General features: G+C 41.0%; 4 protein-coding genes and 2 long non-coding RNA genes across 15 annotated transcripts; 2 read left to right on the top strand and 4 right to left on the bottom strand.

The window, feature by feature from the left end:
• Positions 1–19934: 19934 nt before the first annotated feature.
• Positions 19935–28071, bottom strand: LOC132379245 (uncharacterized). The gene is made up of 3 exons (XR_009507341.1): positions 27654–28071; positions 25142–25314; positions 19935–20853 (listed from the first exon to the last, which is right to left on the bottom strand). It is a non-coding gene; the product is annotated as an uncharacterized LOC132379245 (long non-coding RNA).
• Positions 28072–28175: 104 nt separating this feature from the next.
• Positions 28176–36019, top strand: LOC132379244 (uncharacterized). The gene is made up of 3 exons (XR_009507340.1): positions 28176–28306; positions 33316–33406; positions 34631–36019. It is a non-coding gene; the product is annotated as an uncharacterized LOC132379244 (long non-coding RNA).
• Positions 36020–54770: 18751 nt separating this feature from the next.
• Positions 54771–97934, bottom strand: LOC132379049 (elongation of very long chain fatty acids protein 5-like). Of its 3 annotated transcripts, none has more exons than XM_059946539.1 (4): positions 81883–81941; positions 81733–81785; positions 77650–77820; positions 54775–55551 (listed from the first exon to the last, which is right to left on the bottom strand). In XM_059946539.1, exons 3-4 carry the CDS (start codon positions 77809–77811, stop codon positions 54997–54999), a joined length of 717 nt encoding a protein of 238 aa, XP_059802522.1. In that variant the 5' UTR covers positions 77812–77820; positions 81733–81785; positions 81883–81941; the 3' UTR covers positions 54775–54996. The 3 variants fall into 3 exon arrangements, with proteins under 3 accessions (XP_059802523.1, XP_059802522.1, XP_059802521.1); XM_059946538.1 differs by lacking the exon at positions 81883–81941 and adding an exon at positions 97814–97934 and having other exon boundaries at positions 54776–55551; XM_059946540.1 differs by lacking the exons at positions 81733–81785; positions 81883–81941 and adding an exon at positions 63911–63975 and having other exon boundaries at positions 54771–55551; positions 77650–77779.
• Positions 97935–106506: 8572 nt separating this feature from the next.
• LOC132379046 (erlin-1-like) lies at positions 106507–153029 on the bottom strand. 4 transcript variants are annotated; one of them, XM_059946533.1, is made up of 14 exons: positions 152886–153001; positions 151579–151674; positions 145388–145531; positions 143118–143240; positions 130791–130872; positions 126406–126452; positions 125132–125193; positions 117710–117835; positions 116229–116302; positions 115798–115856; positions 115005–115096; positions 111677–111766; positions 110205–110284; positions 106507–108685 (listed from the first exon to the last, which is right to left on the bottom strand). In XM_059946533.1, the coding sequence occupies exons 4-14, from the start codon at positions 143228–143230 to the stop codon at positions 108437–108439; spliced, it is 1074 nt and encodes a 357-aa protein (XP_059802516.1). In that variant the 5' UTR covers positions 143231–143240; positions 145388–145531; positions 151579–151674; positions 152886–153001; the 3' UTR covers positions 106507–108436. The 4 variants fall into 4 exon arrangements, with proteins under 4 accessions (XP_059802516.1, XP_059802518.1, XP_059802517.1 ...); XM_059946535.1 differs by lacking the exon at positions 152886–153001 and adding an exon at positions 152822–152840; XM_059946534.1 differs by lacking the exon at positions 151579–151674 and having other exon boundaries at positions 152886–153029.
• A 10993-nt stretch (positions 153030–164022) lies between these two features.
• Positions 164023–258040, bottom strand: chuk (component of inhibitor of nuclear factor kappa B kinase complex). 5 transcript variants are annotated; one of them, XM_059946532.1, is made up of 22 exons: positions 256879–258040; positions 237422–237547; positions 235392–235486; positions 232153–232270; positions 230652–230721; positions 229356–229444; positions 228197–228286; positions 224699–224823; positions 221079–221186; positions 216900–217035; positions 214364–214555; positions 212991–213093; positions 203816–203939; positions 196552–196703; positions 192838–192899; positions 188839–188948; positions 186246–186295; positions 183662–183761; positions 180615–180762; positions 179817–179959; positions 174982–175081; positions 164023–166070 (listed from the first exon to the last, which is right to left on the bottom strand). In XM_059946532.1, the coding sequence occupies exons 2-22, from the start codon at positions 237524–237526 to the stop codon at positions 166065–166067; spliced, it is 2226 nt and encodes a 741-aa protein (XP_059802515.1). In that variant the 5' UTR covers positions 237527–237547; positions 256879–258040; the 3' UTR covers positions 164023–166064. The 5 variants fall into 5 exon arrangements, with proteins under 5 accessions (XP_059802515.1, XP_059802512.1, XP_059802513.1 ...); XM_059946529.1 differs by having other exon boundaries at positions 164023–169367; positions 256626–257989; XM_059946530.1 differs by having other exon boundaries at positions 164023–169367; positions 256747–257989.
• A 198-nt stretch (positions 258041–258238) lies between these two features.
• LOC132379047 (uncharacterized) lies at positions 258239–267044 on the top strand. The gene is made up of 2 exons (XM_059946537.1): positions 258239–261817; positions 263131–267044. The coding sequence occupies exons 1-2, from the start codon at positions 260760–260762 to the stop codon at positions 263144–263146; spliced, it is 1074 nt and encodes a 357-aa protein (XP_059802520.1). The 5' UTR covers positions 258239–260759; the 3' UTR covers positions 263147–267044.
• Positions 267045–288358: the final 21314 nt, after the last annotated feature.

Below are 288358 nucleotides of genomic sequence, written 5' to 3'. Positions count from 1 at the left end.
TTTCTATGTTTCTATGTTAGAAAGGCTGGCTCTGTTATAGGAGTCAAACTGGACAGGCTGTGGTAGAACAAAGGATGCTACAGAAAATCCTGGCAATTCTGGACAATGTTTCTCACACTCTGCATGCCACCTTGGCTGAACAGAGTAGCACTTTTAGTAATAGACTGAGACAACTGCACTGTTCCAAACAGCACGAAATGAGGTTATTCTTACCCTCGATCATTAAACTCTATAATGCATCAGCTTCTCCTATAGCCAGGGAAGTGATTACCCCCTCTTGTTAGACAGTTTGAGGTAACTGATCTTTCATTCTTTCAAAAATTCTCTTCTAATATTTGTATATCTGTGCACTGTAATGCTACTGTGATATTGTAATTTCCTTTGGGATCAATAAAGTATCTATCTCTGTACCTCTATCTATCCAAAAAGTCAATTAAGACTCCCAAACTCTAATCTCTCCTACCTACACCATGTCCATATCTCTCCATTTCCTTACATCCATGTGCCTATCCCAGAGTCTCTTCAAAGTCTCTAATGGATTTGCCTCCACCACCATACCAAGCAGCGCATTCCAGGCATCCACAACTCTCTGAGTAGAAAACTTACCCCTTACATTCCTCTTGAACTTACCACCTCTCATCTTCAATGCATGCCCTCTGCTATTAGACATTTAAGGTAGGATTAAAGATTTCTTCTGTCAGTTCAACAGCCTGATGGCAGTGCGGAAGAAGTTGCTGTTGCACCTTGAGGTGTAGGTCTTCTGACTAACTCCATCAGTGAAGTACACACACAAAATGCTGGAGGAACTCAGCATCTATAGAGGGGAATAAGCAGTCAAGGAGACCCTGCACGCACCATGGTAAAGGCTCTCGGCCCGAAACATTGAGTATTCATTTCCTTCCATAGATGCTGCCTGACTTGCTGAGATTCTCCAGCATTTTGTGTGTGTTGCTTAAGATTGCCAGCATCCGCAGATTCTCTTGTGTCCAGCAGTTCGCTTCAGTGCACCTGATTGAACCCAGAGTGGGACTCAACTTTCTGCCATCCACTATTCTATAAGGCCAGAGTAATGATCTATCCCTACAGAATTGACTCCATTGCATTGCATATAGGTAGAAGAGCAGTCAGTTTCAAGTGCCATTGGCTCCATGTCAGTCCTGCTTTATACAGTAACTGAGAGGGAATTAGCAACCTCAGTTCTGTAAAACTTCAACTGCTTGGAAATCCCAAACGTTCAGCACCTGTCTCACTGGAGCCAATTGCCTTGCTCTCTTTAACACACTGTCAGGGTCCGGTCCAGTCCGGTCCAGAATCCGTGTTCCAGGTCTTGATCCGGTCCAAGGGCTCCGGACTCCGGGTCCTGCAGTTGTCCCTTCCATCACCCGTGAACTAGTTAGGACCCTCCTGGCTCAAGGAGGCAGACCTACGACTCATTGAGCTGCAGGTGTTTATAAGGGGCCTTGGGACTGGGACCAGGTGGGTGGTCGTTTTGTTCTGTTTCCTGTTCTCCACCGGCTCCAAACTCTCCTCTCATCCTGTTATCCTGCCCGTGCTCAGATCTACTCCTCATCATGCTTCTCTGCCCTGTACCAGTACTGCCAGGTTGGTCCTCTCTCCCACCTTTCTTCCCATGCGCTAGTCTTGCTTCTCTGCTCGTTTGTGTTTGTTCGCACGGTCGCGCTGTCTGCCGGCCTTTCCCGATTTTCCTGTTATCATGACTGTTGTGTTGGTCACCCTGGACCTATGCCCGTTCCTACCCCTTGCCTCTGTCAGGCGGATCCGGCTGACCAGCCGCTGCCCGGTAGGGGTTCTGCCCCGTCCTCCTCTTCCACCCAAACTCTGGGATTGTATCCCGCACCCGCCTAGGGGTCCACACCATGCCCAGGCCTCTGGTGTTTCTGCCTGGGAGGTGACCCTACCCGGGCCATATGCGGCCCGCCCAGGGAGGACTCTCCTCTACCCCATCCTCCTTTATCGCCCGAACCCTGGGATTGTGCCCCACACCCACCTAGGGGTCCGCATCGTGCCCAGGCCTCCGGTGTTTCCGCCTGGGAGGTGGCCCTACCCAGGATATATGCGGCCCGCCCAGGAAGGGCTCTCCGCCAGCCTATCTAGCCACCTAGACCTGCCTGCCTGAACCCCGGGGACCTGTCTGCCTGCCTGACCCCAGGAGCCCGCTCCGCTCTGCCTGCCTGGACCCCGGGAGCCCGCTCCACTCTGCCTGCCTGGACCCCGGGAGCCCGCTCCGCTCTGCCTGCCTGGACCCCGGGAGCCCGCTCCGCTCTGCCTGCCTGGACCCCGGGAGCCCGCTCCGCTCTGCCTGCCTGGACCCCGGGAGCCCGCTCCGCTCTGCCTGCCTGGACCCAGGGAGCCTGCTCCGCTCTGCCTGCCTGACCCCGGGAGCCCGCTCTGCTCTGCCTGCCTGGACTCTGGACCCCGGGAGCCCGCTCCACTCTGCCTGCCTGGACCCCGGGAGCCCGCTCCGCTCTGCCTGCCTGAACCCCGGGAGCCCGCTCCGCTCTGCCTGCCTGGACTCCAGGAGCCCGCTCCGCTCTGCCTGCCTGGACCCCGGGAGCCCGCTCCGCTCTGCCTGCCTGGACCCCGGGAGCCCGCTCCACTCTGCCTGCCTGGACCCCGGGAGCCGGCTCCGCTCTGCCTGCCTGGACTCCGGGAGCCCGCTCCGCTCTGCCTGCCTGAACCCCGGGAGCCCGCTCCGCTCTGCCTGCCTGGACCCCGGGAGCCCGCTCCGCTCTGCCTGCCTGGACCCCGGGAACCCACTCCGCTCTGCCTGCCTGGACCCCGGGAGCCCGCTCCGCTCTGCCTGCCTGGACCCCGGGAGCCCGCTCCGCTCTGCCTGCCTGGACCCCGGGAGCCCACTCCGCTCTGCCTGCCTGGACCCCGGGAGCCCGCTCCGCTCTGCCTGCCTGACACTCTATTGACCTGAACCCCAGCTCTACCCTTAAATGCCATGGCATCCCCATCCTGTCCTCCCCCGGTACTTCAGTGTCTGCATCCTGCGTTTGGGTCCATCCGGCCCCGTTCCTGACACACACATAATGCATAGGGAGGGAGGACCAGGGCTTGTTTTGCTTTGTTGTTTGCTGTTCTCTGTGTTGTTCTGCTGAGCGTGCTTACATACTGCCCATTATGCCGTTGGTGCTTGGGGCAGCAATGAAGGTCCTCCATCTTTGTCTGTCCTTTGCAGTTCAGATGCAGAAGGATTCTTCATTACTGTTTCCATAACAATTCTGTTTTACCAGTTAGGGTTGTTAGCCCTGAACCTGGAGGACCGGTGGACCACATCTTCGTCTAGCCTCTACCCTTTGACCTCTTTGGCATGGGTGACTCGACCAAGAGCCTAACTCCAGGCAACATAGCTCTCTGGGTTATTGAGGCAAACAAGCCTCCAAACCATGACAAGTTGTGGTCCTCTTGGAGGACTGCCAAGCATGGTGGGCATGTCATGTTGGCACTGGCATGTGTGGTGACACTTGCAGGCTACCCCAGCATATCCTTGAGTGTGTTGGTTATTAACACAAATGAGGCATTTTGCTGTATGCTCCAAGGTACATGTGATAATAAATCTGTATCTGAATCTGGTTCACATGCTCCATTGAGCACACCAGGACCTCAGTTCCCACATTTCCTTTAAACTCACTGGGGCCTACGTTCTTACACTCCCTTTATCCCACTTGGGCCTCAGTTCCCACACCCCCATTAGCTCACGTAGATCCTCATTCCCGTGCTTCCTTACAATCATGGGACCTCAGTTCCTATGCTGGTTAAACATATGGAATCCTGTTTTCTCTCAATACTCACTGGTTCTGTTTCCCATGCTCCCTTTAAGCACAAATGGTTCCTTTTCACAAGCTTCCCTGAGACTTAACAGGATCTCTGGAAAATTTATTATTCTACTGGGTAACATATTAAAATAGTGAACTAAAAGTATCTTGGAACATTATCAGGGAACATCATCTAATGGTGAGCACTACAGCTCAGAAACAGACCCTTCAGGCCATCTAGTCCTTGCCGAACTATTACTCTGCCTAGACCCAACTGAGCTATAGCCCTGCATCCCCATCCCATGAATGCACTTAGTCAAATTTCTCTTAAATGCCGAAATCAAGCCCACATCCACTATTTCAGCTGACAGCTCGTTCCACACTCTCAGTACCCTCTGAGTGAAGAAGTTAAACATTTCACCTCTAGTTCTAGACTCACACAACCTCTGTGGAAAAAGACTGCTTGCATTAACCCTATCGAAACCCCTTATAATGTTGTATATTCTATCAAGTCTCCCTTCATTCTCTTATGCTCCTGGGAATACAATCCTAAACTACTCCCTATCACTCAGATCCTCAAGTCCTGGTAAGATACTTATAAACTTCCTCTTTCAGTCTTATTGTAATCTTTCCTGTAGGTCGGTGACCAGAACTGTATGCAATACTCCAAATCAGGTCTTTCCAGCGTTTTATACAGCTTCAACATTATGTCCCAATATTCTGGGAAATCTGACAGTCTGGCAGTGCCGCATCCACAGTACTCCAGATTGATGGGATTTTACTCATCCAGCTGGTATGTCCTGAGGCAGTGAAAAAGCAGATCAATGCCTGGTGTCCTGGCCCCGGCTTTGGTGTCTCCAGACTGCTGTTTCTGCTGAACTTCAGCCTCCAGGGTAAACCAAAGGGCAATGACAGAACAAGAGCTGATCACTGAATACATGACTGCACGCTCCAGTGCACGCGACTTCTTCCAGTACACTGAAAGACATTCAACAACTTAAAACACCGATGGTAGAGACTTCTCTGTAAGCACAAGAGAGTATAGTTAAATTCTCCAATTTCAGTATCCTGTTCTCTCTTTCCGTCCCTATTCTCTCTCCTCCTGATATACAGTCTCTCCCACACCAGCCTCCATTGACCAGTTTGTTTCCATTTCTTTCACTTCCTTTGACACATTCCTCCCATTTTGTCCCTCTGCCAATTCCCACTTCCCTCATTTGATTCCATGCACCACCTCCCTTTCCTATTAGATTCTACTATCTACAGCTCCAGCTATCACCTCTCAGCCTCTTTTCACTATCGCCACGTGTCCCCTCCCTATTTGTCTGTCTTCAATCTTCACGTGGATCCACCTACTGCTTACCAGCTCTTGCTCCACTTCTTGCCCTCAACTCCTCATACTTTCCCTTCCATCGCTCAGTCCAGCACATAGTTCTCCACAACTTCTGCCATCTCTAATAGGATCCCACCACCAAGCACATCTTTCCCACCCTCCCCCCCTCACTTTCCGCTTTCTGCAGGGCTCACTCCCTATGTGACTCCCTCGTCCATTCGTCCTTCCTCACTGACCTCTCTCCTGGCACCTATCCTTGCGAGCGGAACAAGTGCCACATCTGGCCCAACGGCTCCTCCCTCACGACCATTCAGGGACCCAAACAGTCTTGCCAGGTGAGGTGACACTTCACCTCAGAGTCTGTTGGGATCACCTACTGTATCTGATTCTCCTGGTGTGGCCTCCTGCATACCGATGAGATCAGACCTAGACTGGGAGGCTGCTTTGCCAAGCACCTATGCTTTGTCCGCTAGAAAAAGTGGGATCTTCTGGCACCCACCCATTTCAATTCTTCTTCCCATTTCCATTCCCATTCCAACATGTCAGTCCACGGCCTCCTCTACTGCCACACTCAAATTGGAGGAGCAACACCTTATATTTCATCTGGGTAGCCTCCAAACTGATGCCATGAACATTAATTTCTCAAACTTCTGGTATTTGCGCCTCCCCACATTCACCATCACCCCATTTCCGTTTCCCTCTCTCACCTTATCTCCTTACCTGCCCATCCCTCTGGTGCTCCTCCCCCTTCCATTTCTTCCATGGTTGTCTACTCTCTCCTATCAGACTCCCCCTTCTCCAGCCCTTTGTCTCTTCACCAATCAACTTCCCAGCTCTTTACTTCACCCCTTCCCCCTCTCTTGTACTTCTTCCTCCCCTCCCCCCACCTTCTTGCTCTGACTTCTCATCTTTCGTTCCAGTCCTGATGAAGGGTCTCGGCCCAAAATGTTGACTGTACATTTTTTCCATAGACCTGCCTGGCCTGCTGAGTTCCTTCAGCATTTTGTTTGCGTTGCCTGGATTTCCAGCATCTGCAGATTTTCTTGTGGCTGTGCTTCTGAGGGAACACGTCAGGTTCGTGCTCGGTCGGGTCACTTGCTCGGTCAGGTCACCAGTGCTTCTGAGCAGCTGCTGGACTGCACTGTGCAATCAGCAAGGAGTTCGAAACAACAGGAGATCGTAAACCCAAGAAATTCTTCAGATGCTGGAAAGTGACAGCAGTACACAGAATGCTGGAGGAACTCAGCAGATCCAGGCAGCCTCTGTGGAGGGTAAGGAAGACTGCTTCTCACTTCACTCCCAGCTTCTCGCTTTATGCCCCCATCACTCACCCATCTTCCCCCTCACCTGGCTTCACCTATCAGCTGCCAGATCATTGTATGCCTTCCCCTCCCCCCACCTTCTTACACTGGCTTCGACCCCCTTCCTTTCCAGTCACGATGAATGGCCTTGGCCTGAAACACCAATTGCTTATTCCTCTCCACAGATGCTGCCTGATTTTCTGTGTTCCTCCAACATTTTGAGGGTCACTCTGGAAAAAAAAGCTGGGTTAGCATTTCAGAGCAACACACACAGAATGCGAGAGGATTTGCTCTGGATTTCCAGCATCCGCAAAACCTCCTGTAGTTAGGGTTAGCATTTCAGATTTAAATACCGCAGCAGGAGAAATGCTGGAAGCACTCCCCAAGACAGGCAGCATCTATGGAGAGAGAAACAGGGCTAGCAGTTAGTACTTCTTTCACTCAAGTCCCTTGCTGCCTCAAGCACCAGGTGTCACATCACGGGCAGCCACTAGCTCAGGGGTGGGCAAAAGCTTAACGGGCCGCATATGGCCCCCGGTCCGTAGTTTGCCCATGCCTGCACTAGCTTCATGCAGAGGGGTACAGACTTCCAGCTGTGCCCAAAACACTCGGTCAAGTCGGTGTCTTGCTCTGGATATTTAACTCAGACGTTTGACTGGTGCAGCAAGCATTTCATCGGGCTCAAGTTGAGAATCAGATAGGATCACTGTTGTTTATTGTGCATTGGGATTCCTTGCTCGCAGGAAGTTTACTGAGTCAACGCTCTTAATTGTCCCCATCACAGTCATCACTTGGACACTTTGCATCAGAGCTCCGCTGCGACCAAAGCCCTTGGGGATTGCGAGCTGGCCCAGTTCCTTCCCAGTCCCCTGACAGCAAGGCACAACTGCCCTTTATCATTGTCTCATCCCCTGCAGAGTGATGCTACCTACAGCACAAGCAGTGCCAGTGCATTGTGTGTGTGGGCGGGTCTGGACAAACTATCTCTGTTGTCCTCCTCTTACAGCACCAAATAGCTAACTTCTAGTTCTTGAGCCTCTGCAATCGTAGGAGCGCAAGGGTAGTATTGATGAAAGTGACACGATAGTGTAGCAGTTAGCATAGTACTTTACAGAGCTGCTTATTGGAAAATCAGGGTTCAATTCCTGCCTCTGTCTGTACGGAGTTTGTACATTCTCCCCATGGCCGCATGGGTTCTGTCACAGGTCCCAAAAGGCACATGAGTTTGTGTAGTGGGCATGCTATGTTTGCACTGTAAGTGTGCCAACACATGCAGACTGCCCACAGCACATCTCCAGACTGTGTTGGTCACTGATACAAATGGCACATTTCACTGTATGTCTTGATGTTTTATTGTACATCTGATAAAGCTAAAGTTTGTCTTTAAGTGGGTAGGTATGGGGTTGGTATCGTATACACCTATTCCAGCTGCAGGTAGTGAATCAGAAGGGAGTGGGCACTGAGCTGAACATGAGATGTGAAGACTCTGACACCTTTGATGTTTGTGGGCTCATCATTGATCATTGCTGCCCCCATGGTAGCCTGTAGATCCTGCCTCAGGGTACGGACCTGTGGGATTGCTCCTCCTGGTGGCTTGCTGCATTGTCCTAATGAGCACTACCGAAAAACTGAGCACCATCCAATCTGTCAGGGCAATGCAGCTCTTGTAGCCAAATAGCTGGCAGTGTGCATAGGCCATGAGGTTTGGAGTTAGGCTTGCAGCTACGGTAACTGTATGCAGGTGCAATGAAGCATATGAACTTGAATCCTGATTGTTAGCGATTACTGGTAGCATGCAGTGGACTGACAAAAGCCTGGGGCTACTTTTGGAGCAGATAGGATGTGGCATTTGATGATGAATTCACTGACTTTGACCACTTGTGTGAGATCATTGAATATTTGATGATGCATCCAAGTCCTCAGGGCTTGACTCCTGGTGTGGACTTTCGTGCTGCTTGGAGATACCTACATATCTCCACTGCAGATACAGAAAACACTCCTGCTTTGCACCTCCTCCAGTAAATTCTCTGTCACAGCATCCAGAGACCATGGAGCCTCTCACTGATCCTTTGTTCTGTTCTCCAAGAGTCTCCAAAGATCAACTTTGGTATCTCCCTATTTAAGATGTGCAAGACCAACTCTAAGAAATATAGACAAAAGTTAATTTGTGACAGCTAGTCCCTGGTGCAGGGTTTCGACCTGACTCATGAACAATTCCTTTCCTCCTGCAGATACTGCTTGGTGGATAGTGTGTTGCTTCAGATTCTAGCATCTGCAGTCCCTTGTGCATCATTCATAATTGTCCCTTGCTAAAGCAGTCATCCAGTTGTCACAAAGATGGACTCTGCCATGGAGTTTGGGCGACTTCGCAGGTGGGCAACTGAATGGCATCAGCAAACACGCTTGTATGTTCCAGCCAATTAGTGTTTCATTGTAGTTGTACTGTAGTTAACTCATTCCCTTTCATTTCAGTCTTGTCGAATCTTGACCAATGCACAGCAATGGCTATGCTCCCTGCTTACCTTAGTCCTCATTCCAGGAAAGAAGAGTACAGCTTAGATTGGTATTGTAAAGGAGCAGAACTAATTTAGTATTAAGTTACTGCTTCTGTGCTGCAGTGTTGAGGTTAGCTTTAGTTTGAGAATTTTAGTTAACAGCCTTTGGCCTAATGTTTATTATTTTTTCCTCTTATTCTGCACAGTTCTTATTAAAATTCAGTGAACTGTTCAAACCGCTCAGTGTTTCTCTCCCTACACTTAGGCCATTATTATACATTTCTGTCAGCAAGACTTGACCACCAAAGTGGACCCAGCATAGAGAGAGCAACACCCAACCCCATCTCATCTATTCATCATCGAGGTTGATGCATCAGATGTTGGTATTGGAGATGTACTCTCCCAGCACTCTTCTATAGATAATCGGCTGTACCCTGGGCTTTTCCTTCCCGTCACTTGACTCTTGCAGAGTATAATGACGATGTCAGGAACCAAGAACCTCAGGCTGTCTTTGGAGGCATAGCAACACTGGCTGGAGGGGGAAGAGCACACTTCTCAGGTATGGACAGAACACATCATCTCTTACTTCAGTGATGCCAAGCGATTCAGCTCCCATCAAGCCTGTTGGTCTCTTTTCCACCTGATTTCATTTCATCTTCACCTACTATCCCGGCAGTAAGAATTGTAAGGCTGATTCTCTCTCCCAACAGTTTGACATTGCTGAGGATAACAACCATCCAGGGTCAATCCTTCCTTGCTTGTGCATAGCTTCCCCGGTGATTTGAGGAATAGAAGCAGATGCAGACAACTGCTGGATCCAGGCCTAGGTGGGGGGCAGCCCAACTGGCTGTTTCTCCCTCCCACTGTGTGCCCCAGAGTATCGGTCACTTTCCCCTGTGATTAGTCATCTGGGGATTCAATGGACCCTGGAGCTTATAAAGAGATGATTCTGGTGGTCGCCTATATCCCAGGATGTTCACAACTTTGTATCTTCTTATCCCACTTATGCCCAGAACTAGACATCATGTTAGGGCCCTGCTGATGTGCTTCTGTCAGATGGAACCACTACGATTCTGATAGCTGTGACTGCCCACTTCATTGCTCTCTGCAAGTTCCCATGGGCTCATGAAACTGTTACGCTTACGCTCATGGTTCAGCACGAGTTCAGGTTGCACAGCTTCCCTCAGTGTCAGGTGGAGGACTACAGTTCACATCCCATTTTTGGAAGACTTTCTGTTCTCTTTTGGGAGCCACAGCCAGCCTCTCATCAGAGTTCCACCCCCAATCTAAGGGCCACCTGCTCAATTTCCATTCTCACCCATTTTCATCTTGCTCAATGCTTTAATCAGTATGGAGTAAAGCAGCCGGCCTCGGGTATGTGTTCCGCCATTAGGAAATCAACACTTAATCTCAACCATGCTGTCATTTAGACCAAAATTAGATTCTTAAAAGAAATTTCAGACTGCAAATGATCACAATTCAGAAGAAGAATAAGTACAGTATACTTAGAAGAAGAAGGGTAGCTAGTAGTTTTATAAACTGTCTGCAAAATGTCGCCATTGGTCACTGGCACCATCTTGCCAAAAGATGCATGCTTTCTTCCCACATATCAGGACACGCATTCTAAATAAAATAGGGACTTCCTTTCTGACCACTGCTTTAACGCTTGTGCATGAACAGTAACAGTAACAGGAAGCACGATGACAGGAGACCACAACACCTCCCCATGGGTATGTGAGATTGCAAGTTGGTGCAAGATGGGTGTTCAAGGCCTGGTGTCTGGGATCCTGTCATCGTGACACCAGAGTTCAAGGCCTGGGGTTCAGGTACTTATCTTGGGTCCTCATTCCTCGTCATCGGTGAGGCCTGGGTCAACACTGAAAATTGAATCCTGAAGGTTGATCAGAAGTCAAGCCCAATGGTCAGAGCTCCAAGGCTGCGAGTCCACTGGGGAGGTTGAAGGCCCAAGGTCTGTGAATCCCTCCGTCCACTGGAGGCTGGAGGCTGAAGAAACCTGTCCTGAGGTGAGAGGACAGGTGCATGAGGGGTGCGAGGGAAGTGCAGGCCTAGTTTTGCTGTCATTAGTTTGTAACTTTCTATGCTTTGTTTTGTTTTTGACCCAGGTCTGTACAAGAAAACCAATTATGACTTGCAGAGGGCTATTTCAAGAGCTAAGGAACAACTCTGAGCATGGTTGGAGGCGACATCAGATGCACTTCAACTCTGGCAGGGTTTGTAGGCCATTACTTCCTACAAAGCAAAGCCCAGCCTTACGAATGGCAGTGATGCTTCTCTCCCAGATGAGCCCAATGCCTTTTATGCTCGCTTTGAAAGGGAGAGTAAAACTACAGCTGTGAGGATCCCTACAGCACCCAGTGACTCTGTGATCTCTGTCTCGGAGGCCAATGTCAGGCTCTCTTTCAAGAGGGTGAACAGATGTACTGTGGAAAGCATTCCAAATGGCTGCATCACCATCTGGTATGAGGGGCAGGAAGCTACTGCACAGGATTGAAGTAAGCTGCAGAGAATTGTAGACTTAGTCAGTTTCATCTTGGGCACTAGCCTCTAGCATCCAAGAGTTCCATCATGGGCATTAGCCTCTAGTATTCAAGAGTTCCATCTTGGGCACTAGCCTCTAGCATCCAAGAGTTCCATCTTGGGCATTAGCCTCTAGTATTCAAGAGCTGTAAACTTAGCCAGTTCCATCATGGACACTAGCCTCTGTAGCATCCAGGACATCTTCAAGGAGCGATGCCTGAAAAGGTGCCATCCATCATTAAGAACCCTCACCACCCAGGACAAGCCCTTTTTTCATTGTTACAGGAGGTACATTGTCTCATTGTTGAAGGAGGTACAGAAGCCTGAAGGCACACACTCAGCGATTCAGGAACCCCTTCTCCCCCTCTGCCATCCAATTCCTAAATGGACATTGATCTCATGAACAGTACCTCACTATCTTTTTTTATTTCTGTTTTTGCACTACTTAGATACATACTCCTGTAATTCAGTTTTTTTTCTCTATATTAATATGTATTGCAATGTACTGCTGCCACAAAGTTAACAAATTTCACAACATGTGTCGGTGATATTAATTCTGTTGGTTGTGTTCTGTGTTGTTCTGCCAAGCATTGTGGAAGCTATGTTGACATCAGAGTATGTGACAACACTTGCAGACTGTCCCCAGCCCATCATTAGGTTGTATTGGTTGTTAACGTAAGTGACATATTTCATTGTATGTTTCAATGTACCTGTGATAAATAAATATGAATCTGAATTATCATCAGGGGAAGTTAGATGAAAACAGATCGTCTTCTAGAATTGTCTAACTGTCAAACATGGGCTGAATTGTTTAAAGTTGGTCTATGAACTATGAACTCTATGATAGTGCATAGCTGACATAAAGATAAAAACTGCCAACAATCAGGCAAAGTGACTTCTGAACTATGGTGAAATCAGAACCCTGACTCCCAGACTGTAGAACAGAAACTACCAGGGGTGATTGATATGTTCATGGCCTAAAGTAGAAGGAGTCAGTTTTAGAAAACCTAGCACATTTATTTTTCAACATAGTCCCCTCCTACATTTACACACTTAGTCCAGCGGTTGTGGAACATACAGATCTTGGACCTCCAGAAAGTGTCCACAGATGGGTGATTGATAAGTTTGTGGCCTAGGGTAGAAGGAGATGAGTTATACAGCTCTCGTTACATGCACGTGCAGTTCAACTCTTCGAGTGATTATGCAGAAAGTTTGAAGTTAATAACTCATCAGTTAATAACTCATTGGAGTGATTGATAGGTTTGTGGCCTAAGGTAGAAAGAGATGTTATCTGTGAACAACTTCTGGAGGTCCAAGATCCGGATGCTCCACAACCTCTGGACTAAGTGTGTAAATGTAGGAGGGGACTATGTTGAAAAATAACCATGCTAGGTTTTCTAAAATTGACTCCTTCTACCTTAGGCCACGAACATATCAATCACCCCTCGTATTTCTCTGCTCAAGCAGCTTAACTTGTTAATTCTGTTAAGTATTATTATTTTCATGTGGTTAATCATGAAAATTGCCCAAAAATTGGCTGACTGGTGGTGTAGTGGCATCAGCACCAGACTTTGAGGCAAATGGTCCCAGGTTCAAATCTGGCCCGCTCCTTGCATGCTTTCTACCTGTGCTAAGCTGAGTGTTGAGCGAGCAACTCTTCTCATGAAAAGCAGATAAACGCTAGGGAAATGGCAACGCACTGCCCAATGCGCCACAAGGCATGAAAAGGAATATATATATTGCCCAAAATGAAGATTTGTAAAGACTCTAAGAACAACTGCTTCCATTTTGCTCTCTTGCCACCCAGGTATAATGAGATTCTTTTCTGATCTAAACTACGTAGGTGGTCCAGAGTCCAAATATTCAACCATGAATATGTTTAACGTTTGCGGGTTTTTTGGCGAAGAGCATAGTTTCAACAGGAGTACAGGAACAGAATGACCTGCTAATCTATGTGTAAATCTTTGAAGAAAGCAAAAAGGTATGCAGTATTCTTGGCTACAAAGTAAGGCAGAGGTTATAAAATCTAGCCAGCTTTCATAAGCTTTACAGGCCCCAGCTGGAGTATTGTGGTCAATTCTGGGCACTGCATTTTAAGAAGCATGTCAGAGAAAGTTCCAAAGAGATTCACTAAGAAAGAGTACTAGAAAGAGTCAAGAGAAATTGAGTTTCCTTACATTCAGATTCAGATTGAAGTTTATTTATTTACCATATGTACTTCAAAACATACAGTGAAATGCATTGTTTGTGCTAACACTAACACAGCCAAGCATATGCTGGGGTCACACATTTGACGCCAACATAGCATGTCCACAGTGCTAGGCAGATAAACACAGCAAGCAATGAAAGAACAACCACCAAACAAGCCCCTTCCCACCCACCCTCCCACACAGACAGTCCTCCAACTCCAAGGCAGGCCTCCAGCCTCCGGTCTCCAGACTTCATTCATCAGGCTTTGAATTCCGGCCTTTGGTATTGACTCCTGGAATAGCCAATGTCTGGACCCTGAACTGCAAGCTCAAACTCATTGGCCCTTGTGCCTTCTCATCCAGTTCTGGGAGCCACCAGACTAGGAGAGCCCCAACATCCACGAAGGATCTTTGTCACCCGTCCACACCACTGGCTTTTCAGTACTGAGTGAGGGCTTGGACTTTGGATGTCCTTCGACATCGTCAATAAAATTTGCAGGAAGAGTCCAAAATCATCTAGGGTTTTGATAGAGTAAGTAAAAGATATTTCCAATAATAGATGCATCACTTATCAGGGGACAGAGTCTGAATAAAAAAAAAGTTAACATATTACAGGCCAGCTGAGGAGTAGATTATTACACCTGAAAGGAAAATAGAGACAGATTCGATAAAAACTTTGAAAAAGGAATTGAATAAATAGTTTAAGGGGAAGATTTGCCTATCTGTGGGGAAGACCTGTTTACTGCAACCAGTGGAAAACATTGCTAACATCCACTTTATCTATGCTCCTCATGATTTTATAAATCTCCTATAAGATCACCCCTCATTCTCCAATGCTCCAAGGAATAAAGAGCCTGGGAAACCTCTCCCTATAAATCAGATCCTCTAGTCCTGCCAGCACTCTTGCAATTTTTTCTGTACTCTTTCCAGTTTAACCATGTCCTTCCTACTATGCGGTGACCAAAACTCAAAGACCCATTTAGTATCAAAGTTGCACAAATCTGGCATTCTCCTTCTCCAGACAGCCACAAAACCAAGAAATGAAAGAACGTCAGAACAATCATCAACCCCAAAAAAACCCTCCCCCGCATAAAAAAATGAACAAAAACAGAACAGGCACACCAACCCCTAAATCCCCCTTCCCCCACACTTTAAAAAACTAGAAAGATCAGGTGAAAAACACAGAATATAAAAACTATAAGACTGAAAAAGTCCATAGTCCATAGTCCACACAGTACTCCAAGTGTGGCCTCACCAACGATTTATACAACTGCATCATAATACCCCATCTCTTATTCTCAATGTCCTGACTGATCAAGGCCAATGAGAAATTGTCCTTGTCACCGTTCTGTCCACCTGTGGCACTGCTTCAATGAGCTACACATTTATATTCCAATGTCCCTCTGTTCCATTACACTCCCTTGTGTCCTATCATTCATAGTGTAAGTCCTGCACTGATTTGACAAGCAGGCGTACAGGTATACCTAATAGAGCAGCCACTAAGTGTATAATGTAAGTGAGAAGTTTTAGAGATGCATCCTGTGCACTGCTTCACTCCTGAATACAATGACGTTATGGTTATGAATCAAAACCCCAAAGGTCAAAATTACAAATCCCTTCCTGACAAGTTGTGAAATTGAATTCAATAATTCTGATTATTTATAGATTGACATCAGGGGAAAATGACTATGTTGAGTTGTTGTAAAAACTCAAATGGTTTACTAATCTGCTTCAGGTAAGAGAATCAGTCACCTCTCCCTGACCTGGGCTGCACATCATTCCAACCATCTTATGAGACTGACCCTTAACAAATGGGTCCAGTGTAAGAAGGTGGCATTTTACCATCATCTTGGGGCAATTAGAGATGGGTAATAAATAGAGATGCACCAGCCTCTCCTCATTCCAAGGTCACATGAGGAAAGTAAGATCTTGTAGAATTACTTTCCTTCATGTTTGAAGATATTTCTTCACGAATAAATCATAAAACTAACTTCATCATAGATCAGTTGGCTTGAAATGCATTCCAAATTAATAGCTGTGAGCATACTCCATTCACAGTTCAAAGTAAATTTATCATCCAAGTGCATATATGTCACCATATACTATCCTAAGATTCATTTTCTTGCAGGTATATACAGGAGAATAAAGACATACAATAGAGTTTATGAAAAACTATGCATAACAAAGACTGGGGGGGTGGGGTGCTCACTGCATGAAATAAGCTGCAGTAAGTTGTGAACTCAGCCGTTTCATGGGCATTAGCCTCTCCAGCATCCAGGATACTTTCAAGAAGCAATGCCTCCAAAAAGCAGCATCCATCATTAAGAACCCCCATCACACAGGACATGCCCTCTTTCCATTGCTACCATCAGGAACGAGGTACAGGAGCCTGAAGGCACACACTCAACGATTCAGGAACAGCTTCTTCCCCTCTTCCATCAGATTTTTGAATGGACATTGAACCCAGGAACATAACCTCACTACTTTTTCTTTTTATCTCTATTTTTTGCACTACTTATTTAACTTAACCTTTTTAAATATAGATATGCTTCTTACAATCATTTACACAGTTTTCATTATTATGTATTGACTGTACTGCTGCCAAATAACAACAAATTTCGTGACATATGCTGGTGATACTAAACCTGATTTTGATTCTTGTGCTAAAGAGGACAAATTGTGCCAATAATAAATAAAACAAGTAATAAATAATAATGAGAACATGAGCTATAGAGTCCTTAAAAGTGCGTCTGTAGATTGTGGAGTCAGTATTGAAGTGAGTGAAGTTATCTATGTAGATTTAGGAGTCTGATGATTGTAGGGTAATAACTGTTCCTGAATCTGGTGGTGTGGGATCTAGTATTAGGATCCCAAAGCTGGCATTGTTTAGTAGACTGATCAGTCACTGGGGTTGTTTGCTGTAAACAGAAGCAATCACTTAAGATTCAAGAATTTTTATTGTCATTCTTCAGTAGGGGAGTGTAAAGGAGAATGAAATGATTGTTACTCCGGATGCGATGCAGCATATAAAAAAGCAATAAACATGAAGAGTACAATAAAGAAACAAAATAATAACACAATACATATAAATATAAACAATCCTCTAAATAAAACGCACAGGTAACTGTTTTTACATAGACCAGTTGTATGTACATAGAGCGATGCTCAGTAATGTGGTGGTGGTGGGGTAGGTTAATGGGTGGAGGTGTTGATCAGCCTGTTGGCTTGGCAGAAGTAACTGTTTTTAAAGTTTAGTGGTCCTATCATGGATGCTACATAGCCTCTTCCTTGGAAGAGGGACAAGCAATCCATAAACAGGGTGGATGGGATACTTCATGATATTGCTGGCCCTTTACTGGCTCTTGTTTCTGTGTCTGCAGTACTGTGAAAAAGTCCTAGGCACATGTATGTAGCTAGGGTGCCGCAGACTCTTGTAGTAATTTTATGTATTGCACTGTAATGCTGCTGCAGAAACAATAGATTTCATGACATCTGTAAGAGATGCTAAACCTGATTCTAATATGGGTCTCTGTTGTGGACTGAGAGTGAGATGGGGACAGGTAGAGGAGAATCATGAGGGGAGTCCTCACGAAGGGTCTCGGCCCGAAACATTGACTGCTCGTTTCACCGGATGCTGCCCGACCTGCTGAGTTCCTCCAGCTTGTTTGTAGGTGTTGAGGGGAATCATAGATGGGAAGAGGGGAAGGCGAAGGGGAGGGAGTGGGAAGCACCAGTTCAGCATTCTGTAATGATCAATAAACCAATTGTTCGGAATCAAATAACCTGTCTGGTGTCTGCGCCCCAGCACTCCTTCTCTGCCACCTGTCCCACAGCCCTCCTATGGTGCTCTACCCTCACCATTCCCAACATCCCTTTAGTCCTTGTTGGCAAGTACTGTACTATGCAAACCTCTTAGGCATCCTAGCTATATATACCTGCCTACGACTTTCGCACAGTACTGTACGTCCCGGATGGCAGGCAGGCTGATGGTGGTGATGCACTGGGCTGTTTTAACTATCCATTGTAGAACCCTCCTATCTGCAGCAGTACAGGTTCTGTACCACACAGTGATGCAGGACGTTAGGCTGCTCCCTACACATCTGTAGAAGTCATGAGTCCTGGTGTGTCTCAACCAGCTCTCTTTAACCTCCTCAGAAAGCAGAGGCATGGGCAAGCTTCCTGATGTGTTCTGGGACCACGAGAGGTTGTGTGAGATGTGCACTCCCAGGACTTTGAAACTGTCGTACCGCCGGTGTGAAGAGGAGTGTGAGTGGCATGGTTTTCCTGAAGTTGACAGCCATTTCTTTTGACAATGAGGAAGAAGTTTTGCCTGGCACCAGGCCTTGAGCATTTTTTACCTCCTCAGTGTCGGCTTGTCTCATCATTGTCGATGATGAGCCCTGCCACTGTCTTGTCATCGGCAAACTTGACAATGTAATTGTCAGCTGGAACATGTTTTTGAAAATCGCATTGCACTTGGTAATCTAATAACAATAATGTCTATTTTCCTTAAGCAAGCAGCACTGGAAAAGTTAATAACATAGAGGAGGTCTCTGCATTTGATTCCTGTTTTCCTTAAAACCTTAGTAGGAGATGCATCTGTGATACCTTATTATTTATAAAATTCATGGACTGGCAGTTTCAAATCTTTGGCTTCAGGAATTGCTGAATTATAAGATTTGCTGCCTCAAACATTCGAATATTTTATATTCGTACATAAAGATTTTATTGTTTAAAATTGTCAAAAGTAGCATTAGTGAAATGACTTACAGGTTCCCTCCACCATCTCTCTGGTTACTGGCACCGTCAGCAGTTTGTCTACATCATAAATTTGGCTTGCGAGCCAAAAACAATTCTGTTGACAACGTTCCATTTGATCAGTTTATTGTGTGTGCCCAGCACAATGGAAAGCAAGTTATTTGCCGTGTTCAGTTTGGAGAAAAGACTGTTTTAATCATTTTTTTTACTGAGCAAACTCAGTGAATCGCAGAAAGTCTATTTACTTTCCTGCTGTTTAGAGGACAAGGAGAAGTATAGGATATTATAGTGATGATGTAAACATTGATTCCCACTGCCATTTTGTGAGGGTAAAAGGGCCATAACTCATAAGAGCTGTAAGCATAAGTGAGTTATGAAGGATTTTTTTTCATGAGTGACAGGACAATTGGAACATAGCATCACCTAGTGCAGTGCTCAATAGGTAGTGTGAGGCCATGATATAAAATTTCTCCAGATTGCAGCTACGTGGCTCCAGTGAATGATCCAGAGAAAGGTTTTAAACTGGAGCAGAGACAGGAGTATCATTAAAGTGCAATGTTGCCACTTGAAAGATGAGGTTTTTAATTAGGTTCTGACTGCTCTTCTACAACTATTAACACTGCGTTTTGAACAGAATAGAGAGACATACTGCTGTTGCTGATGATTTTTATAGAATCGTAAAGTCATAGAACACTACAGCACAGAACCAGGCCCTTCAGCCCATCTATTCATTCCAAACCATTATTCTGCCTAGTCCCATCAAGTTACACCTGACCATAACCCTCCCATCCGTGAATCTTTCCAAATTATGCTTAAATGTTGAAATAGGACCCACATCCACCACTTATGCTGGCAGCATATTCCATACTCTCACCACCCTCTGTCACAGAGCCATAGAAAAGTACAGCACAGTCAGGGGCCCTTGCTCCATCTAGTCTATGTCGAACCATTTAAACTGCCTACTCCCATCAATCTGCACCAGAACCATAGCCCTCCATATACCTACTGTCCATGTACCTATCCAAACTTCTCTTAAACGTTGAAATTGAGCTTGCATGCACCATTCTGAGTGAAGTCCCCCTCTCATGTTCCCCATAAGTATTGCACCTTTCACCCTTAACCCATAACATCTAGTCCTAGTCTCACTCAGTGGAAAAAACCTGCTATCATTTAGCCTGTCTATACCCCTCATAATTTTTTACACTTCTATTAAATCTTCCCTCATTCTCCTATGCTCTAAGGAATAAAGTCCTAACCTATTGAACATTTCCCTATAACTCAGGTACTAATAATCCTAATGTTGAATGAAGAATGTAAGTTTTACTGTGTAAATGCTTTTCTGTCAACTGACAGGACTATATTTGAATGATTTCACCTTTTTTTTATTTTGAGGAATTTAGACTACTTTACATTTATTCCAGTAAGCCAAAGACTTTACTGGCAGTCACATTTAGTATAACACAGCCAATTGATCAGATGGTAAATGACATACAGTTTGTGAATTAATAGAACTATTTTCAACGTATATACAAGTAATGTTTTTCCTGGCATTATAAGTAGGAAAGTGAGGGCTCCGACATCACCAAGATTTAGAAGATCCTGTCTTCTTGGCTTTGTATTTCATTATTGCATCGTAGATAAAGTCTCCATGATGTGCTGCAGTTAGATTTTGTAAAAGCCAATAAAGAAAGACGAAGAATCCAATTTTGTGAAATTGCCCATTGATTGTATGTTTCTTTTTGGTTTATTTCAGTACAAAAGAACAAGCCGCCTTTTAACCCAAAACAGCTTTAACTTACTCAATGACTGTCTTGAAAGAATTGAGTTGGAACATCAAAGCTAGATGAAGGATTCTTAATGGCATCATTGAAACTTAAGAATCTGAGTCTGTGGTTTTGGATACCGCTGAGGGATCAACCTCTGAATTTACCACATCAAGGGGAAAAAATACTTTACACAGTCCTTGCATTCAGCTTCGTACCAGAATTTACAAGGTTGTTGTGACTCCAGAATTAATTAAATGTAGGACATCATAATGACGCAGCTCACGGAGTGGTTGTTCTGCAGTGCTAGAGACCCAGGTTCAAACCTGACTTTGGGTGCTGTCTGCGTGGTTTCCACTTTCTTTCTGTGGTCACATGGTTTCCCTCCAGGTGTTCGTTTCGTCCACATCCTATAGGTGCTGGGTCATACCATAAGTTGCACCTAGCTGATGAGAATGTACTTATTAACTTACTTGGACCTTTAGCTCCTAAGTGGAGCATAGACCATCGATGATCTCCTGTCTCCATTGTCCTCTGAAGTCAATGGTATGGTTGGAGTTCATCAATGCTTCTGCAATCCATTGCATCCACTGTACAAGGGATTGGCCTATACAGCTTCACCAGATCCCTGTTGGCTGGCCTTACCCATTTCCATCTCTCAGGACAGGACAGGATAGGGTTGGACTTTGACAGGCTGATGAGAATGTGGAGAGAATAAAAAGTAGGATTAATGTATGGGTGGTTGATACCATGGATTCAATGGGCTGAGGTGTCTCTCACAATGATTGTACATTTGTGGATCAAAATATTCCTTTTATTAGCAATTAATACTATTAACAGAACTTTGGACAATTTACAGAATAGGCATATAATTGGCAAATTAATTTCGCTACTGAGGTATTTCATTTTGGTAAGAACAGTAAAGTCGTATGTTGATTGGAAAATAAGATCTTAATGGAGTTGGGGGGCAAATAACTAAGACTGGTCAAAATAGCCAAAATAGCAAACCAGCTAAAGTTTATTTCAAGATGAAAATATCTAAAAAAAATGAAGATGTTATGGCAAGTCTATTGAACCTTCCATGACCACACATGGAGTTAGGGAGTTCTACTTCCTACATTATACAGAGCTATGCGGGTAAAATAAATTTGCTTCGATAATATCTGATTTGAACCATCAGGAAAGGATGACCTAACATATTGACTTCCCTCTGCAGAATTAGAATCAGATTTATTATCACTGGCTTACATAATGTGAAATGTGTTGTTCTGTGGCAGCAATAGAGTGAAAAGACAAAAAATATATGATAAATTACAAAAATAAGCAAATAGTGCAGAAAGGAATAGCGAGGTAGCAATCATGGGCTCATGAGATGTTCAAAAATCCTATGGCAGTAATCCGGTTTCTCAACTGTTAAGTGTGGCTCTTTGAGCTCCTGTACTCCCTCCCCATAGTAATAACAAGAAGATAGTGACAATCCACCTTGTAGACAGGTTTGGGAAGTGATCAGATGAAGCTCTTTAAAATAATTATGAAGGGTTGTGATAGAGAGAAAGCATTTGCAGAGGAACAAGTGTAAAGACAACACAGGTTTACACTCAGTGGCCACTTTATTAGTACACTTGTTCGTTAATGCAAATATCTAATCGGCCAATCATGCGGCAGCAGTGCATAAAAGCTTGCAGACATGGTCAAGAGGTTCAGTTGTCGTTCAGACCAAAATCAGAATGGGGGAAGAAATGTGATATAAGTGACTTTGACCGTGGCATGATTGTTGGTGCAAGATGGGGTGGTTTGAGTATCTCAGAAACTGCTGATCTTTGGGGATTTTCACACACAACAGAGTTTACAGAGAATGGTTCAAGAAACTAAAAGTATCCAGTGATTGGTAGTTGTGTGGGTGAAAAGGCCTTGTTAATGAGAGAGATCAGAAAAGAATGCCCAGACTGGTGCAAGTTGACAGGAAGGTGACAGTTACTCAAATAATCACACATTACAACATTGGTGTGCAGAAGAGCATCTCCAAACACACAACACATCAAATCTTGAAGTGCATGTGTTGCAGCAACAAAAGACCTTAAAATTGCCCTAAGTGGTCACTTTATTAGGTATGGTTATCTGCAAGAAAGGGAAGGTAAAAGAAACTTGGCTTTCCAGAGAATAATATGAATGTGGAATGTAAGAATGACTTAGATGAACAATATAGATACATTAAGGGATAAGGAGATGAATAAAAGGAAATAGAGAGTTTCACAAATCAAAGAAAAGGAAAGCTGCAGATACTGGAAATCTGAGGCAAAACCAGAAATTCTTGAAAATATCAGATTTTCAGAATCAGAATCAGGTTTAATATCACTGACATTTGTCGTAAAATTTGTTGTTATGAACGGCAGTGCATTGCAACCCGAAATGTTAACTCTGTTTTCTCTCTGAATATGCTGCCTGATCAGTTGAGTGTTTCTAACATTTTCGCTTTCAGAGCTGTACAGACAGAATGATGGAAACAATGGGTGGGGTTTGTGCAGAGGAGAGATATCATGGGCCAAATGCCTGATTCTCATGCTGACCTAAAGAAACAATGCTCTTGTAAATCAATTCATTCTGATCCATTTATTCTGACGATCAATAAACCTTGAAATAATTCCTTCTAATGCTCAGTACAATAATCTGATGCTTTTTTTCTATGCATGATTGCAGTCCTCATCTTAACACCTTGGTAATTTGGTTCCATGAATTTGCTCGACTTCCATTAGGAACACACAGAGGCAGCACTGAGAAAACTTTGTTCAAAATCTTTAAACCATTACTTGTCCCTCCTGAAACACATTTATCCACTTGAGGGCAGCACTGAAAATTGTTGTCAGCTCACTTTTTCCAAGGAACTTTGCCTTTTATTCTTACAATATTAGACTTAATAAAATCAACAGATCTCAGTGCTCATTCACATGATCATGATTCCACAATTACATATGACCCACTCGTCTGCCATCCAAAGGAGTTCATATTTCTATATAAACATTGCCAATGTACCAAGCAATAAACTCATAAGTCACCACCTTCAAATGAACACCACATCCACTTTATTATGCACCTCCTGCACCTAATGAGGAGGCCACTGAATGAACAGTATGTTTGCGGTCTTTTGCTGCTGTGGCTTATCCACTTCAAGGTTTGACGAGTTGTGCGTTCAGAGGTGCTCTTCTCCACACCATTGTTGTAACGCTGTTGTACGAGTTACTGTCGCGTTCCCGTCAGCTTGAAGCAGTCTGGCCATTATCCACTGACCTTTCTCACTAACACAGAGCTGCCACCCACTGGATGTTTTTTTTTTTGTTTTTCACTATAAACTCTAGAGACTGATCTCAGGAGGTCAAGAGTTTCTGAGATACTCAAACTACCCTATCTGGCACCAACAATCATTCCACAGTCAAAGTAGTTGATAATACTTCTTCCCCATTTTGATGTTTAGATTGAATAGCAACTGAACCTTTTGATCATGCCTGCATGAATTGCTGCCACAAGATTGGCTAATTAGATATTTGCATTTATAAACAGATGTACAGGTGTACCTAATAAAGTAGCAACTGAGTATAGATTATATCATTCAGTTGATGGTATTGACCTTGATATAAACGCAAAATAATAGCAAAGATTTGCATTCATATCGGCAGCATTACAGCCACTGAAGTAAGTCCAAGCTAGAGGGTGATAGGTGAAGCCATGTGAAGAAAAAAAGGGATAGGGAAGGAGGGATGAAATGAAAATCTGTACCTCTTCCACCTCTCACAACTCCCAACACACTTTAACCCCCTACCCACTTACTTTCCCCTCACCTGGCTCCACCTAACACATTCTAGCTTGTTCTCCTTCCTCTGGTCCCACCTTCTTATTCTGGCTTCTTCTCTCTTCCTTTCCAGTCCTGATGAAGGATCTCAGCCCAAGACTTTGACTGTTTGCTCCTTTCCATATAGGCTGACTGACCTGCTGAATCCCTCCGGAGTGTGTGCGTATGTGTTACTTTGGATTTCGAGCACCTGCAGTCTCTTTTGTCCATATTACTTCCATGCTAAATATGACATTTGATAAATATAAATGTAACAGTAGAATATTTCAGAGAAGTAAACTGTAGTCCATCTCAGTGCAACTTTATCCACATTTTTTTGCCTGTAAAATCATATCCAGACAGTGTAGCTGTGCGTCATTTACTAGTTTGGCAGAGAACCTGTCAAAGGAACAAAGGGTTCACGTGCCAAGTAAAATAGTTTTAACTCACAAGATGTAAGAAGATGCCATTATGCATCTGTGTTTTGTGCTGACTCAGCCAAGGTGAAAATGAAGAACACCCAGAGGGCCCAGGCACTGCTCATGGGGCAAGAGGAGAGGAAGAAGGTCAGAGTACTATCTATACTAACTAGAACCCCACCTTACCAATGACAAAATAAGGTTTTTATAAATGTTTATGAGTTCTGTTTATCATTGAGTCTCTTATATAAGGGCCAGTGGTAATGTTGCATTTAAAGGCTGTTTGGCCCATCAGCAACCCTTCAAGCAATCCCATTACTTCACTTACTTTCTGATAATCTTTTCTAACTCACATGCTCATCAACTTTCCCCATTTCTCCTGTCACCCATCGATGCCAGTGGACAATTAACCTAGGCTTCTGGGATGTGGGAGGAAACCGGAGCACTCTGAGGAAACCTACACAGACAGCACCTGAGGACAGGGCTGAACCTCAGTTGTTGATGCACCAGTAATACCATCTGTGACTCTCTTGCCACCTTCTGTCAGGAAGTATAAAAGGACCCAGTGTGACAACATCTGGGATATTGTATGCAGTTCTGATCTCCCCACCAGGGAGAATAATGCATAGAGAGGATTATAATCTTAGGAAGGAAATTTCCTTATGAGCATACAGGGACTATTCTCTCTAAACCTTGGGAAAATGAGAGGTTGCTGTATTTCACATAAAAGAAGTTCTCACCTAGAAAATGCAACTTTGATGTTTCACGTAACTGGATTGTCTAGAACTTTGAGTTGTAGCCTCAAGAATAAAGGGTCAGTCATTTATGATGGGGGATGAGTAGAGATGTCCTCAACCAGTGCAGAGAGAATCTCTGGAATCCATTGCCCACAGAACCCATGGAGGCTCATCCACTGAGTAAAGTTAAGACAGAAGTTAATAATTTTTTGGTGAATTATGGGAATCAAGGATTATAAGTTTAGAGCAAGAACTTGACGCTGAGGTAAAAGATTGCCCAAATTTTATTGACTTTCAGAGCAAGAATGAATGATCACATGGCCTACTCAAGTTTCTATTTCTCAAGAACACATGATGCCATTATTATTTATTCTAGGGAAGCTGTGGCATTTCCTACGACATATTTGTAATTGTGATTTGGTTCAAAGTTCCACTAAATATGTTCATCTATGACCTCAGTGCTGGGTACCCCTTGATCCTTAATAAATCACCAGAAGCCCAGCAATTTGTTTTGCTGTTGTTGTTTAAGAAATGGATGGTGAATCAGCATATAGGAGGGAGATTGGAAATCTGGCTGAGTGGTGCCAGAACAACACCCAATGTCAGCAAGACCAAAGAGCCAATTATTGACTTCAGGAGGAGGACACCAGAGGTCATGAGCCAATCCTCATCAGGGGATCAGAGGTGGAGAGGGTCAGCAAATTTAACTTCCTTGCTGGTATCATTTTGGAGGACCTGTCCTGTGCCCAGCACTTAAGTGCAATTAACAAGAAAGCACACAGTGCCTCTACTTCTTTAGGAGATGTTCTTATCACATCTAAAATTTAAACAAACTTCTCTTGATGTGTGGCGAATAGTCTATTGTCTGGCTACATCACAGCCTAGCATGAAGATATTGATGACCTTGAACAGAAAAAAAACCAAAAACAGACCTGTCAATCATGGGTAAAGAACTCCCCACCTGTGATCACATTTTATGAAGCATTGTCACAGGAAAGGAGCATCCATCATCGAAGACCCCATCACCTAAGTCATGCAGCCTTCTCACTGCTGCCATCAGAAAGAAGGTAAAGGAGCCTCAGGACTCACACCACCAGGTTCAGGGATAGAGGGATAACAGTTATTAACCTTCTACTTTCAGGCTATTGAACTAAAGGGGATGACTTCACTTGCCCCATCACTGAAGTGTTCCCACAACCAAGGACTCTTCATCCCATGTTCTTGATATTTATTGGCTGTTTATTTACTATTATTATTTCTTTTTTTTGTATTTACACACGTTGCTGTCTTTTGCACACTGATTGAATGCCCAAGTTGGTGCAGTCTTCCAGTGATTCTATTATGGTTATTATTCTATTATGGATTTATTGAGTATGCCCATGAGAAAACTAATCTCAGGGTTGTATCTGGAGATATATATGTACTTTGATAATAAATTTACTTTGAGCTTTTAACAAAGGACTGGGACAGTTTTGTTTCTTCACATGTAGAACTGAGCATCCATCACATCTGGAATCATATACCTCCCACAATACAACACTCCCTTTTTAATGCAGTGAAGTAGGTCATGCTGGTATGGGAATTGCAAGACGTCGAACTGCAAGTTCTCACAAGAGATTGTGCAGACTACTGAGTGGATCATCAGAGACTCTTCCACTCACTTGGGATATTTATCAGGGACACGCATATGTAGGGACTCCCATCCATCCAACAATCTCTTTCAACCCCTTCCATCAGGCAGGAGGTACCATAGCATTAGAACAAGAACTATTAGGACAGGAAACAGTTTCTTCTCCCAGGCCATGAGACTACTAAGCTCCCTGTCATCAACCAGGCCTCATCACAAGTGAAGCTCCAGTAGGGTAACACGTTTCACTTGTTAACTTGTGTTGTAAATGCACCTTGTTATTTGTTAATTTATCTGTGGCAATATTACTTTTTGTGTTATGTGTGAGTTATATATACTGTGTTGTGTACCTTGGTCAGGAAGAACATTGTTTTGTTTGGTGGTCTGCATGTATATGGATGAATGTCAATAAACTTGAACTTGATGACAGGGTAAATGAGGTTAGATGAGACTAGAACTAGAGGTGATAGGTGAGTGGCGCAATAATTAAAGGGAACCTGATGAGGTACTTCACATAGAGGATGGTGAGAGTGTGGAACAAGCTGCCAGGAGAAGCAGTGAATGTGGGTTGAATTTCAACATTTAAGAGAAATTTCAACATGGGGTACGTGGGATATGGAGGGCTATGGTCCAGGTGCAGATCGATGTGACCAGGCAGAATAATAGTTCAGTACAGACTAGATGGGCCGAAGGTCCTGTTTCTGTGCTTTAGTGCTTTATGATTGTATGACTCTATGATATGACCTAGTCTGTGAGCCACCACTTTCTCAATCAGAGGTGAGAGGCAGGACAGATGGGGCCACAGTATGGAGGTCTACGTGGTTTGATGGGAACTCCAGTTGACATCCCCACTCCCCTCATAGACGTGGACTCTGGAATGATACTTACACTTACACTGAAGAATTTGACGAAGTCCATCTTCTCAGATGAAAAGCTTATCATAGCGGAAGTGGTGCTTTGCTTCTTGGTGCTGGGACAGCTAACCCACTGTTTGCATCACCAGTTTCAATGTTAAACAGGAGAAAAGTCAAGCCTCAGGGATAAAAGGAGATAAAACAGAATAATGTGCAAGTTCTTACATCTAACCTTTTGAAATGTGATGTTAAATAGTATGAAGTTGTATTGGTGTATATTCTCGAGAAAACCAATTTACTATATTGCTCACACTTCCAAAGCTCCATAAATATGCATCAGTAGACTGGAATGCGAACAAAAATATGTTACATTAGAGCAGTTAATGTGTATCAGAAATCTTTAATCTTTGAGAATCAGATAATTTGAATGTCTTGCGTTGCCCCTTACACTGACTGTGCTTCTGCAGATGGTGAATAATGAGATGCCATACTGACCTAATTAGTCGAACAATTGACAGGGTAGCATTTACAGAAGTCAGACTGGTGGGTTGAACTCTGCACTTAATTGAAAAACTACTCCTGGATGTGCTGCTCTGATCATGCCTCCGCCGAGACAGAGGAACGTATGCCCTTTAAAGCACTCTAAACCTCCGTAAGGTAGAGACAGTAAATGCTGAATATCAAATGGTATGTGAAATGCAAGTCATATTTTATAATAGAAAAGATGCTATTTAGATTGGAGGAAGAAGTCTGCTCCTCTGCATTTGTACTTGGCTCTTGCATCTAATCATTCCCATCGAATATTGAAGGGCCGAGATGGAGTAGACATGGAGAGGATGTTTCCAATAGTGGGAGAGACAAGTACCAGAGGACACAGCCTCAGAATACAAGGGAGTCCCTTTAGAACAGAGATGAGGAAGAATTTCTTTAATCAGCACATGGCGAATCTGTGGAATTTTATTTTATTTAGAGATAAAGCACAGAAAACACTGTGAGCACGACTCCCAGCAACCCCTGACTTAACCCTAGCCTAATCACAGGGCAATTTACAGTGGCAAATTAACCTACCAACTGGTATGTCTTTGGACTGTGAGAGGAAACCGGAGCAACCAGAGGAAACCTATACAGTTATGAGGAGAACGTACAAACTCCTTATGGACAGTGGCAGGAATTGAAGCTGGGTCGTTGATACTGTAAAGCGTTGTTCTAACCACTGCACTGCAATGCTGCCCATTGAATTCACTGATACAGATGTATTGGGTATGTTTAAAGTGAATGTTGATAGGCTCTTTGTTAGGAAGGGCGTCAAAAGTTACGGTGAAAAGGCAGGAGAATGGGGTTGAGGGGGATAATAAATCAGCCATGATTGAATAGTGAAGAAAACTTATATCTTATGCCTTATGGTTTTATTCCCTCCACAACTGGATGTTACACACTGCCTTCATCTTCTAAGTGAGCACATCACCGAGAAGAATTGTTTGTGTACTAATTACTTGGGTTAAATTATGCTGAAAAAAGTATCCACTATCCTGCTAATGTTCTCTTCATTAATGTCTAAAATAATTTTCTTTTTGTATATTAGCTAATGCTTTTATATCATTGTTAGTATTAAAAAGAAATTAATACTACACACCACTTATTCTGCTGAACAATGATTTTAATAGCTGTCTTTGCTAATGATAGATTTGAATTATGCTTGACAATGGATGTATAATTTGGTTCAGTGGCAACCTCTTCACCTCTGAAAAGGCTTTAGATTGTATCATCTTTTTCATTGCATTAAAGATGGAGTGCTGCATTGTTACTTACTTACTTGGGCCTTCAGCTCTAAGAGGAGCATAGGCCATTGATGACCTCCTGTCTCCATCATCCAAAGTCAATGGTGTGGTTGGAGTTCATCAATGCTTCTGCAATCCATTGCATCCACTGTACAGGGGAATGGCCTATACAGATTCACCAGAGCCTTGATGACCAGCTTCATCCATTTCCACCTCGCACGATGGGGCATAGGATTGGACTTTGAGAGGCGCTGTATTGTTAGAGATGTCTCTTTTATAAGGGGTGGCATGGTAATGTAATGTTTAACATAACGCTATTGCAACATCAGCTACAAGATTGGTGTTCAATTCCCACCACAGTCTGTAAGGATTTTATTCAAGTTCAAGTTTAAATTTATTGTCATCTGACTGTACATTTAAACAGTACAACCAAAGGAAACAACTTTTCTTTGGACCATGGTGCACCCATTTAACATATATCACACAGCACATGATACATAGTCTCCAAATCCAACACATCATTCTCCACAACTTCTTCCATCTTCAATGGGATCTCACTACCAAACACATCTTTACCTCTCCCTCCCCACTCTCCGATTCCCACAGGGAGCACTCCCTTGTGCCTCCTCACTAATCTTCCTCCTGGCACATCTCCCTGCAATTGACAGAAATGCTACACCTTTCCATTTACCTCCTCCATCACCTCCATTCAGGGCCCCAGTCCATCCACGTCATGCAATACTTCACCTGCAAATCCATCGGGATTCTTTATTGTACCTGGTGCTCCAGATGTGTCCTCCTCTACATTGGAGAGACCTGAAGTAAAATGGGGGGCTGCTTTGACAAGCCAAAGCAGAATTCCCTGGTGACCAACCTTTTTAATTTCTATCCCTATTCCCATTCCGACATTGGCTCCACTTTTGCCTTGATGAGGATGTTTTCAGGGTGGAGGACCAACACCTCACCTTGATGGCATGAGCATCAAATTCTCCTTCTATTAATCTTTCCTCCTTCTCTTCTCTCTTCTTCTATTCCTCACTCTGATCTCTTACCTCTTCTCCTCACCTGCTTATCATCCCCCACCCTTGTGCCCCACTTTCTCCCGTGGTCCACTCTCCTCTCCTATCAGATTCCTTCTTCTCCAGCTTTTTACCTTAACTGTCTTTCGTAGGGTCTGATGCCTTGCAGTTTCTGTACCACACAATGATGCAGCCAGTCAAAATGTTCTCAATGATGCTCCAATAGAGATTTGTTAGAATGGAGGCAGGGAGCCTCAATCTCCTTGAAAAATATAGACACTGCTGTACCTTCTTGACCAATGAGAAGGTATTATGGGTCCAGGTTAAATCGTCCGTTTTGTGCACACCAAGGAACTTTGTGCTCTTCAGTCTCTTCATGACAGAACTGCTTATGTGCAATCGAGAGCTGTTGACCTGCGCCTTCCTGAAGTCCACAATCATTTCTTTTATTTAGTCCGTATTGAGACTCAGGTTGTTGTTCTCACACCATTTGACAAGCCTCTCAGTATGACAACTCATCATTGTTGATGATGAGGCCAACCATGATTCTATCTTCAGCAAACTTGATGGTGCAGTTTGAGCTGGATCTGGCAGTGTAGTCATCAGTCAGCAATGGTCAGTGAAGTACCACACCACACCAACCTAAGCTGATGCGGTCTTTCATTGATTCATAAGAAAATGAATCTCAGGGTTGTATGTGATGACATAAATGTACTTTGATAATAAATTTGCTTTGAACTTTGAACTTTGACCAGCAATGGGCTGAGCGCACAACCCCGAGGGGCACCAGTGCTTAGCGCGATGGAGCTTGAGATGTTACCGACGTTTGAACTGGGTTCTCTCCATAAAGAAATCCAAGATCCAGTTTCAAAGAAGGGTGTTGAGACCCGATAAGGACAGATCACCCTCCAGCATCTGAGGGATGACTGTGCAAAACATCTAAGTGAAGCTGATGAACCCCACAGGTGTATGAGGCATCGTTTTCCACATGGACCAGGATGGAGAAGAGGACCGAGGCAATGGCATCATCAGTGGATTAGTCTGAGTTGTAGGTGAACTGGAGTGGGTCTGACATAGCTGGAAGTTGGGATTTTATACAAACTGTTACCAGCACGCTAAGCATTTCAGGATTTGGAAAGTCAGTGTCACTGGGTGGTAATCGTTCAGACCAGTTACTGTCACTCTCTTGGGAATCAGAATGAAGGTGGCTGCCTTGAAGCCTGCAAGGAGAGAGAAATGTTTCAAAGAGACACTAAAAATGTTCATTAAGACCTCCATTAGCTGGGCTGCACAATCTCTCTGCACCTGACCAGGCATGTTGTCCGACCCTGCAGCTTTGCACAGGTTTACCCCGGCTAGGATCCGCCTCACTTCGGCTGTGGCCTGACAGGGTGCTAGTCCTCAATGTCACATCATTCGTTGCATCAAATCGTGCAGAGAAGGCATTCAGCTCATCAAGAAGGGACGTGCAGCTGTCACTCGAGTGTGGGCTAGACTTCTAATTTGTTACGATTTACACACACCACATATTCCTGATGTCATAAAGCCATCTGCAAATTTTGTGTGAACTTCCTGACGGCATGGGACACCTATTGCTGATGTCCTGTCACCCGATCCTTACACAGCATCTTGATCTGCATGAAGCTCTACAGTGTGACGATCATAGTTAGCCGCCTCCCTGAATTGCTCCAATCTGTGTTTTGAAACAGTCCTGCAGCGCTGAGGTGGCTGGTCCCCATGTCCCTGTGAACTGGTTTGAGTGGTTTAACCAGTGCTCTGTATGCAAAATGGATACGTGGTCTGTACCCGACTAAACCAGGTCTAACATATTCTCTCCACCAGTTACAAAGTTGGCATGCTGGCAGAACTTTAGCAGGACTCTTTTTAAATTGGCTTGATTGAAGTCACCAGCAGCAATGGAGACACCATCAAAGTGCGAAGCTTTGAGGTCACAAACGGTGCCGTAGAGCTCCTGCAGCACTTCCCCAGCACTAGCGTGGGGTTGGGGGACAAAGTAAACCGCAAGAATTACAATGGCGGTGCACTCCCTAGGTAAGTAGAAAGGCCCGCACTTCACCTTTAAAAACTCTATCAGCCGTGAGCAGTGGGCCGGTACTACCAAGGAGTTCACAGACCAGTTTTATTGAAATGGTCACCTCCACGGCACTTTCCAGAGGTCACAGCATTTCTGTCCACCCAGAAGGAAATTACCCCTTCTAGCTGGATGTCTGAGTCTGGACTGGTGTCCTGAAGCCACGGTTCTGTCAGGACCAGTGAAAGTCAGGACCTTCAGCTCCCGCTGGTTCAAACACTGATGTAGGTAATCCAGCTTATTTTTCAGCAATCATACATTAGTGTGGAGAATCATCAGGAGCGTGGTCCTGCAGGGATTCGCTTTAAGTCTCAATCAAGTACGGGTGCACTTACTGCACTTCTGCATCCCCCTCACATTCCACTTCCCCAAGGAGGTGTACTAGGCCCCGAAGAAAGTCCCCGCTCCACATCTTACATCGTATTTGCACACCACCTTCGTTATCCCACTCACTAGGGAGGTAGACTTGCAAATTTTAGTGCTCTTTGAGTTCAGCAGTATTTTTACATCATAGGAAAGACCGACAGACAAGAAATGTCACTGTTGATTGGAGCTGGAGAGGCTCACCGCCATCTTGCGTGTTCTCCCTGTGACCATCTGGGTGCCGCACTTTCCTGCCACATTCCAAAGATGTACAGGTTAGAATTAGTAAATTGTGGAAATGCTACGTCGATGTTGGAAGCTTGGCAATACTTGCACTATCATCGTTGAATTAGTTAGACACTAATGACACATTTCACTATATGGTTCAATGTACATGTGACAAATAAAGTGAATATTTAAATCTTTTAATTCTCTTTCTTTCAGGTGCAATGGATGTTAAAAGCCCCTGGCACCTTATTGTCCTGTTCTTTGATCAGGATTCATCTATGAAACAACATGATCAAAACAAACTGAGGTTCGTTGATCATCTATTTTATTGCTATTTGTTGAACTTGCTGTGTCCAAATTGGCATCTATGTTTAGCCTACATAAAACTATTAGTGGACTCAAAAATTATCCATTGTTTGTGAAATTCATCAAAAGTGAGGTTCAAGCTCAAGTTTATAGTCATTAACATTACACATGTATACAGCTAAAGGAAGCAATGTTCTTTTGGGACCAGGGTGCAAAACGCAGTACATATATTCAGTACAGCACATACAATAAAACTAATAGAATAATTTTAACACTTAATAAAAAATAGTCTGTAGATGTACAATTTGACATCAAGTGCACATAGGACATGTAGTTAAATATAATGCAGGACATACCGTCTGATTGCAAGTGCTATGTGCTGCATGCTAGTCTGACTGTATATACCACGTTTAGCCCTTTTGCCCTGGAGGACCACTCTTTCGTTTAGCTGTATACATGTGACTGACTGAATGACAATTAAACTTGAACTTGCTACTGGCACTGTCATAAATAATATGTACTGGGTGGTATCAAAGGGTTCAGAAGTCTCACGATCACAGAGCAGGCACTGTCTCCAAGCGGAAGCCATTGATGTCTAATAGGAAGTGGTCAGCCTGCACCTTCCTGAAGTCCACAATCACCTCTTTAGTTTTGTCCATGCTGTGGCCGTTGTACAAATGTGGACCTAAAAGGCACACCCCAAATTCGATGTAGCTGTTTCAGACAAATTAGTGCTTCATCGATCACATATCCACCCAAAGCAATGATCAAGTTGAACGCTTTGAGTTGGAACAACTCTAGTTCCTGAGCTGATTATAAGTGAGGTCAGGGTGTCTGGAAGCATTGTTTATTATCTCTGATGAGCTGGTCAGCAGTGTACAAATTATCTGTCATTGGTAGTCAATGAATCAATGATAGTTCTCTGCAGCCAGCAATGAAAATCAGTTGGAGTGCCCGCAAATCTGTGAGGCATAAGGAGATCAAGAACGCAAGAAGAAGCCACAAAGACAAAATTAATCACTGCAGCTAGTCTGATTGACCTAATGCTGAATGCATTCCCAGTGAGTTCCCAATAGAAGAACATCAAAGAGTAAATGATCAGCAGGAATCAATGGGTTATTCAGTAGGTTGGAAGGCTATAATTAATCTGATGCTACAGAGTTTGGTGCTGGAGCTACCTGAAATTAACTGTTTATCTTTTATATTTTTATTTGTATTTATTTAGAGACAGAACACGGAACAGGCGCTTCTGGCCCAATGAACTGCACCGCCCAGCAACCCACTCATTGAACATTGACCTAATCACAGGACAGTTCACTATGACCAATTAGCATACTAACTGGTACATCTTTGTCCTGTGCAAGGAAACCAGAGCACCTGGAGGAACTGCATGTGGTTCATTGGGGGAACCACACTGGGGGGCACTGGACTTGAACTCCAGATTCCAGAATGCTCCCAGCTGTTAATAATTACACTACCAACTGCCTCCTGGCCGTTGTGTACTTCCAGTAAATTTTATTTTATTCCAGCAGTGGTTTCCTTTCCTACTGTACTGTGCTTCTGTCTGACAGTCAAACATTTACATACCACAATTATTTTTGAAAGAGATGTCGACTTCACACCCATAGAGTGAATGGCTCCACATTCAATGTTGGACCCAAAGTAAGAGTTAATCCTCTTGAAATTGATCTTCAAACTAAAATTACCATCTTCAATGTACTTTGGAAATAATAGAATTTAGAGGTAGTATTTGACACAAACTCCGTGGGCTATTCCTATGCTATACTGTTCCTAATAAAGAGGCCACTGAGTGTATGATTGTGATTTTCAGACCATCCACTTTAAGTTCGACATGTGCATTCAGAAATATTCTTCTGCACATCACTGTTGTAGCGTATGGTTAATTGAGTTACTAAAGCCTTCCAGTCAGGTTGAACCAGTTTGGCCATTCTACTCAGAACCCTCCCACTAAGAAGGCATTTTCACTCATAGAACTGCTACTCACTGGATAGTTTTTTTTTTCGCTTTTCACACTGTTCTCCCAGGAGATACTTAAACCACCCCATCTGAGACCAATAATGATTCCATGATCAAAGTTACTTAGGTCCCATTTCTTCCCCATTCTGATGTTTGATCTAAACAACAACTGAACCTCTTGACCATGTCTGCATGCTTTTATGCATCGAGTTGCCACATGATTGGCTGATTAGTTGTTTGCATTAACGAGCAGGTGTACCTACTAAAGGGGCTACTGAGTTACATGTTAGTTTTAGGGGACACAATGACAACAAGAATTGTTCTTCCAACAAATGTCAAAAACAATGACCTGCCTGAATTAAATTTAAAATCTAGTTCATGCTAACATTCAAAACGTTTCATTATTCTTTTGTTAGATAGCAAGGGAAGCATTTTTAAATTGCAATTTAACACCAATAGCGTAGTCTAAAGATGAACCAAATTAGAGCGGCTTATGTTACACTTACAACCGTGAAAGAGATGTAGATCAATTTGTAAAAAAGCACTAATTATATATTCTTATCATGCAATCTTATCTCTGTATCATATTGATGTTATGAATCTTAGCTTCCTCCTGGGCAAAAATAAATTATTGTTGGCTGCACTTGGTGAATGTTGCTTTATTGAATCACAAGACCAATGAAATAACTTAAATATTCTTATCCTTTCTCCCAACCTTGGAGGAGGTTTTGCCCATTGAGCCTATGCTTGCTCTCATAGCAATCCCATCACTCTCATTCCCCCACTCGTAATGAAGTTGTGCGACATCAGAACTACCAGTGTTCCATCCTGTGAAAGTGTATAAATTGCTTGTGATATATATAACTGATGGCTAAGAATGCAGGCAGCAAGGTCAGTTGGTTTCAAGATGTCCAAGGACAGAGTGGAACACATATCAGTTGGGAGGTTGGGTGGATCTTGAGGTAATGTACTTTGGGAAGTCAAATTCGGGTAGAAAATATAGGATAAGTAGAAAAGACCTCAGAGGCATTGAAATGCAGGGAGACCTTGGAGTACAAATTGATAAGGAACAGAACTGACCAGTCTAGTGAAAAAGGCATTTGTTGTGCTTGCCTTTACAGCTAAGGCATTAAGTTTAAGGTTTTGGGGTGTCACGTTGTAAATGGACATTGAACAGAGTATCGTGTACTGCTCAGGTCACCACTCTGCATGAGGTAGTAACGGAGAGAGTGCAGAAGAAAGCCACCAGCTTCACTTACAGGTAGAGATTGCATAGCTTGTGGTTACCCCACTGGACCCTGAGAAGCTGAGGGAGGTTTATAAAATTTTGAAGGGCATCAATACGATTGATGCCAATCTTTTTGTTGGGAAAGAGAACTCTGGAAAGAGAGGGCACAGACTCAAGGTGAGAGGGGGAAATTTAAAGGAGAGTCTCACGGGCAGGTTTTTATAGACAATAGACAATAGGTGCAGAAGTAGATCATTCGGCCCTTCAAGCCTGCTCCGCCATTTTGAGATCATGGCTGATCAACTACTATCAATACCCGGTTCCTGCCTTGTCCCCATATCCCTTGATTCCCCTATCCATAAGAGTCCTATCTAGCTCCTTCTTGAAAGCATCCAGAAAATTGGCCTCCACTACCTTCCAAGGCAATGCATTCCAGACCCCCACAACTCTCTGGGAGAAGAAGTTTTTCCTTAACTCTGTCCTAAATGACCTACCCCTTATTCTCAAACCATGCCCTCTGGTACTGGACTCTCCCAGCATCTGGAACATATTTCCTGCCTCTATCTTGTTCAATCCCTTAATAATCTTATATGTTTCAATCAGATCCCCTCTCAACCTCCTTAATTCCAGTGTGTACAAGCCCAGTCTCTCTAACCTCTCTGCGTAAGACAGTCCAGACATCCCAGGAATTAACCTCATGAATCTACGCTCCGCTTCCTCTACAGCCAGGATGTCCTTCCTTAACCCTGGAGACCAAAACTGTCCACAATACTCCAGGTGTGGTCTCACCAGGGCTCTGTACAAATGCAAGAGGATTTCCTTGCTCTTGTACTCAATTCCCTTTGTAATAAAGGCTAACATTCCATTAGCCTTCTTCACTGCCTGCTGCACTTGCTCATTCACCTTCAGTGACTGATGAACAAGGACTCCTAGATCTCTTTGTATTTTTCCCTTACCTAACTCTACACCATTCAGATAATAATCCGCCTTCCTGTTCTTACCCCCAAAGTGGATAACCTCACACATATTCACATTAAACGTCATCTGCCCAGTATCTGCCCACTCACCCAGCCTATCCAAGTCACCCTGAATTCTCCTAACATCCTCATCACATGTCACACTGCCACCCAGCTTAGTATCATCAGCAAATTTGCTGATGTTATTTTCAATGCCTTCATCCAAATCTTTGACGTAAATTGTAAATAGCTGTGGTCCCAATACCGAGCCCTGTGGCACCCCACTAGTCATCACCTGCCATTCCGAGAAACACCCATTCACCACTACCCTTTGCTTTCTATCTGCCAACCAGTTTTCTAACCATGTCAATGCCTTCCCCCCGATGCCCTGAGCTTTGATTTTACCCACCAATCTCCTATGTGGGACCTTATCAAATGCCTTCCGAAAATTCAGGTACACTACATCCACTGGATCTCCCCCGTCTAACTTCCTGGTTACATCCTCGAAAAGCTCCAACAGATTAGTCAAGCATGATTTACCTTTGGTAAATCCATGCTGGCTCGGCCCAATCCTATCACTGCTATCTAGATATGCCTTCAGTCCCATTAGTCTTCTCATCACCGTTTCCTTCCTAATGTCAATCTGTTTCATTTCTTCTGTTGCCCTATGTCCTTGGCCCATCCATACATCTGGGAGATTGCTTGTGTCTTCCTTAGTGAAAACAGTTCTATAGTACTCATTAAATTCTTCTGCCATTTCTCTGTTTCCCATAACAATTTCACCCAATTCATTCTTCAAGGGCCCAACATTGTTCTTAACTATCTTCTTTCTCTTCACATACCTAAAAAAGCTTTTGCTATCTTCCTTTATATTCCTGGCTAGCTTGCGTTCGTACCTCACAAAGAGAATGGTAAATATTGGGAATGAGGTAAAATCACAACTTGTAAAGGGTATTTGAACAAATACATAGATGGGAAAGAAGTAGAAGGACACAGGTCTAAAGCAAGCAGATGAGAATAGCATTGACAGGCACCATGGTCGTTAGGGATAAAATGAACCACATTGTCCATTTTTCTTCCTTCCTCTCCCTATCACCCTGTGGTAAACTATGTATACCTGTCTGGACATGCCCCCCTCTGCTGACTGCTCCTGTGCCTCCTCCCACAGACCCCTGTATAAAGGCGATTAAGGGCACTGCTCCTCCCTCAGTCTTCAACATGGTCGTGCTCCCTTTTTCGCTGTTAATAAAAGCCTATCATTCACTTTCAATCTCCTAGATGGTGCATCACACCCCTCCTCACCTGGATCCACCTATCACTCGCGAAATGCTGATTGCTTATTTCCCTCCACAGATGCTGGAGCTCCCCCAGCCTCCTGTTTGTTGCTCCAGGCACTAGCATCTGCAGCCTCTTGTTTCTCCATAACCTTTTATTGTTCACATCAGCTCTTTACACCCCGAGATGTTCACCACTAATCTTCCCCACTGACAACCAGACAGAACTGCCCAGACACACTCAAGCTACAGAAATGACTCCAGTGCACAGTAACGACAAGCACTTGGGAGCAACTCCTTTGAGCTCATCCGCAGAAGCAGCTTAATTTCTACCTTTGATGTCTCTTTTTTCCTTTTCAGGGTGGATGGGGTTCTGTCGGACACCCTGACCTGAAGTTACAATCAGACTTCAGTTCTTTGTGTTGGTGGGACCTGCTCCTGGGGGCTCATGATCGGCCACTTTTCGAAATCGCAAGACCACGGCCTAGAAAACGAGCATGCCTGCGGGGTTCTGGGGCTTGGTGGTCCTGTGGGCAAACCAACCCTATGAAGGTTTTGTCGACTGAAGCCACAGGGAAGGAGGTACAGGAGCCTTAGTTCTCTCACCATCAGGTAGTTATTAGGATCCTGAATCAGTGTGGATAACTTCAGTGTGAACTTCATCATCCTGGAGAAAATGGAACATTGAAACAGTGGATCAGCTGTCAGGGGCTCTGTACTCAGTGAATCGCGTGCTCTCTCTCACTCCCTATCTCGTTGGTGGGGGAGAGTTTGTTACCGATGTGGCAGAGATTTTCATCACAAATCAGTGAATTCTTTTGTTATGTCGCCCTGTCACTGTGAAAAGGTAACACCTCTCTGTCCCTTTATTGGGGGGGGGGGGGTGGAGAGAGAGAGAGAGAGAGAGAGAGAGAGAGAGAGAGACTGTGGTATGTCAAATTGTCGGGGTGAAAGATTATTTTTTGTGTCCTGTAGATCATGGTCTTTCTTGGTGGCTTTGCAGCTGCTTGCTTGGTGGGTGGGGGGTGCTGATGCTTTTTTTGGGAGGGAGAGAGTTGTTGCTTTGCTGCTGCTTCTGTGTGGGAGGGGGAGTAGGGGGCTTCGGGGTTCTAACATTTTTTCTGCCGATCGTTCTTTGGAGCACTCTTCTGTCTTCGTGGTGCTCTGCAAAGAACAATATTTTCATAATGTATATTGTATATATTCCTCTGATATTAAATGGAACGATTGAACTATTGGGTTCCAGGTCAGCTAGGGAACCCCGATGAGGTAGAAAACAAAATGGGTTCCAGCCTCCTTCTGGAAAGGTTGCTGCACCTTGGGCCTGCATCACTGACTTCCACTAATCTTCAATCTCATTATTCCCCTGTACTGATGCTGGACGGCCCTCCTCAGGCACCCTGACATTAAGTTTCAAGCAAATATATTCTCAAGGTACATGTACATCAACGTATACTACCCTGAGATTCATTTTCTTGCAGGCATTCACAGTAGAATGGAGGGAAACAAAAGAATCGATGAAAAACTACACACAAAAGCTAACAACCAAAGGGCAAAAGGAGACAATTTATGCAAATAAAAAGTACTAAATTAATTGATAGGAAAATCACTAAATAAATAAATAAACAATACCAAGAACATGAATTGTAGAGTTCTTAAGAGTGAGTCCACAGGTATTTGGATCAGTTCATAGCTGAGGTGAGTGAAGTTATCCACACTGGTTCAGGAGCCTAATTAACACCTGATAATGAGAGTACTAAAGCTCCAGTAACTCTTTCCCTACGGCAGCAGCAAGCAGAGACCGTGGCCTGGATTAGACTATACTAAATTTCCTATACGTTCCTTGATCACTTTTAAAACTGATTCCAGCTTTGTCTCAGCTTTTCAGACACATGGACATGTTGAGATCACTTGCTGGGAACTCTCCACATCTCAGTGGATCATAGTACCACAATAATAAAAATAACACATAACCATTAGATGAAAAGTGACGTTATTCTGGTTAATTTTATTGAGATTGATCGTGCCAAGACTCTCCTGGGTGCCTCTGATACACTGACAAATGGATTACCAGAAAATGTCCACATTGGCAATAATCCGTGAATTATTGGCAATTATCTACAGACGCTTCTCAACCCACTGAGTTGCTGCAGCAGATTTTTTGTTGCAACAACTAAAATGACTATGTTTTCATCCACGTCAAAATACTAATTATACACTCAAAATGTCACTTCCCATCTTTTTGCCTTCCGAACACTGCAGCTCCACGCTGAAAGACTTTTAGGAACAGCTTTCTCCCCTCTGCTATCAGGTTTCTGAACAGTCTATGAACCCATGAACATTGCCTGATTATTCCTCTTTCTTCTTTGCTCTTTAATTATATTTTGTCATTTATACTCATTTTTATGTCTTTGCACTATACTGGGGGGGGGGGGGCAAGAAAACAAATTCCGCGTCATATGAGTCAGCGACAATAAATTGTATTGTGAGCTCTTGCTCTGAAATGTCTTCCACAAATTAATTTTCTACAGCAATTTTGCCAGTCATAATTTCCAATTTTTATGTTGTTTCAGGAATGGCTCAGATAGGCACACCTGTGCCATTTGTAGGGCTTCTTTCTCGTCAGTAAGTTTCACAAGCAGCAGGATCACCCTTGACAAATATTACATCTAGCACCCAGGAATAGTGAGTAGCAGCAGAGAAACATTGTCTATTAAGAGCAATTTGAAACTAGCTACAGATGCTCTAGGCCAGGGGTTCTAACCTTTTTATGCCATGGACTCCTACCAGAGGGCTTTCTGAATGCCAGGCTGGGAACCCCTGCTCTAGGGAATTGAGTTCAAGAGCCGTAACATAATGATACAGTTCTATACACTCAGTGGCATCTTTATTAGCTACACCTGTACACCTGCTCATTAATGCAAATATCTAACCAGCCAATCACGTGACAGCTGCTCAAAGCATTAAAGCATGCAGACATGGTCAAGAGGTTCAGTTGTTGTTCAGACCAATCATCAGAATGGGGAAGAAGTGTGATCTAAATTGCTTTCATCATGGAATCATGGTTGGCTTGAGGACCTCAGAAACTGCTGATCTCCTAGGAGTTCTCACACAAAACAGTCTCTAGAGTTAGTGAGCAGCAGTTCTGTGAGCAAAAATGCCTTAAAAGGACACTTTATTAGGTACAACTGTACACCTGCTCCTTAATGCAAATATTGTGCCTATAAAAATTATTCATCTCCGCTCCCCTCCCCCACTGAAAGGTGTCATATTTTATTGTTTTACAGCGTTGATTCACAGTGGATTTAATTTGGCTTTTTTTGACAGTGATCACCAGAAAAGACTCTTTTGTGTCTAAGTGAAAACAGATCTCTCCGAAGTGATCTAAATTAATAACAAATATGGCACAGCTGTAAATCTGCCTAGAACAGCCGTCCTCAAAAACTGAGTGATCATGCAAGAAGGCGACTAGTGAGGGAGGACACCAAGAGACCTATGACAACTCTGGAAGAGTTACAAGCTTCAGTGGCTGAGATGGGAGTCTGCGCATACAACTGTTGCCTGGGTGCTTCACCAGTCACAGTTTTATGGGAGAGTGGCAAAGAGAAAGCCACCATTGAAAACTCACATGAAATCTCAGCTAGAGTTTGGCAGAAGGCGTGTTGGAGACTCTGGTCAGCTGGAAGAAGGTTCTATGGTCTAATGAGACAAAAAGTGAGCTTTTTGGCCATCAGACTGAATCACACATCATGAAAAACACACTATTCCTACCATGAAGCATGGTGGGGGTTACATCATGCTGTGGGAATTCTTCACTGTAGCAGGCCCTGGAAGGTTTGTGAAGGTAGAGGGTAAGATGAATGCAGCAAAATACAGTGAAATCCTGGAGAAAAACCTGATGCAGTCTGCAAGAGAACTGCGATTTGGGAGAAGATTTGTTTTCCAGCAAGACAATGACCACAAGCAATAAACTTCCAAGGGCCTATATCTCAAAAAGGATGTATTATCATTGGAGATCGTCCAGATGAGGTTCACAAGGATGCTTCGAGGAATGAAGGGGTTAACATATGAGGAGCGTTTGGCAGCTTTGGGCTTGTACTTACTGGAATTTAGAAGAATGTGGGTGGATCTCATTGAATCCTACCAAATGTTGAAAGGACTAGATCGGATGGATGTGGAGAGGATGTTTCCTATGGTGAGGGTATCCAGAACTAGAGGGCACAGCCTCAAAACTAAAGGGCAACCCTTTAGAACAGGTGAGGAGGATTTGTTTTAGCCAGAGGGTAGTAAATGTGGAATTCTCTGCCACAGGCTGCGGTGGAGGCCAAGTCAGTGCGTATATTTAAGGTTGAATTTGATTGTTTCCAGATTGGTCAGGGCATCAAAGGATATTGCAAGAAGACAAACATATGGGGATCAGCCATGATGGAATGGCAGAGAAGACTTGATGGGTTGAATTGCCTAATTTTGCTCCTATGCCTTGTGGTCTTATAAAGGGGTGAATATTTTTTAAAGGCACTGTATCTAATCAGCCAATCACATGGCAGAAACTCAATGCATTAAAGCATGCATACAAGGTCAAGCAGTTCATCAGAATGGGGAAGAAATGTGATCTAAATGACTTTGACTGTGGAATGATCTTTGGTGCTAGACAAGGTGGTATGAATATCTCTGAAACCACTTATCTCCTTGGGTTTTCATGCATAACAGTCTCTTACTCTTACAGAAAGAGTTTACAGAGAATGGTGTGAAAAACAAAGAACAACCATCAAACAGCAGTTCTTTGGATAAAAATGCCTTGTTAATGAGAGAGGTCAGAGGAGAATGGTCAGATTGGTTCAAGCTGACAGGAAGGTGACAGTAACTCAATTAGACACGCATTACAACAATGCTGTGCAGAAGAGCATCTCTGAATGCACAACACATTGAACCTTGAAGTGCATTGGGCTACAGGAGCAGGAGACCAGTAACGTCAGAACATCAGAACAAGGCCGACATCAGAACAGCTTTCAAAACGGTGTACCCTCACAAGCTGTCAGGCCCGCATTCGGTACCTGGTGGGGCTCTGAAAATCTGTGCCAACCAGCTGGCAGCAGTGTTCAGGAATATCTTTAATCTCTCACCGCAGCAGTCAGAGTTTCCCACCTGCTTCAAAAGGGTGACAATCATACCAGTGCCCAATGACTATCACCCAACGCCACTCATTTACTGTGATGAAGTACTTTGAGAGATTGACTATGGCTAGAATCAACTTCTGCCTAAGTAAATACCTGGACCCACTGCAATTTGCTCATGACCACAATAGGTCTATGGAGGATGCAATCTCACTGACTCTCCATTTGGTTTTGGATCACCTGGACAGTATTATTACCTGTGATTACAGCTCAGCTTTTGACACAATCATACCATCAGTGCTAATCAACAAGCTCCAGAACCTGGGCTTCTGTGACTTCCTCACTGGGAGACCACAATCTGTGTGGATCAAAATTAACATCTCCTCCTTGCTGACATCAAGTACCTTAAGGATGTGTGCTTAGCCCACTGCTCTACTCTCTCTATACCCATGTCTGTGCGGCTAGGCACAGCTTAAACACCAACTATAAATTTACCTGATGGCATCTGTTAGTCTCACGAGACCACGGATCTGCGCCTGGGAAGTCTTGCTTCAGTCTGTGTTGATAGAGCAGCGTCTGTTGTGGCTGTAGAGGCCCACACAGGAGTGACAGTCTCGGGTGCAGTGACTGCACTTGAAGGCGCTGTCCTCCGGTGTCCTGCAGGGCCTGCATCCTCAGCACACTGCTTTACGGCAGTGAGACCCGGAGCCTCTACTCCAGACAACAGCGGCATCTCAACGCCTTCCACCTTCGCAGCCTGAGAGGCATCCTGGACATCAATGATGTCCTGGCCCGCACCCAGATACCCAGCCTCTATTTGCCTCTGACACAACTATGGTTGGCAGAATTTCCAATGGTGATAAGGAGGCATATAGGAGTGAGATAGATCAGCTGGTTGAGTGGCGTCACGGCAACAACTTTGCACTCAATGTCAATAAGACCAGGGAATTGATTGTGGACTTCAGGAAGGGGAAGTCAAGGGAACACACACCAGTCCTTGAAGGAGAAGCAGTAGAAAGGATAAGCAGTTTCAAATTTCTGGGTGACAACATCTCTAAAGATCTATCCAGGGCCCTTGATGCAATTACAAAGAAAGTACAACAGTGGTTATATTTCATTAGGAGTTTGAGGAGATTTGCTATGTCACCAAAGACACTCGCAAATTTTCACAGATGTACCGTGGAGATATTCTAACTGGTTTCATTGCTCTCTGGTACGGAGGGGGCACTGCACAAGGTCAGAAAAAGCTGCAGAGAGTTGCAAACTCAGCCAGCTCAATCACGGGCACTAGCCTCCCCAGCATTGAGAACATCTTCAGAAGTGTTGCCTCAAAAAGACTGCATCCATCAGTAAGGACCCCATTGCCCATTGGCAGAACATACCTTCTTCTTTTTACTGCCAACAAGGAGGAGGTACAGGAGCATTCAACTTTTCAGGAACAACTTCTTCCCCTCCATCATCAGATTTCTAAATGGACCATGAATCCAGGAACACTATCTCACTGCATATTCTCCTCTTTTTTTTCACTTTTTATTTCATTTAATTCTTTTAATATATGTATACTTATTGTAACTTATAGTTTTTTCATCATTTTGTATTGCACTATACTGCTGCTGCAAAGCAGCAAATTGCATAATATATGCCAGTGAAATTAAACTTGATTTTGAGTCTGACGTACATTCAGTGGCCAATTTATTAGGTACATGAGGTACCTAATAAAGCTGCCTCTGGTGAAAATGTTTGCATCATTCTGATATAAGTGTAATAAATTGTGCTTTTTGACTACAGTGTAAAAACTCATGCATTCTTTGGATTATTAAACTAAAGTCATCACTAAACATCTTAACCTTTGCTTATACATAAGTGTTCCTGCAGGTACTGGAAATCCAGAGCAATGCACACAAAATACTGGAGGAACTCAGCAGGTCCGGCAGTATCTGTGGAGGAGAATGAAGAGTCGATGTTTCGAACCAAAATCCTTCATCAAGATTGGGAAGGAAGGGGGCAAAGGCTAGAAGAAGTTAGGGAGAGGTAGAGAAAAAGTTGGCAGGTGATAGAAGGGTGTTTGGGGGAGGGGGGATGAAATAAGCAGCTGGGAAGTGATAGGTGGACAAGATCAAGGGCTGAAGAAGAAGGAATCTAATTGGAGATGAGAGTAGACCACGAGAGAAAGGGAAAAAGAGGCACCAGAGAAAGGTGATGGGTTTTGTAGATATTTCTTCTTTGGTCAATCTCTTCTATTCCCCACAGAATGTGAGTTGAGATGTAAATATTTCTAAATGTATGCTCAGATCAGAACATTCAGGCAGTGAAAGTAATTAGATATTGGACCAGATTTTTATTAACCCGGAGCTTAGGAAGTCTATTAATAATGAAAGTGGAAAGTGTAATTATGTCAGTCATCGACTGCAAAATCCATATCTGCTATCACCTAATTAATAAATAATAGTTCCTAGATAACAAACTAACATTGCTCATCTGTCCTAGACTTCAGTTCATCTATTCCTGATGCAAGGTTTCAACTCAAAATGTCTTCAATCCCTTTCCTCCCACACAATCTCTTTGACCCTCTGATTTCCTCCAGTCACTTGTTTGTTGCTCAGGATTCCAACATCTGCATTCTTGTCTTTCCAGACCAACTTCTCTTGTACTTAAATCAATTCAATTTTAACTGAAGTTAGAAGTATATCATTAAGTTGCACTGCTGTGGGCTGGCTTGTGTCTGTTTTGACAACCATTTCCAAAACAGGAAATTTTAAAATGAATAATTTGGTGTTTCTGAGGAAATTTCATTTGCACAGAAAATGTACATGAAGGTGAATGCAATGTTAACATTCATTTTGAGAGGACTAGAATATAAAAGCATTGATGGAATGCCGAGACTTTAGAAGTCACTGGCCAGACCACACTTTGAGTATTGTTAGTAGTCTTGGAACCTTTAAGAAAGGATGTGCTGACATTGAAGAGGGTTCAGAGGTATATGGATCATTAGATGCCTCTGAGCCAGAACTCACTGGAGTTTAGAAGAATCAGAAAGCATTCTCATCAAAACCTATCAAATATTTAAAAGCCTAGACAGAGTAGATGTGGAGAGGATATGTCAGATAGTTGGAGAATCTAGGACCAGATAGCACAGCCTCACAACAGAAGGACCTCCCCTTAGAACAGAGATGAGGAGGAATTTCTTTAGACAGAGGGTATTGAATCTGTGGAATTCATTGCCACAGGCGGTTGTGGAGACCAAGTCTTTGGGTGTATTTAAAGTGAAGTGTTAAGTTTTGTAACTTCAAAACTTTAAGCTAATTCAAATGAAGAAATGGGTGTAACTTCAAGTTTACTTTAAGCGAGGAGTGCATGTATCACTTTGAAACAATTAACATATTTTTACAGATGACCATGATCAATTTTTAAATGAACAAGAATGCTTAATCAAACAATATATAAACAAGATTACTCAAATATTATTGAAATATTAAATAGACAACACTCCTTCCTGCTTAGCTATAAAATCCAACTCAATAGAGAATGCATCAAGAAGATACACAGAATACTCTATATATATATACGCACACATATACACACACAACTACTATATACAGGCATCCACAGCATAGTAAGTTTTTAAATTGTCCCATTCAGATTCAATGATTTAATCACTGTGCAGGATTTCTCACTCTTGTGGGATAATATCTTTCCTGACAAGAGGGACCACTCTGCTTGACAGGAGAGACTTGTGACTGTGAAACAATCTCAGGTTTTGTGGGCTCCTGTGTGGTGATCATAGGAGTTGACTCTGAGACTGCAGGAAGTGGTTCTGATAGTGGTAGCCATCTTTCTTCTTCCTTTTTTGTTTTCTGGTTTGTGCATCTTGATCTTGGGAAGGTGCATTTAGTTCACTGGAGCATTCTCTTATTAATTTTTCCATTGCTCTGTTTATGATCTGATCTCTCCTCTTGGTTTCCTCTTCCACAACATCATCTGCATAATCCGCTGTTTTTGTAACTCCACTGACTCCTTCCTTTTTGGCCTTCCATTGGTCCAGCTATGGTTTCATATTAGCATCTAATTTTATAAGAAGCTTTTTGCCTTCCACTTGAAGTTCACACAATAACTTTAATGTACTCAGGGTATATTCTGGTTCTTTATACTCACAAAAGCCGAATGCTTGCAACTTTCTCTTCCAGCTTAAAACCATACTACATTTTGCGAGCAACTGCCTGATTGACATATGAGAAGCTTTCTCAGATATGTTGCCTACAAAAACTGTTGTAGGGGGACCTCTGCTTTTGTCACTTTACAATTCCTCTGAGCGACATGGTCCTTCCCTGGTCTGATATACTTTCCAACCAGAGGCACAGAGGTTGGCACCAACACATGCTTGTGTAATGGTTCATGATGATCAACATGGAGACATCATCCAGTACATTTCTTAATTTGCTTTCATATGGCTTCATTGCAGGAGACTTGGCATTGAAAATTGTGGATGAATCTCCAATCAAATTGTAGTAGTCTCAGCCAATCATGCCCCACCAGTGATAGTCTTCCTGTTTTAACCACATACAAGCTCAAAGTGGCTTGTTGATTTTTCTATTTCACTGTTATAGATGTCATTCCCACAGGATTTATCTTTTCTCAATATAAGTTCTTAGTTTGATATCTGCAGGCTTCAGTTTAGTATCATTGAAATACTGTTCAAACTTATTTTGTTGAATGACTAAAATAGCTGAACTAGTGTCTAATTCCATTTTAAATAATTTGCTGTTCACTTCAAACGCAAGCCATGTTGCTTGTCTCTTATTAATTTTCACACTGTAAATCTCAAGGCTACACAATCCTGTCTCACTCTTATCATAATCAGATTTTCATTAACAGTCTGCAGATTTGTGCTCTTTTTGAAACTACAACTTGACGTTTTATCATTTTCTCTTCCCTGTGCAGTCTTTTTGGGTTGCCTGAAATACTCTTTGTATATGTCCACCTTTGTTGCATTTTCTGCAAGTTTCATCTGCATATGTGAATCCCTGCCACAACGGTAACACAATTTGTTAGGCCAGGCCGTCTTCTGTTTAGATGCTGCAGTTTTGTTCATGCTCACTTTCATTCCTGATTCAATTGCATCTCTGTCTGCAGTTTCCATTGAAATAGTAATTTAAATTGCTCCTTTGAATATAGGTTGTGCTTCAGTTGGGAGATGTTTTTGAATACTTTCTTTTAAGATTCCACAAACTAAATGAACACTTAGTGTGTCATTGAGCCCATTACCGAACAGACAGTGCTCAGACAATCTCTTAAATTCAGCCATGTATGCTGAAATAGACTCTCCTTTTGATTCCACTTAAACCTAAAGCATTCTGTGTTCAACAATGGCTTTGGTTCAAAATGTTCCTGCATTACTTTGATAATACTATCTTATTTCTGCTGGTTTTGTTGGAGCAATCATACTTCGGAGCAAATTGTATGCCTTTTTCTCCAGTCCTGCCGAAGGGTCTTGTCCCGAAATGTCAACTGTACATTTTTTCCATAGATGCTGCCTGGCCTGCTGAGTTCCTCCAGCACTTTGTGTGTGCTATTTGGATTTCCAGCACCTGCATATATTCTCTTGTTTGCCTTTAAACCTAATATACTTAGTAAGATTGGTACTCGCTTCTCACTGGATATTTAATTTGCTTCAGAATACTGTTGAATTAGCTCAGTGTACATCAGCCAGTTATCCATTGTGTAATCAAACTCATCAAACTTTCCAATGTTGCCAGCAATTTCTGCTTTTTTTTAATGATTATTATAACCCGGTACTCATTCTTTATGAAACAGTGAATTCTTCCATTTTCTTACTTCCCTTTTAAAACTCATTTGTGTTTTCCCTTCCGAAGAATATGTGCTGTGCTGCTTTTTTTCAAACTCGACCATCTTGCTGCACATACTGGACTGCATACTCACTTGCCATTCCTCGCTGCGTTTTTTAAAAATTTTGATAATCTGTAGCCGCCTTGTGTTTGATTTTTTAAAAAGCCTCATTGCCAATGTTATGTTTTGTAACTTCAAACATTAAACTAATTCAAATGAAGATACAGGAGTTTGAAAATATAGGTGTAACTTCGAATTTACTTTAAGTGAGGTGCACTCATATCACGTAGTTGTGTGATGACATATACAATTAATATATTTTTACATATAACCGATAAATAATTCTTTAAACAAGAAAGAATGCTTAATCAATCAATCAATATATACGTGATTACTCAAATATAATTGAAATGTTAGATACACAACATGCAGGTTGATAGGTTCATGATTAGTCAGGGTATCAAAGGCTATGGGAAGAAGGCAGGAGAATGTGGTTGAGTGGGAAAATAAATTAGCCATGATTAATTTATGACTCTGTGTTTTATAGTACCTTACAAGGCTAAAACCACAGAAAGGTTATACACTTTATTTTAAGGAACAAGACTAAAATATAACTAATGCTAGTAGAAGACTATTTTGTAATCTGTGTTAAGAAATCTTATAGATATATCAAAAACATAATTTCTTCCCTAACTCTGCCAAATTAAGTTGATTCTTCCCTGGTTTAATCTGTATATCTTTTATATATCCATTTTCTTTCTGTCCTTCCTTCCTCCATTCAAGGTGTTATGTTCATCCCAAAGTCTTCCCAGCCCCATCAACAAGGAATCTGGGATCACCACCATCTCTGACTTTCTCGTTGTCCTGAGATCTAAACTTCCTTCCTTTCTCAAGCTCACCTTAATAACCCTCTTCCTGTATAGCCAATGAAACCAGAACTTAACCTGACAACTTTTGCACCTCAGATTCTTCCTGCAAGACCTGCACATCTGCGTCGAAACATACCGTGTTAAAAATCAACACACCCAAGTATGCGCTGGGGGCAGCCCACAAGTGTCGCCATGTACTCTGGCGTCAACATAGCATGCCCACAATGTTCAGCAGAACATGGGCAGAGCTAAATGAGACAACAACAACAAATCCTTTCCCACACTCCCACTCACATACAGAGAAAGGCCTCCAACCACAGGTCAGGCCACCTCCAGGCCTCCAATCCTTGGCCCCAGATTCTCACATATTGGGCCTCCAACATCTAGTTCCTGGCCCAGGACTCACAGACTCTGTCTCGGGGCCTCCACCTCTAAATTCTCTGACTTCATTCTTTGACTGTTCTATCTCTGGACTCATCTCTTTGGATGTCACAGTGTTAAGCTATCTCACAGCTCCAGGAGCCTGGGTTCAGTCCAGACCTCTGGTCCAGCTGGTGTGAAGGTTGCACGTTCTCCCTAAAACTGCATGGGATTCTTCCTACATCCTCAAAAAGTGTGGGCTGGTACCTTAATTGGCTGTTGCAGATTATCCCCAGTGTGCAGGTAAGTGGTAGAATCCAGGGGGAGTTGATGGGAAAGGGATAGAGTAAAATAGTGTTAGCATAGTCGGGTGTGTGATGGTTGGTGTGGACTTGATGAATCGAAAAGCCTGTTATGAATCAGGATGAATTCAGTAACTTGTTACTATGTGAACCGGTTACGTCATCTCTAGTGAGCTGGTCACTTGAGGGTCTGACAACTGCCCAAGAACAGCTACATCCAATCTTGCCGAACTCAGTCAAGTTTCAAACTATGGTCAATGACTGAGACCATTCACTGCTTCAGAGATCAACCAAACAAAACAGCTCGTCATTGACTTCAGAAAACGTGGCAGTGCTCATGCTCCTGTCTATGTCCTTCCCAATTATTGTGGCTTGGAACTAGTTACTGAGAGGTATAAGAAGTCCCTCCTGCACCTTTGGGAAAAGCCCCCACTGAGCCACACTTCTCACTGATGCCATCAAGCTCACTCATTCGGCTGTGTTTGATCGTTTTATCTATATTGTGATAAGTTTTTACTAACCAGTTATGCCTTTGTTTTAATGTAATTTCAATCAGACAAATCAAGTGACCCTAACTAGCAACAGGACATCCACACCAAGAATTAAAATTATGTATTTCATACATCCACATTTTATTTGTTGAAATTACACCAAATCATAACTGTAACTACAGTATATTTCTGAAATAAATTACACAGATAATATTAACACTATATTAGAGCAGTGGTTCTTAAATTGTGGTTTGCAGGGTGAAAGTGCCAGGAGCCTCAGGGGTAATCTCTGCCTACATCTGACCAGCTGCTCCACTATACTGGAGTTGTTTGCCCTCCAAGAGTGAGCACAGTTGGACAGATCTGGGGTATCGGGAATGGGTGGAGCGACGTGCAGGGAGCAGAGCCAAAATAAGACATTGAGGCTTTATTTTACCATTGTGCCAAGTGAGTATTTTTCTGCATATCATTAAACTAGACCAAATGAATTGAGGCCCTCTGTTCATTGAAGTCGACCCACAGATGCTGTGTTCCAGCTCTCTATGTGATATGCAAGCCAGGGCAGTACGAAATAGAGGGCAAGCAATTGCCCAAGAAGCAGGCTCTTCCTCCCCATGCAGCTGATGAATCCGAAGAAATGGTAGAGACGAATACGGTTTGGAATCAGCAGTGTTGCAGGAGTTGCCAGTCAGCATCAAACTCAACATAGGAACCAGCTCCGGGCTTTTCCCTTGGGGTTTTTTCCTGAAGCCTTCCCCTTGATGTAGTTGCAAGGCAGCAGAGGTTGCCCTCTGGATGAGCTGCCAACCACTGCTGACAAGCCCCATCTGCCTGAAGGGACTGGTTTTAAGGTGCCAGTAACCCGCCTTCTCCCTTCCTCCCATACGTAGAAATGGTTCTGCTGGGCTTAGTAGCTAAGCCATAAGTGAAGGCCAGGAGCTGGACTTGGTTATCAAAGGCTGATTGAGATGCACACCATTGGGAGCATTTAATAGATAGTTGGAGCTTACCCCCATTATCACCCCCAGCTATAACAACCTGAAGGAATCAAATGACTTACCATTAAGTAAACATTACACCAAAGGAGACTGCCACAAGGCCAGGTTGTGCAATCCCATAAATCCTGTTCTTTACCCATTGTCCCCAAGATGTTAAGAGGCATAGATTGAGTGGAGAGACAGAGACTTTTACCCAGGGTGGTAATGGGTAATACAAGGGGGCATAATTTAAGGTGATTAGAAGGGGATGTCAGAGGTAAGTTCTTTTACACAGAGTGGTAAGTGTGTAGGACAGCCTGCTAAGGATAGTGGCAGAGGCAGATACATTGGAAAGATATAGGAGTCTCTCAGATAGGCACATGGATGATAGCAAAAGTGATGGCTATATAGGAGGGAAGGGTTATATTGATCTTAAGAGTAGGTTAAAAGGCTGGCACAAAATTGTGGGCTGAAGGGCCTGTACTGTGCTGTAATGTTCCTTGTTCTTAACTTCCTATCCATCTCCCTTCTGAAAGTTTGGATTGTTTCACAAGCTCCACCCTCTCCTCTCCCTTACCTGGTGCAACTTCCTTGTCACCTTTCACCTCTCCTCAGTCCACCAATCACCTTACAGTCTTGCCTCACCACTCTCCATCTCTTCTATACACTGGACGTCTCCATTCTCCCTTCTCAGTTCAGCTTAGAGGCAGGGTTTTGACTTGAAGCATCAACAGTTCTTTTGCACTCCACAGAAACTGTTCGACTCACTGAGTTCCTCCAGCAGATAGTTTCCCACTGAATCAACACTTTATGTTGGCTTGTCTTCAAATAATTGGAATTTAGTCTCCATTTTACCTCCTCTAAAGCCACAGTGATCATGTTTACCTCCATAAAACCTTTCCTCAACCTTGTTATTCCTTTCTATTGATGCTGCCTGGCCTGCTGAGTTCATCTAGCATTTTGTGTGTATTATTCAAGCTTGTAAGATGCAATTACAGTATATATAAATTTTAAATGAAACTACATTGCATGCCATCTATACTGAATGGAAAGTAGAATTGGCTCTTTCTATATACAATGTGTTTTAGGGATAGATATGGCTAATTTTTAAAAATATAAACATGAGAAAGTCTGCAGATGCTGAATATCCAAAGCAACACACACAAAATGCTGGAGGAAATCAGCAGGTCAGGCAGCATCTACAGAAACGAATAAACAGTCGACGTTTCAGGCCGAGACCCTGCTTAAGGACTGAGCGGAAGGGGGAAGATGCCAGAATAAAAAGGTGGGAGGAGGGGAAAGAGGATAGCTAGAAAGTGATAGGTGAAGCCAGCTGGGTCGGAAAGGGAAAGGACTGGAGAAGGATTCAGAAAGAAGAGGAGAGTGGACCATGGGAGAAAGAGGAGGAGGAGGGGATCCAGGGGGATGAGCAGGTGAGGAGAGGTAAAACGCCAGAGTGGGGAATAGAAGAGAGGAGGGGGAGGGAAAAAACTTTTTACAGGAAGGAGAAATCAATGTTCATGCCATCATGTTGGAGGTTACCCAGACAGAATACAAGGTGTTGCTCCTCCACCCTGAGGGTGACCTCATCTTGGCACAACAGCACAACAGGAGGCCATGGACCGACATACTGGAATGGGAATGGGAATTACAATGTTTGGGCATCGGGAAGTTCAGGTGAAGTGGAAGTACTCGACAAAGCAGCCCCCCAATTTACAACAGGTCTCACCAATGTAGAGGAGGTGAAATTGGGAATGCCAAACTCTACAGACAACCCCAGTAGGTGAGGTGTTACCTCACCTGGAAGGACTGTTTGGGGGCCTGAATGGAGGTGAGGGAGGAGGTGAATGGGAAAGTTTAACATTTGGGCTGCTTTCAGGGATAAGTGCCAGGTTACTGGGGAGGGACACATTTTTTAAAATGTTGATTGATAATTTTAAATTTGGTTCTGAAATTAAAAAATAACACCCATCATCACTGATGACTTACATTTGAAAGAATTGTAAAATCTTTATTAAAATATATGCTACATTTTAAAATTATATATTTATACTAAATAGTTACAATATTAAGGTGCAATCTATTTGAAGTTGACTTGCTTAGTGAAGAACACTGAAAATCCAATGTGTTAGACAATGAAACCAGCTCACCAAAAAGAAAAATAATATTTAGTTCAGATTTTCTGACTTAGAGACAGAATTATGTAGCTTTCTTGGAACTGAAAGCTTTGAGATAGAAATTTAGGAAAAGGCAAAGCATTGTTATACCATACAGAATACTGTAAACACAGAATCCGTGAAACAGATAGCCCCAGATAGCAAGAGCCAAGTCGAAAAGAAACTGAGTGATTTGTAATTGTGTCATTCTTTTTTTCCACACGGGTCGTTGCGTTGGGTTCATCGCACTCTGACCATAGTAAAAATACAAGATGATGTGAATAGATGAATTGAAGAGCAGGAACGGGGCAATGGCGGGCCACGGGTAGTAATGATAGGTCAGGTCGCTCAGAAGCACCATGCTGCAGTGATGGTAGACATGAAGAAAGGAGACCTGACGGCTTCGATGCCTCAAGATCATGAAGACCGTGTCTAGCAGCTCCACGTTTTTAACAAGCCAGTACATGAAGTAAGCCTGCTGCAGTTCTGAGAAGAGCTCCTTCTGAAAGATGGAAGTTGCGATGCTGAGGCCGTGCAGGAAGAGAAGGGTGGTGTACAGGCTCATGAAGCTACAGGCCATGTTGTAGAATAATAGGATCTGTAGAATTTAACAAACATAGACCGTTACCAGAACTGGTGAGCAGCAACTATTCAAATCACACTCTGTGCAACATAAAAAAATGACAAGAGAACTGAATTCATTTCACTCTCAGCAGCGTAATTAGATTAAAAAAATTTAACATTGAAGGCAAACTTGACTTTTGGATTTAAAGTTATTAACTATTTAACCAGAGACATTTTTTATCTGTTACTTTACTTACAGAGTAAAGGGTGATGTGATAGCACAGTGGCTAATGCCTCGCTTTATATTGGCAGTCAGGGTTCAATTCCTGCTGCTGCCTGTAAAGAATTTGTACGTTCTCCCCATGACCACATGGCTTTCCTCTGGTTGCTTCGGTATCCTCCCACATTTCAGAAGACATACAGTTAGGGTCAGTGAGTTGTGGGCATGTTATGTCGGTGCTGGAAGCGTAGCTGATACTTGTGGGCTGACCAACACAACTCCCGCTGATTAGATTTGATGCAAATGAGGCATTTCACCGTATGTTTTGATGTACATGTGGTAAATAAAGCAAATCTTTAATACTAAATATCTTTTATGGCTCAGCTCACTTACCTTCTGTACAGTTTTAACTTAACAGGATTAAAGGCAGGGATGTGATCAAAAAGATGTGTGTCCGGGTTACACTACATACAGAACCAGCATTGTCCAGCCAAAGAAATGGCTGTGGACCAAATGCTTACTTAATCATTTATTTCTCTGTTCCTATGAGGGCTGTTTTTAAAGTTTCTACACAACTTCAAGATCTCATGCAAAATGTAAATACTCAATAGTTGGATTTCAAACTTGGTTAAAAATAAACAATTAATGGCATTGCAAAACCTTGGAGTTTCTCTCTAGAATGCAAAAGGTCTGGAGAGATTTCATGGAGCCATTCAACATTTTGAAGGTCCAGGTGAATTTTCAAAGCTTGAAACACTGACTGTTTATTCCTTTCCTTAGATGTTGCCTGACCTACTGAGTTCCTCTAATATGTTGTGTGTGGTACTCAACATTTTAAAGGATTTCAATACAAGCATTAAAAGATATATCAAAGAGGCACTGGCAATGTTTGGATGGAAAAAAGGAATATAATCTGTTATGGAAGAGATATTCAATGGAAACTTTCAAAGGTGAGTTAAATACCCAAGAGCAAGAGAAAAGAAGTAAGTGGGCGGTATTCAAAACAAAACAAAAAAAAATCACCTCATGATGGAAAGATTAGATTAGCTTTATTTGTCATATGTTCATCGGAACATACAGTGAAGGGCGTCATTTGCGTCAACAACCAGCAGAGCCTGAGGTTTTGCTGGGGGCGGTCCGCAAGTGACTCCATTCTTCTGGTGGCAACACGGCATGCCCACACTTTACAAACCCTTACCAATCCCCGAGGACCTTTCTTTGTGGGACCGCAGGACCTCATGCAGTCACGTGGAAAAACTGTAAACTCCTTACAGACAGCAGTAGGAACTGAACGATGACTGCTAGCACTATAAAGCGTTACACTATCATGTTACCATATCACACCATAAATTTGATGTAAGAACAGAAAATGCTTGAAATATTCAGTGGGTCAGACAGTACCATTGGAGAGAGGAACAGAGTTAACATTTTAAAGTGACAAAAAAGATGCTGGAGGAAATCAGTAGGCCAGACAGCATCTGTGGGACGAAAAGGACAGGTTGAAACTCTTCATGGGTCATGACATGAAACGCTGACTGTTCATTTACCTCCACAGATGCTGCTCGACCTGCTGAGTCCCTCCAATTTCTCTCTTTGTTGCTCCAGATTGCAGCATCTGCACAGGCTCTTCTGTTAACATTTCAGGCTCATGAGCTTCCATCAGAGGGAAATATCAGAAATCATGTTTTAAGTTGAGAAGAGAGAGGTGGGATGTGATTCTCTACAACATAAGATGCAGTGTTATGGAGGTGAAGGCTTGCTGATCAGAGCTGACCTACCTAGGGGCATTGTAAATAGTCAATGAATGAAAGCAGAAGAGAGATGAAAATGCTGGAACTGTGAGAAACAAAAGGCAGCAGCTGCTGGAAATCTGAAATAAAATTGAATGTTGCAAATTCTCTGCAAGTCAGACAGCTTCTGTGGAAAGAGAAAAAAAGAGGTAACATCGCTGCTGAGAACCCATCACTCGAACTGGCCAAAACCTGATGGAATGTTGTAACCAAAGCTGCTGAATTCAGGTTGAGAACTGTGAGGGAAGTTCTTCAAGATAACATTGGCCTTTGCTGAGACAGAGCAAGGGCTCAGAGATAACGTGGTCAAAGTGCAAGGGGATGGAGAATCATAGGGATGGGCATCAGTAAGTTCACAGTCAACCTTGCTGATTGAAGATTTCATCAAACAATCAACCAGTCTCCGTTTGGTTTAATAGAAGATAGAACAATACGTCACAGTACATGCCCTTTGGCACACAATATTGTGCCAACCTTTCAACCTACTCTAAGATCAATCCCTCCCCTCATACATAGCCCTCCATTTTTCTATCATCCATAGAGTCTAAGAGTTTCTTAAATGTCCCTGTTGTATCTGCCTCTATTACCACCCCGGCAAGGTATTCCATGCTCTCACCATTCTCAGCGTAAAAAAACTACCCCTGAGATCCCCTCCTGAACTTCCCTCCCATCAGCTTAAAATTATGCCCTCTTGAAGGGGAAATTTTCATAAAACAATCACACAGTCTGCATTTAATTTCCCCAATATGGAAAGACCGCACTAAATGGAGTGCACCGGATTGAACAGTACAAACGATTCACTACTTCACCTGGAAAGCAACTTTCAGACACTGGATGGTGGGAAGGGAAGAGGTGAGATACCCAGGTATTGAATCTCCTGTGAATGCAGCGGGACTTGTCGGAGAAAGTGTGCCGGTAGAGATGGAAGAGTAAACGGGGGAATCAGAGAGGGAATGGTCCCTTCGGAATGCTGAAAGGGGAGGGGAGAGCAATAGTACCTCATCATGGTGTCACACAAGTAGAACTGATGCCTCACAGCACCAGCGACTCAGATGCAGTTCTCACCTTCAATGCTGTCTGGGTGGAGTTTGCATGCTCCATCTGCAACATTGTGAGCTTCCCTGCTTTCTCCCACAATCTAAAGCCATGCGGGCTGGCGTAGGTAGGTAGGAGAATTAGTGGCGATGGGGTCGTGCGTGATCAAATGGGCTGCAGAGAAGTAAGTGGGGAAATGGGGCTGGTGGGATTGACGGCACAGACCCGATGGGCCGAAAGTGAGGGTGTGCTGACCATGGAAAATAAGCACAAGGAGAATCTAAAGTGGGTGAGGGTGGGGGGAGGAAGTGGCTGGGAACTCTGCCAACTAGGGCACTTGGGTAAGCAATAAATTGGAGTACAATAGCTTTCTAGCAGAAAGTAGGGCGAAGCTGACTAAGCAGCTATGAGCAAGTACGAACTCAAACCAACATTGTCATTGGCGATAGATATTTACCCTTATTAGCATTCTAAAAACTTCCAAAAGGACCACAACCTTGTTGTGGGTTTGGAGGCTTGCGTGCCTCAATGACCCAGGGAGCTGTCGGCTGGAGTCAGGGCTTCATGCTTCGGCACTTGGTGGGGTCACCCATGCCAAACAGGTCAAAGGGCAGAGGCTCAACTGAGAGTGATCCACTGGTCTTCCAGATTTGGGGGTTCAGCTCAGGGCTAAAACCCTGAAAGGTAAAGCAAATGTGATACAGAAACAGCAATGAAGAATCTACATCTGTACGATGGTATTCTTGAGTCTCCACCCGGGACTTGCCTGACTGACAGTAGTGAGAAATGAGCTACTGGCGTGATGAAAGAAGCCCTGAACAGTGCCAGAGATGGAGTATTTTCACTGCTGTCCTAAATGCCAGTGGTGTAACAGGCACTAGCAAACTTTCTGATAAGTTGCCCCGGTCATTGATTTATTAATTTTATTTTAGAGATACGGCACAGTAACAGTCCCTTCCAATCCAACAAGCCTACATCGTGCAATTACAACCATGTGACCAATTAACCTTCTAATCCTGTATCTTTAGAATATAGGAGAACATCGGAGTACTTGGAGAAAATCCACGTGCTTATAGACAGTGGCGGAAACTGAAGGTCATTGGCACTGTAATAACATTACGTTACTGTGCCAAATAATCATATGCTACTGTAATTTCCCTTCAGGTCAATAAAGTATCTATCAATCTATGTATTTCTTTATTTTAGTTAAATTCAGAAATTTCAAATGTTTTATTCACCGCATTGATATAAAACATAATAGAGGTGATCTGGAGAGCAGGTCACATATAGAGGACAGAGCTCATGGAGAAAGCTCTCTCAGCAATTCCATACTCAGCAGATTCTAGACCCTGCTCGTCAGCCTGTGGAAGGTTTCGGGGACATCTGAACACTAGCAAGAAAAGGTTACTGAATTAATCATCTATACTTGCTGGAGTTTAGTAGAATGAGCGAAGATCTTATTGAAACCTATCAAATATTGAAACAGTGTACAAGGAGAGTATGTATCCTCTAATGGGGGAGTCTAAGACTAGAGGGCACAGTCTTAGAATACAAGGGCATCTCTTTAGAAGAGAGATGAGGAGGAATTACTTTAACCAGAGGGTGGTGAATCTGTGGAATTCATTGCCACAGATGGCTATGGAGGCCAAGTCATAGGCTATTTTTAAAACAGAGGTTGATAGGTTCTTTATTAGTAAGGGTGTCAAAAGTTCCAGGAAGAAGGCAGAAGAATGGAGTAGAGAGGGATAATAAATTAGCCATGATGGAATGGCGGAGCAGATTCAATGCACTGAATGGCCCAATTATGTCTTACAGTCAATAAGACCATAAGACATCAGAACAGAATTAGGCCACCTGGCCCATCAAGTCTGCCCCGTCATTCAATCATGGCTAATCCTTTTTTTCTCCTCCTCAACCCCAGTTGCCAGCCTACTCCTTGTAACCTTTTTTGCTGTGTCCAATCAAGAACCTATCAATCTCTGCCTTAAATACACCCAACGACATGGCCTCCACAGCTGCATGTGTCAACAAATTCCACAAATTCACCACCCTTTGGCTAAAGAAATTTCTCCACATCTCTGTTTTGAAAGAGCACCCCTCTATCCTGAGGCTGTGCCCTCTTGTCCTAGACTCTCCCACCATGGGAAACATCTTTTCCACATCTACTCTGTCTAGGCTTTTCAACATTCAAAAGGTTTCAATGAGATCCCCCTTCATCCTCCTGAATTCCAGTGAGTATAGACCCAGAGCCATCAAACGTTCCTTGCATGATAACCCTTTAATTCCTGGAATCATCCTTGTGAATCTCCTCTGGACCTTCTCCAATGCCAGCACAACTTTTCTAAGATGAGGGGTCCAAATCTGTTCACAATACTCAATGTGAGGCCTCACCAGTACTTTATAAAGCCTCAGCATCACATCCTTGCTCTTGTATTCCAAACCTCTTGAAATGAATGCTAACATGGCATTTGCCTTCCTCACCACAGACTGAATCTACAAGTTAACCTTTAGGGTGTTCTGCACAAGGACTCCCTAGTCCCTTTGCATTCCAGATTTTTGGATTTCTGCCCATTTAGAAAATAGGTTTGACGATCCTGTGGCATGTCATGACTGATTCCGAGAATAACTGCAACAATAAAATGTCATTTGAACCCTCTACCGATCCGCCCAAAGGAGGTATGGTTTGGTAGTTAACCAGCCTCTGTAATGTGGACTGAATGCACAGGAGAGTGGTAGAGTTGGAGGCCAGATGTTGAAAACGCAGGGAGAATCAATAATGCATAAATGCAAGACTAGTGTAAAAGGGAGGATGATGGTTGTCATAAACTTGATAGGCTGAAGGGCCTGTTGTTACACTCTATCTCCTTAAAATTACCTCCAATTCACCTGCACTTAGGGACATCTGGACAGGTCAATTAACCTACTAACATAAGCACAAGAGATTCTGCAGAAGCTGGAAATCCAGAGTAACACACACAAAATGCTGGAAGAACTCAGCAGGTGAGACAGCATTTATGTAGAGGAATAGAGAACTGATATTTTGGGCCAAGTCCTGATGAATCTCGGCCAGACATGTCGACTGTCTATTCCTCTCCACGGATGCTGGCTGGTCTGGTGAATTCCTGCAGCATTTTGTGTGCATTGCTCCAGCTGGACAGTACCCAAGGTCGGGATCGAACCTGGATGGCCAGAGCTGTGTGGCATCAGCACCGACTGCCACACGACCTCACTGGTAACACACACAAAATGCCGCAGGAACTCAGCCGGTCAGGAAAGGAATGAACAGTCGACATTTCGGCTCGAGACCCTTCATCAGGGCACATGGCCTCACTGCCTGTTTTCTCATTGAAGGTAATCAGCCCTGTTCTGCCCCACAGATTGTTACAGAAGAGCACATGCCAGCCCGGTCAATTAATTGTGTTTGTATCATCCTTCCCAGATCTCACAGGGAACTCAGTGTGGAGAAGGCAGCACTGTATTATTTTCTTGCCACGGGACAAAGTCACCGTGACCTCCAGATAACAACAATAATGCAATCTCCTGTAATATCATATCCATTACAGGGGAGGAAAGCATCGGGGTAATAAATTAGGGCTCTCTGGAGGTTGCAGCAGCTGTCAGGAAGCAAGATCTAGAAGGCAGCAGATATACAGCAGCACTGGACACTTTAACATATTGTAGCCCGTGACGCGGGCTCGGAAAGGATTTACGCGGACTCTTCCTGGCACGAACAAAATTTGCATGCAAAATTAATACAGTTCCGGGGCACTCATCTGCAAACTCATAGTCAAGTCCCATCAAACAAGCTTCCACCGTGACTCACAGCACCTCTCCACTTGCTCAAAAACGCCCACCTCCAAATTAAAACTGTCAGACGCAGCCGTGCACAGATCCTTGTTATTTCTGCCCCAGGTGGTGCGTGAATGACTATGGAGACAAGGAGGTTGTTGTAATCACTACTGAAATTCAGCGTTTTACAGGTTCGATCCAGATCTACCCTGGAGTTGGAGGGCTGTCCATGTGCGTGGGAGGGAGAGAGGTTGGGAGGAAAGGGCCCCTGTTGTTGCTTTGCTGCTTGCTGTGCTCTGTGTGACCCTGCTGAGCCACGTTGGCGCCGGAATGTGGGGCGATACTTGCCGGTCGCCCCCAACATGCCCCTAGGTGTGTTGGATGTTGATGGAAAAATAATGTATTTCTCTGTATGTGTAATTAGTGAATCAGAATATGATGTTAGGTTGCAACAACTGAGACTGGATTCTTCAGGTTACTGTAACCACTATTAGCTTCCAAAATCAGAGAAAAACTAGCGCAATTATGGGTCAATATTTAGTAATCCCTCTCTGCATATCACAGAACATGGGACTTTACAGCAGAGGAAAAGGCTCTTTGGCCACCATGTCGGTGCTGTACATGATGTCATATTGATGACCCTGGTCTTGTACTCGCTGAAGTTTAGAAGAATGAGGAACTTATTGAAACCTGTTGAATAATGAAAGGCCTAGATAATGTGAACGTGGAGAGGATGTTTCCTACAGTGCAGGAGTCTAGGACCAGAGGGCACAGTCTCAGAAAACAAGGATATCTCTTTAGAAGGGAGATGAGGAAGAATTTCTTTAGCCAGAGGGTGGTGAATCTGTGGAATGCATCATCACAGTCTGCTCTGGAGGTCAGATCTTCGTATATATTTAAAGCAGAGGTTGATAAGTAAAGGTGATCAGTAAAGGTGTCAAAGGTTACAGGGTGAAGGCAGGAGAATGGAGTTGAGAGGGATTATGTTGCTATGGTGGAGCAGACTCAATGGGCCAAATGGCCTAATTTTGCTCCTATGTCTTATGGTCTAAACTAAATCACTTTTGGGTGTACGTGATCTGTATCCCACCTCTCCCAGTATAGTCATGTGTCTATCTAACAGCAGAGGGTAGAGGTATAATTTGGATTACAATTAGATGAAAGTAAGATCACATGCAACTCTCTAGATTTCTCCAGGAATCAGAGGTGCCACAGCTGACAAATTACTGACACTTCTGAGCAGCATTCTCTTCCATAACATTTAAGAGGTATTAACCTATTTGCTTGAAATCTTAAAATAGATAAAAACAACAGCACATTCAATCTGTTTTTAGACTAAAAATCCAAAATCTAATATTTGTCTTCAAAATCAGAGTTCAGAGCACATTAAAATTTGTGGGAATATATACTCAAGTCAAAGCTGTTAAAGCTAATAGTATCTAATTTAGCTGCAATTAATGTTTGAAATTGACATTAAATTATTAATGGTTTGATATTAATTATTAATCCCTCAATGGCTAATATATTGGCTATGCTTTTAACTGAGGAGCTGTAATTGCCTGGTATTGCGTGTTCTTCATCTGTATTCCATGGCATCACCTTCTTTGTATGTGCACTTAGGAGTCTGTTGAAGCAAAGTATATGCACTCAGTGGGCACTTTATTAGGTACACCTGGTCATTAATGCAAATATCTAATCAGCCAATCATGTGGCAGCAACTCAGTGCATAAGACCATGCAGACATGGTCAAGAGTTTTGGTTGATCCGAACAAGTATCACAAAGGGGGGGGGGAACAAATGGATCCAAGTGATTTTGACTGTGGACGATTGTTGGTGCCAGATGGGGTGGTTTGAGTATCTCAGAAACTGATCTCCTGGGATTTTTATGCACAACAGTGTCTAGAGTTCTCAGAGAACAGGGCGAAAAACAAAAAAAAAATCCAGAGAGCATCAGTTCCATCAGTGAAAATGCCTTGTTAATGAGAGAGCTCAGAGGAGAATGGCCAGACTGGTTCAAGCTGACAGTAACTGAAGTAATCACGCGTTACAACAGTGGTGCGCAGAAGAGCAACTTTAAATGCACAGCACATCGAACCTTGAAGTGGACGGGCGACAGCAGCAGAAGACCACAAACATACACTCAGTAGCCACTTTATCAGGTACAAGAGGTAGCTACTAAAATGGCCACTAACTGTATATCCCGAATCAGTAACAGCAACACTTCCGTCCCTGTCATTAAGACTAACTAATGGCAGAAAATCCTCCAATGAAGTGGGATTAGAGGATGGACAATAAATGGACAATGAAGCCTCAATGCTTCTCAGTTGCCAGTTGAAGTTACAGAGTCATAAAGCAATGAGCCAGGCCCTTTGGCCCAACTCATCCCTGCTGACATGAGCTGGTCCCATTTGGGCCATATCCCTCTAAACCTTTCCTATCCACATACCTGTCCATGATATACTTCTCCAGGTATTTTGTTTGTGTGTGTATGTGTGTGTGTGTGTGGGGGGGGGGGGGGGCGTTGGAACTGACACATCTCATGGAAACAGCCAATGAAAATTAATCATATTCCAATTAGCATCTCTTTCCAATGAGGTTATTTCAAAATTAGGAGGGTGTAGGTTTATGGTTAGAGAAAGGAGTTTTAAAAGGAATCTGAGGGGTAAGATTTTATTTACACAGAGTGATTAATACCTGGAATCAGAGAAAAACACACACCAGGGGACCCCAAAGACAGCTTCCATCCCACTGTTGCTCTATGTTAAAAGTGAAGTCTTGTCCATACAGTCTACACTTCACAACGGTTGAGAAGGAATTTCTCTGGCCAGAGGGTGGAGGGTCAGTGGAATTCACAGGCGGCTGTGAAGGCCAATTCATTGGGAATATTTAAAGCAGAGGTTGGCTGCTTCTTGGCATCTGAGGTTATGTGAAGGAGAATGGGGCTGAAAGGAAAAATAACTTGGCCATGATCGAATGGCAGAGCAGACACAATGGGCTGAATGGCCTAATTCTACTCTTTTATCTTATTATTGTCTAGCAGCACTACATTTTCTCTGTAACAGTAATATCATATTCTGCATTTTGTTTTGTTTTTCCCTTGGAATACCTCAAAGTAGTTATGTTTTGGAATGATCAGTATGGATGGATGTAAAATTCAATTTCAATGACCCTCAGTACATGTGACAATAAAAGAACAATACCAGTAGCAATGCCAGAGCAGATGGTGTAATCTGATCAATTTGCCAGGTTTGAATGGCATTCATACAGATATCTAAATAGACAAGGTATGAAGGGATACAGTCATAATGCACCCAAACAGGATTGGTGCAGTTCGGCAAAAAGATGAGCATGGATGTCGTGGGCCGAAGGGCCTTTCTGTGTTGACCTACAACTTTTATAACTCTTTGCTCCCAACCCCTTGAAAGAAACAGGCTCCATTTCTCCAGTGTGAAACCTGATACTGCTCAGTGTTCTCCAAGTTCTGTCTGCAATCTCTCAGAAGACCGAAATAATGTCTCCTATCAGTAGATCATTGTCATGCAACACAAAAACAGAACCTTCGGTTCACTGTAACATACAAAGAGCTGGAGGAACTCAGCAGGTCAAGCGGCATCTACTGAAAAGAATAAATAGTCGACATTTCAGGCCGAGACCCTAAATCATGAATCTTTGGTGACTTGTATATAAATAATTATATAACATACAAACAGATAATCAGTTGTTAAACTTCAAATAAAATAGAAATTAAACAATTTAATCTAAGAATGTAATCAATGAACTTTATGTTCAAGTTTAATTATCATTCCACCATATATGTATAGCGAAATGAAACCATGTTCTTCCCGGGCTAAGGTGCAAAACACATTAGTAACAGCACACTGCACGTAGCACAAATAGCCCATATGGTTACAAAAAGAAAAAAATAATAATAATATTGCCCAAGTCCCTGTGTGGCAGGACGAGATTGATGATGAATTATCCTGGTCGAGCATGTTCTTCCATTGAGCGAACACTGGAGGGCAGCACCGAGCGACTGCAGAGGGCAACACTGCCTCCACGTCTCCTCCCATGTGCGACTGCCACAGCTGACCCTGCAGCTTCAGCCTCGGCCTAGTCCTCGCCACAACTGAGGCAAAGCAGCTCCCTCACCATCGGTCTTCCCAATGAACTATGAAATACATGTGAACTACTAAACTATTAAACAGCCATCTACACTAATTCTTTACTAATCCCATTTCCTTCCAGCTCAGCCGCTCATCCACCACAACCCACCATATTCCAGACTTTGTTCCTTGGTTTTAACTACGCACTCCAGACGAAGCCTCTAATTACCCGTCAGTATTATCCTCAATCATCCTTCACGTGCTGCATTATTTTGCAATTGGAGTACCCACTCTCCTTGCCTGCACCTTCTCTCTCATCCACATCAACAAGACATAAACTGACAAAATCATAAAGGAATGCTGGAGCTGATTGTTTAACTCTTAGATTAAATTGTTTAATTGCTTTTATCATTGCAGCTTAACAAATAATTATGTTTGTATTTTATAAAATTATTTATATACAAGTAGCTGCGTACTATGGTGACAAAAGCATGCACATAACAGTTTAATGTGCTCTTAATTTTTATAAAAAGCATAATTCTGGAAAACCCAGGAAGCTTCTTTGTTCTGCATTAAGTGATTAAATGTTTTCTCATTGGTTAACTTGGCATTGTAGTATTAAATAAGTGCTTTCTAATTGGCTAATACTCATCTAAACTTGAATGGAATTTTTTCTTATCTTTGGATATAAAATAGCTGAGCACAAATCAGTGCCGTTTCACTCTTTTTAGTCTCTTATCTTTAAGCCCTCTGCTCCTGCCTCCTTTATTTTATCAATTTTTAATAAAACGATCGTGAAGCAACACATTTTATGCCTCGTTCCTGACTTGTAAAAGAACCTAGGATTTAAATGCCAGAATCCATCAGAAATTGAACCTGCCCTAACCACTTCCTCTGGCAACTCATTCCATGTACATACCAAGCACTGTGTAAAAAGTTGTCCCTCAGATTCATATAAAATCTTTCCCATCTCACCTTTAACCTCTGCCCTCTGGTTCTTCATTCCCTAACCTTGAGAAAAAGACCAAATGCTTTCACCCTGTCTGTGCTTCTCATGATTTTATACACCTCTCAGATTACACTTCTCAGTCTCCTACACTCCAAGGAAGAAGTCCCAGCCTGTCCAACCATCCCAATCACCATCAACATTATGGGCCACGTCATATGACGTGGGTGCTCAGGGTACAAAGCCCATGACTGTTCTTGGCAAATTTTTCTACAGAAGAGGTTTGCCATTGCCTTCTTCTGGGCAGTGTCTTTACAAGACGGGTGACCCCTGGCATTATCAATACCCCTCAGAGATTGTTGGCCTGGCATCAGTGGTCGCAGTGATATGCACCAGCTGCTCGTACAGCTATCCACCATCTGCTCCCATGGCTTTACATGACCCTGATAGGGGGGACAGAGCCTTGTCCAAGGGTAACTTGCAGGCTGGCGGAGGGAAGGAGTGCCCTACATCTCCTTTGGTAGAGCTATCTCTCCACCACCCCACCCTACATTTGAGGTTAAAAAAAAGCAAAATCAGTGTCAAACGGGAGGCAGATGCCACAAATAGACAAGTGCAGATGATAAACACTACAAGAGAGGGATGCAGAGATGTGAAAAGGAATATGAATCAGTTACACAAAATGACAGGCTCTCTGTTTTATTGAAAGGCCTTAATAGAATGGACGTGGAGAGGATGTTTCCTATAGTCGGGCAGTCTAGGACCAGAGGACACAGTCTCAGAATAGAAGGACATTCCTTTAGAATGGAAATGAGGAGAAATTTCTTTAGCTAAAGGGCGCTGAATCTATGGAATTCATTGTCTCTTTCAATATTCGATAGGTTTCAATGAGATCCTCCCCACTCGATTCTCCCAAACTCCAGTGAGTACAGGCTCAGAGCCATCAAGCGCTCCCATACCTTAACCCCTTCATTCCTGGGATCTTTCTCACAAACCTCCTCTGGACCCTCTCCTTTAGGAGCAGACTGTCCATCCAGCAAGATGTAGAGCAGCAGCCCAGTGCAAGGGGAGAAAAATTACTTCATCTCAAAGTAAATATTCAGCTGGAGGCCTGGAGGCGTTCACCTTCATTACACGTCCAATGGCACTTTAGGATATTGTGGCTGCATTTGAATTTCAAATTATTCAAAAGCAATCCAAAAACATCAAATCCATGTGTTTTATTCAAATCTACTTATTTTACACATGTAATATTCAACATTATAATTTTCTCAAACAACATTTATTACAGTGGAAAATATGCTCACAATGCAAGCTGCAGTTCAAATCTATAAAATGGATGGTATTATTCTAAAGAGTACATTAGGAATAAATCAAATGTGACTGTTGTTTAGAAAGGGAACAAAAGAAACACATTGCCACAACATTACTAAAGTCTAAAATTAAACTATTTTTTAAGTGTATGGGGAACAAGGGAGCCGTTAGCAATATAACTATGTAACAGTGCGTCCAATACTAACTCAGTAAATGTATCATATTCTGGTATCCTTCTGAAATCAATAGCCTCAGGAAAAAGATTTCTGGAGAAGGTTGAATTTATCAAACAGATTTAGACAAGATGGCCAATGTCAAATGTTTATATCTCTCTATCGGACTGTGTAACACTCTATGTGTGGTTTACGAGTGTCTGCCAGCCATTCATAAACATGGAGTGTCTGTGCCTAGGAAATGACACCAGATTTACTGCATTATTACTCAGCATCTAAAACCATATAAATATAAAGAAAAAAGAGAGAAAGAGGGTGAGAGGGAAAATGACACAGTGAATGAAATAGTAGGGAGTGAAATGAAGCTAAAAGTTTTTTTTATGAACAATGCATTTCCGTTTTTCCTTATGATGCATCTGGGCCCCTCACGGTTAGTTAAAAACTAAAATAGATGCCAAAGCCTTGAAAGAAAGAATATATAACAAATCAACATCAAGCATTAATTTTCTCCTTTATCCAATTCAAAGTTTCCATCTAACAAATATATTTCTTCCATATAAAAATACCTGAATTGAAAACTTTTATAATATTAAAAACCAAATTACTGATTGAATATTTGATAATGAACCTAGCCCTCGAAATGGCCAACTCTCTATCACTGGAGGCATTAATACCACTGTCAGAATCTGATTGCTTAATGCTCCAATGTATGAAGGCAGTGCTGTTAAATATTGCACACCCATCAATAAATACTGTGGCTGAATTTATCTGCCATACAAATCAAACGTATGGGATAAAATATCATATTCTATTCTTTGAAAGCTCTATGAGTAGTTTTATAATAGTTCAGATTACTTTTAGTATAATTCTTTGTCAGTCCATTTGTGTGTAGTTTTTCATTGATCCCATTGTATTTCTTAGTTCTATTGTGAATGCCTGCAAATAAATTAATGTCGGGTGACATATACAGTACATACCAGATAATAAATTTACTTTGAACTTTGAATTCTGAGGTAAAATTTATTTACTTTCAACTGAATGTGCACTCAAAATGTATTAAGGGATATTCTACCAGCTTACATGGGCAGCAGTTCTCGGAAGAGTTCACCTCTAAACATCTTATTTCAGAATTTATGGGACTGTGATTTTTAACTGGGATTTTTGTTGGTGGCATTGCTTTACTGCTGCTGACTTTGCAGTCTTCTGCCGGAATGGTTCATAGGCACCAATGTTCTCACTCAGGCTATTTCATACATTCAAGTCAGGAGGTATAGTGTTGGGCATTGTGGTCATCTCTAACCCTCATGTCACTTTCAAGAAACATTAATAAAATTCCAGAATAGAATATAGCTACACTGAATGGCCACTTCTTTAAGTACACCTGCCCATTAATGCAAATATTGCATCTAATTGTCATCAAGTTTATCTGCACATATATATAATCAAATGAAATAATGTTAATCAGCCAATCATGTAGCTGCAACTCAATGCATAAAAGCATGCAGACATAATCAAGAGGTATAATTGCTGTTCACCTCAAACATCAGAATGAGGAGGAACCGTGATCTAAGTGACTTTGTGCAATGATTGTTGAGGCCAAAAACTGCTGATCTCCAGGGATTTTTTATGCATAAATGGTGTGAAAAACAAAAAAACATCCGGTGAGCAGCAGTTCTGTGGGTGAAAATGTCTTGTTAAGGAGAGAGGTCAAAGGAGAATGGCCAGACTGGTTCAAGCTGACAGGAAGTTGACAGCATCTCATATGGCCACACAATGCAACAGTAGTGTGCAGAAGAGCATCTTCAAACACACATGTTGAACCTTGAAGTGAATAGACTACAGCAGCAGAAAACTGTGTACATACACCCAGTGGGCACTATATTAGGTAGACGAAGTACCAGTCACGTATATCTATGAATTTATTTGTTTAATATTCTTGAGGAATATTGTAGCACACTTACTGTTACCACAGTGGGACCAGCCACCTTTAGTACCGACCATGCTGGTCTGGAGTACAATGGATGGCAATTTTATACAGAGCCACTGGGGGGCACTGTTTTAAAGCCGTCACCCTTCCAAGCATTTCATTCCCGTAAAATTATCTCAGACACACAGTATACAGAACATTTCCACCTCAGTACTTGATACCTCAAAAGGAAACCACATCTGACAAAACCACCGCACACTCGCACTCAAGCATCCCGGCAGCGGCCACATCATTTAGCGTGGAAGAATCCAAATTTAAAATACATTTCTTGTTCATCAGCCGGCTAAAAGCAAAAGAAGGTTGCTAATTGATATAAATGTTTCTAGTTCTGCTTGCATTGTTAACACAACCCATTATTTATAATTGACACGAATTTCATACACAATCTGTAATCTGTCAGCCTCGTTAATCCATCAAAATTTACTTTTGACAGCCGAGGATAAATGATCAAGTTGCCACCATTACTGTAATTAATTTGATAAGTTTTCTTAAGAAACATATTATTCCAATCTGTATCTTTAACAGTCCCTGTCTGTGTTTAGCATGTTCCTGTAGATAATTTGTTACAACAATGTGCAACTGCTACTTAGTAACTCAGAGTAGCTGATTACGGCTGAGTGAGCAACGTAGCAATAAAAACTATCGAAATAAATTAGTGTATTACAGAAACACATGCGTCTTCACAATTAATAAATTCCACTCCATCAAACTGTGATTTAATTATGCATTATGTATGTTCGGCATGAATCATTCATGTACATTATTATCCAAGTGGGAAAATAGCAAATAGGCATATAAACAGTATACAGGAGTGCTTTTTGTCAAATATAACAGCAGGAATAATAATTAAAAGAAAAACACTCAGTCACGAAAACTAATGCTGATCTTAATACACTTTTAAATAAAGTTTAATAAGGAACAGGTCAAGTTTGAAAGTAATCACTGGCACAGCTGTGATAAATAATGCAGTGGTAACAAATCTTACTTAACGCTGCTAAATATATCAAAAGTAGACTTGCTAAGAGTTTGATATGAATAACTCTGAAGATTAGCGGTATTTACACAGGGAAGCAAATAGCTAACACCTACCATGTAGGATAAAAGATTTCACACTAAATGGTGCATTAAACACACACTCAGGAACTCCCTCAGCCCATAACATTCTTCTAAAGTGCAGTTACCGACGTTATTAGGAAACATTGCTACCAAATTGCGCACAGCAAGTTCTTACAAACAGCCATGTGATAATGACCAGATAATTTTATTTTATGAAGCATGTGAATTGAGAAATACAAATCAGAACTGCGATTTTTTTTTTATTATAACAGTGCCAGATAACCTTCCACCAGAGTGAAAAGCGAAATGGGCTGTGGCTTAAAAACCCTTAATGAAGACCCCCTGAAAATACCAGATGTACCCCATGCTAAAACATTGCTAATTGGATGTCTCAACTGTAATTCACAAAGTATGGAGGGGGGGGGGGGAAGAAGAGATTCTAAATCATAATTGAATTAATTCAAAATGTAGCTACTCTCATTAACTAGAGAAGTGGCTTCCCATGAAGTCACACAATGTGGATTTAAGAGCTCAGAGTGGAAGAAAATAGAAACAGTGATGATATTTCTGTTTAAAGAAATGTTTTTCCTTACAACATCATGAATAAAATAGTGTGGTAAATAAACAAATCTAAGTTCTTTTTTCAAAAAGATCAGTAGTCAATAAAATACCAGATCTTGAGATCCCTGCTCCAAGGAGTTGTCTATTGGTGTGTTCTGAGGACCTCAAATGGCCGTAGAGGCCAATCCGGTATCTACGCAATTGGGATATAAAGGTGGATTCCATAAATGGAGAACACCTGTGCGTGACTTTGTTTATTGTGCAGAGACTGATGTATCACACGGTCCTTGACAGATCAGGGTTGGGGTCCAGTGGCATGGAGTGCAAGGTAACGGGGACCCCTCCGGGCTGCAGCCTTCCTCCGTCTTCACTGCCATTGTGCTGTGTCATCATCTTCTGCCAGCTCCACTTCTGAGGTCTTCGCTGGTTCGCTTTCTGTCTGGAACCTCTCCCTTGACCCTACCGGCAAGGGTGACCCTACTTTGAGTGAAAAGCCAGGTGGCGGAAGTCCAGGCAACATCACTCACAGTATCTCAGGAACACACAAGCCTCGCCACCATGCCAAGGTGAGGATTGTCAGAGAATAGTCTCTGAAAATAATGAGATACCACAGAGATTAAATGAGCCACAAATACATTCATAGAGCTTGCTGTCTGCCCTTGCTTCTCTCTCCTCTGCCGTTGATGCTGGTGCTGATTCCCTTGGGTTTGTATCTACAGCTGGTACCACCTGGTATGACACTCAAGTCATAATTCTTTAATGGTGGATTTTTCTGGAAGATATGCAGCTAGAGGATGCACCACAGCTGAGCATGATCCAGTTACAGTGACAGACAATTATACAACAGACAGACACGCGGACACACACAGACACACAACTATTTGTATGTAGGAAGTAATTAGATGTAATAGGTGGTAACTACGTATCTCCAGCCAGGATATCTGAGCACATTATTATGCTCTAACCTCTGCGCTGGCACAGGTCACTGGGCTAGAATGCAATTATTCCAGTTTTCTCAGCCCTGTTCTGTTATGGGGACAGATCACCTACTGATCTTCTAAATTCATCAGAATTTTAAGACTGATAAACAGCCAGTGGAAAAGACAATGAGTGACTGACTTCCACTGGCTGTCTGTCAGCCATTCTTTACGTATAGATATTCATAAATTCTACTGTTTTTTTTTTATTTTTCTGTAAGTGACTGTAAGAAAATAAATCTCAAGTTTGTATATGGTGACACATGCATTCAGTGGTCACTTTATTAGGTACACCTGCACATCTGGTCATTAATGCAATTAACTCATCAGCCAATCATATGGCAGCAACTCAATCTACAAAAGCATGCAGACATGGCCAGAAGATTCAGTTGTTGTTCAGACCAAGCATCAGAATGGAGGAATGTGATATAAGTGACTTTGACTGTGGAATGATTGTTGGTACTGGGTAGGCTGGATCGAGCATCTGAATCTGCTCAATCACACACAACAGTCTCTAGAGTTTTCAGAGAATGGTGTGCAAAACAAAAAAAAACTTCAATTCAGCAGCAGTGCTGTGGGTGTAAATACCTTGTTAATGAGAGAGGTCAGAGGAGAATGGCCAGACTGGTTCAAGCTGACAGGAAGACAACAGTAACTCATGTAAACCACGTATTACAACAGTGACGTGCAGAAGAACTGTGTCGCAGTTGGCATGTAATAGCATTACATTAACCATTACACTACTGTGCCACCCATTAATGTGTAATGTGATGTGTACTGGAGAGTGTATGGCATTACTATAGTGGGGTGTAGCAGCTGAGCTGGTCATGCAGACAGTACAACTCCAGTTCCAGGGCTACAGTGGATTTGTCAGTAGCTAGGTAAGACTTTTTTTAAACAAAAGCAATTGCTTCACTGTGATATTCATCCATGGTCATATTTCACCCCCAACTGCACACTTGGTTTCCATTGCTGTAGAGAGTACCCAAAGGCAGAAACCAATTAGCAAAACGACTGGAATCACAGGAGGGATGGCAGGTGCTGCAGAAAGGAACAAAAAGCTAACAAAGTTCTGTCGGACATCAGCGGGAGAATCAGAATCAGAGTTGGGTTTATCACCAGAGCCTCTATTGGGTGGTGGGGTGGAGATACATTTCTACCAAAGGAGGTGTAAGGCACCCCTTCCCTCTGCTAACCTGCAGGTCACCCTTGGGCAAGATGCAGTACCTGCTTGACCCCCTGATCAGGGTCACATGAAACCCTGGGAGAAGGTGATAGATGGTCATATGAGCAGCTGGTGCATATCACAATTCCAGGTTATGTGACCACTGACACCAAGCAGACAATAGCTGAAGAGTATTGATATTGGCTAGGGTTACCCATCTTCTAAAGACACTGCAACACATACAGAATTTTAGAGGAACTCAGCAGGGCAGGCAGCATCTATGAAAAAAGAGTACAGTCAACTTTTCGGGCCGAGATCTTTCATCAATCCTGATGAAGGGTCTCAGCCCGAAAAATGTCAACTGTACTCTTTTCCATTGATGATGCTGCCTGGCCTGCTGAGTTCCTCTGAAATTCTGTATGTGTTGCTTGGATTTCCAGCATCTGCAGATTCTCTCGTTTGTAAAGACACTGCCCAGAAGAAGGCAATGGCAAAGCACTTCTGTTGGAAAAATTTGCGAAGAACAATCACAGTCCATGATTGCCCATGTCACACGACACACCACACGATGATTTTATTTATTTACTGTAGTTATGGAGTTTCAGCTGCTCAGCACCCCACAACACCCCCCCCCCCATTTAACCCTAGCCAAATCACAGGAGAGTAAAAAATGACCAATTAACCTACTGACCAGTACATCTTTAGACACTTGGGAGGAAACCTGAGCACTCAGAGGAAACCTACATGGTCTCGGGGAGAACATACAAACTCCGTAGAGACAGTAGCGGTTGCTTGCAGTGTTGTGCTAACCTTCATGCTACCATGCTGCCCTGATGATGAAGATGTCAATTCTATTAAGAAATATACATGTACAGGTGGCCCCCGTTTTTCGAACATTCGCTTTTCGACAGCTCACTGCTACGAAAGGCCTACATTAGTACCTGTTTTCACTAACCAAAGAGGATTTTCACTTTTACGAAAAAAAAACACCTGCTTCACCTGCTTTATGTGTGTTTACCCCGAGAAAGACTACCATGACTGTGAAACCTTGTGCGGGCAGTTGTGTGTGCATGCGTGTACGTGCCGATTTTTTTTCTCCAAATCGATTTTGGCTCACTGTCTTCCTGATTTTGATAAGTGAAACTGTGCATACAAGACATACAAAAAAGCTGGATGAACTCAGCAGATCAGGCAACATCCGTTGAAAGAAGCAGTCAACGTTCCGAAACGTTGACTGCTTCTTTCAACGGATGCTGCTCAATCTGCTGAGTTCGTCCAGCTTTTTTGTACGTCTTGATTTGACCACTGCATCTGCAGTGTACTTTGTGTTTACTGTACATACAATATTTCTACCTTATATAGCTGTGTCTTTATCATATCATTCCTGCTTTTACTATATGTTCAAGTTATTTTAGGTTTTATGTGCTATTTGGTATGATTGGGTGGATAATTTTTGGGTCTGGAAACACTCAAAAATTTTTCCCATATAAATTAATGGTAATTGCTTCTTCGCTTAACGACATTTCGGCTTACGAACGGTTTCATAGGAATGAATGCTCTACGTTCGGATAGCGGGGGAAACCTGTATATAAAATTTAAATAGTGCAAAAAGAGAGCAAAGAATAGTGAGCTAACGATCGTGGTTCATTGCTGTTCCTCTTTGCGGTTCAGGCAGCAACTTTGCCATTTCTTTAGCATTTGTGTTTTTTATGAGGCCAAGTTGCTAGTTCAATGCTCAAGCCAGCACGGATGGAAAGCGTGAAGAAGCCAGCCGGATTCAAACCCAGGATCACTTGGCTCGAAGTCCAGTGTGGATGTCACTACACCACTGGCCAGCCTTCATGGGTTCATTGTCCGTTCATAAATCTGCTGGTGGAGGGGAAGAAGCTGTGGCTACAATATTGAGGCTCCTGTACCTCCACTCTAATGATAGTAATTGGAAGAGGGCATCTCCTGGGAGAGAAATGAGAATAAGGCCAGTCAGCATCTGTGGAGGGAAAAGGATAGTCAACGTTTCAGTCCTGATGTGGGGTCTCGACCCGAAACACCGATAATCCCGTTGCCTCTGCAGATACAGATTAACTCAGTGATATCCTCCAGCAGTTTGTTTCCTGCTGACATAATGAATCACCAGAGAACTGATCAACTCCACCCTAAAACAACTGACAGAAAAAGCATTGAGGCATAGACACAGAACTGTGGCTACCTTTGTATTTTTGATCAATACCTGAGATTGAATGAGTCCGCCAGCAAGACCACCTCCTCGGGGTATATTGCACTCTGAAGCAGCTATGGAAAGATGACCGAACAAAGGCAAAGTGGGAAGTTCAAAGTCAAAAACTAAGTTCACTTTACCATCTTTATTTGCCATGTACATTTGTATGTACTCGGAATTTGCTGTGGTGTGTCGGTCAGGGCATGACATACAAAAAAAATCCAACAATTATAAAGTATAAAGAATTATATAAAAATAAAGTTAGTTATAGTATCAATATGGAATAAAATTAGCATTAATTATACATACCAGCATGTATTTACAATGTAAACAGCCTTATAAAAAGTAGTTTAAAATATTTATAGTGCAGTGCAGTGATGGGGGGTGGGTTAATGCATAGTCCGGGGGGTGGCGGGGGAACTAATTAGAATGATTGATCAGATTAGCTGCTGGAGGAAGAAACTTTTAAGAAGGCGTGAAGTTTTTGCTTTAATAGCCCAACAGTGCTTTTCAGAAGGGAGCATTTGGAAAAGACAGTTTGCAGCGTGCGCTGTGTGGGTACTGTTTATGTATCAATCAAGAAGAGTGCTGCAAATGTATTCCGTCAGTGTTTCCTGTGACTGACTATAAAAGAATTGTTTTTGAATATCATATTCCCGAGTTATTCTGTCAAAATGCCAGACTATAAAATACGATGTTGCCTATCAATCCATTTACATTATCTTGCTTCCCAGCTCTGTGACGGCAGTTCACCGCGAACTAGATGCGACGGCTGGAAGCCAGAACGAGCAGCAACCTCACCTTCCGCAGTTCCAGGGGTTTGGTGTACTTCTGCCACGTTGAGGAGAAGAAGATCACGACCAAGTAAAGGCAAGCCAGTGGCAATGATTTCAGATTCAGGAACTGAATCAAAATGATCCCCCTGCTGGTTGGCTCTGGACTGACAGGCTGCACGTTCTCCATGACAAGATGCTGAAAATGAACACACAAGGCTTGAGTTACGGAGTCAAAACGCCACACAGGCAGCACACCATCTCCACCCACCATCGAGCGCTCATTTCCCATCATTCCACTTTCGAGCGTCTCTTTCCTTAGTTACGACCTGATGCACTGAATACTTCCAGCATTCTCTGGCTTTGTCCTGCACTCAATCCATTCTCCGCATTTCCCATCAGCTCACTCCAGACTCTCCCACCCACCTACACGTTTGGATCAACCTACAGTGGTCAATCCGCCTACCTTCAGGAGGTGGAAGAAAGCAGCGCCAGCAAACCGAGTTCGATTCAGCCGCAGTCTGCAAGGAGTTTATACGTTCTCCTTGTGACTGTGCAGGGTTCCTCCGAGTCCCCTCACATTCCAAAGAAGTCTATGTTAGTAGGTTAATTGGTCACATGGGTGTACATAGACCGCAGAAAATCTACAGCACATTACAGGCCCTTCAGCCCACAATGTTGTGACGACCACGTAACCTACTCTGGAGATTGCCTAGAATTTCTCTAGCGCCTAGCCCTCTATTTTTCTAAGCTCCATGTACCTAGAAAGACCCTTTCGTATCTGCTTCCACCACCGCCGCCAGCAGCACATTCCACACACTCACCACTCTCTGTGTGAAAAGCTTATCTCTGACAGCCCCGTTGTACCTACTTCCGAGCACCTTGAGACAATGCCCCCTCATGTTAACCATTTCGGCCCTGGGAAGAAGCCTCTGGCTACCCACACGATCAATGCCTTTCATCTTCTTATACACCCCTATCAGGTCACTCAACCTATTCTCATAAGGCATGCTCTCCAATCCAGGCAACACCCTCGTAAATCTCCCCTGCACTCTCTCTATAGCATCCACATCCTTCCTTTAATGAGGTGACCAGAACTAAGCACAGTTGAACCCAATGGGTATAATCAGGGGGCAAGGGCTCACTGGGCTGGAAGGGCCCCTTACTCAGTTGTGTCTCTAAATAAATAAATAAGCAAAATAAACTGTTAATTTCCCTCCATAGATGCTGCATGACCTGCTGAGCCACTCCAGCACTGTGTGTGTGTGTGTGTGTGTGTGTGTGTGTGTGTGTGTGTGTGTGTGTGTGTGTGTCTCCTGTTCTAGACTTGTATCTGGAGGCCTGTTAAATTAAAGTGAATGCCAGAGGTGCACATTCAATGGCCAACTGGCTTCTGGGGGGAGGGGGGGGGGGAGCGGCACGGTGATTAGCACAATGCTTTACAGTATTAGTCATCAATTCCCGCCAAGGTCTGTAAGGAGTTTCTAAGTCCTCCCCACGATCACATGGATTTCCTTCAGGTGCTCTGGTTTCCTCCCAAAGTCCAAAGACGTAGTCGTTGGCAGGTTCATTGGTGATTGTAAACTGTCCCGTGATGAGGCTAGTGTTAAACAGGGGTGTTGTTGGGCGGTGCAGCTCGAAGGGCCAGAAGGGCCCATTCCAAACCTTACATCAATAAATAAATAAGTAAACTTGTGCTCCTATGAGAATGAGGGAAATCAATCACAGCGCAGTTCTGTGATTTAACCATTTCATGTAAAAGAAAACACAAATTAAATTCTGGCCAATTTTTCTCCCCCAGTTTCTACTAAATATGGCGGCTCATTCCGGGATACGGTTCAACAGAATTGCCAGAAATTCACCTGGATGCTTATTCTTCTGAAGACAGCCAATAATGATCAGTTATCCACTACTGTGTAAAACAGCACTGGGTTCAGCAGCATGAGAATCAAATGTGAAAGAGGTCTGGCTACAAGGTCACCATGACAGCAAGACAACAGTTCATCATTCGACACCAACAGTAGCCTTTGGACAGGGGAAATTCATCTTGTCAATTAGTTCTATTTCACAGCTAGTCTCAGGACCCCTGGCCACGTCGTCAAGGGTTAGAAGATAAATCCTGCAATGTAAGTCTAACTGTAAATTTAAGTGGTTCCTCTTGAATATGGTCCCTGCTGCAGCCCTTTATAATTTTTGATGTATGGTTCCCAATGTACTGACACCTCCTGAGAACCATTGAAAACCTCTTATTCAAATGCATCACAAATTGCTATGGCAACTACTCTACTCAAGACCCCGAGAAATTTCAGAGCAACTGAAGACAGCCCAATCTATCATGAAAACCAGACTCCCCTCCACTGACTTTCGCTACACTTACAAATGCCTTAGGAAAGCAGCGATCGTAATCCACCCTGTCATCCTCTCCTCCCACCCCCTTTCCATCAGGCAGAAGATACAAAAGATTGAAAACACGTACTACCAGGCTCAAGGACTGTTTTTACAAGACTCTTGTATAGGCCTCTTGTGCAATAAAGCTGAACCCTTAATCTTCCAATTTATCTGATTATGGCCCTTGCACCTTATTTGTCCTCCTGCACTGCACTTCCTCTCTAACTATGCAATGTTAAAATTGTACAAGGCATTGGTAAGGCCAAATTTGGAATATTGTGTGCAGTTCTGGTCACCGAATTATAGGAAAGATATCAATAAATTAGAGAGAGTGCAGAGACGATTTACTAGGATGTTACCTGGGTTTCAGCACTTAAAGTTACAGAGAAAGGTTGAACAAGTTAGGTCTCTATTCATTGCAGCGTAGAAGGTTGAGGGGGGATTTGATCGAGGTATTTAAAATTTTGAGAGAGATAGATAGAGTTGATGCGAATAGGCTGTTTCCATTGAGAGTAGGGGAGATTCAAACGAGAGGACATGATTTGAGAGTTAGGGGGCAGAAGTTTAAGGGAAACACGAGGGGGTATTTCTTTACTCAGAGAGTGATAGCTGTGTGGAATGAGCTTCCTGTAGAAGTAGTAGAGGCCAGTTCAGTTGTGTCATTTAAGGTAAAATTGGATAGGTATATGGACAGGAAAGGAGTGGAGGGTTATGGGCTGAGTGCGGGCAGGTGGGACTAGGTGAGATTAAGAGTTCGGCACGGACTAGGAGGGCCGAGATGGCCTGTTTCCGTGCTGTGATTGTTATATGGTTATAACACTACACTCAGAGGCTCCTTTATTTGTACCTACTGTACCTCATAAAGTGGTCACTGTGTGTATGTTTGTGGTTGTTGCTATAGTCCATCCACTTCAAGGTTCGATATGTAGTGCATTCAGAGATGCTTGTATGCACACCACTGTTTAATGCACAGTTGTTTAAGTTACTGTCACCTTCAACCAGTCTGGCCATTCTCCTTTGACCTCCCTCATTATCAAGGTATTTTCACCCACAGAATTGCCACTTGCTGGGTGTGTGTTTTTTTTTGTTTCTCACACCATTCTCTGTAAACTCTGGATTCTGTTGTGCTTGAAAATCTCAGGAGATCAACAGTTTTGAAGATACTCAAGCCACCCCATCTGGCACCAACAATCATTCCATGGTCAAAGTCACTTAGATCACATTTCTTCCTCATTCTGATGTTTGGTCTGAACAACAACTGAACCCCTTAACCATATCTGCATGTTTTTATGCACTGAGTAGCTGTCATATGATTGGCTGATTAGATATTTGTATTAATGAGCAGATATACAGTGGTACCTAAAAAACGGGCCACTGAGTGTATATCCTGCATTCTGGTCATTTCCTATGTGCTACCTCAATGTACTTGTGTGTATTATACAGTGCTCGATCTGAATGGCACGCAGAACTAAGTTTTTCACCGTATCTTGATACATGTGACATTAATAAACCAGTTACAATACTCATAAATATGTTGATATGGCAGTTTTGGGTTGATATCCCTGAGAACAAATAATGATTAAGTTGAGACCCTGCAGCCTAAATCCTAATCTTCCCCACATCGTCCTCCAAACTCACACAGAAGTTTGGGTCAGAGTTTGAACATTCATTGTATCCTTTAATAACAAATCAAGATAATATCAAATGGGATTATGGCATTTACCTCGTAACCCTTGTATATTCAGTGCATTCAATCACCAGTTCTTGAAAAAGGGCCTGTAAAAGAAGTTTAATCAGAATTTACAGTCACCAGATCTTTCTCAACAGATTAATAATAATCTTTATTATTTTATTACTTCAAACCATCCATTACCTTCACTTTGTGGTTTAATTAATAATATTGATAAGTCCCAATATCTGAAAGTTCCTCCCTAAGCCTTTTAGTCAGATCTATAGAAGAATATAGGCATAAGGCAGGGGGTACAATAGAAGCAAAAACACAAGAGATTCTGCAAATGCTGGAAATTCAGAGCAACACACACAAAATGCTGGAGGAACACAGCAGGTCAGACAGCATCTATGGAGAGGAATAAACAGTCAACATTTTAGCCTAAGATTTCTCATTAGGAACTATCATCAGATTCAGTCCTGATTCAGACTCCTGAATGTTAAAAAGCATCCAACAAGGAGGATTGCTTACAAGCCAAGGGCAATTACAGTTCGGCACGGTGGTTAGCACAATGCCTTACAATACAGGCAACTTGAGTTCAATTTCCGCTGTTGCCTGTAAGGAGCTTGTCCTTACAAGGAGTCTCCCCATAACTGCGTAGGTTTCCTGCAGGTATTCTGGTTTCCTCTTCCAGTCCAAAGACATTTAGCTTGGCAGGTTAATTGGTCATTATAAATTGCCCCATGATTAGGCCAGAATTAAATCAGGGTTTGCTGGGCAGCATGGCTTGTAGGACCGAAAGGGCCTGTTCCTTGCTGTATCTCAGTAAATAAATAATTAGCTATAAATACTTACAATTGAAAAGCAAACTGCATAATATATAAACACAATTTCAAAAGAAATTGGAAATATCCCTGTATTCCTTTCATTGTTTTGGCCAGTGATCTGGATTATTAGATATGATTACATTTATATAAACCCTGCCTTACTAAAGTCCAATTTAAACCATCATCAATCTGAAATAATAACACTGTTACTCTCCCCACAGAAACAGCCTGACCTGCTGACTATTCCACCTGCTGACTATTATCACCAAAGTTCCTGATTCCATTTTTTCAAACACAATTGCACACTTAATTTCAACATTTAAGGGTGTTACGTATTCAGGCAACAATAAATATATGAGTTAGGCAAGGGTTTATATAACAAATAACACGTTTATTAAACACTGAAAACAAACCCCCCAAAAGTAAACAAACACTAACGTAACCGGAAATCAGCTGCTGTGCGGCAACGTAAACAGTTGTTAAAGCAATGAAGCTTAAACAGTTCTTAAAGCGATGTTGCAAAAACAGTTCTTTAAAGTAGTATTGCCAAAAGTTCAAAATGCTCACAGTCCATTCAAGGGAGAGACTTTTTAAGATGATTTAAACTCTCTTTCACATCGTGTTGCTTCGGTTCCCAAAATTGAACCTTTTCCCATGAAGAGTTTACGAAACGAAACGGTTTAAAGGCACTGACCTTTCCTTTAAAACACTGTCCTCAATCCTTTCTACTATTTCGTAGGGATTAACACGAGAACAGTCAACGAATTCCTTCCGAACAAGGATCAAACAAGGTCGAACCTGTTTCACCGTCGAAATCAATTCTCCTCGATCTTCTATCTCCTGAACTCCAATCTTCACTCTCCACTGATTCTCAACTAGCAGTATTGTAAAGAAACTGCTGGCAATGATCTTTTAAACTTTAGGCATTAGATAAAACTTCATCTTTCAACTAAACTGCATCATAACATTAAATCACGCAGTGGCATGAAGTCAACATGGCAAATCCAACCACGAACTGCCCCTCCTCACAGGGAGGGGTCCTCCTTTTATACCCCGTAAAAAAAAAAACCTGTCACATGATCTCTACTGGCGGGAAAATGACATCACTCCACCATCACAAGACCATTACCTCAAGTCCAGTATAGCTTCAACCCCAGTCACGTGACAAGGGTACCACTGTCATGTGTCACGAGTACGTAACAAGGGAAGTTTACGTTAAGTATATGAATGGGAGTATCATGGAAGGCTGTAGTCCAGGTGCAGAATATTGGGACTAGGCTGAATAATTGTTCAGCATGGACTAGATGGGCCAAAGGGCCTGTTCTGTGCCATAGTGCTCTCTGATTCTATGAACATTGGTGATGCCAGACTGGAAGATATTTCCAGACCGTTGCTGTTAATACTTTTAAAATCTCTTTCTTCACACATTCCAGGACATTATAACAATTTTCCTAGTGAACCAGTTAAGTTTCTTGGAAGTGAATGCAAAAGGGCCCAAGCAAGTCTTAAGGGATTGTGGGAAATGAGAGATCAACAATTTACATCTGACCACTGGGAACAACTTTACATCTGTCCAGTGAGCCAAATGCCTTAACACCAGAATTTCCAAATAATCAGATGTCATTGGAGATTTACTGTAACAAAAGCATTTCAAGGTTCAAAGTTAATTATTAAAGTAAGTTTATGTATTCAGATACAACCACGAGATTCATTTTCTTGGAGGCATTCACAGTGGAACAAAAAATACAATGGAATCAATGAAAAACTACATACAAATTACACACAAAACTACTAACAAGCAACCAATGTCTTAAAAAAGACAAAATGCAAAATATATTTTAAAAACATTAAGAAATACTGAGAGCATGAGTTGTAGAGGCCTTGAAAGTGAATTTTGTGCGTAATACAGTAAACTAATTTGAAGTTGATACATGTCTTCTATATAAACTCTTTTTTGTCTCATCAGCTCCTCCCATCTCATTCCACGGTAAAATGTCCAGTTAAAAAAAATAACTCACTGGCTAGTTTTTTTCTGAATATTACCTCCTCTTGCCCTTCCTGAAGATTTTCACTGGGGCAGATTCTTGAGGCTCTCAGTATTAGGTCTGAGAGTACAGCAGCACTGAATCATTGTGTTCTTGAAACAACACATCCATTTCCAGTTACCGGGCCATTACTAATGGACTGGGTTTAGCTAACAAGTTTTCTGTTTGAGAATAATACTTGGTTGGCTAAGTACATAAAATACCAGTAAAATACACAGTAGTTGTGTGATTTAATTTCAGTTTTAGACATGCACAGATGTAAGAATTATTGGAAGATAATTAAGCTCACTGGACTGGCACATTATAATGGCTCTTCAAAGATTTTCCCAGAGGCTTCCGTGCATAGCCTTTTATTACAGTCATGAGCTGTGCAATTTTGATGAGGCTGATAATAAGATGCCAGTGAAAGTCACTGGATCACATACAGTAAGTCATAGGTAAAGAAATGCATAAGATGATTACTTTTTTAAACTTAGCAATTGTATTCGGGACATGCTACTCAGCCCCGTTGCTCCTGTTCCACCATTTCATCAGATAAAGCTCTTCTTTCACATCAGATTCGCTTTCCTCTACTAACCCAATCTTTGTCTTAAATATACTAAGTTTGGTCACCAGGTTGGCATTGAAGAGCAGAAACCATCAGCCCTCTGGCTGAAGTATCACTCGTCTCAGCCCTGAATAGTTAAGCTCTTATTTTGACAGAAAATGCTCCTAGTTCCAGACACCATTGCCAGGGAAATCATCATCCCTCAATCTACCCTGTCAAGCCTCTTAATGTTGTACACTTCGATCAGTTCACTTCAATTCCCTGGTCTCTAGATGCCCTACCTGTTCAATCCCTCCCAGCATCGAGAGTATCCACATGAGACACTGCCTCAAAAAGATTACATGCATCACATGTATCACCAAAGATCCTTGTCCTTTCCTCACAGCAATTATCGGACAGGAGGCACAGAGGCCTGAAGTCCCACACCACCTGGTTCAACAACATTAGTTTCCCTTCAACTATAAAGTTCTTGAAACAGCCTGTACAATACTAATCGTTACCTCAGTATCGCAACACTATAGCCACTCTGCACCATAATCAACTTTTTTTTGTCCTAATTGTATTCCTTTGTGTACAATCTTGTATAATCTGTTTCACTTATGCTTTTCTTGCTCTTGTTGTGATGTGAACTAAGTCACCAGGGAGACACTGAAGCTAGTGGATACTTGTATTCAACAAAATGAGACACTCTTAGGGGAACAGGCCTCCCAATTCAATAATATGTGGCATTTTTATGTGTTAAAGATCAAAGGTAACAGCAGGACAATTCTACAGTTACAATCTATCTACAATGCTTCCTTTGAATTACATACAATTTTCACACACCTCTGTCTTTGCACCCACACTCCAGACACCCTAATGAATGTTAATCAGGATTGTCTGGTTTGAAAACAGCTCCAGGAATACCATTCCTCACAGCTGCATTTTAAATTCAGTCTACAATCCACGTTCATGCCTGAAGACTGGTTGCTGGCAAATTAAATATTTGCTATATACCCTAATTCTAGTATACACCCTTACATTATGTGCCTGTGATGCTACTGCAAGTATACTTTTCATTGCACCTGTGCATACATGTACTAAAGCAGTAAATTTGACCCAGCCCATCATCCCAGCTATCAACCTGGTGAATCTCCACTGCATTACTGTTCAGCATCATTCCTTAGGTTGGGAGACCAGATCAGTACACAACATTTCAGTGCTGGTCTCATCAGGGCCTTGCCTGCAGCTGGAACAAGACGTCTCTCTTCTTGTTCTCAAATCCTCTTGCAATAAAACAAAACCTCATTTGCTAGTTGCTTGCTGAAGCTTTGGTGATGAGTGAAGGACAGCCCTGACTCACTGAACACCACTCTTATTCTACCCCTCATAATTTGGAACTAGAATTGGAATCAGCTTTGTCATCACTGACATAAGGTCATGAAACGTGTTGTTTTGTGGTAGCAGTACATAAAAATTAATGTAAATTACATGAATATATTTTAAAAAAATTCAAAAATAGAGCAAAATAGTGAGGTGTTGTTCATTGGCTCATAAATCGTTCAGAAATCTGATGGCAGAGAGGGAGAAGCTGCCCTAAAACCCTGAGTGGGTGTCTTTGGGCTCCTGTACTCCTCCCTAATGGTAGCAATGAAAAGAGGGCATGTCCTGGGGAGTGAAGATAAGAATGGATACCGCCTTTTGAAGATGACTTCAGCTGTGGCGAGGCTAACACCCAGGATGGCGCTGGCTGATTTGAAACCAGCTGCAGCTTTTTCCAGCCCTGTGTACTGGAACCTCCACAGCAGTCGCTGATACAACCAGTTACAATGCCATCCATGGTACATCTGTAATTATTTGCTCGAGTCTTTGGTGACATATATACCAAATGTCCTCAAACTCCTAATGAAATATGGCTGCTGGCATGCCTTCTTCTTGACTGCATCAATATGGTGGACCCAGGACAGATCATCAGAGATGATGACACCCAGGAACATGAAACTGTTTACCCTTTTCACTGATGACCCCTTTCATGAGAACTGCCGTGTATTCTCCTGACTTCCCCTTCCCCAAGTCCACAATCAGTCCTTGGTCTTACTGACTTTGAGTACAAGATTGTTTTTGTAACAACCACTCAACCAGCCAATCTCCCTGACTCCAGTACGCCTCCTTGTCACCATCGGAGATTCTGCCATCAACATTTACATCATATACTCCTGGTTTTGCTTATTTTTCTGCTTGCGGCAAGCTTTGACTGTTCCAAAGTACACTTTGACTGTACAGTTCCAACGCCAAATACAAGTTTGCTGATGACACCACTGTTGTGGGCTGTATCAGAGGTGGTGATGAACCAGCATACAGGAGGAAGATTGAAAATTTGGCCAAGTGGTGTAATAACAACAATCTCTCACTCAAATGTCAGTAAGACCAAGAAGCTGATAGTAAACTTTAGGAGAGGGAAACCACAGGTCCATGAGCCAGTAATCATTGGAAGATCAGAGGTGGAGAGGGTCAGTAACTTTAAATTCCTGATTGTCACTATCTCAGAGGACCTGCTCTGTGCCCATCATATAAATAGTATTGCGAAGAAAGCACAACAGCACCTCTACTTCCGTAGGAGTCTGCGGAGATTCAGCATGTCATCAAAAACCCTTGGCAAACATCTATAGATGTGAGGTGGAAAGTGTGCTGAATGGCTGCGTTACAGCCTGGCATGGGAACACCAACGGCTTTGAGTGGAAAATCATACAAAAGGTAGTGGATTTGGCCCAGTATATCAGAGATAAAATCCTCCCATTCATTGAGCATATCTGCGTAAAACATTGCCATAGAAAAGCAGCTTCCATCATCGAAGATCCTCACCACCCAAGCCTTGATCTTTTCTCACTGCGGCCGTTAGGTAGGAGATACAGGTGCCTCAGGATTCGCACCACCAAGCTGAAGAACAGTTACTACCCCTCAACCATCAGGCACTTGAACAAAAGAGGATAACTACACTCATTTAACCACTCTGTTATATTGTTCTTTCATGCTTGTTATTTATTGCTATTTGTTTATATCTGCATTTACACAGTTTGTTTACAGTTTATAGTTCCTGACGGTTAGTTACTATATTATAGGTTGCTAAGTATGAAAGAGAATCTCGGGGCTGTACTCTGATAATAAATTTTATTTTGAACTTTTCTTTAGTTAAAACATAGCAACGTAAGTCAAAATCATTTATGGCTTTACTAAAGAATACCTGGAACGTAAAAGTAAAATTGTATTTCCTCTGTTGTTGTTGCATTTGTATTTGGAGCCCCTTTCTATCACTGAGTGAGCTGGATGCCGCTGCTTCAGTTGGAAATAATTCAGAAAATGTGAGGCTCAGGTGGTTGAGTTGTTCCCCTATCTCGGCAATTGACTTGCAAACATTTTGTCATCAAATGAGAAGACGTTATCAGTGTGCTGTTGGTTGTGGTGTGTCTTCTGAATGACCTTTATATATTTTTCAATGAGCTGATTCAATGTCAAGTCATAAACTCAGTTGTGATGTGGGCAGTTTCCAAAATGATGTTGAATCAACTGATTGCTAAGTTATATAAAGGCCGAGCATTTGGAGGACACACCACAATTAACAGCACGCTCATGGCGTCTCATTGATTGGTGAACAAATGTAAATAGCCAACAACTCAACCCAACCATGGTTTCAGTATTATCAGTTGGAGTGGTTCTATTCCTTTCCTTAATGCAAAGTTATGAATTATTGAAGATAAAATTTCAATCAATCTTCCAATGAATGACAGACTAGGAGCTTAAACTCATGGAGAGGTGTGGAATATCAGTGCTCTTATCCCTGTTAGTGCAGCTACGTTCCAACTCACTTAACATTGTTTGAGAAGACTTTCCAGGCTCACACCTGACATCTTGTGGCCACCTTGTCACAGTCTTTATTAAAAAAAAGTCAACAAGGACCTGCCTCAGCACATAATTTAAGAGAAATCATTCAATAGTGGTGAAGGCTCTTGACTTTCCATGAACAAGAGGTGATTTAACTGAAATGTATAAAATCATCTCAGGGTTTAAAAGGGAAAATAGCTGCAGGGATCACAGTCCAAAAGAAGAGATCAGCCATTCATGACCAGTTAGAATAAATTTAATCATGGGATCATATAGCACGGAAACCAGCCTTTTCAGTCCAACTGGTCCATGCTGAACAAAAATCCAACTCCTCTTCTTATTGCTTTAAGAAAGCAACCAATGTAACCAAAATCCCTTCCCACCCCAATTATTCTCTCTTCTATCCCTCTGTCGTAAGACTTAAACAAACCTCATTAAAAATATAAGAAAGTCTACAGAGCAACACACGCACACAAAGTGCAGAAGGAACTCAGCAAGTCAGGTAGCATCTATGGAGAGGAAAGAACAGTCAACAATTTTGGGCCAAGGCCCTTCTTCAAGAGCTCATACTGTATATTAATAAAGATGAATTCTGCCTCTTCCTGCTCCTTGTAGCTTACTGTCTGTCTACACTGTACTTTCTCTGTAAATATAACACTATATTTTCCATTCTGTTACTGGTTTCCCCTTTGTACAACCTCAGCGTACTAATGCTTTGAAATAATCTGTATTGGCGGCATGCAAAACAAAGTTTTTCACAGTACACCAATAAAGCAATTATATAGAAATAAAAATAAAAGTAAAAAAAGGTTCTCTTTCCATCTGAGAGAATTTTGACATTAAAACCAGTTGATGGTTTCCATCACTTATAGTGTTTAAGCAGACACTTCACGCCGCAATTTCATCCTGTTCCAGAAGAAGAAGATTACGTTGGCAACTGAACAACCAGGCTTCCATTAGGTATGAAGTAGGAACCACAGGAATATGAATGGTAAGAAGCAAAAACAAAAAGAAATGTTAATAGAAACTGTCATCATTTTCAAGTCTCTCAAACATCTCCACTCTCCCAACCATACGCCTCCTCTAGCCCTACGTGACTTAGAAACATCTGCACTCAAAGAATCCTGGCCTCCTGATCATTCTTAAGTGTAATTTGCTCTATGACTAGCAGATAGATCTTTTCTCCAAGCCCTGGGGCCTGTGGGTGGGGGTGGGGCATAGACATCTGTCTTTTTGGCTCAACTGGTTCATGGTGGCAAAAAATCAACACCAGGGGGATTCATTAGGGTAATTAATTTATTTTGTATCCAGTGCAGAAAGTTTTCTTGCATAAAGTTGTTCAAGATGGCATGGTAGCACAGTTCACTCACAGATTCTTGGTGTATTGTTCTGGTCACCTAGCTATAGGAGGTTGTCATTAAGCTGAAAAGGGTACAGAGTACAGTAATGCAGTGGTTAGTATAACACTATTACGGTGCCAATGTGCCAGGTTCAATTCCACTGCTATCTGTAAGGAGTTGTACATTCCTCCATGACCACATGGGCTTGCTCGGATTTAGTATGTTAATTGGTCACATGGGTGTAATTAGGCAATGTGGGCTTGTTGGGCTGAAAGGGCCTGTTTCTGTGCTGTATCTCTAAATAAATAAAAATTAAATAAAGTCTGTGTTGGACTTTACTTTTAGGATTTTATCTCATGGAAAAGGACAGCTAAGGGGAGCAGTGACCTGCACTCAGACTAGCTCCTCACACACATCCCAGGCACAGGAAGAATGTGGTTCCTGGCCACTCAGTGCAGACATAAAAGTGGGTCCCACTCTAATTCTTACCACCTGCAGACCAAAGTGTCTTAAGAACCTTAAATAAGATTATTTTGATTGCTATTTTTTTTATTGCTTAAATAATACTGAGTGGGTGGACAGGATTTCTCTGTGATGGACTGTATAACTAATAGATTGGGTAATGGGATCAAATGCAGCTTATTCATGTGTTCCCTCACACATTGTATATCCAGTATCTGGGACACTTGGAGTGGATGTCCAATGAGGGAAAAACAAAACAACTTTACTGTAATAGCAAAGTTTGACGGTATTGTATCAGGTTTAGTTTCCTATTTCCGAGCGCTTTACTTCAAGGCTGCAGTCTGTAACACACCCTACTCTATACATAACAAGAAATCCTCTCTTAGGTTACACATAAGACTGCAGATAGTGCAACCTAGAGCAACATACAAAAGCTCTGGACGAAAGCAGTGGGTCAAGCAGCATCTATGGAGGAAGATGGAACAGTTGTCATTTGGAGTTGAGACCCTTCATCTGGACATATACACTGTGGTCACTTTATAAGGGACACTTGTATGCCTACTATCAATGCAAATATCTATTCAGCAACTCAATGCAGAAAAGCATGCAGTCATGGTGAAGAGGTTCCGTTGTTCTTCAGAGCAAACATCAGAACGGGGAAGAAATGTGAACTAAGTGACTAAGACTAAAAAATGATTGTTGGTGCCAAATGGGGTGGTTTGAATACCTCAGAAACTGTTGATCTCCTGGGGTTTTCACACACAACAGTCTCTAGAATTTACAGAGGATGGCGTGAAGAACAAAAATTAATCCAGTGAGTGGCAGTTCTGATGAGTAAAACGCCTTGTTAATGAGAGAGGTCAGAGGAGAATGGCCAGACTGGTTCAAGCTGACAGAACGGGGACAGTAACTCAGATAACCACACATAACACCGGTGTGAATGCACAGCATGTTGAACCTTGAAGTGGATGGACTATAGCAGCAGAAGAGCATAAACTTACACTCAGTGGCTGCTTTATTAGTTGTAGGAGATGCCTAATAAAGTGGTCATTGTGTGTAGATGCTGCCTGACCTGCGGAATCCCTCCAGTGCTTTGTGTGTCGTCCCTGCTTTAGGTTACTTTGCTTTGCTAAGGAAATTGGATATTGCATGAAGAAAAATGAGCACCTTGTAGTCGAGTAGTTTGTGTTACGGAAGTGAAAATGCAATAAAAGTGTACTGTTACTACAATAAAAATGAATAAACCAATACAGGGGTGGTAAATTAAATTACATTAGTAAATTGATTTATTATTGCCACATATCCTGAGGTGCAGTGAAAAACTTAGGTTTGTGTGCCAACCAGACAGATAGTTCTAAACACAAGTGCATTGAGGTAGTACAAAAGGTAACAGAATGTAGAAAGGAGAACATGAGGGGAATTTCTGCACTCCGAGGGTCATGAGAGTGTGGAACAAGCTGCCAGCACAAGTGGTGCGTGTGAGTTTGATTTCAAAGATTAAGCAAAGTTTGACAGGTATGTGGATGGTAGGGGTGTGGAGGCCTACGATCCCAGAGCAGGTCAATAGAAGTAGGCAGTTTAAATGGTTTTGGCATAGACTAAATGGGCTGAAGGGCCTGTTTCTGTGCTGTATTATTCTATGACTTTAATAGTTCAAGAGAAAGTGCACAGCAGGAAGACAAGAAGGTGCTAGACCATAATTTTGAGTTCAGACCATGGAGTTTGAGTTCAAGAATCCATCCAATCATACTAGGGACTGTTCCATCCTCTTATAACAGTGGCATAGAAGCTGTCCTTGAGTCTGGTGGGGTAGCTTATACATTGGTATTCCTCAATGATCAATAGACAATGCATCTGTTTAAATGGGCCCTCTAGAAATAGTCAAATTCCTATTTCCACACACTGTCTGCATACACATCTTGTGTAAAATCTGATAGTCTAGGGCGGTGTGAAAATCAAACTGATGGCTAAGTTTTAAAGGAATTTACATGACACTTTTCCCAGATGGTTATATTTCGGTGGATGGTCTGAATAGTTGCTTAAGACTGAATAAATATCAAAGATTAAAAACAAAGTATGCTAGGATTAGTCAGCAGCTCAGGCTGCTGCCGTGGAGAGAGAAGCAGACATAATACTTCAGGTGATGATCTTTCAACAGAATATTGAGTATCTTTTGCATGTACAAACATCAGATCTTTGAATTTATAATATTATAGGAATTCAATTGTGCGTAGGGGCGTCCAAAACTCATTTGTAATTTACCAAAAATCTATTTTATTCGAAGAATCACTTTCCTCTGTCATTAAATTCAAAACATAATCACAGCTTTTAGGATGATGTTATTTTCCATTTTGATTTTGTACTATGAAATAGACATGGTGAAAATTCTGGAAATGATCAAGTCTGACAGCACTTCTTGGGAGAAAAAAAATTGACATTTCAATATTCTCCCTGAACTCAATGGTTATGGATCTGAAATATTAACTCCATTTCTTTTTCTATAAATACTTCTGACCCGTTTTGTTGTGAATGCTCAATAATCACTGTTTTGCCTTTGTACTCCAACAGTTATGATTGATTAGAAATTGGACCTGACTGAAACAATTCTTGAGTGTAAGGTGTGCTTGGAGAAGACTGTAATGTCCCACCTACATCCGTGATACTTCCCATGCTTTACATCTCTTCAAAGATTTCAAGTTCCCTGGCCCCCACCACCTTATTTTCACCATGGACGTCCAGTCCCTATATACCTCTATCCCCCACCAGGAAGGTCTCCAAGCTCTTCGTTTCTTCCTGGATTCCAGACCCAGCCGGTCACCCTCAGTTGCTGAAGGTGGAGGGCGCCCCGTGAGATTCCTACATGTCTCCCATAATCACTGGGGTCAAAGACGGCACAATGTCTCTGCTACCCTAATGACATCGGGCACATTGTAGCACACCAAAATAATAGAGGGAAACATCATCGTTTTTTCATTAAAGTAACATATTTATATTTTTCAATGACATTCATATAACCATATAACAATTACAGCATGGAAACAGGCCTTCTCGGCCCTCTTGGGACATTAGGGAAAAACACAACATTAATTTCAAAATACCGAGTCATAAAGCTCAGAATCAGGCTCTTTGGCCCAACTGGTCTATGCCAACTAAAGTGTTAGCCCAAGTTTAGCCCATATCCCTGTTAACCAGGGTTTCCCAACCTGGGGTCCATGGATCCCTTGTTTAATAGTATTGGTCCATGGCATAAAGAGGGTTGCCAATCCCTTCCCTAAACTACTTCTATCCATATACCAGTCTAAAGGGCTTTTAAACACCTTAATTGGGCCCACCTTCAAAGGGTCCCCTGGCAGCTTCTCCCTCTTGCCATCTGGGAACAGGCACCGAAGCATTCGGGCTCTCATGACCAGACTACATAACAGTTTCTTCCCCCAAGCTCTCAGACTCCTGAATACCCAGAGCCTGGACTGGCACCTTACTGCCCTAATGTCTTGTTTATTATTTATTGTAATGCCTGCACTGCTTTGTGCACTTTATGCAGTCCTGGGTAGGTCTGTAGTCTAGTGTAGTTTTTTTCTGTGTTGTTTTCACGTGGTTCAGTCTAGTTTTTGTACTGAGTCATGTAACACCAGGGTCCTAAAAATCCATTGTCTCATTTTTACTATGTACTGTGCCAGCAGTTATGGTCAAAATGACAATAAAAAGTGACTTGACTTGACTTGACTTGATATATCCACAAACTCCTATGTGGAAGTACCTGTCCCTCAAGTCCCCGTTTAAACCGTTCAGATTCAGAGCAGTTTATTGTCATATACGCCAGGGTGCAATGAAATTCCTCACTGGTGTGCAGCTCACAGTCTAAACTAAACATCATACCTATAGTAATAAATATAATAAATACAGCGATGAGTGCAAAACAACAGAATGGTCCAAAGATTATAGTGCAATCTCAAGTAGCGCAAAAAGAGTAGCACCCACAGAATGCTGGAGGAAGTCAGTGCGTCAGGCAGCATCTATGGAGAGGAACAAACTGTCAATGGTTTGGGCTAAGACTCTTCATCAGGATTGGAAAGGAAGGTGCAAGAGCCAGAATAAGAAGGTGGGGGCAGTGAAAGTGGTACAAGCTGTCAGGTGATAGGTGAGACGAGTTGAAGGAGAAGGTAGGTCCATAGGGACGGAGGATGAAGTGAGAAGTTGGGAGGCTCCGCAAAAAGATACGCAAAAGCAAAAATAATCAGGAGAGGTAAGAGTCCGAGAACATGGAAGTGGATGTGAAAGGAATTATTGGTTTAGCTCTCACCTTAAATCCATGTCCTTTAGACTCCCTTACTCGAGGCAAAAGATGTGTCCTTCCACCTTATCTACATCCCTCATGATCTTACAAGCTCACCCCTCAGCCTCCTACACTCCAGGGAAAAATGCTCCAGGCTAACAGGTCCTCCAGTCCTGGTTACAGCCACAAGAATTTTTAAATTTACATTTATGTTTTTAGAGATACGACACAGTAGCAGGAACTTCTGGCCCAGTGAGTTCACTGTCCCACTACACTTATGTGACCAATTAATCTACCAACGCGTACATCACTGGACTGTGGGAGGAAACCCACACGGTTATGGGGAGAAACTCTTTACAAGTACGGTGAGAATTGAACCTAGGTCTCCAGCACTGTAATAGCATTACACTAACCACCAGGCTAACACACATCCCCTATTCTGCACCCTTTCCAGCATAATGACATCTTCCTTTAGTTCAGCAACCAGAACTGCTCACAATGCTCCAAACAATTTAAAACAACTTATATATGAACTGCAGTTACCCAACAGAGGTGCTTTTAAAATAATGTAACCTGCAGTCAGTGTGGCCAAGGATAACATCAATGTGCCCACTGTTGATACAAGAGAGAACACTATGACATGTGCAGGTTTAGATCACAGAGAACCTTAGAAAGTTTTAAACGCCTGCTATGGCTTGAAGAATTATGAATGTTAAATATCCGTTCAGAAAAGCAACATACTTTCAAATTTTAATCTGTTGGGCATCATTTTTAACTTGGGTATTGTATTACTTCAATGAATTTGATCATTGCAACACTGGGAACAGAAGTTGCCCTTCTGTTACAGAGATTCTGTCATAACCTCAAGGACGTGGATTATCTGTGTGGAGCATCACAAGGAAAAATCAATAGATTCCAGTTAATCAGGTCATTGGTTAAAAGCCACTTATTTGAGACAATGCTTAAAGAAAATTAGTCAGCAAAATTGCCAAGATTCCCTTCATTTATTTGGGACACTATACTGCTTAACTGGGGTAGAAGACAGTGGCCGAACATTTTCTAACTAGTGTCAGTCATCTGGCTGTTAGACACTACTCCGAGCTTAGAGCGAACAGCTCTTATATTGCATCACGTGTTTGAATTCCAAAAGTAGTGATTTTGTCACAGACAGTTGGCGAGTAATAATCTGTGAAGATTTTCTTTATCTACAGTCAATCAAAATAACACAGCAGCATGCACTGGAAGAATTCCTCCGTCGATAAGCATTAGGAACTAATACACGGTTTTTTTGGTAGTGTTCTAATTTGTTCTGTATTTCATTTAATTTGTTACTCTGTTCAATGATAATTTGTCATTTTTATACCTTTTAAACTATTTCCATGAAACTTCTGCTAATTGGGGCACCCGCTTAATTGCGCCAAAATGTACTGGCCTGAATTTGTCCAATTAACTGGAATCCACTGTAATACCTTTGCCCAGATACTTTGAGGAAATACATTACCACTAAATGGCTACAGGTTAGGAAGTTCATGTTAAACATAGTTGCTAAAATTATGCTCTTTTGACAGATGTTGTCACGTGCAGGTGTAATTATGATCAAGAGCTGTATTTACAATCTGCATATATGTATATAACTTGGCAGCAACGTTACACAAATTGGTGTGTTGCCCATTTCAGAGTACAAATACATAAAAAGATTATACTGCATATTTTAGGTTCATTTGTACTTAGTTGATAACTATATATATATATTAAACACTCCATTATTCTGGCTATCCCCTGCCCTTCCTTTCCAGTCCCGATGAAGGGTTTTGGCCTTTTCCATAGATGCTGCCCGACTTGCTGAGTTCCTCCAGCATTTTGTGTGTGTTACTCTGGCTTTCCAGCATCTGCAGAATCTCTAGTGTTTATATTACCCACTGCAGGTTCCCTCATCACGCCCTCATCAACATGAAAGTTGCAAACCAGCTCTTTAATGTCTACATGGCGAGAACACGACTAAGCTAAATCCAACCCGGTCATGCTACCGATGACTAGTTTTTGCCAGATTTGGTCGAACCATTTGGAACCACCTTGGCTTCATTGCTTCAACTATAATCTCGTTTCACGAACACCGAACGTGTTTACACTGACCGTGACCTTGAGACAAATCTGCCACTTCATCTACATCAAATAATTCTGGATATCATGAGGTTGAGAACCCAGCAACTGAGAAGGTGTCCAAAGGTGATCGACCGAGTGAGCTTTCACTCTTGGCAGAGAAGCACTTGTTTTGTTTTAAATAAAACAGCTGGTGTCAGTTTACGTTGAATCAATTAGGCAAAGCGTACTGGGAGTGTAAATTATAGACACTAGAAGTGTGCAGTATTGACAGAAATGTCTTGTAGGATGGGAAAGAGGCGAGAGATTCTCTGCAGATAAAGTAGCTTCTCAACACTCATTCAGCTCATTTGATCCAGCCCCCAGATTCATCAGTGTGTAAAGCAAAACCCAGGACCTACCAAACCAGATTACAGAAGGTGAGGCACACTTAACCGCAGATTCTTTTAGCACAGGACACAAGAATTCGTTCGACAAACATGCAAACGTTTGAACGGTACTAAATTTCCCAGCTCGTTCCAAACTTTATTTTTGCAAGCGTTCCTGGTCTTTTATTTTCAGATCTTTGCGTGGGAGCGATCCAGGCGTGAAATAGCGGCGCCCAAGAACATAAAGTTAATGTACTTGCCTGTTTTAAAAGGCATAGGATTACTGAAGTCACAAAGTAACGGAGCAAAACTTACGATAAAAAAACGATTTTGTGCCCGAGACGGTCACTCGCGGCCTCCTGTCCCCACGTATCTGTTGATGTTCCCGGAACAAATCTCTCTGGCAAACCGTGACGTTTAGTCGTTTTTCCAGAAGTGAACCAATCAGGACGTGAAACGGAATTAAATTTGCGAAAGAGCGCCAGAATCTACTAAACAATCTGAGAACAGGGGATTTCTAGTATCTGCAGAATTGCTCGTGTTTATGGGGAAGGAGACTGGTGCGGTGGTAAAGTGGGGAGCATTTAACCGGGAACTACAATTAGTTGCGTCTGGTTTTGTTGTTCACAGTCACCGACTATTTTAACAATAAAAACTGGTGTCTGTCGACGCTGACGTCTACCACGGTTTTGTGGAGGGTTTTTTTTTGTAATATGCGCAAGAACACGTATGTACAGGTACAATGAAAAAGTTACTTGTAGCAACATTACAGACACATGGCATCAGACACACGATATTCACAAAAAACGTAAAATTAACCGAGAACACAATTAGAATGAGAAAAATATCCATTGTGATGTTAAGTGGGCATTATATTGCCATATTGAGGTAGCGATTAGGGTTGTGCAGATTGCTTCAAGAACCAAAGGGTTGAAGGGAAGGAGCTGTGTTTGAAACAGGTGGTGTGGGACTTTGGCTTCAGTACCTCCAGCCTAATGGTAACTGATGGTGGTGATTTATGATGACAGGTGTTGCCATCTTGGGGCAGCGCCCTATGCACTTTTAATGGTGAGAGATGTGGGGCCATGATGTATTGAACTGAGTCCGCTGTCCTTAAATTCGTGTGTATTCGAATTGTTGTACCAGACCACAGTGCAACCAGTTGGGATACATTCAACAGTGTACCTGTTGAAGTTAGAGTGGTGACAATTCTACAATCTTTTAAGGAAGTAAACAGACTGGCAGGTCTTGTGATTCATTGCTTTTGACTCAAAACATTGACTTTCCGTTTCCTTCCGCAGATTTTGCCTGACCCACTGAGTTACCCCGGCCTTTGTTTTTTTTTCCAAGGTTCAATTTAACATCAGCAGTTGTGCACAGTATACAACCTGCAATCCTTACTCTTCCTAGACATCCACGAAACAAAAGAACCCAAAGAATGAATGACGGAAAAACGTTGGTAACCTCCCACGCACAAACAGTGGCAAAAGCATCGACCCTGCCCCCTTCCCCTTCGTCCAGCAAAAGCGTCAGCCCCCTCCACCCATCATGCAAGCAATAGCAAAGCCCCCCACCCCAGAGGCCATAATCTAGAGTCCATCAAAAACTACTGTCTGTTGCAACACTTCGACAACTCAGACAGGGTCTCTTGCTTTCACCGGTGAGGGACAGAGAGATTTCACTCGTACAACAGACAAGAGGGAGACCAGTCGTTTCGATGTTACGATCTGCAACATCGCTTACTCAAGTCCCCCCAACTCAAGGGCCGGCAGACTCTCACTTACTATCAAGAGGGAGTGACCACTCACTCGAAGATTTTCTCTGGACAGCAGCATACACTGCTGTCATGATGTTTCAATGTCCCATGACACTTAGGTTGACACCGGTGAGTAATCATGTCATCCACGGCGCCGCAACCCAAAGGTGTACGTCTTCCAGGCCACGCCTGGAGACATCGAAATCACATGGCCGCATTGTGAGTTCTGAGAGCGAGAACCCACCACCGTGAAGAACTGCAGTTTGAGTGCAGCTGTAGATCACAGACTCCAACACGACCCAGCCAACTTGGAAAGGAAAAAAAGGAGAAATTAAAAGAGAAGAAATTAAATTTTGGACCTAGTTAACTACTCAGCTGCAAATTCCCCAGCTCATTCTATACTGCGGGTTCCCAACCAGGAGTACGTAGACACCCCCCCCCCCCACCACCCCATGCTTAATGTTATTGGTCCAAGGCATTAAAAAGGTAGGGAACCCCTTATCTAGAGCAAGATACCACTACCACTTCACCATAGCTTATAACACAGAACAACAGTACAGGCACAGTCAGGGATTTTAACTTAAACTTTTGGAGGGACATATGGAGAATCAAAGCTAGGTTTATCATCCTGACAAAAGTTATGTTGTTTTACAGCATCAGTACAATGAGAATAATAAGCAGCGCAAATGCGGGATAGTGAGATAGTATTCATAAGTTCATTGTGCTGCATACATGCAACCCTGGGGAAAGTACCTCTTCCATGCACGCAACACTAAAATGTTTCAGCAGCAATAGAACACACCTAGAGGCTAGTTTTGGTGTTAACAAAACACTATTTTATTAGTAACTACAGCATATAGTAACTTAAACCAGGTAAACCAAGGATTAGCACTATTATACATATATAGGTGTAGAAATAAAGTTCCCAAACTTATTCAAGCTCAGGTGGCAAGAGTTACAGTCTTACGATGGTAAGTAAGAAAGTTCTGTTCAGTTCAATTCACGGAATTTTAAGTGAGAGATATTTGTAATCCAAACAAACAGGTGCCATTCATCTTCCCGTTGTCCTCTGAATCCTCACACAAAATATCACCAACGGTAGCTTATCACAAAGGAAACCCGCTTCAAGGAAACTACCACCCAGGCAAGGGTCGACACACCAGTAGATTCCACAAGGTTACCCCAATCACACACAATGTGATAGCCACTTATCCAGTTCCACAATATACAAAATAACTCCCAACAGTGATTTGCCACAGGGGTGCCTTTCTTCAGTGAACTACCACACCCCGGCAAAGGGTAAACACACGCATGGTATACACAAGGGTTTCCCTTCACCAAAGAACCCACTCCTGTGGATTAACTCTGTGACAATCACACTTTCGTATTTGAATGGAAACAAACTCACCTTCACGGGCTACTTGGACAGGGAGTCCAAACAGTGATCCTTTGTCACTAGGTTTCTTCTGTTTCAAACCTTCCTCACCTCTCCTCTCTGCAAACTTCTAGTTGCAACAACTTGTGAGAGTCATCTATCAATATTCTGGATCGATCTCAACTCACCCCTTGGACTACTGAAAGTTTAAACCAGCGACTGACTCGCTGGTGTCTTCCATTGACTGAATCCATCTTGACTCTAAGCATGTGGCTTTCTGTGTGTTTCTGTGTCCTTGTATATTCAAAGCAAGCTGTGAGAAACCATAAACACTCATTGTCCATCAAATAACTCCACCTCTCTCACCATAGTAACCAAGCAACTCTGCAGTTAGCCGAAACTCAGCAGTGTCCAAAAATCAGACTCATTCTCTTGGCGTTTTAAAGTGACAGTCCACAGAAAAAATTAAACCTAGGGGTATATAACAGCTGTCCAATCAGAAATCTGATGGCAGAGCAGAAGGAGCTGTGCCTAAAATATAATGAGTGTGGGTATTCAAGTTCCTGTAACTCCTCCCTGATGGTGGTAATAACAAGAGAAGACATCTCCAATGGTAAGGTCCTTAATGATCTTAAAACATTGCATTTTGAAGATGTCCTCAGTGGTGGGGAGGCTTCAATATGTGGCTTTGAGAGTATATCCCTCAATATATTCAGGGGAGAGGTAGTGTGTGTCACTGTTTCCCAACCTTCTATAGTCCACATTGCTGAGCATGTTCTTGGATCTCAGAGACATGTGATTTAGCAAGTTGACTGTCTCTGTAAATTGCTCCTGGTGTTTAATGAGTGGCAAAAGCAGTGGTGAAAATGTGGGCAGAATAAAATGAGATTAGCATAAGGTAAATGTAGATGAGTGCTTTATTGTCAAATCTGCCAATTAGCCATCCTGCAGATGGCATCAGTGCTATACCTGCCCATTCACCTCCTTCCTCACCTCCATTCAGGGCCACAAACAGTCCTTCCAGGTGAGGCAACACTTCACCTGTGAATCTGCTAGGGTTGTCTATCGTATCCAGTGCTCCCGATGGTTTTGTCTACATCGTTGAGACCCTCTGTAAATTGAAGGACTGCTACACTGGGCACCTCCACTCCATCTGCCGAAAGCAGGACTTCCCGGGGGCCAAATATTTTAATTCCAATTCCCATTCCATTTCTGATCTGTCAGTCCATGGCCTCCTTGTGTGCCAAGATGAGGCCACCCTCAGGGTGGAGGAGTAACACCTTATATTCCAAATGGGCAGATTCCAACCGGATGGCATGAATATTGATTCCTCCTTCCCCTCCCCTTTCCTCTTCTCCACTCTGGCCTCTGTCCTCTCCTCCTTTCCTTTCTCCTATGGTCAATTCTCCTCTGTTAACAAATTTCTTCTTCTCCAGCCCTTTACCTTTCCCTCCCACCTGGCTTCACCTATCACCTTCTATAGCTTCCTTTCCTTTTCCCCCACCTTTTTATTCTGGCAACTTTTCCCTTTCTTTTTGGTTCTGGAGAAGGGTCTCAGCCTGAAAGGTTGACTATTCATTCATTTTTGTAGATGCCTGACTTGCTGAGTTTCTCCAGCATTTTGTATATGCTGCTTTGGATTTCCAGCATTTTGTGTTTACAAACCAGCCATCTTGCAAGCAGGCAATAGTTGCTGAGTAGGAAAACAGACCTTTCAACCCATTAAGAACCATTTACATTGGCACTCACTACATATGAGGGACAATATACAGTGGCCAATCAATCAGCATGTATGATTTTGAGCTATGTGAAAAGGCATGCAGGCACAGGTAAAACATGCAGACTGTACATGGAAGCACTCACTTGAGCTACACTTGTAGCCACGTTATTAATTACCTCGTGTAACACAGTTATTTGAGGTACTATTACCTTTCTGTTATCACCAGTCTGCCTCTGACCTCTCTCCTTAACAAGGTGTTATTGCCACACTTTGGACTTTTTTCTCTTTTGGCTTTCTTGCCACTCTCTGAAAAATCTCTGTAGACTATTACACATAAAAATCCCTGGAGATCAGCTGTTTCGTAGATACTCAAATGACCCTGACAATCGTTCCACAGTAGATCACTTAGATCACATTTCTTCCCCACACAGATGTTTGGGGTGAAAAACAACTGAACCTCTTGACCACAGCCGTATGTTTTTATGCATTGAGTTGCTGCCCCATGATTGGCTGATTAAATATTTGAATTAATGAGCAAATTTACTCAATGAAGTGGCCACTGTGTATACCTTGGCTGTTGAAGCAGTGTCATTGTGGCACGCAGTGGTTCCAGGCCAGTGTTCATTTATTTTACTCAAGTAAACAGAGGGAGAATTCTAGGCATCAGACTTTCAGCTGCTATGTTCAAGTGGAGACTGGTCTTCAACCACTGCCTGAAAAGCAACTGAAGGCAACATATTCCTGCACACTGAATCTGAGATCCAGTCAATAAAACACTTTCCAACTGACTACTGGAAAGCGATCAAGGATAACACTTAGATATATTCTTCCACAGAATCCAGGACAATTGAGACAAAGTGAAAGGAGGCAGCTTGACCTCTTCTCTGTGAGTCTGTTTCTCAGATACTGTAAAAGCTGAGGCATTGAAAGAACTTTTATTCTAAACCACCAAGTGACTTACTGGAATAGTTTGGCATAAGTAAACTGAAAAAGGCAGTTCAAAGAAAGAAATCATGGGGTGTTTTCCAGGAAACAATGAATCGTGTTTCTGCTCATTTATGTGTTGGGCCAAATAACTTCTCCTTAAATATAATCGAATAGTTAAATAAGATATTCATAGTGAGATGGACATCATACGCAATGCTTTCCAGTAGCAATAGGACTCCCCAACCTAACTTGGGGTTTATCTGGCAAGGGAATTCCACCACAGTTGCTGCAGTGAAGCGGGCAAGTATCCAGAACTTTAACCTGGGTTGTTTCTAACCAATTCCCAAAGTAAAAGTTAATTCAACATTAAACCCAAAACAAAATGGATTCTGTATGGCACAGTTTCTTTCACAGCAGCAAATTAATAGTCTTGGCCTGAAACATTGACTCTTTATTCCTTTCCATGGCTGTTGCCTGCCCTGCTGGGTTCCTCCAGCATTCTGGAAAGTCACAAGAAAAAGTTTGTGAACCCTTTGCAATTACTTGGTTTTCTGTATTAATTATTTATATGTGTTCTGATTTTCATCTAAGTCACAATAGACGAACATAATCTGCTTAAACTAATAACACAATTATACTTTTCATGCCTTTATTGAACACAATGTTTAATCATCCACAGTCCTGGCTGGAAAAAGTATGTGAAGCCTTGTATTTTAATAATTGGTAGAACCTCCTTTAATAGCAATAACTTTATCAAGCATTTCCTGTAGCTGCTGATCAGACTCACACAACGGGGAGGAATTTTAGATCTCCTTATAAAACTGTTTCAGTTCATCAGTATTTCTGGGATACCTTGCATGAATTGCCTTCTTCAGGTTATGCCGCAGCATCTCAATTGGGTTGAGGTCTGCAATGTGACTCGGCCATTCCAAAACATTAATTTTCTTCTTTTAAACTATTCTGTTGTTGATTTACTCGTGTTTTGGATCAGTGTCTTGTTGCATCAGCCGACTTCTATTAAACTTCAGGTGATGGACCGACACCCTGACACTCTCCCGTAAAATGTCATGATACAAATTTTGAATTGATTGTTCCTGCAACGATAGTAAGCTGTCCAGGTCCTTTGGCAGCAAAGCAGCTCCAAACTATGCTTCAGTTGGGATCAGTATTGGTGTAGGTGTTCAGTACCCCTTTTCTTCCAAAGGTAGCAGTGTGCATTTCTGCCAAAAAGTTCAACTTTTGTCTCACCTGTCCAGAGCATGATCCCAGAAGTGTTGTAGAACATCCAGACGTTCTTTTGCAAACATGGGACCTGCACCAAAATTTTCTTTGGACAGCAGCGTTTTCCTCCGTGGTGTCCTTCCATTAAGACCGTTCTTGTGCAGTGTTTTTCTCATAGTGGACACATGGACGGAAACTTCAGCATGTTCTAGAGATCTTTGCAATTTTTTGGCATTACCTTTGGGCTCTTTTTCACCTCCTTCAGCATTGCACGTTGTACTCTTGGTGTGATCTTTGCAGGATGCCCACTTCTAGGGAGAGTACCAACAATACTAAATTTCCTCCATTTGTAGATAATTTCTCTTACTGCAGATTAATGAAAACTCAGGTCTTCAGAAATGCCTTTGTAGCCTTTTCCAGCTTCATGCATCTCTACAATTCTTCCAAGGTCCTCTGAAAGTTGTTTTGATTGAGGTATGGTGCACATAAACAGAACTTTCTTGAGAAGAGCAGGCTGTGTCAGTAACCTGACTTTGTCTTATTTTTAACAGGGCAGGGCATCTCTACAACCCACACCTCCAATCTCATCTCATTGATTGGAACACCTGGTTCCAGCTTTTGTAGGTTCACATACCTTTTTGAACTTAGACTGATTGTTTAAATGGAGTACTCCGTCTGAACCAGAAGTATAGTTGTTTTTGTGTTATTAGTTTAGGAAAAGTTGTTTTTCTATTATTATGACTTAGATGAGGATCAGACCAGATTTTATGAATAATTAATGCAGAAAACCAGATAAATGCAAAGGATTCACAGAATTTTCTTGTAACTGTTATGCCAGTGTTACAGCACGTTCTCATACACTAGCTGGAAAACACAATAACCTTGTGGAAAGTCACACCTACAATGCACCTGTTCTGTCTTCAAGTTTGAGACAGCACTAACCAAAGTCAAGCAGCAATTATATTAAAATAAATCTGGGCAATCATTCTAAATACATACCAGTTAAATTAGAGAAGTCATTCAGTCTACATTCCCACACCTTCAAGCCTCGATAATGGGCAGTTCCTCTTGTCTAATGAGAAAACAACATTTATTACCTTCCTGTCATAACATCTTCCTGTTTTGGGTTCTTACGTTTCCAGTTCATTTATCAGTTGAACTTCCATCCATTTCACACTTGCTTGTTTCCACACAACCTCTGCAGCTTCTTCAGCTGGTGAATCACTGGGCAGTGGAGGGTCAGTTGCTGTGTAGATTCAAGCTGGAAACTGATGTTTTTGAGTATTAAGGGAATCAAGGCAGATGGAGTGTGTGTAGGAAGGTGGCTCTGGCAGAACACTTGTAATCATGTTGATGCTAGAAAGTACACTCTGTAGCCACCTTATTTGGTACCTCCTATACCTAATAAAGTGGCTACAGAGGCCATCAACTGAGTATGTTTGTGGTCTTTTCCTGCTGTAGCCCATCCACTTGAAGGTTCAATATATTTTTGTGTTCAGCAATGCCCTTCTACACACCACAGTCATAACACGTTGTGTTTTTGAGTTACTGTTGCCTTCCTACCAGGTTGAACTAATCTGGCTATTCTCCTCTGACCTCTCCTATTAACAAGGTATCTTCACCCATCCAACTGCCACTCACTGGATGTTGTTTATTTTCCACGGCTTTCTCTGTAAACTCAAGTCTGTTGTGTGTGAAAATCCCAAGAGATAAGCAGACTCTGAGATACGCAAACCACTGTCAGTTACCAATAAACATTCCACTGTCAAAATCACTCGGATCACATTTTTTCTCCATTCTGATGTTCAGTCTGAACAACAACTGGACCTGTTGACCATGTCTGCATGCATTTAGTCATTGAGTTCCTGCTGAGTGATTGGCTGATTAAATATTTGCATTAACAAGCAGGTGTTCCTAAGATAGCAGCCACTGAATGTAAATGATGCTAAATAGACTTCCTGTGTTATTACTTTATGTAACTAACCCTTTCAAATAATAACTCAAGACAATTTGATATCAAAATAAGTTTACTCATGTAACAGATTTTGAAGAAAACTCAAATGTTTGATTTTCAGTTAGGTTATGTCTAAAGCAAATTTTGTGATGTTGATTTTAAATTCTTTATGTTCCAAACCCTTTCTCCAAAAATTTGAATTTGACAATTTTCTATAGAAGCAAAATTAAATCCCACACCATCATTCAAAGCAAGTACAACCACAGATTGCATATGCACCAGCACCTTATAAAGAGTATTAGAAAAATGTAATGAAAACTTAAGTTCTTCAGATTGCCATCATTCCTCAAATACAGAAAAAATAGCATATTCCAATTAGAGTAAAACATCAGAATTTTGGAATGACAGAAATATGAACTGTTTTATAGTAACCACAACAGAAATACCAACTTGAAGCATCTGTATTTGTATATTCTGTACCAAGAGAATCAATCTGGAGAAACTCAATTCCCACAAGGATAATGGAAACAAAATCAAGAACGTTAATTATTTAGGTATATGTATTCTTTTGGGAAAAAAAAACAACTATAGATACCATCATTTGAAATAGACACCGGTTTATACAATGAGAAATGATTCAAACGCAGGAACCAATATTTACTCTTCACAGTAAAACCTTCAAAAGTCTGCTTGGGGTTGGAAATCAGCCTCTGATCAATACAAATACTGCATATAAAAGCTAGAACACCAGAGAAGGATTACATGGCAAAATGCTTAACTGTATAATGAATATCAAAAATAAAGATTAGTATCTGCATATACCAATTACCCAGATATCAGAATAGATCTCTTTGCATGTAAAAGAATCTTCATCAAGTGTCTGCATTCTTAAACTGGCTTCTTTTCAGAGTGAAAAATCTGTGGGAAAGCTCGTTCTAAATAAAGTCATTAGTAGAACATTATCAATTGTGCATCATAACCTAAAATTCAGAGTCAGCCCTGGATGGTATAATTAATACTAAAGGACAACACTCTCTTTCTCCTCTACAATTAGTACTGCAACTTTCATTATAGTTCACAAGAGACTTGAGGTGATGCATACAAGTCTTCAAAGCTGTTTGCATTCTTCTGGATTATTTCTGGTTGGTAAGAAAAAAAGTTTCATTAATTGCAAACAAAATGCCCCGATTGTTTTATGTTGGACAGAATTAAGCAAATCCTAATTAGTTCCCAAAACTACCAGTGTCAGAAACCAAACACAAGCCAAGAAGCAATGATACAGCTTTAACAGAGTTAAGCTCTTATCACTCCAAGCTGTCTCCTACACTTCAATCTACAAGAGACCAATGTTCTTCCACTGAGATCCAAAAATTCTTGGTCAATGAGTACAACTGCCATTGTAAAAGCACGGCATTAGCCAATATTGTTTAAATACAAAGGTATCTTGATAATTCTAAAATATATTTCTCCTATTCCATAGCTCTATTTCCAAAAGTATTGTAGCTTGTCCAAGTTTTAAAAGATTTGTTCACAGTTGTCAATTATATTCCCTTTCATTTCATTATATTATACCCAAAATCAAAGCAGAAAAATACTTCATTGTAGCATTTACTGCTGGTAGGTGTCCCAAATGCAATTCCAGACTAGTACAAAAATTAATTCTCATTACACGTATTGATAAATACACAGAACACCATAGTGTAATTTCAGTTAGGCGCCACATTACTAATCAGACATAAAACCATTTTTGACGTGGGATAAGGTTCTGAAATGGAACAGAACCAGCTTTAGTCATCTGACCCATGTCAGCATTTCAACTTGTTGCTATTGCAGCAATTGTTACATAAAGCCACTGAATATTCCGTAGTATAATTCTGCACCCAATCTGACTGTTGTCATACCATAATCCACTTGAACATAATTCACTCTTGTATAATCAGCGTTCTGTAATATTTAACAAAGAGGGTCAGTCCTCTGCATTTAGTCTAAGTAGCGTTGCCTCCAGAGTCCTTTAGTGCATCTTTTTGCCGACTGCTCGAGACGCTTTCAGATGTAAGCACTGCCTGGTCTTTATCACTGCTGGAGGAACTTTTCTCAGTCCTCGTTTCAGTGTTTTTCCAAAAGGCGTTAGCATCCACAAACATGTCCGGAATGTCACTTCCAAAATAAATCTTGCTGTTTGATGATATTGCTTGGTATTTAATCATCTCCAAATACTCTTTGGTCAGTTTCACCTGTTAGGAAGGAACAGTAGGAAAACTGAGATCCTCATTTTATATTTGAATATGTCAATCACGTTTTCATCTAGTTAATGGGTGCCATGAAAGCAAGGCTCATTATCACCTTTACCCACTTTCTCACAAAACCTGAAGAACCTTTATTTGGAGTATTTGAGAAAAATTGCAAATTCCAAGGTAGAGCATTTTCCCTAACATTTACTAACACTTTCTATTGGACAACATAAACAAACACCGCAAGAATCTTGCTCCTTCCATTTAAACCAAAATGTTGAGTGAGGAAACCTATGTTTTAATAATTAAGACTATGAGAATGCACATCCTTGTAAACTTTATGCAAAATGAGAATGAATATTGCCCTAAGAATGTAGTTACTGATTAGGAACAACAATTGTAGATATTGCAGGAAACAGTAATGTGGAACACCACAAGTCCAATTCACTGATTTATTGGCGGACTGCAAGGGAGCTGTGTGGCCTTGGTTGGAGCGAGGACCAGGCTACAAGCCTGTATACAGCTGCCAGGAGGGAGGTGTCAGAGCTGGTCTGCTCCACCGGGGGCACTGTGGTGTGGTGATCAGGCTGGAGTCGGTGCTGCCCCTAGTGTTCGCTCGGCAGAAGACAAGCTGTATTGTGGTTGACTGCAGATTTCTGTGGCATTCCTAGACTCAAGGTGTGGAGTACATATTTTTTTTAAACTGATATCTTCTATGAGCTTGCTATCTTGTATGTGCTGTGTGACTGGTGATACTTGGCCCCAGAGTAACGCTGTCGCTTTTGGCTGTATTCATTCATTGGTATTCAGGTATGGTTCAATGACAATTAAACTTGAATTGAATGTTAGACTGATACACATAGATGGATGGACAATCAAAGAAGGTAACTTGATGGTAACTTTAAACAGATAAGAAGGCAAGGACTTTCAGCTAAAAGATGTTTGGCCCTTTGTGACTATTGCTGAGTTAGCATGCGCACCCATTATGTAAACACCCTTGTGATCAGACATGTACTTTCCTCATATCAAGTTTAAATGTGGCTTACGATTGCAAATAATGGCCCCATGAATAATACATTGCTCATAAAGGAAGCATGAAATGTTTAAATGAAGTTAATTTTGAGCAGCTTCAGCAGTGTGGCTCCAGATTTCTGTCACACTCTTCAGGTAGCTTAGCAGGTGACAAAATGAAAAGTGAACAATCTACACTGAATTGGCAGAGCAACATTTTTAATCAATGGAAACTGTCTTTCCCATCTCTAACCACCTGTTCTAATTGTAATAGAAACATTTATGAAGTGTCCCTAAAGGGAAGGACTTGAAGAACATTGCAAGATTTCCAAATCATGTCAACAGATCAAGAAAGTGAAGATGGCCAAGGATGTTGCTATACAGTGCTGTGCTCCTAAGTACAGATGATTGCGAAATCTCCACTTTCATTAAACATCTATGCTGAAAGAAACACGTGCAACATTGTAATTTGCAATTTTACAATTATCCTTGGAAATTAAGTGTTTCATACCTGATTTGCTTGTGCTGTTTTCTGGGCAGTGTAGAAATCTGCATCTGCTTTAGCTTTCTCTCTGGCTAAATAGGCAAGATCTACATGCAAAGCAAAATGATTAAATCCACTTCTCACTGAACACTTAAGTTCATTCCTGATCAGTCATGCCAAATATATCACTGCATTATGCCAGCTCCTTCTACTGACTCTGGGAAAGTTACTCCATTAGGTAAATGGACTAAATTTCCAAGGCAGAGCGCTGTCATCACTATGTACTGTGTCAATGATACTGACTGAGAATGAACTTCTAAAACAATTATTAGAATATTTGATCACTAACCTTATTATTTAGCAACTACTGATGAATGTTGATTCACCAACACAGAGTACAAGTGGATGTGTTTTATATGGGTAGTTAATAATTGTTAAAATAATCTCTCTTCTAGGGCCATTGTGAATAAGCTGTAGCATACAAGATTTGTACAAATAATTACAAGTTACTTGAAGATTTAAAGTTGCCAATTGTTATGTAGAGATCTCTAATTCATAACATTTCACAGAAAACAGTGAAGACTTTATATTTCCCCCCCCATTGCTGTTTCACATCAAGGAAAATGTGAATGTGATCATTATCAAAACTCATTGGGTTATCAGGCAATGAGTAAAACGTAATAAGGGTTGTAATAAGATATAGGAGCAAAATTAGGCCATTCAGCCCATCAGGTCTGCTCTGCCATTTAATCATGGCTGATTTTTTTCCCCCAACCCCATTCTCCTCCCAGCAACCCTTAAACCCCTTTTCAGTGAAGAACTTACCAATCTTTGCCTTAAAAACACCCAATGATGCAGCCTCTACAGCCCTCCATGGCAATGAATTCCACAGACACACCACCCTCTAGCTAATGAAATTTCACTTCATCTAAGTTTTAAAGGGGCGTCTATTTACGCTGAAGCTGTGCCCTCAGATCTTAGACTCTCCCACTAAAGGAAACACCCTCTCCACGTCCACCCCATCCAGGCTCGTGGCTGCATTGAGCTTCAGTGCATCTCTCAATATGGCACTTATAAAACAGGAGGAGAGTGGAACATGGAAAAGCAAATAAGTTGGGTGGCACGGTAGTGTAGTGGTTAGCGTAACGTTATTACAGCAACCTGGGTTCAATTCCACCATTGCCTGTAAGGAGTTTGTACGTTCTCCCTGTGACTGCGTAGGTTTCTTCCGGGTGCTCGGGTTCCCTCTCACTTTCCAAAGATGTACAGGTTAGTAGGTTAATTGGTATAATGGTGTGGCAAAGGCTCATTGGGGCTGGAATGGTCCGTAAACACAGCGCAGAGGGAGAAAGGAAGGATAGATGGAGCAAGATGAGTCGTCACACAGTTCGTGAGCTACTAACAAATGGATGGCTACCCAATTCAATAACCATATTACAGCAGAATAATACTTATATTAAACTACTAAAAGTTTTGAATGTTTCCAAAAGAAAACTCACCTTCAATTTCTGAAATCTTCTTCTGTGTTTCTTTTTCCATAATCTTTTGCTGGAATTGAATCTGCGCTACCTGTGCATTTTTCTCTGCCTCTGTGTACAAGGATAAAAAACATCTCAATTCACTGCCGTGCAAGTTAGCTTTCACAAAACCCAAGCTGATAAAAAGGGAGTTAATATTTTTCTCAGCTTGCTAATGGCTCTATCTGTGAACTACATAGCTCAATAAAAGTAGCTTCTCTGATAAGGAAGACATTAGGGGGCTTGACATGCTTTAATGCATGTTTTCACCTGAACTGAATCTGAAGAAGTGCATGATTATGTGTAGCAACTGAATAGTTTGTATTAAACTTCTGGCTTGTTTAATAGCTCAATATTAATATACATATGCCTGAAGTTTTCTGTTAGCACCTGCCCTTCTATCACACCTTTCACATTCCTGAACCTCAGAAACTTAAGGAGTTCTTGCATAAACAGCAATGTGAAAATGACCAGACAAATATTTTCGTGTTGTTGACTGTGAGGCTAATATTGGCCAGATTACTGAGAGTATCTAAAACAAACCTGGGTAACTAATAATTAAACCCAGGATAGGATTTAGAGTGAAAGGTAAGGCACTGAGATATGCAGTGGAACAAATGGATCTTAGAATACAGATCGTTGATTGTTTGAAAGTACGTCACGGGTAGACAGGGTCGTAAATAGAACTTCTGGCACATCGTTGAAGGGAAGTTATAGGGAAAAGTTGAAAGGGTTAGGACTTTATCCCCTGGAGCATAGGAAAATGAGGGGAGATTTGTTAAAAAGTACACTAAACTATCAAGGCTATATATAGGGTTAACCAAACCAGGCTTTTTCCACAGTAGTTGGGCAAAATTAGAACTATAAGTCATAGGTTAAGGGTGAACAGTGAAATATTCAAGGGGACCTGAGGGGGAACTTCTTTACTCAGAGGGTGGTGGAAGTGTGGAACAAGCATCCAGTGGAAGTGGTCACAGCATGAAACACTCCACCAGTCAGACAGGTTCTATAGAAGCTGATAGAGATGCAAATCTTCAGATCACAGACCAATTATCAAAAATTCCAGCATCCATAGTGTTATAGTTGCAACTTACTGGGGGGAAAAAATCTCTGCTCTTCCTCAAAATACAACTATAGGATCTTTTTACCAATATCTCCTCAATTAAATTCTCATTCAAAAGACTTCACAATTAACAATGCAGCACTCCTGAGGTACTCAATTTTTATGGTGAAGCCTCATGAGAACTTACAGCCTCTTACTCATCAGCGTTCTACCATCAGAGTCATACAAAGTAACAGAAATGCAAACCAAAAGGTCAGAAGTAAAATTTCATGCTTTGAAATTAATGAACTGTGTACAATCGTATCAATGATCACAATGCCTTAGCTTATAATTAAATCATTTTGAAGGGATTGAAGTCATTCACTAAAATGAACAAGGACTCCAGGTGCTTTTGCAAGACTCGAGGTCTTGGAAAAGCAAACCAACACACCGGTGAGAAAAAGCCGCAGAATTCAGTCGACCTTTCATTCAGAGCTACGATTACTCATTTGTGCCTTTAAGGATTAAGATGTCAAACTCTAAAATAAAAACTGAATATGCTGGAAGCAGCAGCATTGCCAGAATCTGTGACTAGGAGTGAGATTAGGGTTAATAATTCAAGTCAATAACTCTTCTTTACAACTGGAAAATTTTGAAATAAAGGCATGCCTAAACGTGGAGAAAAGGCAAGTCAAAGGACTGAGCCAGGATGACACAATGGCTTAGCGGTTAGCGCAATGCCACTACAGCATCAACAACCCAGGTTCAATTTCACTGTTGTCTGCAAGGAGTTTGGATGTTCTCACGTGACCGTTGGTTTCCTCCCATATTCCAGACATGCATGGTTAGTAGATTAACCGGCCACATGAGTGTAATAGTTTGGTGTGGGCTCGCTGGGACAGCAGGGCCTGTTACCGTGATGTATATTTAAATAAACAACCAGAAGAATGTGTGTTATAGGATAGAAACCAAGATATGGCAGATTACTCAAGATGTTGGCCAGCAGAGTAGGTTGAAAGCTTGCCCAAGGGAAACTGAGGGTGGAAAAGGAGCAGAATTCCTGCTGGAATTGTGTGAAACAAAGCACAAAAATTGTAGGAAATATGAATTAAATGCCAGAAAACCTCAGAAGTTCATCAGTGGAGTGAGAAAAAAAGTTATATTGTAATTGGGCATAGATTGAAATGCATAAAAATAGACGCAAATGCTGGAAATCTGAAATACAAGGGTAAAATACCTGAAGTTCTCAGCAGGTCATGCAGCGAAAAGAAAACAGCCCAGGCCGAAGCCCACCACCAAGTCATTAACTAAAAATATGAATTTTGTCCTCTCTGCTGAGCGCCCCTAAAATTACCTGAGTCTACATCAGGACTGGCCAGTTCTGCCTCAGACTTGAAAGGATGGTTATCTGAAGCTGTTGAGCTCAATGTAGAGCACTGAGGGCTGAATCATACTGAGATGGAAGAGGAGTTGTCATTCCTCAAGTTTATATTGGCCTTTGGTGAAACAATGTGACAGATGTCTTACACTTAAATAATAATTCTGTCACAGCACATAAAATAAATTTAGAGATTTGACACCCTAAAGTCAAAACTGACTCGGGAATCAAGGCACAACAAAATTGACATATATAATGGTCAAGAAGAGAATAAATGACACAAGACCCAAATGTTCATGGACAGATGATTTTCATCTCAGGGCTTCAAAAGAAATAGCAATGCACGCAGCAGATGCCCCTACTAATATTCCCAAATTCTCTCAATTCAGGAACTATTATTTTAGATTTGGACATCCACAACATCCTGAACAAACCTGCTCTGAGGTACATGCATGCACACCTAGTCTTTGCTAAGTATTGTGCTAACAAGGGCTTACTTATTACATAGGCCATTCAGCCTTTCAGTTCTCAGTAACACATCAACAAGGCAATCACATCGGCCCTACTCTTGTTTCTCTTGCAGCCATACACTCTGTGCTCTCTCACTTAGTTATCAATTCCTCAAACCTACAAGTGGTACTTCACTGTAACCAATTCTTGGTGATGTGAGAGGGAACCAGAGCTTGCAAAAGCACAGCACATCAGGCCAGGTTTGAATCTGGTCTGTGAAGCACTAGCATTAATTACTGGGCCACCACAACATCTTTCTTTCTGGTTCATGGAGATTGCAATGGTGCATTGAGCATAACATCAACAGCAATGGGAAATGCCTGAATCATGGTTGAAGTTTAATTTTGAAAAAGAAGAATTTCTCTCACAGGAAGACATACCAATAATAGCTCGCTTCCTTTCCGTTTCAGCCTCCTGCTCTACAACCTTTTGCCTCTGTGTAGAAATGAGCAACTTTGTCTTCTCTGCCTCCCTAAATCATGAGAACACGAGAGGTGGAGGAAAAAAAAGACCAAGATATTCATCAATAAACCATGGCATTTTGTTAAGTAATTACTTTGCACTTGGCAAAAATCTCATTAGAGACAATATCTGTACTCTGGACAAGTGCCAAGTCCAAAATGACATACTTCAATTTCTAAACTTAGTGGTGTTTATGTGTTAGTATAGACATTTTACTTTTACGTTCAGAGATTCAGTAGAATGGAACTATTTGTTTTAGACTTTAATCTACAAATTTTTAGAACCTGTAACAGAGATTGCCACAGTGATGATAAACAACGTGATTTAATGCACTAATTACATTCTTGTAAAAGATTCATGGCGAGAGATTGGCTTATCTGTAGTCAAGTTGTAATTGGTAAATGCAATGTGTTTTACTTAATCTAAATGGCAGCAGATGCAGCTTCTATGGAGCTATCTGATTAAAAGACGGTGCAAACTAGTGCCAAAATGTGCAAAGATTAAAGTAAGAACTGTATGTAAAATTTTAAGGTAAGCTTAAAGACTACAATGTGATTTTCTATTTCAGTCTTCAATCTGATGCAGAAAGGATAGTCACTTAACTGTTCATAAATATGTGGGGACTCCTTGCTGAATAAAGCTTGATAAACATTAAATATCAATGGGCAATTGATCAAATACAAATGGTAACATATAGACCAAACAACTTACATAAGTTCGAAATTCCTTCGAATTGCTTCTGGAATTTTAGGTTTTGTAACTCGAACAGCCTGTTGGTACAATGACAAAGAAAATGAATCTCCCAATGGAAACTGGTATTTTCTACCATAATATAAAATTCCAAGACTTAATTTTGCTCCAAGGGCAAAAATTGATTTATATAAAACACTGGGCACTTAATCATTGCACTACATATTTTACCCACTCCACCTCGCCTTGCAACTCTTGTCAATATTTTCTTTATTAAGCCATTTGACAACATTAAACTGGAATTAACTACATCAGGGCCAGATGGAATTTAAGCAATTAGAGTAATGGAATTAAAAAGCCTAAGAATCAGGTTTGGCAGGTGTAACAAAAAGTGAATGTACATCAAATACATCTTGATAAGAAAATGTAAAATCAAAGACAGCTTCATTTACCTGTATTGTAAGACCAGGTGCCATGGCATTCAAGTCTTTTTGTAAAGCCAACTTGAGGTTTTCATCTATTTGATCTACAGCAAGAATAAATCCAAATGTATGACTGTAACATTGTCGGAACATGCCTTTCAGCATCTATATCAAACCATTATGAACAGTCCAGTGAACAGACCAAGATACATTCTCAATTCACCTTTCATAGTCTCATAATTGGTCTGAAGCAAGAAATAAGAGTTTCAGTAGTCCACATATGATTGGAATGAAATTTGCAGCAAACTGTACCAGCAATTCTTATACAGGTAGAGTATCTGAAATGATTGGGGCTAGGAGTGTTTCAGAGTTTTTTGGATTTTCTAATATATAATGCAATAGCTTTGGATCGCTATAATTTCCAACTCTGAACTTATGTGCTACCGGTCTTTATCTTGCACTTACTCATCACAAATATGTACTTAACAGTAAAAATATTACATACCAGTAATATAATGAAAATATAGTGTGTGCAGGGTAACAAAAACAGCACAATAGCATTGGAAGAATACTTGAATCAGTTATTGAACAAACAATGTCAGGCTTTCAGTCTCCACCTACGATACTGTGCTTTAATTAAAAGATTACAGTACACTGCATTTCCATTTTACTCTTTTTTTTTAAGTGAAGATTTTACGTAAGGTATAAAAACAATCAGCATTGTAGATTTGTTCTGGTGTTAGATTTTCATCCGCGACTATCTTGGCAAACTTAGTAATCAGCAGACGCTTTAAAATTTAATGCTGTGCCTTTTCTTAAATTTCTGCAACCAGCCTGCTGAATGTTCACAATTACCTTCAATTTTCATCGCGCTGTGCTAGATCTTTGCTTGTTTCATAATCAGCATACTGTTAAGCAGCATATGTCCACTCCAGCATTGGTGAATCTACTCGTTCAATACTCACTTGATCAAAATCTTCATTTTTCCTTTACTGTAGTGCTTTTCTACTTTTCATTAACTTCTGTTCATTACGCATGTGAGGTCACTTCTCAGAACCGTCTATGGTGTGCAGAACCCTGTGTATTACCTGGTAAACTACCGAGCACTTTGTGGAATTTTCCATTTGTGACATAATTTTCAATTTCAGAGTTTCTTGGATTTTGGATTATTGGATAAGGGGTTCTCAACCTGCAGACCATTTTGACAGTTTAGTTAGAGGATGCCTAAGTTTTGATTGCTAACCCCCCCCCCCCCCCAAATCCATGTTTGCAGCTTATTTAAGTCTAAAGTTAGTACTTGCCATGATATTTAATCTTCCAAACTTTAATTTAAACTATCAAACTGATGCTGTCTGCCAAGAGAAACTGACAATTCATTTATAATTTATAGTTATTAATCATTGTATTGATGGAAAAATTCTAGTTTAGCATCTTTTGAAAGTAAATAAATTTCTTTTAAACCAAGTAAGCACATCTTCACCTGGATAGTAAAGAGTTTAAACAGCCCTTACCAAAGTATTCAATGTAGACTTCCTGTAAGGTGTGTACACTGCAAAACTGGTTCAGTTCATGATGAATTTTGTTGAAGATCAAAGTCTTATCGTAGTCTGCCGTGTAATTCTTTGCAATATCATACACTAAAAGGAATAAAAATAGATAGCTTAAAATTCATACACTAAGCCTCATTTTGCATCCAGGTCATTAACATAAACTGTAAATTACTTGAGTCTCAGCATGAATCTTCTTTGCCCCTTCACTAGTAAACATCTGCTAACCTGAAGGAAGACAGTTTTTTGCCTAAGGTATACATTATACCTAACCTTTCAGGCTTTAGTAGAACATAGACAGTACAGATCAGGCCCTTCTGCAAATAATGGTGCCTATTTTTTAATCTACACCAAGATCAATCTGATACTTCCCTCCCACACAGCCAATGTTCCCTGTAAAGTGTGCACATGCATCCCTTTAGCTACCAGCGCACAAAGGAATTTACACTGCACAAAAAGTTGTCACCCTTTACCTTATTGGTAAGTATATTTCACGATCGTGCACAATTACATTTCCTTTTTCCGGTTTCTGATGCAGACAGGTGTTGACAACGTGCAGTTTGCGATTATTTTTACAGATTTTAGAACTGGCTTATTTTTACCTGTTTTTATTGAAGAAATTATTCTTCAACATTTTGCACACACTGGCCACGACCAACTAGAGGGAACATTACACACAGCCCTTCATTTTTCTTTCATCCATTTGCCTAGGTAAATTCTTCAAAATCTATCTGCCTCTATCACACCTAACAGTGTGTTACACATTTTTACGCTCAGCGTTAAAAAAAAACACCATCTCTGACATCTCCCTCCTAAACTTTCCTCAAATCACCTTAAAATTATGTCTTCTTGTACTAGCCTTTAATCGTGCATAACAATCTTCTGTTTGGTGGTAGTTCAACAGGAACTAAAATTGAGTTGCCATGGATACCATTCGTAAAAAGGCACAGCAACTCCTCATCATTTAATGGGGAAGCTGTATGAACAAATGAAATGTTGGGCCCAGTACAGAGAATGTTTCTCCATCCATTTCAATTGAGGGGAACTGAGGGGAATGGCTGCAAAGACCACAGGAATACTTTAGTTTGATTCAGTTTGAGTTGAGCTTTAAATGTAGGATAGTGGCTTTAGTTTCAAGTTGTTTTTTTTTCTGAATTCTTCTAAGCATTCTGTAGAAATCCAACAATCCAGGATCCTTGGGACTTCGGATGTACCAGAGTAGCAGATTTTCCAGACTTTCGGATGCTATTCCAAAACATACTTTAATTTCACTAAATGCTGGTGGAATGCAGCATCTGTAGGAAGTACAGTCGATGTTTTGGGCCGAGACACTTCATCAGGAATAACTGAAAGAAGAGATAGTAAGAGATTTGAAAGTGGGAGGGGGAGATCTGAAATGATAGAAGACAGGAAGGGGAGGGATGAAGCTAAGAGCTGGGAAGTTGATTGGCAAAAGGGATACAAGGCTAGAGAAGCAAGAGGATCATGGGATGGGAGGCCCAGGGAGAAAGAAAGGGGGATGGGAGCACCAGAGGAAGATAGAAAGCAGGCAAGAAGTGATTGTGAGAGGGACTGAGAGAGAAAAAGAGAGGAAAGAAAAGGGAAAAAAATAATAAATAAGGAATGGGGTAAGAAGAGAAGGAGGGGCATTAACAGAAGTTAGAGTAATCAATGTTCATGCCATCAGGTTGGAGGCTACCCAGACAGAATATAAGGTGTTGTTCCTCCAACCTGAGTGTGGCTTCGTCCCGACAGCAGAGGAAGCCATGGATTGACATATTGGAACAGGAATAGGACGTGGAATTAAAATGTGTGGCTACTGGGAGATTGTGCTTTCTCTGGCAGACAGAGCGTAGGTGTTCAGCAAAACGGTCTCCCAGTCTGTGTCGGGTCTCACCAATATATAAAAGGCCACACCGGGAGCACCGGACGCAGTATATCACACCAGCCGACTCTCAGGTGAAGTGTCGCCTCACCTGGAAGGACCGTCTGGGGCCCTGAATGGTGGTGAGGGCAGAAGGGTAAGGGCAGGTGTAGCATTTGTTCTGCTTACAAGGATAAGTGCTGGGAAGGAGATCGGTGGGAAGGGTTGGGGGGGCAAATGGACAAGGGAGTCGTGTAGGGAGTGATCCCAGCAGAAGGGGGGGGGGGGGAGGGAAAGATGTGCTTGGTGGTGGGATCCCGCTGGCGGTGGCAGAAGTTATGGAGAATTATATGTTGGACACAGAGGCTGGTGGAGTGGTAGTTGAGGACAAGGGGAACCCTATCCCTAGTGGGGTGGCAGGACAATGGGGGTGAGAGCAGATGTGCGTGAGGATCGCTCCCTACTTGACTCCCTTGTCCATTTGCCCCCCATCCCTTCCCACCGATCTACCTCCCAGCACATCCTTGTAAGCAGAACAAATGCTACACCTGCCCTTACACTGCCTCTCTCACCACCATTCAGGACCCCAGACAGTCCTTCCAGGTGAGGCGATGCTTCACCTGTGAGTTGGCTGGTGTGATATACTGCGTCCGGTGCTCGTGGTGCGGCCTTCTATATATTGGTGAGAGCTGACGCAGACTGGGAGATCGTTTCGCTGAACACCTACGCTGTGTCTACCAGAGAAAGCAGGATCTCCCAGTGGCCACACATTGTAATCCCACATCCCATTCCCATTCTGATTTGTCTATCCATAGCCTCCTCTACTGTCAAGATGAAGCCACACTCAGGTTGGAGGAACAACACCTTATATTCTGTCTGGGTAGCCTCCAACCTGATGGCATGAACATTGATTTCTCTAACTTCCATTAATGCCCCTCCTCCCCTTCTTACCCCTTCTTGTTATATATTTATTTATTTATCTCCCCCCCCCCCTCTTTTTTCTCTGTCCCTTTCACAATCACTTCTTGTCTGTTCTCCATCTTCCTCAGGTGCTCCCCTTCCCCTTTCTTTCTCCCTAGGCCTCCCATCCCATGATCCTCTCCCTTCTCTAGCCTTGTATCCCTTTTGCCAATTAACTTTCCAGCTCTTAGCTTCATCCCTTCCCCTCCTGTCTTCTCTTAACATTTTGGATCTCCCCCTCCCCTTCTCAAATCACCTACTATCTCTTCTTTCAGTTAGTCCTGACGAAGGGTCTCAGCCCGAAACATTGACTGTACTTCTTCCTATAGATGCTACCTGGCCTGCTGCATTCCACCAGCATTTTGTGTGTGTTGCTTAAATTTCCAACATTTGCAGATTTCCTCGTGGATACTTTAATTTCAGTTTTTTTTTTGTCAAGATATACACTACAGTTTAATAATTTTTGCAGTAAACTCAGTAAGATAAAAGGATGCAGAAAATGTACAAGTATTCTAGGCCCTGGTCTGGTCTCACACCCACCCATATCCCTGATCCAAACACTGCTCTGGTCACACATCCAACCCATAGCAATATGTTAAACCACCAGGATTTTCAAATAATTGGATGTTGGATTATTGAAGTTTTCATAAGAAGTATATGACAGCTTTGAGAGGTCCAAATAAGAAAAAAGGCTATTAATGTCTTTTACTCTCTGGCTCGGTAAACCCATTTTCTTGGAGAAGGCTGGTCTGGTGCCATTTTGGACCTAACCACAAGGATCAAGCTGGCTCCCAACTACAAGCTGGTTCTGGGAATCTGCAATAGCCAAGATAGTATAGTATTTGGTAAATGGCAACAAGTGAAGAGTTCACTGCGAATTCTCATCTGTTCAGGGGGAGACTACTACAACAAAGTTAATCTTACCAACACCACATCATCATGTTCCAAATTAAGTAAAACAGAAATGGGGTAAGCATAGTAAACTTCCCAACATGAATTACCATTTATTGAAGTAGATGTTTCGTTATCCACTGCAATATGCTGGAGATACAATTCTGGCCTCTCCAAAGAGGAGGGGGAGAAACAGGGAATTAGAACCAGTTATACCAAACTTGACGTTTATCACCAGGAAAATGAGGACAGAGTGACTAAAAACACTACAATTTTCTGCTGATCAGAGAAAGTCAAAGATGTGATGACGAGGTCACACACATTAAAACTGCCTGAATTACTGAAGAAGAGACCAAAATAGTCCCCAGGGAAATGCCTATGTATAAAAAGGTAAATGAATTACCTACGTAAAAGAATCTTTATAAAAGACCATTGGTTGAATTTCATGCTCATGAAATTGTTGATCTACTTAAAAGACTACTTGATCAGAAAGAGTCAGGGAGTAAAAATAATGAGTACCCAAACTGTAATTAATTTTGTTCTTCTAGGATGCATTAAGATGTATCTGCTTGTTGTATTGATCGATAGCATGTTTGATTGTATTAAAATCAATACACCTAAGTATACAAATGAAAGCAAATAGAAATTTTAAAAAAATTAAAAACTTTACAGAATGGGAAAAAAAATCACATGAACATAAGGCTCAATACGAAATAGAGTCTTAAATGAACAATGAACCACATAATTATACAAAATAACCAAAAAGGCACACAGATTGTTATTATTATCAGAGGGTCAGATCATTGGGCAAAAGAAGTTAATCTCTAGTACATCAGGTCCTGGTTAGACCACACTGGGTGTTCGGAGCACTGCACCTCTGAAAGGAAATATCAACTTTATAAAAAGTGCAGTGTACATTTAACAGAATGAAACCAGACTCCAAGGATTGAATTACGAGTCAACAAAAGAACTGTGGCTGTACTCTGTAATGCTGAATATTAAAGAGAGTTTTGATCCAAGTTTGATTATAGGCAAAGAGAAATTACTTCTGATGGATGGAGTGTCTAGGGCCAGGAGTACAACCAAAAATGGTGAAGTTTCCTTTACAAACAACACTTGGTGCATGGTTTACTGTTAATTTTGCAACCGGAAGTTAAATTTTTGACCAACAGATCACAGGATAAAAGCACAAATATAGAGTTAAGATCAGCTTTGATATCACTGACTGGCAGAAGGACAACAGAGGTACACTTCTGATAAAAATCTTGCTGTTTTTTTTGCTATTACAGAAACAGAATGCTCAAACATTTTTCAGGGCTTTAAAGTAAAGTTACAAATAATGTGTGAGATGCCATGCAAGAAACTGTGAATCAATCGCCTAGTTATCAATTACTGGATCAACTGTTTATTGAACCACAAAAAGATTGTGTTGTCCCTAATTTATTAATCATTTGATTTCCAACTGATTGCAAGTTTTATGGCTAAATCTAAGTTTTTACCAAAACATGGATTCTAATTTAGTGTCAGAGTGTTACCCTTGTGAACAAGTCATGCATTTGGAAAAACAACGGCTGAATCTTGCACTAGTGGCATTTGGTCAATATGCATATATGGTAAAAAATATACAGTGGGTAAGAATCTTGAAGCCTGGATGCCAAATGCAAGGAGACACAATTAAGTGTTTCTTGCTTGTTTCGTCTTAGCAAAGCAACTTGGTCAAAAACTGCAGTATCATTAATATGATACTGTGGATTTCCACCATTCCTTTAGCAAGGTGAAATTTCAAGGCAACTTTCTCTTCCAACTTAAGTCCCAGCTGAACTACAAATGATCCTTTGGCATAAGTGTAAGTAGTTTTATTAAAAACAACAACCTTGGGGAAAAATAAAATGGAACATAAATACCACATCATCGATGCAGTAGCAGCGAGATAAAAAAATGCTGGTTGAAACAAGAAACTAGTTAAAGATATACTGCTGTAATCTAAGACCAATAGATGTACAGTAGGAGCAGACCAATCACAAACAAGAGAAAATCTGCATGTGCTGGAAATCCAAGCAACACACACAAAATGGACAATGTCTCGGCCTGATTTGTCAACTGCTTACTCTTTTCCATAGATGCTGCCTGGCCTGCTAAGTTCCTCCAGCATTTTGTGTGTCAGTGTGCCCATCAAGTCTGCTCCACCATTCCATCATGGCTAACTCATCATCCCTCTCAAACCCATTCTCTTGCCTTCTTCCTATAACTTTGACACCCTTACTTATCAAGAATCTTATCAACCACTGGTTTAAATATATCCAATGATTTGACCTCCACAGCCGTATGTGGCAATGAATACTTCAGATTCAGCACCCTCTGGCTAAAGAAATTTCTTCTCCTCCCAGTTCTAAAGGGACATCCTTGTATTCTGAGGCTGTTCCTTCTGGTCCTAGACTTCCCCATTATAGGAAACATCCTTTCAAAGTCCACTCTATCTTAGCCTTCCAATATTCAATACAAATCAATGAAAAACCTCCTCATTCTTCTGAACTCCTGCCAGTACAGGCCCAGAGTCATCAAACGCTCCTCATAAACAAACCCTTTGCTTCCTGGGGTATTTCTCATGAACCTTTTCTGGACCCTCTCCAATCATTTCTTAGATAAGGTGCACAGAACTGTTCACAGTACTCCAAATATTCCAGATGCGGTCTGACCAATGCCTTACAAAGCCTCAGCTTTACATGCTTGTTTTTATATTCTAATCCTCTCAAAATGAATGCTAACATGCCATTTGCTTTCATTACTGACTCAAACTGAAAGTTAATTTTCAGGGAATTCGGCATGAGGACTCCCAAGTTCCTTTGCACCTCTGCTTTCTAAATTTGCTCCCCATTTATAAAATAGCTTACATCTTTATTCCTCCTTCCAAAGTGCATGACCATACATCTGCCATGTCTTTGCCCATTCTCCTAATCTGTCTAAGTTCTTCTATAGACTCCCAGCTTCCTAACTTGGCCACATAAAAGCAGGAATTATGATGGGAATGATCTTTTAAATAGACAGCCATGCATTGAATATCATGTATAATTAAAAATGCAGAACTTCTAAAGCTCGAAATAAGAACTTAATCAGTTAACAACAGTTAGCTACTCCAAAAAAAATTATATATGTATGTGTATACACACCCCCCCCAAATAAGGGAATAATTCACAATATCTCTTCCCCAACCCAGAGAAGCTTTTGAAGACTTGATGACAAATTTAATAACAGTACTATTTTTTATCCTTTTCAATTTAGTTTAAAGAAATAAAAGGGCATGAAAGAAAAGAAAAATGAAGCGCTTTTGCTGGAGTATCTCAGAAATAATATCCAGGATACATCACAGATTGTGCGCATTTAATCCCACCTGAAAAAATCATCACTTCAGAATCTCAGAATTGAGAAATGAAGTGGAAAGCAACAGAATAAATCTGAAGCCACCATTACTTGTTTAAAAAGATTGGATTAAGCAGTAATTTTATGATGGTGAAGTCAGTTTTCAAATTAAATTCCATTTTCATATTTTATCATTCGAAATAATTTGCTCAGGTTTGTACGACTGAGAAAACAGTTCAGTAAAAGTATCCAAAACTGTCAATCAACCATTATGACTGAAACGTCAAAAACCATAAGGCTCACCAAATGCTGACCTGCACTTGGAGCAAGGCTATTCACCACTTCTATCCTGTCGAAGTAGATCATGACCCCACCACTGTAGAAGGCAAAAGTAAAGTATGTTTAATATTATCATGTAACAGACATAAACAACTCAACTATTAAAGAATATTGATTACCTATTAGTCGAAAAAAATACAGAATAAACCTTAACGAAAGAAGTATCAAGTAAAAAAAAAAGAAATTGGCAGTTCACCTATTCTCTAACTCAACTACAGAAAAAGACGATATTTTATTTACGTAGATGTTCACGTTACAAAATAATCACAGAAAGTTCTGAAAACGCTCAGTAGAATAGGCAACATCAGTGGAACGAGAATCCAAAGTTTTTAATCCAGAGTCTGGAGGTTGAAGCCTGAAGGTCAAAGATGAAAGTTGGTGAGCTGGAAGGTAGCGATCCCAAGGAGTTACGGGGGCTGGTAACCCTTAAAGTCCGCAATTGGAGGTCCATGCGAATCCAGAAGTTATGGATTGAAGGTCAAATCTGTGATCAGTGAGTCCTGAGTTCAACAGCCAGAGGTTAACGAAGACCTAAGGTGGAGACCTGCTGTCTGCAAGTCTGAGAGTCCAGGGCCAAAGACTGGAGACTGCAGTTGGCCAGAACTGGGTTTGAAGGCCTCTCTATGTACAGGCGTGGGAGTGAGGGAAAGGGGTGTGTTTTGGTGCTGTTGCTGCTGCCGCTGTTTGTGTTGTTCTGCTGAACATTGTGGGCATGCTATGTTGGTGCTGGAGTGTATGGTGACACTTGAGGGCTACCCAATACATGAAAGGGAATGCTTGTGATAGGGTGAGACCAAGATTGCCATCCTCTCATGATACCTTCATACCCATCATACCCATAGTGAGAGTCAAACATTTACTGTTTCACTATCTGTCCACAGAGACATCATATGCTGCTTTTTTTGCCATCAGAAAAGTATGAAGGAACACTGAAATTTTCATCACACCAATTTATCCAGCTTTAAGACAAAAAGAAAAGTGGCTCAAACCAAAGGGAAATTCATTGATACAAAGTAATGATAGATATCACTGCATGCCTTGGACTGATGCATGTACAAGTTTTATCTTAAAGTAAGAAGAGAATTATTACTAGTCAAAGTTCCAATGCAAAATATTTACAATTTTAAGCGATACAACTTCAATTAAAATAAACTGTATTCAAGTTGTTGATCCTTTCCCATAATGTTTTTAAAAAATAATGTAATGGATATTAAAGGGCTCAAATCACAGAATGGAAACATTCACATACCTTGTTCCACAGGGAACATTTTTCACTTCATCTGTTTGTAAAGTTGTCTGCAACAGAACAGTTGAATTATGTTTGAAGAATAAATGTTAGCATCCTTACTAGCTGACAGCAAAGTAGGCAAAGAAATGGATTTGTACTATATATTATGTGAATACTATTTCAATCTCCAGCACCTATCCTTTATTAATCTATTTGTATTTAATAAGCAATATCAATTCATTAGTATCAAGAGGTTTGGGCTAACAAAACAATGACCATGTATTAATGCCACCCTGGTTTAAATTAATAATAACAAATTTATATAGCACTTTCATACATTAAGGTTAAGTCCAAGCTGCTTTACATAAACTGTAAAGATAAATCAATATAGTCATAAAAATACAAAACAAACTTAAAGATTATAAGACAAAGATTATTTAAAATAAAATAATTGAATATAGCAAATTGTATAAATGTAATCAACATCAATAGGCATTAAGTAATCCTATATGTAGGCCAAATTAAAAGTAGTTTTTTTTTAAGAAGTATTTTGAAACATCTCATAGTATCTCAGTCTATACAGTATTCCAGAGTTTTGGTGCACAAGAACAAAAAGCCGCATCACCAGTTCTTATATACTTTGCTTTAGAAACACAAAGCAAACCGGTATTCGTGGATCTAAGATTACGATTAGGGATGTAAGGGGATAGACATTCCATAATATATAGAGGAGTGAGATTATTCAGAGACTTGTATAAAATTAAGAGCATTTTAAAAGGACACAGTCAGCCAGTTTAATGATGCCAAAACTGGTGAAACTGTCTCAGATATTCTTTTTTTTTTGGTTAAGATTGTTGCTGCTGTATTTTGAACAAGCTGCAGCTGATTATATCTTTCTTAGGCAGCACTGAAAAGAGTGCATTACAGTAGTCCAATTGGCTAAAAGCAAAAGCGTGTATCAATTTTTCTGTATCTTGAGATCTTATAAGAATTGAATTCTTGGATTGTTTCTCAAATGAAGGAATGCAGTCTTAATAGACTGGTTAATATGTGATTTGAAATTTATCTCAGAGTCAATAATAATGCATAAATTCTTTACTTCTGGCTTGATTTGTAAGACCAGATGATCAAGTATATTTTTAACATAGTTTTTTTTCCTTATTTAGTTTAACTGATCCATTCTGTAATGCTAGTAAGACACCTAACATGAGGTTTCAAGAGCCTCAGGGTAATTTGGTATAACAGACAAATACAGTTGTGTCATCTGCATTGGTGTGCTAATTTGTTTTCTTTAAACAAGTTGACCTAATGGGAACATGTAGAGTGAGAACAACATGGACTTTGGACGCACAATGAACAACAGTTAAAGAATTTTCTTCTCATTTCTATGATTGAAACCAGCTTAAGGCAGTACAGAAAGACCTACCCACTGATTAAGTGGTTTATGAGAATGCTGTGATCTATGGTATCTAATGCTGCGCTCAAATTTAAGAGACCAAGAGTTGATATGTTACCTGTGTTGGCTTTACACTACAAGTCACTAACTACTATAAGCAATGCAGTTTCTGTACTTTGATTAAAATCTGATTGTTACTTGTCAAGAATGAAATTGTTATTATTCACTTAATTGTCAAAAAAAATTTTTTTCTAAGATTTTACAGAAAAGGCAGGTCTATAAATCATCCAAAGCGGAAGAGTCTAGTTTTTTTTTTAAAAGGAGGTGTTTAATGTCGCAAAAACAAAGGAACTGGTTGTGGACTACAGGAGGAATGGAGACAGGCTAGCCCGTATTGACGTCAATGGATCTGGGGTTAAGAGGGTGAACGGCTTCAAGTTCCTCGGCAGAAACATCACCGAGGATCTTACATGGCTTGTACATACCGGCTGTGTGTGGAAAAAGGCACAAAAGTGCCTCTTTCACCTCAGACAGTTGAAGAGGTTTGGTGCAGGCCCCCAAATTCTAAGAACTTTCTATAGGGACACAATTGATGGCATCCTGACTGGCTGCATCATTGCCTTGTATGAGAACTGTACTTCGTTCAATCGCAGGACTCCACAGAGAGTGGTGCGGACAGCCCAGCGCATCTGTAGATGTGAACTTACCACTATTCAGGATATTTACAGGGACAGATGTGTTAAAAGGACCCGAAGGATCATTGGGGACCCAAGTCACCCCAACCACAAACAGCTTCAGTTGTTACCATCTGGGAAACAGTACCGCAGCATAAAAACCAGGACCAACAGGCTCTCGGGCAGCTTCTTCCACCAGGCTATTAAACTGTTAAACTCATGCTGACAGAACTGTATTTCTAATGTTATATTGACTATCCTGTTGTAAAAACTATTTATTATAAATGACTATAAACTGCACATTGCACATCTAGATGGAGACGTAATGTAAAGCTTTTTATTCCTCATGTATATGAAGGGTGTTAGTAATAAAGCCAATTCAATTCAATTAACTACTGCAGATTTTAAGGAGTCCGGAAAAATGCCAGAAACTAGTGAGCAATTGACTATGTTGAGTACACTGTCGATTAGTGGGTCAAAAACTTCTTTAAGCCTGTGGGAATAAGGAAAATTAAAACCAATATCCTTTTTCATCTCCTTCACATCCCTGCAGCCCAAATTTAACCTCTTCCTGGCTAATTTGCCAGCTTGACTCAACTCTGAAGACAGAAGTTTAATTTTAAATTGCACATTAACTAAACTTGTGAGAACAGAATGAATCTTTACAACACAATCTCAATAGCCATATTTGGATTTCATTCAAATTAAATTCTGCCATTCTTTTAAAAAAAGGTATACCTTTAAATTGTTTTTTTTTTGACTTACTGACTTTATTTCTTACATCCTTCACATACATGAGTAAAAATCTTTACATATTTAAGACTTTTCTTGTGATGTCAATAAATTTGTGTGTGGACACTGGGACATGAACACATACAGTGTCACAGGATGGTGAATCTGTGGAAATCACTGCTGTAGATAGCTGTGGAGGTCAAACCATTGGGTATATTTAAAGCGGGGGCTGACAGCTTCTTGATTAGTAAGGGCACCGAAGGTTATGCGGAGAAGGCAGGAGAACAGGGTTGAGAGGGATAATAAATCAGCCATGAAGAAATGGCATAGCAGTTTGACGTGGCGATTGGCCTAATTCTGCTAAGTCTTAAGGTCTCACATATGAGCAACTATCTTACTTGCTGAGCACATCTTCCCGGCTTGTGAATGATGGCTGCTTGGCTCAAGAGCTGCCAAATCATAAAGTTAATGTCACAGCTGAGAAATTGGCTTTCAACAGCAGCATAATTCTCATCCTCACTTGATCACTGGCAATCAGCTTTAAGGCCATCTTTTGCAATTCTTTCACTGCTTTATCCGTCTTCTGTCAACTATCGTTTCATCACACTCTTGTCACGCTTTCTTTCATTTCCCTCTGTAACCACTTGCAATCCATTATGTTTTAAGTGCTACTCACTGTTCCATGAAATGTAATGAGTATTACAGATATGCAAATCTTTATTCTTACATCCTTGGCAAAAGGAAATGGAACACAATCAGATTCATTACTTCTCCTCTGGTATATTTAATTTCTGCCTTTGAACAACATTTTAACATGAAATCTTTTTTTTATTTACTTAGAGATACAGCACAATAACAAGCCCTTTCAGCCCAACGAGCCTGCATTGCCCATGTAACCAATTAACCCAATAATCTATATACCTTTGGAATGTGAACACCTGAAGGAAACACACACTGTCATGGGGAGAACATACAAACTCCTTACAGACAGTGATCACCAACACTTGCCATATTCTCAGCCTCATGTGCATGACAACTTTTATAATGATTTGTTCCTTAAACCAACTTGTATAATGTGGCACTAAAGAATCCAGCTCCTGAATGAATCCTGAGCAACAAGCAATAAGCTGGAGGAACTCAGCAGGTCAAGCAGCAGGGCTTCCACCTGAAATGTGGACTATTTCTTTCTTCCCACAGGTACTGTCCAACCCACTCGAATCTCCTTCTCCAGATTCCAGTATCTGCGGTCCAGTCTCTTGTGTTTCCTGAATGAATCTTGCTTTGTGTAGGGGATCTCACCACTGGTGATAGAGTGCTGGGTTGCTCAAGGAGTGCACAAATTATGACAAAGTCACATCCCACATTCTGTGGTGCTGTGCTGTAGTTCTCACAAGAAACTGCTTCCATGTACATATTTTTCTTAAACTCTCTCCATGATCTCTGAACGGCATTTAGTTTACTAGGAATAATAGCTTAAAAATATATGACATCACTGCTGCAAATTACACATGCAATACAATTCTTTAACTTCTTTCAGAATATTAACTTAGCATCAATTTTTCATCCACCATGCATTGATTGAAATCTGAACAAGCAGGGCTAACCTGAACAGATCTGAAGGATGTAATGAATGGTATCATGACATGATATCCAGGGCAACTTGGAGTGACCAACAACGCACCACCTCTAAAGAAAAGAAAAAAATATTGAATATGGTGACACTTGAACACAGACACAGACAGAAATGTTCAAATAGTGAGTTGCTGTAAAAGAATGTAACTAATATTGATATGAATTATGTCTGCAGCACAGAACAGGTTCTCATCTGAATTTTAATTATGCATGTAGCATCTGGAAAATTACACAAGAGAGGTGCCCTTAGGTCTGAAAGATCTATGCTGACGTTTCTGTCCTGAGCAAGCATCCCCTATCATCAACAAATTTTAAATGCTACTATCTACATCACTCTCACACAAAGCAACAAAGCAATAAAAAAGGTACATTTTGTTCTTGGATTACCTTTAGAACCCATTTCTTACAAAGATAAATATTAGTAATATTCAAAGAGCCAGAAGGGCCTATTCTGCACCGCATCTCTAAATAATAAATAAATATAGTTTATATATAAATATAGTTAGAAATTTTAAACAGGACAAAGCACAACATTGAGGATTATGCAAGCCACAACCAGTCCCAATGGTGCAAAGGAAGCCAAGTATAATTCAAAGCTTGTTCCAGAATACAAAGTGGAAAGCAGTTGAGGCACACATTCGGCATTGCTACAGAGCAAATCTACCTCCACACTAGATTAAATATAGGCATTTCCACCTCACCCACCTATGGGCCAAAATCAAAAAAATGCGAGGCTACGATCAGGGACGTGCTTTTCGCTGAGGATGTATCGATGTTCCCTCTAATTTGTAATGACCAGTGTGCACAAAAACCTTGCACTATGCAAATTTTTGCTAAGTGACAAGTGCGCACCTGAATAATTTCTTCAATAAAAACAGTGTAAATAAGCCAGTTCTAAAATCTGCAGACAAGTCATGGTAAACTCCATGTTGTCTACACCGTCCGCATCAGAACCCTGAAAAGGAAATGTGATTGTGTACGGTCGTGAAATATACTTAATATGTCAATGAGGTAGAGAGTGACAACCCTTTGTGCGCAGTTTAAATTCTTTTGAGTGCTTAGAGGGAACATTGGTTGCAACCCACACAAATATGGTGAAGTATTGTACAATAAAAACTGACAAGTAGGTAAAGACAATGCATAATATAAATTATACTGACAAGATCAATACGAAAGTGGCAATTTCTGTTGCAAAGCTTGCCCCTATAACTGGTCTCAGGTCTGCAGATGTTGAGTTCCTTTCTACGGGCCCATTAATCTTCTGCCGCTTTCAGGAAATTTCCCTCACCTGAGTTAATGTGTGGCTTCAGGGTGCTTCTCCATCTGGTGTGGACAGCTTCAAGTTCCTCACAGAACTCAACATTGATGTCCAGTGTTTTTATATCCCTCTTGTAAGACATCCTTGTAACGCAGTCACGGGTGACTGGCTGTTCTCTTGTCTGAAGCCAGCTCACCACAGAGGATGTCTACTGGGATGTGGCCATCCTGCATGCTGCAGACATAGCCCAGCCAGTGCGGCCTGCACTGCCGGAGCAGAGTGTACACACTAGGGCAGCTGGCATGTGAGAGAACTTCAGCACTGGGTCCTTTGTCTCTCCAGGAGATGCCCAAGATGTGACAAGACACCTTAAATGGAAGGCATTGAACCTTCTTTCCTGCCTAACATATATAGTCCAGATCCCACTGCTGCACATCTTTTTTTTAAATCATACAGTGAAGAAGACTGCAAAACCAAGACCACTGTGCAAAAATCAGGCAAAATCAAAGTCAAGTCCATGGTAGAGCAAGAAAGGAATATAATAAATGAATGGTCGAATTAATTGGCCCTCAGTTTAGCACGCTTGATAAGATCAGTAAAGGTATTAAGTGGTCACCTCCTCTATAGTTAAAGAGGTATCCCTGCCACTTAGCAGGCAGTTCAGGGATTGTCTGCTTTTAGACTTAATATTCTGTTTGTACTTTCCAGAAGCCATCCCTTAACCTCTAACAAAAGAGATATTTTAAGTGTCTCATGTTTTGTGCTCAGAAACCTCTGCCTATCTTTGGAAATTTGATAGGGGTTCTCCTGGTTGGGATGCGCTCCCATTGTAAACACGTTGTTCTGCTGAAGTTCCCTTTTAAAAGAGGAATCTCTAGGAATCATAAAAAAATTTGGGAAGTTTGTAATATCGTTAAATATCATACAAACTGGAAAGGGTTGAAGAGAAAATATGTCAAGAGTGGAGGTGGTTTAAAGACACATTAGAGGGCAGTCATTAGGTTAGGGAAGTGTTTAGATTGCAAGACATAACTGGTCAGAAAGGAGATAATAAAGGGAAGTTGGAATGCAGGCAAAGTGCAGGAGAGCTGATTATAACATTCGCAGATTCACAGCAGTCAGATAAAACCATAAATTAGTGTACACTGTTGCAAAGTGAATGGAGGAAATGAACATGCACAACAAGCTAGAGGAACTCAGCAGGTCGTGCAGCATCCGTGGAGACGAGCAGTCAACGTTTCCGGCCGAAACCCTTGGTCAGAACTGAAGAGGGAGGGGGCAGGGGCCCTATAAAGAAGGTGGGGGGAGGGCGGGAAATAGAAGGCTGGTAGGTGCCAGGTGAAAAACAAATATGTTAGATTTTTGACAGTTATGAACATACATAAGCGTCCTCTACAGCCATGATGAGGCTGCTCTAGCAAAGGAAGGCAAGTCCCTCTGTCAGCTAGATAGGGGCAACTCCTCAGGAGAAAATGAATGTGAAATCCAGATATAAATACTGTAATGCGAACACCGTTAATTACTGGAATTTTTTGGATCAGAGGACTATCTTTGAGCTCTTACTTGAAGAGATCCTTACTGTAGATTGTAATATGATCTAAAACCAACTTGTTCAAAGTAAATTTATTATCAAAGTACGCATATGTTACCATATACTACCCCGAGATTTATATTCTTGCAGGTACTTACAGGGAAAGAAAATAAGTACAATAGAATTTTAATTTAAAAAAGCTATGCACAAAGACTGGCAGACAACCAATGTGCAAACAGACAAACTGAAAATAAAAACAATACTGAGAAAATGAGTTGCAAAGAGTCCTTGAAAGTGAGTCCGTAGGTGATAGAATCAGTTCAGAATGGTGGTGAGTGAAGTTATCCATGCCAGTTCCGGAGCTTGATGGTTGTACTCCTGAGCCTAATTTAAGACTTCTGTACCTCCTGCCTGATGGCAGTTGGGAGAAGAAGTCAGGGCATGGATGGTGGGGGTCTTTGATGATGAGTGTCACTTTTTTGTGGCAACACTCCATGTAAATGCACTCAATGATGGGGAGGGCTTTGCCTGTAATGGACTGGGCTGTTTCCACCACGTTCTGTGGCCTCTTTCATTCCTCGGCATCGGTGTTTCTGCACCAGGCTGAGATGCAACCAGTTAGCATACACTCCACTGTGCATCTTCAGAAGTTTGCCAACATTTTTACTGACATGGCAAAGCTATGCAAACTAAGAAAGTAGAGGAGCCGTCATGCCATCTCTGTGATTATACTTATGTGCTGTCCCAGAACAGATCCTCTGATATGTTACTACCAAGGAATTTAAAGCTACTAACCCTCTCCATCTCCGTTTCCCCTAATGAGGATTTAGTTCATGGACCTCTGGCTTTTTCCTCCTGTAGTTAATAATTAGCTCTTTGGTTTTAGACCATAAGACATAACAGCAGAATTAGGCCATTTAATCCATTGAACCTGCTCCGCCATTCCATCGTGGCTGATTTATTATCCCTTTCAACCTCATTTTCCTGCCTTCTCCTTGTAACCTTTGACATCCTGAATAATCAAAAACTATCAACTTCCACTTTAAATATACCCAATGACTCAGCCTCCACAGCAGTTGGTGGCAATGAATTTCATAGATTTACCATCCTCTGGCTACAGAAACTCCTTCTCGGTTTTGCTGATGTTGAATGAGAGGTGGAAATTGTGGTACAACTCAATCATATTTTCAATCTCCCTCCAATATGTCAATTCATGAAGAAACCCAACACTGACATATGGAGATACAAGAGACTGCATATACTGGAATCAGGAGCAACACACAAAAGAACTGGAGAAACTAAGCAGGTCAAGCAGCACCTATGGAGGAAAATGTATTATGCACGTTTTCAATTGAGACTCTGGGCCATATGAGATTTTCTTTCTGTGATGTCATGATCTGAACCACAACAACTGGGAAAGCTGGGATCAGGATGAAAGCCACAAATATAAAATCTCTCCAGCATGTGGTGCTACATTGGATAGAGAAGATCCATATCATTGTGGGACGACTGCAAGTTAAGGCACTAAGAAAAACAAATCAAAATGAAGGCATGCTGATTTTACTAGGCAAAATCAATGCAAGATGGAAGCGGTGGGGGGGGGGGGGGGATGGGTGGGGGAAGTGTCAGGATTTTTGCATGACCGATATCTTTCAGTGTCTGTTATATCAAAACTTAAAGGTTTAAATGATTTCCTTGAAGTGTGTGTGATTACATTTTAGTCTCTTTGGATCATTGAGCAATAATTGTATTTTGCTTAAAGTGTGTGAACTGTCTGAGGTTTAGAATGCTATATGAGGTGTGGCAATGGGAGTTCACATGATGAGTGAAAAGGTGTTAACCATTTGTTTAATCTGTATTGTAAAACATCTGCTACACATAATATAAACAGTGGAGTGAGAGTTCTCAACTACAAAAGATTATCTATCTGGAGATACAGCATGGTAATAAGCCATTCCAGCCCAATGATTGTGCCCCTCCCATTACACCCACATGACCAATTAACCTGCTAACAGTTGCGTCTATGGAATGTGGGGAGGAAACCAGACTATCCAGAGGAAACAATGCAGTTATGGGGAGAACGTACAAACTCCTTGCAGATAAAATGGGAATTGAACCTGGTCATTGGCAGTATAACAGTGTTAAGATAACCACTATGCTGTCGTGCCAGCCTAATCCTCCAGTATGAGCCAAATGTGGAGTCTAAATGCAAAATCCATATATAAATGCATGCAGCCAGCGCATCCCACACATTTAACTTTATGGTACTGACTGTTGCGAAACTCAACTTTGTTCAGAGAAGGAATTGCTGGAAAATATCCCAATAAAAAGCATTTGGGCAGGTTTTTGGATAGGAAAGGCCTACAGGGATGTGTACCTAATGTAAATAAATGGGATTAGCATAGATAGGCAACAACTTGTTTGCTATCATTAAAATTGTCTTCTGTCCACATCCCATGCACAAAGCTAGCTCATACAGATATCTTGGTTGACATAGATGAATTAGTTTGAAGAGCCTGCCTCTATGTTGTTACTATGACATTTACATGCCTTCCCCTTGCCCTACAACAAACTCACTGTCCTCTCTGCCAATCATTTATCTCCCTATAAGATCACTAGCTCAGTCTTTGGAAAGTAAGAAGTTCCAAATGCTGGAGATCTGGCATAAAATCTGAAAATATCCACTAGCTTTAGTATCCATTGACTATGTCACAACCACAATAATTAATTGAATATAAACAAAGAATCCACATAAAGACCAAAGATACATTGCCTTGTAAAAGGATTTAACTGAGAGTTTTTAATTTGTGAAGCACATGCTCCTTTTTTCACAGTACAACCCAAAAGACAGAGAAAATTGTAAAACATGAATAACTAAAAATTCAAAAAACTGAAATGTCAGCAGTTCACAAGTATTCATCCCCCTTTGCTCAGTACTTAGTTGAACCATCTGTCATAGATCTTACAGCCAGAAGTTGTTTTTGGATAAGTCTCTATTAGCTTTGAACAACATGATGAAGCAAGATTTGCCCGTTTCTCCTTGCAAAGTTGCACCAGATTAGTTAGGGAGCGGCAGTAGACAACAATCTTGAGGAAACACGAAGAAATCTGCAGATGCTGGAAATTCAAACAACACACACAAAATGCTGGTGGAACACAGCAGGCCAGGCAGCATCTATAGGAGAAGCACTGTCGACGTTTCGGGCCGAGACCCTTCGTCAGTCCTGACAAAGGGTCTCAGCCTGAAACGTCAATGGTGCTTCTTCTATAGATGCTGCTTGCCCTGCTGTGTTCCACCAGCATTTTGTGTGTGTTGTTGTAACAATCTCGAAGTCTTGCCAGAGATGTTCGATCAAGTTATGCTCAGGACTTTGACTGGGCCACTCAAGGACATCAATTTTCTTCATTTGGAGTCATTATATGGTTGCTCCAGCAGTGTGCTTTGGATTGTTGTCCTGCCAAAAGACAAACTTTCTCCCCAGTTTAATCTTTCTGACTGAGGCTAGTTGTTTTTTTTTACCCAAGATCTCTCTGTATTTAACAGTATTCATCTGCCCATCAATTCTAACCAGATTTCCAATCCCTGCTGCTATAAAGCATCCCCAGAGCATGATGCTACTTCCACCATACTTTGGTAGGGATGATGTTACATGGCTGATGCAGAGTATTAGAATTATGCTACATGTACCGCTTAGTGCCAAGGCCAAAAAAGTTCCACTTTAGTCTCCTCCAAAAACAAGACCTTCTTCCACATCTTTACAGTATTTTCTAAGTGATGCTTTGCAAAGTCTTTATGGGCAAGGATTTTTTTTATCTATATAGCCAGGGCTTCTTCCTTGCCACTCTTCCATAAATACCCTTTTTGTGCAAGAGATTGTGGAGCCATGAACTTCATCTCCAGTTGCAGTCACTAACTTCTGAGCTCACTTAAGAGTTGTACAATGTCCTGGGTATGTTACTCAAAATGGCCTCTTTGGTTTGTTACAAGTAGGAATGTTTCTTTGTCGGATAAGTGTTTCTCTAGCCGTTGTTTCACTTTAGAATGGCTGATATGGTAATTGTATTCATTTGTTAATCAATGGGGAATGTCATTGTGTCTTGTGATGCTGGGAACTTGGGGGAGGGGTTTTCGCGGGTTTTTGGGGTGAGGCCGAGGAAGAGACTGAAGAAGGTGGACGTGTGCTGGACTGCTCGTAAGACCACCGGGGTGGTCCCAGGTGCGACGGCCGGATGGGTCGATTGGTTCGTTGATTGAGCTCCAACGAGTGCACTAAACAGACTGAACTTTGATAAGTGGCGCCTTTTGTTTTTTCCTTGTGTATGTATATTGTATTGCTTACTACTCTTTTTAATTTTAGTAAACTCTTTAAAGTGTATTTCATAACAGTATTTGTTGTGGATTTGATACTGTTGGCGGGCTCGAGGCGTAAACTCGATTCTCACAGCACCTGCGTGTACGGGAGGTGGGTTGGAGAGTGGCTGGATCCCCTTTTCCCCCTAGACATATACCAGCCTGTTGGGTAAGGGTTACAGAGTGAATGCTGGCACCACAGTAGCCTCTCTTACAAGTACCATTCCTCCCTGGCAACTAAGTTTAAAGGGACAGCCTGACCTTTGCAATGTGGCTGTGGTTTTTTATTTTTCCCACTTTTTTTTTTAAACGCTGGACTGTACTAAGCTCTCAGATATGTTTAGTGCCTTTGAGATGGTCCTGTAACCTTCCCCAAATTTGTCTTCTCTACTACAGTTTCCCTGACTTGTCTTGTCTTTTGTCCTCATTTTGGTTTGGTCTATTGAGAATCTACCATATTGTTGGACCTTAGAGAAAGGGGGCATTTATTCTTGTGAATTCATTGAAAACAGGTGATCCTCCTATATTCCACATCAACAAACTGGGGGAGTTGATAAGGTAATACAGCACATTGCACCTCAGGAAATTTATCATAGTAATTACAAAGGGGGCGAATCCTTTTCAGCCTCACAATTTTGTTTTTTTTTTAAATTTTTAGTAAATTACTGACAGATTTTGGAATTTTTCTTTTGATTTGACATGATGCAAAATGTTTTGTAGATTAGCTCAAAAATAATCCTGAATATTTTTTGAATTTAGAAAATTAGACAGTAAAATGTGAAAACAGCTGTGGGGGCTGAATACTTTTTAAAAGGCACTGTACATCCATGCTATGGGAATGCCACTAAAAAAGTTAAATAAGCATAATGCATATTTATGGATTTTCCAATATTCCTCAATTATAAGGATCCAAACATATTTGAAAGTTCACAATCTAACAGTGTTCAGCTTCATTTTTAAGAAAGAAGTCTCTTTATGCATCCAATCAAACTTATTTAGTCAGGTTCCGGTGTAGCACCTTTACTACAGTAAAGGTGCTTTAAAAAGAGAAGTTGGTTTTGAGCACTTTGCAGGAACAGTGTTCATACATCATACATGGCCATTGTGAATAACTGATGACAAAGGCATGGTAAAAAAATGCATCTCTTTAACTCACAGAAACATTGCAAGAAAAAGGGCGAATCTAACAGATCGAAAATCTGCATAGCAACACAGGAAGTACAGTTTCAAACCAAGTCCAGACCAAAATGCTTACTATTTTAAGTACAGAATACTTTGTAAAGAAGTTGGCATTTCAATAAAAAGAATCCATACAACAAAATCCATAAATAATCCTGAAGGCACACACTCAGCAATTCAGGAACAGCTTCTTTCCCTCTGCCATCCGATTCCTAAATGGACATTCGATCCTTGGACACTATCTCACCTTTTTTAAATATACAGTATCTCTGGTTTTTTGCACATTTATAAAAATCTATTCAGTATACATATACTTCAATTGATTTATTTTTTTCTCTTCTGTATTATGTATTGTATTGAACTGCTGCTGCTAAGTTAACTAATTTCACACGCAAACACGAGGAAATCAGCAGATGCTGGAAATTCAAGCAACACACACAAAATGCTGGTGGAACACAGCAGGCCAGGCAGCATCTATAGGAAGAAGTACAGTCGATGTTTTGGGCCGAGACCCTTCATCAGGACTAACTGAAAGAAGAGATAGTAAGAGATTTGAAATCTCTGCCTGGCCTGCTGTGTTCCACCAGCAGTCTGTGTGTGCTGCTCAACAAATTTCATGTCACATGCCGGTGATAATAAACCTGATTCTGATTCCACATCAATGATTATATAGTGGATTCCCATTAATTGGGCCATCGATTAATTGGGGCAGCTGCATACTTGGAACAACTCTTAAAAAACAAAAACTGAGAAAACTGCCAGGATTCTCTTTGCTTAATCGGGGGCAAGAGGCTGTGCTGAACAGGTTCTAAGTAGTGTTAGTTTGGTGTACCTTGACACTACATCATGCTTAAAGCAAACAGTTTTAAATAGTGACAGTTGCATGTGTTTGTGTCACTGACTGTTGCTGAGAAATAAGCAGTAAGACAATTTGGAACTGATTTGCTCACTGTAGTTTCAAGCATTCAAGCTTAGAGATGCCAGAAACTGCCAGGAATGAAAATGAAAGGATTTCACCACTTCAACAAATTAGGAACTACGAATAATTCGAGGTATCAGCAACCATCTTTAAAGTAACAAATGAAAATGAAGAATTGGAGGATGCAATCGGAGAAGGATTGTATGAAGGCATTCCATTATCTGCACTAGGTATTCTTGTTCATTGAGTACACTAGGTGGATTCCTCCATTGATAACTACTAGGAACAAATACACTACCAATAGACTGAAAAAAATACATAATTCTAATTTGTTCTGTATTTTATTTAAATACAAAACTTGTTACTCAGTTCTTTTTTATACCTTTTTAACTGTTTCCATGACATGTCTGCTAATATGGGCAGCCACTAAATTGGGCCATAAAATATTGGCCCGGATGTGTCCCAATTAACCAGAATCCACCGTACTTATTAAGCATACAGATCAGTAAATGAACTGATTCACTTGAAATCATAGCTCAAAGTATGCAGGAAAATATGTGTTAGATATCCAATCAAATTGGTTAATTCTTCTAACATCAACCTAAATGCAGAGCTGGAACTAATAACAGCTCAAAAACAAATCAGTGTGTACTGGAAGGCCATACAAGCTGCAAGTGATCAGTCAAACATATCTTGTCACTGTTGTTATCAACAAGCATGTGCAAGATAATATTGTCAAAGACTCCCTTGTAGCCAACTCCTGATGGTTAATAAACCACTGATCTATCATCTAAAGAATTGCCATTTGCAAGAGGAAAGAAAATAGCAGAAGGGGTAGTCAAAGCAAAATCTAATGTTCTGTGTTCCTCAGCGTACAAGTCATTCACCATAATTTTTCCAAACTTTGAAAGATGCTTTGCAGTATTACAAAAAATAAGAAAACAAGTAAATGATTTATGACTTCATACATTGTTCATGATAGGGAATCCAATCTAATGAAACAGACTTAACAATTTCCAAAGACAAAATGAAACCACTTGGGAAAGAATGCCACTTCAACCAAACAGAATTTAACTAGAACACACCACAATTTTCAGTCCTGATAAATGAGGTAAATGAGTACAGTGGATTCTGGCTATTTGAGCCATCAGTTAATTGGGGCAGCCACTTATTTGGGAGAATTCTTAAAGAACAAAACCTAATTCATAAAATTGCTGGGATTCCTTTTGTTTATTTGGGACACTATGCTGCTTAAATGGGGCAGAAGACTACTGTTGAACTGTTTCTAACTAGCATCATTCAGATGCACTTGTGTGCGTGTTAGACCCTACACCATGCTTAAGTGTAAATAGTTTTTAAAACAGTGTCAGTTGCCTGTGTTTGTGTTCAAAAAGCAGTGATTTTTGTCATTGATAGTTGGCAAGGAATAAGCAGCAAGACAATTACAACAGTTTTGCTCATTGCAGTTTCAAGTATTCAGACTTGGAGATGCCAGGAACAGCTGGGAGTGAAAATGAAACAATTCATTTCAACCACTTAACAAGTTAGGAACTACAAATAATTTAAAGCTATTGATAATCATCTTGAATGTTATAATGAAAATGAAGATTTGGAGGATGAAATTGCATTGTAATAACAGCAGCCCATTATCTACACCAGGTGTCTGCGCTGAACTTGTTCATTGTGTACTCTGGATGAATTCCTCCTTTGATAACTATTAAGAACTAATGCACAATTTTATAGCTCTGTAGTACTACTGGTAGTGTTCTGATTTGTTCTGAATTTCATTTAAATACGTAATTTATTTCTCAGCTTGTCTTATTTATACCTTTTTAAGTATTTCCATGAATCTTCAGCTAATTGGGCCAAAATATACTGGTCCCGATGTGCTCCAATTAACTGGAATCCACTGTATTTATATCGTGTTGACTGGGAAAGATGAGGGGCATTGATTGTGTGGATAGTCAGAGGCTTTTTCCCAGGGCTGAAATGGTTGCCACAAGAGGACACAGGTTTAAAGTGCTGGGGAGTAGGTACAGAGGAGATGTCAGGGGTAAGTCTTTTTACTCAGAGAGTGGTGAGTGCGTGGAATGGGCTGCCAGCAATGGTGGTGGTGGAGGCAGATACGATAGAGTTTTTAAAAGGCCTTTAGATAGGTACATGGAGCTTAGTAAAATAGAGGGTTATAAGTAAGCCTAGTAATTTCTAAGGTAGGGACATGTTTGGCACAACTTTATGGGCTGAAGGGCCTGTACTGTGCTGTAGGTTTTCTATGTTTCTCTGCAGCTTTGACATATGTTAGTCAATCAACCCACCTTTAAAACTAAAGTAACTAAAGACTGAACATCACTAAGGTACATTAACCAAGAAGCAAGAGCATGTTAATTGTCTAAGAAGTGGATGAGGGGAGAGTTTTGTACCTTAAAATAATGCTCCTGGAGAAAAATGGATTTCAAAATTTACACATTAGGTTGACTGGGTGACTCTCAGTTAAGACTGACCACCTAAATGATAGAAGAGCTCGTTTTGCACTGCTGATGATTTAGGGGTTATTTATCATTCTGGAACTCTATCAGTCCATGTAAAGTAGGAATTAATTTTAACACATATTCTCCAGACATCAGAGACTTAGATAAGTTACCTTCTGCAGTATTTAGCCCCTCCCTCAGGTGTTAAGTCACAATATTTCAAGGGAATAAAAATATCTTACAGAAAAAGGTCACTCAAGAGTTAAAAGCAATGCATAAAAAGGCCAAGGAGAAAGTGTGTACATAAACAACTAATTCTGTAGAAAACATTCAATTTCCATAAGGATACTGTATTGTTTTTGCAAAAAAGCAAGTATCATTTTTTTGTAAAAAAAATTATGCTATATAAACAACAGCATATTATAAAACTGTTATGGTGGGCCTTTTCCCAAAATAGTTATCCCTTCAATACAACATATTCAATTCCAAATTCTTAAGTGAAATGGAGATTGTAGATAAAAGAATTTATTAAGTCTTGCTCTGAGTCCCAGGAAACCAAAATAATCAGCATATTTGAAAAGAAAATTGACTACCTGTAGTAAATGCCAAGATGCCCTTCTTCAATCTTGTGTATGGAAGAGTAGAGGCAAAACGCTACGAATGCAGTTAATACGGCCACAACTGCTCCAACATGCGTCATGGTCATGCTGCCTTACCTATAGGAGAGGGATGCAAACAACAGCGTAAATGTAAACATCACAGGAGAAAAATTATATTTTAAAAAATTTGACATTCAAAATCCTATTTACATAAAATCCAACATTTACATAACATGAAAAAACATAAATCTTAACATGAACACACAAAAGTCCTTTCAAATCTACACTTCATAATGTTGCGACAGTTTAGGCAGGCTTAGTTATATCTATGTAAATGGAAATCATGCGTACACACAAGCTCTTTTACAAGATTAATTAAGTCTTGATTTTATTCAATCAGCCAGGAACATGCTATCATCAGTTTAAACACATCCAATAAACACTTTTGAACTAACTTCAACTTTTGAGCAACAGTAGCTTCAGCAACATTGTAAAATTCACTTGACAAAAAGGCATTGGCAACTCCTTGCACATTTTCTTTTCAAGCGTAATCAACTTTCAGCAACCCGATGCCTTTGTTAACCTGTAAGTAAACTGCCAACCGTAAAACAAATTTCCTGCTTTTTCAGGTTTCTCAGTGGGATTTACAGGAAGACATTTCTTGCTTGGCTTTGCTTCCCGTCACACCTCCAATAGTGCCCCGAGGTCAGCTGCATGGTCATCATCCAAGGACCACCTTTCAATGATGTTGTGTTCCCTTATCCCTGGTACATCTACTGGTGTACAGCGGTGGCAGGGAAGTCTCCTTGAAACCCCCTGCAGCTTCCAATGGGGTTAGCCAGTCCCCCAATTTCTGCCCTTCCTCCTCAGCCACAGCCAAAAGCTGCCCTTTTCCGCCTCTTCAGTCAACTCTCTGGTGACCCTCCTGAACCTCGCTCCGGTCACTGCCATATCACACAGTAACCTGGTTGTTGATGTGCTGACCTCAAATACAGTATTTTCTGCCAAATTTTGGCACATGTAGGATAATAGAGATTCTATCCCACTAAGAATTATTTACCGTTTCCCAAAAAGTAAAAAAAATGCAGAATAAACAATTGTGGTTTCTTATCTACTGTGGATAGTCACAAGCTTCTTCCCCAGGGATGAAATATCTAACACGAGAGGGCACAGTTTTAAGGTGCTTGGAAGTAGGTACAGAGGAGATGTCCGGGGTAAGTTTTTTTACTCAGAGAGTGGTGAATGCATGGAATGGAATGCTGGCGATGGTGGTGGAAGCAGATACAATAAGGTTGTTTAAGAGACTCCTGGACAGATACATGGAGCTTAGAAAAATAGAGGACTATGGGTAACCCTAGGTAAATTCTAAGGCAAGGACATGTGCAGCACAGCATTGTGGGTCGAAGGGCCTGTATTTTGCTATAGGCTTTCTATGCTTCAATGTTTACTCTTATTCAGCAAAGCATTATACTTGTTTTCCAAAAACTCCTGCAAGAAATCAATATGGGAGTACCAGCAAGGTAGCGTAGGTTAGCATAATGTTTTATGGTGCCAGAGAACAGGGCTCAGCTCCACCACTGTCTGTAAGGTAGCGTAATGGTTAGTATAATGCTTTATGGTGCCAGAGAACAGGGTTCAATTCCCACCACTGTCTGTAAGAAGCTTGTACATTCTCCCCATGGCCAGGAGGTTTCCTCTGGGTGCCTGGCTTTCCTCCAACATTCCAGAAACGTACGAGCTAGTAAGTGGTGGCCACACTACGTTGGCACTGGAAGCGTAGCAACACTTGTGGGCTCTTCCCAGCACAATCCTTGGACTGTGTTGGACACTGATGCAAACAAAGCATTTCACTATATACTTTAATGAATAAGTGAGAAATAAAGCTAATCTATCTATACCAGTCACCACTTAAATTTCCTGTCAGCGGAACAACATGCTATACTCCAAACCTTCTTGGTTTAAAACTGCTCTTTTTCCGAAATTCATACCACATGGAATAAATGCACTTTTTTCCACATAATGCTCTACCTGTCACCACCTTAAATACTTAGTTAGTTCATATCCCTTTTTAGATTCTTGCCTCCCTTTCTCATTCACTTTCCCACCTGGCTTTGTTTCTCCAGTAAAACTTGCAAACTACATTTAAACTGAATTTAATAGTCTGAACTATCAGGCAGCAACTCCAGAAAATAACTATCATTAAAGTGACACATATGCTTCATTTCATTGTTTAAATAATAATTCTAAAGTACATGAGTACTTACAGAATATGCTAGGATGATGTTTAAAGTTATAAAACTTTTATATGGAATCAGTTCAATGTCTTCCAGCAGCAGTTCATAACATTTGTCCCGTATTGCTGTTGGGGACTGTCATGTGGGTTTTCATTCATAAGTTAACATCTGAATCTGAATAAAACATAAGGAAACCATTACAAGCAGAATGAAAGTGATTCGATATCTATATGATGTGAATAATCATGAGAGGTTATGGTCTGCAAAAAGTTGAGAAACAGCTCAAATGAAACCATTACCCTTGCATTACAGAATGAAATAAATGGACTTCTAACAATTAATAAAATAATGAAGTGTTAATACATAAAAACACAAGAAACTACTTTTAATGATGCATCCTAATGAGTTGTATCATAGGTTGGTAAGGAATTGCTCTGCCCAAGATCACAATTGCAGAGCTGTGAATGAAGTCCAGTCCATCACACAAAGCAGCCTCCTCTCCATAGTCTACACTTCCCATTGCCTCAGGACAGCAAATAACATAATAGCCACCCCGGTTATTCTCTTTTCTCCCCACTTCCCAATGGGCAGATGATACAAAAGCACGAGAGCACATATCACCAGACTCAAAGACAGCCTCTTTCTCACTGTTATAAGACTCTGGAACAAATCTCTCTTGCAATCTCCCTTGTCATGGTCCTTGCATTCTACTTGTCTATCTGCATTGAACATTCTCAGTAACTTAAAGTTTAAAGTAAATTTATTATCAAAGTACATATACATTATTGACAAGGGAAAGGGAAAGGCGGATTACTGGAGCCTTAAAACCAGTCGCTTCAGACAGATGGGGCTCGTCAGCAGTAGTTGGCAGATCATCGAGAAGGAATACTCTAATCTTAAACCTCCGCTGCCTTGCAGCTATATCCACTCATGGGGAAGGCTTCGGGAGGTAAACCCAGAGAAGAAATCTGGAGCTGGAGTCCCTAAGGCAGTCCTACATTGATTTCAATGCTGACTGGCACCTCCTGCAATGCTGCTGGTACAAAACTGTATCAGTCTCTGCCACTCTCTAGGGTTCATCAGTTGCGTGGAAAGGGGGAGCTTGCTACATGGGCAACAGCATGCTCTCCGTATCATACTGCCCAGGCTTGTGTATCTAGATAGCTGAGATGCAATATCCATGGTAAACTTTGACCAACAGAGGCCCTCATATGTCACCATAAATAACCCTGAAATTCATTATCTTGCAGGCATACCTAATAAATTCTTAATAGTACAATATTCATAAAATCAATAAAAGACTGCACCATGTAATTCTAACATGATGTTCTGTTTTTCTCCCCACTAACTCAATGTTATTATGTTTGACATGATCAGTATGGATAGCATGCAAAAGCTTTTCATTATAACTCAATACAGGTGACAATATTAAATTTATAAATTGAAAAAATAGGAGGAGTAGGCAATCAGGCCCTTCAGGTCTACCTTGCCAGTTAATATGACCATCACCGATCTATACCTCTTCCTCTCTGACAACTGTCCATCCCTCTTATTCCTTGATCTATCAAATACAGATCCACGTACATTTTAAATACTTCTAATGAACCCAAAACACACCAGGAATGAGAATTCCAGAGATTCACCACCCTCTGCAAGAAATTTTTACATACTTGTTTTTAAAAAACTGGCTCCTCATCTTGTAGTTATGTTCCCTAGTTTGAGACTTGTCCTCTACTGAAGACATCCCCAATTCTAGCCTGTCAAATCCCTTTAGGATCTTATACATTTTAATGAGCTTACAACTCGTTTTCCTAAATTCCAAGGAGTCTAAACCTGGAGAATAATTTGAGGCAAACAATTCAAAGGCTTAAATGTTAAGAAAGTATTGTCTTTGAATGGGTAGACAATTTTCACATTTGGATTTATTAACACAATTAAAAAATTTATTAGAAATAGCACTTATTGCAATCAACTCTAGGTGGCTATCATGCTATGAAAACTCCAACCATAAGTTTTGTGTATACTGTTGGGCCTTTTATCGTCACATGCCACCAGTTTAGATATGTTGCTGAGTGCAAGGGGTGGGGGGGGGGGGGGGGTAGAGGAGCAACTATAGATAAATGCAGATGGAAAATAAGATTGGGTTGGTGGGCCAGAAAGGAGGCAGCAGTTCAAATAGTCTTATTGGAGACAAGTGGATGAGGCAAAGGAAAGGGAAATTTAAAATGAATTGCAAGTTCCCCTATCAGTTCTACAATACCGAAATGGAAATGTATTGCTGATCATTATCATCACTAGATTTAAATTCAGGATCTCTAAAACCAGCTGCATTAACCACATCTACAGTTCAAAAAGATGGCTTCTCATTCTTGTAAGTTCATTAGAAAATGGTCAATTAGTACACTTTGACACCATAGGGCAAACAAAGCAGAAAATCCTCAGGCAGCTGCTTGTACAAAGTTCAGAGAGGAAGTAAGGAAACAAAGCAGGCAGAGATGTAGCCTGAGAACAACAGCAAAAAACACAAAAGGTAATCCATAATATTCTGTGTATCACTGAATTGTAAATGGCTGTAAAGGAGTGTTAAGGACCATTAAGAACCAAAAAGATCACCTATGATAGCTAACAGCCATGGATTAGGATTAATCTTTAGCAAGGAGGATGATGCTGCATTGAGAAAGATGTGGCTGAGGCAATGGATGGGCAAAACAAAAATATGGTTAGAAATTATGGATGTGATTGCACCAAGGAAATACAGAGATCTACCAGTTTGTTGCCTTGACTAGAACACTTAATTTATAGTGAGTGGTGGGATAGACTGGGTGTGTTTTCCCCGAGTGCAGCAAGCTGAGGGATGACTTGATAAAGGATGCAAGGATAAACCTACCAACTGCAGACCAGACTGTTTCTCCCCAGCAGGTATACTTTCAGTACAATCCTCAGAGACAAGATTTGCAATCACCTGAACAGTCTGAAATGTTGAGGATAAGTCAACACAGATCTGTTAAGGGCAAATTATGTTTAATCAATGATGGGTTTTATACAAGGTAATAGAGAGGCTCAATGCATAGAAAATGCTGTAGGAACTCAGCAGGTCAGGCAGCATCTATAACAGGAATAAACAATCGATGTTTTGCGCCAAGACCCTTCATCAGGGCTGGAAAGGAAGGGTAAGGGTAGAGGGAGAGGAAGGAGTACAAGCAGGTAGGTGATGGGTGAAGGTAGGTGAGGGAGGGTGGTAGATTGGTGGGGGAGGAAGTGAAAAAACTGGGTGGTGATAGTTGGAAGAGGTAGAGGGCTGAAAAAGGAGGAATCGGACAGGACAGTGGACCATGGGAGAATGGGAGGGAGGTGATGGAGAGCTGAGGAGAAAACGAGGGGTAAGAGCAAGGCCAGAAAGAAGAATGGAAAAGCAGAGAAAGGGGAAGCGGGAGAAATTACCAGATGTTAGAGAAATCGATGTTCATGCCATCAGGTTGGAGGCATCCCAACGGAATATGAGGTATTGCAATGTTAGCTCTATTCCCTTGGGAAGTTTGTTAAACACACGATGAATCACTGTGACAATAAAGTTAAAAGTGATGACTGATCGTCTTGTCATGTAATTTTCAGAAGGCATTCGAAAAAGTGCCTTATTATAGATTGTAATTAAAACAGGCTGAGAGCAGTACTGAGATTCTGACATAACCTAGCTTGACACTGGTCTTCGTTGAGAACTATTCTCAGTGACGACCAGTAACCATTTTTACTTTTCTTGTCTCAATACTTCATCTTGTTTTACAGTTGTTGTTGCTTCAGCTTGTGGTGTTCTGCAGAACATCATGGACACACAATGCCTCAATATGTAGCGACACTTGCAGGCTGCCTCCAGCATATCCTTGGGTGTGCTGATTGTTAACACAAACAACACAATTCACTGTACGTTTTGAAGTAAATGTGATAGATAAATCTGAATCCAAATCGGAGCTAATAATTCAAGTCAAACCTCTTTTGTTAGAACTGAAGAGAAGAGCATACTTCCAAGTCAGGACTGTGGGCATGCTATGTTGACACCAGAATGTACAGGGACACTTGCATGTGGCCCCTAGTACACCCTTGGTTTGTGTTGATGTTAACACAAATGATGCATTTCAGAGTATGTAATAAATTAATTAATCTGAATCTGAACATCCTCACTGACTCCGAGAAATCTCTGGCCTATGACTGCTCAAAGCACCTGGGCCGATACTAAGAAAGTTAAGGCCAGCATGAGGAGTGAGTCTCTAAACAAGTGGTTGTTGGAATACATGACTTCACGGTGTGTCCATGCTGTCAGCGAGCACCTGCCCCATCTCTGCTTAAAATGAAGTTTGAAACCCACAAAAAAAAACAATGTAACTGCATGGATGAAAGGTTGGCTAAGTTGCTAGAATCGTAGATTAGTGATCAATTACTTTCTGGCCTGGACAGAAATGTATAGGTAAAGTTCTCAGCATGACTGCTTTACATAATATCTACAATTACATGTACAGGTTTAATCTTCAAGTAAGACCATAAGACACGAGCAGAATTAGGTCATTTGGCCATCGCCTGCTCTGCCATTCCATCATAGCTGATTTACTGTTCCTCTCAACCCTATTCTCTGCCCTCCTGCCGTAACTTTTGACACCATTACTAATCAAGAACCCATCAACCACTGCTTTAAATATAGCCAATGACTTGGCCTCCATAGCCGTCTGTGGCCATGAATTCCACACCAGATTCATCCCTGTCTGTTTAAAAAAAATTCCTCCTCATCCTGTGTTCTAAAGGGATGTCCTTGTATTCTGAAACTGTGGCCCCTGTCCTAGATTCCTCACTATAGGAAACATCCTAAGTCCACTCTTCTAGTCCTTTCAGTATTCAATAGGTTTTAATGAGATTGCCCCTCATTCTTCTAAATTCCAGTGAGTACAGGCCCAGAGCCGTCAAATGCAGCTCATATATTCCTTTCTTTTCCAGGATCATTCTTGTGAGCTTCCTGTGCTCTCTCCAATGACAGTGCATCCTCTTGGATAGGGTGCCCAAAATGCTCACCATATGTGCAAATAACTTGAGGCTTGGAGGTTTAATGATTTTTGAGGACAGGAAGCGACCAAGGGTATAGAGACATGCTGGAAGAATGAGCAATATGCGGCAGGTGAAATTAAAAAAATTGCAAAGTATTACATTCTAGCAGAAGGAACAACAGGGTGCATTTCTAACAAGGACAAAGAAGCAGACAAGCTGGGGGTAAAAATGTAAAGATCACTAAAAGTTGTGGGTATTCAGTGTGCAACTGTTGGTAGTGTGTTTTGCACCTTGACCCTGGAGGAATGCTCTTTCATTTGGCTACATTCATGTGTATTGTTGAATGACAATTAAACTTGAACTAGAACTTGATTTAAAAAGAGCAAATAGGATCGAGACTTGGGGAAGCATGGTAGCAGAATAGTTAGCACAATGCTTTACAGTACCGATGACTCAGGTTCAATTCCCAGCCCTGCCTGTAAGTAATTTGTACATTCTCCCTGTGACCACATGGGTTTCCTCCAGGCGTTCCTGTTTCCTCCCACAGTCCAAAAACTTACAAGTTGGTAGGTTAATTGGTCAGTGTAAACTGTCCTGTGATTAGACTAGGACTAAATCGGGGGATTGCTGGGCAGCATGAGGTCACATTAACTCCCACTGTGCGGGGTGCCGCACTTTTGGAAAGAAATGAAGACCATAAAGGTGGTGCAGAAAACATTTTCCACAATTATTCCAGGGAGTGAGGGAATTTAAGGAGCTAGTCAAGCTGGTCTTATTCTCATTGAAACTGAGAAGATTGAGAGAGGTATTCACACTCGAAGGTTTGGATAAGAAATTCTCATTGCTGGCAGCAACCCAGGTTCAATTCCCACTACTGTCTGTAAGGAGTTTGTACATTCTCCTTGTGACCATGTGGGTTTCCTCCAACTGCTCCAGTATCCTCCCACATCCCAAAGACATACCGGCTTATAGATTAATTGGTCACATGGGTATAATTAGGCAGCAGAGGCTCATTGGGACAGAAAGGCCTGTCACTGCTCTTTCTCCAAATTAAAATAGAACTACAACAAAATAAACTGGGTTGTGTCAAGAAGCAGGCAATGTAGAATGAAGTCAGTTATGAAATTAAACAAAAAAGCAAATACAGCACACTGGTTCAGCTGGTAGAGCTGATGTCTGAGAGTTACACTGACCTCGGTTTAAACAAGGCCTCCAGAGCTGTCTATGTGGAGGTTGCACGTTCACCTCATGACATCGTTCCCTGGGTTTTTCCTCCCTCTGCAAATTCCCTACAGTGTTGAGAATAGTTGAGATACTCGAAGAGAAGGTTAGAGGGAATATCAGTTTGGGGGGGGGGGGGCGCGCAGGTCAACACAGGAGCTGAAGGAACTCATCGTGTCAGGCAGCATCCATGGAGAGAAATGAACAGTTGACATACATTTGCCTCCATAGGTGCTGCCTGACACAGATTTGCTCCAGCTCCTTTGTGCGCATCTCCAGATTTCCGGCAGTCTCTGTAGGTCAAAACAGCCTCTTCTAAGCCATAAGGAAATCTGGATTTAGTTTAAACTGGAACCATTTTGATTGGGAACACACATTTCAGTAATGTGTAGTGAAAGCAAAGTCCATCATAACATTCAAAAGAGAGCTTAACATCACAAGAGTCCAACACACCCTACTCAGGGACTGCTTGTCCCACTCTCACCAGGGAGGAGTCTACAAAGCACCCACCCCAGGGCCAGACTCAAAACAGTTACTTTCCCCGAGTAGTAAAGCTGGTCAATACCTCCACACACAAACCCACCCCTCCACAACCACTTTATCAATTCCTGACTTAGTCTCCTTAATGTAGGCACTCCTGTGTCTAGCGTCACTTTATGGACAAACAATTAATGTATATGAATTAGAGTATGTATATAAATTATCTTAGGCATGTATATATTTTTTTAATTATTGTGTTGTCTTATCCAGAGTAACACTTATTTAGCTCTCTGATACACTTGTGTACTGGGAAAAAAACATTAAACAATCTTGAATAAAAAACATATGGGTGGAATTGTCTGTCTTGAGGTGTAATTCCTGCAGGGAGAGGACACTAAGGGCAGGCGCTGGGACCAAAGTCCTGGAACAACTCGATGTGGCTCCGATGATCACCGAGAGTGGTTCATGGACAGAGCCCTGGTGAAGGGGAGTGCGGGGATTCGGCGAGCTCAACGCGCCCGAAACCCGCCGCAACAATGGGTAGGGACACCGACTCGGCAGGAGCCGTCGCCTGCTGTAGGTTCCACGTTGAACGAAAACAGAACTGGGGTAAAGGTTTGAAGGGAGTGACACCCCCCACCACCACCCGTTTCTCGGCCTTGGGTCGCCTCCACCCCCGGGCCAGGACTCCCACACCCCCACGACATCCACCCTCGGCCTTCAGCACCGACATACCAGGTCGGCCAGTGCCCCGATTTCCTCCACTCCACTCCTGATCCTCACTCACTCACTCACTCACCCTCCCTCCGGCCGGCCAGCCATCCGCTTCCCACAGCGTCGCAGCCTCGACTCTCCCGCCCGTCCTCACTTCCGGCTCCTTAAAGGGGAGGCTCACTCCCGCTGTTTGGCCGACATTTTCTCCCCCGTTTCAAACTAAACTTTATTCATAAGAAACGTACGCTAGGAACACAAGAAGAAACAACGGCCTTAACAGGCCCTCTGGACTTCGGTTTTATTTAGCAAAATTGCACATTTGATAATTTTATTTTGATGGAATAACGTGCAGGCGTTGTGGTGAAGAATGACAGTTCAGGGATCTGCCACGAGTGGACATTGAGGGATTGGGTGCTGTGTAATAGCCCCTCAGATACTGAATTGTTTTAGAGAGGAAACAAGTTTCTAAGTTTATAAGAAAAAAAGTTAAGAGGAAACAGTTAATAAGAAAAAAAATATTGACAATGTAGAGAAAGGCATGCACCAAATGTATTTCATATCTATATTAATAATATATTTATTGGAATTAAAATAATAGTCAGTTTTGGATGTGGATATTAACAGCAGGGTCAGTATTTGTCGTCTATCCCTAGCTGCCCCAGAGTGGGTGGCTGTGAACTAACTTCTTGAATTACCACTGTGCTACCACAAGACTGCTGATTAGGGAGTTTCAGGAAATGGACACAATGCAAATTAAGGAACAGCAATATAATTTCAAGTCAGGATTGTGGGTATGTTATGTTAGTGGGACATTTGCATGCTGTCCTGCCCCCAGCACTTCCTTGGGTGTGTTGGTAAAATGCAAAAGGCATATTTCACTCTTTTTTTATGTACATGGGACAAATAAGTCTGAATCTGTATAGCTGGAGGTATTTTGCTCCCATGTGCCTTTTACTCTTGACCTTTGTAGTGATAGACCTGATCGATTTCGGAAGTGCTTTTGAGGTGGTCAATTTCTAAATGGCATACACTATAGCTATGGTAATGGAGATTACAATAGGATGAGGGAGGATATGGTTAGTGTAGACTGGGCACACAGGCTATATAGTAGGACAGTTGAGAGACAGTGGAAGACTTTCAAAGAGATATTTTGCAGTGCTCAACAAAAGTATATTCAAGTGAAAAGCAAGGATAGTAAGGGTGGGGAGAGACAGCCTTCGATAACTAAGAAATAAAAGAAAAGCATCAGACTAAAAGTTCGTACATACAAAGTCGCCAAGAGTAGTGGGAAACTGGAAGATTGGGAAAATGTTGGCAATAGAAAATAGAACAATGTTGGCCCCTTGAAGAATGAATTGGGAGAAATTGTTATGGGAAACAGGGAAATGGCAACAGAATTTAATGCATACTTTAGATCTGTCTTCATCAGGGAGGACACAAGCAATCTCCCAGATGTATGGATGGGCCAGGGTCATAAGATATCAGAGGAATTGAGACAGATTGACATTAGGAAAGAAACTGTGATGAGTAGACTGGTAGGACTGAAGGCTAATAAATCCCCGGGTCCAGATGGTCTGCATCCGAGGGTTCTAAAAGAGGTGGCTCAGGAAATTGCGGATGCATTGGTAATCATTTTCCAATGTTCCTTAGATTCAGGATCAGTTCCTGAAGATTGGAGAGTGGCTAATGTTGTCCCACTTTTCAAGAAGGGAGGGAAGGAGAAAACAGAGAACTATCGCCCTGTTAGCCTAACGTCAGTCGTGGGGAAGATGCTTGAGTCCATTATTAAGGACGAAATAGCGGCACATCTAGATGGCAGAAATAGGATTAGGCCGAGCCAGCATGGATTTACCAAGGGCAAATCATGCTTGACTAATCTGTTGGAGTTTTTTTGAGGGTGTAACAAGGATGTTAGACGAGGGTAAGCCAGTAGATGTTGTGTACCTAGATTTTCAGAAGGCATTCGATAAGGTGCCACATAGGAGATTGGTGAGTAAAATCAGAGCTCATGGCATTGGGGGCAGGGTTTCAACATGGATAGAAAACTGGTTGGCAGTTAGAAAGCAAAGGGTAGCAGTGAATGGGTGTTTCTCAGACTGGCTGGAGGTGACTAGTGGGGTACCACAGGGCTCTGTATTGGGACCACAGCTCTTTACGAGTTATGTCAATGATTTAGATGAGGGCATTGAAAACTATATCAGCAAGTTTGCTGATGATACTAAACTGGGTGGCAGTGTGACATGTGAAGAGGACGTTAGGAGAATACAGGGAGACTTGGATAGGCTGAGTGAGTGGGCAGATACTTGGCAGATGTCATTCAATGTGAATAAATGTGAAGTTATCCACTTTGGAAGCAGGAACAAGAGGGCAGAGTATTGTCTGAACGGTGTCGAGTTAGGTAAGGGAGAAATGCAAAGAGACCTAGGAGTCCTAGTTCACCAGTCAATGAAGGTGAATGAGCAAGTGCAACAGGCAGTGAAGAGGGCAAATGGAATGTTGGCCTTTGTTACAAGGGGAATTGAATACAAGAGCAAGGATGTTCTTTTGCATTTGTACAGGGCCCTGGTGAGACCACACCTGGAATATTGTGTACAGTTTTGGTCTCCAGGTTTAAGGAAGGACATTCTGGCAATTGAGGAAGTGCAGCGTAGATTCACTAGGTTGATTCCTGGGATGGCAGGGCTGTCTTACGCAGAGAGATTGGAGAGATTGGGCTTGTACACGCTGGAATTGAGGAGATTGAGAGGGGATCTGATTGAAACGTTTAAGATAATTAAAGGATTTGATAGGATTGAGGCAGGAAATATGTTCCAGATGTTGGGAGAGTCCAGTACCAGAGGGCATGGATTGAAAATAAGAGGTCAGTTATTTAAAACAGAGTTGAGGAAGAGCTTCTTCTCCCAGAGAGTTGTGGAGGTGTGGAATGCACTGCCTCGGAAGACGGTGGAGGCCAATTCTCTGGATGCTTTCAAGAAGGAGCTGGATAGATATCTGATGGATAGGGGAATCAAGGGATATGGGGACAAGGCAGGGACTGGGTATTGATAGTGAATGATCAGCCATGATCTCAGAATGGCGGTGCAGACTCGAGGGGCCGAATGGTCTACTTCTGCACTATTGTCTATTGTCTATTGATATAACAAGCACAGTGGATAGAGATGAACAGATAGGTGTTATTTACTTGGATTTCCAGAAGGCGTTTGATAAGGTGCCACATAAAAGACTTATCCATAAGATAAGGATATATAGGATTGGGGGTGATGTATTAGCATGGATAGACTAAAAGAAAGCAGAGAGTTGTGATACACGGGTGTTACTCTGGTTGGCAATCAGTGGTGAGTGGTGTGCCGCAAGGATCAGTGCTGGGCCCACAACTGTTCACGATATACATTAACGATCTGGAAGAGCGGACCAAGTGTAGTGTATCTAAGTTTGCTGATGATACTAAATTGAGTGGAAAAGCAAATTGTGCAGAAGATAGAGTGAGTCTGCAGAGAGATATAGATAGGTTGAGTGGGTAAGGGTCAGGCAGATGGCATACAATGTTTGTAAATGTGAGGTCATCCACTTTGGAAGGGAAAATGAGAGAGCAGATAAATCATAAAAAAATTGCAGCATGCTGCTGTGCAGAGGGACTTGGGAGTGCTTATGCATGAATCACAAAAGGTTGGTTTGCAGGTGCAGCAGGCTATCAAGAAGGCAAATGGATGTTTTCCTCCATTGCTAGAAGGATTGAATTTAAGAGCAGGGAGATTATGCTGCAACTGTACAGGGTACTGGTGAGGCTGCACCTGGAGTACTGTGTGCAGTTCTGGTCTCCTTACTTGAGGAAGGATATACTGGCTCTGGAGGTGGTGCAGAGGAGGTTCACCAGGTTGATTCCAGAGATGAGGGGGTTGAACTATGAGGAGAGATTGAGTTGCCTGGGCCTGTACTCGCTGGAATTCAGAAGAGTGAGAGGAGATCTTATAGAAACATAAAATTATGAAAGGGATAGATAAAATAGAGGTAGGAAAGTTGTTTCCACCAGTAGGTGAGACTAGAACTAGAAGACATAGCTTCAAAATTCAGTGGACTAGATTTAGGTTGGAGATTAGGAGGAACTGCTTTTCCCAGAGAGTGGTAAATCTGTGGAATTCTCTGCCCAATGAAGCAGTGGAGGCTACCTCAGTAAATATATTTCAGACAAGGTTGGATAGATTTTTGCATAGTAGGGGAATTAAGTGTTATGGGGAAAGGCAGGTAGGTGGACGTGAGTCCATGGTCAGATCAGCCATGAACTTATTGAATGGCGGAGCAGGCTTGACACGCCAGATGGCCTACTCCTGTTCCTATTTCTTATCTTGTTAAATGATGGCTTAATTGCTACATGAGGTGGAAAGGGCGAGGATCCTTTGTCCTGGATGATGGTTCATGAAAACATTGACATAAAGCTCCACCTGATCTGGAAGGAAGCAGCTGATGAAGGTTAGCCCTAATAACACAGCCCTGAAAAACTTCTGCATCTAGGATTATTTCCCTCCAACAACCACAACCATCTTCCTTTACACTGGGGTGGCAGGGTGGAGATAAGTCTCTACCAAAGGAGGTGTAAAGTGCTCCTTCCCTCCGCTATCCTGCAGGTCACCCTCGGGCAAGGCGTAACATCAGCTTAGCCATGAGAGCAGGTGGTGGATGGTGGTATGAACGGCCAGTGCATATCACATGTCCTGGTTATGTGACCACTTATGCCAGAGAGACAATCTCTGAAGCTTATTGATAATGGCTGGGGGTCACCTGAATTATAAAGACACTGCCTGGAAGAAGGCAATGGCAAACCACTTATGTAGAAAAAATTGCCAAGAACAGTCATGGCCATGGATAGGGAAAAGAATAAGCAGATTAGAAACAGATGGAAGACCATGATCGCCCACGTCATACAACACAGCTTATAATGATTATGATTCCTTTACACAAATATGTGATGTCCATTGACCATTTTTATGGGGTTCCTTGGTCCATTGCTGGAAAATGTAGCCTTTCCATGAGTGGTGGTACCAAACATTGCAAAAGTTCTGTGTAAAATTCCTATTTTGTTTTAACAACATAACTGATAAAAAGCACCGTCTATATGTTGTATCTATTTTAGATAAATTCAGCTGTTCCTATCAAAGCTCAGTTACCTCTGCTGCTTAATCTCAGTCATTGGCTTCAGGTTACAGTTTGCACGAGAGGGACAGAGCAATAAGTGACAACGTGAAAACCGAGCAAGATGAATGAGCTGCCAAAAAGTATTTCGGACCATGAAATAACTCTCTAGCACCCGTCTTGACCCCTCTGTTGCCTTTATGTTGTTTGATTTCTTGCCTAGTTTTAAATTAAGCACCGCTTCCATGAGAAATAAGAATGATTTATACTGGCTTTAGTCTGTGATAATGTAGCAACAAGATTATGAGCATTATGTACAATGTTTGTATAATTTTGGTCTGCTATTTAGCAATTGACTGGATCTCATTCTGTAAACGTTCACTAAATGTATCTGAAGGAAGTCTTGATAAACTGTGGTGCAGGCAGAGACAGAAACTTCATTCGTCAATAGTTAGTACAATACTCAGCAGCATTTAATCTTTTGCAAATGTTTGAACAATTAATGGGACACCCAGTGACAGGCCATCCATTCAAACTTCCCTTTCTTTTCTACCCCCATCAGCCAGGATTGCAGCAGGTTGTTAGTGTGAATATGTGAGGTATATGCTTGTCCGTGCTTCCCTTGAGAGAGTACATCAAAAACAATCGACTGAAACATTGTTTTAAAGATTTCTTCTCCAGAAATGAATCTATCAGTATTCTCTATCAAATGTCATAATCCTAATATGCATTAAATTTTAATAGGTGGTTTGCTAAATTTGTCCTGCTTTGATAAAATGACAAGACAAATTAATTTAGGGTGACAACAGTATCCAGTTACAGCAATGATAACCACATGTGATATAGTGTTGCTTCTAGTTATCGTCGATACTTCAGCAATTAACTAGATCTGAGGTGCCTGTTTTGGAATGAAAGTGAAATGCTGGAAAACAGATCAGGCAGTGTCTGTAGAAAGAGAACCTAACATTTTTGGTCAAATTCCTTTCGGTTTTGGTGATATACCAACCAAGGACGGAAATTAATCTTCAAATATCTCACATTTCTTAAGATATATTTTGGATCTCCAAAGGATCATCAACTCCACTGAAAATCACAGCATTATCTCTTGTAGTTTTTCCAATCCTAGTTCAAGTTAGTGACTTTATAAAGTCCTTAAAAAGTTGGGGAGGGGAATAAATTATTTTTGTCCCCAATTATTTTCATCGCTTTTTCTACAGAAGGTCAAATGGTTGTCAGAATCACCTTCCAATGTACTGTCTTCTTCAGATTATCTATCTTGTGATTCTCTACAAAGGTTATTAGTTTTAAATGACTGGTGACATGATCACACCACCATTTGGACACACACTTTGTTTAAGTGTTCTTTAATTCCTCAGCAGCTTTTCTCTATTTCATTTTTTGATCATCAACATTGTGCAAGCAGATAACATTTTCTCACATTGTTGACACAATGGAAAGATCCAGAGAGGGGAAGAGGTTAGAGGAAGGAATGAGAATTCTGAAGGAGATGCTGAACTTGGCTAAGAAGATGATACAAACATGAATCTAAAAGAAAAATTAAATACTGGGTGTTTGATTTTCTTAAATTTCACCTCTTGGTATACTTTTTTTTACAGTTTTTGAATCTCTTTCAATTTATTTTCCATCTTCATTGTAGTTTTGTGTATTTGAGGGGCAACAACTATTCACACAAACATTCAGCAGCACCACCTCCCCGTCACACTGTCATGGTTCACAGCTCAATTTCATCCCAACATTTTCTTTTTTCATGTGATTCAACAATTTTTTTGTTTCCCAACAGTTTGCCAAATTAATTTTCCTTTCACTTCCCTCTATCCTTTCTCCAAATCTCACATTTGCACAGTTTAAGCCAATGTCCTCCAGAAATGTATCAATCCACAATGAACTACATCATTGCCTTTGAGTTCAGTCCAATGCTCAGTTCTTTTTCTATCACCTTCTCTTCTGCATCAAGGGAGTTTTCCATCCTGATACCTTCAGGAATTTAATTCCACTGGAGTTAACAGCGTTTACACACTGCTAACAGATGATTGAATCAATCATCTTTTTCAAAAGGAGATTGAGTACCTAGTGACATGGCAACATGTCAGTTAAGTGGGGGGGGGGGGGTATGAGCAGAGGAAGAGGGAAGGGTTAGATTGATTATTTATTGAGATACAGTGAGCCACGCCGCCCAGCAGCCCCGATTTAATCCAAACCTAATCATGTGACAATTTACAATGACCAATTAACTTGACAACCAGTACGTCTTTGAACTCTGGGAGGAAACTGGAGCACCCAGAGGAAACCCACAGAGCTATGGGGAGAACGTACAAACTCCTTACAGGCAACGTGGGAAATTAACCTGTTTCAACTATAGTGTAAAGAGTTGTGCTCACCACTCTGCTACCATGCTGCCTAGTTTATAGAAGTTGGCACAACTGTGCTGTACTGTTCTGTGGTCTTTCCCTCAATGTCAGCAAAATAAAAGATGGTTATTGACTTCAGAAGAATGGGGGTGGGTGGGAAGAGGTGGTAAACATACTTCTGTTTCATCAGTAGTGCTGTGATTGAGAGGGTTAAGAGTTTCAGGTTCCCGGGAGTGAATATCACTATCACTATGTCCTTGTCCAACCACATTGATGCCATGGCCAAGAAAGTTCATTGGCATGTCTACCTCCTCAAGAAGCTAAAGTAATTTGGCATGTCGCCTTTGACCCTCAATAATCTTTATCAATGCATCATGGAAAACATTGTTTTTCGAGAAAGTTACCTTGATGTTGTCTATACAGACATTAGCAAGGCCTGTGACAAAGTTCCACATGTGAGGTTGGTCGAGAAGGTTCAGTCACTTGGCATTCAAGATGATGTAGTAAATTAGATTAGACATTGGCCTCGCAGGAAAAGGCAGAAAGTTGTAGTAGACGGTGGCCTGTGACTCATGTTGTGCCGCAGGGATCAGTGCTGTGTCCGTTGTTGTTTGTCATGTTTAACAATGATCTGTATGATAATGTGGTAAACTGGATCAGAAAATTTGCAGATGACACCAAGATTGGGGGTGCAGTGGAATTTTGATGAAAACTATCAAAGATTGTGGTGGGATCTTAAGCTAGCTGGAAAAATGAGCAGATGGAATTTAATACAGTCAAGCGTAATGTATTGCACTTTGGGAGGACAACCAACGTAGGTCTTACATGGTAAGCAGTAGGGTAGAGGAGTGTAGTTGGAGAGGAAGCTGGTAATACAGATCCATAATTTCTTGAAAATAGCGTCACAGGTAGATAGGGTCACAGAGAGAACTTTTGGCATATTGACCTTCATAAATCAATGTATACAGAAGTTGAAATGTTATGTTGAAATTGTATAAGATATTGATGAGACCAAATCTGGAGTTTCATGTGCAGTTTTGGTCACCCACCTACAGAAAAGATATACGTAAAATTGAAAGAGTGCAGAGAAAATTTACAAGGATGTTACCGGGACTTGAGTTATAGGAAAAGGTTAGGATTTTATTCCACCAAATGTAGGCAGAAATGATAGAGGTATTTGAGGGGTATAGATAGGGTAAATGCAAGCAGGTGTCTCCCACTGAGATTTGGTGAGACTACAAGGAGAGCTGATGGGTTAAGGGTGAAAGGTGAAATGTCTAAGGGTCCATGAGGAAGAACTGCTTCACTCAGAGGGTGATGAGAGTGTGGAATGAGTTGTCTAAACAAGTGATGGATGAGGGTTTGATTTCAGCATTTGGATAGGTACATCGATGGGAGAGGTATGGGGAACTATGGGCTGGGTACAATTTGATGCGATCAGGCAGTTTAATGGTTCAGCATAAACTAGGTGAGCCAAAGGGCCTGTTTCTGTGCTGTGGTGCTCTGTGACTCTACTAGAGGATAGAGCACAGCAACTCACAGAAACCAGACTTCATTTCACACTTCTTGCCTCCTCAAAGCAGCCAGCATAGTCAAATATTCCATCCACCCTAGAAATTCTCTCTTTCCCCCCTCCTATTGGGCAGAAAATACAAAAGCCTGAAATCACATGCCACCAGGCTCAAGGACAGCTATCTTGCTGATACAATAAGTTAACTTATAACTTATACACTGTGTTGGCGCGTGGCCTAGTGGGCAAGGCATCAGACTAGTAACCTGAAGGTCACTGGTTCGAGCCTCAGCTGAGACAGCTTGTTTGTGTCCTTGAGCAAGGCACTTAACACATTGCTCTGCGACGTCCTAGTGCCCTTCCCTTGGACAACATCGGTGGCATGGAGAGCATCTGCCAGTCTCCCATACAACCCCGCCCAGGCCTGCACCCTGGAAACTCCAGGCGCAGATCCATGGTCTCTCGAGACCAACGGATGCCACCAATCCAACTTATACACTAAGTTAATTACAAAAAGGTAGACTCTTGATCTCGCAATCTCTCATTGTGGACTTGCACCTTACTATCTGCACTTTCTCTGTACTGTAGCACTTTATTCTACACTCTCAATGTTTTTCTTGTACTATCTCAATGCAGCTTGTAGTGAATTGATAAGTATGGACAATATTTTATTTTATTTTAGAGATACAGGGCAGACCTCCACCCCAACGAGCTGCACTGCCCAGCCTAATCACAGGACAATTTACAATGACCAATTAACCAGTGCGTCTTTGGAAAGTGGGAGGAAACCTGAGCACCCACACTCACACAGAAAGATCATACATTCTTACAGAGGATGCCAGAACTGAACTATGAACTCCGACACCCTGAGTTGTAATAGCGTCGCGCTGACCACTTTCCTCTCTGCCTCAATAATAAATACATTTTCCTTGCTGGTGGTGCTGCCACATTCTTGAACTCTTGATGGTTGTGGTGAGGACTAGGCCTCACGTCGCGGTGCTATCTATTGCAGCTGCCCAGAAGAGATGGAGGCGGTGTGGCCAGCGTCTGTGCTGCTCTCCAGTATTCGCTCAGTGGAAGTCAAGCTGGATTGTGTTTGTCTGCATACAGCTGCAGGCTTGTTCTTGCTGATAATACCTATGGACTCAGGGACTTGAGCTGTATTTTTTTTTGCATGTCTGCATGTTTTCTGCTATCTTATGTGTGCTACATGTGCCTGGTGCTGTGTGTGACTGTTGGTACTGTGTTTTGCACCTTGGTCCTGGAGGAACACTGTTTCGTTTGGCTGGGTATTCATGTTGGTACTGTGTTTTGCACCTTGGTCCTGGAGGAACACTGTTTCCTTTGGCTGGGTATTCATGTTGAATGACAACTAAACTTGAATTCTGTTTCTCTCAGTGATTCTGTTTTGTTCTTGATGTTGCACTTGTTGTACTTACTATTACAATCTTACTGTGACTTTCATGCAAACAAGGAAACTTACTGCACCTTGAAGTATATGACAAAATATCACCAACCTGCAATGTTCATCCTTTCTCTCTCCATGTTTGTTAAATATTTTAAAGATATAAAGGTTAGCTTCATCTATCATTTGCACATTGATTCACAGTGAAATGCATCGTTTCTGTCAAATGAAATGAGCAAAGATTGTGCTGAACAGCCCACAAGTTTTGCTGAGCTTTCTGCACCAATTTAGCATACATAGCAACTCATGAACCCTAACCATGTCTTTGGAATGTGGGAGGAACCAGAGCAGTTACAGGCAGAACATACAAACTCCTTACAGAGCAGTGAAAACCTATCCGTGATCTTACAGCTGGCACTGAAAGGTACCGCACTAAGCTGCCATGCCCACCCATGATGTACAAAACATTCCCAGCTTTTCAAGCATATAAATTGAGTTTGATGAAACCTACCTCACTGTCACTAATATACATCAGGAAAATGAATTAGCCATTTACTCCAAGTGAGATGAGCAGTACATGTCACTTCAATTTTATTATCAGCTGTTAGGGCTTGAGGTGACTTGCAAATAACTCTGTTTGCCCTTTTATTCCACATTTCCAAAGTTGTTTTTTTTTTGCCTTCATCTCAAAATGAGTCAGCTGATGAACCTTCAGTTTACAGATCATCAACAGATAGTCAGGAATTATCTGAGCAGGAAATGGTAAAAATGTAAATAAGGGGTGGATGAAAGTGATAATAAAAACATGATCTGTAGGAAGGGAACAATACTATTTTATTTTTTAAACTTTATTTAAATTTGCTAACTAGTTTTACTTTTCTGTCAGTTTAAAATAAATCCACAGTAATTTATATCTTGCATCTTTTGAAATATCCATTAGAGCACATAACCAGATCTACAAAGTATCAGTATTGAAGTTACATCCCCCAGATATTTTATGAGACTGTTACCAAACATAATTTGACAAAAACCACTTAAGGGATTTTAAGAGAGTAAGGTCAAAGACATGGGTTTTAAGGGATGCCTGGGAATAGAAATCAGGAAGAGGGAGAGGCAGAAAGAATTTGTGAGAGTATTCCAGAGTTTAAGGATTTGGTTGCTCACCCAGAGTGGATAAAGTGGTGGGGGGGGGGGGGGGGGGGGAAGAGACCAGAATTGGAGGAGCATTGATATCTTGGTTGGCGCAAAGGATGGATATTAACGAGAGGAGGGACAAGGTTTCCTCTTTTCAATACCTACTATCCTTTAGAAAATTTGGAAAATGATATCAATTTTGAAATTTAGTTGCTGCTTAACTGAGAGAAACTACAGGAGTGATAGGTAATTCCAAAAGAAGCAAGGTTGTGGGTCACATCATGTTTACAGAAGCTAAAAGGTGCAAGATTCTTCAGGAATAGTCAGCTCCAAAAGGTAATAAAGGCATGAATAAGGCCTTCAGCAGCAGATGGGCTGAGGCAAGGTGGAGGTGGGGATGGGAAATGACAGCAATGGCATAGATATGTAGTCAGGAACTTATTGAGCTGAAAGGGGCAGTGAGATTGAAAATACATTTTCATTCTCAGCTGGTTGCTAGGGGGATGGCAAGGGAAATGTAAATGTGACAAGAACATCTAACAGTATTGAAAAGGTCAAGCGAGGTGGTGGTGAGATACAGCCAAGAGTCTTCAGCCTACGGGGAAAATGACACTGTGATCCCTTATGTCTCTGGCAAGGAGGATGGAGCTGAGAAATAGGAGGAAGTCAAGGATAGACTTGTGAAGAACCCTTAGAAGTAATAATTATTGAGGAAGAAAAGGTCTTAGAAGTAATTTTTTTGGATATAATTGGATACAGTCAGCTTAGGGCTGGCATCTCACCCTGATCAGACAGTAAAGAGAACGATTCTGCAGAAAACTCAGAGGCTTCAGTCTGGTGCTAAGTGTGAAAAGCAGGTGAACAAAAAGTTTTAGAAAAGTCAGAGTTAATGAAGCAACAGAAAGATGAATGATTTTGTCAATGAAGAGGACATTGGAATGGGACGGGATGATAATTCGCAATGTTGAAATGAGGGCTTTTAATAGGGCCTCTTAAATTATGGTATTTGGTGGCTGTCCATTGTGTTCAATGATGGCAGGAAACCTGTGTGGGAAAGTGGAAAAGCTATTGCACTGGGGCAGTTCCACTTTCTCAACCACAGAAGTCTGGTTCAACGGTACAAACAAGCATCACAAACTGTGGTCTTCCTTGGTTTTGGTACTTAATGGGTGCATAAATACAAATGTAATTGAAAGAGAAACAACAGTACAACATCATTAACAAATGCACTACAGAACATGGTGTATAATAGCTGAAAATTAGAAAAACACAAAACTTTTGAGTTGTTATGGCTGATACATCTGAAAGAAATCTGTACAAAGTCTATTTACAAATAAAATCATTTATCACTGGCATTTATGCATTTTTTCCATTTTGTTACGACATTCAAGAAATGCTTTAAGTTTAATTCAATACAAAATCTAAACTCATGGGACTACAGAAAACGAACACATCCCTCGATTCACAAATCCAAGAGAAAAACATCATATATTTAAAGCACGTCTGGCAGTACACTCCACCATGTCTACATTGAATATGACCATTTAGGTAAATTGAACACATTTCAAAATTAAAACAAAATTGAAACAATGTGACATCTTAAAAGTGCAAAGTGCAATCAAAGCTGCCATACAACATTAAACAGATACAGATTTGACAACAGAATCTGTGTTACGGAGGATACCAGTGTGTTTAGTTGAAGCGCAACATCTCTCTTTGCTAAATCTGTGTATCATAAAAGATTTAGATTAGCATCAAGATATTAAAATAAACCTAACATTCTAATATTTTTCATGTTATTTTGAGCGATCTCAGTAAATACACATTGGCCTAGAAATACTAAGCCACCAATTAGATTACAGCAGTGTTACACATATCATTATTTAGATTGTCTGTCCATTGGAAATTTCAAGAACACATAAAGCCCAAGACTTTTGAAAGGGCATAAGACGTAAGACATCGGGATTAGGTCATTCGGCACATTGAGTCTGCTCTGTCATTTTGTCATGGCTGATCCATTTCCCTCTCAACTCCAATAGAGTCTTAGAAAATTACAGCACAAAACAGGCCATTTGGCCCATCGAGTCCGTGCAGAATCATTTAAATACGACACACTTCTATATCAGAAAACGTGCTACCCAGGAGTAAAGATTATGTCAGTGAGGGAGGCAAGCTCAAGAAGAAAGGATACAGGGTTAAGAGTCTGGGGTCACAGAACTGTGCCGATTGGAGCACTGAGGACTGCAGTGTATGGGGCAGTGATATGCAGCAAGGACGAGCCTCAAACTAAATCCAGTTGCCCGATGAGATACCCCTCCCCCCAGTGGTGGCTGTCCCCGCAAAACTTGGTCTAGTTTCCCTAAGTAATCCTCAAGAGGACCATTCAATGGAACACATACATGCAAAGTTATTCACTCTGGAAAGTGCCTGGTTTAATTTCCAGTGATGGGTAACAATCTAGCAATTATCACAGACACATTTCGCCCTAGTTAAAGTCGATTCCAAAATCAGAAAAAGCTTTACGCAAATGAATTTCTATAAAATCATTTGGTCTATAAATTTACTGGAAGAACTTTTTCTTTTCAAACCTTTGTACACCATGTGCATAAATGATATTGCAAACAAAAGTGACATACATCTCAATTCACAATCTGCATTTAAATCAAATTTTTAGTGTAAATCGACCCCTAAAAAAATCAGAAAGGCAAAAGCAACTAAGAAAAAAAATTAAGCTTTTCACATTTCAAGATCCAGCCTTGAAGAGCAGAAATAAGAAAGGAAGTCAGCTGAACAAAAAAAAAAATTCATCCAAAATCAACCCTATAAATCTTGGTGAGTCGAAATCGGACCACTTGCATCAGGCTTCAAGACTTAACTGTCGAGCTGGCATCTTTGTATTTTGTAATCCAACAGGTTATTTCATGAAAATGATATTCTGTACTGTTCTTAGAATCTTCTGTATAACAAAAGTTATAAATAATTTGCAGGTGAACATTCAATGGTTCACACTGAATCACCCCATGACCAGATATGTTTTCATCTTCAATAAGTCTTAATATGTGCTAATCAACTAAAAATAGAAATTATTTTATATACTTTCATTTTTAATATAGATGTAGTATATCTTGGTTTAATGACTGACTGAATAGAATACTAAAAAAGGAAACATTACGGTAACACACATAAAATGCCAGAGGAACACAGTAGATCAGGCAGCATCTATGCAGAGGAATAAACAGTTGACATCTTGGGCCAAGATCCTTTATTATGTCCTGTTTATTCCTCTCTATAGATGTTGCCTGGCCTGCTGAGTTCCTCCAGGTGGGGGGTGGTGATGGTGGTGGTGTGTTTGTGTGAGACTCCAGATTTCCAGCATCTGCAGAATCTCTCATGTTAAACATTGTGGCATTTGTTATTTTTGCATTAATTTAGTAGTAGGATATAGCATCAGATAGTGAATGCACAAAATAAGATGTGCATTAGGACAGAAGCCAGCCTCACTTCTACTATAGATTCAAGATTACTTTGCAAAGATAGAGAAAAAAATGGTTCTACTTTTTTTAGTTTGCTGTTTTAAACCAACAACGAGCAATAATGACCAACGCTTTCAGTTAAAAAATAGGAAGATGGGGAAAGAGGATGTGGCAAATGTTTCATATTATTCAGAGTAAATCTCCCATCTTTAAAAAAAAAACAGCAAGCTTAAAGTTGGATGGTTATTAAAACAATTGGATATTATTAAAACAATTGCAGGATTAACTTCAATTTAAAAATCGTGATAGCCAGATCTTCTAAAGTACTATAAATGAAATCTTAAAATTAGAGTAGCTTTAAAACCTAGCACAAAATTGATGGAAGTTTTTAAAAAACTGACAAACTGTTCAGGCTGCCACACCTAGCAACCTTAATGTTTTGGTAGATGGTAAGGCAGATTGTTCCCTTTAAAAGAGTGCAGCTTCTAGCTAGGGATTTTTCGATGTTTCATTCCCTTTTCAAAGGTGAAAGTGAAATGACGAAACCGAAAGCCCCACCATTTTATTTGACAAAATAGCAGCTACAGGAAACTCATTTGTTATTTTTTCTTAAAAGAAATCATTTGGGAATCTCGATCAAAAGCCAATAGTCAGATCCACATTATAAATATGACCAGTGAGAATGTCGCTAAATATTGGCGCCCACTTCAGACCACATTAGGGACTTTTGAAAAGCATGGTATCCATTGCACTGATTAAACTAAATAAATCATGTGGTTCTGTGATCTCTGGCCTCATTACAACCCAACATACTACATTCAGCTATAACAAGAATTTTTCCCTCAGTAACATTCCTCGACTCAGCTAGTGGGAAGATGGACTTAATACGGTCATTTCCGCAAAATACCAAATAATGAACTAAAACTCAACTATTATTTGACTTTGTACAAAACATAAAAGGAAACTTGAAAAAAAAAAACTGGACACTGAATAAATAGTGATGTAATAAGTGAAATAAAATATGATATTAAAAAGCAGAAGCTGTAAATCCTGTCCATCAACAGCTGATTAAAACATCTGAATATAGACTAATAAAATGTATAAAAATTGCAAATCTATATTTTTATCTTTTCATCTGTTGACAGGGCCATACAGTATATGAATTTTCCATCACTTATTGTTTTTAATTATATTTTGTAAGGCTAAGAAAAATATTTAAGAGAACTTTATAAACTGTTACTGCAGTTTGAAAGCAAACAATCAGTGACAAAGTGATTAAGCAGCAGCATACTGGCAAGTTCAGCACATTCTTGTGTTATCTCAGCTGAATAGAAACAGTGGAACTAAAACACCAAGAGATTTCTGAGAGATACAAGGATTCATTTTCCAGCTCCAGAAATATGATTCTTCTTCATAGCATTCACCACTGCAAATCCACACCGACTCATGGTCTTCTGGCGATCAGGGCTCAGGAAATCAACCGCCACACCAAATATGAATTTCAGGGTCTGTCTGATACCATCCCTTCAAGCCAACTCCAATCAAGAGACTGAAAAAGAATAGGTAATGGATGCTGACGACTGTGAACTGTGAAGAAAATCAATTTTTCATCCACTTCATCTATCAAACAAGCACGCTGTCTTCTCTTACACTCTGAAAGTCTGTGCTTAGTTACAATATTGATAAACCTTCATGTTAACTAAACAGCGCAAGTCGGAGTTCAAGATACTACAAGGTATCAGACCGCTCCTGTGTGCGACCAATACAAATTACAGGCTTGGCTAGGTATTCTGCATTTACCTGTTTATGCATTGCACTGATATGAATATATTACTTAGTGAAAATGTTTAGAACATAAGAAAATTAATCATTTAATCTATTTTACAATCAGGTTGAATGTGTGTAGGCCTCCGTTAGTCTCGAAAGACCATGGATTTGCACCTTGGAAAGTTTCTAGGGCGCAAGCCTGGGCAAGGTTTTTTTTGAATGGAAGACTGGCAATTGCCCAGGCTGCAAATCTCCCCTCTCCATGCCACCGATGTTATCCAAGGGAAGGGCATTAGGACTCATACAGCTTGGCACTGGTGTCGTCGCAGAGCAATGTGTGGTTAAGTGCCTTACTCAAGGGCACACATGCAAGCCTCAGCCATGGTCGAACTAGCGACCTTCAGATAACTAGACGAACGCCTTAACCACTTGGCCACGCACCAACTCAGGTTGAGTACCCCTTATCCAAAATGCTTGGGACCAGAAGTGTTTTGGATTTCAGATTTTGGAGTATATAATGAGATAGCTTTGGATCACTATTGTTTTTCAACTGAATTTATGTGCTGCAGATAAGCAGATTTTGTCTTGCACTTGTTCATCACACATATGTACTTAACAATAAAAATAATTACATATTATGAATATAATGAAAATATAATGCGTACAAGGTAACAAAGCAGCACAGCAGCATTGGGAGAATACCCAAATCAGTGTTGAACAACAACGACAATGGCAGGCTTTCAGTCTCCACCTAGGATGCCAAGTTTTGATTAAAAAGTTAGAGTAAATTGTATTTGTATTTTACTTATTTTAGGTTTTATGTAAGGTATGAAAACAAACAGCATTGGAGACTTGTTCTGGTGTTAGATTTTCATCAGCAATGATCTTCGTAAACACATCAATGAATTTCTCCACCGCTTCATGATCAGCAGATATTTTACCTTAAAAATGTTCTTACATTTCTAAAAAAGTTTAATGTCATGCCTTTTCTTAAATTTCTGCAATCACCCTGCTGAATAACCACAATTATCTTCAATTTTCAATTCATCGTGATTGATCTGTGATTGTTTCACGATCAGCATACCTTTAGGTGGGATATGTTCACCCCGACGCTGACAAATCTATACTTTCAGTACACAATCGAGATCTTCATTTTTAGACCATTGACTCTGCTCCATCAGTCAATCATGGCTGATCATTTTTAACCTTCCTCAGCTCCACTCCCTGGCCTTCTCCCTGTAACATTTGATGCCATGTCCAATCACGAACCTATCAAGTTCTGCCTTAAATACACCCAACAACCTGGCCTCAACAGCTGCCTGTGGTAACAAACTCCACAAATAAACCATCCTCTGGCTAATGAAATCTTTCTGCATCTACTTTAAATGGATGCCTCTCTATCCTGAGGCTGTGCCCTTTTGTCCTAGACTCCCTCACCACGGAAACAACCTTTCCACATCTACTGTCTAGGCCTTTCAACATTGATTTTAATGATTTTTTTTAGTTACTCTCTACAGGTTTTGGAAATTTTCCCACTAATTTTGCTTTTAGATTAGCTTTGACTTCCCTTGTACATTCCTCATTTTTCCCAGAAGCTCATGCCATTGCTGCTCTGCTGTTATCACTGCCAGCATCTCCTTCCAATTTCCATTGGCCAACTCCTCTCTCATACTACTGTAATTCCCTTTACTCCACTGAAATACTGCTATGTCAGACTTGACTTCCTTCCCATCAAATTTTAAGTTGAGTCCAATCATATTGTGAGCACTGCCTCCAAAGGGTTATTTTACCATCAGCTCCCTAATCACCTCCAGTTCGTTACATAATACCCAATCCAGTACAGCTGTGCCCCAAGTAGGTTCAACAACAAACTGCTCTAAAAAGCCATCTCACAGGCGTTCAACAAACTGGCTCTCTCGAGATCCGTTAGCAACCTGATTTTCCTAATTGACCTGCATCTTGAAATCTCCCATAACACTGCCCTCTTGACATGCCTTGTCCATTTTCCATTGTAATCTGTGGTCCACATCCCAGCTACTGTTGGGAGGCCATTAGGGTCCTTTTACCCTTGCAGTTTCTTAACTCAACCCACAAGGATTCAGCATCTTCCCACCCTATGTCACATCTGATTTGATGCCATTCTTTACCAGTAGAGCCATGCCATCCCCTCTGCCTACCTTCCTATCCCTCCAATACAACATGTAACCTTGGACATTCGGCTCCCAACTACAACCATCCTTCAGCCACGATTCAGTGATGGCCACAACATCATACCTGGCAATCTGTAATAGTGCAACAAGATAGAAACATCGAAAACCTACAGAACAATACAGGCCCTTTGGCCCACAAAGTTGTGCCGAACATGTCCTTACCTGAGAAATTACTCGTGTTACCCATAGTCCTCTATTTTTCTAAGCTCCATGTACCTATCCAAAAGTCTCTTAAAAGACCCTATTATCGTATCCGCCTCCACCACGGTTGCCAGCAGCCCATTCCACACACTCACCACTCGCTGCGTAAAAAACTTATCCTGACATCTCATCTGTACATACACTCCAGCACCTTAAACCTGTGTCCTCTTGTGGCAATCATTTCAGCCCTGGGAAAAAGCCTCTGACTATCCACACGAACAACGCCTCTCATCATCTTAAACACCTCTATCAGGTCACCTCTCATCTTCCGTCGCTCCAAGAAGAAAAGGCCGAGTTCACTCAACCTGTTTTCATAAGGCATGCTTCCCAATCCAGGCAACATCCTTGTAAATCTCCTCTGCACATCCTTCCTGAAGTGAGGTGACCAGAACTGAGCACAGTATTCCAAGTGGGGTCTGACCAGGGTCCTATATAGCTGCAACATTACCTCTTGGCTCCTAAATTCAATTCCACGATTGATGAATGCCAATATACCATATGCCTTCTTAACCACAGAATCAACCTGCGCAGCTGCTTTGAGCGTCCTATGGACTCAGACCCCAAGAACCCTCTGATCCTCCACACTGCCAAGAGTCTTACCATTAGTACTATATTCTGACATCATATTTGACCTACCAAAAGGAACCACTTCACACTTATCTGGGTTGAACTCCATCTGCCAGTTCTCAGCCCAGTCTCGCATCCTATCAATGTCCCACTGTAACCTCTGACAGTCCTCCACACTATCCACAGCACCAACCTTTGTGTCATTAGCAAACTTACTAACCCATCCCTCCACTTCCTCATCCAGGTCATTTACAAAAATCACAAAGAGTAAGGGTCCCAGACAAGATCCCTGAGGCACATCACTAGTCACCAACCTTCATGCAGAAAATGACCCGTCTACAACCACTCTTTGACTTCTGTGGGCATGCCAGTTCTGGATCCACAAAGCAATGTCCCCTTGGATCCCATGCCTCCTTACTTTCTCAATAAGCCTTACATGGGGTACCTTATCCAATTCTTTGTTGAAATCCATATACACTATGTCTACTGCTCTTTCTTCATCAATGTGTTTAGTCACATCCTCAAAAAACTCAATCAGGCTCTTAAGGCACGAGCTGCCCTTGACAAAGCCATGCTGACTATTCCTATTCATATTATGCCTCTCCAAATGTTCATAAATCCTGCCTCTCAGGATCTTCTCCATCAACTTACCAACCACTGAAGTAAGACTCAGTGGTGTATAATTTCCTGGGCTATCTCTACTCCTTTTCTTGAATAAGAGAACAACATCTGCAACCCTCCAATCCTCCGGAACTTCTCCTGTCCCCATTGATGATGCAAAGATCATCACCAGAGGCTCAGCAATCCCCTCCCTCGCCTTCACGGTAGCCTGGGGTACATCTCATCCAGTCCCGGCGACTTATCCAACTTGATGCTTTTCAAAAGCTCCAGCACATCCTCTTTCTTAATATCTACATGCTCAAGCTTTTCAGTCCGCTGCAAGTCATCACTACAATCACCAAGATCCTTTTTCATAGTGAATACTGAAGTATTCACTAAGTACCTCTGCTGTTTCCTCCAGTTCCATACACACTTTCCCACTGTCACACTTGATAGAACACCTTATTTCTTATACTCCGTGCGTTGAGATATAACACTTTATCTCTTTTTGATTCTGCATCCCAAATGCACTGATACTCATCCTGTTTGCTGCAATTTTGTCCTAACATCTGCTTGCCCTTTCTGACAGTCTGACCATCCGTCCTATCCTAAGTCCCTTCACTCCAGTTCTCACCCCCGTCAAATTAGTTTAAACCCTCCCCAACTGCTCTAACAAACCTGCCCATGAGAATATTGGTCCCCCCGGGTACAGGTGCAACCTGCTTCTTTTAAACAGGGTATACCTCCTCCAGAAGAGATCCTAATGATCCAAGAACCTGAAACCCTACCCCCTGCACCAGCTTCTTAGCCACACATTAATCTGCCAAAATCTTCCTGTTTTTACCCTCAATGGCACTTGGCACAGGCAGCAATCCTGAAATTACCAACCTTAAGGTCCTGTTACTCAGCTTGCTACCTAACTCTGTAAGGGTGCTGTATCTTTGCTCTTCTTTCCTATGTCATGGTACCAATATGTTACAAGCTGCTCTCCTTCCCTTTTCAAAATACTCAAATTTTTTTGCTTTATGCAGTGTTTTTTTTCTACTTTTCATTAACTTCTGTTCTTTATATATGTGAGTTCACTTCTCTGAATAGCCTATGATGCGCATTTCCTGGGAATCTTCCCAAGGCTTGTGGAATTTTCCATTTTTGACATCATGGCAGCACTCAAAAAATTTTGGATTTCAGAGGTTTTTGGATTTTGAAATTTCAGATAAGGGATACTCAACCTGTAGTAACCCGGCCTTAAATTTTGAAAGCTGTTCTTTTTAGTGGCAGCAGGTTTTTTGTACTTCAAGCTTGACAAATAAATTGCCACTATTAATTGCTGTAGCAGGAAATCTTGCTAACAGGGTGAATCTGAAATGTCAAATAATGAACTACAAACTTATTTCTCACACTAAATGTCATTGGGCCCTCCTTTGCAAAATCCAAGTCAGAGAGTCAGTCATACAGCACAAAACAGGCCATTCAGCCCACCAAGCTCGTGCCTATCCTTATGCCCAATTACACTAATCTCATTTGTTGGCGTTAGGAATGTATCCTTCTGTGTCTTGCCTACTTAAGTGGCTCTTAGTTGTATCTATTTTCACCACTGCCTTTGGCAACACATTTCAGATATCACCCTGTGTGTAAAGACAACTTGCCTCTCAGATTTCTCAAGATATGTTTCAGAAAACAAAATTGATTGGTAATTTCTATTTTAAAAGGGATCTCAATAGTCGAAGCAGGAACATAGGTCAGCCCCTTCTAAAAGAAAATGACAAAATACATGAAGTAACTGAAACTATCACGATTAAAATACGGAATAATTCTTACCGATAAGCTGTACTTCTGTTCTGAGAGAGTTTCCTGCATCAGACTGTGTAGCTGGCTGCAGAAGCTCTGGTTTTCTTCAATTACAGTCATTGATGATTCACTGAAAGGAAGGATAAGATGCGTAAAGAAACGAAATACAATAGCCCATAAACAGAAGAGATTCTACAGATGCTAGAAACCCAGAGTGACACGTACAAAATGCTGGCCGAACTCAGCAGCTGAGGCAGCACATATGGAAAGGAATAAACAGTCAACTCGCTGAGCCACTTGGCCTGAAACGTGGACTGTTTATTCCTTTTCCAAGATGTTGCCTGACTTGCTGAGTTTCTCCAAAACTTAGTATGCATTACAATAGCCTATCAAGTCTACATGAGCTCTTTTGAACTCATGTTTGAACTCAGTGACTCCCACTCCCTGCTCTTACCCTGTGTCTTCTTTCAACTAATTATCTAAATATTTTTCAAAGGCTAAGAATGAACTTGTTTCAACCATCCCAAATGGAATTGAACAGCTCATCTTAATCAGACTGCATAAAGTATTTCTTCACAATGCCTCTAGTTCTTTATCCAATTGCCAAAATATTTGACTTCTGGATGTTGATCTTCCAGACATTGGCAACTGCTATTTTCCAGAAAAAAGTATGAAGCAACTCTATCCAACTTGCCTTCATTTCACATAAAAGCAATTGTTTACTTCTGAAACCATACTATAAAATATCAAATGATCTTTTGCAATAAATTAATATCTTAAAAAAAAGATGCCTGGAATTTGACTACTTTTTCTCTCCTACAAGTTGCATTAGTGTCATTGTTCTTGTTGTGTATCGAAGCTTAGTTTTACTTGTCACACGTACATTGAAACATGCAATGAAATGTGTGAAATGAGTGAGGATTACACTGGTGTAATCACTGAAGTACAAGTGTCACCAGTCTCCAGCACCGACATAGAATGCCCACAATTTACTAGCCCTAATTATATGTGCTTGGAATGTGGGAAGAAATTGGGAGTGCCCAGAGGAAATCCATGAAGTTAACAGGAGAACATACAAACTCCTTACAGACAGCAGCTGGAGTTATCTTACAGTTTATTCTATAAAGCATTGTGCTAACCACTGTGTTATGCTTATTTACATTTGTCAGGTTTGTGATGTACAGTTCTGCCGCTGCATAGAGCTAATATTTGTGGTATTTATACCATATGAATGCCCATGATAATAAACTTAAAACTATAAACTTGAACTTGGAACTACTGCTCCATCTAGGATAAACCAGTATTCTAAATAGAGATGCAAACACGAGGAAATCTGCAGATGTTGGAAATTCAAGCAACACACAAAAAAATGTTGGTGGAACACAGCAGGCCAGGGAGCATCTATAGGAAGAAGTACAGTCGACGTTTTGGGCCGAGACCCTTTGTCAGGACTGAATGAAATCTCTTACTATGTCTTCCTTCAGTTAGTCCTGACGAAGGGCCCTGGCCCAAAACATCGACTGTACTTCTTCCTATAGGTGCTGCCTGGCCTGCTGCGTTCCACCAGCATTTTGTGTGTGTTTCTTAAAAAAAGATAAACTGTAGCACTACCACCTTGTTTTTGTGCTGTTGCTGCTAAAGGGCGACTCCTTTGCTTGTATCTTCGGAAACAGCTCTATTTCTATCTATCTTTAATATCACTATTTTTCCCTTTCAGGGTTCTTTTGAAGACCCTGACCTGGAGTAACACGCTGACTTCAATTCTTTACGGGACTGGGACCTACACTTGGGGCGTCATGACTGGCTGTTATCCGACACGCCAAGGGCTCGGCCTAAGGGCTTGGCTCGTTTTTGGAGGCCTAGGATCTTGGGGCTCTGGAGACGGGTGGATTGAAGGTCGGTGTCCTAGACTGGTGGGTCGTGGGAACTGGAAGATCTTTGACTGTGTCCAGAGACCTGAGATCTTTGGGTGCAGAGCTCGGAAAAAGCAACGCAATGGACTTATTGTAAACCAGCGAGTTGTTTGTAATGTCTCCCCTCTCGCTGTGAAACGGAGACATCTTTCTCCCTTACTAGGGAGAGAGAGAACCAATAGTATGTCGAATACCGGGTGAACACGTAGTCTTTGGAGCACAGCAAGTCTGTGTCTTTGCTGCTGCTTTACTGCACACTTGAGTGTTCAGTCGCGGATGCTGATAATTCTTTTTGCCGATGGGGGGAGGGGGATGTGGGGATCGTTGCTTGCTACTGTTTACGCGCGGGAGGGAGGGGAGCTTGAGGGTGACTTTGGGGTTCTAACATTTAACTGTCATACATTCTTCGGGGCTCTCCGTTTTCATGGATGGTTGCAAAGAAAAAGCATTTCAGGATGTATATTGTATACATTTCTCTGGCATTAAATGTACCTTTGATGTCAAGTAATAGTTTATCACCATTTTTCAGTGCTCTATTTTCCCTTAATACATCACAGGGAGATGTGAAAAAGTAAACTGGGAAAATTTACATCATTAAAAACAAAAATGGAGTGGCTATGACTCCAACTGCTGTATTAAAAAGGGAGCGGCACAGTTTCCAGTGGTAACAGCCACAACAGATTGCAAGTGATGTGGCTCTGTCACCAGGAACTATGAGAGACGGGTCTCTTGAAAGACTCCTTCCCAAGCTAACTACAATCCTGCAGCAGAAAAGGCTGCTACGGAGACAGGGTCAGTCACAGGATAGTCTGTAATGAGTCTGGCCATGTATCCTCAACATCCATATACCAGACACTAACCCCGTCCCACCTAAAAATGCCCAAGTAGCCTGCAAACTACGGGCTCATTATTCAACAAAGTAACGTATCACATCATGGCCCCCTGCTGAACATGGCTGCAATAAGTATGGTGAACCCAGCAATGAGCTGCAAATGTATTTGAAACTCAAGCAGATCCACACATCAATGTCTCCGTTGAGACCTTTAATTTACATCTCCTTGGCAACCTTCTGTAGGGTTTAGTCCTCATTTACTGGAAGTTAAAACAGTTAGAGGTTGCACATTATTGCTCTTATTTCTGTCCATAAAGCACAAATGAACATGTGTTGATTATCAATGAAATCATTATTTGAAAGAATGAAAGAGGAAAACGTCAGCTATAATAAGATGAACTGCTCCCCAAAGTGCCTAGTCCAATTTTGCAATGAACAGGACTTCTACTGAAATGAAGCTTTTGCATTAAACTGTTTGCAAAATGGCATTTATGCATGATTTACAGATAAAATATGGGTGCAGTGCATTCCAAATTTAGTTTATTGCTTTTATTTATAATAGATGGAAAGCTTGGTTTTAACAGTTTAGTTAACCTATACACCCATCTTCAATTAAATTGTCCACAAACAACTCCACTGCCTGCACCCTTTTAAAGTGGCAAAATTGAGCTTGTACTTCCTCATGTCCTTTTAATAAAATACATTGTCACATTTTGCTACAATGAATTTCAACTCCTAAGTCCCAGCTGTCCCATTAGTCCACTGTTGTCCTCAATTCCTCACTCTTCATCACACTACCAAAATTCACGTTAATTGCAAATTCTGAAATTACCCTGTTATCTAAAGGTTTTGGTCACCAACCTTCACCCTAAATAACTGTGGTTGGATAATAAAGTTGAGGGGATTTCACTGTATTCACTCTTTAGTTTAAAAAAACGCTGTTCACTATAACCCCGTGTTTTCTTTCCCTTGGTTAATTCTGTACGCAAGCTGCCAATGCCTCTTATTTTTGCTCATAATTCCATTCCAAGGAAATTCTTGACAAGCCTGGAATTTAAAACTGGTTGTATACCCAATACATTTGTTCCCAATATGTGTACGACATATCCACAATTAAAATCACAATTATTAGCTATTTGTTTCACAGAGTTATACATTATGGAAACTGGCCCTTTAGCCCATTTAGTCCATGTTGACCTATGTATGCTAATCCCATTTACCTACATTTGCCTCATGTCCCTCTAAACTTTTCCTATTTTTTAGATTTTGTTTTATATTCTGTTTCTCACTCATTCTTTTTTGTTGCTATTTGCACATGGGGGGGGGTTGGCTGATGTATTTCTTTCGATGAGTTCCATGGTTTTCTTTGTTTCATGGCTGTCTGTGGGAATCTCAGGGTTGTATACTGTGTACATACTTCGATAATAAATGTACTTTTACTCTTCTCAATCCATAAAAATATCAAAAGTTCTTTTACTATCTAATAACTGTACCCACCTCTTACCACTTTCTCTAGAACACATTGTATTTATCCATCACCTTCTGTATGAAAAACCTGCTTCTTCAGACCCCTTTAAGTCTTACTCCTCTCCCCCTAGACCTATGCCTTCTAGTTTTCCCCTACCCTTGGAAAAAGACTGTCACTATCCACCTTTATTAATGCCCTCAAATTCATAAATCTCTATAAAGTCACCCCCTCAGTTTTCTTCGCTCCAGGGAAACGTCCCAAATAAATTAGATTTCTCCTTATAACTGAAGATCACCAGTGCAAGCAATGTTCTTGAGAATCGTTCCTGCACCCTCTCCATCTTAATCATATCCCTTCTATAGCACGACGAACCACAATTGTACGTAATACTCCCTATGTGCGGCTGTCTATTTTAATTTCACAATTTCAAAGCATCTCCGAAAGAACAAATCAGTAGCTGAAGTGAAAACTAAGTTCTGAACATTCTTAATGTTAGCATGCTGCACATGTTAGAACATTATTACATTGTCATAATTAGTTTTCAGTCTTAGATTCCTCGCTGTAATTTAATTTTGTAATTCTTACTGAAGATCTTAACTGTTAATTATTTAAATGCCAACAATAAAAGGCCTAGAAAATTCATAGTTTCTACCTGTTTTTCAATACAGATATAGAGGACAGTGGGTTCGGCAAAGCATTTTGTCGTATTAAAGTTTGTCCCTGCTGTGCCCATCCTAAACCATGAGGTGAACAAGATGACTCAGGACTGGCATTTTCAGGTACTCGAGCTGTGCTCTGAAAGAAATCAAAGGATTATTAAGAGCTTCATTAATCTGATTATTCAAATTTCAAATCAATTAGAAAGGGATGATATTGTTATGGTTCTACCTTTGTCATAAAATGCTCTCCTATCAAAGCAGAGGATCTCGGATTCATAAATGGATTCATAGTGCTGCTACTTAGCACACAGCGAATTGTGTAGATAATATTTTGAACAAAATATTATCAGTGGGAGTAATTTTCATAATCTGTTAATTTTCATGAGATCTCAGATATAATAAAATTCAAAGCAGATTATACCGACACAAATGAATTGTTACTCCCAATGTAATTCAAATGAATTGTTGACAGGTCCCTAATAGCTGCAGGTTAGCAGTTGTAGTTCACTTTGCCCTTTAAGACTGCCCCACCATTTAACAAGATCACAGCTGATCTGACTGAACCTCAACTTGATATTCCTGTCACCTACAGTAACCTTGTACACTTTTAACAGTAATCACTAGTCTAGATTCCCTCAAAACAGAAAACATCCTCAAAATAGCAAACCTGCCAAGACTTATAATATTTCAATCTCATAATAGCAAGACTGATTACATGAAATGATAATAGAATTGGTAACAGATTTTCACACTGAACCTTGCAAAGCTTCTTTGAGGGAAAATGTACTTACACATGCAATTTTTAACAAATACCATATTTCTTTCTGTCTCTTCTCTTGTGATCTCAATAACATTTTTTCATTTTCTCTAATGTTGTCAAGTGCTTGTTCGATCTTTGGAAAAAGATCAATGATCTTCTGTTTACAGGCCAACAGTTTGCTGTAATTTACAAAGAAAGACAATGGGAGAGAGATATCAAGACAGCTTGCTGATAATGTATTTAATAGCTTACAAAAATGACATTGATTAACATGCTGCAAGTAGAGATGCCAATAATTTTGGTTGACAACAGTGACAACAACTTGTATGTCAGAAATAGATTAAAGAGATAAGATTTTTAAAGGTTAGTGTTATTTGTCACATGCACATCGAAACAGACAGTGAAATGCATTGTTTGCATCAAACCAATTCAGCAAGGACGGTGCTCGGCAGTCCACAATATTGTCATGCTTCCGGCACCAACATAGCTGCCCACAACTCACTGACCATAACTGCAAGTCTTTGGAATGTGGGAGAAAACCAGAGCACCTGGAAGAAACATTCATAGCCGGGGGAGAACGTAGAGACTTGTACAGGCAGAGGTGGGAAATGAACCCTGACTGGTGATCATTGGTGCTGTATGAGCATTACACTAACCACTATGCTACCCTGCATGTTAACAGTAAAAGCTAAACACAGTATAAAGAACAACATCTCTTAAATTTTTCTTTTCAGTTAAATATTGCCACACCCAGGTTATGCAAGATTTCTGTTCCTGAGAACTATTCATAAACCGATTTATCCATAAGTTGGAGATAATTTCTCCATGAGGAAAAACAAGATATAACAACAGAAATGGATTTACAGCAAGTCAGTGCAGATGTGGTTATAAAAGAGGCAGAACATCTGCACAGGCAATGAAATCCGGACAAGATATTTCATTTTAATCAAGCCACAATTTAAATGTTTGGATGTTTGCCCATACAGACTTAATCAGCATTAATTATTCAATGTTGTTTTAAACTTTGAAAACTCTGTAACAAACATCCATGATCCACAATCATGTACTAATGAACAATTTGCAATTATAGGGATGTTGCTTATACATATTTAAAGTGCTATGGGAGAATTTGCATAAAGTCAGATTTCCACAAGTCAGGTGCTCCATAACCTGGAAAGTTCTTGTATTAGCAAACAGAAAAGAATGACAAAAATATGAATCTGCTTAAAGAGAAGTGTAATATGTTTATGTGGCATGTGGGGGAAGGGTAATAGGTGGCAGTAGATTCGGAAGGGCAGACAGCGATAGTGAGGGGAATAAACACTAGCATGCATTGACTGGACTGTACGGCCTGTTCTTCTGCTGTGAATTCCATTCACATGTTCTCATTCTTGGGTAAGGAAGGAAAGGACCACAGATCTCAATTGTCCATTCTGCGTAGGAAATATCCACAGAGGAATCATCACTGGATTAAAATCTGGTAATGTATTTGGTACTGTACACTAATTGTTTATGAGGGAACTAAAATACACACCAGGGCTTTGTTGGTTTTGATAAATGTACACTGTTACTCAAGTATTTGTGTGCTCTGTTACACAGGTAAATAAGGTATCAATTGATATAAACACTGAAATAAATACACAGAAATACATTCAGAACTTAAAGATAATGCAGATAAGAAACTGATTTAAATCACCTTGCTACCATCCAGTACACAATTTTTATGACAGTACCAGTAGCATTACACTGTTGTATATTTAACTATACATCATATGTGCGCTTTATGTCAACTTATACATCTACAGAATTTTTTTCATTACCTGTTAATGTTATTGTGTTAATATTATTTTATGTACTCCATGTATTTTGCACCTTGGTCCCAGAGGAACACAGTTTCACTTAGCTGTCTACAAGTGTATGGTTGAATGACAATAAACTTGAAATTTAACTTAAAAAGTGGAGATTTATGCTTGACAAGGATAATACAGCACACAATGCTGATAGAAAGACAACAAATGAATCTATGAAACATAAATTTTAGTTTTCATGTCAGTGTGACAACTGCTGGTTAGTCTACACCTTTCAGGTGATGGCCACTGACAGAAAAATGTTTATTTACCACAAAATATGTTGCAACACATGAAGAAGATACTACATATATTACATATACAAAAATACAACTTAGTTATCCTATAACTAAATGAATATTAAATTAAAACTACTCAAATTTCCTTAGTCCTAGAATATTTGAGATCTGTTTCATGAAGCAATGGCTCTTAAAATACTTACTAACGTTATTGAATCAATTACGTGCAAAAGATCATTTGTAAAGATTTTAAAAGCAGCTGAAAAATTACTTGACCAATAAAGTTTATTCTTCAACCTGTAATATTAATGTAATATAATTAGATCAGATTTATTATCACTGACTTATATGACGTGAAATTTGTTGTTTTGCAGCAGAGTGCCGTGCAAAGACACAAAATAAATATAAACTACGAAAATAAAGAGAGTGTAAAAAGGATAATGATGTAGTGTTCATGGATCATTCAGAAATCTGATGGGAGAAGGGGAAGAAGCTGTTTCAGAATCACCGAGAATGGGTCTTTAGGCTCCTGTACCTTCTTGCCGGTGGTAGTAATGAGAAGAATATAATCAAACAGCCACATAAATACGGTGTTTACCAAAGTAGATCTGAAGCAAAAGTTCACTGACAACGTGCCCTCAACCGCCAAAGCCAAACCTCGATGTCAGAAATACATTGGACAACCTGAATGGGTGCAGTCTGCTCAATTCTTTTTCCTATCAGCCTAAACCTCCACTCCCACGATCATTTCTGAAACAAGGCTGCAGCATAGTTACGCTACAGCAACTCACCAAGGCTTCTTCGCCAACACTTCCTCAACTTTCAGATCTCTATACCCGGAGGACAAGGACAATACGAATACACCTTGTCTTCCAGGATACAAATATTACAGACTAGCATTTACACTACCATACCTTCACTATCACTGAATCATGATCTTCCCAACTTTTAAACTAATTATACATCATGATCAAAATCTTCAGCATTCATACCTGAGATGAGTATACAGTTCCTTCAGCACACGATCTTGATTCTGAACTGTCTGCACAATAATCTTCACCATCTCTGTACTGTCTCCATATTGATGTGAGTCTTAAAACAAAACAAAAATTCTAATGAATGGCCAAGTTAAACCTGGTTCTCACTTCACAAATGCTGCCTGACCTGGTGTGTACTCACAGCATTTCTTGTTTTTATTTCCAGTTTCCAGTATGTGCAGATTTTGCTTTTCGATCATTTCTAACTGCCTTACTTGGGGAAAAAAATTATTTTCCAGGAGTACACTGAGAATTTGTAATGTCAACAGAAGCAAAATGCCAGATCAATTTTGTGAAATAATTCCCATCACTTTTCAATGGAGCTTACATGGAAATACCTCAAAAGGTCAGATGCACTAGAGCATATCTATTCAATAGTATTGATAGAAGTGAGATTGTTGCCATCTGTTAAGTCAAATCATGGCCTTCCCAGCCCACAGACACAGAAGATTAATGCTTTGCAAACACAAAAAGAAAAGTAAATTGCCTCATAAGCTTGCTAATGGACCAAATATACCCCAGTCCTACTGCCACATATATTACGTGTGGATGCTCTAAACTGTTCAAATAAAAAGTTGGTGTTCCATGTGGCATAGTGCCCAGGATTAAGATGACATCAAATGACGTGCAAGCCAGGATATTGGTAAAGCATGTATATATTTGCATCCATAAACCAGATAATTGGAGATACAACAGACTCAAAATTATTTTTTGAAGTGATCTGATCAACTTCTTGTCTAGACAACAGATGCATACTAATTCTGTTCTTCCTTCTGCCGTTTGAAGGTATTATTGCATTCTTACTGGAAGCTTTAATATTTTCCCACTCATGTTTTATGTAATAGCTAAACCAAGGCAGATCCTATCATTCAAGTTCGCTATAAGGAGAGAGTGAACAAACTAAGGCTGTGTCCTCTGGAATGGCTAAAGGGAGCCTGACAAAAGTGAAAAGATTATCAGGGTATAAAAAGAATAGATAGCCGGTATCTCTTTCCCAGGGTTGAAAGCCAAATACTAGAGGTGCACTTAAGGTGCGAGAGGTAAGTTCAAAGGAGATGTGTGGGGCAAGTGGTGCTTAAAAAATGTGCTGATAGGAGTGGTAGCAGAGGCAAAAACTACAGAGGCGTTCAAGTGGTGTTTAAATAGGCTTGTGAATGTGCAGAGAATGAGGGATATCGATCATACACAGGCAGAAGGGATTAGTTTAGTTAGGCATTTAATTATTGGCTTAGTTGGTGCAGTACAACATTGTGGGCCAACAACTCACTGACCTTTACTGCATGCTCCATGTTCTATTCTGCTAGGTTCGCCTACATACTTATATCAACTGAAATGGGTAGATTACTCAGCATTTGCTTACAGAAGGGATATGTCAGTAATTCAAAACATTTGAAATATTACTGTACCCACTCACTCCCTCTTTTTCACATGGCTTGGATCAATCTTGCAGTAGACTACAATCTAACATTTTATGGAGATAGGACCTCTAAGATTAGGGACAAATTTTGAATATTATCTTGGATCTACATTTTCATATCAATCACTACCACAAATCTCTAACAGAGCACGATGAAATTAATTTTACCAAAAATAACTATTAGAAGACCACATTAACTAAGATCATGCTATCTGTCGGCCTCTTCAACTATGCAAGGCATAGTAACGGAAAGTTGGAGTATCTATTCCAGAACTTTTTAAAGTCATGGCAAAATCTCTTTAAAAAAATGTTTTTTTTTAAATTGCTATAGACTGAGTAGATTATACTCATCAGCTTGAACGATGGTTGGGGAGGCTCAAGAGCAGTATTTTGACATATAAAGTATTGATTGAAAGATTAAAAAGATGTCTATTCCAACAGGTAATTTAAATCAGTATCTTTAGAATAGTGTGGAACAATTTGGATTTTACGGGTTTCCTTCAGTGACGGAAATGCATCATTCAGGTTCAGCTGATATGTGCTGGCTGTGAACCTAAGCAAAGATTCATTCATGGGTCAGGATCTCATGGAGGCAAGAAAAGAGCTTCCATTAATCCCTGCAGATAACTGGCCTGTAATGTAGAAGATGAGGTAGCACAGTAGCTAAACATGCAATGTAACATGTTTAAACGTCTAACCACATTCATACACCTTTACTTAAGTTAGCACGACTGTTACTCTGGTGAGAACAGCTTATTTCCATCATTTGGTCATATTATAATGGCTTTATGCTTCTAATTCTCATCATTTATTGTACATTGGCACAGCTTCTCAATCTAACACAATGCTCTTCTTTTCCACACAGCTTCTGCCTGTTAGTTCAGCCCTTTATAAAAGGTCCACTGAATTCAGAAATGCTGTGGTAATACAAATTAAAAACAACTAATCTTCTTCTTTTTGACAAAGAACCCAAGTCAGTTTTAAAATCAATGAGCCTGTTGTTTATGGGTAGACAACAATAAATCCTAATTAAAATGTTTAAGATGAATTTCATATGTTCTTCTGTGTTCACAAAGACAGGAGCTAAAATGCTATCTGTAGGGTTAAAAATAAGCACAGTACCTTTTGGTTTTCCCTTGAGCTTCCTGTATAAATCAATGGCTTTCTGTTCACTAGGAAGGAAAATTATGATTAGTAAAATGATTTATTACACCAACATACTTGAAAATCAATCTAATGAATTGTTATGTCTGTTGAAGGCCAATACTTGCCATAAATAATTCCTTTCATAAATTAATCTAAACGTGGGGATGATTGGTCTATTCTGCTGAAAGCATACTTATAGATTTTTCTGGGACTTATTCAATCTAAGCACAGTGTTAGAGCATTTGTCCCTGTGAAAGCTCAGAACTAAATTACTGCTTTGTGTTCAGCTGCACAATACACTTTCCTTCAAGTTCAGAAATATACTTACAGTCTTGCTTGCTCAACAGTAAAGTACTTCCCATATCTCTGTTCTCAGGCACAAGTCCTGCATCAATTAACACAACTGGACAATGACAGATTCACTTGTTCTAAACGGAATTGGATATTTTTGCTACTCAGAAACAGCAAGTGCCTCATGATTCTGTGGTACCCAGTGTAATAACTCCTTCCATCCCCCCCACCCCCACTCCACAATAATTAAGTAGCAATGTCAAAGAAGGTCATATGGAAACCTCAGTGACAAAATATTTGGTGACAGGGATAAAATAAAACTAATAATTTATAATCTACAGAACTAGTCAACTGATGCAGAGTATGAAAAAAAATCTTTAAAAGTTAATGTCCCATTTAAGAGGGCAAAAGGAATTGTCAACAAATAAGTACCTCTTTCAATGATATCCCAAATGCATATCATTCCACTCATATTTACAAAAAACTTCTGTTATTGTTGCAATACACAAAATGCTGGAGGAACTCAGATAGCAGCTACAGAGGGAAATTGACAGTCCACATTCCAAGTAGTGGAGCTTCATCAGCACTGGAGATTGACAGTATAACAAAGTTGGGGTGAGCCGGGGAGGTGCGGGGGGGGGGGGGGGGCAAAGGGTGAACGAAGATCTGGCAGATGATATGAGGACGCAGGTGAGATGGGAATGATAGGCAGGTGAAGGAGGGGGAGATAGGGAATGATGAGAATAAGAAGTTGGGATGTGATAGGTGGAAGTGGCGAAGGGCTGAAGAAGAAGGGATGTGAAAAGAGGGGACAGTGGACCATGAAATAGAGAAGCAAGTGAGGAGCGAACCAGAGGGAGTACTGTGTGGGTGATGGGTAGAGAGGGTGGGGGAGGGGAAAGAAGGGCGATGACATCAGTGCGATTTAAAAAAAGAAGAAAAAAGTGCGGACAGAGTGGAGTGGTCACTGGAAGTGAGAAAAAACATTCATGTTCTCAGGTTGCAGACGACCAAGGCAGAATATGAGGTGTTAGTTTCCCTAATCACTATCTAGCCTCAACTTGGCAGCAGAAGTGCCCTTGGACAAACATGTTGGTGTGGCAATGGGAAACACAACCAAAATAGCTGGCCACTGGAGACCATGGCTGCTATTGCAGGAGAAAAGAAAGTATCTCCATTATATTAATGCTGATTTTGGCCCAGATCTCCAAAAAAGTAAAATTCTCACTCTGATCAAAATTATATAACTTGTGTGGCCAAATAGAAAACTGAATGAAACCAAGTCTACTCTTATGCACACAGGGCAAGGACACAAGCAGTCTGCTTGATGGTTTATGACTTCTTACTGTGCATAAAGTCAATGTGTGATAGCAAAGGGAAAGTAATATAGTGCAGGGGAGTGCATCAACAGGAGACTGAACAATCATGACTGGTAGATGTTTGTCAAAGATTGAGGAACTAGTGGAAACATTAATGCGTTAATGAAACATGGACACATACTTTCATTACTTTATACTGATCTATTATTCTCATACTCATCATTTCTTATATCCGAGCATGGATCCTCAAATTGCCTCGGTGACTAGCTTCTCCAATGACAAGTCTTCCATCATTCATTGTTTAAGCTTGGGCATGAAGAGAACATGCTTTCCCATCGCTTTATTACTTCCACCTTATTTTCAATCGTGATCGTGATTACTTTTGTGAACAGAAACACTGCAGATTCAGAGCTGCACTGGGGATTCAGAGCTGCACTGCCGGGTCCTAATGTCCACTGCACTGAGACATGTTAAATAAAGTCCAGGGTTCTGCTGGGTCCTAAAGGCCACTGCACTGAGACAGGTTAAATAAAGGACTTGAGCATCTGCATTTTTTGGTATCCGCGGGGGTCTCAGAAGCAATCCCTCGCGTATAAGGAGGCCGACTGTAAATAAATAAGTCATAGACACAGTCTTACAATTTTTACCAATGGAAAAACAAATTCTGCACCATATCACTCCACCACATCCTGAATAGAAAACAGCAATGTTTGCAATGCCAAGAATTTGTATAGGAACAGATGATTTCTATTTTGTGTTCTTAATCATAAGAGTGTTAAGAATTTTGCCAGTTAACTCCAGTCTAGTTTTATCTGACGTTCTGGAGATTGAAGATTGCTGGCCACATGCTAAAGTGCTGCATTCCTCAACTCTTATTACTTTCAACAATTTGTTTTGGAAAAATACAGCTGTCAGTTATGAGAAAATCCAGGGTACCAGGTATAAATTACTTTTCTTACAGGTTTTCCATGACGTCTCCCTGTCGTCTCGCATATGGGCTCCTCTGCAGTTCCACTATTTCACTGTGCAGACTCATGATTTGTTCTTCCAAGTGACCAATTTCAGCAGCCTTAAAAAAAGTCATAGTTTTTGTAAATGAAGCCATCCGCAGATTCTATTATTGTAACTGTCAACAATAAAGTAAAAATTATAATTAAATAATTGGATTATTCACTGCATAGAGTATTGAGAGAGGTTTTGGGCCCCTTATCTAACTGTGGACAGAAGAGATTCTGCAGATGTTGGAAATCTTGAGCAACACACACAAAATGCTGGAGTAACTTAGCAACTCAGGCAGCATCTCTGAAGAATAAACAGTCAACATTTTGGGTCTAAATAAATCCTGATTAAGGTTCTTACCCGAAATGTCGATTGTTTATCCCCCTCCATAAATGCTGCCTGACCTGCTGAATTCCTCCAGTGTTTTGTATGTCTGAACATGATTGGTCTGGAGTACCTAAGAGATGAAGTGCTGGCACTGGAGAAGGTGACAAGTTTACAAGAATAATCCCAGGAATGAAAGGGCTGATGCATGAGGAGCACTTGATGGCTCTGGGCCTGGACTCGCTGCCGTTTAGAAGAATGGGGTTGGGGGGTAAGTTTAGAAGAGCAAGTATCATTGAGATTTACTGGCTATTAAGACCTAGATAGAGGGTTCACGGAGAGGATGTTTCCAATAGTGGGAGAGTCCCTTCTCTGTAATGAGGAGAAATTTCATTAGCCAGATAGTGCTAAATCTATGGAATTGATTGCTACATACATTTGTGGATTTGGCATATTTAAATCAGAGGTTTATAGGTCCTTAATGAGTAAGGGCATCAAAGCTTATGGGGAAAAGACAAGAGAATGTAGTTGAGAGGGAAAATAAATCAGCCATGATTAGCTGGAGAAGACGAGATGGGCTGAATGGTCTAATTCTACATCTATGTGTTATGGTCTTAATAGCCGATGGCATGAAATGAACTGTCAGAAATGTGTGCACTGCTACATGAAAACTTTTATTTAGCAGTCCATTGGGGTTCAGGATGACCTCCCACATTCCAGTGCCTAATGAAATCGTAATGGAACCTGTAGTCTGTACCAGGAGGTGCCTGGCAGGTAGTACACTCCTTCCACCTTTACTACTAAGCTAAATTACAAAACACAAAATGCTGGAAATCATTCACAGTTCAGGCTGCATACTTGGAAAGAGAAGCAGAGTCAAAAGTCGTGAAAAGAAACTTGTTAAAGTGCAGGGAGGTTTGTGAGACAGAGTATGTGAAAGGTAAAATTATGATGTCTTGCTGCTTTGCGTTTCACAGCTTCTACATTCTTTTGTCTACAATCCGATTCTTTATTTGCTCCTATTCACTCACCACCCAGATCAGCATGCTTATTCCCATGGTTAGCCCAGTCCAGTTTTACTCAAGAGAAATTTTCCCCCCTTCAACAACCCTGCAATTTAACAAACTCTAATTTCTCGTTCACACTTCCAACAGTCTTCAACTTGAAACTTTAATTCTGCTTTGATGGTGCTTGACCTTTGGAGTATTTCCAGCATTCTCTGATTTTATTTTAGATTTCCATCATCTGTCACTCAAATGCCATCCCAGATGCTCCTTCTCTTTTTTGAGCTGTCATGGCCCATATAATCCCTTCAATCAGTGGGGATATTACAATTCTCCCACCCGCCTCCCCCAAGGAGGTTTGGAGAAAATCTGTGAATCATTTCCTCTGCTCACTTGATAATCCCTGAATCCCTTTCCATGGCCGAACTCAAAGTAAACAGTCTGCTTTGGATGCCAGTGAAAGACACGCGAAGTAGGATGTGGAGGCTGTGGAAAGCGTACAGAGGAGGTCCACCAGGAAACTGCTTGAATTGGAGTGTAATAGTAATAAGGAGAGTTTGGATCAACTTGGGTAGTTTTTTTCCTGAAGAACATGAGGAAAAGGGGACAACCTGACAGAACTATAAAAAATGATGTGAGGCATTGACAGAGACTTACCACCAGGGTGGAAATGCCAAATTCTAGAGGGTGTAGGTTTAAAGGTGAGAGGGGAAAGTTTAAAGGAGATGGCATGACAGGTTTTATTTTACACATGGAGGTTCCTGTAATGCACTGCCAGGGGAGGTGGTAGACTACAATAAGAACATTTAAGAGGCATTTAGACAGTGACTTGAACGGGCAGAACAGAAGGATATAAAACCATATACAGGTGGGTGAGATTAGCTAGACTGGCATCATGGTTAGGACATATACAATGGGCTGAAGGGCCTACTCTGTTGTTCTATGTCCAGCATAATACATACTGACTTATTTAATCTAAATGAGTCTCTGTGATAAAAGCTTTAATGCTAGAGAAGCTGGCCTGGCAGAAGCTACTCATGTTGCTCTCCGTCCCTGTAAAGTTTGGAGGATTTTTGCAAGAAGCAGTTGGCAGTGCCTACTGACTGCTTTGAAGCGTCTCATCTAGTCAATTCATGTCTCAAAAGTATGGACAGACATACATGAATTACACTGAAAGTGAAAATACCCTTCCTACCATCTGCCAGTATTGTCCACTTCTCAGTTTGTCCCTAAATTACTAAAATGTGCAGCAGGGACGTACATCTGTTAGCTGGTGTCCAGTGAAGAAAATCGGTAAATTGGTTTATTGTTGTACTCAGATACAGTATGTATACATATGTTCATTTCATTAAAACAGTGCAAGAAGAAACAATAACAGAATGTAGCAAGAAGTGATACAGTTATAGAGAAAGTGCAGTGCAGGCACACAATAAGGTGCAAGGCCATGACAAAGTAGACTGAGAGATTAGGACTCAATTTATTGTACTGAGAGACTGTTCAATTGTCTTATGAAGCAGCTTAATACAATTTCTGAAACTTTATTCAGGATTTATTTCATTTCCCAAGTCCTAGAGACAGGATTGTTAATTTTGTGCGGAAATGTATTTGAATCCTTAACCCTCTGGAAAACACTGTGTGTTTTGACTGCTTATGAGACCATCTACCCAAAGCAAGCTCCTAAACCTAGGAACCTACAATCAACATTAAATTAATGCACATATTTTACTAAATTAAAAAAAAATACCAAAAAATCTGTTTAGAGATAAGGTGTGGAAGACACTATTTAACTTTCTCCTATATTAATCTAATACTTTCCCTCATCAGCTCCCCCAGATCCTAACACTCATGCATACTCTGGGGCAATTTACAGTGGTCAATTAACCTAACAACCTGAACATATGTGTGATCTGGTAAGAAACCAAAGCACTGAGGGAATATCCACATAATTATAAGAATTATAAGAAGTGCAAACATCACAAAAAACAGCAGCTGAGGCCAGGACTGAATCTGGGCCTCTGACACTGATAACTTTGTTTCATTGAAGAATGGGAAAAACTTAAAATTCACAAAGTAGGATCCTAACAAAAAATATGCAGCCAGAGGGAAACACAAATACTTGGAAGTGTTACACATAGGATAGACTGAGAACTTAGAAGACTTAAGAGTATTCATTGTGTCTTGTCATGGAAGCTGGTGACACTTGTGGGCTCTCTCCAGCATAATCCTTGCTGATTTGGTTTGACACAAACAATACACGTTTCGACATAAATGTGACAAATAAAACTAATCTTTATAACTTTTGCACCCCTACACCCATATTGTACAGGAAAAATGACCATCCTTAATACATAAGCCAAGCATCTAATTCTGACCCCTTGTGAAAGAAAGCCAAATGGCACGCATCCCAGCCTACCAATGAATATTTCCTGATTGCGTCAAACATCACCAGTGTAGTATAGAAAAGTTATTTAATAGAAATAAAATACCACTTCACTCGTCAATCTGTACCAGAAGACTGAAGATTGGATTTGTTATTTTTAAATTATTCCTAAACAGTCAACCATTAGGAATGGCTGCTATCAATTTTCATTAAAAAAAATTAAAAATCAATAAAATCTGTGATTTATTCACCTGTTTACAAGCCTCAGCCTTCTCTTCCATTTCCTTCCAAGCTTTCAGCATTTTTTCAGAAGCTAAGAATAGAAATAGACCATCTCAAAATCTAAATTCATAAGGAACTCAGCAATAAATAACATACAGTACCTTATATTTCAAAGTTATTTCTAAAAATATACAACTACAAAAAAGAACCACGTTAAATGAAGTACAATAAATAAATGTAGATTGAGACCTGACTGATGGTGTGCAATGACTTCCCCATGTCAAAAGAAATCATACACAGGCAACTTCAACTCTACAAGATGAAGTTTGGGACATGGAATAGCAAGATCCTTATTAGCAGTTCAAAAATGACAAAATTAAAGCCTCTGCTTCTGTCATTGGTTCAGAAAAATAAAGTACAACTTACAACTTGGTAAGAATTTATTAGGAACAGAAAGAAGGGTATACATTAATGACCCAGTGTCTCTACTCCCACTCTCCAGCCCAAGATTTATGAATATGGTCACTTTTGCTCAAGGAAACATTGATTTTTCAATACACACTGACTTACCAGACCACCTATGCCACAGAATATACCTGACGAAGGGTCTTGGCCCAAAACGTCGACAGTGCTTCTCTTTATAGATGCTGCCTGGCCTGCTGTGTGCCACCAGCATTTTGTGTGTGTTGCCACAACTTTTAAGTCCACTTTTCCTATTTGTAATTAATATTTAAACTTGCAATTATATGGATGAACTTTTCACTCTGCTGGTCAGTTTGCTTGGCCAACTATGTTACCTTTGGTAACTAAGTTACATGGTTCAGTGGGCAGTTGTCTTGTCCAAATCAGAACCTTGCAGATTCAAGTTTCAAGGGGCTTCATGTCTATGGACTCACTTCCATTCTTAATGCCATTGCTTTCTTCTATTGTTTGCATGATTTGTGTGTTTCTTTCCCCCTCTCTGCACCTTGAGCGTTGGTCTTTTCTTTTACTTGGGCTCTTTAGGGCTTCTTGTTGTGTGGGTGCCTGTAAGCAGACTTTTCAATTTGAATTCGAGTATCAAAACATAGGCTGACACTACTTCAGTACTGAGAAAGCTGCCCTATTGGAGATCCCTTCTTTTAGATAACACTTTTCACTAAACAGCCATTCATCCTTTCTGGTGGGCATAAAAGTTATTAATCATTTGAATTCCACAGCTGTCCGTGATGGTGTTCATACCTGTGTCTCTGAATCTATAACTCATGTCCATAACTCTGATTTTAGCTCAATAACTTAGTTGTAAAAAATATAACTATCTAATAAAATAAATCAAAATGAACTTTGTCTCATATATAAAACAGTAAACCTTGGTACCAATTCAATAAAATACATGATAACGCGAGGTAAATCCTTTTCAGTTCATACATACATAGTGCACATAATCATGGTTAACAATAACATTGTTTTCTCAATATTAGTTCTACCACTATCTAACATCATTGACATCACTCTTTGTAACTAACTTAAGAGAATAAACTTTGAATACCTGTAATTTATTCCGCTACAACAAAATGCTGTTTTGCAACTGAGTTGCCAGAATGATTAGTGAGCACAAGTACATTTTAACTTGAGCCATTCCCTTGAAAACATTGTGACAAATTTACGGTCACTCTTGCCAAATAACCTCGTAATTTAAGTGAATCTGAATAATGCTTTCAGTTAACCTTGTTTTTGTCTTTTGTATGGAAAGCTTGGATATCACTGACTCTGAAAAAACTAATCGATGGAGTAGAGATAAATAGCTTTAAAAGATGGATTGCTTCTTTTTTTTAAGCTATTTTTGTTCCATTTTAACTTTGTTTTATTAGAAGATGGAATGCCTGTAGATATTGATGCCTAACAAAAGATTTTATTTATATAGTACCTTTCATGACCTTGACTCTCACAAATCGATTTACAGTCAATGAAATGAAGTGCAATTTGCAGTCATATTACAGAAAAACTTGCCAAAAATTACATACACAGCAAGCTCACATAATGATTGTGATGCTGGCCGACTGAAATTTTTTTTGTGAAGTTGATTGAGAATAAGTATTGGTCAAAACATTTTTTTTTGAACCAGAAAAAGTTCGCTGCCTTTACTTAGTCAGGCATTAAGACTACAGACACACCATGGTGGCTGTTTCTACACAGTTCAAAGAACATCTGGGTTGTGCTGGCATTGCCAGTGATACCTGTACTCCCTAAATTAATAGTTTTTTTTGGCTGAATTTAACTTGGTATTAAAAATATAATAATGCATGATTTCATCCAAATAAATTTTATTATCAGGAAGTCAGGAAGCTAAAGGCAGCCAATAGAGTTAAGATTTTAAGACTTCCTTTTCTCAGGCTCTCAACTTTTGTTTTTAACTTCATCATGACCAAATCAGCAGCTAATGTCTTTAACTGAACTCATCCCACCTTAAACAACTTAGTTTAACTCTAATCATCTCCTCAAATCCAGGACATTATCCAGGAGCTGCAGCATAGCCAATATCCAGTTGGGTTTGTTCAGACAAATTCAAAGCTGTGGGAAACCCAATGCATCACGGCACCAGCCTACCCATCATCAAGGACACATATATTGAAAGCTGATGGTAAAAGGTGAGCAATATCATAAAGGATCCCACCCACACTGCTTATGGACTGTTTGTCCCACTCCCTTCAGGGAGGAGGCTATTATGCAGCATCACATGACAAGACCACCAAACACAAAAACAGTTAATTCCCCGAAGTTGTCAGGCTGATCAACCATTTCACCCATTAACCCAGCTCAACCCACTCTCTACCACCATTACTTTATTACTTCCTGTCAGAATTACCATAGCTACCAATGCTCCTTTACCTTGTGTCATTTGAGTCTCTGAATAAGCTCACCTACCCATTATGAACTTTTTTATTCTGTTCCTTAAGCTAGTATTTTTTTAATGCTGCATCAGATCCAGAGTAACAATCGCTTTGTTCTCCTTTACACTTGTACTGAAGAATAACAATAAACAATTTTGAATCTTGAATCTTGAAAAATCAGATCGAGTTTCAGAGGTATCTTATTTTCAAGTATTTTGGACCTAAATGGAGATAAGTTCACTGTATGCACGGAGAGAGGTACAGAGGGCATGGTATTGTTTTTGAAGCGCAAACGATTGTGTGTTTGTGGAAAACAGAAGACTACCAACAGTCACAGTGGAAATTAGTCCGGGCCTCAGTAGAGAAATACAGTCACCAGGAAATGGAAAAGGAAATGAGTTCAAGAGATTTTGTTTATTAGATTCATGAGAAAAAGACTTCTCGTGTAACTTAAATTCTATATGTTTAAGTGATCCTAATTGTATATCAGTAAACAAATGCTCCACTGTGTAATCTTGTCCTTATGATGTTTTCTCTGTAATAGAAACATACTCACTGGGGATCAATGACAGATGAGCATTTTTCCAGTCAGGTTATTCCTACAAACCAATCATTATGCTAACAAACAACAAGCATTCCAAATAAACATATTTGAGTACTAACTGTACAAATTCATGAAATTTCTGTTTCTATCCGTAGTTCCATCAAACTAAAGACCAGTCAGATCAATCATACAGTTAAACACAACCTATTAGACTGCCACAGAATATCACGACGAGAAAGAACACAGGATCGCTTGTAATGTAATTACCAATAAATCTATCAATAAACATAAGATCTTGATACATTCAGAAAAAAATTATTAATACCTACATATCCCATATGCCATCTGCTCGCTGTATTTTTCCAGATCAAGCTTAATGCTGGACTGAAAGAAATCCAACCTAGCCTTCAACTGCTGAGAATTAGAAAACATTGTTGTTTTCATTTTTGTGAGGTTATTGTTATAACGAAGCAGACTCAACCTGAAAATAAATCATAATTGTAATCAAAATGAAATTCATCTGAAAAAAATTGGATTTACAGATTAAAAACAAAAGCTTCTATTTAAACAGTGTTCATTGCTACAACAAAAAAATATTGACATTGAGGTGACTGGCCAATAACCTTTCAACATAAATCAGTAGCTGTAAACATACTGATAATCGGTAACACAGCTTGTCGAGCCAGTGCCTCTCAGCGCCAGAGAGCCAGTTCAAACCCCATCTTGGGTATTGTATGTGTGGAGTTCACATGTTCTGTGACCAAGTAGTTTTCCAATGGGTGCTCCTGTTTCCCCGATACCTCAAAGGTATGTGAGTTGGTAGGTTAATTGTCCACTGCAAACTGCCCCTACTGTGTAGATGAATGGGTAAATTCTGAGGGGAGTTTAACAGAATGCATGATTTAAAAAAAAATGATATTAATGTAGGATTGGTGTAAATGAGTGAATGATGGTCTTGACAGACTCCCTGGACCGAAGGGCTTGTTTCCACACTCAATGACTTCAAAATACCAATCCCATGAACTTTCATGAAATAAATCACAAAGCGGTAGATCCAAAGTAAAGAATTTGCAGCAGTGATAGAAAACATCTACCTTTTCCTGAGTACAGCAGCAGCTTGGTATTTCTGCATGCAAAACTACAAGACCGTAAGATATAGGAGCAGAATTAAGCCATTTGGCCCAGTGAGTCTGCACCGCCCTTTCAACATGGCTGACTCCATTTTCCTCTCAGCCCCAATCTCCTGCCTCTCCCCCATATCTCTTCATGCCCTGACCATCAAGAATCTATCAAACTCTGCCTTAATTCTGCATACAGATTAGGCTTCCACAGCTGCCTGTGCCAACAAATTCCACTTATTTTCCACTATCTGGTGAGAGAAATTCCTCCTCATCTCCATTCTAAAATGGCACTTCTCTAATCTGAGGCCATGTCCTCTGGTCTTAGACTCTCCCACCACAGGAAACATCTGCCTTCCTCACCACAGACTCAACCTGCAAATTAACAAGTCCCTTTGCTCTTCAGATTTTTGTATTTTCTTTCCATTTAAAAAATAGTCAATGCTTTCATTTCTTCTACCAAATGCATGACTGTACACTCCCCGACCTTCTATTCCATCTGCCACTCTTTTGCCTATTCTCATAATCTAAGTCCTTCTGTAGTCTCTCTACTTCCTCAAAACTACCTGCCCCTCCACACATTTTCATATCATCTGCAAACTTTACAACAAAGCCATCAATTCCATCACCCAAATCTTTGACATATCATGTAAAAAGAATCAGCTCCAACACAGACCCCTGTGGAACACCACTAGTCACTGGCGGCCAACCAAAAAAGGCTCCCTTTATTCCCACTCTTTGCCTCCTGCCAATTAGCCATTTGCTTTATCCATACTAGAATCTTTCCTGTAATACCATAGGCTTGTAGCTTGTTAAGCAGCCTCATGAGTGGCCCCTGGTCAAAGGCCTTCTGAAAATCCAAGTACACACTATCAACTGATTCTCCTTTGTCTATCCTGTTTGTTACTTCTTCAAAGACTTCCAACAGATACGTCAGGCAAGGTTTCCACTTGAGGAAACCATGCTGACTACGGCCTATTTTATCATGTGCTTCCAAGTACCCTGAATCCACATCCTTAACAATCAACTCCAACATCTTCCAAAACGCTGAATTCAGACTAACTAGCCAATAATTTCCTTTCTCTGCCTCTCTTCCTTCTTGAGGAATGGAGTCACTACTGCAATTTTCCATTCTTCCAGAACTATTCCTGAATTTAGTGCTTTTTGAAAGATCATTACTAAAGTCTCCACAATCTCTTCAGCCACCTCTTTCAGAACCCTGAGGAGTACATTATATGTCTGATCCAAGTGACTGATCTACCTTCAGACATTTCATAGAACCTTCCTGTAATGGGAACGTCACAGAGTTCTTGACCCCTCAATCTTCCACTATACTGCTAGTGATTTCTTCAGTGAAGAATGGTGCCAAACACTTGTTCAATTCATCTGCTATTTCCTTATCCCCCCCCATAACTACCTCTCTAGCATCATTTTCAAGTGGTCTGATATCCACACTCACCTCTCTTTTACACGTTAAGTATATGAAGAAACTTACGGTATTCACTTTAATATTATTGGCAAGTTTACTTTCATATGCCATCTTCACATTCTTAATGACTTTTTAAGCTGCCTCTTTTGGTATTTAAAAGTTTCCTAATCCTCTAACTTTTCACTAAGTTTTGCTCTAGCATATGCCCTCTCTTTGGCTTTTTTGTTAGCTTTGTCTTTTCTTGTTAGCCACGGTTGTGTCATGTTGCCTTTAGAATACTTCCTCCTCTTTGGGATGTAAATGCCCAGTGCCTTCTGAACCGCTTCCAGAAATCTCAGCCATTGCTGCTCTGCCAGCATCCCTGCCAGAGTCCTTTTCCAATCAATTCTAGTCAACACCCAATCCAGAACAGCTGATCCCCTAGTGGGCTCAACTGTGAGCTGCTCTAAAAACCCATCTCGTGGGCACTCGAGAAACTCGCCCTCTCGGAATCCAGCACAAACCTGATTTTCCCAATCTACCTGCATATTGAAATCCCCCAAGTCTATTCTAACATTGCCCTTTTGCCATGCTTTTTCTATCTCCTGTTGTAATTTGTAGACCACATCCTTACTACTGTTTAGGGTTCCGTATATAACTTCCATCAGGGTCATTTTACCCTTACAGTTCCTTAGTTCAATCCACAATATTCAACATCTTCCGACACTTTGTCACCTCTTTCTAGTGACTTCATTTCATTACTTACCAACAGAGCAACACCACCCCCTCTGCATTCCTGTCTGTCCTTTCAATATATTATGTATCCTTGGACATTAAGCTCCCAGCTATAACTTTCTATCAGCCCACAGAATCTCATCCATTCCTCTGATTAAGGAATCTCCAATTAACACCGAATCCTCTTTACCTTTCTGCTCTTCTAAGCCACAGCACCAGACTCAGTGCTAGAGACCTAGTCACTGTGCCCGCTACTTCCCAGTAGTCATCCCCCTCAATACTATATAAGGTTGTATACTTATTATTGAGGGAAATGACCACAGGTGTACTCTATACTGTCTGTGAATTTCTCCTCCTTCTCCTGACAGTCACCCAGTTATCTGTCTCCTGAAAACTAGGGGTGACTACCTCCTTGTAGCTGCCGTCTATCATTTCCTCATTACCCCTTATAAGTCAAGGGACATCGAGCTGCAGCTCCAGTTCCTCATTACGTTCTCTCAGAAATTGCAACTCAGTGCACCAGGTGCAGATGTGTTTATCTGGGAGATTGGAGATCTCGCAGACTTTCCATGTCCCACACAGAGTACAAAACGCTGCCACTGGAGTCATTCTTACTAATCTACTATGCCCTAACAGATGAGGATTGAACAAATAAGGATAAAACAAATAAGAGAGAGAGCAACTTACAAGATAATTTACCTCACCCAAACCTGATGAGCCAAAGCCACTCTAAACACTGGCACACTCAATAGAACGGCCATTCCACTTGCACATGGATTATCTTATTGGCCCTTTCTAATGAATTCCTCATGCCGATTGGTCACTCCTCAACTCAGAGAAACTGTCGCAAAACTCTGGCTTCAAAACCTCGATCGCCCTCCTGATTAAAGGGTAGCTCTTCTTACTCACCCCTGATGTGTGAGATTTACTGGAGAAATCACAAAACTGTTGTCAGTGGTTCAGCAATGTCTTGATAGTTTTGTTTGCTGCCACTCATGGAGTACAACTACTCCAACTGGAGCAGAATATTTAATTCACAGCCTGTACTACAAACTCCCTGGCTTCCACTCATTTAAGTTACACCTCTATATAGTTTCCCTCAGGTTAAGTTTATGGTATTTCAGCTTCTACCGTAATTATCCATAACTGTTCAAATCTCCATTGCTATTCTTAGTAACACTTTTGAGAAAGGTAGATTTTGTTTCATTTCATGGGGCTACCTAAGAGAACTCTTTAATGTGACTGGCAGTTCAGTCAGACTGATGTTATCACAGTTGCTGAGTTCCAGAGATCCAAGTTAAGTCAGCCTTGCGTCAGGTATTTTACACAGAATACTAGATCTTTATGCCCATCAATTTTGTGATGAGTACCACTTCTTGGATGCTGATAAGTTCTAGACTCATACGTTCAACTGTAAAGTTCAACTGTAAAGTTAAATTAAATTAAATTTTTACCAAAATACTCATTAGCAAATGTACTTTAACAGTTGTCAATATATATTAGTGGTCTCATTCACATTAATGAAAAATGATTTATTACTCAGAAAGCAATAACAGTTTTGAAAGAAGCCTGACCTAAACTTGTTATATTTACATAGCTAATAATTGTAAAGTAGTAATAACAGTGATAAATAATAAAAATAAATAATAATAAATTATTAATGGATAATATTAATATTCCCTAAATATGTCCAAAGCGTGATATTATTAGGCTATTTTTAAGTAAGGAAATTTTACCATCTCACTTATCTAAAAAGCCATCAGGTCCAAACACACCCACTCTGGAAATGGAATCATGCCTGTCAGGAAATAGCATACTTGAAGCATGCTGTAGAAAAAACAGGATGTTGACTGCAACAATCATGTTCTTATATCATATTAGCTCACTGACTGAAAGTACTTTAACTCACTGGGCAGAAGGGAATATTCTATTATTGAAAAGAATAAGATGATTTGTAGGAAACTAATTTATTTCAAATAAACACATTAATAATACTCTTCCATTCTCAATAAATATTATATTTATAAATGAAATTTCCATATTTGCGAAAAACTACAGTATATTGTCAACCAGGGCTATAGAAATGAGTTAAAATGTACTGTTTCATTGAGTTAATTCGTTAACCTGCAGGATTTGAAATTTCATAGAGTGGTACTGTTTCACGTGTACTTTGGGAATTGTGAAGATGAGAAAATAAGCAAATGGCGTATTAGACGAATAAACTCTTTTTGGGCTTCCAGCCGGGTACAGGTATTGATTTTAACTGATAACAAACTCTGACACTTTTATCAAGGATTATGCCTTGGCATGTCTAGTCCAGTGGTATACATACCTCTCCGTCCGTTCATCCTGATTGGGTAGCCCTCATCCAATCAGGTTTCCGCTGTCCCACTTTGTTTGTAATTAAATTCCAGTACATGCTCTACTTTTACTCTGTTGTATTTCCTGACCTGCCTTGTGGCGTTCCTTCATGAAACTAGTTCACCTTGGACAGTGGTGAACATGTTGATGTCAATAGGAGACAGCAGGGCTGACGGTTCCTGGTGAAGAGTCCTATGCGCTGGAAAAGCACTAGATCCTTTTTCACCTAACTCCGCGGGGAGGGATTTCACTGCAATGTTCATCACTTTGAATCATTGCATAAAGTTTAGCCTTCCTTCTGAGCTGGCGGGGCAAGGACATCATCCATAAGTTTGTGAGGTTGCGTACTGCGGTGGCTTCTCTGGCAGCTAAACACGTTGTGCACCAAGCTAGCCAAACGTTGATTAAGGAGCGTATCCATCACATTAGATCCACTCTGAACATCAGCGCAAACAGACAACTGTCTGTTCGCCTGGAATTGTTAACCCTCTTGTCTCCTATAGATTGGGAGTACATCAACAGGTCCATCACTGCTCTAGATGAACTAGTTTCATGAAGAAACACTGCAAGGCAGTTCAGGAAGTATAACAAACTTTCCCAACAGAGTAAAAGCAAAGTACTGGAATTTGATTATAAACAAGGCGAGACAGCAGAAACCTGATTGGATGAGGACTGACCAATCAGGAGGAATGGATGACAGGGGTATATATACCACCAGACTAGACATACCCAGGCATCATGCCTGATGAAGGTGGCAGAGTTTGTCATCAAACGTTGGTTGAAATCGATATCCATATCTGGCTGGAAGCCCAAGAAGAGTTTATATGAAAATACTTCTCCTTGAACTTCCTGTTTTCACTATGCCTTGTAGGATGATAATTTTATTTCCTTGGAGAGCTCCTATTTTTCCAAGTGATACAGAGATGATAATACGCCATTTGCTTATTTTCTCATCTTCACAATTCCCAAAGTACATGTGAAACAGTACCACTCTATGAAATTTCAAATCCTGCAGGTTAACGAATTAACTCAATGAAACAGTACATTTTAACATTTCTATAGCCCTGGTTGACAATATACTGTAGTTTTTCGCAAATATGGAAATTTCATTTATAAATATAAAATTTATTGTTTTTAAATCTTCATAATTATGCATCATTTACTCAAAAATATATAATGTGGAAGTTCCACTTGCTGAAAAGTTCCAGCAATTGTGACAATTATGAAAGAACTTGCTACCTCAAAACATTTTATACAACTCTACTAAAGTTAAAACATGACTCTGGTGTCCTAGGAAGGAAGCAGCAAAGCCAATTGGCAAGGCTGATTTATTTTCCTGTTCAACTCCATTTTCCTACCTCTCCCAGTAGCCTTTGATGCCCTTACTGATCAAGAACCTATGAACCTCTACTTTAAATATACCCCAAGCCTAGACCTTCACAACCATTGGTGCCATGAATTCTATTGACTCACCACCCACTGGCTAAAACAAATCTTCCTCATCTCTCTTTTAAGACATGCTTTTATTACTAGACCCTTGTACTAACAGAAACACACTTTCACACTTAACCCGCCATGATTTTCTCAGAATGGCTGAAATTATGTTAATTTCCCATTAAAAGCTTCACATTAAAGCCTAGTAATTAACAATGTATGTTTCTTTTTAACAATCACTTTCATTTGATAAAAAGATGAATTATATATAAGTACTCTTGGCAAATTTTAAGAATAAATAGCTTTTCTCCTTAATTTTCATTTCCTTCTTTTATTTTCATTCTTCTGAATTTATTTCCTATACTGTGTTTCATCACTTCTAACTAACCCTCCTTGGATCTTCCTTGAGATTTTGATCTTAAACTTTAAGTACATAAACTTAAAAGTACAGAAAGAAATGAATATACATTTAGGATTTTCTTCGTCTGATTGTCTACAGCTGTATGATGTTGGGTCATTGGTCCAGAAATGACTTACATTGCAGCTCTCTGGCCCTGGAATAATCTGCTGTAGTCGTCCTTCAAACCGCAGACATAATTCACTGCTTCACCCCACACCTTCCTCAGTTGTACGTTGGGCAACATTATCTTAGCATCACGCACTAAAAAACATTAATTACTATACAGTTAAAATGCAGCATTTCCAAATTTCTATTTTGACAGCAAAACCTACAAGAAATTAAAATTAGTTCAAAAACCCTTACTTGTCATTCAGGTTCATTAATTTACACTCAGTGACCACTTTATTAGGTACACCTGTATGTTAATGCAAATATCTAATCAGCCAATCATGTGCAGCAAATCAATGCATATAAGCATACAGACATGGTCAAAAGGTTCAATAGTTGTTCAGACCAAACACCAGAATGGTGTAGAAATGTGACTTTAACAGTGGAATGATTGCTGGTGGTTTGATATCTCAGAATCTGCTAATCTTCTGGAATTTTCACGTACAACGGTCTCTAGAGTTTACAGAGAATAGTAAGAAAAACAAAACACATCCAGTGTGCGGCAGTTCTATGGGCGAAAATGGCTTGCTAATGAGAGAGGTCAGAGAATGGTCAGACTGCTTCAAGCTGACAGGAAAGCGACAGTAACTCAAATAACCACAAGTTACAACAGTGGTGTGCAGAAGAACATTTCTGAATGCACATGTTAAACCTTGAAGTGGATGGGCTACAGAAGCAGAAGACCAAAAACATACTATACACTCAGTGGCCACATTATTAGGCACGGAAATGTATATAACATAATCAATTTAGTTTCATCAACATATTCCCGCTTCTGTCTTTAAGAAGTTTGTATGTTCTCCACATGACCACGTGAGTTTCCTCCAGGTGCTCCGGTTTCCTCCCATAGTCCAAAGACATTCTGATTGATAGGATAATTGGTCATTGTAAATTGTCTAGTGTTAAATCGGGAGTTTCTGGGTGGCGCACCTCGAAGGGCTGGAAGGGCCTATTCCGCACTGTACCTCAGTAAATAAAACATGATTAATTTTGAGATTCTAAGGGCTACAAAATAAAAAACTCATTACCCACCTTTTTTCTCATACTATTCAACTGCAATTTAAGTATTTTTAAACATTTTTCGCTCTCAATACAGATTGTTTTCTACTTGTTTCAAATATGCTTATAAGCAAATGTTACTCTTTTAGTCAAAACATTCTCAAACTATACGGGATAAATCTTGTTTCACCTCTTTACAAGCTCCTTATCTGTACTTTGGAGATACCGTATGATGATTTGAACATTGATATCTGAGTTGTTAGTTTACCTCAGCACTGCATTTTTTTCCTTTGCACATTACTTTGCCCAGATGGTTAAAGTCTTAAGTACACTGTAATCTCTGAAATCTCTTACATCTGCAGTGCAGTCCTGGGACTAATTTAATTTTGTTTCCCATGGATTTTGCATGCCTTCAAAGTCTACCTTATTATGATATTGCACCTTACTGCCCATGGGCACTACACTTTCTCCACAGCTGTTGCATCTTGTTATTATTTTACCTTGCACTATTTCAATGCATTGTGTAATGATCTGATCTGCACAGACAGCAAGGTTTTCCACTGTACCTTGGTACATGTGGATAAAGTAATTCCATTTCTCAATGCCCCAAATAATGAAAGAAAGATGCTGTACACCTTCTTTATGTGTGTTGTCATTTTCTGTGAGTTATTAATTTGCACACAAGATCCCTCTGCGTATCAATGCACTTAAAGGGTCCTTCTATTCATTATTTACTTTCCCCTTTCAATGATCTCCAAGTGCATAAGATAGCTCACACTCATTCAGATTAAACTCCACCTGCTATTTCTCCGCCCAAAAATCCAAATGATCGATATCCTTTGAGATATCCTCTTGACTCTCCACAACTCCACCAATTTTATGTCATCAGCAAACATTCTCATCAGCCCATCTACATTTTCATTCACATCATATCACAGAGGTCCCAGAAGTGATCTCTGTGGGACACTACTGCTCACAGACCTCCAGTCAGACTAACACCCTCCGTATTCTACGGCGAAGCAAATTTTTAATCCAATTTACCAAATCACCATGGATCCCAATCTTCTGGATTGCCCAAACATGAAAGACCTTGTCAAATGCCCTATTAAGTTTCACATGGTCAGCATTCACTATCCTACCCTTATCAACCATTTTCATCACCTCAAACAACTCAATCAAGTTCATAAATCATGACAGGCTGACTACCCCTAATAAACTCATGATTTTCCCAAATCAAAGTAAATCCCATCCTGATGAATCCTCTCCAATAATCTCCCTGTCATGGATATAAGGCTCACTGGTCTATAATTTGCTAGATTGTTCTTACTGCCTTCTTAAATAAAGCCACACCATTGGCTATTCTCCGGCCCTCTGGGACCTCACTTCTGGGTAAAAAGGATACAAGAATTTCCCACTTCTTTCAGTAACCTGAGATAGATCATATCATGCCTGTGGACTTAATATTCTTCAAGAGACCCACCCACCACCTTCTTTTTGATAACAATGGGCCCTAGAATATCAGCAATATCCTCCATATCTTTACTTTGGCATATACCAGTTTAGTACCTCACCCATTTCTGCTGGCTCCAGGCATAGATTCTTTCCTTTATCCTTGAGTGGTCTTACCCTCTCCTTTATTCACCTTCTTATTTTTCAAGTATACATATTAAGTGCCTTGTAATTTTCCTTATTTCTACTTGCCAAGTATACTTCATGCATCCTCATGGTCTTCTTGATCCCTTATTTCTTTCCTGCTCTCTTTATACTCCTAATAGGACCTGCTTGATTTCAACAACTTAACCCTTACACATGCATCCTTTTTTCTGATTAAAGGTGCCTTTTTATTTTTGCCTTAAAGATGCAAGTTTTGATTAGGATTCCAATACAACCTCATACCTTCCAAGTTTGCCTAATACTGCTGGTTTATTATAGTTATGGCAAAACATTTGTTTAATTTTTCAGCAATTTCTTTGCTCTTCAGGCTTACTGTCCAAGGAGGTTATGTTCACTTTTACCTCCCTTTTTATGTTCATAAAGACGGTTTTATTGGAACCACTATTTCTAGTGGGAAAAAATGAAGTGGAAAATAAGGGGGCGGGGGTGGGAAGTATGAGATTAGAACATTGAGATTGTGAAAAATAACCTGATTAACACCATGGACTGGGTGGCAGTGTCTCTACCAAAGAAGGTGGAAGGAGCTCCTTTCCTCTGCTAGCTCACCCTTGGGCAGGGTGTAGCAGCTGGTGCATATCACAAGTCCTGATTATATCAACCACTGGTGGAGGCAGGCGATCACTGCAGAATATTGATAATCATTGGGGTCACCTGTCTTGGAAAGACACTGCCCAGAAGGAGGCAATAGCAAACCACTTCTGTAGAAAAATTTGCCAAGAACAATCATGATCATGAGCCCATGATTGCCCACATCAGACAACATAGCACATAATGATGATGACAATGAAAAGTATGATTAGACATAATGTAGAATAGCAACAGGAAACATTTAAAATGATGTTCAACAGAATTAAATAAAAATATGTATTAATTAAAAAAAACAAGAACTTAGGGGAGAATGAAACAGTGTTACAAGCCCTTCATCAGGACCTGATGGTCTCAGCCCGAAACGTTGACTGTCCATTCCCTTTGTAGTTGCTGCCTGACCCACTGAATTACTCCAGCATTGGGCATTGTTCCAGATTTCCAGCATCGGCAGTTTCTCTTTTGTTATCAGATTCTGTCTAATCAGAATCAGACTTTAATTGCCAAGTACCTGTACACATACAAGGAATTTACTTCCGGCAGATGTTGTCTCTCTGCTCATAACAATAATAATGATAAATATAAATGAAAATATAGATTATACATACAAGTAGTGTAATCCAAGTAATAGATAGCCTACAGTTAACTGGCAGTTAACTGTTCAGCAAAGTGACCGCAGTAGGGAAAAAACTTCTCCAGTGCCTATTTGTCTTAGTCTGGAGGGATCTGAAGCGCCTACCAGACGGAAGCAGTTCAAACAGTCCGTGCGCAGGATGGAAGGAGTCCTTTATGATGTTCCCCGCCCTCTTCTTCAACCTGGAAGAGTACAGGTCCACAATAGAGGGCAGGGAGGCTCCAATGATGCGCTCGGCAGTCCTCACTGTGCGCTGTAGTCTGGTTCTATCCTGCTTGGTGGCGGCTCCAAACCACACAGTGATGGAGGTGCACAGGACAGACTCAATGACTGCAGTGTAGAACTGCAGCAGCAATTCCTGAGGCAGATACTCACATTAACTATCAGACATGTTACAAGGTGAAAGCAAATTGCTGTTGCTGTTGTAATGCTTTTCTATGTTAGCACTCCAAGTATACTTTGACAATGTGGCAGAGCTAAGTAGTTATGGCGCCCAACGGCGACTCCTCTGCTTGCATCTTCAAAAACAGTTCTATTTCCATCTTCAGTATCTTTATTTTTCCCTTTCAAGGTTCCTATGAAGACCCTGACCTGGAGTTACACGCTGACTATGGTTCTTTGAGGGAATGGGACCCGCTCTCAGGGTTCCACAATCGGCTGCTATTCAGCATGCCAAAGGCTTGGCCTAAGATTTCAGCTTGGATTCAGAAGCCTGGGACCTTGAGGAACTGGAAACAGGCGGATCAAGGGTCGGTGTCACCACAGGAGACCCGCGTGTCGTTGGGGGAGTCGGAACATCTGCTGTATGCCTTTGACCTGGGATCTTTGCGATCTTCAGGCACAGAGCTCGTAAAAAGCGACGCAACAGATTTTTAACATCGTATACCAGCCAGTTGTTTGTTATGTCTCCCCGCTTGTTGGAAAATGGAGTCACCTCTTTCCCCCTTATTCGGAGACAGAGAGAGAGCCTGCAGCATGTCACATTATCAGGTGAACGATGGGGTAACTGCAAGTCTATATCTTTGCTATTGCTTCGCTCACACTTTGCTGGGTGCGGGTGTGCTTTATTTTTGCCGGTGGTGGGGAGGGGGATTGTTGCTCACTGCTGCTGACGCGCGGAAGGGAGGGGAACTGGGGGGGACTCTGGGGTTCTAACATTTAACTGTTGTTCATTCTTGGGGCACTCCTCTGTTTTCATGGATGGTTGTGAAGAAAAAGCATTTCAGGATGTGGATTGTATATATTTCTCTGACATTAAATTGTACCTTTGAACCTTTGAAGTCATTACAGTAGGACACATGCAGTAAAAATCCACGCATGAGCATCTCAGTAAGTCTAGTCAACAACTTGGCCCGAATGACTCCGGAAAACATTAATGGTGAAATTGAACACATGGTTTCCATAAAAGAAAGCTTTAGCTCTCTCTTTCTCAAGTCTGAATGAAATGGCATTTTTCTACTGTTTTAATCTGAGTTCTTATCCTGCCCTGTACACATTGCCCTAGATTCCCAATGCTTTTTGATTTTAATTTTTAAAAAAAGTTCCACATGAGACTTCATCGACATAAAGAGTTACTGATTTTGAGACTGGCTTCCAGGTCACAGTCACTAGTAATTAAATCATGAAGTTCTACACAGTCAGACATGGTCATTTCTTTATATGTTTCCCACCTAGAAGTATCTCCCTCAAAGCAGATCCCTTATTACCTTTCTCAGTCAGCCTGACCCCACTACCCAAACTTCTGGCCACTGGTTAACACAACTCATTTCTCCCTCCTTGCCTGGTTGTGTGCTTACTTTACCACTTTTTCAGTTCTAAGGTCTCAGATTCCAATGTTCCCTTGCTCAATATTTCAGAAGAGTCTGATTGTCTCCTTCAACTCATCCAAATATGTCTTTTATATTCCACTTAACAGAATGTCACCAGCTTGTCTTTACGGATCATGTGTGATCAAGACCAAGCTTCTTCTATCCTAGCTGTTCGTCTTCTGAAGCATTCCCTGAATCAGGATTATCCCAATCCATAGAACCTTTCAGAACATTTGTTCCTTTGCTAATAGGATTCAACATCTAAAACTGTATTATGATCTGGTGACATTGAAACATTGCTAGAAAACTGACCAACTGGAGAGAAAAGCTTCGTAAACTTCATTAACCTAATCTCCCATATCGGTGACAAAGAATAAGATTCACCCCGGCCTCTCCCTCTCTTTTGCTTTGGTACGGCCTCCTCCTTCAGGAACCTATTTCCACCATCTCCCAATTTCTACCTGAATGGCACAGCAAACTTAATTTTATCAATGAAAGGAAATCCAAGAATTTCTGAATATTTTGAATCAAGTCAAAAACTCGGGTGGCAAGCATCTCAACAATAAATGTTAAATTCATGTTTCCTTTTTAAAATCTATGGCTCCATGCTATGCAAAGAAAACAGATATGTTGTATATTGTTATTGTAAATTTCTGCATTAGATTTTATATTGTTGAGTAATCCAACTAATTGGTGGTTTATATTTAGATTCCCAAAACATGCAACAGTTACGTAAATGCAAGAGATTGTGCAGATGCATAATACACACAAACTGGATTTACACAAGGATCTGTAGTGCTGTCGCGGCACACCCTTAATGTGTGCATTAGAACTTCTACAGTGCCAAGAAAAAGTATTCTCCCTCTTGGAAGATTTTATGTTTTAGAACATTGAATCACAGTGGATTTAATTTGGCTTTTTTTGACAGTGTCAACAGATAAAGACGCACGGTGCCAAAGTGAAAACAGATCTCTACTAAGTGATTTAAATTAATTACAAATATAAAGCACAATAAAATTGATTGCCAAGTATTCACCCCCTTCAAGTCAGTATTTAGTAGATGCACTTTTGGCAGCAATTATAGCCTTGAGTCTTTGTAGATAAAGTCTCTATCAGCTTTGCATATCTGAACACTGCAATTTTTCCCCATTCTTCTTAAAAAAAGAACTGCTCAAGCTGTGTCAGATTGCATGGGGATTATGAGTCAACATCTCTTTTCATGTCTAGCCACAAACTCTCAATTGAGGTCTGGACTCTGACTTGACCACTCCAGGACATCAACTTTGCTGTTCTTAAGGCATTTCTGTGTAGCTTTGGCTTTATGCTTGGGGTCATAGTCTTGCTGGAAAACCAATCTTCTTGCAAGTTGCAATTCTCTTACAGACTGCATCAGGTTTTCCTCCAGGATTTCTCTGTACTTTACTATATTCATTTGACCCTCTACCTTCACAAGCCTTCCAGGGCCTGCTGTAGTGAAGCGTCCTCCACCATGGAGGATGATGCAGCCATCACCATACTTCACAGTAAGAATGGTGTGTTTTTGATGATGTGTGGTGTTTGGCTTATGCCAAACATAGCGTTTAGGCTGACCGACAAAAAGCTCAATTTTGGTTTCATCAGACCATAGGACCTTCTTCCAGCTGAATTCTGAGGCTCCCACGTGTCTTCTGGCAAGCTCTAGCTGAGATTTCATGTGAGGTTCCACCCCCCCCCCCCCCCCAACAGTGGCTTTCTCTTTGCCACTCTCACATAAAGCTGTGACTGGTGAAGCACCAGGGCAGCAACTGTCGCATGAGCAGTCTCTCCCATCCACTGAAGCCTGTAATTCTCCAGGTTTCTTGGTGGCCTCCCTCAACAGAGCCCTCCTTGCACAGTCACTCAAGTTTTTGAAGATGGCCTGCTCTGTCCCATATTCTTTCCATTTCTTGATGATTGACTTAACTGTACTCCAAGGGATAGTCATTGATTTGGAAATGTATCCACCTCCTGATTTGTGCTTTTCAATAACCTTTTTATGGAGTTGCTTGGAGTGTTCAGAATGATTTAAAAAGAAATAAATGAACATGTATAATGTTTTTTGTGTTACTTTTTAAATTGGGTTCTCCATCTATTTTTAGGACTTATATGAATATCTGATAACAACTTAGGCAAAAATAGAGAAGATTCTACAGGGCTCACAAACTTTCGAGCACCACTATTTAGTAAAGCTAATTTAGAATAGGTGGATATAAAGTAGCAACAAACATGTTGTTTAAATTTATTTCTGAATGTTCAACAGTTGCTCAAGGACAGTCAGAAAATTTGTAGCATGGTACAATTTTTACATTAAAAGCCATAAGCTGTGACATCACTTAATATCTCATTGATGCAGCTACAAAGTAAGGAGGACAGCAGCTATACTCCTTTAGGAGTCTGAGGAGATTTGGTACGTCTCCAAAGACACTAGCATATTTCAACAGATGTACCGTGGAGAGCATTCTAATGAGATGCATCACTGTCTTGGGCGGGGGCCGGGGGGGGGGGGGAATGCACAGGATTAAAATAAGCTTCAGGGAGGTGTAAACTTAGTCAGTTCTAAATGGACAGTAGCCTCTGCAGTATCCAGGACATCTCCAAGGAGTGATACCTCCAAAAAGTGGCAGCTATCGTTAAAGACTCCCATCACCCAGGACATGCCCTGTTCTCATTGCTACAATCAGGGAGGAGATATACGAGGCTGAAGGCACACACTGAATGATTCAGGAACAGCTTTTTTCCCGTTGCCATCTAATTTCTTTTTCTTTCTTTTTAAATCTTTTTATTGATATTCAAACAAAGCATAGTAACAATAGAAATACAGAGAGATTGGGAATACAAAGTTAATATAGCAGTATATACAAATATAAACTATTGATAACACAAATGTCCCAAATCTCCCAAGTAGAAAGGAAAACACACAAATTGAAAAAAAATAAAGAAAAAAAACTAACCAACTTGGAAACTAAACTAAAAAAACTGAGCTATTATATTATAACAGATATAAACAGTAGCGTCAATAACTCCACTCTTCTATCCAAATATTTAAAGGTAATAAAAGAGGTTTGGGAAAGGTCGATTTAGCTCATATGAAAGTGTTGAATAAATGGTCTCCAGGTTTCTTCAAAGTTAATCGAAGGGTCAAAAATAACACTTCTGATTTTCTCTAAATTTAAACAAGATATAGTTTGGGAAAACCATTGGAATCCAATTTCTGAATGGACATTGAACCCATGAACAATACCACGCTACTTTAAAAACAATATTTTTGCACTGTACTGCTGCCGCAAAGACAACAAATTTGATGATATATGCCAATGATATTAAACTTGATTTTGATTCATGAGTAGCATATTAAATAGACTGTAATTTTATTACCCTATCTTATTTTAAACTTGATAGAAATGTCACACAAAACATCATTCTTACCAACATAACTAACATGCTCTGGCAATTTTCTAGCGACAAAGGGCCCTTCATAGATGGTACTACTTTTATCGAAGAGGTACACCATGTATCTGTCCCATCCTCTCTGCAGAAATGAGAAAAACATAAAGAAACACACACACACACACACAAGAGAAAATCTGCAGATGTTGTTAATCTAAGCAACACACACAAAATACTGGAGGAACTCAACAGGCCAGGCAGCATCGATGTGAAAGAATACAGCCAATGTTTCGGGCTGAGACCCTTTATTTGGACTGGAGGGAAAAAAGATGGAGTCAGAGTTAGAAGTGGGGAGAGAGAAGGAAGCAACACATAGTGATAGTTGGAACTGCAAGGGAGGGGGAGGAGAAGGGGAGGGGTGAGTAAAGAGCTGGAAAATTGATTTGGTGAAAGAGATTCAGGACTGGAGGAGGGGGAGACTGATTGGAGAGGACAGAAGGCCATGGACGAAAGAAAAGGGGAAGGAGCACCAGAGGCAGGTAAGGAGATAAGGTAAGAGAGGAAAAGTGAATGGGGAGTGGTGAAGGGGGGGGAGAGAAAAGGGGGCATTACTGGAAGTTTGAGAAACTGATGTTCATGCCATCAGGTTGGAGGCTATCCAGATGGAATATCGGGTGTTGTTCCTCCAACCTGAATGTGGCCTCATCGCGACAGTGGAGGAGAACTGGACTGACATGTTAGAATGGGAATGAGAAGTGGAATTAAAAAGGGTGGCCACTGGAAGATCCCGCTTTTTCTGGTGGATGGAGCGTAGGTGCTCGGCGAAGCGGCCTCCCAAATTGCATCGGATCTCAGCAGCATACCAGGAGCTCCGAATATAACAGACTCACGGGTGAAGTGTCATCTCACACGACTCAACTGCTTGGCCTGCTGAGTTCCTCCAGCATTTTGTATGTATTGCTAAAGAAACACACATTGTTTTATTGATAGAATTTCATATAATATGGCATTTGTAGTTTATTTTGACCATTAAAGTAAAAGAGCACACTGCTTCACCTTTTTTGTTTAAGAGTAAACACAGAATCTTGTACTAACACTTAGGATACTCGAACAAAATTCATCACTTTGCCCCTTCTATTAAAGGCATTGAACCACACAAATCAAACTGACGAACTTCTTAAAGGGAATGACAATATGAGGCATCTTTGACAAAAGCATCATTTAATACCACTTCTTAGGTACTGCATAGTCTTCTTTCCCAGTTAACTGGGTAATTTGGTGGGATTTTGAGATTTTAAAAATTTCAAAAATTTATTTAGTACTTTTTATATGAGTTTTTACACAGCATCAATAATCATCAAGTCTTATAAAATATCTACTTTTGCATAAAGATAATAAAGGATAATACATACCACATCTGGCACACATTGATTGGCAGGCTTACGAGGATCCAACGAAATTCCAGTTTCCACAAGCAACTCTTGATTTGCAGCAGCAATTCCTGTTTCAGCTTCAATGCGCATTTGAAGAGAATGTAGACTCTCATCAGGTTTGATCAAAAAGGAATGAACTCGGGCAGAAGTCATATTTAATATATGAACAAACTGTGACCAAAGATATAATGATACTTTTAGTTTTCTTTGCAATTAATTCCATCAGCCCCATACAATTCACAACAGAAATTTAGCCCAGACTATTTTCAATTGCTTTACTACATGATAAATGGATTACTGGGAAAGAGTGAAAAACATTTGACCAAAATTGGGGCCAGAGATTCAGGTGTCACTGTGATTTTCCTATTAAAACCACAAGTAGAAAACAGCCTAGTGTAATTCTAAACTGGAATTCTTTCCATACTTGCAATATTTGTATCAGCCACAAGAGGACACTCTAAGGCAAATAATGATCCTAGCAAATTACTCAAGATTGCAACAATTCTTAGTTAACTTTTGGGCTAAACTTATATCACACAGGAGGGATATGAATACTTAAAAGCTCAGTGGCAACTATATCAACAACAGATTAGTTGAAAGAAAAGTTCAAATGTCATAGGTTCAAGAAAGTAAATCTACACTGATGCTGCTGGTTGTAGTTAAGTATCTAAGGCATTAACTTTTCTGCTTTCCAAGGGCGTAAAACATGCCGTAATGCTATTTCTTAGAAGATCAGGGCACTTTCCCTTCATGGTTTGTTCAATAAATGTAGCGAATATGATCAATCTGGCTCTTCACTTGGCCTTGGATCACCTGGACAGTACTAATACTTAACTCAGGCTGCTGTTCATTGACTACAGTTTAGTGTTTAACACAATCATTCCAAAAGATCTGATCAAAGAGCTCTAAAACATCACCTTCTATGTCTGCTTTTGCAAATAGATCCTCAGCTTCCTAACCAGAAGACCACAGTCGGTGCAGATTGGAAAACTACATCTCCACCTTGCTGATAATCAACATTGGCGCACCTCAAGGATATGGGCTTAGCCCACTGCTCTACCCTCGACACTCATAACTATAAGGCTAGGCACAGCTCAAACTCATTTTTAAATCTGCTGCCGACACAACAGTGTTGGCAGAATTTCAGATGGCGAAGGCACACTGGAGCGAGATTGATCAGCTGGTTGAGTGGTGTCGCAAGAACAACCCAGCACTCAATGTCAGTAAGGTCAAAGAACCGACTATGGACTTCAGGAAGGGTAAAACAAGGGAACACACACCAGCCCTCGCTGAGGGATAAGAAGTGAAAAGGGTGCGCAATTTCAAGTTCCAGGGTGTCAACATCTCTGAAGATCTATCCTGGGCCCTACATAACGATGTAGTTACAAAGAAGGCATGATGGGATATATTTCATCAGGAGTTTGAGGAGATTTTGAAGGTCACCAAAGAATCTTGCAAATTTCTACCAATGTACCGCGGATAGTATTCGACTGGCTGCATCACGTCTGGTATGAGGGGGCACACTGCACAGGATCATCTGTGATTAAGTGACCCTCATCACCTGGAAACCCCACTTGTCACATTCAATCTCTCTGTTTGCCCTATCAAACACTTAGTTTCTCTTGATTCCTCTCCTTGTAGATGTATTAAAACCTGTTCATTTCCTAACATCCCAGATCTGATGAAAGGTTATTGCTCAAAATTACTATTGTTTCCCTCTCATAGACTCCCTCATCTGCTCTGTACCTCCAACATTCTTTGGTATTTCAAGTTTTTTTTGCTTTTTAGCATTCAAGTACCATGGGATACCATAAGGTTGTGAAAGAATCAATTATTTTTCCTTTAAAAAACTTAATTATCGCTGGCTATATCAAGTATTACACAAGTCTCCATCTGCACTCCTCATTGATCAAGGGTGTTAGAAAACAATGATTAGGACACAGTTGTCAGAGGAAGAAAAATGCTGCACATACTGTTCACAATCTTTCTGAATAATTTTTATTCCATATGTACTTCTTGGGAACTAATTATGATTAATTTACTGATTGCGTGACTAAGAAAAAAAAGATAGACAATGCAAATGTTTCAAACCCAATACTCTTCCTCAATATGCACCAAAATGTATTCTGTGGTACATTCTATGATGCAAAATGAAATTCTGTTTTCTGAAGTCTTCGTGCTCTAGAGCAGGGCTTCCCAACCTTTATTATGCCATGGATGAATTCCATTTGGCAAGGGGTCAGTGGACTTCAGGTTGGGAGCCCTGCTTTCGGGAAATACATAGCAATACTTAGAACAAAACATAGCACTTCTGGAGAAACACTATATCTTGACATCCCCTTCAATTTTTGTACCACGTATTTAATTTAACTATCTAGTATACTTGACTGATTCAGATTCAATTGTAATCCTCAACTTATAGTCTTTTAACATGTTTCTCTTCAGAAGAGAATTTATTCAATTAAAAATTATAGCATATTATAATATCTTACTGAATTGACTCTGCATCACTAACCTTCTGACTTAAAATCTGATCCAGAAGTAAGAAGCATGCTGGTCTATTTGTGGTTGGATCTATACCACCACCCCGTTGTTTTGGATCCCAAACCAGCATCATTTGCAGCCACGTCTCCAATGGTTTTACCATTAAACTAAAAAGAAAATTAAAACCAACAAGTCTCAAATATTCTACCACAAAATATAATTATCTTAATTTAGTTCTGAAGATGAGTCAAGGATGTGAAACACTATGTTTTTCTTGCAGAGATACAGTGTTTTCAGCATTTTTATAGTCACAATTTAGAAGCTTTTTAACATTGTAATTATGTAATAGCTGTTAATATTAAAAAGAAGCATGTTACCTGCTCTCTAACGTACAACCGATAACAATGCTTAAAAACTCATAATAATCATGAACTCATGCATTGTGCTTTTACATCCAATATTGAGCTCTTGTATTGATTTACCAGGTAAAATTGTAGCACTTGGACACCATACCAAGTTTAAAAAGTTTTAACACTTTGTTGGATAGCAGTCCAGAATCTTATTTCTGTATCATTTTGCATTATATTTGCAGGACAAAAAGAGTCATATCTCAATAACATTCCCACGGAGGACTGTGTGTTAACACATTTCAAGACTATATGATATAAGAACAGAAGTAGGCCATTTGGCACATCGTGTCTGCCTCAACATTTCACTTTTCAACGTTTCCCCTCTCAGCCCCAATCTCCTGCCTTCTCCCGGTATATTTTCATCTCCTGACTAATCAAGAATCTATCAACCCCTGCCTTAAATATACCCAATGACTTGGCCATAGCCACCTGTGGCAAAGAATTCCACAAATTCACCACTCTCTGGCTACAGAAATTTCTCATCATCTCATTTCTAAAAGGACAGCCCCCTATTTTGAGGCTGTATTCTCTGGTCTTTGACAGCACCCTCCATAGGAAACAACCACATCCACTTTATCAAGGCCTTTCAACATTTGATAGGTTTCACTGAGTTCACCCCTCGTTCTTCTGAATTGCAGTAAATAAAGACCCAAAGCTATCATATGCTTCTCATCGACAAACCTTTCAATTGCAGAATCATTTTTCCTTTGAACCCTCTCCAACGTCAGCATATCCCTTCTTAGATAAGGGGCCCAAATCTGCTCACAGTACTCCAAGTGAGGACTCACCAGTGCTTTATAAAACCTGAACATTGTATCATTGCTTTTATACCCTAGTCCTCTCAAAATGAATGCTAACATCCCAGTTGCCTTCGTCACCACTGACTCAACCTGCAATTTACTCTTTAGGGAATCCTGCACGAGGCCTCTCAAGTCCCTTCGCACCTCAGATTTTTAAAATGTTCCTTGCCATTTAGAAAACAGTCTCCCCTTTTATTTCTTCTACCAAAGTGCATGACCATATTCTTCCTAACTAGATGTCAGGATCTTAACTAGTTATATACTTGACCTCGCTAAGCTTTGAATGGAATCTCAAGGCAGGTTATATTTATAATCTAGCTTCACATCATTCCTGCAATTAGAACCACTGATGTATGTGCTGTAAAAGCTTTGTTTTAGCCAATAACACTATCTATTTTAGCCAATACTTACCATCTCAGCAATATTCAATATTTCTACCCTATTGAGACACATCAAGAGCAAAAGCAAAAGGCGGAAGGTTGACAACAATGGAGCCACTTACACTCAGTGGCCATTTTATTAGGTACATCAGCTCGTTAATGCACATATTTAAGCAGCCAATCATTTGGCAGCAACTCAATGCATAAAAGCAGCAAGCGGTTCGGTTGTTGTTCAGAATGGGTAAGGAATGTGATCTAAATGATTTTGACTGTGGAATGATTGTTGGTGCCAGACAGAGTGGTTTGAGTATCTCAGAAACTGCTGATTTCCTGGGATTTTCACACACAACAGCCTCAAGAGTTCACAGGGAGAACGTGTGAAGAACAAAATAACATCCAATGAGTAGCAGTTTGGTGGACAAAGACACCTCGTCAATGAGAGAGGTCAGAGGGGAATGGGCAGACTGGTTCAAACTGACAGGAAGGTGACAGTAACACAAATAACCACACATTACAACAATGGTGTGCAGAAGACCATCTCTGACTTCATAACACTTTGAACCCTGAACTGAAAGAGCTACAGCAGTAGAAGACCATGAACATACACTCAGTGCCACTTTATTAGGTACAGGAGATACCTAGTAAAATGGCCACTGAGTGTAGTTCCACTCTAATACAGGTGGCCACCGTCTTTCGAATGTTCGCTTTACAACAGCTCGCTGTTACAAAAGACCTACATTAGTACCTGTTTTCGCTAACCAAAGAGGATTTTTGCTTTTACGAGAAAAAGACACCCGCTTTATAGGTGTGTTTACCCTGAGAAAGACTACCATGAGTGTGAAGCCTTGTGTGGGCAGTTGTGCGCACATGCATGTACATGCGTATGCGTATACGTGCCAATTTTTTTTCTCCACATCGATTTTGGCTCACTGTCTTCCCAATTTTGATAAGTGAAGCTACACTGTACATACAATATTTCTAATTTATATAGACTGTATATTTATCATATCATTCCTGCTTTTACTATATGTTCATGTTATTTTAGGTTTTATGTGTTACTTGGTTCAATTTGATAGGTTATTTTTTGGGTGTGAGAACGCTCAGAATTTTTCCCATATAAGTTAATGGTAATTGCTTCTTCACTTTACGACATTCTGGTTTACAAACCGTCACAAATGCTCTACCTTCAGATAGCGGGGGATACCTGTAGATACCTGATTAGGTTAAATTTAAAGATTAATTGTCAACATGCATATAAAAAACTCCAAGGGAAACAAAGATGTAACTGTAAATCTGAGTTACTATTAAGGATGTGGGAAGAAATCATTATGTGGAAGAGATTGAGAACTACAGTTACACTTAGTTGCATTTTGAATATAGAAAAGCAAAGCATAGGCTCAGGCCCTTTGACCCACCATGTCTGTGCCGACCATGATGCCAAATTAAAATATCTGCTCATCATGTGGAAGAACACAGGCTTTAGCACAAATTTTATTGAATTAAGCAAACAATACACTGGTATACAACTAATCCAAAAATCATGCAGCAATTTAGAAAGGGGACAACTCAATTTGCCAGATGTTCCAAGTGTACTTCTCTGCTTATAATTAATCAATGTATTATAATAACAGCATCCATCACACGCTAGAGCAAGTCAAGGTTTGGTTTCTGCACACATTTTCACAAAAGGGAAAATCAACTATGTAAGAGAACTCAAGGGTGCTTTTAATGAACAGTGTGACTGGCTATAACACGTTGTGGCGAGCATTTGGTCCATAATGATAGACAAGGAAGCTTTTCCACTCAACAATGGTTTTATTGTGATAGACACAAAACAGACCAGGCACCATGACCCGGAGAGAGAACCCAAGCGGGGGAGGGGACCATCACACACCCCGGTTACAGTTAGGGTGACCCACAAATACACAAGCAAATAACTGTATAACCCCAGCTAAAATGTAACAATAAATGAACTGAAACTTCCCACCATAATCCCACAAAAGCATTTTAACACAAGAACAGTAAACAGTGCAGGTCATTAGAAATGCAACTGTCGACCATGCCCCCGCCCAGAACATCACAATACTATTGGAAATCAATCAACTGCTTCACTTCAGTGACAATGCTGACTTTAGGCAAAGAACTGGATAAATGAAATTCCTCTCAGTATCCCTGAATGGTAAAGTGAAGCAGCATTCCTCAACATTATCCTGCAGTTCTCAAAGTCTCCAACCACTTACCCTCCAATGTGACTGTGGAACACTGACTTTTTAAGCAAGATATCAAACAACTGCCACTATTAAACTATTTATCCAAAGCAGGCACACTGTTCAAAACAAAAATGTTAAGACAGGAAGTTGAAAATTCTAAAAATTCTTAAGGATACTAAAACTAGACAAGCTTTAAGAGTCTGATTATTTCACCTTTCCTGTTCTTTCTACTTGTAATTACATGAAACCCACCTTTCGATATGGTACGTCCTGAGTTTCATTTTTCACCACAGTCCGGCCCAGGTTACACAATCCCTCACTTAATAAGATTGAAGTTCTGTTTAATTTTACATTAAAGTAAAATTTAAGTTGATCAAGATGCAGAAAATTCTATAAACAAGGATACTCACCTGCTAAGGCCATTGGGCTGTGGTAAATTTGTGGAGAACTTTACTTCACCATTCATCTCTTCAACAGCCATAATGTCATATTGGCCCTTGTATTTAATTTTGTCTTGCCTAAAATGAAACATTTCTACATGATTAACTACTACAGAAATAAATATTAATACATTTATTTCATTACTACAGAAAAATAATATAAATAGTAAGGCCATAATGGAAGAAGCTGTTTCTAAAACATTGAGTGTGTATTTTTAGGCTTCTGAACCTCCTCTCTGATGGGAGCAATGAGAAGAGACCATGCCCCTGATGGCAGGAGTCCTTAATGATGATGCCGCCTTCTTGAGGCATCATCTTGTGAAGGTGTCTTTTTGATGATGGGTAGTTTAGGATTAGCTTCGTTCCCTCTGCTATCAGATTTCATGAACACTACCCAACACTTCCTCTTTTACACTATTTATTTCATTGCGTATAGTAATATTCTTTTTTATGTCTTGCATAGTACTGCAGCCATAAAACAAATTTTATGACGAACACGAGTCTTGGGCCTTGGGCAAGTTTATTCGATGCAGTTTGTAGATTGGACTCTGTGTACACATTATGATGTCTTTCTCGTTCTGGTCGCTGATTTTTTTTTGTTGCTATTTTGATCAGGGTGACCTGTAAATAACGAATGACACAGAGATAGATTGAATTGAACTGAGCTGAACTAGGTATGCCTGGACTCCTGATTTTGTGTTTTATCTTTGGTAATTTTTCCACTTTTTTTTGGTTCTTTTTTACCGTGCGTGGGTTCGGGGGGGGGGGGGGGATTCATCTAGGGTCCTTTACACTAGAAGCACGTATGGCATTGTTATAGCGTTTCACGGTCAAGGTGCCAATCCGAGCAAAATTATGTTACAGCTGGTTCCTTTCTCTCAAACTCTAATCTATGCAATAAACGGTTCCAATCAAATCTCCACCATGGATGCAACTGAAATACAGTCCACCTCGATAAAACCTTCATCCACACTTGTTACATGGAAGCAGATTTGCAGATTCAGTAAGGGGGATGGGAAATACTGATCGCGAGTAAGCACGTTAAACTATGTTTGTATTTATTTACAAACAGTGAAGCACTCAGACAAGCATCCAAGTCAAACAACAACATATCTAAGCCCCTAAGTTACAAAATCACAATACTAAACATTCAACAACACTTCTAACTCAAACCAGTATTTCCCAGGTTACACAACTGTAACACTAAATATTCAACAAACAGGTACTTATCAGAGAGCACATGCACTCCTATCTGCAGGATACTTTGTCAATGGCTCTTCGTTCCTGTTCATGACAGTATGAAGGGAACCCCTAGCGAAAAGAGACAAAGCGTTTCACATCCGCTATTCTTATACCCCTGCGGTGCCCAAAACCGAAAGCTGGTGCTGTCATGCGAAGCCAGCAAATGGGAGAAAGCTGCCACATCCATCAAATGAGCCAATCAGCAACTGGCACAGTGGAAGGGGCTTTCGACTGGCAGGTAAGTTACCCCTTCATGTTACAATACCTCAGCTTATCAAAGGCTTTCTTACCCTGCCGCATGATTTTTCTGGTATTCCAATGGACAGCTATTGATATTCTCATTTAAAGCCATTCCTTTATCCCATACCATAATTATCCTATGTCTGCCAACCTTTATAGGCTCCTAATCCAGCAATCCCTCAATATTTACTGTCATGTTCAAACTCCACCATGATGTTGCTCCTCCTTATCTCTAATCTCCTCCAACGCTGAAACCCTATGACTACAAGCAACTAAGCAACTCTGCAAAAAGGTTATTGAAAACCACAAGTCAGGAGATGGAGACAAGGAAATTTCCAAGTCACTGAATATCCCTTGAAGTACAGTTGTCAATCATCCAGAAATGGAGAGAATATGGGACAGCTGTAAACCTGCCTGGAACAGGCCATCCTCAAAAACTGAGTGACCGTGCAAGAAGGGATTAGTGAGGGAAGGCACCAAGAGACCTATGACAACTCTGGAGGAGTTACAAGCTTCAGTGGCTGAGATGGGAGAGACTCACATACACCAACTGTTGCCCGGGTGCTTCAACAGTTGCGGCTTTGTGGGAGGGTAGCAAAGAAAAAGCCACCGTTAAAAAAAATCCACATGAAATCTTGGCTAGAGTTTGCTGGAAGGCACATGGGAGACTCTGAAATTGGCAGGAAGGTTTATTGGTCTGATGAAACCAAAATTGAGCCTTTTGGCCATCAGACTAAAGACAATGTTTGGCATCAGCCAAACACCACACATCGTCAAAAACACACCATTTCTACTGTGAAGCATAGTGGTGGCTGCATCATGCTGTGTGGATGCTTCACTGCAACAGGCCCTGGAAGGCTTGTGAAGGTAGAGGGTAAAATAAAAGCAGCAAAATACAGGGAAATCCTGGAAGAAAACCTGATGCGGTCTGCAAGAGAACTACAACTTGGAGAAGATTTGTTTTCCAGCAAGACGATGTCCCCAAGCATAAAAGCCAAAGCTACACGGGAATAGCTTAAAAATAACAAGGCTAATGTGCTGGAGTGGCCAAGTCAGAGTCCAGACCTCAATCCAAATTGAGAATTTGTGACACTCATGACTCCCATGCAGTCTGACAGAGATCAAGTAGTTTTTTAAAGAAGAATGGGGAAAAATTGTAGTGTCCAGATGTGCAAAGCTAATAAAGACTTATCCACATAGACTCAAGGCTGTAATTGCTGCCAAAGTTGCATTTACTAAACACTCACTTTAAGGGGGCGAATACTTATGCAATCAATTATTGTGTGTTTTATATTTGTAGTTAATTTAGATTTCTTTGTACAGATTTGTTTTCATTTGGACACAAAAGAGTCTTTTCCTGTTGATCAATGTCAAAAAAAGCCAAATTAAATCCACTGTGATTCAATGTTGTAAAACAATAAAACATGAAAACTTCTAGTTGGGGGGGGGGTGTAAATACTTTTTACATAATACAACCTTGGGATTCGTCTCCTGACAGGGAGCCACAAAACAGAGAAACCAAAAATAACCCATTAAATAAAGGTTGTTAAGCACACATCATGCAAACAATAACTGCAAGCAAATAGCATTCTGAACTATATTCCACAAAGAGAGTACAAGACCCAAGACAGATAGTTCCGTGCAAAGCTGAGTAAGCATCATTGAGCAGCAAGCTGAACCTCACCTCAGGCCCTGACACCCTGACCTTTTCACTCTGGTACTGTGCTTATATCATCATCCTTGATATACTCCAGAAGCTGGGACCCCACTCCCTCAATTTGGCCTGTACCTGACTTTTCGATTCGGCCCAATGCTTAGATCATGTTCAGTCATGAAACATGAACATGAAACTTCATGTTCAGTCACTCTGATATGCTCTCACACACCTGGTCCCCACCGCCTCGATTTGGCGTCTAAACACCAGGTTCATTTAATCTATTCCCAAAAACCTATCTCCTGGATAAAAGTGCTTATTCTAACATACTCCCCTTCTCAGTGCCAGTTTTGTCTAATTAATCTGTGAAGCGATATTCTTTCAAGGGACTACATAGTTTAAGTTGTAATTGTGACTTAAGCAGTACACAGGGATACAAAGCCAATTTACTTACGATTGAAAAGGTTGCATGTTATGCAAAAATGGTCGAAATCCTGAGATGCATTCAAATACTAGTGTTCCAAAGCTCCAGTAGTCTACAGTGACTGTGTAAGATTGTGAATCAAATAGCTCTGGCGCCTAGAAGAAAGACAACAATGCTTTGAACAAACAAATCTTTTTGGATCTTCTTAAAATAAAGAATAAGAAAGTAAACCAACATTGTTACTAACATGCACATTAACTCAGTAACATTTGATACTCATCTTTCTATGGTACAAGCTGAGTTCAGTTAAAATCTACGTGATCAATTCACTGATAAACCTCAGATACTGGCAGTTATTTAATCTCTATGCAGACCATGTTATAATAACACCCTTTAGATAAAATGAACGAAAAACAAAATAAATAATAAATTTATTGGTTGAAGTTCTTTTATAAAGTGGTTACTGAAATATCAATAACCTTCTTTGGAGATTTACAGATTTGACTTGACTAAAAGATACACTTACTACAACACAGAGAATGTTTACCCCACTTCCATCAGGTAGGAGGCTGCGTAGCATCCACACCAAAAGCACCAGACTCAAAAACAGTTACTTTCCCCAAACGGTAAGACTGATCAACACCTCCACCACTACTTCATCATTTCCTGTCATTCACATTATGTACAGTGATGCCAGAAAGTTCATGACTCCTGTAGAATTTTCACTATTTCTGCATGAATATGATCTGATCTTCATTTAAGTCCTAAAGCGAGATAGAGAACCCAATTAAATAAGTAACACAAAAAATTGGTACTTGTTTATTTATTTATTGAGAAAAATTATCCAATATTACATGTATTTGTTGGAAAAAGTATGTGACTCTTTTGCTTTCACCCAGTTATGTAACTGGGTGATCCCCTTCAACTAGATCTTTCCAGTAACTGTTGATCAGTCCTGCAAATCGGCTTGGAGGAATTTTATGCCATTCCTGCTTACAAAACTGCTTCAACCCTGGGATGTTGGTGGGCTTCCTTGCATGAACTGCTTGCTTCAGATCCTTCCACAACATATCCATAGGATTAAGGTCAGGACTTTGACTCAGCCATTCCAAAACACAAATTTTCTTCTTTTTAAACCATTCTGTTGCTGGTTTACTCTTGTATTTCAGATCATTGTCTTTTTTCACTATCATTTTCATTTCAGGTGACAGAATGTTACCCTGACATTCTCTTGTAAAATGTCGTGGTACAATGTTGAATTCACTGTTCCCTCAATGACTGCAAGCTCTCCAGACCCCAATGCAACAAAGCAGTCCCCAAACCAGGATGCTCCTTCCACTGTGCTTTACAGTTGGGATAAAGTTTTGATGTTGGTGTGCCGTGCTCTTTTTCCTCCAAACATAGCAATGTGCATTTCTGCCAAAACATTCAACTTTATCTATCCAAAGAACATTGCCCCAGAAGCACTGTAGAACATCCAGGTGGTCTTTTGCAAACTTGAGAGATGCAGCAATGTTCTGTTTTGGAGAGTGGTGGTTTCCTCCATGGTGTCCTTCCATGAAAACCATTCTTGTTCAGTGTTGTTCTTATAGTAGATAGATGACCAGAGATTTTAGCAAGTTCTAGAGATTTCTTCAGGTCTTTTGTCATTACCCATGTGTTCTTTTTCACCTTCTTCAGCAGTGCATGTTGTGCTCTTGTTGTGATCTTTGCAGGATGTCCACTCCTAGGGTGAGTATCAACAGTACTGAGTTTCCTCCATTTGTAGACAAATTTTCTTGCCATGGACTGATGAATATTTAGGTCTTTACAAATGCTTTTGTAGCCTTTCCCAGCTTCATGCAAATCTACAATTCTTCTTCCAAGGTCCTTTGTTTTGATTGAGGTATGGTGCACATAAACAGATCTTTCTTGAGAAGAGCAAGCTCTGTCAGTAACCTAACTTTGTTTCTCGGTTTATAGGGCAGGGCATCTCTACAACCCACACCTCCAATCTCATCTCATTGACTGGAACACCTGACTCCAAATAGCTTTTGTAGAAGGTATTAACCCCATATGTTCACATACTTTTTCCAACAAATACATGTAATATTGGAACATTTTTCTCAATAAATAAATGAACAAGTATAATGTTTTTGTGTTATTTATTTAACTGGGTTCTCTTTATCTAGTCTTAGGACTGAAGTGAAGATTTGATCACATTTTATGTCATATTTATGCAGAAATAGAAAATATTCTACAGGGTTCACAAACTTTCTAGCACCACTGTATCCTCCAAGGGACCACAACCTTGTCATGGTTAAGAGGCTTGCATGTCTCAATGACCTGGAGAACTCTGCTGGTTGGACGTCTGTCCTGACGAAGGGTCTTGGCCCGAAACATCGACAGCATTTCTCCCTATAGATTCTGCCTGGCCCGCTGTGTTCCACCAGCATTTTGTGTGTGTTGTTCAAATTTCCAGCATCTGCAGATTTCCTCGTGTTTGGAGTCAGGGCTTTATGCTTTGGCTTTTGGTAGCCACCCATGCCAAACAAGTCAAAGGGTAGAGATCAGACTCCAGGTTTGGGGGTTCAACTTAGGGTTAACAACCCTGACTGGTTAAACTGACCTGTTACGTAAACAGCAATGAAGAATACTTCACATCTATGTGCAACGGTATTCCTGATTATCCACCTGGGAATTACATGATTGAAGGCAAACCGAGAGGAAGCAACTGACATGATGAAGGAAGCTGTGAATGCCACCAGAGATGGAGGACCTTCATTACTGCCCAAAATCCCAGCGGCATAACCAGCAAAAGAAGATCTTATACATAGCATCTCCTTATGAATATATAATGAATGTAAATTATCTGATGTATTTACATTTATTGTATTTTTCATTATTATTCTGATCTTTTATCTTTTTTTGTGCTGCATTGGATCTGGAGTAACAATTATTTTGTTCTCATGTACACTTATGCACAGAAATGACATTAAACAATCTTGAATGTTGAATCTTGAAATTATTTTTTTTTGTTGAAGACACAAAGCTGGAGTCATAGTGTCAGCTGAATAACTTAAAGCACGATTGATATCAAAATGCTGTTTTCCTTTTTTGCTTTTTGAAACCGATAAAACTACTGGGGGATGGAATTATAAAATGACAGGCAATTGTGATTTAAAGGTGTAAAGGATTTAATAATTGGGAGTTTTAATAGACCTGTATTTTAATTCATATTTCTTACCTTTTCCAGACATAACATTCTCCCAACAATGATCATTGAATACAGTTCACATGCTTAAAAATGCTACTCGAGATTGAATACAATTAATTGCATTCACAAGAACAAGAGATGCTGCAGCTTCTAGACACCCAGAGTAACAGATGGAAAATGCTGCAGGAACTCAGCAGGTTAGTCAGCATACATGGGAAGGAATAGACAGTTGACAGTTTGTGTCAAGACCCTTCATCAGGATTGGCCTGATTATGTTCGTATATTACGATAGGCAAGTCATAGCACAATAAACAATGCAAAGCAAAACTTACCAGATATTGTAATGTCCCCACGAAAGATGTGCAAAGACTTCCTTGGTCTAGATCTTTGGCATAGCCCAAGTCAATTATTTTATGTATCAACTGCAGTAACAAAAATACATTTATTTGTTCTATTTGCAAATACTTTTGCAACTAGTATTGCAACTGGGTAAATTCCTTTTACTAAATATTAAATTCTGTTATGTGGATCATACATTTTGTTGAGTTACTGATAAAATTTAATTCCTATTTTCTCATTCCACCTTCATCTCACTATAGAAAAACCTAGCTATGAGTAGGTAAACAAGAATAGTCACACTCAAATGACGGATAAAGATGCTGCAGAGGAAAGGTCAAGTTATTTTGTTGAGAAGGGAACTGACACCATTTGTCTTTGAATGGACTCTTGTGTGCAGGGATTCAAAACTGATGGAAACCTGCTTGATGAGCTTCAAGAGAAGTGGGCTCAGATTTAGGAGATGACAATTCATTCAACGATCTCTATGGGAAACAAAGATTGGGAGTTGGAGCAGTAGTTGCAAGGACAGAGGGGACAAAATGCTTTTTTAAAAATAAAGGGAATACTGATTTGAAAGGAAGAAAATGGCTGGATTTTGAAGTACAAGTTATATTGAACGTGCACATTCTGTAAAATGCTTCCTTCATTTGCAAATGAATGATTTGACCACTTAACAAGGAAAACCATCATCATAACTAGCATGGATGTAAATCTCTAACTGAAAGGAGGAGAAAAGGAAACAGAAACAGGAAGATCATACATTGATCCAATGCCTCTATCATAACAAAAACAACTAAATGGTTAGGCATGGACAATCAGACCCAAAAAAAAAGAACTAGGATGAAAGGATTAGAAATCTGCCCATATTTCTTAAACTTTAGTTGGATAAGGATAAAACTTTGCTTTTTCCCCACGCTGCTGTCTGTAAAGAGTTTGTACGTTCTCCCAGTCACTGCGAGTTTCCTCTGTACTTTCCAGTTTCCTCACAAATCCCAAAGATGTATAGGTTAGTAAAGGGACACATGGATGTAACTGGACAGTGAGAACTCACTGAGTCAGAAGGACCTGTTACCAAGCTGTACCTCTAAATAAAAATAAAAATCAATAAAATTCAATCTATTTTTCTTTTAATCATTGTTACAAATCACTCACCTTGCCATTATCATCTTGCAATACAATATTTTCAGGTTTCAAATCCCTATGAATGATTCTGTGGTCATGCAAATACTGGATGCCAGAACCTGGTTAAAAGTAAATCCAAAATAGTAGGTGAAAGCAAGCAGTGTGCTTTTGCTTTTAGGATTGATCAGACCATAGAATATTCATGATATAGGAGGCCATTTGGTTCATGTTATTCATGCTATTCGGCCTAATCCCACCTTCAAGGACTTGGTCCTCATTTCTACAGGACAGGTCTGTTCAAATACATTTTTCAAGCACCCTTCAAATGTATGAGGATTTCTGCTTTTAACCATCCTTCAAAGTTAGTTCCAGACCTTTACAATCCTCTCTGGAGAGAGATTTTTTCCCATATTCTCCCTCATTAAATTAATCCAATGCATCATGCATTTTGACCTTTTTGTGTCATGGATTATCTGATGTATCAAAATCAAATATTGGAAGAGCAGTAGGTTAAGAGAATGTGAGAACTGCAAGGAGACCGTCACTGATCGTAAGAAAAAAAATACGTGTTACGTTTCAAGACTTTACAGCATTTTGCTTCTAAGTGAACTCTTGCATTTACAGATTTTGTTTTATATTACCCTTTCTGACACTTTCAGCTTTGCTCTTCCACAGATAAAGTAGACAACTCTTCAAAATTCAGTTTAGCATTCTCTTTAAGAGCGAAAAGATTGGCACCTCTCTCTCGCCCCCCGCTCCCATTAAAAAATTAACATCAGTGTTGCACAGGGAGAGATGAGTGCCCTGTTATCAATACTTCAATTCAAGTGCAGCATGGAAACTGAACCTCACGGATAATATTAAACACTTCAGGGACTGGCCCCAGTTTGCTTTGTACAACACGAACCAAGAGGATCTCACAGGCTGAGGCAGTTCAATTCATTTTCAAATCCTTACAATTCCTCTTCAGGAAAACCAAACACCTTTCCTTGACTCATCATTAAACCAGCCAGGTTAACTCAAGAGAGATATTCTCTTTATTGAGTTCTGCAGTCATGTTGACTTCTCTATGAAAACTGCACCGATTAGTCAACTTGTTACAGAAAAATAAGTTTTACCACATTCAATGTACATTACAGTTGTTACGTCAAGAGATTATTTTAAACATAGTGAACGTGAACATCAATATTTTCACCTGTAACTTCGAAATCTCAGCCAGATCTCTGAATTTGTAACTGATATGTGAAAGGATGCCAAAAAGGTGACTCAATAAATGCATATTATATGTAGGAAACCTAATAATTATAAACAGATGAAAGTACCTACCAACATCTTGCAATAAGCTTAATACTTGGCTTTCTTTAAGTCCACAGCAATTTTCAGGCTTGCTCAACAACTTGAAACAAAATGCAAAGTTAGCAAAAAACCACACTGGATAAAACACATTTGAATAAAAAATACTAAAATTATCCTGCAGGAAAATGGAAGCTGCATTATAAATCTCTAATAATAAATACACAATTCAAACTAAGTATCTTTTGTTCAAGCAAATTATTTAAAATAAAATGGGAAAATGCAAGCGCGTACATAGAGAATTAAAGAGTTTTTCACAAACATAAAAAAGCCAAAAACAAAATTTTAATGTTCATTTGTTGTAAGCTATGTTTTAAATGTACAATAAATGTAAACGATGTTCTAAATGTACATAATGTACATAAATGTAAGCTATGTTTTAAATGTATAAAAGCACCAATTGTAGTATTAGCTTTACAGAACCGTACAGTATGGCATGCAAAATTTGCAAAAGTAAAACATAGCTGAATGAATTTTGAGTTTTGAAAATTAATTGAGAAACAAAGGCTTGGATATGTTTCTGTAGGAAAAGATAAAATTACTTAACAACAAGCTCCTATACCTCCATGTCAGGCAAAACTGAGCAGAAATAATCAAGAGATGGTACAGCATCACCCACGATAAATGTGAAAATATATTCTCACCCTAAATTTAGGTTTCTATCTAACCAACAGAGAGAAATGCAACACCTGAGCAGAATTTTGTTCTTTTCCTCTGATGATGAGATGAAGATTAAAAGGTAAGCAGTGTCAGACCTGATGAAGGGTGGCAACCCAGAATATTGACTGTTTATCCCTCTCTATTGATGCAGCCTACTCTGCTGAGTTCCTCCAGCATCTTGATACCACCTAATGCTGGAGAGGCTGCAGGCTACTTCTGCTGCTATTACTTAATGACTCCAGAGGAAAATTGCAAATGTCACTCCACTCTTCAAAAAGAGAGGGAGGAAGATAGGAAATTATAGGCCAATTCGCTTGACTTCAGTGGTTGGAAAGATGTTGGAGTCCACTATTAAGGATGTGGTTTCAGGGTATTTGGGTGGTCATGATAAAACAGGCCAAAGTTAGCATGGTTTCCTTGAGGGTAAGTCTTGCCTGACAAATCTGTTGAAATTCTTTGGGAAAGTAATAGGCAGGTTAACAAGAGAGTCAGTGGATGGTGTTTACTTGGATTTTCAGAAGGCGCTTGATGGACTGAATGGCCTAATTCTACTCCTTTGTCTTATGGTTTTATGTTCTTGATCTAAATGACCAAATTAATTCTACACACACAAAATGCTGGAGGAACTCAGCAAGCCAGGCAGCATCTATGGAAAGGAGTATAGTCGACATTTCGGGCTGAGACCCTCCATCAGGACCGCTTTTCTCTGTACACACAGATGTTCAATACATAAAGAAATTCTTTAAAAAATTTGCAATTGCATTAAATCCTGTACAAGCTAAAATTTTCACTTTAGTGTGTCCTTCAAAATTACCTTACGCAAGTTACCTCCTGTACAGAATTCCATTACGAGCAGAGGGACATCATTACATGCAATATCCTGCATTTCCTCCGGAACTTCACGAGCTTTCACAACATTGGCATTGCTTAACCTTGTTTTGTGGAGGAGGGACAAGAGAAGAGATATGATATTCAGATACCCATGATAGTAGAAGTAATCGATAAACAGTCAAATGCATTGAAATGAGAGGAGGAAGAACACAGAACATTACAGCACAGGAAAAGGCCGTTTGGCCCACAATGTTGTGGCAATCCAAAAAAGTAATCAAATGGACAAACTAATTAATTTTCTCTGCCAACACAAAGTCCATATCCTTCCATTTTCCTCATTTATGTGTCTATCTAAACATCTCTTGAAAATCTCTAATGCATCTGCCTCTACCACCACTCTCTATGTAAACAAATTGCTCCTCACAACTTCTTTGAACCTATCCCATCTCACCTTAAATGATGGAAAACAAACTAGAAAGCACATTTCACAAGCTTGCCAAATATAGAACCACAGAACATTCCAGCACAGAAAACAGGCCATTCGGTCCTTCTAGTCTGTGCCGAAACTTTATTCCACTAGTCCCATTGACCTGCACCCAGTCCATAACCCTCCAGGCCTCTCCCATCCATGTATCTACCCAATTTATTCTTAAAACTTAGAGTAAGTCCGCATTTATGTCAGATGGCAGCTCGCTCCACACTCCCACCACTCTCTGAGTGAAGAAGTTCCCCCTAAACCTTTCCCCATTCACCCTAAAGCCATGTCCTCTCGTATTTATTTCTCCTAATCTAAGTGGAAAGAGCCTACTCGCATTTACTCTGTCTATACCCCTCATAATTTTGTAAACCTCTATCAACCTCCTCCTCATTCTTCTACGCTCCGAGGAATAAAGTCCTAAACAGTTCAATCTTTCCCTGTAACTCAACTCCTGAAGACCCGGCAACATCCTAGTAAATCTTCTCTGAACTCTTTCAATCTTACTGATATCCTTCCTATAGTTAGGTGACCAGAACTGCACACAATACTCCAAATTTGGCCTCACCAATGTCTTATACAACCTTGCCATAACATCCCAACTCCTATACTGAATACCTTGATCTATGAATGCCAGGATGCCAAAAGCCTTCTTTACAACCCTGTCTACCTGTGACGCCACTTTCAGGCTACAATAAGGCTATAATTTTACTATAGCCTTATTGATTAACTAGAACACAAATAGTCTCCACTGTAAAACAATTAATATTTTTTTGAAAGTTCAACTGTCTGAATTGTACATTTGAGATTTAACAACATGAAGGAAGTGGCTAACTATTCACAAAGAGGATGAGCAATTTGCTATCAGGCAGTATAAATAAACAAAATGCAATTATGGAACATTACTCCTTGAGAAAGCTCACATAATCGGTCTCAGACTGTGGTCATTAGAATTTAAAATTACTCATGATACTCCACAGAACCTTGTTTGGGAGAACTCACTCCATTAGTACAAGATAGCATCATCTCAGTGAGTCTAACTAGGACACAGGAAAGCAGGCAAAGAATTTCTTTATCTAATTCATCATTTGGACAGCACAATAAGAATCTACATACTAAGGTCAGACTGAAGTTATTGAATAACCTCCTGCTTTTTTACAACATCCCATACTGATGTTTTCAGGCAAGTGCCCATAAGGGAGGACCGGTAATGCAATACTAAAATGTGATCACATTCATTTCCCGTTTTTCAACATGATCAGTGCTACTGGCCAAATGAAACTTAAACTAACATGAAAAGTCTGCTAATTCTGCATGCTACACTGCAGATCTCTACCGTCAATTGCAAATCAATCACCAATTTCAAAGCTAAATCAGAAAATCTGATTAAAACCTTTGTAGAGACCAGCCTATCTAGCCTAACAAATCTAATCCCATACTGAAGGTTTGCCACATTATTTAAATTTGAATGATCTATTATAGTCTTTTTGATGAATCATGTTTTCTGGAGGAGGGGAAATGAGGAGAAGGGATTGGAATTAATGGAAATTGTACAAACTGTGCAGACCAACATACTCCCTTCAACCACCAGAAAAAGGCAGATTGTCTCACAACTCATTGCTGTTTGGGATGCTTTGCAAATTTGGTTGCTATATCTACCTCTGGTGCAAATAATAACCACATTTAAAAACAAAAACAAAATTACTTGATTAGATGTCCGCACAGGCTATGCTAGATAAATACAAATGTTCTCTCTATTTGGTTTATTGAAAGATGAAAATTACAACTTTCACCCTTTCATGTCACTTGATATGGTTGCTCAAACCAATGAGTTGCCTATACTTTGTTAAGTTTCATTAACTTTTGGCTATTTTTAAGATTCACAGCTAAGTGAAATAACATTTTAAATATTAATGAAATTACATTCAAATGTACTGTGACAAGGCCAGTGCAAGTGGAAATATACCAATGTACAACACAACCAATCAAGGAAATATGAGAAAGAAATTTCATGTTTTCTGGATGGACAACCCAATTTATTTTTATTGAAATTATGTGAAAGCAGTTTCTTGACATCTGCACTATATATGCCTATAATGAATGACAAGTAGGTATCCACTTGAGTATTATTTATATTTTTGTTTCAAGTTATTTTCTAGATCTAACTAAATCTCTGCTGCTTACCCTCCAACACAGGTCTTCAACAACTTATCTCATACCCACATGAGATTCTGCAGATACTGGAAAACTAGAGTAAACACAAAATGCTAGAGGAATTCAGCAGATCTGGCAGCATCTATAGAGGGGAATGAAGTGTTGAAGCTTTGGGCTGAAATGTTGACTCCTTATTCCTTTCCATAAATGCTGCCTGATCTGCTGAACACCTCCAGCATTTTGAGTGTGTTACCCACTTTTCAATATCTACTCTTCCCCCAAGTTTCCTCCCACTTAAGAAAGCAGTTATTTCCTATTTTACTGTACATGTCACTCATCTGACTAAGGTAACCAAACATGCGTACCACTTCTTAACATGAGGAATGTGCTCTTGCAAGCTATTACAAAGCCTATAGTGATTTTCCCAACAATTCCTCATCAATTCATTAAGTGCTATACTGTATATAAATAGCTGGAAACAAAATGAATGATCTGAGGTGGCTAATGGTTTCTTAAACCATTTTTTAAAAATCAACATCTGACATCAGTAACGGAAACACTCTAAAACTCTAGTTCTCTGAAAACGTACTTACTTTTTCATAATTTGAATTTCATAGCACCATCTCTCTTTGTTTTTTGCACTCAACTCCAAACGGCAGGCTTTAACTGCAATTCTTTCTCCTGTTGTCTGGAACGGAATTGTGGATTATTAGCTTTATTGCCAATAAAATTCATGTGGAATAGATTGCCACAGACAGCTGTGGAAGCTAAGCCATTGGATATATTTAAAGTGGAGGCTCATAGGTTCTTGATTAGTAAGGATGTCAATGGTCATGGGGAGAAGGCAGAAGAATATGTCTGAAGGGGATAATAAATCAGCCGAGAATGAATGGCAGAGCAGAGAAATGATCTAATTCTGCTCCTGTGCCTTATTGTCTAAAATTAAATGATAATTAGTTAACATTGCTCACTAAGGTACTAATAGATGACAAAGCTCAAACAATGTACTCAAATTCAGTTCACTTGAACATTTATCTGAATATTTGGCTTGCAAACCCTAACTAATGTTAGATATACATGTTATGGAATTCTAAACTATAAAGTTCAAAGTAAATACATGTCAACATATACAACCCCGAGATTTGTTTCCTTGCGGGCATACACAGTAAATCCAAGAAACACAATAGAAGCAATGAAAGACCACATGAGATAAAGAGTCCTTGAAACTGAGTCCATAGGTTGATATAGGTTGTGAGAACAGTTTAGTGATAGGCTGAGTGAAGTTATGCATTCTGCCAAATTCACTAATAACATTGACCATTTGAAATGAAACCTTCAACATGAAGAACTGCTACCAAATTGATTCAATTTATTGATAAGCATTGATCTTTTTATTCTGAAACACCATAAGTACTGTGTCAGCAAGATTAAATGCTTCATAGCCAAGTACCATTCACTATTCATCTAACACTCACAAACTAACACAACAGAGAATATAAATTCAGATTTCAGTAGAAACCCTCACTTATTTTTCTTGATTTTGAGGAACAGTGAACACTTGCCTTCATAATATATCTCAATCTCTTACTAAGCTAAAAATTGTAATTTCTACTTAGAAATGTGGAAAAATATCCAGGCATATTATATTCACAAAGGGAAAGACTAAATCAATTGAGAGTATTACCATGCATTCATTTAACTTTCAATTATATTAAGTGTTTATCAAGTGGCATAACTTAAAATACAAGAAATTCTGTAGATGCTGAAAATCCAAAGCAAAACACACAAAATGCTGGAGAAACTCAGGTCAGGCAGCATCCATGGAAATGTTTTGGGCTGAGACTGAAACAGTCATCGACTGTTTGTTCATTTCTATGGAAGTACTGAAGAAGTGGCACAACTTTCCAAAAACCAAAAATTTCTCAACTAATAGGAGGTAACTCCCCTTGATGTCAATCCTCCAAAGGAGCCTGGTAAAACTGAAGTCATGTGAATTGAGCAAAAACTGGTGTCATTCTCAGTTCATTTGAAGATGGCTACCGGAAGACAACTGTCAACCATATAGACAAAAAATGTTCAGGACTTCCCTATCAAAAGTCCATCAGTACCAAACCCTGGAATCTTTATTTTTAACTCTTGCAGAAATAATTTTAAATTCAAATAATCTTAGTTATACAATTACTCAGAGCACCTTGCTATTAGTTGGAAGCAATTGACTGCCCAATTAGCTGCAGGGTATGATGTGGACAGATTGAAAGAACTATTGCACCTTAAGTTCAAAAACTATCTTAGAGACATAATTTGCAGAATTACTGGTGGGGAGGAGGACCACAAATAAACTAGGATGAGAACATGAAATAAGGGAATTTTCAACTGTTCACATAACAATCATCAATGGAGGAGTAAAAATGTTAACAATTATGGATGTTCCACTGGAAGCTAAGGGCCCAAGAAGAATGAATGAGCAGAAACATTTTCTTAAATTTCACATTATTTGTTGATCTTTGAAAGGACATAAAGAGTATTTCTGCTGCTCTTTAAAAACTAATCCATTGATTTCAGATTTGTTATTTAATCTTAAAAACTCTAGAATAGTTAATTGCTAAGAGTGTGTAAAACTTACTTTATGTTCATACATATAGACATGTCCAAAGCCTCCTGCTCCAAGACGTTCCTTTAGATCCCAAGGCCCACATGTCTGAACCTGCTTAAAAGGGGGTTTCTCCATTCTCAATTAGAATCCTTAATGCTGTAATTAAAAATTGCGAAGTTATCAGTAAAGCCATGCTAAGGAACTTAAGCCCAAATAGAACAACAGATGAAGGACTAAACAATGCACAAAACAGTTTCTACTTCAGCCTTTCTTTTTATCTGATGCTACAAAATCAGATTTATTATCGATATAAGTTGTAAAAATCACGATAAATTGCAGAAATAAATAAATTAGTGGAAAAGATAAATAACAAGGTAGTGTCATGCCACAGCAGAGGACAAAGATAAATGGTGCAAGTGAGAAAAGAAGTGTAAATTTAACTCATGATTCAAGATTCCATTTCACCATTCATTTTATTAGCTCTCCACTTAGCTCTGGAATGTTTTATTTATTGAGATGCAGCGTCGAATAGGGTCTTACAAGCTGCACTAAGCCAGCCTAATCACGGAACAATTTACAATGACCAAATAACCTACTACAATAGTCTCGGGACTGTGGGAGGAAACCAGAACACCTGATCAAAACTCACATGTTCACAGGGAGGACGTACAAGCTCCTTACAGGTGATGTTGGAATTGAACTCCAAATTCCAACACCCCGAGATGTAACAGTGTTGCACTAACTGCTACACTATGTAAGGATGCTCTTCATTGACCACCGATCATCCCCTCAAAACTAATCAATAAGCTCCAAGACATAGGCCTCTATACTACCTTGTGTAACTGGATCCTCGATTTCCTCACTTGCACTACAGATTGGCAGCAACATCTCCTCCAATCACCATTAACACAGGTGTACCACAAGGCCGTGCGCTTAGCCCCTTGATCTACTTGCTTTATCCTTATGACTGTGAGGCTAAGCACAGCTCCAATGCCATATTTATGTTTGCTTATGATACCACTCTTGTTGGCTGAATCAAGGGTGGTGACCACAAGACAGAGGATCAGAATTAGGCCATTCAGCCCATCAAGTCTGCTCCACCATTCCATCTTGCCATATCCTTTGACAGCCTAATTAATTAGGAAACATCAACTTCAACCTTAAATGTACCCACAGACTTGGCCTCCATTGCAGTCTGTGGCAGAGCATTCCACAGATACATCACTCTCAGGCTAAAAAAAAATCCCCCTTAGCTGTTCTAAAAGGTTGCTCCACAATTTTGAAGCTGTACCCTCTGGTTCTGGATACCCCCACCATAGAAAACATTTTCTCCACATCCACCTTATCTAGTCCTTTCTAAATTCAGTAGGTTTCAATGAGATAACCCTGACGTTCTTCTCAAATTCAGTGAGTACAAGCCTAAAGCTGCCAAATGCTCTTCATATGACAAATGAAATACAAAGGTGGAAAATGCATGGACATGCACTTTGGAAGTAGAAATAAATGTGCACACTGTTTTCTAAACAGGGAGAAATCCAGGAAACTGAGATGCAGAGGGACTTCGGAATCCTTGTACAGAACACCCTGAAGGTTAACTTGCAGGTTGAGTCGATGGTGAGGAAGCCTTGTTAGCGATCATTTCAAGAGGTCTAGAATACAAGAGCAAAGATGTGATGCTGAGGCTTTATAAGGCACTGGTGAGGCCACACCTTGAGTATTGTGAACAGTTTTGGGCCCCTCATCTTAGAAAAGATGTGCTGGCATTGGAGAGGATCCAGAGGAGGTTCACAAGGATGATTCCAGGAAAGAAAGGGTGATCATACGAGGAACATTTGATGGCTCTGGGTCTGTACTCACTGGAATTCAGGGGATGAAGGTGGGGGGGGGCGGGGGGAATCTCATTGAAATCTTTCGAATGCTGAAAAGCCTAGACTGAGTAAATGTGGAAAGGATGTTTCCCATGTTGGGAGAGTCTAGGACAAGAGGGCACAGTTTCAAATCAGAGATAGGAGAAATTTCTTTAGCCAAAGGGTGGTGAATTTGTGGAATTTGTTGCCACATGCAGCTGTGGAGGCCAGGTCATTGGGTGTACTTAAGGTAGAGATTGTTAAGTTCTTGATTGGACATGGCATCAAAGGAGAAGGCCAGGAAGTGGGGTTGAGGAGGAAATTTTTTTTAAATCAGCCATGATTGAATGGAGGAGCAGACTCGTTAGGCCAGATGGCCTAATTCTGCTCCTATGTCTTATGGTCTTATATGTTAACCCCTTTGTTCCTGGAATCATCCTCAAGGACCTCCTCTGGACTCTCTCCAATGACAGCATATCCTGTTGAGAAAACTGTTGACAGTACTCCAAGTATGGCCTGACTAGTGTCTTATAAAGCCCCAGCATTATGTCCATGCTTTTATATTCTACTCCCCTTGAAATACATGCCAAAATCATACTTGCCTTCTTTACCACAGACTGAACCTGTAAATTAACCTTCTGGGAGTCTTGCATGAGGACTCCTAAGTCCCTCTGCACCTCTGATGTTTGAATTTTCTGTCCATTTAGATAATAGTCTGCACTATTGTTCCTTTTACCAAAATGCATTATCATATATTTCCCAACACTGTATTCCATTTAACAACACACATATATATCTATATAGATACTGCCTGGCCTGTTGTTTTCCAACAGCATTTTGTGTGTGTTGTTGTTTGAATTTCCAGCATCTGCAGATTTCCTCGTGTTTGCACTGTATTCCATCTGTCACTTTTTTGCCCATTCTTCCAATCTGTCTAAGTCCTGCTGCAATCGCATCACTTTCTCAGCACTACCTACCCCTCCATCTACCTTCGTAACATCCGCAAACTTTTCCACAAAGCCATCAATTCTATTATCTAAACCATTAACAAACAATGCGAAAAGTAGCAGTCTCAATACTGACCCATGAGGAACACCATTTCTTACTGGCAGCCGTCCAAAAAAGGCCCCCTTTATTCCCACTTGCTGCCTCCTGCTTGTCAGCCATTCCTCTATCCATGGCAGTATCTTCCCTGTAACGCTATAATATTTTACCTTGATATGAGAGGGAGCCACAACATATTGCACAGGTTGATAGGGTAGTTAAGAAGGCCTATGGGATGCTAGGCTTCATTAACAGGGGGATTGAGATCAAGAGTAGAGAGGTCCTGTTGCAACACTACAAATCTCCGGTGAGACCGCACTTAAGAGTATTGTGTTCAATTCTGGTCGCCTCATTATAGAAAGGATGTGGAAGCTATGGAGAGGGCGCAGAGATCACCTGTTTCCCAGGGCACCAATAGCAAACACCAGAGGGAATATGTACAAAATTAAGGGAGGAAAGTTTAGGGGAGACATCAGGGGTAAGTTTTTTTTACACGGAGGGTTGTGAGTGCCTGGAATGACTTGCCAGGGATGGTGGTGGAGGCTAAAACATTAAGGGTATTTAAGAGCCTCTTGAACAAGCACATGGATGAAAGAAAAATGGAGGATTATGGGGTAGTGTGGGTTTAGTACTTTTTTTTAAGGATTATATAGTCGGCACAACATGGAGGGCTGAAGGGCCTGTACTGTGCTGTAGTGTTCTATGGTTCTGTAGTTCTATATCTCTCTCAACGTCAGCAAAACCAACGAGCTGATTATTGACTATAGGAGGAAGAAATTGGAGGCTCATGAGCCAGTCCTTATTAGGGGGTTAAGGTGGAGAACGTCATGTTTTGCAACTTCAAAACATTAACTAATTCAAAGCAAGATTCTAAAAATTTGCATCTGACTTCGAGTTTACTTTAAACGAGGTGCACACATATCATGTGGTAGTGTGACAACATATGCAATTCACCTACTTATATTTATTTAAACAAACAGGATTGCACACACACACACACACACACACCCCTAAATATTAAATACACAATGCTCCTCCCTGCTTAGCTATAAACTTCAACTCAACAGAGAATGCATTTCAACTATATACACAGTACATTATATAATAAAGCTGCCATATAGACACATCCACAGCAGAGTAAATTTTAATTTGTCCCACTTAGGCCTAAAAATTTAATTGCTAGGGAGGATTTCTTATTCCTGTGGGATAACGTCTTTCCTGACAAGGGAGATCACTGAGTTTGGCCGGTGAGACTTGCAACTGCGAATCAATCTCAGATTCTGTGGCTTCCTCCGTGGTGGTTGTAGGAGTTGACTCAGACTGCAGGAAGTGGTTCTGACAGCGGTAGCCAACTTACTTCTCTAACAGCTGATTCTGCTCCCCTCAATTGATCAATGTGTCTGATATCATCTGGAGATGACAATCACCACTGTGTAGGACAGTGGTCCGGTTCAGTCCTCAATTTTTCCAAGGTCCAGCTTCTGACAACCTCTATATTCCTTCCCCAGGACTGCTTGCCCAGGACTGAAACATCGAACTTCTTTGTTTGAGCAGCCCTCAATTTGTCTCAGCTATTTGTCCTGCATACGCCTCCTGAAATTGGGTTTCAAAAGATCCCAGCATGAACGCAAGGGATGACCCAGGAACAGCATAGCTGGTGAGTTGTTGGTTGTGGAGTGTGTTGCATTATGATATGCAAGGAGGAAATTGGCAGCTTCTGGTTCAGTGTTAGCATAGTGTTTTCTGCTGATATTGCTCACAGTACATTCTTTAAATCTGGACAAATCTAACCGATAAGTCATCTGTAGCTGGCTGATACAATGCAGATGTAATATGTCTTACACCATTAATTTTTAGGAATGATTGAGATTGTTCCTCTGTAAACGGTAGTCCATTGTCACTGAGTAAATGTTCTGGGACACCAGTCCTTGAGAAGAGGCTTCTCCATACATCAGCGGTGTGGGAGGCTGTAGTGGAATCTATTAGGAACACTTCTAGCCACCTTGATGAGGCAGCCACTACTACCAATAAAACTGTGCCCATGAATAGTCCGGCAAAATCCACACGAATCCTCTGCCAGGGCAATGCAGGCCATTCCCGGGGATGGAGAGGCTCTGCTCTTGGCATCTTCTGGGCATGTTGGCATCCTGGAGAGTGCATGGCAAGCTACTCAATTTGCTGATCTATCCAGGCCACCAGACCAAGCTTTGAGCAGACACTTTCATTTTAACTATGCCTGGCATGTAGCTTCTCCAATCCTTTAGCTCTCAGCTTGGGTGGAGCAACAACTTTCTATCCCCACACAAGGCAATCTCCATCAAGGGCAAGTTCATCTCAGTGCTGGTATAAATGGGGAAACTGGAGTTTCTGTTGCACATTCCAGCCATTTGGTAGACTTGAGACAGTCTGGGGTCTTTGCTGGCTTTCCTCTGGATCATCTCTGCTATAATAGGGATACTTATGATTTGCATTAGAGAGAATATGTCAAGGGGCATGTCTACTTCAGCAAATTTTTCTGATACTTCCTTTTTCAAGGGTAAACGGGCAATCCATCAGCATTTCCATGATTATTCATCCTCTTTAATTCTATCTTGAATTGTGTCTCCAAGAAACAGGGCCCATCCCTGCATTTGTGCTGCTGCTGTTCGTGAAAACACATCTCTGCAGATTGAAAATGGACCAGTGGTTGATGATGAGTAATAAAGGTAAACTTTCTCCTGTTTAAGTACTGATTGAAGCTTTTTACACCCCAAACTCAAGGCCTCTCTTTCAATTTGTGCATAGTTTTTCCCTGCAGCGGTAAAGGATTGTGATGCAAAGGCTATAGGGTGTTCACTTCTATCATTCATAACATTTGAAATTTCTGTGAAAGAGGCAGGCTTCACTGGACAATGCGGATCATAATGTGTCAAGACATTGTCTGATGCCACGATGTCCTTTAGCTTTTTGAAAGCCATCTCACACTGCTTTGCCGATTGCCATTTCTTCCCAATCGGCAGTAATAAGTTCAAAAGGTAGGGCACAGAAGTTTGGCAGGAAGCTGTCCTAACAATTGACAAAAATCCTAATAAGTGCCACAACTATGTCACATCCTTTGGCTTTAGGGCATCCACCACTGCCCAAATTTTCTCAAAACATTTATGTAATTCTTGTGTATCAATTGTAAGACACAGTAAGTTCAAAGGTTCATTTATTATCAAAGCATGTATCCATATACAACTCTGAAATTTGTATTCTCCAGACAGCCACAACACAAAGAACATGAAAATCGTTCAGAGAGAAACATCAAACCCACCCCCCCATACAAAAAAGAACAACATCCCTATCATCAATCCCCCCCCCCCAAAACACCCTCCCCCTGCACAAACCAGAATAGGAGCATTGACCCCCCCCCCCGAAAAGACAATCTCTTCCCCGCACAAAGAACTAACAGAACATCAAACCCCAAACACCTTCCCCTCGCTCAATACGGAAAAAGGGGGATTAAAAAAACAGAATACAAACACACCAAGTCTAAAATAAGTCCACAAATGCACCAGTCCAAACCATAAACACAGAACCATGATACCATCCTACAATATCATTGACATAGAGCTTAGAAAAATAGAGGGCTATGGGTAAAGCCTAGGTAGTTCTAAGGTAGGGACATGTTCAGCACAGCTTTGTGGGCTGAAGGGCCTGTATTGTGCTGTATGTTTTCTATGTTTCTATGCACTGAAAAAAGGGACACCACACGAGACAGAGAGGCTAACCCACAGCGAGCCACACCGTAAAAGGCTGCTCACAGATCCCTTTACCAGCAGTGATCAAAAGGCAGGCAGTCGGTGCTGAAACCCATGCTCGCCTCAATGCTTTAATCAGCGATTAATAGATGCTTTAAATGGCAAAATGGAGTCAGGCATTGGCTCATGCCCTGTCTCGAAGTTCCTTCGCAGAATCGAGCACTAGATCACTAGACAGCAAAGCACTAGATCAGTCCAAACAATCTCCAATCTGTAAATCACAGGCTCCAGCAGTCCCAGAAACACACTCAAGGAGAAAAACAGATGTAAAAGTAGTAAAAAAAATACTTCTGCTTGCTGTCTGGAAGATGTCAGCCGAGGACCATTGTACATTGGCACCATCTTGGTTTAAAGAATTCACAGTTGTTGTGTCGTGCACTGAGCCCATAATCTTCTAATCGTTTTAACAATGTCTTGAGGTTTTGGAGATGTTCCTTGTCATCCATGTAGGGCTAAGTTCCTGGGCAGCCTTGCAGCACCTGGTCCATAGCTTTCTGTCAGAGTGCAGGTACAGATGCTACCACAAAAATATAGCGATAAAGCCCTCTGTGAGTGTTTATGGTGAGAAATACTTTGGACTCTTCTATCTCCATCTGCAAATGGGTCTCAGCTAAGTCCACTTTGCTGAAGTGTTTTCCTCCCGAAAGGTTTGCAAAATTATCCTGGGCAAAATTATTCTGCCTTATCCTGGGCAGAGGCTATTGATCTACTTTCAGTACTGGGTTGATGGTAACATTAAAAATCACCACAGATTGTGACAAGCCTATTCTTGGCTACTGGTGAGAATGTGAAGAGGGTAATGGGTATGTGTAGAAGGGGTGGGCGAGGGGTAAGTGTAGCAAAATATGTAGACAGGACCAGGGAGAGGATACGTTATTGGGGAAGTAGCTACAATAAGATTCCAGACAGCATGTGGCAACCACAAAGAGGAACCTTGCGACTACAGGACAATGTGTCCAGCAAAGTATTTTGAGTTATATACATATTTCGAGTGTTTTGCTTGCGTCCATACCCATTCCAAGTATTACACTTGCATCTATACTTATTCCGAGTATTTCGCGTGCTTAGCTATGCAATAGCCAATCAATTGATGACTTTGAATTGGTAACCATATTTGTGAATGTAGTACCCTGCTTTTGGGTATAAGTATGACCTTTGTGAACCGACATATTGGGAGTTGGCTACCTTACGCCTGAAGTGCATGGGGCTGCAAACTCCTCTCTGAATAAAAACCGTTCCAGAGGTAATTTTGTGTCTCTGGTGTTTTTCCTCAACTGAGCAGGTTAATAATTTCAGGTTGACACTGGGACCACTGGTATTGCCCATGGGCTCCACTTGGAAAGAATTCCTTCAGTTTCCATGCGATCTAGCTCACTGACTACTTTATCATGGATAGTATAAGAAACCTGTCAGATTTTGCAAAACTTCAGTGCATCATTTTCATTTAACACCATTTTACCCTTATATGCCTGAGTTTTCCAACACTATCCCAGTACCTTTCTTAATTTGCTTTTATATGGCTTTGCTGCAAGGTGGCATGCAAATTGTGGATGAATCTCCAATCAAGTTGCAGCTTCTCAGCCACTCACAACCCCACAATAATAGTCCTTCTGTTTCTTCAACATACAAGCTCAAATGTGGCTTGCTGGTTGTTGTATATCATAGTTATGAATGTCATTCCCACATGAGCTAACTTTTCTCCAGTATAAGTTCTTGGTAGGATATCTGCAGGCTTCAGTTCAGTATCTTTGAAATGCCATTCAAACTGAACTAATGTCAAATTCCATTTTAATTAATTTGCCGTTCACTTCTGGCATAAGCCATATTGCTTGTCTATTTATTAATTTTCACACTGTGGATCTCACGGCTGCACAGTCCCGTGACACTCTCATCATTATCAGATTTTTCATCAACAGCATGCAGATTAGTGGTCTTTTTGAAACTGCAACTTAACTTTTTAGCTTTTTCTCTTCCCTGTGCAATCTATTTATTTTTGTCTGCCCAACAAGCAGAAAACGCAAAGAGGCACGTACAAAGAGCAAGTTTTGCCCTTAAGCCTGCATTACTTTGGTGTGTGTAGGCACCCTACCACAACGGCAACACAATTTATTTGGTCAGGACGGTTTCTGTTTAGATGCTGTAATTCTGTTCACACTAAATTTCTTTCCTAACAGCAACTCAATTGCATCTCTGTCAGTGATTTCCATTGAAATGGCAATTTCAACTGCTCTTCTGAATGCAAGCTGTGCTTTAGTTAGCTTTTGAATGCTTTCTTGTAAAATTCCACAAGCTAAACAATGTCTTAGTGCGTCATTAAGACCATTACTGTAAAGACAATACTCAGATAATCTCTTCAATTCAGCCACATATGCTTTTTTATTCTGTTTATAAAACAAAAGCAAACTGCAATCAACAAATAGCTTTGGATCAAAATGTTCCTACATTTTGACAATCTCAGCAAAGCTAATTTCAGATCAGTTTGTTTGGAGCAGTCAAACTTCAAAGCAAACTGTATGCCTTTAAACCAATTGTACTTAGTAAAATTAGTACCCGTTTCTCATTATTTCATTTGTTTCAAAATATTGCTCAATTTGCTCAGAATATAAAACCCAATTACCTGTTGTGTAATCAAACATGTCAATCTTTCCAATGCACCAGTCAGTTGTTTTCTTTTCATATTTATTACCCAGTACTCACTCGTCATAAACCCATGAATTTCTCCATTTACTGCCTTTTTAAAAACTCGATCATGTCTTCTTTTCCGAAGAACACATGCTGCACTACTACCTTTTAAATTCAACCGTTCTTCAATGTACACCCTATCCTCATTATATGCGTCTTCAGACTATGTGGATTCACAGTTATGCGAAGAACCTATTTCTACCGACATCTCCTTATACGCGTCCAAAACTCAGTTATGCGAGGAGCACTGCTTTCCCACCAATACAAGTCATGTGTGCACGCCTCACATTTTCACTCCTGCCAGTTTCGCATTGGTTTTGGTAACATATGGATGCGCGATCTTGTGCTCTTAAACTTTTGTTGGTTTTACCTATGATACAGTGATTTTGTGCTTGAAATATTTAACTATGCCTCCTAAGCGTCCAATGTCATGTCCTGGGTCAGCAGCCGCGCAGCAGAGAAACATTTGGACAGCATTTATCCTAACATAATAGTGTGTTTCCTGCTGCCTAACACAACATTGCTGATTCAACCACTCAACCAAGGTGTGATCCATATTCAAGGCGGTTTTTTTTTTACGGCACTCTCTCTCAGATGCTGCAAGCAACAGATGATTTTGAAAATCCCAGTTTACCAACTGTGAGGGAATGATGGAAATCGGAACACTTGGCACAAATGGCGATGGACATGGACCCAAGTTTAGATTGGAGTCAGCATTTCTGTCGTTCCCTGCTGTCAACCCTTATTCCCTACAAGCAAATTTATGCTAAAAAACAAAATGCTGCCAAGCAAACAACCCTCACCATTTTCTTCAAAGCAGTGTCATCTCCTGCTGCTGGGAGTTTTAAGAGTTCCTTGTGTCTTCCTTCACCCCTTGCTGTGCTTGATATAAGCCTGATGACCACAACCATCCATCTTATCCAGGTAAAGCTGCCTGATACCACAATAATCACTCATCTCCCAGAGCGAACACACCTGCCACTGTTGGTGATTACTGTACACCCCAGGATGTTAACTTTCTATGATTTATTACATTGGATATTACCTTAAATTGAAGAAATATAATACTAATGTTGTCTTATAGTACTGCTTTTGTGTTGTATTGGTATGAAAATGTAAATAGATTACAGATAAAACATACTTAGGAAGCCCTCTGAAAGACATCCCTATTTTCTCCATTTAAATAATTATTCACATTACGTGTCGACTTTGAGGAACGTATCCACCGCATATAACGAGAATAGGGTGTACTTTCCTTTGAACTTTAATGTCTTGCTGCACTTGAGTGAGTTGGTAGCCATTTTGGGTTCATTTTATAAAAGCCTCACTGCCAAAGTTATGTAACTTGTAACTTCAAAACATTAAACTAATTCAAAGAAAGACACATGAGTCCGAAAATATGGTCTAGCTTTGGGTTCTTCTTTAAGCAAGGCGCACGCATACGCAATTTATGTATATATACATATCGCCCATAATTATTTAAATGAACAGGAATGCTCAATCGGCCTATATATTAAATACACAACAGGAAGTATCAGTAACTTTAAATTGTTGGGTGTTATTGTATCACAGGATCTGCTCTGGGACCAGCATGTCAATGTCATTTCAAAGAAAGACCGACAGCACCTCTGTTTTCTTAGGAGTTTTTGCATATTTCGCAAGTCATCTAAAACTTTGACAAACTTCTAAAGATGTGTGGTATATAGACTGGTTGCATCATGGTCTGGTATGGAAACACCAATGCCTTTGGATGGAAAAGCTTACAAAAAGTGGTGGATACAGCCCAGCTCCCCGCCATTGAGCACATTTATAAAGACCGCTGTCACAAGAAAGCAGTTTCTATCATCAAGACCATGCTGTCTTCTCACTGCCATCATCAGGAAGGAGATACAGGAGCCTTAGGTCCCATACCACCAGGTTTAGGAACGACTATTACCCTTCAACAATCAGGTCCCTGAACCAGCATAGACATCTTCATTCACAACACTGAACAGAACTTAAGGACTCACTTTCAAGGACTCTGTGACTCATGTTTTCAGCATTATTTATTTACTTGTTTATTTCTGTATTTGTATAATCTGTCAGACTTTGTGTAGTTTTTCATTGATTTTATTGCACTATTTTGTTCTAATGTGAGTGCTAGCAGAAAATGAAAATGAATTTCAGTGTAGTATTTGGTGACATAAAAAATGTTGCCAATAAAATTACTTCGAATTTTGAGGAGGAAAGTGAAATCCCGATCCATTGAATTGAAATCTTCAAATTGCCTCTGTAAACAGTTTATTAATGACCTGAGTGAAGGCACTAAATGTGCGGTTGCCAAATTTGCTGGACATTGGATAGGAAAGTAAGTTTGAAAAAAAAAGCAAGGAGGCTGCAAAGGGACATATGTCATTTAAGATCTGGTGTACAGAGAATGTGGGGGGGGGGGGAGATGTGAAATTGTCCATTTTAGCAGGAAGAATAAATAAGTTATTATCTAAATGGCGAAAAACTGCAGAACTCTGAAATGTAGAGGGATCAGGATGATCACAGATCTGCATGATTCACAGATATTGTGCACATACTGCACACAATCTAGAAGGCCAACAAAATGCTGCATTCCCAAGAAGAACGGAATATTATAGCAGGTAGGTTTTCTTTCAGTAACTGAGGGTGATGGGTGATTCCATATTTTAATTCAATTCAATTCAAGCTTAATTGTTGTTCAACCACATATGAATGCCCATGAACACCGCCAAACTAGACAGTGTTACTCTCGGGCCAAGGTGCAAAACACAAACATAGCACATACAGGGGAGCACGCACATAAAGTTATCAGTAAGATACAGCCACGTAAACAAAAACAGTCCAGACCTGAGCCATGAAAGCTGCAGAAATCTGCAGTCGACCACAATGCAGCTGCCAAGCGAATACTAGAGAGGGCAGCACCGACTCCAACCTGGCAGCTGCACTGCACCACACCACCCCTGGTGGTGTGCACTGGCTGCAATGCCTCTCTCCCAGCGGTTGCAAACAGGATACACCATGGCAAACACATAAGTGCAGACAAGTGCCATATAAAATAATTAAGATACTAATGCACTGCAAGCAGCTCAAAGATTTACTGGACCAACAACAAATGGGAGGATTGCTTTCTTGGAGAGCTTGCACAGGCTAGGCTTATCCCTTCTCCCCCAATGAAAATAGAGTCTTTAATTATTTTTAAGATAGAAGTAAATAGTTTATTTCATAAAACAGAGGCTTTATGAAATGAGAAATGATTTTATTGACTAGTTGGTCGACTTCAGAGGCTATTTGGCCTATTCATGCTTCAAGTCCAGGTCTTTGTATTTCAGTCACAGACCTAACCCCAGCTTTTCCTTTATCTCCTTTTCTTGGTTTAGATTTAGATTAATTCATTGTCATGTACACCAGGTTGCAATGAAATTCCTCATTCAAATAAGCATGTACAATGCACAGTACACATGCAACTCCAGCTGGTACGGGAGGAGCAGTGCATCGGACTGGAAGTCCCTCAAAAGACTGTGAAGATGTCCAATAGATCATAGAGGTCCCCCTACCATCCACTGGGGACATTTATCCTGCGTGTGCAGGGCCTTTAGCATTTTCAAGGATCTCACCCATCCATCCAGCATCTTCTTTTACTTTCTACTATTAAGCAGGAGACTCTGATACATAAAGACAAGAACAGTCAGGATTGGAAACTATTTCTTCCCTAAGGGCACCAGGCTTCTGAACTTCCTGCTGCATCGTATTCAAAGAGTCACTGATAATTTGTACTGTACCCTACGATATTTAATTTATCCACTTTATTTTGTTTATCTATGTGTAATTCATTTGCAGATTTAATTCTTACGTTCCCTAGTTAGTTTGATGTTATGTATTATGTGTACTACTATGCCTTACACCCTGGTCTGAAGAAATGTCTCATTTGGCAATATACATGTATTTAGTTAAATGACAATAAACTTGACTTGATTCTGACCCTGCACTCTTCAAGGTACAAGACAGATCTGGAATAAATTCCTTCTGGACAGATATCTCTTCACCATGTCCTCCATTTTTCAAACTAGATCCGACTTGCACCCTCGCTTGATAACTGACATTGTGAGATCACAAAGCCTTTACACCTTTCAAACTAATTAATGTAAACACAAAAAGTCAAAATTACATTACTTTCTTAACTATTTTCTGTGTTGGTCTAAGACACATGAATGACCCCTGTAAGTGGAAATCACAGGTCCCTGCATGTTATGGATCACATTAAATTCCATGTTCCTGCTGAACTGGACCCGTTCCAATTCACTATCACTCAAATTGTTCCACTGATCATGCTAAACCCTCTGTACTCATTCCATTCTGCCCCACCTGGTAAATAGTGCCTCATATGCCAGGATGCTATTTATCGTCTTCAGAGCAATGTTTAATATGATCATTCCTAAGAAGCTGGTAGGTAAACTGTCCTCGTTGGGTCTCAACACCTCTGCCTGTAACTGGACCCTGGACTTCTTGACAGAAAGGCCAGTCAGTCCATATTGGGAAAGACATCTCCAGCTCAATCACGCTAAGCACCAGTGCTCGCCAGAACTTCATGCTCAGCCCTCTGTTGCTGTCGCATGAATGCACTGCGAGATCCAGTTCAAACCTAATCATCAAGTTCACTGACGACACAACAGTGGCTAACCTAACAAACAAGGACAAAGAGTCAGTGAACAGAGGAGGTAAAGCAGCTGGTAGAGCACAACAACTTGAGTTTCTAATAATCTATTCAATATATGTAATTGATTTACTTGTTTATTTATTATTGTTTTATTTATTATTTTTTCTCTCTCTGTTATGTATTGCATTGAACCGTTGCTGCTAAGTTAATAAGTTTCACGTCACATGCCAGTGATAATAAATCTGAGTCTGAATTTACTAGTGATAACATTTAAGTTACACGTACTGTGATGTACACCTTGGACCCAAGCAGGAACTCCCAACCTGGGGTCCACAAAACTCTTGCTTAATTGGACTGGTCCATGGCATACAAAAGGTTGAGAATCCCTGGTTCTGAGGAACACTCTTTCGTTTGGCAGTATAGATCTCTACGACTGAATGACAATAAACCAAATTTGAACAGTCAGTTCCCAACATTATTCTGTTTCTTTTTAAACTAGGTCTCTGCCTGGTCACATTCTCCTAAAGTATATTTTAAATATAGCAAATTTTAAGAAGTTGCGTAACTGAAGAGTCCAATGGTGAGAGACTGCAGCATCAAGATACTTGATGGCCTTAAAACATTATTGGAGGGCTTGAATGTGGCGCATGGGCCCAAAGCAATTAACTTTTTTTCTGAAAGTTATGGGGTTAATTTAGTGTGCTTTTAAGAAAAAGCATGCCAATACACATAATAATAATTATTAAAATTGAGCAGCTCATGTAAACAGACTTAATAAAAATGTCATGTTGCTTTGGTTATATTGGACACTGATGCTCAGATCTCCCTGCCACATGAAATTCCTCTGGCAGGAGATTCCTACTGATATAAATTACTTTTTAAAAACTGTGCCTGGAATCTCTTACAGATGGAAGTGAGAAGAACAATGTATCAACTTTCAAGATTTTTTATGTGACATGAAATATGGTTATTTTGAAAAAGTAAAACACACAGTTGAGAAAGTCCAGTTTCCTTTACAACATTATCTCAAACAACGTCAGGGCATACTTCAAACAAAATAAAGTCTCCTGAATACTACCCCATCAAAATTATCACTGGACAATTAAAGAAAATAAAATCACTTTGTTAATCAAGAAAATTTAAAACAGAAGTACGCTAAAATAAACAAAATAACCCTGCACTCATCAGTAAGACCAAGAAATTGATGGTGGTCTTCAGGAAGGGGAAATCTGGAAAATATATACCAGTCCTCATTGAAGGGTTAACAATGGAAAAGGTGAGCCATTTCAAGTTCCTAGGCATCAACATCTCAGAGGATGTAGCCCCACCCAACATACTGAAGCACTCACAAAGAAGGCACAACAGCAGCTATACCTCATTAGGAGTTTGACGAGATTTGGTATGTTACCAAAAAATCTCGCAAATTTCTCAAGTCGTCACTTTTTAAATTGTCATTTCGACCATAACTGCTGGTACAGTACACAGTAAAAACGGGACAATGTTTTTCAGGACCATGGTGCTACATGAAACAGTACAAAAACTACACTGAACTATGTAAAAACAACACAGAAAAAAACACTAGACTACAGACCTACCCAGGACTGCATAAAGTACACAAAACAGTGCAAGCATTACAATAAGTAATAAACAAGACAACAGGCACATGGCAGAGTACAGTAAGTTGGTGTGAGTCCAGTCTCTGGGTATTGAAGAGTCTGAGGGCTTGGGGGAAGAAACTATCACCTAGTCTGGTCGTGACAGCCTGAATGCTTCGGTGCCTTTTCTCCCTGCTGCCACCTGGGAAGAGTTTGTATGAGGGGTGCGTGGGGTCCTTCATAATGCTGTTTGCTTTGCGGATGCAGCGTGTAGTGTAAATGTCTGTAGTGGTGGGAGGAGAGATCCCGATGATCTTCTCAGCCGGCCTCACTATCCGCTGCAGGGTCTTGCAATCCGAGATGGTGCAATTTCTGAACCGGGCAGTGATGCAGCTGCTCAGGATGCTCTCAATACAACCCCTGTCGAATGTGATGAGGATGGGGGTGTGGGAGATGGACTTTCCTCAGCCTTCGCAGAAAGAAGAGATGCTGCTGGGCTTTCTTTGCTATGGAGCTGGTGTTGAGGGACCAGGTGAGATTCTCCAACTGGTGAACACCAAGAAATTTGGTGCTCTTAATGATTTCTACCGAGGAGCCGTCGATGTTCGGTGGAGAGTGGTCGCTCTTTGCCCTCCTGAAGTCAACAACCACCTCTTTTGTTCACATTCAGAGAGAGGTTGTTGGCTTTGCACCAGTCTGTTAGCCACTGCGCCTCCTCTCTGTAAGCTGACTCATTGTTCTTGCTGATGTGATTCACCACGGTCATGTCATCGCCGAACTTGATGATGTGGTCCAAGCTGTGTGTTGCAGCAGTTACAGGTCAGCAAAGTGAACAGCAGTGGATTCAGCACACAGCCCTGGGGGGCCCCCGTGCTCAGTGTGATGGTGTTGGAGAGGCTGCTCCCAATCCGGACTGACTGAGTCTGCCAGTCAGAAAGTCTAGGATCCAGTTGCAAAGGGAGGTGTCCAGGCCCAGTAGGCTCAGCTTTCCAATCAGTTTCTGAGGGATGATTGTGTTGAGTGCCGAACTGAAGTCTATGAACATCATTCGAATGTATGTGTCTTTTTTGTCCAGGTGGGTTAGAGCCAGGTGGAGGGTGATGGCAATAGCATCGTCTGTTGAGCGGTTGGGACAGTACGCAAACTGCAGGGTGTCCAGTGAGGGGGGCAGCAGGGTCTTGATGTGCCACATGACGTGCCTCTCAAAACACTTCATGATGATGGATATGAGTGCAACTGGACAGTAGTCTTTGAGGCAGGACACTGAAGACTTCTTTGGCATGGGGACAATGGTGGCGGCCTTGAAGCACATTGGAACGATAGCGCTCAGGGAGATGTTGAAGATGTCAGTGAGAACATCTGCCAGCTGGTCTGCACATCCTCTTAGCACTCCACCAGGAATATTGTCTGGTCCAACAGCCTTCCATGGGTTGACCCTGCACAGGGTTCTTCTCACGTTGGCCACGGTGAGACACAGCACCTGGTCATTTGGAGGAAGAGTGGACTTCTTCACTGCCACGTCATTTTCTGCCTCAAAACGAGCGTAGAAGTTATTCAGCGCATCTGGGAGGAAGGCATCACCCGCACAGTCAGGTGATATTGTCTTATAATTGGTGAAGTCTTGAATACCCGTCCACATGTGCCGCGTGTTGCCGCTGTCCTGGAAGTGGCTGTGGATTCGCTGGGCGTGAGCACGCTTTGCCTCTCTGATGGCTCAGGACAGTTTGGCCCTCGCTGTTGTTAGGGCTGCCTTGTCACCTGCTCTGAAGGCAGAGACACGGGCCCTCAGCAGCGCACGCAACTCTGTGGTCATCCATGGCTTCTGGTTAGCGCGTATCGTGATGGTCTTGGACAGAGTAACATCATTAATGCACTTGCTGATGTAGCTGGTCACTGATGCTGTGTACTCCTCTAAGTTGGTAGAGTTGCCATCGGTTGCAGCCTCCCTGAACATGTGCCAGTCAGTGTGCTCAAAGCAGTCTTGAAGAGCAGAGATGGCTCCTGCTGGCCAGGTTTTCACCTGCTTCTGAACTGGTCTGGAGCGCCTAACGAGCGGTCTGTATGCTGGGATTAGCATAACAGAGATGTGGTCTGAGTAACCGAGGTGGGGGCGGGGCTCCGCCCGGTATACATCAGGGATGTTTGTGTAAACAAGGTCCAACGCGTTCTTCCCCCTTTGTTGCAAAGTCCACGTTCTGATGGAATCTGAGGAGCACTGACTTAAGGTTCGCGTGGTTAAAATCTCCGGCGACAATAAACAGTCCATCAGGGTGTGCATTCTGCAGTTCGCCAATAGCCCCATACGGTTCACAGAGCACCTGCTTAGCATTAGCACTGGGGGAGAATGTAGACACCGACTAGAAGGACAGTGGTGAATTCCCATGGTAAATAAAATGGTCTGCATCTAACAGCAACAAACTCCGCTAGAGATAAGCAGTGTCTGGAAACCAGCACAGAGTTCTTGCACCATTCTGTATTGATGTAAACACACAAGCCACCACCGCGAGTCTTACCGGAAAGAGCTGCGTCCCTGTCCGCTCGAAACAAGGTGAACGGCGGCGTCCTGGATTCCGTCGGTGAGCCATGTCTCTGTGAAAACAGGCTCTGTACTCCCGCCGAGTGTTTCGTTGGAGTCGGACGTAGTCCAATTCATTGTCCAGGGAGCGGACATTGGAGAGCATCTCTACAGATGTACCGCAAAGAGCATTCTGACAAGTTGTATCACCACTTGGTATGAAGGTGCTAACGCAGAGGACTGAAAAAGCTGCCTTCCTAAATAATGGCTTCATTAGGAATACTTACTTGATTTTTTTAATAAATTAAAACTTACTACTAAATGTACAACTTAGAAACGTTTTATTATTTCTTAAAGGCAATCTAATAAATACTCGATAAACATTTTTATGGTTTTGAATTAGAAAAATACAAGTTACAGACACAAAACCATATGACAAATAATCTCTGGGGTGGAAAAATTCTGCTCAATAGTGCAAAAAGAGTCATAAGGCAAAGTCCACAGAAGCTTCAGAGGACTCAGCAGTCAGATCAGAGCGTAAGCAAGTCATGAAAATAAGGTAGCGTCAAACACACACTAAACGTGTTCGGAATTTGCATCATTCCTACAGTGGAGGGAAATTAATAACGTGCATTTACGGACAAGTTTCCATTTTGACCCTCTCACCCAGTGACCATGTAAACTGCAGCAAATAACGTCCCCCGGCTGAGTAAAATCACAGAATCCCAAATCATTTAAAAAGTGAGGGAAAATAAATACACACTTTATTTAATACCTATGAGATACATAAATAATGAGCATTTTTTTCGGGTTTAGATTAGATCAAAATCAGCTATATTACCTCTAGAATTAGAAAGCAAGCATGACATCTCAAAATAAACAAAATAAACGGCCATAACACCACCTTAAAAAAAACTCTCAGTACTTAATGAAAGACCAGTGCAGCCTTTAGCTAAAGAATTGCCCAGTCTCCGTCACGAAAATTCTTTGCCCTTCGGCCCACCAACTCCGTGCAAACCATCAACCACTCCTTTCCACTACACCCTGGACTTATCCCATCAATTGTTGTCCCCAAACTCTCCAGACTCTACCCCATGACCACGTACCGGGGGCAATTTAGAGGAACCAGTTGGGATGAGAGAGAAAACTCACGAAGGAGCAAACTTTTCAGACAGCACCGGAGATCAGGCTGGACCCGATTAGTGAGGCTGACAGTCCCAGAATTACCGATCTCGAACTCCGAATGCGCCCAGGGAAGAAGGCAGGCCACTGGCGGGTGCAGTTATGCCGGGACAAGGCCTGACTTCCAGGGCACAGCGAGCAGGCCCCGCCGTTCTTCCTCCGGCCCAGTATCCCTACCTTGGGAAGCGATCGTCGACAGAGGTCAAACCGATCCCCGATGCAGTTCCCAGTGGCAGCATCAAATAACTCTCTACATCTGCCAACTGTTGCTTTCCTCCCTCAGTGCATCCTGATGAGAAACATTTCCGAACTTGGCGACATCGGACGACCCCGAACTGAATGCTGGGAAATGTAGTCCTTATCTGCGCACACTCAATCTTCTCACTCCCCTGCTACGTCACGTATTCTAACTCCGGTTTTTAGCCACAAAGTTACGTGGGATAACTTTTTTTAAAACAAAAACAATGCAGATCGAAAGAAGAAGGGGGAAAATGCTCGAATCTCTGTTCAGCATCTTCCGTGCAAACTAAGTAATCGCACTTCAGAACTAAGAACTTAAACAAGTTATATTAAACTTTCAAGCAACACACACAAAATGCTGGAGGAACTCAGCAGGCCAGGTAGCGTCTATGGAAAACTGCAACCAGTCGATGTTTCAGGCCGAGACGCTTCACCAAGACTGGAAAGAAAGTGGAGAAGTCAGAGTAAGAAGGTGGGGTGAGGGTAAGGTGAAGTACTACGTGATAGGTGACTCGCACGAAACTGGGAGAGGGGGAGCTGGTGAAGTAGAGCTGGGAAGTTGATTGGTGAAAGAGATAAAGGACTGGAGAAGGTATTGGGAGTATAAGAATTGCATTGTTTGCTGTGTAACCAAAACTATGTAGTCAGCTTTGAGCTTGCTATTTGCAATTTAGTAGGAGAATGAAATCTTAAGAATGTAGAAGATAATGGGTGTTAATGACAGGTAGCTAAGAGATGTAGATTAAAGCATGATTAAGTCAATGGGTAGAAACAATAGTGGCGGATGTACTTGTGATACACAACTATAGACCAATTGGATATGCTAATGCAACTAAACCAGGAGATTGCTATAAAAAATGCTATGTGCAAGGATCGGTGGGTAATCGGTGTCTAGCTCAGTGACTGTCTCAGATTTGATTTGCAAATTAAAGTTTAATACTTCTTGAAGAATCTTCTGCGTCTCCTGGTTGTTTGTGGGGCATGAGAAACCATGACAAAATTGGCGACCATGACAGGACCGGAAAGAGACCTGCAGAAAGGAAACGGCAGATTAGGGACGCTTCTCAGTCCTCTAGGGACCCTCACAAGGCTAACAGAATTAAGGGTGCACCCAAACAAAAGGTAAGCGCTTTTTGTGACAATTTGGATTAAGAATTGTGTTGGTTTTGGGGAGGTCTTGGAGTCTCAGAAGTGTGGAACCACTGCCGAAGGGTCTCTCCGGTCCAAAGAATCTGGCAGAATTGGGGGTTAACAGGAGGCTCAGTGGATTGATCAAGAACACTGCAGTGAGGGTAAGTACAAATAAGCTAATAAGAAGTAAAGAAAAATTCCACGTGGTGTTGGTAAGTCCCTGTGGATTCCACTTCGTATGAAACGAAGGTCTGAACAGGCAGGGAAAGGAAAAACAGAGAAAATCCTCATGCATATCGCCTTAAGAGATAAGGGTCTGAATAGACAAGGTGCATAGAGAAAATCTCTGGATACCGCTTCGTATGAAATGAAGGTCTGAACGGGCAGGGAAAGGAAAATAGAGAAAATCCTCGTGGATACCGCCTTAAGAGATAAGGGTCTGAATAGACGAGGTGCAAAGAGAAAGTTCTGTGGATACCGCTCTGAATAGAGGTCTGTACCGGCAGAACAGAATAGGAAACAAGGACAGTCCAATATATCGTTTAAAGCACTGGTAGGTAGAGGATAGACTAGGCATAAAATTAGAGTAAATAATATTATCCTGTAAACGAACTGTGAATCTCTGAAATACCTTAAAAAGAGAGAACAACATGACAGGTAAAGGAACGGCAGTAGAGATTCTGAGCAGAAAAATCCTGGTAAGTAAATGTGAGATTGTGGCGACCCATTTCCTGGCACATCCGAACCGGCTCACAATTAGCCAGCTTTCCGGCTAAGGGAGATAGCCTACGGGGGTTTGCGAGCACAGAGCTTTGGAGCCTCTGCGCCAAGGGGGGGCAGGTTGAGGGAGGCTTAAAAGTGAGGCTGAGGATTTCGAATAAAGTTTTTCCTTCAACTGCAGTTACCGACTCCGTGTCGTAATTTTAGCGCTGCATGTAGCACACCGCTACAAGATCACAAAAACTTAAGAAAAATGGGAAAAGAGAACCAAAAACCTGGTCACAAAATGGCCAAGAGAAGGAACGTTTGATGTAAGCTTGTGCGAAGAAATGGAGGCACTAATTAAAAATTGCAAACCAAAAGATAAATCTAAGAAAAGAGGGCAAAAAAGAGAACGAGAAATGGAAGTGCTAAAGCTCTTCAGAACGGAGGGAGAAAGGCTGAGGAGGACAGGTAGAATATTGATTACAAGCGAGGAAGACACTAAGGTGCTGGAGAAACAGCCTGTTAGAGAGAGAGGAAGGTACAGTGAGAAGCTGGCTTCAGCTCCGTACCCGGATGTGAAAGAAACAGTAAAGCCCCCTCCCTATAATGAGGAAGGAACCCCTAAGCAGTGCCCCCTGCTGACGGGAACAGTAAACGTGCAGGGAGAAGTACAAGCTTGGGATAATGAGGAGGAAAAAAGACAATACGAGAAGGAAAAAGCAGCGATATGGAAGGAGATACAGGCAGAAAGGATAAAGGGGGAACAGGCAAAGAGAGAAATGAAAGAAGAGATTGAACGGATGAAATACTTGAGAGAGGAAAAGGAGTATGAGGAGTATCAGTTATACCATAGAAATAAACAGACTAGAAAAGAAAGTGGCTCATCAGAGCAGGAAGAGATGAGGCATTCAAGAGGAAGTGGAAAAAAGATAAAAGATGAGAGTCTTGGAGAAACACGAGAGAAGGGAATTAAGCACGAGTAAGGATCATGAGGAGTCCCTGCCACAGGTGTACAGACACAGACAGGAAGAAAGAGAAGGTGACTCATTGGAGGAGCAAGAGTTAAGTGGGGAGAGAGAGGATGTGAGAATTTGTGGGGAAGAGGTAGGAGGCAGAAGCCTAGAAGAGCAGAAGGAGGTGGTAGGGAAGCGACTTGAGGAAATAGAGAGAGAGCTAGATAAGTTACTGAGAGGGGATTGCCAGAGAAGATGCGAAAAATACTCCAGGGGCCAACCAAGTATGAATCAAGACAGAAAGGAAGGACTCCACAGGGAGACCGAGGGAAGAAGAGGACCCTGGAGACATTTGTGTGGGAGGCAGTAAAGACATACCCTGAGACAGATGGAGAGTCGGGCAAGGAGGAGAGCTATGGGCAGAGGGGATCAGTGAGGAAACAGGGGGAAAGAGAGGTAGAGAGATTGTGCTAGGGATGTAATCAGCCAGGTCACATGAGAAGAGATAGTCCGTTTACACCATGGCCTGTCACACACCAGCAGGAACCGATAAGAAGGGAACTAAAGTTTAGCCAAGGACCAGCCCCCACAGGCCCAAGTGGACCTGTGAACCCCTATGTGAGGTATTAGGGGTGCCGCGAGAACTCGAGTGGGAAGGGACATTACCCAATGATAACAAGGGAGGCAGACGAGGAACCCATTGTTCAGGTTATGTTAGAAGGGCAACTGACACCAATGATGATAGATACTGGAGCCACTTACACTTGTGTACAGCCACAGTATGCCCTTCACCTTCCCATGTCAGGAAAGTTTATTAAGACAGTAGGGTTCTCGGGGAAAACACAGTTGACACAGTGCATGGCTCCAGTGCAGTTGAGAATGGGAAATAAAAGAATTGTTTTGCCGGTGCTAGTATTTAAAGGAACTCCGATTAACTTGTTAGGCAGAGATGCCTTATTGAAACTGGAATTAAAATTATAATGCACCAGAAATGGGCTGAGTGTGGAAAGAGCAGGGGCTCAATTGATAATGAGAGAAGACAAGAAGGCTTATGTCTTTTGGCTAGGAGACATCGCAGATCAGATGCAGGAAACCTGGGAAAAATGTAAAAAGGGCGTGCAGGCTATATTTCCCAGGGCTGTAATGCCCAAATCTGAGCTGCACTGTACAGTGATTTTTGACGAGATTCAGAACAGGGAGTTAGAGAAGAGATGGCACCTGGAGGCATGTACCCAACAGCACCTGGAAGGGGAGGCTGTGATAATTGGAAAGCAAGGGGCAGCCTTACAAGTTAAGTGGAACACCTTTTTAGAAAAATGGTACAGGATACCGGAGGCTGCGCCCCACATAACGTTGTTGGTAAACAAGGGATGTCAGTCTAAAGACTTAGGACCCTTAGTTAAGAGTGCTGAAACCATAACAATGTGGAGGAAAATCATGCCAGAGGTGTGGCTATCAGAAGACAACAATTGCATTAAAATAATGGTAAGTGTAGATATGGTAGGGACAGTGAGAGAGGTCAAAATAACTCCCCAACCACACATGCCATTGCTGGGAAAAGAAAGAGGCCAGCAGAAAGATAGAAGGTTAGATGAATTGCCATCTATTCTGTGGTCACAGCATGACACGGACGTAGGGAAAATAAAAACAGCTAGTCCGGTGGAAATAAGGCTGAAAAGGGGAGCAATTCCACCCAGGAGACCACAATACCCTCTAAGACCAGAAGCAGAAGAGGGAATAGCATCGACAGTGCAGGGGTTGCTTGAAATAGGAGTGCTTAAAAGAACAAACAGTCCATGCAATACCCCGTTGCTGCCGGTCTTAAAAGCAGATAAATCTAAGTGGAGATTGGTGCATGATTTGCGAGCGGTAAATGATGTGGTAGAGGACTGGCCAGCGGTTGTCCCCAACCCATCCACGCTTTTGACTAATGTTCCACCAGGAGCAAGTTACATTTCAGTCATTGATTTGTGTTCGGCTTTCTTCAGCATTCCTCTCGCCCGGGGGTCGGCAACCCGCAGCTCCGGAGCCGCATGTGACTCTTTCATCTCTGCGCTGCGGCTCCCTGTGGCTTTGGAAAATAAATGGTCAGTATTTAATTAAAATGTATTTTATGTTAGTTTGTTAGTTTTTGAAATGTAATTCTAAATTTGAAGATTATGGTGATCTTGTACAATCTAAATAAAACGTTGTGCCGACCCATTTCCTGGCACATCCGAACCGGCTCACAATTAGCCAGCGTTCAGGCTAAGGGAGATAGCCTACGGGGGTTTGTGAGTACGTGTCTTTTGGAGCATCTGCGCCCATGGGGGGTGGGTTGAGGAAGGCTTAAAAGCAAGGCTGTTTAGTTCGAATAAAGTTATCTTTGACTGCATTTTACTGACTGCGTGTAGCACACCGCTACAACGTGTTTTTATTGCTGGCTGTCCAGAGGGGAGGTGCTGAAACGCTTTGTCGTGTGTCTGGAAGAAGTGAAAACTTTCCTGGGCAGCAAAGGGCTCACCTTTCCTGAGCTGGAACAGCCAAAGTGGCTGGACAATCTACACTTCATGGTAGACATGACAGCGCACCTGAACACAGCTCTTCAGGGGAAAGGACGCACAGCCCTGCACATGTTGGAGGATGTTTTGGCATTCGAGCGCAAGTTGACAGTGCTTGCCAGAGATTTACAGAAAGGCACATTGTCTCACTTCCCCAATTTGAGAGAGTTCAAACGAGGTCATGACATGATAAATTCAGAGCATTTACATTCTGCAATCATCGCAATGCAAACATCGTTTGGGAAACGCTTCTGTGAGTTCAGAGAGGAAAAAAACACATTATCCTTCCCGGTCATTCCCCTAAGCATCGATCCATCCCTACTGAATACGACTGCATTGGCAGGTGTGAGTCAACCTGATCTTGAAATGGAACTGGCCGACATAGCCGACAAAGACATATGGGTATCCAAGTTTAGACGCTTGACAGCAGACCTTGAAGATGTTGCCCGTCAGAAGGCCGTTCTTGCTCAGAATCACAAATGGAGTGATATTGAAAACCTCCCCGAACCGGACAAACTTGTGTTCGAAACATGGAATGCTATCCCCAACATTTATGTAAACATTAAAAAGTATGCGCTTGGAGTCCTGTCGATCTTTGGATCCACATATGTATGTGAGCAGGTGTTCTCCAACATGAACTTTATTAAAAACAAACATCGCGCACGCCTCACAGATGACAGCTTGTGATCCTGTGTAAAGATGAAGGTGACGTCATACAGCCCTAATGTGCAGACGCTGTGCACTGAGGTCCAGGAGCAGAAATCCCATTAACCAAGTATGATAAATATTTTAATTGCCTATTATTTTACATATATTCATATTTTTTCATTGTTCAGTGAAATAGTCCTTTTATTTTTCAGGTTGACAGCTGGCTGACGTTATTTTTGGTTTGCTGCTGGCGGACAATTTACGTTTGGCGTTTTTCATAAATACAAGAAGGACTCAAATAGACATTGAGTATTTTACTTAAAAGTAACCTTCAACCCAACGTCTTTTTTTCGGAGTTCAAAATGTTTTTGTTGCATGCAGAAATGTAATTTCGTTTTCTCTGCAGGAGTTCATCGATTTCATAAATGCAACACATTATAGTTTGTTTATACATAGCATAAAGGCAAAAAAACGTTGTATGCAGTGTTATTTCATTTTAAATGTCAAACGGGTTTTGTGGCACCCAGTGTTTTCTTTTCTGTGGGAAACGGGTCCAAATGGCTCTTTCAGTGGTAAAGGTTGCTGACCCCTGCTCTAGCCAACCAGTGTCAGTATCTGTTTGCATTTACTTACAGAGGTGCTCAGTATACCTATACCAGAATGCTGCAAGGATTTAAACATTCACCACACGTTTTTAATCAGGTGTTGAAGGCAGACCTAGAGGACATACCATTGGAAAGTACATTGTTACAGTATGTGGATGACCTGTTGATTTGCTCCCACAATAAGGAACAGTGTGAGCAGGACACTATAACTCTGATAGAGAAGCTGGCGCACGGAGGACATAAAGTATCCAAAAAGAAACTGTAATTTTGCAAGCAGCAAGTGGAATACTTAGGCAGGGTAATATCCAAGGGAGTGAAGGAGATAGCACCAGATCAGATCAGATCAGACTAAGGCCCAAAACCCCAGAATGTAGGGGAGATGATGACGTTTTTGGGAATGGCAGGGTACAGCTCAGATTGGATAAGAGAATATGCTGAGATTGTGGCACCTTTGAGAAAGATAATGAAAGAAGCAGGACATACAAATTTGAAGAACGGCTTACAGGGGAATGGAGAGGCAGAGATAGCTTTCAGCAACAATTGCAGTCAGCAACAGCATTAGCTTTGCCTGACTACGAGAAGGTTTTTCATTTGTATGTATCCAACACACAGGAGGGTTATGTCACAGCGGTTCTAACACAAGAGACAGGCACAGGAAAAGCAAAGCAGCCGATAGCATACTACAGTATGAGACTAGATGAGGTGGCTCAGGGGTATCAGGGATTGGCGGCGCTGTACTTTGCATATGAAAAGGCATCATCTGTAACCCTGGGCTATCCTGTGACTCTGCACACACACCACAAAGTAGCAGAATTGCTGGAAAGAAGGAAATTTGTGCTGACGCCAGTCAGGATAGCAGCGTATCAGATGCTATTGACATTTCCAGACATAACTATACAGAGATGCACTACTAATCATGTCCCTTTGGGCTATGATTGTGTAGGGAAGACGATGACATTTGCCAAATTGAGAGCAGATTTATGGTCAGAACCACTAGAGGATGCAGATAAAAAGGTTCTGTTCGTAGATAGCTCTTGTTAGTAGGGATTATGATGGAAATCATGCAAGGTTCTCAGTAGTGCAACAGGATCAGTCGAGCTATAAGATTATTAGGATGGAGTCCTGTCCCCAACCGTGTTCTGCCCAACTAGCGGAAATCAAAGCCCTGATAGCTGTGTGTGGAAAAGATGGAAGGTGAGAAAGTAGGCATCTATACTGATTCGGCATATGCTCATGGAGTATGCCATTTGTTCGGGGCAGTGTGGAAACAGAGGTTTTAAAAAAAGCAGTGGAGATCCCATACAACATTGTCAGCAAATTCTAGACTTAATAAAAGCCATAATGAAACCTAAAGCATTAGCTATAGTAAAATGCCAGGCATATAAAAAGGGAAATGATGTAATAACAAAGGGAAATCAAGCTGCGGACGAGGCAGCCAGGAAAACGTCTGGGTGTACATCAGCTGTCATTGCCCCCCAGGTAAGCCTAGCTCCAGAACCTGTGGTAGAGGACCTAATTGAAATACAAGGTAAGGCAACTTTGGCAGAACAGTCAATGTGGAGATGACGGGGGGCCAAGCAGAACCCGGAAGGCTTGTGGAGCATGGAAGATGGTTTGTTGGTGGCGCCCACCCCTCTACTGACGATTCTGATTTCAGAAGCACATGGGATTGACCATTGTGCAAGGGGGGAAGTGATAAAGAAAATAAAGGATGGTTTTTGGTCACCTTATTTACAGGCTTCAGTGGACTTTGTCTTGTCACAGTGCGAGGTATGCGCACAGAATGCAGGGTTCGGACATCAGTTATTTGACTGGTTAGAAAGTAGACTCGGAGGATGTGGAGCATGGCTGACTAAAATGGCAATAACTGTCAGTATTGTATTGATGAGCTGTGCGCTTGTGCTGTGCTGTTTTCTTCCTTGTCTCAAGTCTCTTGTAGTGCGTGCTGCAACCAAACAATTTCCGATGCTCGTGGCAATTACTGAAGCAAGCTTACCTGGAGAAAGAAACACTGAAAATGTATCGTTACAGCCTACAACACCTGCAGGATGAAAAAGAGCAAAACGACAGTGTGGGAGTAGATTGTAAGGGCTTCTGAGTTTTTTTCCCTGTGTTACAAATGTGCCACAACTCTGAGGGGCCGAAGGGTACGGGGTGGCCCCCTCCTTTTTGAGTATCGCAAGATCACTATTAAGTCAGTTCAGGAGACCCAGGAAATGAGAGAAAGACATGCAGAATCCACAAAGAGTTTGGAATGTGTCCTGGCCCCTGAAAGGCAGAACCATTCATACCGGCTATTGTCTCTTGGAGAGGGAATTGTTTATTGAATCCTGTACGATGCATCGAAGCCCCCAGGCAATGAACCGGGGGGGGGGGGGGGGGGGGGGTTGGTGGAGGGATTGCATCATCCCAACCTGATTGACAGCTGTGACCCTGTGAGTCAGGATAAAAGAGGGTCTGGGGAACAGCCCCTCAAGACGCACCAGAAGAAACGCTAGAACTCCTGTAACAGCATAATAACGAAAGCCGGTGGAAACAGCCCACGTGCGGCCCTTTCCATTTGCCTCGGAATTGGTGGGTCTTGCCACAGAAGCACTGCTTTAGCTAACCACAAAGGGGAAACCAGTCCCCCAATGACTCTCGAAGGATTGACATCATAAAAGAAATGGGCAAGTTAAACCTCCGTCTTTCTCTCCAACCAATGAAGGCTGCAGCCTACAGCTTGAATGAACTAAAGTGACTTTTATATTTCCATCGGACAATACATTAACCCCCTAGACAACGATAGAGCTATTTCTTATTGAGTATTTATTATACCTGCGCTTTTAGATTTAGTATTGATGACGTAAATTTATCTTTATGTTTGCATTGATATTATTTTTGTGTATTTTTATCAATAAATACTGTTAAAAATAGTACCATCAGACTTCAACAGACCTCTCTATCTTTGCTGGTAAGTGACCCAGTTACGGAGTACGTAACGCCTGTCTCGGGTACAAAGGGACAGGTTTTTGGCTTAGCGGCCCAAGGTAACAGGGAGAGAATACTTTGAGGTCTTGGCACAGAAAATTATAGTTTAACCGGAAATTTGGGAATAAGTGCTTGAGTTTATTGGGGCTTTTGTGCGCGGACTCTTAGTCTTCTTTCTCTGTGTGAGACCACAAAGGGGGGATATATTGGAGTATAAAAGTTGCATTGTTTGCTGTGTAATGAAAACTATGTAGTCAGCTTTGAGCTTGCTATTTGCTATGCATTTATCCAATTTAGTAGGAGAATGAAATCTTAAGAATGTAGAAGATAATGGTGTGTTAATGAGAGGTAGCTAAGAGATGTAGATTAGAACATGATTAAGTCAATGTGTAGAAACAATAGTGGCGGATGTACTCCTGATACGCAACTGTAGACCAATTGGATATGCTAATGCAACTAAACCAGGAGATTGCCATAAAAAATGCTATGTACAAGGTGGGCAATCAGCGACTAGCTCAATGACTGTCTCAGCTTTGATTTGCAAATTAAAGTTTAACCCTTCTTGAAGAATCTTCTGCATCTCTTGGTCGTTTGTGGGGCACGAAAAACCACGACAAAATGGGAATCTGATAGATAGAAGACCATAGAAGAAAGAGAAGGAGGAGGAGGAACAGTGGGAGGTGATGGGCAGGTAAGGAGATAAGGTGAGAGAAGGAATGGGGGAGCAATTACTGGAAGTTAGAGAAATCAATGTTCATGCGATCAGGTTGGAGGCTGTCTGGACGGAATAGAAGGTGTTGCTCTTCCAATCTGAATGTGGCCTCATGGTGGCAGAAGAGGAGACCATGGACTGGCATGTTAGAATAGCAATAAGAAGTAGACTTAAAATGAGTGGCTACTGGGAGATCCCACTTTTCAGTGAAGCAGTCTCCCAATCTATGTCGGGTCTCACTGATATACAGGAAGCCACACTGGGAGCAGCTTATACTGTAGACCACAACAGACTTGCACCTCACCTGGAAAGACACTATTGGAAGTCTAGAGCAACACGCAAAGGGTGGGTGGGTCAGACAGCATCTACGGAGGAAAGAGGATCGTCAATGTTTTGGACTCTTCAGTTAACAAATTAATAAGGTAAAGGGGGTACAGGAAATTGTAAGGATGAAAAATATGCATTAGTGTGATTGACAAACACTTATTTTTATGGCTGAAACTATTCCCTTGAGATACCCAATGAGAAATTAATTAAAACCCGCTCAGCGTGGATGAGTTGGAGGGGGATGCTGTATTGGTGCTGCATAAAAATTTGAGATTTTTTAAAATTCAAACACAATGTTGTGCACAGAATATAAATAGGTATAGGAAATATATTACAATCAGTACATATTATTTATACATTGATTGGCCTTATCTCAGATAATAATGAGGCAGCCTACAGAGAAGAAGTCATCACGCTGACACAGTGGTGTCACAATGTCACAAAAACAAAGGAGCTGGTTGTGGACTACAAGAGGAATAGAGACAGGCTCACCACTATTGACATCAATCGATCTGGGGTTGAGAAGGTGAACTGCTTTAGGTTCCTCGGCATACACATCACAGAGGACCTCATTTGGTCTGTACATGTACTGGCTGTGTGGTGAAAGAAGCACAACAGTGTCTCTATCACCCCAGATGGCATGAGTCCCTAAATCCTAAGGACTTTCTACAGGGGCACAGTTGAGAGCATCCTGACTGGCTGCATCACTGCCTGCTATGGGAACTGTACTTCATTCAATCGCAGGACCCTGCAGAGAGTGGTGCGGATTGCCCAGCGCATTTGTAGATGTGAACTTCCCGCTATTCAGGTCATTTACAGTGACAGGTGCATAAAAAGGGCCAGAAGGATCATTGAGGTCCCAAGTCATCCTGATCACAAACTATTCCAGTTGCTACTATCTGGGAAATGGTACTGCTGCATTTAAGCCAGGACCAATAGGCTCTGGGACAGCTTCTTTCACCAAACCATCAGACTGATATATTTCTAAGCTATATTGTTCTGTATATCTTACTGCAATACTAATTATAACAAATTACTATAATTTGCACATTGCATTTTCAGATCAAGACATGGCGTAAAGATTTTTACTCCACACGTATGTGAAGGATGTAAGAAATAAAGTCAATTCAAATCAATTACAATTATTGTGTCATCAAACCAATGCATTCTATCTACATAACACCATTACTGATCAGGTAGCTGTGAAATTAGAAATATTTTCAATGTGTAAAGTGAGTTCCTGGCCAGGAACTCCAGACTAACATCTTGAAGATTCTGAATTTGGCTGGCTTTTCCGAGTGTCATTCTCCCACTCAGACTTTGATTAAAATCTAATTGGATGTAGCATGAGGCCCCAATCAATGTTTGCAGGGTGGGCCTTCCCGGATTTTAAAAAGGAAGTCTGGCAGGAGTCCACTCAGTGTGTCAGGCGAATAGCTGGAGGGTAGCTTGGACACACACAAGAGTGCTCCAATAGAGCAGGTGGAGGCAAAGTTCTTTAACTATTTGCACTGTTTGAGATCCAATAAGCTGCTCATCCAGGGCCCAGGTGAGGTAGATGGCTCCAAACCTGCCCTCCTAGAGCTCGGTGGCATGGTCCAACTGCAGACCAGCCATCTTATCCTGGTCGATCTGAGGACGCCAAACTGTGCCCCATCTTCTCCAAGTGAGTCTCCATCATGCCCAAAGCCCTCCAGCTGACCCAGGCAAAGCAGACTACAGCACTCTGCTCATAAAGCCTCCTTTAAGAGCCACTGAAAACAATTGTGACATTCTATTGCTCAAAGCCTAACTTTTTCATTTATTTTGTGTGGATTAATTTATTTACCCTGTTAAACAATGAAGTCAGCTGGTGAGTTCCATCCAGGGATTGGCTTTAGGACATATAGAACAGTGGATGATCAATTAGTAATTCTGTTGCGGGAGCATGAGGATCGGCATTTCAGCTTGCTTGATCACTCAATACGTGATAGGAGAGAGATGGTGCTTATGGAGTGAATGCATCCCTCTCCCTGATTTGTGACTGTTCTAATGTTCCCATAGCCCACTGCAGGGTAAAGCATTTTTCACTGAAGGACCCCAGACTGCACTGATTGCTCTGATCAAACCACTCAAAAGTGGGAAACTGGCAGGAGAATGGAGTTTGAAACAGAATGGAACACGAGTGATGGGATCATGGCTTCTTAGAAAATTTTCATGATTTGCCTTCTATTTCTGTGACTCATGAGGCAACTTGCATTTCATGCAACCCCCTCAACTTTAATCCTGATTTCAATATGGCGCCAACAAAAAACACGACTTATGGAACCGTTCTGCAGATAGTTCACCAAATAACTACTTCTTTCAAATGTGATTCGACTACTAGAATCCGTGCGATTGGAGCCTCTCATCTACATGTTGATGGCCTGTTTTTGGACCGATTTCTCCGAAGGAGTTTGATGGGGTTGGGAGTGGAGTGTGCAGCCTGGAGGGCTGATAGCCCATGATCGATTCCATTGCTTTTCTCTAATCGAGGCGTCAAACAAAGTTGAAGTTAATGAGGATGGGTGGGTGTTCGGCACTGTCTGCCTGTGTTTGATCGACTTTCCTCTCCCTCTCACGAGTTGCTGTCAGAGTAAAGTGCAGGATTCTTGGGACCAAGTTGCAAGGATTGACCGGAGAGGCCGTGGACATGTTTCATGAGAGTTTGGGGCTGATGATGTATATGCTCCTGGATTGTGGTTACCTTTTTTTTTGCTGCTTTTGAGTGGTTTGATCAGAGCAATCAGTGCAGTCTGGGGTCCTTCAGTGAAAAATGCTTTACCCTGCAGTGGGCTAGATACTGAACTGAATTAATCTGAATACTACTGGGTTCCTGGTTTAATGTTTGATATTCTATGTGTTGTCTGCTTGCTTTTTTCCGTTTGCATAATTTGTTCTTTGTTTCAAGCCTTTGGGGTTTGATGTTTCCTTGAATGGATTCCATTGTGTTCTGTGTGTGGTGAACTATGTGCCTGTCTGGACACGCCCCCTGCTGACTGCTCCTGTGGCTCCTCCCACAGACCCCGGTATAAAGGCGATCGAGGTCTGAGCCCCGCCTCTCAGTCTCCAGGTCATAGTATGATAGACACTCACTCTTGGTTCCTTCTTCCAGTCAATAAAAGCCGATATCTCGCCTTACGTCTCAGTGTGAGTTATTGATGGTGCATCACTGTGTTTCATAGTTGCCAACGGGAAGACGAATCTCTGAACAAACATTGATGATAAATGCACCACAAGTGACATTAAGGTCAGACCTGAGGGGAGTTTGCTTTCACAAACATAGGAAATGGTGTCTGCATGACATCAAGGTATGCCATAACCACAACAAATATGTAATCATGTGCCAGATCTGCAGTCAGCAAAGCCACCAGACCAGGAAGTCATAAGTTGTGTGGGGAATTATTTTGCCTTTAAGGACAGGTCTTAACTGCTCCTGTATGGAGCATAAGTGTTCTAGGGATGAGAACAGTTCTGATTCTAGCTAAGATCAAGCCTAGGTAACTGCCTCAAGCTGTCAAGTCCCACTTATAACCATATAACAATTACAGCATAGAAACAGGCAATCTTGGCCCTTCCAGTCCATGCCAAATGCTTACTCTTACCTAGTCCCACTGGCCCACACTCTGCCCATAACCCTCTGTTCCTTTCCTGTCCATGTACCTGTCCAATTTTACTTTAAATGACAATATTGAACCTGCTTCTACCACTTCTACTGGAAGCTCGTTCCACACAGCTACCACTCTGAGTAAAGGAATTCCCCCTTGTGTTACCCCTAAACTTTTTGCCCCCAACTCTCAACTCATGTCCTCTTGTTTGAATCTCCACTACTCTCATTAGAAAAAGCCTATCCTTGTCAACTCTATCTATCCCCCTCATAATTTTAAATACCTCTATCAAATTCCCCCTCAACCTTCTACGCTCCAGAGAATAAAGACCTAACTTTTTCAACCTTTCTCTGTAACTTGGGTGCTGAAACCCAGGTAACATTCTAGTAAATCTTCTCTGAACTCTCTCCATTTTGATGACGTCTTTCCTATAAATTGGTGACCAGAACTGTACACAATACTCCAAATTCAGCCTTACCAATGCCTTGTACAATTTTAACATTACATCCCAAATGCTATACTCAATGCTCTGATTTATAAAGGTCAACATACCAAAAGCTTTCTTCACCACCCTATACTTATGAACACCTGGCCTCTCCTCAAACCTCAGGTACCAAGGTATGCGAAGTCCAGCACGTCATTGAACCAGAAGCAGCCACAGATCTTCACAGGAAGGTCTCCCATCCACAATACCCTTGGCTTAAATGTGAAGTTCAAAGTTAAAAAGCAAAACATGTCACCACATACAACCCTAAGATTCTAGCCATGTGAAAAAAAAAACACGATGTATTGCCACCTTGGGGTATCCAGTCAACATTAAAGCCAATATTATGTGGTTCACTACATCTCCACTATTGGAAATTTCCCGAGAGGATTGGCAGCAAGGACAAAAATTGCCATGTCTCCAGCCTGCATAGATTGCTGTGAAGAATCAAAATGACAGTATTTTACAGGTATACTCAAATCAGGGCCACTTTCAGCTGTACTGTCTCTGCTGGGTCCATTTTAATGGACAGGTCTTGCTGATGGCCCAAGTGCAGAGGGTGAGATGTGAATTCAGATTGAACAGTTCACTGAGTTTTCATTAGAGTTGTACAGAACAAAGGAAAAATAATAAATGCTAGGCCAACAGGGCCACTAACTGAAAACTCTCAAGCTAACTAAAAACTCATTCCATCATCACGGCTTGAGAGCAGGAACCTCAAGCTAACGTTAAACCACTCCTTTAACGTTGTGTGTCCAAAGCATAAGAGTTCTTTCCTGGAATGTAGGCAAAGGTAAGCAGAGAGTGTTGGCACTGTGCTTTGGTTAAAACTTGACAAGACTGAAGCAAAAGGCAAGGATTTGAATAGAATTACAAGGAAGCTCTAATTGTCTGGAATGTGCATGCCTTCTTCCAGCTGCTCACCTGTGAGGGTGGCCAGACTCTCCAGCAGAGTGTTGTTGTGGCAAATATGACCTCAAATTGTAGTCTCACCCAGCCTCAGTGGAAAGCCCTGCTTGCATTTACCCAACCTCTAATTTTAGAAACATAGAAAACCTACAGCACAATACAGCCCTTCGGCCCACAAATTTGTGCCAAACATGTCCCTACCTTAGAAATTACTCGGCTTACCTATAGCCCTCCATTTTTCTAAGGTCCACGTACCTATCTAAAAGCGTCTTAAAAGACCCTATCGTATCTGCCTCCACCACCGTTGCTGGCAGCCGATTCCACGCACTCACCACTCTCTGAGTAAAAAACTTACCCCTACCTACTCGCCAGCAACTTAAACCTGTGTCTGTGGCAACCATTTCAGCCCTGGGATAAAGCCTCTTGACTATTCACATTATCAGTGCTTCTCATCATCCTATACACTTCTATCAGGTCATAGGTTGCCAAATTGCCAAAGCCAGTGCCGCCTTTGGGAGAATCTGTGAGAATGTATGAGAGCGGAGAGGACTCAGCCTTACCACCAAGCTGAAGGGCTACCGAGCAGTGGTTCTCACCACCCTCCTCTGTGCCAGCAAGACCTGGACGGTCTACAGCAGACACGCTAAACAGCTCAACCACTTCTACTTGAGCTGCCTCCGCAGACGATGCAGGACAAAGTCTCAGACACGGAGGTGCTGGAGTGGGCTAGCACCCACAGTGTCTACACCCTCCCACAGAAAGCCCAAGCCAGATGGGCTGGCCATGTTGTCAGGATGTCTGACAGTCGACTACCAAAACAGCTGCTGTATGGAGAGCTGAGCCAGGGCAAGCGCTCAGTTGGAGGGCAGAAGAAACATTTCAAAGACTGCCTCAAAGTGTCCCTCAAAGACCTCAACATCAATCCCAGTAGCTGGGAATCGCTTGCTCTGGACCGCCCAACCTGGTGGAGCAGGACCACTAAAGGAGCGTATACAGCAGAAATCAGACGCACCGCAGAGGCTCAGAGGAAACACGCCGCGCGCAAGGCCCGAGTTACCTCCGCTTCCACTACAGCACCTACCTTCATGTGTCCCACATGTGGGTGAGCTTTCAGGGCCCGGATTGGCCTCACCAATCACCTCCAGACCTACAGTCACAAGCCCTCCACCTGACAAAAGTCGTGGTCATCTTCGACTCCGAAGGACAAACAACAACAACAACATCAGGTCACTTCTCAACCTCCTTCGCTCCAAGAAGAAAAGGCCAAGTTCACTCAACCTATTCTCATGAGGCATGCTCCCCAATCCAGGCAACATCCTTGTAGATCTCCTCTGTGCCCTTTCTATGGCTTCCACATCCTTCCTGTAGTGAAGCGACCAGAACTGAGCAAAGTACTCCAAGTGGGGTCTGACCAGGGTCCTATATAGCTGCAACATTACCTCTTGGCTCCTAAATTCAATTCCACGATTGATGAAGGCTAATACACCGTACACCTTCTTAACCACAGAGTTAACTGCACAGTGGCTTTGAATATCCTATGGACTCGGACCCCAAGATCCCTCTGATCCCCCACACTGCCAAGAGTCTTACCATTAATACTATATTCTGCCATCATATTTGACCTACCAAAATGAACAACCTCACACTTATCTGGGTTGAACTCCATCTGCTACTTCTCAGCCCAGTTTTGCATCCTATCAATGTCCCACTGTAACCTCTGACAGACCACCACACTATCCACAACACCCCCAACCTTTGTGTCATATCTGCCCTCATTCTCCTATTCTTCAGGAAAAAAAAGTCCTAACCTATTCAACTTTTCTCTGACACTCAGGCTATTAAGTTATGGCAACATCTTGTAAATTTTCTCCGTTCTCTTTAAATCTTAATGATATCTTCTTTGCAACTAGATGGCCAGAACTGCACACAATACTCCAAATCTGGCCTCACCAATGTCTTATAATAAAAATGTTAACATTAATCCATCCAGCGCCTGATCTCCATGTTAGGGGTGGCTGAAACTAAATCCTGGCTGCAGGCATAAAATAATGATACCATTCCACTTTAGAAATGCAAAAATGTCTACAGAATAGAGTGATGGGACCATGGCCTGGGATCATCCAGGTATGCCTGGAGCTAGCACGTGATGTGACAATAAACGAATCACTGGTGGTGCACTGCTGAATAGACGGACAGGCACCGAGAAACCCGGAAAAGATTCTGCCAGCACCCAGAGTTGCTCACCAACGTCACAGGCTGTGACTGCTGCAAGTGTTTCTCAGGGGAGCAGTCCACTTACAGCTGAGACCACTGAAGCAGTTAAGAGAAGAAAGACACACATGAAATGGTCATTAGAAGGAAATACATTAGAAGTAACGGAACTTGAGACTGACACAACAGGATGCAGAGACAAACTACGCCAACAGTTTACAGCGCGACATCCATCCATGCAAGTAAATGCCAAACAAATAGCAGATGAACATAGAGTGATAGTAAAAATTAACTTTATCCCTATAGGCTTGTTAAACCAAATAAAACACGAAGTTGCACAGGAGCTAGAATGAAACCAACCTAAAGATCATGACAAAACTACACAAGAAACTAATGAAGGTGCATCCCACCGAAGCACTTATTTCAACTGCTTCACAATCAGACATTAACAGCAACAACACAGACCCAGACCCTCCGCAGAATGATGATGATGAAGCTGAGTTTACAGATAAAATTATCCTAGTACTTACCACCACACCAACAGAATATTTGGACATACCAAAACAAAATACATCCTCAAAATTTGCAAAAATTGTTAACACTCATGTGGTGGTATTATATCACCACAACGTTCAGGAAAACTTGAAACATTTGAAGAACTACACACAATAACATACTGTGCAACATTAACGTCAATGCAACGGCTTCAAAATAGAGGCACTCACAAATAGAGACTCAAAACTGAGTAATGAAATGAAAACAACAAAATGGCAGAAGAGATTAAGAATCAAAATTGAAACCTGAAGAGCAAAAATAGCCAGCCTAATAGAGTATAGAATGGATAACGCAAGCAAGAAAGTTAAGAGAAAAGCTAAGGAAATATAAGGTCTATACAAAATAGGATCAGCCTAACAAAAGCACAGTAGAGTTTATAGATGCACTAAAACAGAAGCTTGGTAAATACAGAGCCAGACTAAATAGATACATGAAATGCACCAAAGGAAACAGAATTATCAGTTCAGAAACAATGAAAAAGGTTTGTACAGGACAATGAAACTAAATTCGACACACCAAAATGTCACCAGCCCTAGTACAGGATTACCAACAAACACAGAGATAATGAATTTTTGGTCTAATATCTGGTCAAACAGGGTGATGCACAATCAAGAAGCAAGCTGGATTAGGAGGAAAAAGAACACACACACGATTGAAGAAATGCAAATATCAGAAGTTACAATCGATATGCTGAAAGAGGTTATGTAAAATACCCACAAATGGAAAAGGACTGGCAGTGATAATATTCAGAATTATTGGAATAGAAATTTACTTGCCTTCATCTGTACCTATTAATGCATATCAACAATTTTCTTAAAAATCCTGCCTGAATTTTTGATGGAAGATAAAACATATCTTTTACCTAAAGAAGAAATCACAAAAGATCCATCAAAATATCATCCCATATCAAGTTATATATAAAATTGTAACATCATGTATTTCACAACTAATCACCATTCAAATAACCACAATATTGAATGGATGCCATAAGTGTAAGAAAGGATGTTAAAAAAAATCAACTTATAATAATAGGTTTTGTCATTCTAAATCAAGCCTGGTGGAAAAGCAGAAGTATTTCATGTTGCTATATTGATTTCCAAAAAGCATTTGACTTTGTCTCAGGGTTATTAGAAGTTCTTACTATATATAAACCACACCCAATACTTGTGAAGTTCCTTAAACATCTGATGAAGCACTGGCATACTATCTGTTAACAACCAAAAAAGAACAACCACCATTAACAAAGTAAACTGAGGCATTTTCCATGGTGACTCTCTAAGTCCACGATGGTTCTGTCTAGCTTCAACCCGCTTGATGCACCATCAATAACTCTGAGACGTGGGTTAAGGTAGGCATTTATTGGCTGGAAGAAAGAACAAGCAGCAAAGTGACCACCACACTACATCCTGGAAACTGAGGCCGGGGCTGTGTCTCCAATCGCCTTTATACCGCGGTCCGGGGGAGGAGCCACGGTCAGTGGGAGGAGCCACAGGAGCAGTCAGCCGGGGGGGGGGGGGGGGGGCGTGTCCGGACAGCTACATGTAGTTCACCACACCGCTCTCTACTGGATTGGATGAAAATTGGATATCAAATAAGAAGCAACGAAATGAGCTGTATTTTAAAACACCTTTGATACATGGGTGGTTTATATGTTTTTTTCATCAGTAAAGCTAAAGTAATTCAGACAGTAGAATTACTTTTAAAAGACATCAACATGAACTTCGGACTGGATAAATGCAAAACATTAAACATAAAGAAGGTGCAACAGAGCTAATAGAACACAAAACAGAGCAGCAGGATACAACACAATCGATGGATGAATATGAAACATGTAAGAATCTGGGATATCAAGCAGCATGATAAAGGAAAAAGTTGACAGGATTTACTTTAAGAAAATCTGCCAAACAAAACCCAACAGTAAAAAAAATAAAGTCAATAAACACTTTTGCTGTACCTATATTTATATATTCTTTTGGCATAATCTCTTAGTCCAAAACTGATCTGAAAAATTTACAAAGAAAAATAAGAACTGAAATGATAATTTTTAGAAAATGTGCACTCAAATGTGCTTAGCTTAACATTCCCTTGGACAGAGGAGGAAGAGGAACGCAGACATTAAAAATCTACACGACAGTCAGATAAAACCGAGGATATATGTTCATCAATCAATTCAGTATTCCACGTGAGCATATGCAATTCTAATAAGTATACATCACTAAATTTAAAGGAAAACACAACCCAGAAAAATTAAGAAATTAACACTATTGAAGAAAAAGCTAACCAATGGAAGAGCATGACTCTCCATGGAAGACATCCAAACAGACTAATTGTCGACAAGGAAGCAATGGAAGCCTGGCTCAGAGCTGGAGACGTCTTCCCAGAAACAGAAGCATTCCTTGTGGTAATGCAGGACCAGGTGGTTAACGCAAAAAATGACCAAAAATACATAATAAAAGACCAACAAATTCAAGATGATAAATGTGGAAAATGCTGAGGAAAACCAGAAACAATCCACCACATTACAGGATCCTGTAGCAGTTTAACACAATCTGATTACTTACACAGGCACAATCAAGTGGTAAACGTCATTCACCAAAACCATCCTTTAAAATACAAATTGATAAGAGAAACCAGACCCTATCATAAGTACAAACCTGATCCAATTTTAGAGTCAGAATACCACAAATTATATCATGACTGATTCATTATTACAGATAGGACAATCCACAATAACCATCCTGGAAATATAAATATAACAGGATAAACAAGCAAGGGCAACTTACTTAATAGATATAGCCATTCCAAACGAACAGAAATCAATAAGTGAGAAATGCCAAAAATATGCTGAATTAATAAAGGAAATTGAAAGACTTTGGAATGCGAACAGGGTATACATTGTCCTGATGGTAATATCTATAACTGGTGTCATCCCAAAAGCACGACACAATAGCATTAAACAATCAGGGGTACACAGCGATATCTATGCAAATCTTCAGAAAGCCACAATTCTAAGCACCATTAAGATGGTCTGAAAGTTCATAGCAATTGAAAAATAAATGTGCTTGGCTACGCCGAACTCAAGTTTTACCAGCTTGAACTGAGAAAAAATAAGATAATACAGTAATCACAACTCTAATTATAGACAGGTGATGTAGTACAAAGTGCTTTACAATACAATAAAAGTATGAGTATGAAAATAAGCTAAAGATAAACATGAAAATAAAAGGCAAAAGGATGTTATTACAACTTGAACTTAACATCCCAATTCTGGTTCATGAAAACTGGTAGTACAACTGGCAAGAAACACTAACATAGTATTTATCCCAGTGATCTCATCTGCATTGTTTTTTTTAAGTTGAATGATATCGCAGGCCAACAAAACCATTAGAACATAAGTCAGGAGCAAAATTAGGCCATTCTGCCCATTTGATTTGCTCTATCATTTCATCATGGCTGATTTATTATCCCTCTCAACCCCATTCTCCTGCCTTCTCCCTGTAACTTTTGACGGCCTGACTAATCAAAAACCTATCAACCTCAACTTTTAAATATATCCGGTGATTTGAGGTCCACAGGCATCTGTGGCAATGAATTCTACAGATTCACAACCCTCCAGTTAAACATGTTTCTCCTTATCACTGTTCTAAATTGGTGTTCCTCAATTTGGAGGCTATGTCCTCTGGTCCTACACTCCCCCCCCCCCCCCATAGGACACATCCTCTCCACATCCACTCTATCTAGGTCCGCACCTCCAGACTTCTGATAGGAAAGAGTAAAGAATAACAAACTGTGCATAACGGTTATTCACATGATTGAGACTGGACTGCTCTATTGCTGCATGATTGACTTGTGTCCAGGGCAGTTGTATCTATTGCCCTCAGCGATATTTTGAGTTCTGGCAACAGGACATGGAAACTGAATGACCCCAAAAGAGGTTTACAAGATTATGGGAGGCATTGACAGAGTAGACTGGCAATATCATTTTTCCAGTTGAAATGTATCATACCAGAGGACAAGGTTAGAGTGGCAAGTTTTTCACATAGAGAGTGGTGGGTTCCTTGGAATGCACTGGTTGGGGTAGTGGCAGAAACAGATACATTCAGGACATTGAAGAGACATTTAGATAGGTACATGAACTGTGGTTGTCTACGAGCGGTGGGTTCTCATCAAATCAAGTCAAGTCACTTTTATTGTCATTTCGACCATAACTGCTGGTACAGTACACAGTAAAAATGAGACAACGTTTTTCAGGACCATGGTGTTACATGACACAGTACAAAAACTAGACCAAACGAAGTAAAAAAACACAGAGAAAGCTACACCAGACTACAGACCTACACAGGACCGCATAAAGTGCATAAAAACAGTGCAGGCACTACAATAAATAATGAACAGGACAATAGGGCAGGGTGTCAGTCCAGGCTCTGGGTATTGAGGAGTCTGATGGCTTGGGGGAAGAAACTGTTACATAGTCTGGTCGTGACAGCCCGAATGCTTCAGAGCCTTTTCCCAGATTCATACTCAAAATGCAGCCTGGCATTTTGTTATCTCCAGGTGAGGCCCGGAGGTACGGCTTTGGGGCCTTTGGGGTACGGCTCCATAGGCGATCCGGTTCCTCACTGATGGAAGCTTTGCAGGAGACTGAAGCATTGAGGCAGCAGGCAGTGCGGGCTGCTGTGGGAAGAAGGCCCCTGTACTCAAACGATCCTCTCTCTCCTTTTGCTGGTGAGTGAGAGCCTGTTGATTCACAGGTTGGGGGAGCTCAGAGAAGTGACGCGGAAGATTGTAACATTGAAACAATGAGCTGCTGGTTTCCTGCTATCATTGTTGCAGGCGTGATTTCTAGTGAGAGAGAGCCTGTCTAAGACACCGAAGTGTTGGGATGGACAGTAGTTTCTCATGGACTCTAGATTAAGGTCTCTTTGGGAACTTTGCTATTGCTTGCATGGTGGGGGGTGGGGTTTGCTGCTGTTTTTGTGTGGGATGGGGAGGGGAGGCTTTGGGGTCTCATGTTTCTGTCATTCATTCTTTGGGTTTCTTTCTGTTTTGTGCATGTCTGCTTAGAGTAAGAATTTCAGCTTGTATGCTATATACATTCTCTGATATTAAATCGAACCATTGAATGTGAGGAAAATAGAAAGATATGGATATCGTGTAGGCATAAGTGATTAGTTTAGTTGGCCATTTGCTAACTAATTTATTTTGTTTAGCATAATACTGTGAGGTGAAGGGCCTGTTCCTGTGCTGTACTGTTCTATGTTCTGTGTTAAAACACTGAAGTAAAAAGATCATGCAATTTGATGAATTGTCAAAATTTTTTGGCTCTGTGATACGCAGAGAAGCATCCAAGGAAAATACTTAACTGCTTGTCTTTAAAGCTGTTGAGAAAACGATAGTCAGAAGGGCATCAGTTCTAGAAAAGACAGAATCTGGTTGTCGAAAAGCTGAAGAGATCAAGCTTCACTTTGTGCCTCAATCATTCAATGAACCAAGAATCCACTTGAATGGGAGGAGATATGCATCGGGGAGCTTTGGCCCACAACTTCAAAAGTACATCTCTGTAACAGGTTCACATCCGGATACCTGCAACTGTATTATATAAAGGACACAATGTTCTGTTCTTTATTTGAGGCTTTGGACAACAGCAAGAACAGGAGTCTGGCCCACCCACAGCATGAAGTTTTTAGAAGGGACTGCTTGCATTGGAGGATTGAGGTTCAGTATGTCCAGGTGGACTCAGACCTGGAAATGTGATAATATTCTAGCTATTAGCATGTTGGAATCCATGAGAAAGCACATCACTCTCATCAACAGGCAGAGTGAAGAAATCAAGATGAAAAGATTCCATCCAAGGTCATTGTCATTTGAGTCAAGTTAAATACACAACGAGGCTTAAAACCAACTTTCAGCACTAGATGGCGCCATAACCTAGAAAGTCAAAAAATCTATAAATGATACTAGTTTTCAATGTCACACAGCTTATCTCAGTGTATTTATTAATCACCTAAGGTGAAAAAAATCTAGGATGGTTAAAATATTCAAAGTAGGAATTATTCACAAAGTAGACTATGTTTGTCCTGTTTATTATTTATTGTAATGCCTGCACTGTTTTGTGCACTTTATGCAGTCCTGGGTAGGTCTGTAGTCTAGTGTAGTTGTTTTTTTTCTCTCTGTGTTGTTTTTTACGTAGTTCAGTGTAGTTTTTGTACTGTGTCATGTAACACCATGGTCCTGAAAAACGTTGTCTCATTTTTACTGTGTACTGTACCTAGCAGTTATGGTCGAAATGACAATAAAAGTGACTTGACTTGACTTGACTTGACTTTTGTGCTGAATAACATGACACTCAACATCAGTAAGAGTGAGGAATTGATCTGGACTTCAGGGAGGGGAAGTCAAGGGGTCACCAGTGGAAAGGATGAGCAATTTTAAGTTCCTGGGCATTAACTTTTCTGAAGATTTATTCTGGGCCCAACGTATTGATGTAGTTACAAAGAAGCCACAGGTGGCTATATTTCATGAGGAGTTTGAGGAGACTTGGTATGTCATCAAAGTCTCTCACAAATTTCTTCAGATGTACTGTGGAGAGCATTCTATCTGGCTGTATGCCTCTGCTCAGAGTCAGAAAACGATGCAGAAGGTTGCAAACTCAGCTAGCTCCAACATGGGCACTAGCCTCGCCATCAATAAGGACATCTTCAAAAGGCAATGCCTCAAAATGGTGGCATACATCATCAAGGACCCCCACCATCAAAACACGCCCTCTCCATATAACCCCATCAGAGAGGAGGTACGGGATCCTGAAGGCACACACACTCAAGAGTTTTAGGAACAGCTTCTTCCCTTCGACTATCAAATTTCTTAAGGGACTATGAACACTATCTCACTACTTCTGCTCTATTTTTGCACTATATTTTAATGCATATTTCTTATTGTGATTTATGGTATATTTTATATATTGTACTATATGCAGCCACAAAACAACACACTTCATGACATACGGTATGTCAGTGATGATAAATCTGATTCTTATTCTGAAACAATAGTACACCAGATAGCATTTTCTAGAAGATCCCAATGATAAAAAAACACAAGTTACAAGCATTGTTCATCTCGACTTTTAACTTTTGAATGAAAAAAGGCAGTTGCTGGAAATCAAATCCAAAATGCTAGAATTACTCAGCAGATCAGGAAGCGTCAGTGAGGACAGAAAAGTCAATGTTTTGGGTCAAGTGTTTTCCACTATCTGTGCAGATTGGTGATAATATATCCTCCTCCCTGACGATCAACACTGACGCACTTCAGGGGGTTGTGCTTAGCCCACTGCTCTACTCTCTATATACACATGACTGTGTGGCTAGGCATAGCTCAAATATCATCTATAAATTTGCTGACGATACAACCATTGTTGGTAGAATCTCAGGTGGTGATGAGAGGGTGTACAGGAGTGAGATATGCCAACTAGTGGAGTGGTGTTGCAGCAACAACCTGGCACTCAACGTCAGTAAAACAAAAGAACTGATTGTGGACTTCGGGAAGGGTAAGACAAAGGAGCACATACCAATCCTCATACAGGGATCAGAAGTGGAGAGAGTGAGCAGCTTCAAGTTCCTGGGTGTCAAGATATCTGAGGATCTATCCTGGTGCCAACATATCCATGTAATTATAAAGAAGGCAAGACAGCAGCTATACTTTATTAGGAGTTTGAAGAGATTTGGCATGTCAACAAATACACTCAAAAATTTCTATAGTTGTACCATGGAGAGCATTCTGACAGGAATCTGGTTTGGAGGGGCTACTGCACAGGACCAGAAGAAGCTGCAGAAGGTTGTAAATCTATTCAGCTCCATCTTAGGTACTAGCCTACAGAGTACCCAGGACAACCTTAGGGAGCAGTGTCTCAGAAAGGCAGTGTCCATTATTAAGGACCTCCAGCACCCAGAGCATGCCCTTTGCTCACTGTTACTATCAGGTAGGAGGTACAGAAGCCTGAAGACACACACTCAGCGATCCAGGAACAGCTTCTTTCGCTCTGCCATCTGATTCCCAAATGGACATTGAATCTTTGGACACCACTTCACTTTTTTTTAATATACAGTATTTCTGTTTTTGTATTTTTTAAAATCTATTCGATATACATAATTGATTTACTTGTTTATTTATTATTATTTATCTTATTTTATTTATTATTATTATATATTTTGTTAGATATATTACACTAATATATTCTCTGCTAGATTATGTATTGCATTGAATTGCTGGTGCTAAGTTAACAAATGTCATGTCACTTGCCGGTGATAATAAACCTGATTCTGATTCAAGCTGGAAGAGAAGAAGGACAAGCCTTTAACTGAAGGCAGGAGCTGTTTGGGGAAAAGGTGAAATGTCTGGAATAATTCAGACTTTTGTCTTCAAGTGCTGCTTCTAATTAAAAAAGAACTAGATACAGCAACAAAAAGTTGTTGCTGGGATGAAGCTGTGAAGTGTTACATTGTGTATTATCCAGAACAAAGATGAGGCATTGTTCATCAGGTTTGTATTGGGCAATACTCCAACAATGTAGCAATGAAGACAAAGATCACAATGGCTTTGAGACAAAGAATTAACAGAACAGTAAAAGTCTAGGATTATTCTTACTGAAGGAACAGAGATGCTTCACAAAGAAGTCACCCAATCAACATTTGGTTTCTGCTGATAATGAAGTTGGCATCATGAATATTGAATGCAAGTGCTCAAATGGAACACGTGCAAGTGAATTGTTGCTTCTCCTGGAAAGACATTTTAGGTTCCCAGATTGAAAGATAAAAGGGTATGTTAACTCTCAGTGGAAGAGTGCTGTGAGACAGTGTGGTCAGTGAAAATTGAAGAGTTGCCAGCACATCATGGAAGGACGAGTCCGTTTGGAATGCAGAAGACATAGCTGGTGATTGATTTCCACTGAAGATAAGAGAAATTGTGTGGAATGAACCATTGAATATAGACACTGGTGAATTGGAAGGTGATCAAGGGAAATCTTTGTCTTGGAGAAGAGGGATGAAAATGTGGTAAATTATAGCAGAAGGGCAGCAATGCTTAAGGAAAAAGTTTTGTTTGTTGAAGGCCTCATCATCAGATATGATGAAGAATGAAAACCTGTGAAAATGGTTTGGAGTCTTCACAGGATACAGGACAAGAGGAAGTATTTTAAGTAACTGTATGGGCTGCTGGACTTCTGATGGATATTGGCCCTGTTGAAGACTCCCAACTCGAAACATCGAATATTTACTCCTCTCCAAAGATGCTGCCTGACCTACTGAGTTCCTCCAGCATTTTGTGAGTGTTACTCCAAACTTCTAGCACTTGCAGAACCTCTTATGTTTTGGATAATTGTCTTGAAAATATTCATAGAAAGTAAGTGGGAAAAAAACAATATATTGTGAATGTAAGGGCAGAGTGGACATTTGCAACAAAGATAATGAGTTCTGTACGTGTGTAGCATTAGGCACTGATATGTTCATCAGTGCTAAAGGAGAGGAGGTGAGAAAGGTATCTGGAGAAAGTCAAACAATGACAGTTCCACATACTGAACAAAGCAAGGCATAGATCAACTTCTTATGATTGTACCCTTGAAAAAAGTGTGGCAGTGTTAGGGATTTGTTTCTTTTCTAAAGTGAATGCTGGTTAAAAAACAATCTGTTACACTTTGAGATGTCTTTTGCTGTGCTCAACAACATTAGGAGCAGAAAGAAAATGCAACTCTAAGTAATTACACTGGGGCTTTTTAAAAGGCTGTATGAAATGTTTTTTTGAGGAAGATTAGTCAAAAAGCGCCTCATTTTTTGTGCGTCAGACTGTCACTAGATGGTGCCAGAGTTTGTCTTTCCGTGGCTAAAATCTACCATGGCTAGAACAGTGCACAAACAATACTTCGTGAAGTAGCATACACAAAATGCTGGAGGAAATCGGCAGATCAGTCAGCATCTATGGAAAAACGTAAACAATCGACATTTCAGGACAAGACCCTTTTTCAGTGCTCCTCCTTCCATCTCAGTCCTGAAGAAGAGTCTCAGCCCAAATTCTCGGCTGTTTACTCTTTTCCATAGATACCACCTGAGCTGCTGAGATCCTCCACCACTTAGTGCGTATTGCTTTCAATTTCCAGCACCTGCAAACTTTCTCATCTTTGTGCAGTAGATCCCAAATGATCCCAACTGTTGCCGATTCTTGAGTCGGGGAACTTGGAAAAACACAACGTGGAAGACTTTAATACTGTAAGATGGCGAGTTGTTCTGATTCTGTCTTCCATCTTACTCAGTGGCAGCTCTCTGCCCCTTTACAAGGGCAAATTTGTTGAATTGTCAGATTGTCAAATTGTCAGATGAACAATTAGTTTTTGTAATACTGCAGATCATGGTCTTTCTAGGGGGCTTGGCTATTGCTTGCTTGGTGGATGGAGGGTGCTGAGGCTTTTTGCTGAAGTAAGTGGGGCAGGGAAGGGTCGATGCCTTGCTGTTGTTTGTGTGTGGGAGGGGAAGTAGGGGGTCTTCGGAGTTCTAAAATTTTCTACTGTCAATCATTCTTTGGGGTACTTTTCTGTTTTCATGGATGTCTGCAAAGAACAAGAATATCAGAATGTATATTGCATAGATCCTCTGATATTAAATGGAACTCTTGAACTTCAGCTGCAATTGTTTTTTAGAGCATTATATATAGCTTTGGGCTTAGTTTCAAAGTATGCAAATTGTGTGCATCAATGAACATTCCCCCCATCCCCTGATGTCCTCATTTACAAAATGGAAAGAAAAATTTGCATGCGTAGTGCTTTACCATGTCTCCACAATGACAATCTTTATGTGTACAGCATCAACGTGCATTTCAACTGATAATTCAAGAAAGAACAAAACTGCAGATGAATGGCTACCCAAAACAGAAACAGAATATGCTGGATACACTCAGCAGGCCAGGAGGTGTAAGATGGGAGAGGACCAGTCGATGTTTCAGGGCAAGGACTCTTCACCAAAACTGGTAAGGTGAGAAGACTAGTGGTTTTAATTTGCAGAGGATGGAGAAAGCCGAAGTTTTGTAGTGAGAACGGAGGGTGTTCCTGTGATTGGGTGCAGACTTTGAAAACCAGGTCAAAACAGAAAAGAATAAAAAGAAACTAAGGTGCAGTCACATCCAGTTGTACTGAAAATGTTAGGATTAATATTACCGAAAAGAAAGATGTGCTGTTCATTGTGCTTCTGTTAAACAATTTCAGAGCAACATATAAGGCTTAAAACAGAGCTCAGAATTGGCTGGAGTATTAAAAGTGTGTGGCATGGTAGTGCAGTTGTTATCATAATGCTTTACAGTGTGTCATCTATAAGATCAGAGTCCAGTTCCCACCATTGTGTGTAATGAGTTTGAATTTTATTTATTGAGAGACAGCGCCTCATTGGCCCTTCCAGCACTTTGAGCCATGCCACCCAGCAACCCGATTTAACCCTAGCTTAATCATGGGACAATTTACAATGACCACTTAACCTAACAACCGGTACCTCTTTGGATTAAGGGAGGAAACCGGAGCACCCAGAGAAACACATGCAGTCACGGGCAGAATGTACAAATTCTTCCAGGCAGTGGTGGGAATTGAACCCAGGTCGCTAGTACTGTAAAGTGTCGTGCAAAGCACTATCCTGCCGTGTATGTTCTCCCTGGGTCTGAGTGAGTTTCCTCTAAGTGCTCCAGTTTCCTCATACATTCCAAAGATGTACGTTAGCATTAGTGATTTGTGGGCATGCTGTATTGGCGCTGGAAGTGTGGTGATACCTGCAGGCTGATCAACTCAAGCCTTGCTGATCTGATTTGAAGCAAATGTGCATTTCACTGTATGTTCTGATGTACATATGACAAATAAAGCTAATATTTAATCATTAAAGCAAGTGAAAACTTGGGATTGTTTTTGTAGACCAAATAAATGTTCCAGTCATCATCTAATCAGAATTTGATTTCTACAACATAGGAGAGTCCCTATCATGAGTACTGAATGAAATACACCAAACTGGAAGAATTGCAAGTGAATTGCCGCTTCGTGTGGAAGTATAATCTCAGTCCTTGGATGATGTGAATAGAACAGGTAAAATGCTATGTATTGGGTGGGAAGGTGCATTGAGAAGGGGATTGGTTGGAGAATTTCATGGGATGATAAGGAAATCACAGAAAGATTGTACCTTCTGGAAAACGGGAGGTGAAGCAAATATGTATATATCTGATTGTGAAATTCCTTTGTAGAGTGTGGGAACTATAGAGAGTGATCCAATAAATACAGAGGCTTGGCAAGCGAGGATAAGAGGAACCCTTGTACAGTCTGTGAGGAGGGGGAGTGTGAGGTCTCTCAACTATAGCAGAAGGGAAACCATATTTAATGGAAAAACATCACCTGGGTGCTAAGGTGAAAAGCCTCATCATTAGTTGTGATTAAGAACGAGAAAAGGCAGGAAGAATTGGAACCTTAGTGGGAAAAAGAATACTTGAGATAGCTATAGGATAAATGTTGGTGGCTGACCTTTCCAGGAGGTGGAGATGTCAAGTGAAAAGAAAAAAAAAAGCTCTATGCCATTTGAACCTGGAAACTAAATGAAAATTTGTAGCATTGAACTGTTTTGTGTTTTGAATGTGTGGATACTGGCACCAACATAATCATCAGTGTAGTGGAAGAAGTGTTGAGGGAGGATCATGAATAAGATTGAGACAAGAGCAGTTCCAAACATCCAGTGAGGAGACAGGAATGTCTTGGGCCCATGCAAGTTCCTGTATCTATAGCTTTAATTTGAAGAAAGAGAGTGTAAATCTTAGAGCCGGTTTCTTTTCTACAATGTGTGCTGTGTAAAAACCAATCCATGAACAGGAAGATCTTAAATGAAATCAGTTGCTTCAAGGAGACTGGTGCTTAAGGACTTTGTAAGAACCTAGGGGGAAAAAAAGAACCCCTTAACTCTAAAAATTCAAATTTATGACCTTTCTTCAAACAGGTTGTATCTGATGTTTTACTTTCCCAGGGTGCTGAGTTGAAATTCAGAA

This window comes from Hypanus sabinus, chromosome 21 (genome assembly GCF_030144855.1).
Source record: "Hypanus sabinus isolate sHypSab1 chromosome 21, sHypSab1.hap1, whole genome shotgun sequence".
Taxonomy (NCBI): domain Eukaryota; kingdom Metazoa; phylum Chordata; class Chondrichthyes; order Myliobatiformes; family Dasyatidae; genus Hypanus; species Hypanus sabinus.
This window is presented reverse-complemented; position numbering and strand designations above follow the sequence as displayed.

Coding starts and splice junctions, on each gene's coding strand:
- LOC132379049 (XM_059946538.1), bottom strand. CDS start 77,811: ATGGAGAACGTGCAGCCTGTCAGTCCAGAGCCAACCAGCAGGGGGATC. Junction 55,552..77,649: donor AACCCCTGGAACTGCGGAAG/GTGAGGTTGCTG, acceptor TAAATTCTACAG/ATCCTATTATTCTACAACAT.
- LOC132379046 (XM_059946534.1), bottom strand. CDS start 143,230: ATGACCATGACGCATGTTGGAGCAGTTGTGGCCGTATTAACTGCATTC. Junction 130,873..143,117: donor CATCTTGGCATTTACTACAG/GTAGTCAATTTT, acceptor TCTTTTCTTTAG/AGGTGGTGCGTTGTTGGTCA. Junction 116,303..117,709: donor AGTCTACATTGAATACTTTG/GTAAGGGCTGTT, acceptor TTCTTGCTGTAG/ATCAAATAGATGAAAACCTC.
- chuk (XM_059946529.1), bottom strand. CDS start 237,526: ATGGAGAAACCCCCTTTTAAGCAGGTTCAGACATGTGGGCCTTGGGAT. Junction 214,556..216,899: donor ATCAGATTTTAAGTCAGAAG/GTTAGTGATGCA, acceptor CTTTGGTCACAG/TTTGTTCATATATTAAATAT. Junction 179,960..180,614: donor ATTTGTTAAAAATTGCATGT/GTAAGTACATTT, acceptor GATTTCTTTCAG/AGCACAGCTCGAGTACCTGA.
- LOC132379047 (XM_059946537.1), top strand. CDS start 260,760: ATGAGAGAAGACAAGAAGGCTTATGTCTTTTGGCTAGGAGACATCGCA.